The following is a 288,358-nucleotide window of genomic DNA, read 5'->3' on the forward strand; positions in this document are numbered from 1 at the left end:
AAAAGCTGAATCTACTATGTTCAGCTATAGTGACCATTACTAAGAAATTTAAGGTACTCCTATAGTGGCTGGGTTACAATAAAGAAGCCTTTTTCTGATGGTGAAAGTCAAGTGAGGTGACTTGAATCTGCCAAACTGTATCTAAATGGCAATTGGAACCATATTCTAAGGTCAAATGAAATGAATTGAGAGATTTTTGGACATGGTCATCAGAGGTGTGTTTAGTGTGAAGGTTGAAGTCTTAAATTAATGTTGAGAACTCATGCTCACTCACTGTAAAATGTGGCAGGTGGTCTGTTATGTTTTGTGATTGCTTTGCCGCTGCTGGAGTCGTTGTTAAGAAAAGGGGAAATCATGAATTCTCATATGTACTATACCAGAACAGTTTGACCACATACCTGGTTCACCGTGCCAAGAAGCTTAGGTTTAACTGAAAGTAGATATTCTAGTCTGACAAATCTTACATTCCAGCAGGACAATGATCCAAAGCATACATCTAAATCGACATTGACATGGAGAAATGGTTAACTGCACATAAAATGAATGTTCTTGACCTCAATCCAGTTGAACATTTGTGGTTAAGACTCAATAAGGCACTTCACTAAAGGAATCTTAAGGATCGGAAGGACATGGAGAAATTTCTCCTGGAGGAATGGTCGAAAATTCGCTATCGAAGTTCCAGAACCTCATAACACACTACAGGAGTTATCTAGCTCTGTAAACCATGCCAGAGTAGAAGTCCTAAAATTCTAACTATCATAGTGTGGATACATCTAACTCTGTTGTTTCCTGGACTTCAGTTAATTATCAAAAATGACATAACTTTGTCCGCGGTGTCATTAAGATTACAGTGTGACATTTTTTAAGTGTTTAAGCAGGACACATAAGGTAGTCCATAAATCTGTCTGTTATATACAGTAATGTTTTTTTTCCAATTTCCTTTGAGTTAAGAGTAAATTTGTAAGGTGATGTAAATAATATAGAAAGAGTCTAACAACACTGGTGTCCTTCAGATAGTTTCAGAGATTTTTACAGTTGTATGTATAATTGATTTCCAAGGCATTAGAAATGGCATAGAAAAGTGTAACACGGAGAGCATGTTATAGTGTACATAGACCAATAATTGTCTCATAAACCCATGTCACTGGAGCACCCATTTCACCAAATGTCTGCAATCAAAGCATTTCTTTCAGACCTTTTTGCAAAGTGTCTGACTTTGTACTGTTTTGTTTTCTCTTCAATTCAGTATTTTTTTTTCCAGTACAGAAGACTGATGAGGGCCATATGAGTCTCTTCCTGTTCAAGCCATTCTTCCCTTTTGCAGTGACTCCATATGGAATTCAATGAGAGTTTTGTCCACTGAGTGTGTGTATGTATACTTTCAACTATGTTTGTTTAGATTAAATTCAAACATTATTCGTTTTAAAATACATAATGTACTAAAGTACATAAAGAACAATGTTGACAATAAGACAAGGGGTGTATTCATTTAGCAACTGCCATGGTAGCTCCTAAAGAAGTGTGAAATTTAATTAAACTTAAGCCCTATAACCAAAAACATATTACTTAGCAGAGAAGTCCGAATTCATCAGATATGTTGATTTTGTAACAAATCATTTTTCTGGAGTGTAGGATGATGACAACACTCTTCCCTTCCAATAAAGATTGAACAGAACCAAACCTTTGGAAAGTCCTGTCCACTAAACCAAGAATTACACTTGCTCAAATGTACCACTGCGTCTGCAAATGTCAAGACACCATAATGCTGAGAAGAAAAAAAAAATCCTTCTTAACTGCCAACTAGTAAAAAGAAACTAGGAGCCAAAAAGGGTTCTATTAAACTTCTCCTGCCCAAAGAAAGGTCACTTCTGGGACAACTGCTGTACATGGTGTATTAAGATATTACTGCTCAGGGAAAGTTTCTCGCTCAAGAGTCCAGATCTGTCGCTCAATTCATCAAAGTGCATTCCTGTGGAAAACCCACAACAGCATGGACTGAATCATGCAGAAGCGGCTCGGAGCCAAACCATCAGAACTCAGCCCATGACAGCAGGCGGATGGGAGGTAATATGCTGGTGCAACAATGGGACTTTGTTTTATATGTCATAACATAATCCAAGTCCATTAATCTTTAATGCTGGGGGTTTTGTTACTCCTGTTCCATATAATAAAACTGCGACACAATCGGCGTAATGTTGATTAATCAAGCAAATCATTTCATTCCATTGCATAGTCTTTATTAAATTCTGTAACGCACCTAACAATAATTCATCTTAGAAACAATTAAATGCTAGAAATAGTATATACTGTAGCAGGCAGTCAAGCGTCAGAGTAATGTCATTAAGTATTAGCCAAATACTGCCTATAGTTACTGTACGTTACTGTGGAGAGTTTGAAATATGGCAGTGATGTGTAGGAAACAACAATGATGAGTACTTTATTAGACAACGCTTCAGTATTCTTCTCTATTACCAAATTCTAGAGTATAAATATTTTTATACATTCTATTTATAGATATACACTCTATTAAAATATTTGCCTTAAGTTATACCATCCATCCAATGAATTCTATATTTTTAAAATTCAATAGGAAATGGATTTGCTTGGTAATTGGAATTCCTCACTTTACAACATGAAGGATCCGCAGGGGGGCTTACTTTGCCAAAGTTTCAATGTTACTTACTGTACATGCCTTTGTTGTGTGTCCATTGTCTGCCTGTTTTAACCCTGACATTCTTGTACCTTGGCATCCACTTGGAGAAAGTTGGATCCTGTGATACAAGCTTCAAGATCTAAATTTTTATCACAGTACCTTTTAGAGATTCTAAACTGTGAAGTTGTTTTGACACCATACTTCTACAGTACAATTTCCTAAGCTTCAGCATTTAGGAGAAATCATAACAATGTGGCATACACATTCTTCTATTTATTTTTTTCATTTTTCAGATTTTTAGAGCCAAATACCCTTTCTCATATCCATTCCACATTACAGTGATAAAGGTAATTCACAGTGTCTAAAGGATATTTGTAATGTGGATAGCTGGCACTTATTCCAGGTTGAAATTGCAATTGAAATTGCAATACAGGCTTCCTATTTCTTGTTTCTGTGCTTTTGTCTCTGTTCTACAATGAATGCCAATGGCATTCCCTGACTTATGAGACTGTCTGTACTCTACACCCAATGTATAGTCTGTTTGGTTTCTTCTGTTTTATCTTTTACTGTACACTGGTCTACATAGTAGCAGTAACTATTTGGAATAAGGTCTTGAATGTTTCCAACAAGCCCATTTAAAGGCAAATTCAGCCTTCAAAAAGGTTATGGAAACTTTGGCAATTAATCTAAATAGGGATATTCCCTGTTCTCCCTTGATATGTTTGATGAAGGCTCTAATCTTTACCTCTCACATACTGTAGGTTGAAACAGATCTTTCTTTAGAGTAGAGTAGAGTTTATTGTCATATGCACAAGTGCAATTAAATGCTTATTTGCATGTATGCTCCTATACAAAGACATCAAGGAAACACCTAAAACAAAAACACAGAACAGCAGCAGCAACAACAACAAGTTAAATAACATATATCTTAGAGAAAAATAAACAAAAACAAAAAAAAACATCAGTGTGAGCCTGTGGTAGGGGTAGAGTTCAGTAATCTGTCAGCTTGAGGGAAGAAGCTGTCTCTGAGTCTAGACGTTCGTGCCTTTATGCTCCTATAATGCTTACCAGAGGGAAGGGGGGAGAAAAATGAGGAACCAGGATGACTGGTGTCCTTAACGATACTTCCAGCCTTCCTGAGGCAGCGAGTAGTAAAAATGTCTGAAGTAGAGGGGAGCTGTACTCTAGTGATGGACTGGGCTGACGTGACTTTTTGACTGGTACGACTGCAGTGAAAATGTTGCCAGCAGTTCATCGGGAGCTTCAGGTTTGCCTCTCCTCCCTGGATCACTGTATTACTGGATCCTGGTGTATTCTGATAATAGTTACATGTAACTTTTGACTGCTCGGATTCCTGATGCCAGTGGGAGGATAGTAGAAGCTTGGATTGCCAATTGTGTGCTGCTACATTGGTACTACTTTGCTACAAGTTGTTTTTGTGGTCCAACACAATATTTCTGTGTTCTAATCAGATCAGTCTGAAGGAGGAGTGAGTGTAAAGGCAACAGTTAATGCTCAATTCAGATCAGAATATGTTGTCGTACAGAATGTTATGAGAGGGAGAGATTGGACTCACTATCCAATACTATATGAAATGTATCTCACAACCAGACCTGTTTCCACTGTCGATGCAATCTTGCAGACACAGACCCTTCATTTTCCCACATGAAAATGTTCACCTCCACACATCCAGGGCTTCATTCCTTTGTGCACACATTCTTTCAAATGTTGATTTGACCTTCACAATCACCTGTCACAAACCCAATTAAACACTTCTGGGGCACATTGGATCTTAAATCAGTATTTAATAAATCAGGCAAGTTATTTTTTTTATTTTGTGTCATCAATTAATTCACTACAATTTCTAGGGAATTCCATGGTGATTTTGATAAGAAGTTTAGCATTTGTTAGCTCTTTTTGGCAGAAAGATGTGGCAGATTGCCCTGTTTTATATATATATATACTGTAGCCTCCAGGAACGTACAACACAAAAAGACTAATTTTTGTCTGTGATAAAATTTTGATTATTTTCTTAGAACTAAATAAAATATAACTTTAACTTGGGATAATCCACATGGGATAGACAATTTGTCTTTGGCATCACCATACAAAACTACAAAACTACAAAAACAAATAACACAACATACAATAAATACACATTAAAAAACAAATAACAGTCCCAGATATGCAACAATATACAGTACATACATCTCACTCTGACTAATACTACAATATACTACCATTACACATAATCCAATAGCTCCATACAAGAACCAGTCACTTAACTGTGTTTAATATACAAATTGCACAGGGAACAAAGGATTTCTTGTATACATTTTTTCTTGGCCACAGGCATTCTAAAATGCAACCCTGAAGGTACAGTAGCAGTTGAAAATCGGAATGAAAAGGGTCATCAATAAGCTGAGCTTTCCTTTGAACTGCAATATAATGCGACTCTTCAAGCTGTTTCTGTGGTTGAGCGATTATTTTACTAGCAATATTAACAATTATGGCCTTTTTCCCTTTACTCTTAGTACTCAGGCTGCCATAACACACCTTCACACCAAAAGTAAGGGTGTTTTCTACTTACATTCTATAACTCTCTCTAAAACATTTTGACTCAAGTTATAAATTAAAGTATACACAATACACAGGAACAAGCCATCACATTTCTGAATGATGCTTTACCAGTCTTTGTTATTTTGGTACACTCTCTTTATATGTACTGCACCTGGTTCACTGCTGAATAATTGAATATACTGTAGTAAAAATAGTCCAACAATCAGAAATCAACACATCACCAGTCATCATCACTTCTTTGTATATGAAGACTCATTAAGATTACACTTTGAAAGGTATGCAGGACTACTAGTAATGTCCAAATACTGAACTCCCTGTATTAAAAGGGCAGATGAAGTTTAATGTAGGTAAGTGTAGAATTTCGGATGCCAGTAGTAAAAACATACACTACAAATACAAAATAGGAAATGCTTTATTCAACAGAATATCGTCTACAGTTTGGCTGACATTTTTACAGAAATAATTTTGAAAGAGAAGTGCATCCAGACAAATTCTAGGGCGTAAATGGATGTCCTACATCACCAGGAGGACAGAAGACTGTGCCTAACTGATAGAACACAACTTTTTTAGTCTTGAACAGAGAAGATGATGGGAGCTCCAGGAAAAAGCCCCAAATTCCCTAAGTCAACCTGATTTTGGGAGAGAAGATTCTTCACACTGCCTGATCCTGTATATGGTACAGTAGCTTGTCTCTGTTCTGTGTTTGTTGTTCTGTGCCAGGACCATTTACTGGAAGTGTGCACGGGCATTATCATGAGAGCAAACATTTGGCCCTATGACCCATCCATAGAGAAAACATCATTTTTCCATAATTCATTATTTCATGGATTAAGGAGTCTTGCCCATTAAGGTCTAGTTGGCCAGTGATGGTGTGTGTGTGTTAGTATACAACAGGTTTGACTACAGCTTGGCCTGTGGTGAAGCTTCATTCTAGAGTGATGACAGAAATGTCAAAAAACACAGTGGCAGGTATTTGCTCACACAAAGTCTCCAAAAAGCGTTTGTCTTTTCTCTATGCATGTTTATATAGTAATATACTGGTGTTACAGTACAGTATACTGTATGTCAATTACTTTAAACAGCATTGCTCATAAGAACCTAAGACTCATGCTACCACTTCTTGATGGAAGCCAGTGTATCAGCTTCAACAACATAGCTGGATAGTTTACTCCATACTTCCAAAGCTCTTTGGATAAAGACATGCCTTGTGGTCTTAGTTTTAAGTGCATCCAAATACTGTAATTTCTACTCGTGTCCTCTGGCTCATGTTTCACTGTTTATTCTGAAAATGCCCACTTCTAACAGTTCAGCACTAACGGCTGCTTGTTTTCGCTTCTTAAAAAAAGCATGAAAAGAATCATAGGTATAGATATGAAATTATTGAGTTGGGATCTGCATGAAAACTTTAGGGTTGAGAATTAACCTTCAAGAATTTAGAAAGAGCAGATTACAGTTATAAATGTGCTGATGAATAAAAGCCCATTTATCCCTGTGTTATCTTCTCCCTCAAACTCAGGCACAAAATGACATGTTGCTTATGTGAAGTGGCAAGGCTTAGCATTTCCACCATATTTTAAACTCATAGCGTATTAATAAAACAAAGAACACCAAGTGCTGAAAGGATATTGTTGAAATTCCACAGTACATATGATGTTAATTTTTATGTCTTTCAAACGATAGCATTTCCTTCCCAGGACTGCCCTGTAACATAACAATAGCAGTTTGATTTGGATCATTGGCAGGGGTGTTGCATTCCAAATCTCCAACTCCACCACTCTCAGCTCTGCTTTATTCCCTTCTATGAAAGTACAAGCCAGACACATCTCAGCTTCAATGCAATTCTCTTTGATCTTACGAGTTCAAACCTCCATGACTATTTGGCTGCCAGAAGTCAAAGACAGACAGTAAAGTGCATGAGACCGATTGTTGTGTCTAATCTGATTCAATTGTATCTTTTCTATCACAGGACAGTTTTATGTTTGAAAAACAGGAACAGTATTAATTTGGAATCAACAGTGCCATTAAAGACTGACTGCACAGCACTGACCTTTGGTGAAAGAAAAAGTGCACTTTGTTTCGTGAAAAAAAGCTTGTACAGCTTGTTCATAGACAAAATATTTATTTAAGAATCTCAATGTTTGCTCTTACAAAGACTTGTCAAATATTTGTAATTCTTTTTTCTCATAAATGACCAGATTTTGTTAATATTATAGCCACTAAATTGATCACAATTGCACAAAAAGATAACTGTTAAGACTTTCTAGCATTATGTGTCTAATTGTATACAATAAGGCACACATTTTCTTTTCTTGAGCTTAAATATTGTTATTTAGCAAAGCATTCTTTCTTTTATAAGTCTGAATCACAAAATTACCTCCTTAGATTTAGTCTGATACTGGCAATGGGCAGTACCATATTTTTCTGTTTTAAATGTCTTCTTAAATATTCATGGTTTGCAACAGTTAAATGTTGTAATTCTAGAACCTTGTCTGTAGAGTAATTAAACTGCATTCCTCATGAGATTATCAAAGGCTCTGCATTCTCATTTTTAAAATTTTTGTAATTAACTCTGTTTATTGCTATTTCTGTTTTCAGCCAGCTACAGTCTTGGTCTTCCTTGTTCAACTTATAAACCAACAAAATAACTGTAAACTAAAACAAAGTAAAAAGTATTTCAGTTATTTTCTAATTCCTTGGTTACTATAAAAAGCTTTTTATAACTTTTGATACCAACTGTAAAAGGATTAAAGTTTTAAAATGTACAGTAGCTGCTGGCCATCAACAAAGTATTTAATTATATTGTATTCTATATAAGAAGCTTGAGCTTGGAATTATTCATGTAGGCCTATGGCATGTTGAGCTAATACAATTTAAATTGGGAATGGAAAACTAAAAAAAATCTTTACTCAGTTTGGTTTAATTGTGTGTGGTGTTTAAATAGTTTGCTGAGGTAACATTTTACAATATAGGGCATTATACATTTTTCCCATAATTATTTATTCCGTAGTATGATACATATATTCATGTGAGATGCTCTTAAGTCACAGTCTTTATGGTCTGTTCCCAATTTCTCCTATTTTCCATGAATTGCCCATGAATGCTTGCCATTTTCAGCTCAGTTCATTCATGGGGATTCAAGGAATCTAGTTGGATAAGTTGTGCACAAGAATCCTGATGCCCTTCAGTCTTACATTTTATGAATGTGTAGCAGATGAGAGTAAAAACAAATACACTGATATAAAAGTAAAATATTTATGAGCATTTATGTTACAAACTCATTTCCTGGAGGACATGGTTCCACCTGACATCCCCTTTATATAGTTGGTCTAAATTTTTAATTAAGTCCATAATTGCAATACTTCTAACCAGGTTTCCTGATGTTTTAGCATCTCAATAAACAATTAAAAGACCTTCTGAAATATCCTTTATACCATATAAATAGTACACAGTCTATCCTGTTTGAGGGATGGAAATTCAGGACTTTAGTTAGTGTCTGCATATGCAGATGGGAGCCCTGCTTATCAGCTAGATTCTTCATTACAGACATTATTTTTAACCCATACTTTCCATCCTTTCTGTCACCTACAGTAAAGAAAAATGACCATCACCTTGGATTTTAAAATATAAGATTTTTAAAAGTTTTTTTCAGAAAAATTGAATTAAGGGTACTCAATTACTTACTTGTTACTACTTATTTTTTTAATTGTAGATTTGGACCTAAGCACTTTGAGCACAGCAGTGTTTTTCAGCAGACAAGACTAGACTGAACTGTAAGAGATCTGTTTCCTTAAAGACTTATTTCCCTAACAAACTCAAATACCTTAGATAATCACCCAAGCTTGTAATTTTCACAGACGCCTAGACCCTTGATTTTGTGATGAGAATTTTGGGTTTGGAAGATGATTTTACATACAGTAAGTAAATAATATAAGGTGAGCTTACTTGGTATAAAGTAAAACAAAGTGTACTATTTTTTTTAAAGAATATGACATGCAATCTAAATTCTTAATCTTTTACCATTTCCTTAATGTTAAAATGGTGTTGAATAATAAATGATGGATTGTAAAACACACTATTAAGAAATGGTATGAGTAACTGTATCAGATTTTAATTCAAATGTTTATTATTTTTAAAGTAATTAATCCCAAGGAATATTTTTGCTCCTGGTATTATACAATTACTATTTGTTTTCTTTAAAAAAGAATCTTCAAACAATTAATCATCAGATAAATACATTTCTTCTTCATACCAAGAAAAAAGTCTAAACATAAACTAGTGGTTTTCAATTAAAAATGTTTATATCTTCTGTTATTGTACATACCTTTGGCTCCAATTATGTTAGATTAATGAAAGTGTTAATAGACTGCAAATATATTTTAAGAACACGGCAGGGATTTTCTGTCTATTTAAAAACATCTTATAACTCAGACCTTACTCCATTTTACAATGCCCTTGTGGTACAAATTGTAGTTTGTAATTTTGTAAGTTTCTGAACAAAAGAAAAAACAAGAAAAATAAATAGAAATCTCTATTTCTCTATTTATAGAAAACACTAATAAACTACAGCTTATTGTATTACAAAGATGAATGTAAATGACACAAATACACATCTGGAACATGCCTTTCAAATTCATAATTGAAGAAAAGTGAAATTCCTTTAATTCAAGTAAAGTAGAATAATTGCAGACAGATAAATGTTCGATTGGAAGGGTGTGGCATAGCCACCATGTGCCCAAAGTCTTTTCATCATAGTAACTTAAAAGCATACATACAAGGAAGATGAAGCACTAATATACTTCTAATAACTTTTTGTCTAATTCTTTTAAAAAAATGTTAAAATGGAGGCTTTCACTGTGTTCTCCAGTGCAGTCTTTCTAAATGATCCTTTTCTCTATTGTATTGTGAGGTACTGGTGTCCCATCAAAGGGGGGGTAGAAGTCCTATGTTCATACTCCCACCTTGCACCCAGTGCTTCTGGGATAGGCTTCATCTTCACCAGCATAAGATAATGGATGGTTGGAAATATGATGGTCAATCAAACTTGTGTCACATGCACCTTTGAAGTCATTAATGTTCCGCGTTGAAAAATCTGAGACTGCTTTCAGATTTTGCTGATTCTGTTACTGTTTTAAACCAAACGACAGCTTTATATTTCCTCTCTAATGACACAGGTATGGTTGTGCTTATGCTTAATTGACCATCATAGGGTAATCAGGTAGATAATTTCAGTATTTCTTGTTGACATCTCTATTAATTGGAGCTCCATTATTAATAATAGCTTATTGTTAATAATTCTGCATCAAAGAGCGGTGTATATATCCAGACAGCTTGAGGGTCCAAAGACATTTCAATAAATGAATCATACAAAGAGTCATTGTTAATGCTGTTTGTAAGTGTCAAGTTAGACAGAAATGTTGAATAACTCAGGGATTAGGAAAAGAGCAGAATACTTTTTTTTACTGATGATGGTATTAAGAATGCTTGTTCATTTTAATAACGTTTGATCACAGGATTTTCCAGCATAGGTTTTGTTGGCAAGTGTAGACGTTTTGGTGATTCATTTGCTGGCTTGTTCTCTTTGAGGTACAAGCTGAAGAGGTTACCGCTTATAAACTCTTATTATTTTAAGCTTCAGGCACGCATAAATTGTGTGTTTGTATAACAAATGAAAAAATAAGAATTTAATGCACTCCTTGAAACAGTGATGGTAGAGCAGGTTTAAAGTTCCTTTTAATCCTGTTTAAGTGTCTACAGCTGGGCCTTTCTTGGTATAATCTGATACACTTTAAAGTCATTACTGTATAAGAATCTATCAGCAGCAGTCCTGCCAGCTGTTATGTACTGACCTGGAAATGAACAAGTCACTGCTGCTCTGTATCATATTCAGTTATCAAAGTTTAATGTTTTGCGTGTATTCTGGCATACAGACAAGGTGTCCAAACATCAGACTGTAACTGCTTAGAAAAGCATGGCCTCAACTCCAGTCATCTGGCAGCAATTTAAAAGGGTAAAACTGACAATGAGAAAGGAAGTTCCCAACTGTTGCAGAGCAATTTAATAGAACTTGCAAGAAGGTGAATACCGAACCAAAATAGTGGTCTTCTCTGAGATTTTGCCTCTATGCCACAAAGGACCACATCTGCAGAATCTACACAATACATAAATTGGTACTAGCTTATACAGCTTGAATTGCTGGCTTGAAGCCAACAACAACAATAATCATCATCACCATCATATTTACACTTACTGTACCATATTTAGCATTTTCCTAGTCACTCCACTCAAAGCACTTTACAGGTAAAGTGGACTCCCCTTCACCACCAATGTGTAGCCCCACCTGGATGGTGCTACACACATCATCTATCATTGGGGAGGAGAACAAGATAATGAAGCCAGTCTATAAATAGGAATTATTAGGAAGCCATGATTGGTAAAGGCCAGGGGGAAATTTGACCAGGACACCTGGATAACACTTCTACTCTTTTTGAGAAATGCCCTGGGATTTTTGACGACCATAGAGAATCTCAGTTTTACATCTCATCTGAAAGATTTTTGCATTTTTACTGGGTAGTATCCCCATCACTATACTGGAGCATTAGGACCCCACATAGACTGCATAGCCTCCTACTGATCACACTTCCACCTCTTCCAGCAGCAACCTTAGCTTTCCCAGGAGGTCTTCCATCCAGGCACTGGCCAAGCCACACCTGTTTAGCCTCAATGCGTTGCCAGCTGTGTTGCATGGTGATATAGTTCCTAGTGAAGATGGACAATAAACCCAAAACTCTGAGCTGACTTGTTAGTTGCTAAGAGTATCGTGTTACCATCAATACAGTATTTGGTATTTGATCTAATGCAATATGTTTTATATAAATATCAAGGAAATATAAACCAATTCAATTCTATTTTTCAGTAATACAAAAATTCTAATATCACCTTAGCGTTCTGTGATAAATTATATGTTTAGAAAAACACGTTCCATATACATTTATTTATAACAAGGGCAAGGTCCAATCTTAACAGTTTTGCAGACCAAGTGTCCTCTTTTCAGTCAGTTTCTGTACTGTAAATAACAAGAAGCAAAAAGAAATATGCTGGAATACAAATGTTTGCACCTCTGGATAAAACAATCCATGTACTTACAGTAGAATAGCGAGGAATGTATGGAGGATAGTTGAAAACAGCTACAGTACATTGTTGCTCTAGACATGCGAACAGGATGCCTGAAGGAGAAACTAGTGGTGTGAGAGGGATAGAGGCCTATAAAAGTCAGTGCACGAAGCCGTGATGTTGAGTGCTAGGAACTACTGCCATATGTGTTGATGCAGGCAGCAATGTGGTGAAATAAATCCAGGGGCATGAGAAAACCGAGGAAGACATGCTGACACCAGGCCAAATGACAGAATTCCCAAAGCAAGATGTCAAGAATGACTGATAGCTCTCAGGAGCCCCTGCAGCCTTACAAGAGCTCCGGAGAGTTGGATGGAATGTTTTTGTGGAGACTCTTAAGTTTACTCTGGATGTATTGATGATGCACTGGAGATATGTTTGAAATGAAAATGAATTTAGGATAACATGATAGGGTTTTACAATCCCAATTGTTCAACTAAGACCCTGTTCTTACTGTTGGTTGTCAGAGATGTGGGAGAAGGTTACTGTTAATATTTTATTGGCTTCTTTTTTGTTCATAGAAGCGTATGAGTGAGAACATAACGTATTATATTATAATATTGTTTTTTTCACATATAAAATGGAATTTTTCAATTTTGCTTGAAGGTAAAAATGCCTTTGGGGGGTAGATAAATGAATATTGAAGCAGAAAATGTCCTATACCATGCAAAAAGAGCCACCACAGAAATCTTTAAAGAAATTGATGTGAACATTACAATTATCACATTGGGAATACATTTTTGATAATAACTTACGTATTTACAGTACTTTACATCTTGTGTACACATACATTATTTCGTGTTTTTTTTTATATTTCCAGTTTTACTCGGTTAACAGAAGTGCTTTTTTCCATAGCATTGACTGCACATTTCCTTTTCTTCTATTTTCACAAAACCTGAATTGCAGGATTATCACCAGTTTCTCACAGGATCAACCTGCCTCAGCAGTGCCATAAAATGCACAGAAGTGCTATATCGTATTACCTCCCTCAGCACTGCTGTCTGCCATTCATTCTACACATGTCTGTCTCTGCGTTGTCATTTTTTCCTCTGAGGAACTTCCTTGGGGATTTTATTGCAAAGTTTAAAATCTTAGATTTATATTTACACAGAAAAAGGACAGTCATATGGCCCTCAAAATAAAATGAAAAAAATGTTCTTTTATATAGAATATACAGTATAATAATACTGTGATTGTTATTACCATCCCTCCATTTTCTAACAGATTCTTGTAATTTAGGGTTACAGTGCAGCCAGAACCTATCCGCAAGGGAGGGTATATGTATTTAAATTGTTGCACTTTATTGTCTCAATACATTAATTTTTAATTTTATTCTGTCACATGAAAGCCTGATGAACACTACCTAGTTATACCATCCATCCATTTTCTCATTCCTTTTTTACAATACAGGGTTGCTAGAGAGCCAAAATCTATCCCAGCAAGCAACAGGCACAAGGCAGGATAGACCCTGGCCAAGATGTCAGTCCATCTCAGGACAGAGACACAAACACGTACACACTCATATCAGAGACACTTTTCCCAGAAGCCAATTAACATACCAGTATGTCTGTAGACTGTGGGAGGAAACCAGATCACCCTGAGGAAACCATTCTGATTTGATTAAGTTTATTCATGCTAGAATCCAGTTTATGATTTTAATGTTTTTTTTTAGATGCTACAGTGCTACATGGAAGTTATTAACTGAAGTTTGTGAGGGATAACAATGACAAAACAATCTCATTCAGCTGTTCCTAATCATAATTACTGTTGAAATTGGCTGTTTATGTCTCATACACTTCTTTTCATATTTATTTAATTTATCCCTTCTTCACCACATCTTTACCTTGCAGCTATCTCTTGGTTAACTCCTCTCTGAATGAGGTTCAAGCCTCCTTATACTATGGCCAGGGAACTGCCCTTTAAACAAGCAGGTTAAGCCAAAACTATCCTACCTAAAAGATCCAACCATTCATTATGCAGCTGATTCTTGGATGTAATAGCCCATTGTGATATATATTTTATAAGTACAGTAGGTCATAACTACAGCATCTAAGTCTCATTTTATTTGGAGATTATATATAGTGCTACTAAAATGGATGGCATAGTGGTGCAGTGGTTAGCATTGCTCATTTACAGCACTGAAGCCCTAGGTTCAATTCCAGACCAGGGGTGCTATCTGTGTGGAATTTGTATGTTCTCCCTGTGTACAAACACAGTACAAAGACATTAACATTATTAAGGGGGGTTTGTGTTTCTTCAATCACTAGCTGGGTCCATGCACTCTTCCCTCTAAATGTTTCCTCCAATTTCTTTGTGAGAAATTTAATCTCTCCTCTCTGCTGAGTGACAATTTTTATGTATTCTTATTCTTCAACAGCTCTTGTCTGATGATTTAATCCAAAGCTACGCCACATTTGTACCGGTTTATACAGCAAGGCATTTTACTTGTGCAATGTGAGAGGAAAGACCCACCATGAATCTGAGCCCACAGCCTTCCAGTTATGAGTCCAGAGCCTTAAGTATTACACCACACTGCTGCTCTATGTACAGTATGCAGTCTAGACTGGGTATCTAACACTTTTAATGAGATAGTAATGGTGTGCCCTATCCACTGACAACTAACCCACCAGGCTATACCTAGTATTAACTAGGTGTTTCCTTAAATATATTAAAAATACAGATTACTTTATACAGTACATTATGTGTTACATTATATTGCAATAAATAAAGGCAGGTATTTCAAAGTACAGTATTTGTCATGCATCATAATATGAGTACAGACTTAGATGTCAGTACTTCTGAGGGTTTTCATTATTTCCATCAGATCATCTCATAGTCTTCTCTGTTAAAAAGGATCAGGATCAGTTTTTCGTCTCTCAAAGTAGGACATTCTTTTAAGTCTAGGAATGAGCCTGGTCCCTCTTCTTTGGATTATTTCCAGACCAGCAATCTTATTTGTAACATGATCACCACATCTGTACACTGTGCTGTACACAGTCTTAATTTTTTGTGTGCTTTGCTTTCCCAAAGTGTGTAGGACATGAAGATTACATGCCAACATAAACACATATTTTTTTGTAGCATCTTCAAGCTCAGTGTTTCCCATCTTATATAGTATTTACATTGTTTTTACAATGTATTTTGCTACCTGAATACAATGATTGTTCTAATGCCGCAATTTGACATTGGTATATATCTAAAATGAGTACTTTCTTCATAAGGAAGTCTCCACATAAGTAATTTTAATGTCTTAGACTGATCTATCTCTATTGCTTAAACCTACAGTACCTTGCACAAACTGAGAATTTAAGATCTGAGAAGGTTTTTTAAAAAAATATGTCAGATGTTGCTGCCTAGACTCAAGTCAAGTACTCAGAGGTTTTGATAGTCTTGAGGACAGAGTAGACATCTGGTAAATGGAATTCATGTTACCAAATGCAAAGTAATAATTCCAGATGGGAGAAATGCACATTGTGTCAACTTTTTGTGGTACAAAGCTTGAATATGCAGCATATGAAACTTTGTCACCATCTATCAAACTTTGTCACTTTTGCACCATCTTCACCTTTTAAAATAACAAGCTGATTAAATACTTTGATATACTGTACAATATGTTAGCAAGTGTTAAAATTTTCAAATGCACCACTAAGATGTCACTTAAAATGCATTGTTCTGTTCTGGCCATCACATTACAAAAAGGATATTGCAGCCCCGGAAAGAGCTCAGAGAACAGTGGCTAAAATATTTCCTTGCCTCAATGGAATATGATACACAGCCTGGTTGCAGGAAATGTAGCTCCAAGCAGAATACTTTGGGAAAGGATTTTATTCAAGTATTTATAATCCGGAAAGTATTAACAAAGTCAAACAAAAATAAGAGGAAATTTAGAATCAGTGCATTTAGTACTGACAATGGGCGCCACTTCTGTTTTACAAATTAACATGGAATACTGGAATAAAATATCCAACCTCGTACTGGATGCTGACTCTCAGGTATGCTCCATTAAAATTTGGGTCATTAACTAATGAAAATGTACAACAGGTAAAACTTACAGCTCCCCTACCCCACCACAAAAAAATCATAAGTCACTTACTTCAGCTTGATTTCAGCCTAAATGATGAAAGTGTTTTTATAATATTTTTCACTTGAACCTAGCACAAATGTTTGTTAAATCAGTGCAAACACAGTGGCCTAATAAAATCGAGTGCACATTTTTTAATATTTCATGTCCTAAAGGTAATGAAAACTCTGACATGAGACAGACATCTTATATTTAATCTATTATTTAAACACCTATTTTAAAAGTCTAATTTTCACATTTCCTTATTTATGCTACAATATTCAAAACACATGCAAAATTTAACAACACACTGTTACCCTTTCTGCATGACTTGTTGTTGTATGATGTATTATCTCACTGATTAAACAACCAAGTAGTGTGTTGGAAATATCAATATTTGGTTTGATGTAGCATTTTAAAGGTTGTGGGATTAACCATATCTGTAAAAATACATCCTATGAATTGAAAGTATGAGATAAGATTAACTTTGTTTTAATCCAACTCAAACACTAAATGGACACCTTACAGATACAGTATATACAAGGAATGCACTGAAAATAGTTTTGGTATGTACGTTTTTGTCCATCCAATATGCTCAAATGTTTGAACAATGTGTTTTTTTTAGTTTGTGATTACATATAAAGGTTTTTGGTATGTAAATATTTTATACTGTGTGTAAATTGTGAGTGGTTTATAATTAAAGATAAGAAGAAGAGATACTGTGGATAAATGAATTAGAACGATTTTCCCTTATTTAAAAAAATAAATAAAGGAAAAGAAAAAGAGACGTGTATTATTTTAGATTCCCCTGTATACATAATACATAGACTATATACACCATAACGTATACACCAAAATGACACCGAAGAAGGCTCCACAGCCAAAACATTGTGTTTCTTTTCTTTTAAGCATGGAATAAACCTTTACTTGTTCACTATATACAGTACACCATAATACTGCATATTGACACCTATGCCTGCTGAGGTTGGTTTTTGTACCACCTTAATGCTCTGAAGATGCAGTGGTTCCTGAAAGTGGATGGGTATTTATACACAAAATTCGTTACAATATTTCTGCATTAGGCAAGTTGTTCCTTAGGGATGTCACTACTGCTTCTCCACTTTCCTACCTAAGTGACTGTATGGTCAATGAAAGCTCCCCTTACCGTAATTTAGATACTTATTGAATATTTTAACTTTATTTGCCATTTTAAATTTACTGAAAAAACGATAAAAATACAAGTAACTTTAATTAAAAACAATTTTAAATTATTCTACTGTTGTGTGGCTGAACTTCACTTTACAAAAGCAACACAAGTGGGTAAAAACTACAGTATGTATAGACAGACTACATTTTGAGTTTTTCACTTGGCATTTTTGAGCAACACAACTTGTGAGCGTTTTGATTGATGAACAAATAATCAAAAAAGGAAAGTTTATCATGTTTGTGTATGTGTTCTTTTTAGACAGACCATTATTTTAAACCTTCTGGTACTTGAAATCTCTATAGTGGATGGGCAAGTGGAATTAAATAACTCTACCTGAGGGCTCAGCTACTTATTGTGACTATTGTATTGTTGTGAAAAAGGGATTTCTGTTCAATGCTGAGGTTGTTGGGCTGGGTTTTGTAAGGTCTTTAAAAGAGATTAAATTCTGTAGTACTAACTACAGGATTTAGGGGATGGGCATTAATTTTAATTCATATGAATGTCAAGGAGGCACTCAATTTTCACAAAAGGGTTTTGTCTGAAAACCAAAGCAAACAAATCTCAGCAACCGCCCGACATTTCCCTTCAAGCTAAAATTTCTTCAAGAGTTTGAAAACTGCTTTCATTGTAATCATAATGAATCGAGTAAGGAAAGACACAAATGTGTTTTGGCACTTTAGGGAAAGGTGTTTAATTTGTTTGTAGCAAAAATAAGAGGGACATGTGTAGTGGAATGGTTTATCAACCATTTAACTTAAATATGTTCTTTCTCCAGTGTGTGTCAATCTTGTGTGCAGACATCCCTGGACTGGGTTGTTTTAGAAAAACTGTGATTGACTGAGCTGTGACATACATTTGGGTTCTTTAGGCACAAGTGACATATTTTACACTGAAAACTTTGACACTATGGTGTTAACTCATATTTTGTGTTGTATTTTTGCCAGTTGCCAGTTTACCTCATTGAGGAAAGTATTTCGTTGGAATTGTATCATTTCTTTGGAATTCTCCCTTGCACAGTCTCTTTGTAGAAGATGAGCCTTGATTAAATTCTCAAAGAAACTCTATAAGAAAAATGTCAGGATGGGCCCACCAATTAGGAGACACACATTTCTTAATAATGAGTTAAGGCATTACCTACAGTATAAATGCACAGCAGAGAATATCTGACACATCTGAGAATATTTTTGACAGCTTGGGATATTCAACAGGTTTTAGTCAGTGGACCTCTATATTCCGTTGTCCTCAGGCAGACTTTTCAGTTTCACAAAACAAAAACGTTTCCACAGCTTTTCTACAGCCTGTGCTCATGTTCCTGAAGTACTGTATATCAGCACCTGAAGAAATATGTGAAGTTCACAGCAAGATACATTTGCTGTCTACATGAGCTACGGGGTCTTTTGTAGGTTTCAACTTCATATGGATGCTGAGGTGTCTTCTAAAACTCCTCGACAAAGTGGGTAAAGCATGTGGCTTTTGTTTTGGGATTAAACTTAAGCTGTGTTAGCTCAACTACAAACTGAATTGAAGAGTACGTGATGTAAATCCTTTAAGGTTGTTAACCTTTAGCAGGCCAGTCAAGCAAGTCATTCAGCAACCTTTGAATTAGTTCATATATACATATACAGTAAATACGTGGCATATATGATGTACTGTATGCTATATCATAACACATCTGTACACTGTACTGTATATGACCTAGGTTGGAGCTGAGTTTATTTTAACCATCTTCCCATTATTGTGTTTTACTTTTTTGCGCTGGTTAGTTTAACTTTGTTCTTATTAAATCATATTTTTTGTTCCCATTACTTTCTTCACTGGGTTTGCTTGTCTAATTAACCCTAACCCTATGCTTGAACAGGGTGTTGTCATGCCATAATGTTTCTCCTTGAACTTTCTGTGGCTTTTTCACCCATTCATCTAGTCCGAGTTCAGATCTTTTGAAATCCCTGTAACTGTTTTAATGCATAACTCTATTGGTCATTAGAGTGATAGATTTACAGTTCATGTTGTGAAAAAATGTGGATGTCTGTTAGCCTACATTACCATAAGGCACAGTAAATGCATAGGAACAATGAAAGACAATCCGTTTCTGACACAATCTTTACTGTAGATCTGTCAGTAGTGTGTCAGGAATCTGAATATGGGACAGAACCTATTCTATTTTTGTTGACATTTATCTAACACTATTTTGGTTTAAACTATGTTAATTGTGTCTCAAGCCAGCTTTCAAAATATTCAGCCATTCATAAAACTTGTCTAAATAGCATAAAGCACATTATAATTTATTTTATAATTCATATACTGTTACTCAGTTGTAGATAAGTATTGTTACTCTGTATGAGCAACCATTAAGTGTAAAGAACATTGTTCAGCCATACTGTATGTGATCATCTTTTTCTAGGTTTAGCAGTCATTTAACATGTGGTACTTTAGATTTTTCTGTAACTGAAATTAAAACTAATTAAAAACACTAAATGTGATTGTTTTTTTCTGCCATTCTATGAAATTGTAGAGAGATGGGATATAAAAACATACTGTACGTACTATACATACTGTGCATTCAGACAGCGAGTTTCCCCATTTGGTAGGGCTTACAGATAAAGCCATTGAAAGCACATTTAATGTGTCATCTTTTTCATCAACATATATTCTAAATCTGAGGTAGTTCTAGTATGTAGCTGCATGCATATGCTGCAAAGGAACAGGTAACGGGTTTATTCCATGCTGAAAAGAAAAGAAAGGAAACACAACATTTTGGCCATGGAGCCTTCTTCAGGTGTGAGCGTGACCTACAGTATGTTCTAAATCTATCTTACCTAATATTTCCCTGCATGGCACTTCAATATGTAAAGTACTGTAGTTTTGATAAAACTACTAAAAAAATATACAAATGTCAGATGCATTGCTCATAGGGAAATAATATGACTCTGTTCACTTTCACACTCCATACTGTATATTTACTGTACAGTATTTCTACAGACCTGCAACAGATTTTGATTCTACAACATATAAAAATAATTGAATCTTCATAGAACCGAAATAAACAGATTGTTCTCGCTTCTGTAGCATTTTATTGCTATGCATTTCATTTCTTCTTTCACATTTCAATTCAATTTCATTTCGCCTTCTGTTAAAAATGGGTTTGTTTGCTTTATAAATTAGAAGGCTGATTTGTTGTTTTATGAAAGTTAAGCTTTGGCATTGTAAGCTCTCCCAGCTTCATACAGTACATACCATACACTGGTATTGAGATGGTAACTTTTATTTATCATGCCAAGTGTGTGACACAGCAAGACAAAATGGCATTTTTTCATGAAACTTTCAAAGTAATTTTAGTGGTAAAGATCGTCATTGCATTATAGAATCTGTTCACACTTTGATTTTTGTAATTTGCTAAAGTATGCATTCTTTGTATCATAAATTAAGTATTTGAATTGATGTATTAATTTTCCACGTCCCAATTAACTTCACCTCAAAAAAGTTGTTGGGTATCAGAACAGATTTATACCTCTAATCTCCATCTATCACACGTTTTGGATGAGACTCCTGTGAAAATAATAATAATTCAATGCATTATTCTTGCATTTTCATTCCAAAGTGTGACATATACAGTAGTAGGGTCCCACTTCACCAACGCCTGAAGTGCAGCACCCACAACAAACATAAATAATTTTGCAAAGTTCGAAATTCTAACATGACTCAATGTTACATTTACACACTACGACAAGAATAGATTTAATTTGAAAAATGACATGAAGAGACTGAAACCAGTTTAAAGAAGCCGAGAAATGTTGACAGCAACACCTTTTAAAATATTTTCAGAAAAGAAACTTTCAAGGTCAAAGAAACTACGTCGAATACTAATGTACACCATGGAAAATAGCCAATATTGAAACTGTAGCAATAACATTCAATAACGGGAAAACTGTCAGTATAATATTTTTTGTATTATGTGGTTTTATGAACATTTGGGTTGTAAGGATCATTCCACAATTTTACTGCGCTTACAACTCCTTTTATACCCCTAGGCTCCATAACTTTAACTCAATCGTTCTCTCTCTCCGTCTTTGGCTAATTTCACATTATTTAGTCAGGTCTAGCAAATTGATGAGGCCTTAATTTACTCCATTTTCAGTCTTCAAAAGGTAGAAAAATGTTCCTTCTGACATGATAAAAATAACACAGGGAGATGTTACGTGTGCAATCAACACAGAGCCTCACTATTTTCCATTAGCCACTATTTCATGCATATTGCAAAAAATGGGAAATGAAGAGAAATTGAGACTTTCAGTATGAAGCTGAAGTGCTGTGATTGCTCTAACATGAGAAATGACTAGAAGGTGTGAGGTTTTATAATATCCGGTACACCTATAATAAAACTATTTGTAATTATTAATTCTTTACGCTGGCAGATGTTTCATGCCAGAATAATTTAAGAAATAATAATTGAGCTGTTATGGTGAAGATATACTATGTGGAAAGAATAATGTTTTAATGACTGTGGTCCTTAAACGCAAAGGTACTGTATAGAAATATGTGCTGAAGTTATTTAATATTACATTTAATAACTTTTATTTCAGACCTTGCGACAATTCAAGTTCCTAAAGAATATATTAAATACATATTTAAAATCAAATTGGCATTGTAGGAAAAGATTTATTGTACAGGCATAATAAGGAGGTCTTGTGTTTTTGTGAGTCACTCCTATTTGATCTTCTCATCTTCCTTCCTTATAGTAAATCTGTTAATTTTTTTTTCTAAAAAACAATGACTTTTCAATTGACCATTTGTGTCCAACTATGGATTTCAATATTGGGTGCAGAGTCTAGAAGCTATCCACAATTTAAACCCATCTAGCCTTCAAGACACAAAACTGCACATACAGTACAATATCTCACATCTTTTTCAATCATGTACAGTACGTCTGTTTTTTATTATCTGGATACTGAGCAACCGATACAGTATATAGCATTTTCTTTTCTGTAATTGTAAAAGGTAAAATATGATAAGAACTTATATCAGATGGTATGACCTTTTGATGCAGGGTGATCTACAGTAGTTTTCATTTTCTTGAGTCATTGCTTATAATACATTTTGTTTTAAAGGTCAGATAAACAGATTTATCTGCAAATATGATGATGATATGAATTTATATGCAAATATATGAATTTTCCTACACAAAGAGCCATTATACACTTGGTGTGCTTCTGTAAATATATTCGGCAGTTGTTTTCATCATCAGTTTGGTGTTTGTTATTCAACACCCCAACTGTATGAAATATAAACAATAGCTAACATCATACACTGTATACTGTTATTGTTGCACAGTTAGTATAAAAAATATGGAAATTATTGCAGGACATTGTCATAGTGGTTAGTCCTGTTCTATCACAGCACCAGGGCCCTGGGTTCAATTCTGGGCCACTTTCTGTGTGGAGTTTGCATATTCTCTCTGATTTGCATGCATTTTTACTGGATGCTCTAGTTTCCTCTAACATTCCTGAGACTTTCTGGTCTCTTTAATGAATAATAGCAATAATACTGTATTTGTCTGCATACATTGATTGAGTCTCACGCCGGCTGTGACAGAAATATGCATCTTTCCTATAAATATCAATAGGAAATATAATCTGCAATGTGACTAAAAAATGGTATGAAATTTCTTGTCCTCAGGGAAAATTTGCCCCTCCACTTTCATACAATTCATTTTTGAAGTGTATAGCTTCAGAAATTCAAGGGACAACAAGATCATTAGGAAGAATAAAGTTAATATGCTTCTCTGGAAAAACAAAATGGTTAGATTTTTTTATTCATCCCACAGGATCACAAAACACTTCTCTCGCCAATGAAGTGTGGCACCCTGGCATTGTGTACCGGGAACCCCACTCCATAGAAAATGAGGTGGAGAAGTGAGAAAATACTTCACCGATTGAATAAAGAGGAATGTTTAAAGAGGCTGAGCTGTGTAAGCCCAGAGTGCAATTTATCCATGACTGCGGGATTAATAACCCCTCTCTTACAAGCAGTGCCATTTGTTCTTCAAAAGACCATGGTTTCAGGACCTTGGTTTCATGTCCTTTCTGATGGATGGCATACCAGACATTGTCCCCTGCCACCATACTGGGGCACTGGTTTGGAAATTCTGGGCTAGAGGGAAGAGTGGCACCTACTGATCTGCCAACACCTCTTAGAGCAGCAACACCGTTCTATTTAGTTCCTTACCTTTTGTTTCCTAAAGCTGGCAGCTTAATCATTGTCTTGGAAAATTAGATTTCACCTGAAGTAAGAAAGAGGAAATATTTCAATTGAGCAAGAAGCTTTAAAGGTCCTTAAAAGGTAACATTGTTCTATTCTCAGAACAATACAATATAAAGTAGTATTTCAGTTGTCTTTTTTAGCTCAGTTGCTTTCAGGACTATGAGTAATGTGAAATAATGTACTGTTTTCCAGCATGTGATATACAGATAAAAGGCAAATCAAATATCCTTCAAAACAGTGTTTCAGAAATAGAGTTTTGTTGCTCAAGCATTTAGAAAATGACAAGGAACTAGATTTCTAATTTAAACTTTTTTTGATCCAGAAACATCAGATTTGAAATTATACTGTATTTAGGCATAGAAATAGAAATTAAAATTAGATTAATAAAATCAATATTGTATGTTAAGTAATTAAAAAAGCACATAACTTGTCATAACTTTACCCGTAGTGCTTCTCAGTTTTTCTAAACAAATAATAAAATAACTAATAAATACAATTCAGCTAATATTTCTAAAGTGTACTTCACTTCATTAATCACTTTATTTCTCTTTTCCATATTGTACTATGACGTTTCCATCTGCAACTGTTTACAACATGTTACAGCAATTAGGGAGCAAGTAAGCATTTGAGAAAACAAAAAGGTTGATAACAACACCATTTGTCCAAGAACATTTTCTTTTTGCATTTTACATTTTCTAGGGACTTTTACTGTACAACAAAAGAAAGAGGGAGATATTTAGGTCATTTTCAGAAGAGAAAAACAAACACTTTCACTTCAGTGAGACTATTCTGACAATGACACTTGTAAATGTAGCGGCTTATTTGCTTATTTCTCCCACTTTGAGTGAGAAAACAGCTTTTTATACTAAACATTTGTTTCCAGCCATCCAGGAGTTGGAGAGCAAGACGAAAACAGAACAGACACCAAAAAAAATAAATTTTATCTGACCCATTAACTTTTAATTCCAACTTAGCTGAATGCCACAATGAATCTTAATGAAACGAAACTTCTCACAAGGCAGTAGAAGGTCAATAAACTCATTCATCAGCAAGAAGTCCCCTTGTTGTTCTATGCTTTGGTAAAGCATGACCTCTGGTGGAGAAATAAAAAAGCAATGCAGAACTTTGTCTTAATTTCCTTATACAATATTTAAAGACGGATACATACTTGGGTTTGAACTTTTAATATTGCTTTAATAAGTTTAATTCAGCTTTTTCCCATAAGTAATGATGTTGTAATTGGGTGTAAATCCCTAGTAGTTATATACTTATCTGCTTTACATGGAGTGATAGCAAATGTAATAGTATAATAATTTATAGGGTTAGTTGTATAGTCTTAAATTACAAATAAGACACAAAGATAGAATAACTATTTGCTACTGTTTTTAGACCAATTTACCTCAAAAGATAAGACCACAGAGAAGATATGTATTTTGCTGTATTTTACTGCAAATATGTCTCATGAAGATCTCTTAATTCTAATAATTCTGTAAATAGCACAGATGTGCTATACAATGCATGATGTTACATAAGATTGGGCATCTCCACCTACTACTGTCAATTCTTTGGTAATATATTTCCCAAAGTACATATATTTATATGTAAATGCTACATTTCTAAACTACTAAGTCTTGCGATTTAAACAGTTTTACTGTCAAAGGTTAGCAGTTTTAAAACATTTTACTTTCTGTTGAATTACAACATATTTGCCCACAAATCACCTCCCTTAGAGTACTGATTAATATCAGAGATTAGTACCCTAACATGCAGTAAGGATTATAAGTAACGGTTAGCCTAAGCTATTGTATTTTAATTAGAAAGTAGTCATAAAAAATGTGAATTCGCGAAGTGAATTTCTCTACCCGGCAAGATTTGTGCCAAGAGCAGCGCGGCAAAGCGGACGAACAGGGGGGGCTGTAGTTACGTGGTTGAGCCGCCAGAGGGCGACGTTGAGCCAGCCCCACATTCCTTGCATTCCCACGAGGGAATTAGGGCATTGGCTGCATCTGGGGAGGGGACGCCAGCTCCCTTTGAAAGCACTCAGGAAAGAGTCAGATGTGGTTTGAAAACGCATGCTGGGCATTGGGTGCTCAAAAAAAAAAACCTACTGGTGAAAACCGGGCAAAAGCATTTGTCTTAAACTTTATACACAGTCTTCAGGAGGAGTGAAGTCTGGTTAAGACTCGTTTGGGTCTAAGTAGTAGCCTCGGTCGATTCCGTGTCGGGTCACCTGTAAGAGTGAAACCGGCCAAACGGAATCGACCGGGTGAGGATTTTCCACTGCTACAAGGAAGAAAACGGGGAGTTAAACGAACAGTACAGATTAACGACTAGGGTGGTTAGGAATAACGGGGGTGGTTCCCTGGGTCGTCTCCTTGATCCTCGGGTGGATCTTTATGTGCAGATTCCCCGTGCTGCGCTAACTGAAAGAAGGGAATCTTTCACAGGCAGACGTGTATAGAGTATACAGTACATACTGTATACAGTGTCGCCTAAAAAGATTGGTATATTTGTTTCAATAACTAATACTTAACTTTTTAAAACTTGATTTTCCAAGCAGAATGCGTGCAAACTAATTCTCTTTCGTCTTTCATTTTATTGTTATGTGTATATAATTAACTTTTTACATTATGCCAGGATAGATGGGGAGGTTACTTATATAAAAAGGAAAAACACAACATACAATTAATAATCTGCACAAAAGAGTGCTTGGTCTTTCACAGAATGAAATCACGTCTCAGTAAAGTCATAAATAAAATCTGGGGTTTCCGGTATTTGCTTTACCTCTACTTGTAACTGTAGAGAAAATCTGATTTTTTTTTCTTTGTATACTGTAAATTCCCTCCACAAGATTGATCCATTGTTCAGATGTTGGGGTTTCTTTGGTAAACCGTTTTCATGTGCTTGATTTCTCACTGGCAGCTAAAAGAATTTACATAATATAATTCTGAAGTTTACTCAACATCGATTTCAATAAAGATGGGTTTCCTGAAAGAGTTACAGGAAGACAGAGTATTAGAATCTACCAAAAAAAAAATTAGGATTGCTGAGTGCTACAGAGTAAACTAGACTAAATATGCCTATACTGAGGCAGAAGACAAAGAATTATCGTATAAGCCACATGGAGTAGGTTACGAGTGCTCTGTATATTGTAGAAGAAAGTGTCAAGTGAAAGATTTGCAGTAAATCATCAGGAATTGAGAGGCGGAGAAGTGAGCAAGAAAGATCTGGAGAAGAATCGAATCTGCTCCATACTTTGGAACTACAAAAAGGGTCAACCTGTCAATACAAAGTAACAACAGGTCACTAAAAAAAAGTCAAAAAGATACTGAGACAATAGTGAATGTAGGTCATGTGTCATGGTACTATGGTATGCTGAGAGCTAGTGTTATCACATGAGCTAGAGGTGCAGTTTAACAAACACATCAGTTCTAGCAAAAGAGGAATAGTAATAGACTTGAATTAGAGGCAAAAAAACTCAAAGCAGTACAGTAAAAACTCTAAAACCAGAAGTGGTTTTGTAAGATAACAGGGGATTCATAATAGAAGAAAAAAATAGGATGCATGATAAATGAATGTTTCAAACAGGAGTTTCACCAACAGTGTGGAATTCTAGTATTATGGGCTCTGAGGTACCACAAGGGTTTGGGATTTTTAAAACCAAGAAATGCTGGATCTTCCCGGTATTTTTCCAGTTGTTTTTAAGTAAAATAGGGACATCATTCATAGATCCCTCAGTAGTATACTTTACTTCACTCACAGACTGGAGAATTGCAAATAGTGTATAATACTAGTTCAGAAAAGAGGGGAAATGCCAGAAGATGATACTATAGACTTTTCAGTCTTACCTCTTATTGAAATAGTTACGAAAATAATAGTGAATGCTAAACTTGCAGAATACTTTCAAAACAATGGAATTGTAAGACATGGCCAACATGAGTACAGAACGAAAAGGTTTTTTTTTTGCTCACTTACTTGAACTATTCGAGCAAGTAGACGTCTGTTGATAACATTTAATTTTACAACATGATTTCTTTACATTTTCAGAAAGCCTTCGATAAAGCTTGTCATGGAACATTAATTCTCAAATTAAAAGCTGGAGGAATTCAAGGTCATGTATGCACATAGATCAACAAGTGGTTCAGAGGATCATCTGAAATAAACCTAGAATTGCACTTACATACTATACATGACACAGTGAAAAATAATTGATGTGGGATGAAAGGTGTCCCGGGTTAATTAATCTTAAATCGTATTAAATGGCCAGTGTCGTCCAGTGTTTGTGACCTGTTCACTGAACCTCCTCCCTTGATCAAGGACCCCCTTAGCACAGACTCTGGGAAATGATGAGGCAAGTGGGTCTGTGTCTGTGACTGGGAAGGGGGGCTCTGGAATAGGGTGCAAAAACCCACAATGAACTGCAGCTCCTGGCCATCTGGCTACAACTAGCTGATCCATGAGCCCCAAGCTCTGCCCACCCCCACGATGTCATCAGGACACTTGGACATGAGTTATGAGCCCATAGAAGGAGGCTTTAAAGAGTTCCAGTCAGCAAACTCAAGAGTGTGGAGAAGGATTGGGACCTAGAAGAGGACTTGGACTCCAGGGAGCGAGAGCAGGAGAGAAAAGCCCCTACATCATCTTCCTCTCCCCTCTACCCAGAATTGGACTTAAAGACAGATGGGGGCATTACCAGGGACAAATTAGAATGCCCAGGACTGAAGAGGATGCCTGGAACATTTTCCTTTACTGTGGTGTAGGGAGGCACCGCAGGTTACTGACCGGAGCTGGTTCTGGAGAATAGCAATGCCAGATTGTTCATTTGGGACATTTGGTTCTAGTGACAATGACTAGTCACTACTATGATTATGTCATGCCATGTGTTACAGTATATGCATTAAGTGGGCTGTCATAGGAGGTGCTGTGTAATGGGATACCTTCATGCGAAAATAAATGAGATCTACAGTATATGATAACAGACTTGTATTGTCTGTGGATGCACTGGTAGTTTAATTGCTAGGTGGCATAGTCAATGACATAGAAAAGGCATTTCCTGCATTTAGGGGTCATCCCTATCTGTGACGTAAGCAGTGGAAACTAGTGATCCAGTAATGTTTTGGTCATTGATATAGCTCAAGAAGACTTAGTGTTAAAGGGGATCTACATCAACTTCATTTGTGGAATAGAAAAGTGAAAACTTTCATTGTCAGTTGGAATAGAAAATAACTGTGTATGGTCTGACCAGCATTTACAGTTCAGAAAATAAGGTAAAAAGGTTTGCTGACAATTTTCCTAATATCGGTTCACCGAATCAGACACCTTGACACCCAGCATTTTAAACACTTCCATCACTTCACTGTTTACAATACTTCTTAACCTTAGTGACCTGGGTGTGAAAGAAGTTAATGATAGTGCCTCAAAGCTTTTAGGTCCTGGTTTCTGTTTTGGAATTGGGTGCTTTCTGTGTGGAATTTGCATGTAGTGCCTTTTTTGGGGGCACATGATATCACTCAGGGCCCCCTATAACAGTGCAGGAGAACCAAACCATTCTCATCTATTTGTACTTTGTTTGTGCTGTTGAAGGTAGCATCTGAGCTGCTTTCATTCACAAAACATAGAGCCGCCTTCTTTCGGGGAGTCATGTGAGACGTTGCAGGGGTGCTGAGTCTCTGCCATCCATCAGCTTCATTTAACAAGGTCAGCACCAAGATTGAGAGGTGGCCAGTGTAGCTTTAAAGTAGACTCAATCATATTTATTTGGCTTACTCAATGGCTTTGAGCTGGTATTATATCCTTGCACAGTTAATAAACGTTTTCCTTACTAATTAATTGTTGTAACAAACATTGTACAATCTGCTAAAAAAATATAAAAATAAGCATAGTATTCTGAAAGAAAATTATGATGGGATGCATTTAAAATCCACTTCATGACATTCTTAATGAATAATTGGGTTTCCTATTGCTGATGGAGTGCACGGTGTAGAGAAACAAGTCAGAGTGCAGTTCAGGGAACAATTGGAAAAAAGTTTATTAATAACAAATAACGGCCTCCTGGAGATCAGTCTGACAGAGTGATCCTCTATCTATCTGATCTCCTTACCATTGTTCACAACCACCATTTTATTCTTTAGAACACCTCCTCGATGTACCCAGCATGGAACTGGAGAAGCACATATTTTAGGATCAATACATTTAGGGTTAACCTCGGATCCTTCCTGCAGACTTCCATACAGTATATGCAAGACAACAGTGTAGTTGTTCAGCCTATCTGTCAGATTCTTTTGTGGCAACAGGTGTCTGTACAGCATGTCCTTTACACAAGACATTCTTGCACACAGGGCAAATCCTATTAAGAAAATCCTACACTTAGAGAAAATACTACAACAGTGAAAGCAGTAGGGGGAGCTATTGCGACAGTGCTACTTAGCTGTGTTGGCTGGTATATTTTACCTTCACTGGAAGTCACATTCAGTGCTGTACTAGTGAAAGCAATGCAGCCTACATCCTACTGGAAAATATTACCATGTAATATTGGCAACAGCAAGATTATCCTGTGTTCAGGAATAACATTCTGCTTGGTTTCTGCCCAGTTAAAATATTTCACTAAAGACAAAAAATATTATGATTAAAATATATTGCATTTGGCAGAAACTCCATTTATACAGTACGCATATTAAAATTTTGATCAATGAGACACAGCTTTTCATTCATGGAAAGCTACTGATTTAAGTTTTAAATTTCACCATTGAGTGCTTGCTTTTATTGCAAGTTTATGGGCTTCACCAGCTTACAAAAATCTAGAGGGATGTCATAAAAAGAAAGGGATGAACGCTGCAGCAGCAAAAAAGCGCTGTTTTTCTTTATGAAGAAATTAAAATCTGATCAGCTGGTTTGGCACTAATCAATTGTGTCTGTTGTGAGACAAAATATCTCCCTGCTGTGTGTCTGACCAGAGAATGTGACCATAATGACACAGAACCAGCAGTCCTGTAGACAGAGAGCACGCCCAGTGTGCTCCTGATAATAGCAAAGCGATGACAAACAGAAAATAGGAACCACAGTCGACAATATGAGCCATGACCCTCATGACAGGATCACTTACCTTTGTAGCACCATCACAAATTCTTAACAGTATAGGTAGATGTGCAGATATAATATATGAAGACATATTACAAAAACTTGCCTTGGTCCACAATGGATTAATGGTATTAATGAATCCCAAAGCAGATATGGCAAAAAAGCAATAACTCATGGTTAATGTCATCAAAAGAAGGCAGATGATGGAAAGAAAAAATAAGATGCTTGGTGCAATTTACCACAGAAAAACAACCACCACTGAAAAGGATAGGAATTAAAGATAAATGTTTTCTAATTGAAAAGACTTATCACAGAGATTAGCAGAATACAGATGAATTGTAAGGCTTAAATTGCACTTCTGTAAGCTAGTGGTGCCCAATTAATTGATTTAAAATTAATTTATTTTAAATTAATGATTAAACCTTTGATTCACAGGATTTAGCAATTAACAATTGAATAAATTAATTAAGTGGAACTTACAGAACATTTGCAATTTGCAAAGTTCTATTTTCTCATTTTAGAAAAATTTACAGAACACAACTTACTGTATGTCCTTTTAAATTATGGATAATCAGCGACCAAAAACTGTTGATTGCCATGATTGACAGGTGTTGGCGGAGCAGAAGGTGCCCCTCATCCCTTCGGATCAGGAATTCCAAACCAGTGTTTCAATATTGCGATTGGGGATTGTGACGAGGGGCTGATACTGATATAGTATGCTCTCTTATGCAGCCTTTCATATTCACTTACCTGTGAATTGTCCACATTTAGCATCAGAACACATATAAACTAGTGGGAGGCTAGTTGACGGACTGCTGTCTTGCGGCACGAGAGCCCTGGGTTCGATTCCTTGAGTGCTATCTCCGTGGAGTTGGTATGTTCTCCCCATGTTCACACTGGTTTCCTCCTACCTAACAAAGACATACTGGTACATGTACATGTAAAATGGCTTCTGGAAAAGTTGTCCCTGGTGTGTCTGTGTGCCCTGTGATGGACTGGTGTCCAGTCGAGGGTGCTTATTGCTTGCCAAAACAGGCTCCAGTTTTGGCCAAAGTGGTTAATAAGTGGTTGGCTGGATATTATTGGATTTGTACATTACCCTGTGCACATCTACATTGTTTTTCTTGCTCTGTTTTGCCATTTTGTGTCAGGTTTCAGATCCATGCTCATCTCTGTTTTAAGTGGAGTCTTGTAGTCCAGCAAGAGGAACTGGAGTGTAGTTTAGGGTATTTAAACTGACACTCGTGTTGCAGTAGGCAGTCTCTGTCTTTGTCTAGAATGACGTTAGGGTGCTAGATCACCACTGTTCAGGCTTCTAGCTGCGTCCTTTAGTGTATGTCAGAAAACTAATAGTAACATGTTATTTCTTTACACCCCCCCAGAAATAATAAAATCTAACTTCATCATTGGGTCCCTACACATACAAGCTCTCAGATTAATTGTTTAATAAATAATCATTTAATATTATAATTTAATAATCATCTAATAAGTAGGCAGTGTAATCCTGTTCTCCAATTTGTCTTTTCAAAGGACAAAGTGCACCAGTTTTCCCAAGGAGATTTTCCTCTCAAACTTTTTTTTTTCTGATTTCTCTCATACAGCAAAACTTCAGTGTCTCCCAGGTCCTTCGAACAAAAGATCAAGTGCTCTGCCTGCCACACCCTTTTAAAGCTCGAGAGAGAATTTAATTACTAACATCTGTGCTTTATCATATAAACAAACAAACTAACTAACCTTTCCCTTCACCTACAGTACCTGAAAATTGAGTTTCCTTTTGGAAGCAGGGTAGAGGAAATTTGACATTAGCAGACAGAGCTTGACCAAAGAAATAACTCCTCCTATAATCCTGCTCTATACAGTATTTTGTTATATTGGTCAGTGTAACCTTGTACTGTATGTCTTCGGTATCAAAGGTGGGTTTGTTTGAGATCTAAGCCTTGTAGAATACCTCTGTTTGTTTGTTTTTTATCCTTCTTTTGTAAATATTTTCTTTGCAAAACTGAACTTGAATAAAAGGACAAGAATTGTACACTTTATTTTGGTTTCCTGCCTATTTGTATGACTTCCATCAGCATCTCTGGACTTGCTGCCAGGCAGTTTAGTCACAGAGGCACTGTGTGTTGGAGGTGCTGTCCTTGGAACCTTGGTTCACATCCATGGGTTAAAAATTAATAAAGATTCTGATCAAGTAAGTATGGAAATTTCAGTAATCCGACTCATAAAGAGCAGGCAGATAATTAAAATACTTAATTACACTATTTTATATGTGCAGATTATTTCTGATTTAATCTGGTCATTTCAAAGGAGAAATAAACCCTAATATATCCTAAATAACACAATTTCAAAGTCATTAAAATGTAAAGATGTCAGGGTATTAGCTCAGTATTGCATGCGCGTCCAAATGTTGACTCAGACATGGAAACATTTACATTCCCTCCTCTTTTTTGTTTCAAAGAGTGTCTTTGTGAAACACTTACTCTGATGACATTCTTTTGGTTGCTAGACTCTTTGTGCAAAGGTTAGGCATCTACTTTGTTCTGGTCCTCTTTGAGATTTGTGACTCAACTGCATGGTATTTTTCTTTTATTGGAGGATGTGGTGATGCCATTTCTCGAGTCCATTCCCTTTTCCACAATGTACTGTAAATATTCAGGCAACAGACACGGTTATCTGATGCTGTCTTTGCAGAATGCACATGGCAGAAATCATGTCTTCATTTAGAGTATCACTTCAGCTATACCTTATAAAGACAAGTGGTAAAGTCGGACGACTTTAGATTGCCTTAAGCACATTCTAGTAAATGGGCTAACCTCACTCACTGAGATTTTTAAAAAATTACCTTCAATGTCTTCACCATATCTATGATTCATCTAACAGCAACAAATTAAAACATGATGCTTTGAAAGCAGATTTTTATATTTTAGTTGCACCTATGATAACACTTGGAGAACTATACTGTATATTCTTTGTTAGTATTTTTTTATATTATGAGCAATTTAGGTAATGAGTTCAGATGCCTTCAGGGAACTTTTGGAAAACTGAGCACAATCATGAATTCATGGTATATTTTAAGTTGGCTTGGATAACATGAAAGTATTTATTTAGCTGTCCAACATAAAAAGTTTTTAAGTTTGTGAACTTTTATATATCTGAAGATTTAGTAGCCCATATACACAAATAGCCTTTAAATATAAATTAAGTGGATTATATTTTCTCACAGCTCCCTTGACTGCTTTTTCCAGCCATTGAAAGATGTTACTGTACATATTTCTCTTCAAAGATATTAAATTGTGCTATTTTAAGCCCCTTTTCTATCACTGAATTCAACTTTTCCTAGTTTTGTAAACTTTCATCACCTTTTTGATCACTTTTCTCACCTCAGTCTTTCATTCCTGTTTATATAGTGTTATGTTGCATTGTGCAGCCCACAACAGGGGCACAGGTTTCAGCCATGCCTGAACGCAGACACACCCTAGACATAAAGTTTAAAGGGAAAATATTTTTTTATGCAGGTCTTGCTCTGTGACTAAAATAAGCTTCATTTAACAGGACTTAATGGAAGAAAAAAATAGGACTTTTCCCAGAGGATGATGGGAAAAAAGCTATGAGGCCGACCCTCAGCCTTAGCTGGAAAGGAAAAATAATAGCAATAGTAGCAAAGCTTCAGCAAGAAACAGATTTGGTATGTTCATCCTTGGATTCGGGACTCCAAACTGACAATAATAATAATAATAATAATAATAATAATAATAATAATAATAATAATAATAATAATTGCTTACACTTATATAGCGCTTTTCTGGACACTCCACTCAAAGCGCTTTACAGGTACTGGGGACTCCCCCCAGTACCTGTAAAGCGCTTAATAATCTGTAAACCACCATCCTGGTCAGGGGTGGTGAGTAGAAATAGAGTAAAAACCACAGGAAAAGTCACACCTTGTGAAAAGTCACATCCCTGTGTGGCATCACAATTGTTTTTGTCATATTTTCTCACATTACTTTTCACACTCTAATGTATAATGTATCTGGGGTTATATATGTAATTTCACACCATACAAATACACAACATTGTCTGGGAGACACCAGAAACTGGCCACAGACCTCTTATGATCTTACAGGTGGTTGCATCATAAGTCCAATTTTAGTATTGAGTTAAAGATGGGAAATCTTAAATTTACTTAGGTGATAAATTAGCTGACTACTTCTCCCAAGGCTTGCCAAAATAAGTCCTTGCCTTAGACCTGGCAGATGAAGAAGGATTTGGTGATTTGGTGATACAGTTCCCTCTCAAATGTTGTGAATACTGTACGTTGAGATGGATCAAAGAAAGGCCTTGTCTTGACATTATCCTTTCTACTCCATAGAACTACCCCACGAAGATAAACAAGTTCTTTTGTTCCCCTTTTTATGTGAAAGTAAGTTGTTGTTTTTTTTTTGTCTTGCTGGGTCAAATTCTGCTTTGTTTGTAGTCATCACATTGTTATTCCAGGACCCCTGCAGTCACAAGTATTTAGCATGACAAATGAAGGACACTGGGGCACTGGTTGGATGAAGCACCACTGCAGAGATATTGTTTGGTGGTCTGGTGTTGACAGTCAGTTCCAGAGACTTGTTAACAACTGCCAATGTTAATACCAGGTAACGTCTATTCATCCCCTTGTATTGTACCTGAAATGCAGATCCAGGGAAAACAATTCAGATGCACATGGAAAAATACAAAAAGCTTTTTAGTTTTACTTATAGCAGATTACAGTATAATATGCATTCCAGGGGCTCTCAGGTATTTCCTTCATTACTGGTTATTCTGTTGGTCTTGCTTGACAAATTGGATGTTTTGCTGCTTAAATTATTTTCTTTGGATCACATGCTACTCAGTAATGTGGCAGCTTTACTGTATATCCTGGCTTCTTTCAAGAAATGGCTGGATACTACTACATGTAACTGCCAAACAGAAGGCTGCTAAACTAGAGGGATTGAATGGTGTCCTCTTGTTTGTAATGTTTTTTAAGTTTTAGTAATATTGTTATGATACAATCTGGAGTAATCAAGCTCAGTTGTAACAAATTGGGATGGTAAAGAAATAAGGAAAACATTTACTGTAAGTGATAGATCAGGTCTAAACATATGCAAGTTAAACATAACAATATGCTTCCAGACATGGTGTGTAGACTGTGGAAGAGCATTCGTATCTGTGGTTTAGAGTGGTGGGTTTATTCTCTATATAGAGAAGAACCAGTTCTGTTCTCAGCCAATGCACCATGAGGTAATTCATGGCTTGTTTCTGAAGGGAGTTGCATAGCTATGCTATGTGTAATACCAGTTTGGTTTCCCTAAAGATACTGTGGGTAGCTTCTATGCAGATGCATTACAGTCTCACACATGAGATGCACTGATGCCTGGATTATCTGTGGTATAGCATTTCATTTTCTCACTTTTCCTTCCACCAGTTACCTTCCAACTGCTTTCATATAAAACCCGATACAATTAATTCTGTGCGCCTGCTGTCCTTACATTCTCCACTAAAGCTGCATTAATGGTATCTATCACATATTGATATCTGCCAGTATACAGACTCTTAGCACACCTTTGTATTGTGTTCATGATTCCAAGCTTCAGAAAATTATACTACAATAGGTGTGTACAACTAAACCCATCACATAGAAAGTACTGTATGTTGCCACTGTTTTGTCAGCATTAGACAAACAAACAAACAAACAAACAAACAAACAAACAAACAAACAAACAAACAAACAAACAAACAAATTACAGACACCTGACTTCAAAGTGCCTTAGATTTCTAGCATTTACACAAAGCTTAATAATGTATTAAAGCTTACTAAGCATTTTTAAGCCAGGCCAAAATCTTTTAAACATGTAGAAAATAGTTCTGGTGAGAAAGACAGTTACAATAATGTCATATCTGTGAAACATAAGAGATACTAACTAGCAGAGGATCCCCAGCAGAGCCAAGAGAAGACCAGGAGCAGCGCTCCCAGTGTTCAAGCAGGAAGAGGGGTTAAGATATCTGAATGAGTATTATACAACGTTTTTTGGGGTGTGGACTTTTAAGTATTGGGTGTTGGATTTATTCTCTGAGCTACATTTTAACAACAGTGGTTGTGTATTGTGTTGATTTTATGAACCCTATGCCACATAACGTAACAGAAAATTGCAATTACATTACATATTTGAACACAGTCACTTAACTTGTTGTCTAACTGGTAGGAAGTGGCTTGATGCTGTGGGGTTTTCATGCAGTTTGGATCATGATTGTTTTTTAGTAAAGGACATAACAAGGGCTGATCAAAACCATAGGAAACAACAGCTAATGTAAGCTGAAACTACAGTAAAAGTGTGAAAATCACACAATAAATGCATCGGGAAATTGCAATAAATTAAAATGAGAAAAAGATTTCAATTAGCCTTTAAAATATGTTTCATAAGGCCTACCTGGTGACAAGAGCAAGAAGTGAGGGCCTGTGACCTGCAACAAGACTGCGAGTGCTCATTCTGAAGGCACCCTGCAGACTTGAGAATGAAGGTCCTGTATGAGCAGTGCAGGGCCGTGGCTGGAGCCAGGCACCAGAGCAATGTTGGAAGACTCAGGATATTGTTGGCTTTTTAACCAGTACAGTACAGCTTTTTTTCTCCCTTGTTGCGTTTCCTCTGCAACAGATCCCAGTTGATCCTGTGGGGATTCCCAAGCCTTCCCAGCCAACAAGACATATCGTCCCTCTCGCATTTGCAAACAGTTTTTTTTGTTTTGAAGACGTTTGAGTGCGTAGCTGCATGAGCATGCAAAGGAACAGGTAAAGGTTTATTCCATGCTGAAAGGAAAAGGGACACAATGAGTCTGCTTCAGGTGTTAGGGTTAGTTTTTATAGTTTTTTTGTTTTCCTATGCTGTCCCCTTCTGGATATATATGGTCATGACTATACTTGAAAATTTAAAAAGGTGTTTTTGGTACTTGTAGTGCTTTACAAGAAAGACTTTGGCAGTTATTTGTAAATTTCATTTTTTTTATATAGTTTTCACACTACCATGTTAGGGATTACATATAACCATCTGTGTCTTCAGCGCTTCCCAATGCCTTAAAGTTAAACACCTTTCAAATCTCTCTGCCAAACAATAACAGTAAGTCAAACAGAATTTCCAAAATTATATTTGAGTTAAAAAATAAATTAAATGACATTTTCCTTGTCCATTTCTGTGATGTTTCTCACTGGACATGGAACATTGAAATCCTGCATGTATTCTCAGAAAATTAAGAGATTGTATTTACATCCAGTGCACTGAAATAGTTTATTTTACTGATGTTTAATCAGCTCTGTATACTTGTTCCAGAACAATTAAGTAAAGGTATTACATAAGTATGAGTTACTCATGTGTACTGAGTACTTTTTTTAATCTGGTGTAAAAAAATCAACAGGAAGGGGGTATTTGAGCCATCCATTCGTAGCTCATTGATCAAAGAACTTCATTAAAGTCAGCTATATTTGAACACTCATTTTACTGTCCCATTAGATAAAATGTAACAAGCAAATCCTTTGAATTCTAGAGCCCTTAAGTCCTACTATAACATTACCTTTCACCCCAAGCCCTGTAAACTCTGGCCATGGCTGAGCTTACTACCAGAGAGGATTCCGAACACAGGCACTGTACTGATGTAAAATTCATGGGAGGCTTTTTCTCATACAACTTCCCAGTGATGAGAAGGCCTAAAAGACATTCATAGGGCTTTCTAAGGAGCCTGACAGGTGCCCTTGATGCTTTTGTCAGAATCATCATGATTGATTATGCCCAAGAAAAAGACTGGAAAGAGAGAGAAATCCTTTGAAGATAACAACATTCCTTTGCCCCGAAACCCTTGCTTCAAAAGCAAAAGGCCTACATCACCTGTCCAGCGGAGTGTAACAATTTACATGATTTGGATTTCAGAAGGTCCTTTTTATAAAAACCCTTTAAGGTCCTTAGATTATGTTCAGAACTGATTGTAAAGTCTTGCATTGTCGTGTGTCCTTTTGTTGCATTTAAGAGTGTACTTTACCCTGTATGAGTTCACCAGCACATCTCACAAAATGTGAGTCAGGGAAAAGGAGAACAAATTATAGTAATTTGTAATATGGCCCAAAAGATCAAGACAAAAAAATGAAATGACTACAGAATTTCTTTTCATACTAAGTCTATCACCATTCTCTCACTGTACATTCGTGTTAAATGACTTTCTGAATTTGTCTGAATTGTCTTAGCACCATTCAAGTCAAAACAAACATTTTCTTTCATTCCGAGTGAAAGTACTTAATGCCTAGGCCTTTCGAAAACATTTCCAACAGAATGTTTTGGAAGTCGTCTAGGCAGCAAGATACAGTAGCCTCATGGGGAAAGTTGGAGGCTGACCCAGAGGACCAGGGACTCTTCCTCTGGATGGGATGCATCAAAGGGCCACACTGCCAGGGGCTAACAGTCACACTGCCGTGCTGTCAGAACAGGACTTGAATCTGAAAGGATAACAGGATCACCTGTTAGGTCTAATCATAATCAAATCAGATTTGTCAGTGGACAGTGCTAAACAGTGGCATTTTAGCAGATATAGTGCTATTTTATTTAGAAAGATGGATTCCTGGATTTCTTCTACCTGCATTTATTCTACCTAATTTTTAAAAATCTTTGGGTGGTGTCAAGCATGAATATTATGATTATTACGATTCGCTGTAGTTTTTCGGAAAACTGAACGATGAGATATGCTTACTTGAATTAAAAAAGCCCATCCCCACACAGTTTTATTTTTTGCCCCAGATTAATCTAGGTTGTAGAGATCACTATTCCTGTTCTCACCACATCAAGTGCTGATAGTAATATTACTGACCACAATATTACTTAAATTCTTTATTTGTTTAGAGACCTGATCAAATAAACTGCTGCATTTGAATTTTACATACTGCAAAAAGGGTATGTAAAAATAGCTGTTCTTACAATGTTCTGCAGATTTGTATCTATGAAAGGGGATATTACATATAGAAAGGTAAGAAGGGTAAACACATTTTTGCATTGCACTGTTATTTTACAATGCAATTTGCTGCTTTGTTTAAAAACATCCATTTCATCTTCATTGAGGACTTTCCATTAAAATACATTATTTGGCTACAAAACTGCACCGAAATTTTAAGTCTTTGATGGCAGCCATATCTGACAACACGAACTCTTCGCATTACTGCATGCTAACGTCTTCAAGTTATTTATACTACACAGCATATTAGGTAGGATGCATTGTGTTTTGTGATATGTGGCTTTCTATTCCACATAATACATACTATATGTTTTAATATTAATAATGCTTAATTGCTTTATGTTCGTGTTGGAGTCTTGGTTCCCTCAAATGCCAGATGAATTTGACTGCTGCCACCTAGTGAGGTAGCTACTCTGGTACATGTACAGTAGTATTAAAAACAGGCTTTAATAGTTAAAGTAAAACTATTTTCTATTTAAATCTAGGCTACACACATGGAGATTTGGTTAAAATAATTGATATAAAGTAAGAATTTTAAAAGGGATTCGGGACAAAATATTTTGTCCACGTCCATGTCTTTTTTTGCCAACCAGAGTTCCAATTGCACAAAAAATAGAGTAGGTCTAATAACTTGTGATTATGGTTTTTAAAATTAGTGAATACAGTATATATATTTTTTAATGTGACATTGTCAGCATGTTACTGACAGTGGTGGTTTGAAAATGCCTTGAAAGTGTGTTACATTGATGCTAAGAGTTATGAGCGTCACAGTTAAGCACTCCTGACAGTGCCATTTTACAATGAATCGGTTGCTTTTATATTTCTGAGTCAAGCAGCACTAATTTAATGCAGAAATAATTTAATGACCCGAGGTCCACTGTGGTTCTAGAGCTGTCATGACATTACATTCATTTTTTGAAAGACCACAAGGCAAAGAGTCAAGAACCTCAATAATAAGACACCTCTAGGTTGAATTGAACCAATGGATCTCTGCAGCACTAAGAACAGTTTGGTGTGTTTGACTTACACTTATAGTGTCATCCCACCTGAGTCTGCACATCATTATTTGATCAATTGTGAGAGGTATTTAGAAAAGCTGTAGGATAACAACAATTTTAAACAAAGTTTTGTTAACTGCATTCTTTTGTTCACTGATCAAGCAATTATTCTAAGTTCTGATTGTAGAAAAAGCAATTAAGAGATTATTAAGCTTAATTAAGAGCTCAATTGGGATGAACACCAGAGCCACTACTCCAGTAGTGGAAACAGTTCTAAAATGTATGTATATAAAATATAAATTTACATATGTAAATGTCATACATTTCCATTGTTATGCATTCAGTAAAACAACTGCAGCTCATTGTGGCATCCATGGTGCAGATAATGTTTGGGCCCCTAACATTGAAACATACCTGGAAAAGATATGTACAGTATTATACAGTATATATGGGATTTCCCAGATGCACGAGTGCTGAAACTAATCGCACACACATTCTCTTAAAGAAACTGCACATTCGACATGACCTCACAAAGCATGTTTTCATCTTTGAAATCTCCTTTTTGATAATTGTCTGATATCCGGAGAGGGTGTTGTCCTATACTTTAAAACTTTTTAAGTTCTTTAAAAAAATAGTTTTCTTAAAAGGTTATTTCAATGTAAATACAAAAGCCCACGTTTTCAAAAGTGGAAAAATACCAATATAAAATTACATTTTTGAGTTACGTGTATGGTGGAAAAAACAATGCGCGTATGTGGACACTCTGTAACTGGCAGAGAAAAAAAGAACTTAAGAAACAAAACAGCAGTGTTGTAATGTTCACTGAATCTGCTGTCAAGAGAGTCATAAAGAAGGATGAAAAAACAGCTGCTGTGCACACATTTTTTCCATTGGTTTCCTTACCCTTTTGACCTCAGTTGTAGTTCACTGCAAAGTTCACTCCCGCTAAGGGGTCTGGGGCAGAAGAGAAGATGTGTATGAGCACATCAGTCATTCACCAAGTTTACTTGAGGTTACCTCTGCTGGCAGATGATGTAAAACTATTTTCACAGGTGCAGAAAGGTGGAATACCATGTTACAATACTTCTGGACATTTTGAAGATCAAATGCTTTGGATTACTGAGATTGTAGGACACTTTATGGAAGGGACTCCCTTCACCCCAACAACCCACGACCATCACGCCTAACCTTATTCCTGACCATCAACTGCAAAAACACAAAAAAGGCTTCAAATGTGAGTTTGTTTCTTTTTTATTAAAATCATACAAACATTTTCATCAGTTATATAAAAGAACTAAGTGGTTCTGTTAGCGAAATGCACGTTGCCTTATGCACTCATTGCCACAGAGCCTTTAGGTTTAACTAAGACTAGGGCCAAAGAATCCCTGCTATAAAAGTCATCAAATATTGGCCAGAGAAGCCTCTTCATACCAGAACTAAATCTAATAAAAGTATAATGTATTTACAAATATAGAATCATGGTTACTTGCAATTATGGTCTTATCAAAATAAAAGTAAAAAATAACCAAAATATGTATATTACAGGGATTGCTTGATGCAACTGACAGAAAATGCATCATTAATAATAACAAAAACAATAACGCATTGCTACAGGTGTTACAAGATATTTTCAAAAGATAATACTTAAGAACAGAGTTTTGGCAGTGTTCCTTTCTCAAGTTGCAACACAAAAATAAGGCACATACCTTATGAACACTTAAATGTTTCCATTTCTCTTTATATGGGGACAACACACACAACGTCATCAGAAAAGCACAAAGTTTTCCGAAATGTGCTTCTTTCGTTACAAAATAACATTAATGAATAAAAATAAGAAACAACAAAAAAGTACCTAATTTTTATACACATTCATACCAAAAAGTGTATCACAAAGTGATATAAAAGAGGTATGCTCTGGAACAAGAGAGACCAGATGGTATCTAGTCTAAAAAATAAAACAAAAAAGCGTGTTTTGTCAGCAAAAAATGTGAACGATTTACTTAGCTAGAGAATGACTTTTTAATATACAGTATGTCCCAAATCTAGGCAATGCAATTTCAATATAATAAAAGCAAGAGGAACCATCATCAGTAAAAATGCAGTTCATTGGAGCAATACAATCGCATTTTATTTTGTTTGAATGCATTTAAAACAAATTGAAAGACAACAATTATAAATTGAAATGATGCTTTCCTTGCGTTAAGGGTTGTCTCTGTACTTTTAAATTGCATTTTCACATGAAATGTATACTATTCAAGGTGCTCACAAAATATGCAGTTTACCCAGAAAGCACATCAACACTTCAGAGAGTTCCATGGAACAAAATATAAAAGAATAAAACCAAAAGGCCTAAATATGTAATTCACAGACGTAAAAAAATGTTATATACAAGTACGTACCTATAAAACAGTGTAAACACAAAACATTTCTTACATGCAACCCATGGGCTACTTTACACTTGCCCTCACAAGATTTAAGACTTTGAAATAGTCCATGACGAGGACAATAATACCTAATTTGTGTTTTTAGAAAACCACGTCACTTGGAAGACCTAAACCAATGAACACGGATGTACACATGTTGGCAAAAAACAAAAACAAAATACATAAAATTAAAACTTGGGTCCAGTTGAATGTAATTTATCAACCCGTTTTAGCCTGTCATACTGACAACTTAAGCAGGTGTCCAATGTAATTTTTCTATGTTAAGTCACTAGATGGACCAGTTAACATACTGTACCAACAAAGACAGTGTTTACATTTGACCTTGTTACAACATGCATTATATCAACATTTTACAGCAAAACAGTGACAATACAGAGAATACTGTTATAATGACATGAAGAGAAGACAATTTCTTCTCAATTTGTTATTATAAAAGAATATAAAAGAAGGCCTTAAAAATAGTCTTCATTCCAGAAAAGGAATATAAGTTAAAGGCATCCCTTTCCAGAGATAAGATGGCTACAAAAGTAATCTTTTACATTTCCTTTTTTTCTTCTTGATCATTTTATTAAGTCCCTTTTTCCTTATGTCCCACTTGCCTATTATGCACGTCTATTGCATGATGGCAAGAAACTTGCTTTCTTCTGCAAGGGAGGTCAGCAAAGAACTCATGTCCCCAACAGCCATGTTGGTGTGGCTGACCGGCATACTGTGGAATGTCATTGAAGCTCGAGGAGTTGTGAGACGGGAAGAGTTTCTGGAAAGGTTCTGAAAGATACTTGGACTCAAGACCCCAGAAATTAAGCTGGCGTGATCTCCATCATCCAGGATGGCATCAAAATCTATCTGTACGTTGTCTATGCTGTTGCTGTCCACTGTGCTGGTGACCTGGTTGGTCCCTGGAGACAAAAGCTCAGAGCTGTTGGCAACCACTGCTGAAGTACTCATCTGCTGCAGCATGCAGGTATTCTCCTGGCCAGAAAATGATGAAGGCTTCATATCATTTGGGTTGAAGCCCATGCTTTGGTCAAACCCCTGTCCAGGATAACTCTGAATTCTAGAGCAGCTGTTAGGTTGGAGGTGGTCAGGCATTTCTAGTTTGATGCCAGTGACCTGGAATGTTGTACTTCCATTTCTCATTGGACCCTGCTGTGCTGTTCTCATGCTCACATGTTGCCTGCTGCCATTGTAATTTACATTAACTTGTTGGTTGACCACAGGCATTTGAGAGTTGATATGCATCTCCCAATGTTGAGTGTGTTGGGAATGAGAACCGTAATGTCCCACAGCCTCGGTATTTTCTTGGAAGGCCAGACACTCATTTATCTGCCGGCCAACAGAATGGTTCTGCATGAAACTGGACTCATTAGGAGACCTTGTCTGCTGCTGCCCACGAGCTTCTTGGCGCGGCTCCATCACCGAAAGCTCTGAGAAGTCAGGCTGTTTATCTTCCATTGGTAGAATACCATTTCGTCTAATCTCTGGATCCAGTGAACCAATGCTGTAAGAAACATCCGCCCTCCCAAAGTTTGGTTTACACTGTCGTTGCCCTTTGTTTGTCTGTCCAATAAGAGTGATGCCAGTATTTTTGTCAGTGAGTACGTCAGTGCAAAGGCTTATCTCAGCATTTTCCTGGAAGCTATTTTGTTGAACGGGACATTTTTCCATGTGGTCTCTGGAGATGTTTGAGGACCGCTGCTGTACAACCATGTTGTTGAAGAGCCCAAAGGTCTGATTAGACTGGTCAGATGAATGCCACTTTCCATATCTCTGCTTCTGTGGCGACATTTCAGCGCTTCCTGAGCTTACCTCATTCCACTGGATAGGCAAGCCTTCTTTATCAGATCCATGGTCAGGGCTGTGGTATTGCTGGTTTACTGGTGGTCCATGCAAGAGGTCATACTCCTCAGAATTCCCTGTCTGAATATCTTGAGGTTTATCGATTTGTGAAGTGCCATTTAGATTGCTGAATAGACATTGGTTCTGGGAGTTGAGATACTGCACCACATCGTCGGGCAGAATGTCTTCATCATTAAGCAGACCCTCTTCCATCGCCATGGCCTCCATAGCAATATTCTCACTGATGCTCGGAGGACATGGAGAGTACATGGGGTGTCGCAGGTTTCCATCAGAGCGTGTATAGTTCTGGAGACTAAGGTTTCTCCTGTCAGTTATACGAGGCAGAGGGAGAGGGTTCACATTGTTGAGACTATTAAACCGCTGGACCTTGGGCAGGTTAAAGGGATCTGATACTGTTCTAATGGGGTCACTGGCTCTTCGCTCGGTGTTGCCTGGTGCTTCATGAGGGAATAAACCTCTCCGGCTGAAACCACTATTCCCTCCATCGCTGCATCTCCGGGGCACGGTCACTGGAGGAAATGGTGAGAGCCCAGCTTCCCTGCCGTCGCCCATCATTGCCATCCTGGTCTTCAGACTCATCCTCTCCATGTTGGGCAGGGGCGTGGGAGGTGGTCCACCGGTGGCCGCCGCGTATTTGGCCTTGAGCCGGTAATGTTGGGCAGGGGTGAGATTGAGCAAGCCCCCACCGTTGCCTCCACCACACTGGCTTGCTTCACTTGAGCGCCTGGAGGCATCAGTAGAGATAGGGTCATAGGAGTCGGTGACACTAAGGTTGTGGTGACGCCCCTCGGTCTGCGATGCCTGGCTGGACCTGCGGCTTGAGAAGCAGGGAGAGATTCCCGATGAGCGCCGGCTGCTCAGGTACGCTGAGCTGATGGTGCTGGTGGTGCTGTCTCGCCGGTCGTTCAGTAGGTTCAGCACTGTGATGTCTGTGCTAGACAGCTCATTCCTACGGGGCAGGATTGTCATGGGCCCACCTCCAGAGCTACTTTTGCCTTGCTGTGAGCCTGCAATCAAACACATTGAAAAAATGTACATATGAAATAATAGGGCGAAACAATTTTGTTATACGTTTTGCAGGGTTAAAGCGGAACTGCAGACCCAATTTCTCAGACCGGTTATTAGATATCGGTAACAAAATAAATTGACAGTGTCATAAATTTAACAAATTCCAAATTAAACACAAAATCGTGTTCTTTGCCATGTTGTTGAAAACCCCTGGTCTTGCCACGAGCGAGAGTGAAAGTTTGCAAGAATTGTGACCTAAACTGCTCACTAGTCACTGTAATGTCTAATGTAATGCGATGTTTGAGCGAATAAGTACAGGTTGTGCACCTGACATTTCACCCCAGAAATATTATAACATGATGTGCATGCCATGTTAACAAGTAGTATAAGTTGTATTTGCCGGCAAAACTGTATTGAAGGCGAGAGCGATATTTCTGTTGGATTAAAGGAGATGTAACAAGGCCACTTCACATCACCAGAACTTTTGGTGCCTCGTACTGAATCTGGCTCTGAACCTGGAGATTTGTTCTATTAACACATTACTGTGTACATTTTACTATCATTACAGTCTGAAATGCACACATTAATGCCAATTCTATCTAACCCCCAAATTTAAATATAGTGTTCGGGATCCCCTTTAAAGTAAGTATTTATCAGGCTCAACCAAACTGTGAGTTAGGTAAAATAAAATTAAATATTTGTTTGCTTCAGAACATCCAATCACATCCAGAAAATTTTAAAAGTGTTTAAAATCATTATTCAGCAACAGAAACCTACCATTTCCTATAATTGGAGGCAAAGTTGGCCCTTTTGGAGGTGGAGTGGGGTTTAGTCTTGGTAGGAATCCATTGACTTGTTTCAACCTTTCCATTTTCACATGCTCCATCCATCTCATCCCTGCCACATTCCTGCGAGCCTGCAGGCCGAGCGCGGTGGTTGCTGTGGACACGGTTGAGTCCATGATGGGGGCCTCCTCAATGGTGCTGAGGTCTCCCATGCTGCCTCCACTGTTCAGAGCAAGCTCGATTCCACTGCTGGAATTGGTGCTGAGGGGGGACTGTTCACTGCTGCATGAAGACTGACCGCCAGGGCTTGGCTGAGACGCCTGAAAATCAGAGGGTACATGTAAATCCACAGGGACATGGTAAAAGACACTAAACGGATTTTTAAAGCATTCTATTTCGCATTGCATTATGTTGCATAATGTTACTATGAAACGTACCACCATATTATTAAAATAAATCCTTGAAATGTTTTTTGAGTCTGGAATAAAATTTTAAACCACAGCTTTATATGATCCGTTTAAATCAGGGATGTCCCACCGGGGTCCTGGAGGACCAACTCTGGGTTGCTGGCTAAGCGGGACCACTTTCACATTTTCTCCCAGAATTTTAAATATTCTAGAAAAGCTGTAGACACACAAGCTCTCCTGGACCAAGACTGGACACTCCTGGTGTGAATTACTGAAAACTACATTTACCACAGAGCTAAAGAGACTTACACCTGTAAAAGACTCACAAAAATTACAAAACAGCTGGAAGACTACAGAATTGTCAAAGCCCCAAATTTGCTACCATTCAGACCATTTGCCATTTTTTTAAGTATGTTGAACATTACTGTATTCTCAATTTTAATGTTCTTCTCTATTCAAAATATGTTAAGAACATGCTATTAGTGCTACTGTAAGTAGAACATAAGCTGCTAAGAATTTGCTCCAGGAGAAAATGCTCTGATTTGGTGGTCTAATTCTAGGTGGAATATACAGATTCTTCACTCATTCAGCCTACTGTATATTGATTTAAATACTTTCGGGGAAACGGATCATTGAAAAGTGTTTAGAACATGTCATAGTACTTGGTTCTACCCATGTCATAATGGAAAACCATACAGATGCTACAAATCTCATGTATGAGTTTAAAGCTGAGATTCCAGCAATTAAAGCTCTTGCGCATGTCTATATATGGGAGTGGTGGTATAGTCAAAGGACAAGAACACCATGAGGAACAAATAAGACAGCTAAACATGTGGGCTGCCAGTATGTAAGAGTGGCAAAATATATTTCATAAAATGAAACTGGCCTTTGTGAGAAAGTGTCTATTTAGAATAAAAGATGAAATATAAGAAATCATCTAACTTTGATACATGAAATGATCAGGTCCAAACACATATCCCCCCCCCCCCCCCCAAATAAATGTGGTCTACGAAGTATATGTGAGTTAAAACAGTTTTTTTTGTACAAAAAACAAAATAAATTGGAGCAGAGCTGATGATTAAGGCAAGGTCTGACAAGGTCATCCTGGGTGGTGACAAACATTTCAATTATGTAGCAATGACCCAGCTATTGAGGAAAAACTCATGCGAGGCTGTTTATGCCCTTCCCAAACAAAGAAGAAAGAACAATGATTTCATTTTAGACCAACAATCACTTAATTAGCGTGTTAACTCTAGTGTAAAATTAAAATCAGCATCAAACAACAGATGGACTTGTCTTCTGCATGTGAGCAAGCCTTCTTTAACACTGCACAGAAAAAAAAAATTCTGATTCCATTTCCACGTAGTACAGTGTCTGTTTTGGAGAAATTTGGTTTTCAATTGTGACACAGGACACATTCCGTATAATTTTCATTTTTAGGCGGGACAAAAAATTGCATCCCAAGATGAAATACAACACTCCCACAGTTCAGTACTGTGAAAACCATGAATGATCAATGCAGCAATGGCATGGAGTTCAATTTGAACAAAAACGGGATAAATGATTGGAAACACGCATGGAATTAAACAAAAAACCTTCTCACCTTATTACCCACTGTCCTTAGGAAGTTAGAGCAAGATATGCAATAGCATTGGGCAGAAAAAACATTCAGTTATTACAGGGTGAAGTCATACAAAAAAAGAACCAGCACATTTAAGGCAGTTCATTATTATTGTGAACAGGATTTCTCAAACACACAATTACAAAGAAGATGAAAGACACAATAATGATCGGTTTTACCTACAGGTGTACCTACAGTACTTTAACCTCAAATGCCAAGGCCTGCTTAAATGTCATTGCTAATTCCTTTTTGAATATAAACTGATAATATTGTATGACTTATTCATTTAACCTTATGTGCTTTAAAAATACAATTTCAATATATCCATTAATCTACTGTAAGACATTCCAGGTACAGATCACAGCATCCCAGAGCCTATCCCAGAAATATAGGGTACAAGGTAGGCCACATTCTGGAAACCCAGCCAACATGTAAACCTACAGTATGTGAACAGAACACAGCTTGCAGACTCCTGGTGACCATGGATTTAGCATATTAATTCCTTTAAAAAATCATGTAAATAGCTACCGAATGCTTAAAATAAGAATACAATAGAAATAATAATTAACTTCTTATACTGTATGCTTACAGCAGATAACTGCTTTTTGGTATGAACCTTCTTAAGTAAAATAAAACAAGTTAACAACACACAATACTTGTACAGTAGGTACAAATGCAACACACCTTACCTGTCTGTGCCTTTTTTAAACAGTTTTAAACATTTTAATATGTGTCTTACTTAAGTGGTTTAAAGTAACATTATCTGCACTATGCTGAAAACCTGGTATCTGGTTGAGTTACTGTCAGCTATCGGCATCTCTCAAGAAAGTTTTTATCATAACATCTGAAACAGCAATGCATATATCAGCCTCAGAACAGGTGTCATAAGCTCACAAGCAATTGACTTCTGAAAGTTCAGGAAATTTCCCACTAGGAATAGTTTTCCCACTTTTACAGTCAGAGTCTGACACTTTTACAGAGTGGCCTTCTGGGATAAAGCTCAGCAACAGATCAGGATAAAAATTAGCCTCCAATATTAAAACACCTTTACTGAAAATATCTATTTCAGTAGTACGGTCAAAATCTAATAATAATTAAAAGAGCCAATGAGTATTAAGGTGTTGGAGTACATAACAGTTTGGCATTAAGTCGCCTGGCTGAGAAAATTACAGTGTTGGTCACAGATCCATTCCTCTCACTTACGAGGGATGAACCAGGGAGAAAATGCTGCATCAGTTAAGCTGTGGAGGAGGAAGGGACGGGAGCACACAGAGGGAAAGATGAACATAGAGCCGTATGCGGCTAGGCAGCATGTACAGTACGTAGGAGGGTGGAAGTGCAAGATTTAGAATTTGACCTCCTCTTGGATGTCTGTTTAAATAAACACCATTAGCATAGAGACTAAATACCTTTAAGTAATGGAGAACTGCTTTAAGGGTTAATAAAATTAAATAAGATTGTTCTCTGCATCAAATGAACTAATTAAAAGTACTTTCAAGACTATAAACCTGTAAATCAGTAATGATCTTACAAAATAGCATAATAATGCAAAACACTGGTCTATCACTTTAAAAATAAGGCAGAAATGAGTTTGGCAAAATGCAGCCTTCTCATGAGCTGAAAGGGGTTTACATACCATAGGTTTCTCTGTCTTGATAACTTTGACCTGCAGACATTCTTCCTGCTTTGAGGTAGTGTGGTTGTAGTCCCTTTGGTCAGTGAATCCCCCTGGAGGGTGCTGTCCAGGGGACCTAGACTGGGTGTTACTGCCGGGGTCTCTGGGAGGAGGGGGTCTGGGGTGGGTGTCACCCCGCTGCTTCTTGGTAACGTGGGCCTCAGGGCCGTGCACTGTCTTGACGTGCTTGCGCAAAGAGCTGGGGTCGGTGTAGCGTTTTGTGCAGCCAGGGATTTTACAGATGTAAGGTTTCTGTCAAGGTAAATCAGAGACAGATGATTAAAGGTGCCAAACACTGGCTCACCCTTCGGGCACGGCTGACACACAAAGAAAATGCTGGAAATCATTTACAGTCTGTAAGGAGGCAGTGAAACGAGAGAGAGAAAAAAAACAGAGCACTGAGACAGACTATATTTATGTTTATAGTTTATACGTTCTGATTTCTCCCTAGTTTGAAATGTCACAGTGAGATGCCCCTCAACGCCTGTGAATCACATGAGTAAATGAACGAATGACGATACAGCAGTGTCCTTCTGTCTGTACAAGAGCTGTCCTCTTCACTGTGTAACTGCTTTCAGACAAGAGAAACAGGCTCAGTTTGGGCTCCCCTGGGAAGTTACTATAGGAGCGCGTACCTCGTTGGAGTGCGTCCTGTTCTGGTGTTTGGCACGGTCTGAAGCATTGGAGAAGGCCTTGTTGCAACCCTCATGCTCACAGACGTATGGTTTCTCTCCCGTATGAGATCGCAGATGAGTCTTCAAGTTTTCCAGCCTGGAATAGGCCTTCGCACAGCCTTCGAACTTCAAAGAAAACATATACAGTACTTCTTTACTCTCAGGTGAGTAAATGAATCGTGTCTGCATGACTACAGAGCTAAGCTGTACAGTTTGAAACAAAATCTGTTGCATAAAGCAAATCAAATGGGAAAATAATATTTTGTAGACCCCTGTGAAAGAAAATGTCTATGATAAAATGGAGATTAGTAATTTTTTTAATGCTTTCTCAGGATTTAGGACACTCTCTAAACATTTAATGCACAGCTTCACTAAAAAATGCACACTAACACTTTCACAAGTCTTGAGGTTAGGAAAAAAGAACTAAATCAACTGATTAAATCTCCATGCGTCTCAAAAATAAATGAATACAATGTATTGTAATACAATACACTGAATGTAAAATGATGTAAATCTGCCTTATTCCCCTGGATTGTCTTTATATTGTTTTTGTAGTGTTACCAAAGTTCCAATAAAAATAAAAAAGGAAACAAGTAAAAAAATGAAAACGGCTATAAAAAATGTGGCTTTGTTGCAGGCAGCAGAAACAGAACAAAAGAAAACTTAAAATCAATATTTCAGATGATGGACTTTCATCAACAACGTCCTGTGAAGGTAGATTTTTTTTTGCTGTCTCCACAGGTATCTTTTGAAGACCTATCAGTTTTAAAAATTGATCCCCCTCCACCTTTGCTGCTGTGTTTTGTAATTTCTGTGCTCCCTTCAATCTCTGTGCAGCTATGGTTTTGTGGAATGATACATAGCCACTTCAGTGGATATTTCATGTAGCCGCCCTAAATGGAACCAAGCTGGTTTTATTTAATTCAACCAGAAAATCGTTCAATTTTATAGTCATCTTTACTTTTGTGTTATTGTTAACGAAAACAAAAGCCTGCAAAAACATCACTCTAGGAGTTTCACACAAGAAAAGCTTAGCAAAGGTAGTGTTTTAAACTTTGGTCGATTTTGTATTGTACAAAACTTAAGTTAGCACTTCAAACAGATATTTTCAATTTTTTAATAAAATAATATCTGAGATTTTACATAATGCAATTAAAGTTACAAATTTCTATATGCAGTAAATGAGAAATGTGTCCACCTAGTGTTCAGGCTGGTATATCGGTTCTGCATTTCTAATATATTTTTGTATTCAGGAAAAATATATTCATAGTTATTCCTTTATAATTTATACAATGCTACTGGTTAAACAATGTGCCACACTTGGTGAGCACCAGGTAATATACAGTACAGTCTGATGTACTGTATTAGAGTACTTCACCTCCCATATTCAGTACATGTTCAGTGAAACAGACTTATGCTTATGTCTGAATATGGAGGCAGGCTTTGTAATTGCCATTCAAATTTCTCCTGAAGGCTGGGGCTGCTCTCTCCCTCAGGTACTTCTGACCTTCACTAGGATTTAGAACTATCTTCCAGGGAATAACTTGGAAAAAGAGTTGACACTGAAGCAGCCATTTTTCTAAAGCCCTTGGAACTGCTAAATGAGAATTAGCCAGCAGCCATATCACCCAGCAACTCACAACTGGCAACCCACAAAACTAAGCAGGTGTGAGCCTGGTCAGTACCTGGATGGGAGACCTCCTGGGAAAAACTATGGTTGCTGGTGGAAGAGATGTGAGTGGGGCCAGCAGGGGGTGTTCAACTTGCAGTCTATGTGGGTCCTAATTCAGTATAGCGATGGGGACACTATACTGTAAAAAGGTGCCGTCCTTCAGATGAGATGTAAAACCAAGGTCCTGACTCTCTGTGGTCATTAAGAATCCCAGGGTGTTTCTCAAGTGTTGTGGCTAAATTTCCCCCTCACCTTTTACTAGTCATGGCAATGGGGACACTATACTGAAAAAAACACTTGTTCCTTCTTTGGTTACTGTCTGCCACAATTTTGTTTCTTGTTCTTTATTCCCACCCAGGAATAAAGAATGTTACTCTGCTCTCCTCCCCACTGATAGCTGGTGTGTGGTGAAAGTACTGGCGAACTATGGCTGCCGTCATATCATCCAGGTGGGGCGACACATAGGTGGTGGTGGAGGGGAGTCCCCATTACCTGTAAAGTGCTCTGAGTGGAGTTTCCAGAAAAGTGCTATATACAGTAAGCATTATTATTATTATTAATTGGATTTTGACATACTGTAAAAGTGAATATTCAATTCAAAGTTAAATATTTCAACACTTGCACTACATTGGGGCCACTTTTACTTCATTTTAAATCTTCACCTTTGCAAACTGATACCTACCGTGCATTTGTGTGGCTTTTCGCCTGTGTGTCTCCTCATATGAACCACCAGCATATACTGAGCTTTAAAGGGTTTCTGCTCCCGAGAGCAGTCCAGCCAACGGCACACAAACTCCTTCTTCTCCCCGTGGATGTGGTCGTTGTTAATATGCTGGAACGCACAAAGAAGCCTGTTAAAGCCACATCAACGTTTCTCTTAAAAGAAAAATGGTCTGATTTTCAAAATGAAATGACACTTTAAAGCATCTGCACTTGAACTCCACTCCACTACATCCTGAAAAAATCACTTGTTCCTTCTTTGGTTATTGTCTGCCACAATTTTGTTTCTTGTTCTTTATTCCCACCCAGGGTAAAATCATTCAATTTGATATCTAGGAAGTTCTCAAGATGAGGATGAACCAGATGGTTTTGTGAGGCTTTTTATTTCACACTTACAGTAAATGAATGGCTTTTAACTACTTGCAAAATATGAAAACAGTTTGCAAGTGCAGACAATGTAACAGTTTCATTACCTGCATCCACAAATGTTAGCATTTTATATGTACTGTAAGTTTATATCAAATTCTTACTTTGTAACAAAATATGATCTTTAGTTAACATTTGTGGCCTTGTCTGCGGTAAATAAGCCCTTTGTAGTCATATTTTTGTGGTCTTGTAGTCGTATGTTGCATTTGATCTAAATGGAGGTTATAGAGAACCACAGTGAGCATTTTTTCCGTTTTTAGGTTGTTTATAAGTATGCTCTTATGAAATGAGGGCACTTAAAATGGTGAAAATAAGCTAGAATTAAAAATGTACAACAGTCTAAAAGAGCTTAGTTTTGAGATGGCAAGACTCAAATATTCAAGGTAATGAAATACGGTGTCATTTTTTATTTATTGTAAGTTTCTTCTGCATGTAAATGTCTGCTTTTTATATGCAAATATTGTTTGTAATACAATAGTTTATCCTGTGCTATTTACACAAAACTTTCAACTATATTATTACAACTATATTCTCATGAGATGATCACAAACCCCTATGTCTTTGCTTGACGACTATTAATCAAATTTGTACATTTCCTTTAATGGTAAACTTTCTTTGCTGTATCCATGTTTAGAGATTATTTTTTTTTACCATTTTCCATTTTTTTCACCACTCACACCCAAATGCCTTCACCTCCTCTGCCCCTCTTACGCTGTCAGCTCACACCTATGCCTGCTTCACTTGGACAGACAACAAACATCTAATTCATTTTATATGTCCTGTTTACACTGGGCTAATAGCCAAGTCTGAGCAGTGCATGTTATCCACTTAGTGTGCAATGTATGATGTCATTCTCACTGCCCCCATAGAGAGAAATATTTTCCCTCCTCCAAGGACAGCCATTGAATATCATAACCAGGACATGTTCACAAATTCCTCATTTGCAACCAAAAGCCCATCAAATTAATCATAATAATTGAATTAGTTTTGCTTGAAACGGTGGCACACATGGTTCTGAATACATTAAAAAATCCACAATCATCAAACAAATATACCTGTGCATTTTATGATACTATTATAGTCCAACAACACACCTGAATCTCTTAGATAAATGCATTTTCATTTCATGTAGACTTCTCTTTGTTAGGAAACTTCTTCACATCTCAAGAAAAATGTATTCTTGGTATAAATTACTAAACAATTTTAAGACAACAGACACAGAATCCTCCAGGTTAAATTTCTTTAAAAAATATTGGAATAAACTTTACTCACTAAAAGTGATGTCTGTTCTAAATTTTGATCAGTTCAAATCAACAAGTGTACATTTGACCATTTTTATATTTTGGTTCCTTCAACTAAAACCCTTTCCATCCCCCACCAGAGGTACACCCCTCCAAGATGTATACCCTCTTTCTTATGACAGGATATTATAGACCAGCTCCGAATTGGCTTGCAGTGTCTAGACTACCCTAAGCCTGCAAGGAGACATTCTAAAAAGGAACAGCATAAACAGGCAATCTGAATCCCTGATCAGACAAGTTGTTGCTCATTTGCCCCTTCAGTATACTGTATAATGCAGCGTTTCCACACTTTTCTACAGTTCTAAAAAAGGGATTAGTGTAAATAAGATGCATATAATCTTGTAATCAGGCTGTAATTTTAAAATGTTGTTTTTGCCTTGCCTAATATTCTAACAGACAAAAATGCTCACTGTGGCTCCTTCTTACTTCCTTTTAGATAAAATGCAACATCATGATGTAACTACAATGGCATAACTGAGACCGGCATTTCAAAGTAGGAAAAAAAAATCTGTAGTAAATTACTTTTTTCATTTTAGGTGTTTCCTTTAATCTTTTTTTTCTCTTTTTTAGAAGCCAAACAATTTCAGCTAAACTCCTTCAACCCACATACAGTACCATAAACTTAATTACCTTTAATTACCTGTATTTTACAACAGGGAATACACAAGAATTTCACATATTGACAGTTGCTATGATTTGAAAAACAACCTTTCCTCCCAGAAATGTCAGTCATAATGCTAGGGATTGTGGTGTTAAATATTTTAAATTCTTATTTTTTCAGTTTTAAGAAACTTTAAAAAAATGGATCTAGTTTATTCATTAGTCTTCCACTAACCAAAGTATTATAACCTATTGTATTCAAATATTGATCGCTTTAAATGTTAAGAAGCAAAAGCCTGAGAATGCACACAATACTGAAGATTTTTTTTCACAGTAGACATGTGTCTCTGTCCCTTCTGAATAGATTTAAAAGTAGACTCTTGTGTTCTGTCTGATTTTCCCACAATTCAGTATGCCTCTATTCTCCATGGGTCCAATGGTTGTTTGTACACGGATATTTTCCCATGTTACAAAAGATAAACATCTGTATCAGTTTATTCTTGTCTTCTCGCTCTTCTTCTTAGATTAAATATTATTTATTCAGATGGAAAAGCAAATGCATTGAAATGAAACCTCATCTTTCTAGAACTGCAGACACTCTGTTTCACCATGTAATGCCAAAGATCTGCCACATGAGGGCCTGTGACCACAGATAACTGCTAGGAAAATAATCGGTAAATAATAGAGAATATTGTAAAACTGACATCACAGCATTTTTAGATTGTGAAAGAAAATCCTAAATGTATTTCTTTGATGCACTGAATGCTAGTGGATAACATTCTTAAAACCACAATGTGTTTATACTAAATAATGAAAATAATGAAATCGACATTTAACCAATTATAGGTTAAACAATTACACAGTATACTGTATAAACAATTTAATTATTTCACCAACTGCCAGGTGAATCATTCGTTCCCTTTATTTAAGCTTTATTTATTACAATTTTAATTAATGTTGTCCCTTGTTTCAGAAAACATAAAAAAGAAGAAATTTTGCTCATCGCAAAAGGCAAAATAGTACAAAACAAAAAAGATTCTACAGTATTAATAAAAGCTAAAGTGTATACCTGGAAGTAAAACCAAATGAAATGCCCAAACTAGTCTAAAAACTATGATTTCTGTTACTTTCTTTTTTTTTAAAGATTTCAACAACTCAACGTTTCTGGACCATGAAACAATACCAATATTAAATTCATTACACAAGGCGCAGCTCCATATTGAGGAACAGAACCGAGAGTTGTATGTTGCACCATGGTCTCAGTGTCCAAATGTAACGGGATTTCAAATAAAACCTTGTCACTTCCCATCATATTTTGCTTTTGCCCCTATGTGACGACTGGTGACAGATATGCAACTGCAGCAATTTCCCAACAGGAGATTTACGGAGAGAAAGGGAGAAAGAGGGGGGGGGGGGGGAGTTAAGTCAGAGCATTTCCAATGTCAGGGCTTTAAAGCTCTTCTAAAGCACTTTTGCTTGAGACTTTGTAAGGCTGTCTGGCCTCTATTTTGTTTTGCCTTACCAAGCTCAACTATTGACGGGCAACGGGTTAATGGCTTGCGCTGCTAAAAAAAAAAAAAAACAACCCCAAAAAAAACACAGACACAGAATCCTCTGGGGATAAGTCAACATCTGGCCCTTTTACAAAGAAAATACTGTACTTCTCTCAGAAGTGCTTTTCTGAGGCAATTTAAACACAGGGAGGCAGACATAATATCCTGAAGAAGGGGAACCTGCATTATTGCATTCCTGACCAGAGAGAGGGATCTGCCCCGAGGACACTGGGGAAAGAGTGAAAATCTCATCACGGATTCAACTTTATACCAAAGACTAACTCAGCCGGCATATCTGACGATTAGCATTCATATCACAGCACAGAAAGTTTTCATTCATAACTGAAGCAAAGCCGTCGCAAGCCCATGTATTGATTTGTATTTGAGGTGGTAACAGCAGACTTTTCAAGCCTCTCTGTACACACCACCAGCAATCGTGGGGCTGTTTTTGTCACCAGTTAGTTGATGTTAGCTGTCACCAGTGGGGCCAGCAGAGGGTCACTGTCATGTCCTGTATAGCTATTTGTAATACTAAAATTAATGTCTTACAACCTACCAATGATACACTGGTATGCGACTGGCTGTCTTTGCCACTGTTGTGCTATTGTTTTTAGGTCCTTTCTATGGTCTCATTGCAAAATGTTATATTAAGAGTAGCTTGGCATAACAGAACTTTTGTTCCATATAGACATTTTATTGTGCAAGTATCAATAAATTTTTTTATGTTTAAGCTACAAAAAAGCTTACAAAAAGGTATTACAATTTTTGTATATATCTGTGTATAACATATTGACTATATTGTGCATTTTTTATAAAACGTCAAGCTATTATTATTTAAAAGTGACACATACTAATCCTGTCATATCGGGTCAGGTCTGCAGCCTTTACTTAATGATCAAAGTGTATCTGCAACACAAGGTACAGTAGCAGTGATTTAGGACTGCAGTTTTGGTAAGAGATTTACACCTTTTCTTGATCAATGAAATGTTGCCATTTAAACTTGGCATAAAATGATGGTCAAATCAGACAGGTACTGTATATGTAATAAATAAAAAATGTCACAATTTAATTCACATCTCCAAAGAAAATACAATTGGACAAAAGTTACTCCCTACTCTAGTACAGTAGGTTTAGTATATTGAGCCTACTGTTTCAACCTAGTAATGCCTACTGTTTCAACCTAGTAATGCTTCCTTTTACTTCATAACATTTAAATATGACACATTTTGGACTACAAAATAAAGAAGCTCCCTAAAATTCTATAATTGAAACATTTTACGTTCACAAAAAGCAAAGTTAACAGTTTTAAGTAACAACAATGTCAGTAAGTATAGGTAAGATATAGTACAGTATGTATAATAAGAACTATATCACGAAACATCCATAAAATACAGTAGCTGTGCGAAGTCAGAAGTGCAAGGCTCTATATATCTTATAAGATGTCCAGATTCCAATCTGCTAGATGTTTTTTTTCTTGGAAGACTAAATCAGTTTAAGCCATATTTTATTTTACCAGAGATATATCTCCCTCAATGCCACAGCAGGGCTTTGTCTTTGTGGCAAAACTAAATACGTAAGAGCATTGTTGTCAATTGCTTATGCTGTGGGCACTCCTCAAGAAGAACTGAAAAATAAACATCTTGAAAATGCAAAAGAATCACTGAGAATAACTGAGGACCATCTCAATCGTTCTGCACCAAAGCCACTCACTGTACTTCCTATTTTCATTTTCTAAAACACAGGGAGTTCCTAATGTCTGCTCAGACATTGCTTTTAGACGGAAAAAAAAGTTCTTTTTTTTCTATTTTTTCGGGAATTCCTCAACATCCCATCAGTCTCTCGCAAGGAGTTCAATTTCCTTAGTGTGGATAGAAGGGATCTGCCTAATGTCAGCTAGTACAAATTACCGTGGAAGTGGGTGTGATACATGGCTCAGGACTCTGACGGGGAATGTCCACTATTGTTTGCCATTATGAATGGTGGTGTGATCTAATGGCAATTTTTATTTAATCAATAATTTCCATGCTGAGCAGACAGGCCCTTTCCCTAAGAATCGACAAACATGTACTGATAGCACTGGGCATGGTTATTAATCTTCACCTTGCCAGTTTATCTGCCAGCAACTGTACAAATGTCACCAAGATGGATTTAGCAGTTTCATTCTCACATTACATGATGGCTGAAGAAGCCTTATTTTCACATACTGTACAGTCCCAAACTCACACAAATATGCCCCCACAAACCTATTTGTGTATTCCACTATTATCTTACCTCACCCCAACCCCATTTAACTAAAGTTTACTTGAAAGCGTTCTGTATTTTAAATCCTCCTTAAAAAGGCACTTGTTACAAAGCCATTCTTCAAATGTGTGAGACCTGGACTACCATTTAGTTTTATCAATTACAGGCTAATAAATCATACGTTCTTTTGTGATGTCAATCGCTGCAATGCTTTGTACGGAAAAAAAGAGAAAAAAAGAAAGAGTAGAGGGGATGGAGAGGGGGGTGGTGAAATTGGCATGTGTAATTCAGCAAAGCCTTTTCATCTTGAAATAAGATACTCCAGACAGATAACAGGCATAATCCTTCTCCTGATCAAAAAAAATCTGCATTTTACCAATTAAAGCCCCCTGCCAGAAGCAAAAAATGGGGCAGCTCTCAGACTCCGCTGAAGTTTATCTCTACCAAACACAAGGGAGGAATACAGCAAGAGCTTTGTTTCATTTTCAGCTGACTACTTTATCTCCCTCCAAGAACTGGAGCATCACAGCAGCAGCAAGAGAAATGCACAGGAATGGCACAGAGACCTAATATACCTATGGCCACTGCAGTGCACTGCAGCCCCTGAATCAACGTAACCTCCTTTAGCTTTCTTTAAAAAAAACCCTCTTTAAGTGGTTTGCCATCTCCTTTAATGGGTAAATAAAAGGAAGAAAACAGATGAATTAAGCCAACACAGGAAAAAAAACACACCCGACTTGCTTTTCTTACTGGAGACGAAAGATAAGCAAGTTAAATCAGGTTGATATGATTTTTATCTTATCGCCTGAATGAAAACCACTTATGTGCATGCTGTAAAATTATATCACGGTGGGGGAAAAAAAGCTGCCTGTGTAACGAAAACATATAATAAGATTTGGATGAAGGGGTCAGTATTTTAAAATTAAGGTGCAATTAAACACTCCCTCCAAATATTATTTATAAAACATCTTTATTCCTATGGAAAGAAACAGAAAACAACAACAAAGCATCTCTTATAAAATTTCATAACTCGTGTTTTACGGTGCAGTTCTTGTGCGGAACCTTTATTTTTAATGCAGTTAAACATAAAAGTCCATTAATATAATTAATTGAGAGCTTAAAAATGATGACTTCATTTTAAAAAGTCACTGAAATTAAATGCCTCACTCTGAATCACATGAAATAAATAAAATGTACGTCATTTGTTTTTTGAAACTCAGGCTTTAATATAAGAGATGCTGTTGTTTAAACTTTTAATATATGGACATTTTCAACATCTCCTCTTTGTTCAGAACCTCCACAGTCCCAATATAGTATTTATGCCATTTCTGGGGACCATAAAGATAAGGATAGCTTCAAATCAGCTGTGTCAAATTAAAAGAAAAGGACTCTTGAGGCAAAAATTTTATTAGCATGAAAACGAAATCAGTGTAAGCATAAAAAAGAAGTTTGATATTTCAGAGCATAAATTGAGGAACTTTTGAATTTTATTTTTTAAATTCTTTATTTTTTCTGTTTAGAGGAAGAAATAAACCTGATTGTTACTACTATAATTTGTCTCTCAACGTTTAAGCCTTTGCTAACCTAAAACACATGCCGACTCTTTGCTCTGAAGTTCAAACTAACTACAATGAAAATTCCAACTGTGGTGAGGCTCACTGAGTGAACCAGAACAAGGGCAAAACTTGTCAAGATTTTAAACCTTTCAGCAAAACCCTTCAAATGCAGTCAGCAACCTATTCCATGGCATGGATATCAATTATAGATAGGGGTTACTTTAGCTAGCAGCTGGTACTGTCAGACACTAGATAGACAACCATGAAGAACAGTGAATCTTTCTATTAAATGTATGGGATTGAAGGGGGAGAAGATATGCAGCATTAAAAGTGTGGACTGGATGAAAGCATATATTACTACCTGATCTGGCTCTCACATTATCTGGGCCAAAAGAACTTAATATGTTGGTGTAAAAGAAAAAAATAGCACCAATTAAACTTTGTGTACCTATACAGTATATGATCTAAATTACATCAAATAAAGCAAATATCTTTTACTGCATCTGAAGATAGTATACAGAAAATATTTAAGGATTCATTAAAATATTTAAAATATTAATATGTATCCCTATATTACTTGTTGCCACATACATTTACATTTTTACATCAGCAAAATAACGAAATAACAATCACTTAAGTTGTTGCAGCAAAATATCTATACACCTTTATGTAGATCTATATGTGCTGTACATCGCCACACCACAAAAAATAATCTGCTGCTCTGGAATCAGTCCAGAGAGGAGCAATGAGATCCATTCCTGGATGTAAAGGAATGTCCTGCACTAACAGGCTAAAAGAAAACTCAACTTTTTAGTCTTGACCTGAAAAGGCAGAGGACCTGATTCAAAGTCATGAGGGCATTCACAAAATCAACACAGCGGACTTCTTCAGAATCAACAGTGAAACATGAAGCAGGGGACACAGTGGAAATTACATTTAAGTGCATTTAAAACCGAGAACAGACGGCCCTTATTTACACTAAGGGTTGCGGGAGTGTAGAACAAGGTATACCATGTTACTGAAGAAGATACTTCTTTCAAGAAATGTCTGGATGAGATCCTCAGATCAGTTAGCTAAGGGGCTAGATCAGTTAGCTAACTTTTCTTTAGTTTTTTTTCAAAATGCCAAATGTTGCATGTTGTAATAAGACATTTATTTAGGTGGAATAAAATGTTACAAATATAACCTATACACATTTTTTCCCATTTATTAGGCCTGCAAATAATTACCATCATGGATGGGTAACCAATGAGGCAAACCACTATTCAGTTAACTGCAACACGCATAATCTGAGGGATTGCTTCCTCACATCAGCAGCCGCAGCTGTTAATACATCTGGGAGCCAACAGAAGACCCACAAACCTCAAAAATCCACGTCAGTCTAAAATTATTTCTCCAGAAAGATAAGAAAAAAAAAAGCTCAAATAGCAATCACAAGAAGAATTTTAACACACTTTGTGCTAACAAAAAACACGCAGTAACTTGTTAACAGTACGGAACTGAAGTCCCCTAACCCCCTTGGCAGCTGTAGTAAGACTGGGATTTACCACTACAGGTCAAACAGTCCAAGTAAGGTACCCTTAGCTTTTGGTTTTAGCTTTTTTATTCCCATGAAACAATTAAGCTCTTCTAACACAGGGGAAGAAACTGAACTATCCAGGTGTCAGAGTGCAGGCCTCCTCATGAAAGAAGGGTCACATAGCTTTCTGAAAAGTCTCAATTACTCACGTGGACTAACTGCTCCTGTGTGTCAAACTCTCGTGAGCAACCTTCCCAGTGGCAGTTGGTCTCATACACAACCTCTGGCTCCTGCTTGCTTTCATCTTTGTCCCCTTCTTCCTTCACAAGGGTCATTCCTTCAGGCTGCTCCTACCACACCACATAAAGCAGAACCCAGAAAACGAAGAAAAAGAGTTATTCGAAAGCAGGAGCAGCATTAAAATAAAGGTTACAGAGATGGAGAAGAGAAGAGGTTAATGTCCTGTTTTCCTGTTGTGGTGGAAAACAGGAAATGTCAAGTCTTGTTTCCTTTTAGTCACACTACTAAATGCCAGCTATATTTTGTATAAAGTAAATTGCGTAACACACATTTTTTACATTTTACTTTCTCATATATGGAAGCACCCAATTAAGGATCCTTAACTTTTTAACATCTTGTCTTGCTTCTAACACTCTCATATTAGCAAAGCTAGGAAATAGGGATATGGAATACATGGAATAGGGATTATGCATACTTTACATTGGAATGTGCACTATGACAACCAAGACATTTTTTAATTCACTGAACAAGTCCTGCAGTGAGTCATCGTCAATTGGAAGAATGATGCAGTTCTCAGTGAAAACACTGCAGGTTGCAGGCACCCACTTAGTCATTGCACGCTTCCTCATTGTGGAATACCAATCACAAGTCACAAGCAACTGGGCTACAGGGCTCACCCGGGCCTCAGAAATGTTTGTTACTAGCTGAACCACTCAGGGGAACCCTGAAATATTTCACCTTCTATTTCTACTAGTTACTCATCATCAATTATGCCAGCAACCATATCACCCTGCAACTTACAATTGGCAACCCACTGAAGCTAAGCAGGTGTGAGCCTGGTCAGTACCTGGATGGGAGACCTCCTGGGAAAAACTAAGGTTGCTGCTGGAAGAGGTGTTAGTGAGGCCAGCTGGGGGCGCTCACCCTGCGGTCCATGTGGGTCCTAATGCCCCAGTATAGTGACGGGGACACTATACTGTAAAAACGAGCGCGGTTTTTCGGATGAGACGTAAAACCGAGTTCCTGACTCTCTGTGGTCATTAAAAATCCCAGGGTGTTTCTCGAAAAGAGTAGGGGTGTAACCCCAGCGTCCTGGCCAAACTTCCCATGCCTCCTAATAATCCCCCTCTTTGAATTGGCTACATTACTTTGTTCTCCTCCCCCCCCCCCCCCCCCCGAGGGCAGGCAGAGCGACGCGCTGGTTGGAGTATTTCTCAGTCGCATTTAATGGCAACATCAGCTCAAAGATTTGGTTCAAACCACCAAATGGAGACGGGCGTGCCGACAAGCTGACCCTGATGATGCGGGATTAACGCTAGGATGAGAGACTCATCATCAATTATAATACAAATTACAGCAAAAATAATATTATACTTTTGAGTAAAGTTAATACAGGTTACCAAATTACACAACTGCTAGATGAAAACAATTGTATAAATAATTGTATGGTCTTATTGGAAATCCCATCATAATATTTCCAATTTAATCCTTTCTTTTTTATATTATTAGCTATTTAATCATTTTTAAAACCTCCAGTATTTACTGAAATCAGGAGCACTGTATTGTTAAATCTAATAAGAAGTGCTTGTTCAATTTAACTTTAATTTCACAACACACTGTATGATGAAAGTTGATATAGTGTATTTATACAATAAACATAAGTTGAATACAGCAATAACAATAAAATAATGTAATTATGGGATATGATATTTAAGAACATTCTTCATAAATCTCTACATACATCAGTGTGGAAGAGGAAACGTACAGTACAGCACATTTTTATTAAATGTGATCTGTGATCTTTTGTGTCCTAAATATTAAGAATCCCCATCTGTACTTTGTTTCATTGCTGAAAGTGTATTTCACTGTCAACTTCAATGTTTAAGCAGCCAAAAAGGTCTGATATTTGTGGAGGAAATGTGAACTCTTCACAGCTGTACGCAATAACAAGTTTTCACATTTATGTAACACAGCGTGGCGATTGGTTTCTTAAGTATCCATTTCTCCCTTCCTCAATGAAATAAGAGCAAGTCTGGCACAAGGCAGACCTCCTATCATAAACATTTCCCCTGGTACCAAGGCACAGTGTGCGTGAGGACTAAGACTGCTAAATCAAATCCCTCTGGCCTGTCCTTCTGAAAGTAAGATGTTCACAGCCTGTCCAAAACATTTGTTTCACATTAGGCTTGCATGCTTCTCTGCTTTAAAGGTCATGAAGAGTAACTTGAAGGTATTTTCTGAGGGGAAAGATTCATTCACAAGATTGTTCCTGTATATTTCGTCAATAATCTCCTATTGTACAAATCTAACAAAGATTCACAGGCTCATAGACCCACTTATATAAGTTTTTTTGTAACATTTTCCTTACATTACTCCTAAAATCGATATGTTTATCTTTCTCACTGGAAGTGAAAGCAGAACACAATAGAGGGCAAAACGGTTTACATTACAACCTGTAATTGGTCCCCCAGCTCTGTGCTGGATGCTGAGTGTGTACTTCCAATTGCCATGAGTACACTACCGGTAACTGAACTGCACAATGGACAGTACTCAACCTTTGCTGAAAGGGGAAGAAAGGAGCTGAGTAAATGAGCTCTGGCCTCCATACCTGCACACTTCCTGCACCTGGACTGGGCAGATCTTCATCTGGTTTAATCTTAGAGCGTTTGTTCTGCATGGGGTCCCCTGTGCTGCTCACCGCAGATTCACTGGTGGGCTTGCTCTGCTGATAGACAGATTTGGTCAAGAGATTTTGCAGGGGATAACATTTTGCCTGCAGGATGAACAAGACCGCTTCATGTTTAACCAAGAAGGACACAGCAGTGAGGAAGCACAGCTCTGCCAATTGCAAAGGCAATGATAAAATAATCCTCCAGCTATAATTATTGAGGTCAACTATAAAGGGTGTAGAAACCTTTTTTTTTTAATCTAATCATTTTTAACCAATATGCCACGGCTTTTACAATATGAAAGTACATCTGCACACATACAAAAACTGGAAAAGAAAAGTTAAATGGTAAGGTGAACTTATTTTTATATTATCAGACAGACTAAATAAGAAAGAAAGCAGGGTTTCTCTGCTCACAGTGTACAATGAATGAATTGCCCTGGAGATGTCAATAATAACCCAGGTTATGGGTGTTTACTGCTACAGGCTTCAAGGGGTGTCCCTATTCACTGTGGTTATCCTGTAGCAGGTGGAGGTGAAATTGGCTGGGAGCTCGTCGGCTCGTCATGCTGGCCAGGCAACTCCACTGTCAGTAGAACCAATATTTGTGTACACAGCTTCTACAGGTAGTAGACAAAAACTGGAAACATTTCAAATGAGGGACACCCAGTACTGTATATTGAAAGCCAGGGCTTTCACACAGGTGATTATTGAGTGAATAACATCGCAGAATGCTTAGGGATGTGTATAAAATGCTGTACTGGCCTTAAGGACTATAATGCTTTGTTCCAACAGAAAAGAGACAGTGGTGTTCAATAATGTTGGTAGGGTGAATTTTCCTGCATGTCTTGGGAAGGCTCATTCCCTTAGAAGGCAAGGATGCCAATTGCTACTTAAGGGTAGTGATACTCTTCAACCCATGTTTCTTTTCTGCCAAGAGGGGTGTCTTCCAGGATGACAATGGCCCCATCCACAGAGCACATGTGGTCTGGTAGACGCTATGCCACATTGCATACAAGCTGTACTGGCAGCATATGCTGGCCCAGCACCCTAATTAAGTGACTTTACACTGGTGTTTCCATTTTTTCTCCACTCTGTTTCAGAGATTACTGTTCTCGTACGTGCATATTGTGCTCATTTTTCTCTTGTGATTAGTTAGACCGGTTGAACATTAACTGATTTTACTAAACTGGGGGGGACGAGTACAATCCTCTTATTTGTAACTGATCTTATTTTGTTAATTCAAATGTCATTAAATAATTAAATCAACTAGCACAAAAATCAGGACTCTACTAGCTGCTCCTAGGGAAAACTGGTCAATTTAATGCTTTCCAATTTTTATTGCAGACAGGCAAAGACCAATACTGTATACTTTATATGACTTGCTAACATGGTTCACATTTACAACTTATTCTGAATACATTTTTTTCCGATTGTTCACAACCTTACATTCTGGAATTTTGGAATGAGGAAGTGTTTCCAAGTTTAAAGAGACAAGTCTGTATTTTAATAAAACAAAATACAAGTACAGGGTCTATTTCTTATTATGAACTGGATGATTTTATCAGAACAAGGCACCAAATGTTTGCTAAATATTTGCAGATAAACCAATATACAACACCATGGCCAATATAGAATTCCCTGAATAGCCAAAAAATCTGTGAAATATGAAAAGAACACATTAAAATAAAACTGTAGGAGAACCTGCCAGAACGAAACTTGGCATTTTCTAAGATCATTCATTTTCGTTAAGCCACATCTGAAAGAAACTGCCAACCAAACTCATAGGCAAAGCACTGTAAGAAATAACTGCATCTAGGAAAACAAATCTGAAGTGTTATTCCTTGTCATTCAGAGATAAAGGGGTTACCAAAAGGCAGTCACAATAACTGGTGGTTAAGAGAAATTTGTACTTGATTTAGCTTGTTTTGAAATGCTAATAAAATAACATTTTCTACTGTAACCTAAAAATTATGTATAACTTGGTATGATTTTTTTTTTACTGTTGTTATAAAAGTGATTTCAGAATTAGATTCTTAGACAGGTGCTCAAGAGAAATTAGCTGTTTGTTCAATCCATTTTTGCCTTCCACTCAAAACAGCCACTAATTTTACTGAGTTAAAAATGGTCCTAACTTTGAGAGGTCTCAGAGAGAAGCCTAATGACCTAATAAGGAACGATTGACTTTGTACACCATGTTAAAGGCTGGCTTTTAAATCTGAAAGTATCCTGGCTATTATGGAAATGAATGGCTGCTACTGTTGAAGTGACAGATGCCAAACAGTCTCCAAGAAAAAAAAAACAACACAAAAAATGAACACTTTCCCAAATATGTAATCTAAAACATGTCATGAAAAATGGAGAACATACACTTAACTTCATATGCTGCGGACCAGATTAATACTTGTACTCTGCGCCTAACACCCGTTTTCCATTTGCTCCTATGATTAATGGCACAGCGTCACTCTGCTGTTCCTCACTAACAAGCTGCAAAGAGAACTCTGTTATTCCTCACCTGGGTGGAATCCATAGGCGCTGTGCTGATTTGTGTAGAGCTCAGGACATTGGAGATGCCAGGAATAGGTCTCTGGGTAGCAAAGGCAGGGGCAGGGTGGATGAGAGGGGGGCTGTGCCCGAAGGCAGAGCCAATGCTGGGCTGACGACTCATGAGCTGCTGGTGCATCTGCAGTGTCACCGGGGTGGGAGGGTAGGCGAAGCTCAGGGCAGGGCTGCAGCAGGAGAGAACACAGAAGGTATTCAGGTGCACAGAAGGTATTCAATCCTAAATTTTAGCTAGCCTAGTTAGCATCTATGTAAGCTGCCCATTCGATCACACCATGATACAATAACACCCTGTAAATCCCTCTCCGGAGCAGACTGAGATGGCTGTGGCAGTAAAGTCGTCTTGTAAAGACTGTTACACTCCAATACAATATTACTGTTTGCTGGCATGCTACGAATATAGGGATCTCTCTAGAAAATAAATCATACTTCATTAATGTATATATTGTGTGCAGAAACTACTAGAGGCAGGTTATTTGATTTATCAGTGGGTTTTTGAAAATAACAAGTTGCAGCTGCAAAGGATGTCCCTCACCGTGCAAGTCTGTGGTGTCTCTCATACTGAGGATGAGTACGTCACCGGTGCTTATAAGGAACTATGTTCTGATTCGCACATACTGTAAAGAGTGTCTTCCACTAGATCAATTTAAGAAGCGTTTCTCAGCTTTTTCAACAATCAACCAAAATTTTGCCGCACCCATACACACACATCACTGGCTCAAGCTCATAAGAGCGTAAGAAAGTTCTGCAAAAGAGAGGGGGCCATTCGGGTGACCCTGATCATAATAATAAGCAAAACCTATTTCAATGTTTGATCTGACCTTGCCTTTAATTAGCTAGTCCTTATGTACCATGGCAGGGAATTGATGGCAATGAAACACAGAGCTCTTTCTCAACCACTTTTTATGTCTTCAAACCCAAAAAACTTAACTCGTGCCACGTGCCGTTCCCACATGGAGAGCCTTCTGTCTCACGTGTATGCACAGAACTCAGCACTATGGCTATTCCACAAAATGAATATTTGTGAACCATAATTTACTGGGTTTTTTTATTTTATTTTCTGCTCTACGACTTTTGCAGGCTTCCATGGCAAACCTGTTAATGCATGAAGGTGCTGGGTCAAAGCACAACAAAGTTCAAACTGGAAGATGACTCCCCAGGGTTTATCTTGCAAAAGACTAGGATGTAACGGTCACGTATCATGCCTGCTGATCCGTATGGAGGAGGGTACGGATCTTGGTTTTCCAACTGGAGAGAAAATGAACTGATGGGCAACAACGTTTGAACCCTTCTGACTAGTCTAACCCTTTTTTTAACCCCTCAAACTAAGAAATAAGGCACATCTGTATTACAAAAAAAAGGATAAATTATTTTGGCAATAAAACTAAACTAAATACAGTATGTCCAATAGTGATTTTGCCTCCCTCATGTGTGTCTTGTAACAACGAGTGAACTAGTAATAAAAAGTCAGTTATGAAAAGCACTGTTCTCCCCATAGCTGTCAGACCTGTATTAATTTTCTCAGAAGCATTATCCTGAATCTACCTTGCAAAGAACAGGAACCTGCAACAATACGATGTTCAATCTTCTGAAAATAACTAGCCAGCACATCAGAGGTAAAGTATCATGCAGTGGTTAATTCAATGGAGAAATATAAAGAAGAAACTAGATTTTTTAGCTGTGAAGCCTTCTTTAGGGGTAATCTAAGGAAATTTCAGAATCTAATATGAAGCCTTTTTTGGAGAGAAAAGTAAAATTAAATGCATTACAGTAGGAAGGGTGATGGATCAAACTTATTTCAAGAAATAAAAGGCTTGAACACAATCATATCAGTAGGCCCTTCATCTCGTTCACTATATTTCTTTTTGGAGCAATTTATTTAAACTTGACGCCAGCTAAGTTGTACCATATGTCTACAGATCTTATTACCAGAGGACCAAAAATCAATTGCTTGGATGTGTTTGGATTTCTGTGCTTGTCATATCACTCATTTGTTTGTAGCAATGGGAAGCTAACCTCATCTAAGTTGTCACCTATAGAATTTCTTTCAGAGCTGTTTAGTTAAAGAAAATGATGGATCAACATTTTCCTCTATAAGTGTTTCGATCAGTGATCAATTTCAGTTCTAATAACTGACAGATACTGATAGGAAAGCAATTCTCTTGTGTACAAAAACCCTTGTGTACAAAAACCCTTGCATTGAATGTCTATTAATGAAGATTGTACATTTTAATGGCTACCATATATCTGTTGAATATACCCACACTACTGTGGGTGCAGAGAAAGCCATATACTGGTGTCAATTAAAACTGTATACTGTACCTGCAGAGATGGAGCCACATTTTTTACATTTAACTCAAGTGTAATCTCATTGTCATTAATTATTCTACTTAACATACATTAGAGCTCTAGATATTTTTCTCTTACCAAGCAGAATAAAGAGCATCCATCCATCCAACACAGGTATACAAAGCAATGCATTTATATTTGTATTAATACTTTTTATTAATGATTAATAAATGATTAATTATTAATTTTATTGTTTCTACTATGAATATTTATTTAAGAGCTGTTACAGTAAATATCCTTGCCACTTTAAGGCCTAACATTCAATATACTGTATTAAAACATGAAGTGATCTAAATTTAGCAGGTCCACCCTATTGATTTTAAAGAAATACTGGAAAACATTGGAAGTACAATTTTATTAACTTAAAAGGAGAAGTTCCATTTAGTGTTAAACCTGCTTTTTAAACTATTAATAATAAAGATGCTGCTTTACACAGAATACAACAGTTTTAATTTAACTACTAAAAAGTACAGTCCTTTGCATGCTATCCCAGGTTTCTCCTCTGAAACACAAGGACAAGTTGTTATAATATATGAGGATGAGAGGCAGTGGCTACTGACAGACAATGTTCAAGCAGACTCTTCTCTAATTCTGAGTAGTACCTTGTCTTGCAAGACTAATGAATTATCCCCTGTTGTGTTTGTGTGTGCAGCAGGATCATTCTTACTTAACATTTTAATAAGAGGAACAGGTAAATGTTTATTTCATGCTGAAAAGGAAAGAAAAGAGACACAACATTTCTGCTGCCCAACCAAAGCTGGGTCTCTTTTCTTTCCCTTTCAGCATGGAATAAACCTTTACCTGTTCCTTCGCAGCCTATGAGAGCCGGTTACCAATGTGCTACTGAAACCACAGTCACCTTCAGTCACAAATACTGTAGCAACTATGAACACAAGTATTATTTATCAAACTTGAAAAATACAAACCCATCTTTAAAAGGTATTTTTTTGGCAAAATAATTTCATGTACTTTAGTTTTTCTTTCAAATCAAAATGTTTACATGCACATTTGCCTGACCATTCTATATCTGTCTGACACATTCATAAAAAATATACAATGTTGACAAAAATTCGACTGCACGTAGAAAAAGTATTTACAAAATTTAGATTTTTCTCTGCATAATTGCACAGGTAAATTAAAATGTTAACAAACAAAACTATAGAATTGTGCATTTTTATTCCGAGCTAATCTCTATATTTCAGCTCTGGGTTGTTTAAGATACAAGTTTTACATATATTAATTAATGAAATATTGAACTATTTTAAAACAGTTAATGTAGAGAAAAAGAGTTGGATATTAAAATATAAGGACTTCTTACATGACCAGTTTCATTTAATTTAAAATATATATTAATGAGATGAGGAAAGATATACTGTAACTTATTGAAGAACAAAGGAACAAAATAAACACCAAGATAATGCTGAATTTCTTATACTAATTTCAAGACAAATTCATTTACTGAACAGTATTCTGATCTGCATATGCTCTTGAAATTCCTGTAAGGGTCTTTTACTGAGCTTTTATAAAAAAATAAGAAATAATTTTATTTTGTATAAATCATCTTTTAGAACTTGGAATCCCCCAAAAAATGATGCAGGTTTTTCCAACACAAAACTTTACACATGTTTAATTTAAGACTGTATGAACAATAACAATTGGTTCTTAGATATACGATTCCTGCTTAAATAAACTGTTCTTTATATTTAAATTTATATTTGCTTAGAGAACAAGCTGATGTTTAACAGAACAATGCCAACACAAATCTCTTCCCAACCCCAAAGGCTGAAAGAGACAGATTTCCTCTTTACATAGACAAACTACTAATGTCAGTGCACCAGTCCTCAGCTATAAGGTCAAAACAAAGCAGTCTGTTAATACAGCCTGTTAGTTATCATCTGTGCTGCTCACAGTAGCCATGAAATATTATGCAGTAGTCCAGTTAAGGTAGCTTCTGTGCTTGATTGAAAGGACATTAATCAGAAGATGCATATCAGACTGGAAAATTTGTTCACACGCTTTCTCCTAATAGCAGATTTCATGTTCACTGAGCGCCACGCCAGTTTCTTCAATTTATTTTCCAATGTGCTGGCTATTTATCACTGCACAATCAGCCGGTATGCGTCTCTCTCCTTCTTTCTTTCACACTTTTATTAAGTTCCATTCCAGACACACAGGCACTGCTATTTGCATGCTGCTATACCATGTGAGATTTATATATACATCCTTCCTGAGGTCCTGACACAAACACTTCATGAATTCAAATGGTCAGATCACAAGGCTAAACAAAAAACACCTAACGTGTGAAATGCTAGCAATTATGTTGATCTAAGAAAGGTATAATTTAGCCTCTGAAGTTTCCTAATGTCGGCTTAACAAAAATGAACTGTCCTGAAGTTTTCTTCCTCAGCTTTCATGAATAATAAAGGCTTGTATTGCAGAATGGTCACATAAACATGAAATAAACAGAATCGCCTTCCAGACAGATTTGCCTCCCTTCAGCAGTTTAAATGGAAACTTAATCGTTTTTTCTCTCCTTGTCATTTTATAACTTTCTCTTGTGTGACAACATTAGCAATTAAGCTGTATCTTGGTTTGCTCAAGGATCTTCAAGGGTGACATGCATATTAGTTTTAAATTTCATAAGTTTGAATATGTACATTAAAACTATACTTTGTAGGTAAGCGGGTTGACTATAACCTTTAATGAACCTCAACAAGAATTGTACAGAGGTTGACATCCAAAACCTTAACCCCTGACATGCCTGTAGACGTTCGCATATGGAACAAATCAAGAACAGACAACTTTTAAGATACAACTTTTCATTTTAGTAAATTATACCTTCATTATGTTTCTTGTTGTGTGTAATACAGAAAGGGAAAGTGAAGTCTTAATTTGGTTGCTTTTTACTTAAAGGTTACTATATCTTCTCATTTATTTTGAGATATAGTGAATGAAACAAAATGAAGAATATAAATGAAAGCTATGAATGTTCACGAGAGATGGTTTACCTCTTGTGAACCCTTTTGCAGAAAAACAAATTAAAATATTTTTAAAAAGTTTTTCTTATAAAATAGTAGGACTGGACATTTGAATTGTTGCTCTGTTGCAAAATTTCAGTATTAGATTTATACGTTGAATGTGAAAAACACAGCAGAAAGAAATAGGGGCAAATATCTTCAGCCATCTCCAGCAGCAATGACGGACCTAAATCCAAAAAGCTCTGGTGATATTACAGTAGGTGCTAATATTATAGATGTAAAAGGCTGGAAGAGCACCAGAGGTTCATACAGGAACTCAAAACAGACTGTCAACGGGTCAGAGATTTCAGGATGTGTGTAGTTCAGGATTATGCAAATTCTCAAATATGAAAAATTAAAAAAAAATCTAAACAGAGGTATTACAGTAGTGTATCGGTTCTGCATTCATTTGCATTAATCGGTTGTGCCCTGCACTTTCCAAAACGTTAAACGAATAAAAATAATTCCTAAATAAAGTAGGGTGGCAAGATGCCATGGTGGGTAGCATTGGTGTCTTGCAGTGCTAGAGCCCTGCGTTCAATTCTGGACCTGGGGTGCCATCTGTGTGGAGTCTGTAGGTTCTCCTTGTGCTTGTTTGGGTTTCCTCTGTGTGCTCTGGTTAAACCCAATTATAGCTAAATAACTATAATTGTTGCTATTATACGTATAATACTATAATACAACAGTACCACTATTGTGCGAATTAACTGCAAGAAAACCATGTAAAACCTTCATGTTATATATCTTTATATAATTTTTATCACCCGCTAGGTTAGATCAATTCATACCTGATGTGATTCCAAAACTGACAGATCAATGTTGTATGAAAACAGACTTGATGTGCAAGTCGAGGCAGGGACTTTTTTATTGCAAGGCAATTTACGTAAAATGGGATGACTGATCAGATGCAGTGTGCAAAGGCCTGAAGTCAGTTCTCATCATTAGTCTCTTACGGGCAGATCAATTACTCTGGGATTATTTTACAACATAAGTTAATGTTCATTGTAGGCTAGGCCGAGAGCGCCACACTCATGTCAGATGTGATGGGAGAAGGCTGCAAAAGAGAAAGACTCCGACTAGGTTTGTTTTATCCACGTCTGCATCTTATATTGATAAACCTTTGCTCTACAGACATGGAGAAAAAATACTGGCAGTTGCTGCATTCTGCTGCTCTTCAAAGAAGGCAATGTAAAAGGTACTGGCTGACAGGAACTGTTTAAGAGGTGCTGCATAGACAAAAAAATTACTCTTGTCTGGGTAAAACCTAGTTCTTACCTTATTGTCCCTGCAGATAAGTGCCCATATGAGCCGTTTGTGGAGGAGCTGCTTCTGGAGTTGTTCAGTATGGTTACCAGGGAATTGGGAGATGTCCTTATCATGGTCTGAAGATCAAAACTGTGGTCTGAGAGAGGAGAGATAGGCAGGGCTCTTTTGCGACTTGGTCTTGCTGTGAGTCTGGGGCTGGGAAATCTTGACCCTGTATAAAAAAACAATACTCAGTGCGAAAATTGTGTCCCGTCACAGCAACACCTGACACATTTTAAAAGATATCAGACAACAGTAAAGTAACTGTTGCACTACTCCAACCAATGAATTCATTGTACACATTTAATGATCACTTAATTTATTCGTATAAACGAGACTGGTGTGCTTATCACTCTACTTCAACCAAAACAGGAAAGCCCCTCCAAGAAGAAGATTGTTTTTTTAAAAAAGCTACGTAATTATATTTTCTGCTATTAGCATTAAATTCCTTCCAAACAGAGATAAGTTTTGTACAAAAGTCATGTTTTTTAAGCTTTAGAATTGCTAGAAGGAAATGTAGTTTGAAAAACAATTTAAAACTGAAATATTACATCCAGCAAAGAAATATTAGAATGAGATGTTTTAATATACAATGATAGACAATTTTAATTTCAACAGACAAGCTTCAAAATATAACTATAATGTCTTATAAATAAAAAAAACATACTGTACAATATGAAATGTGTTTACACAATAGCAAAAATGTCTGTAACAATATACTTCAACAGTTTTCAATGTAATCACATTTCTTTCAGCAAACTTTACTTTACTTCTTCAGACAGTTTGAGCAATTATCTTCACAAATGAATTTGTGTTTTTACCTGAACAAGTGATGCACACATTTATATCTGTGTAATCACAGAAAAAGTCACATTTTAATGTTAAAAACATGGATAGAGGATACGATATACAGCTTCAGAGCTACAGGCTACAATCCAAGTGGTCTTTCTATAAAAATGGTCCCTCTTGGAGTTCATACATATTATTTTCCCTTTTTGTTCAGCGCTCTCCGACCCATTCATTCATCACAGCAAGCAAAAGACTAGTTCGATCTTTAGACAATTTTACACGGCTTTCCAGTCGCCTAGCAGGGCTCTAAGGTGTGATTTTAGAGCATCTTCCATTGTTCTATAAGTACTGAGCAGCATGAGGAATGGCAGTGAATTTGACTGTGAAGACTGTAAGATACAGAAGAACCAAAAGCAACCAAACTGGTAAATGTACTTTATATGATGAACCTTTAAACATGCTTCATTTTGGGATGTGCTGCTGGACACAAAGGTTACAGAGTGTCCTTTCAATGTGACAGTTGGCTTTTTTAGTCAGAATTTCCATTTTTCATGTTTAAAATAAGCTTGCCAAAAAGTCACATAAAAGTACATTGTTTTTTCTTATTTTTAAAACTCATAACAAAAAAAAAAAGCAGATTCTAGTGAATGAAACAGTGGCCCTGTACTGGGTACTATGAGAAGTGAAAAAAAAAGGAACCTTTTGCAATGGTCACATGTCTACAGCTTTACTCTTCTATTACACATTAGTATGATGTTTGCGTGTGTTTGCTTTGTAGCTGTTATATAATCAAGAGAACATATTTCGTTTATTGATTGTAAATGTACGAATTTCAGAGATATTCAGGGTTAACTAACACAGCTTTGAGCTGTTTCCTGGTGATTAAAACGCTTCAGTAAAACAAAATAAGGTGCCAGAGAACTATACTTGCAAAGGCTATTATAATATTAGAAAAATGTTACCTATTCATTCATTCAATTACGATGGGCACATTTTGTATTGTATGTGAGCTGATGTTGAAGAAGGGTTTACGAAATGGAAGGACTCTCTGTATCTGTTAACTGTGACACCATTCTGAAGGCCACTCTTTAAATGCAGGTGTTGTGAGTTCACTAATGTACCTGTACAGGCTTGCTAGGTGCTACACAGCTGTAGCACAAAGAACTGTTCTGGCAGCTTCCTGCTCTTCCACACAGCAGGTGTAGGTCAGGTGTCATTCCGCAGAGCATCATGAAAATTCCTCATACAAGGAGAAGAGGCCATAAGAGTGACGATCTCTAACAAGTGCTGGAGTCTCCACCTGTGATCTACTAGCTGCAATTGTGGGAAATTAGGGAGAGGAATTTATCTTCCTATGGTTAACCTCAGGGGAGCTCTGTTTATTAATGTATGTGCAAAATGATAAATTGCTAAACAAAAAGAAAAGGCTTCTATGTATTATCCCTCTCATTTTCCTGTGATTTATGAATGTGATGGCTGCTTAGACACTCACATCATTAATTCACCGTGAGGAGGCAGACAGTGGTAGCACAGACCTACAATACCATTAAAGCCAGAACTTCAGTCAAATGCATGCAACAAAAATATAAAAGGCCACCTGATTGGTGAGCCCATCCTTAACATGGGCTGAACAGCTACTTAAATAAATTAATCTTAAGATTTCCTTAAATAACTTAACATGAAATCTTAATGTGGAGTTCCAAATTACAAAACTTATGGTTTACATGATTCAGTAATAGAATAGGTTGTCTTATGTAAGGAAAAATGGGGACACTTCATAATAAAAATAAAGAATAATGAATCAAACAAAATCAAGTTGTGATGCCATCTAAGCACAGTCCATTGTCATTGACTGCAACAATGTGTAAGTAACATTGTTGTGGAATAGATGTTAATTGCAATAAAATAATAAAAAAACACAATGGTGTGTAAACAGATGCCACATGTCATTAACAACATACAATATAAGACTTATTTATGTCTTTACTAGTCTTTGTACTTCTAAATGGCTTCCAGCTCAGGATTCCTTCAAGGCAAACATGCATCTGATTAAAGTTAAGGACACTGAGCCCTGAAAAATGTGATATTTTTTCATTCATATAATATGTATGATTACATACTACCAATAAATAAAGAATCCAAATCTTGCTGCAATTAAAAATATTTTTGCTGTTATGCTGTTTCGGAAATACTCACCAGGGGAAAAATGTGTTCTATTTTTGAAAGGTGGTTTGAAACATTTCAATTTAATTCATTAAACAAAATGCAGACAGAAACAAATGTTTCCAATGAACAGCACTGTCATCAGGTTTATACCTAACAAGGTTTAGTTAGTTGGAGTTAGTTGGCTAAAGCAGTAAAATTTCTAAGTTCTAAGTTTATGCCATGTTTTATAACTAACGTTTGAATAACATCTTTCTGATATTAAGATGGTACTCAAGTACTGTAAGTATCTTGAGTTTCTGGTGTGAAACCATTTTAGAATACTCCGACTGTATTTACCCCACTATGATAAATAGTTAGATCGGCTAAATTTATCTTTAGAACAGAAGATAATTAAACTTGTTAGTATGTCACAAATGGAATCAATAGAAATCTGTTGCATTTTAACACTTCTAGGTGTCTATCACTGGAACCTACACTGAAAAAAGTTGCCAAGATTTAAATTGACCCTTTTTTAGATATTGAATATGATTTTGAAAGGTTATTGAAAATGCATCTCAAACCACCATCTGTGGTTACTCAAAATACAACGCAGGCCACAGATATTATTGTCAAGTCAACTAGCAAACAGCCTCGGAGGACAACTGCTAATATTTTTTGGGACCACATATCTAATGTTCAGAATCACCACTGCATCATATTCTAATTGCATTTTCCATAGGTTTATATGTCTCAAGTTTGAACTTAACTGGTTAAACTGTTTTTGAACATCAGCAGTTGTGTGTTGCACTTTCATTTTCAATTCTGACATTTTGTTACACAGTATCCCATTGTTTTGAAAATTGTATCCTGTTGTACAAAAGATAATGCCTCCCACCTTTGGAGTTAAACACTTAAAATGTCTGAAATTTAGAAACAACATGTAGGTCAAGCCACCATTTTGGTTTATAGAGGACCTCATTTTGACATATTTAAATTGTTTTATCACTACAATTGTACCAACTTAAGAAACGTATCAATACAAATCAGATAAACCAAAAATAGAGAGAGAATTGTTCCGCAGCAATTTGTGAAGAGGGTATCTGAAGCAGTCTGAAGTGTGGATGAAATCTTCCAAGCTTGAATTCAATTAGTGCAGTGGTTACCAGTATGGGTCATGCCAACATCCTGAATTGATGTTGGGCCAGAGGTCTGGACATATATCAATTGTCATGTCTCCTACACTACACTTGCCAAGGCTGAAATTGATTGGCTACATAATGTTTTGACCAGGGATAATTTGAATTTTGGGAAGAAAAAAATTGAAATCTGCGAGCATGTTTAAAGGTTGAAAGTTCCACTGTTAAGCCACTACTATATCAGCAAGGCTGTTACAGAATACATTTTAAGACCAATCAAAATAATGAATTGAATATTTTTTGTGTGTCTTCACCCACATTAAAAACATGATACCCAGATAGAGGTCCCTGTTATAAAATTCTGTAGTAATATGTTTATATGACTGTCACATGCTAATGAGCAAGTACTAAGGATGATACCTGCTAATTTTGTAGTTGATCACCTTCATCATGTTCGACCTTTTATGTTCTGAATGCCGGAGTACAAACGACCAATGACCCATACTGGTTTACACTGGATTTTTGCCTGGAAGCCAATTAAGTTACAAAAATAAAAATTATGGGAAGCTTGCAGACATTTATGTAAAAGTACTGGAACTGATTCAGAATCATTGTTTAGAATTAAGGTTTGGTAAAAAGCCAGACCCATTCTTCCACCAATCATTAAGGCACAAATGAAGAGCTTTCTGAGCTCTTCAGAATAGTTTCCCATCACAGCCCAGTGCTACTACCAAAGAGGCAAAGCTTTGGCTCATCATACACTGGAAGTCTGGCTGCTTCATCCACAGACCTACTGTAGGCTGTTATCCCTCAAGCCATGATGGTTAAAGCAAAACATGTTTTAAAATGCTTACATTTTTATTTCTTTCATTTACCTCACTTGGGATTTTGTCTGTATCTCCTCCATCACGGTAAATGAAAGATATCTGTCTTAAGTTAAAGTGTATTTGGAGCTAAATATGACCCCACAAAACAAGGAAAACATTGTGAAATATTTGTTTAACATATAGGCAATAGGAAGGAGAATAAAGAGTTGACATTAAAAGTCAAATGAAACTACTGTTTTAAAACAATACTCCCTTTAACCTTGTCATACCCTTTTCCATTTTAATTATTTAGGTTATTAAACTGATTTTGGCCAGCAAAATTCTGGCTAACAACCCTAAATACACATTATATATCACCATTCATTCTTGCAGGGAACTTTAAAGTGTTAATTTTCTAACTCAGAACACACATTGTTAAAATATGCAATGAATTATTACCAGGGATGATCACAGACGATTTATTTGAAAAAAAAGCCAACATCTCTATTTAAATTTTCCCTAATTGTTTTGTTTCAGTCTATTAATCTAAAACACTGACACAGAAGAAAGGATTTCTACATTGATGAATGGTGGGACATTCCAATTCCCACTTAATAGCAATTAATTTTCTGATACCCATGCAACTTTAGATAGTTTTAATTAGTTTGTACAGAGTAAAAGGGTAACTTCGCCCCCTATTTATATAAAAGCTGCAACTGCCTGACTAAATACATTCTCATCAAATAGAGGGAGGTGAGACGGCTTGACCTTCCTAAGATTCACTGTGCGTTTAATTTCCTATTTACACTTTAAAATAACTCATTAGCATATTACTGCTATGCATTTTCCTACATAGCACATTAAGACAATACCTAATTTAAATGCTGTTAGTGCATTTTTTTTACTCCACTTAAATACTATTGTTAATTATGAAGCCTAATGCAGTTGAGGCATGGTTACAATTTGGCTACATTTTAATGTTTCAATTTTGAACTCCTCCCTAACTAAACACTAAATATTGTATGGTGCTAAAACACTCAAACTGTATTTTGAGGAGAGACAAACAACAACACAACTGTCTGATGAAAATTCCAGACAGCCAATTCAAAACATCAAACATTGCTCATTACTGTATGTGTGCAAATTGTTTAACCACTAATGGTCAAAATAAATAGCAATATAGTAATTCTAAATGATAAATAAATGACAGAATTAGTCTAACAAATTACCTACAATTGAACTTTCAATCACAGCATGTTTAACAATATAATATACAGTATATTAATATAAGCAGTGATTTTATAAAATTGAGCAGCACCTACTTTCCCTTGTGCTCTAGCAATCAGTTAAGTTTACTACAGTTATATTTAATTCAGAAGCAAAACTGTAATTTTTTATATTCTGCTTAAAAATCTTTAGACCATACAAGTCACAAATAAAGAGTTCTGTAACTTACAGAACACAAGTAAAAAGTTATACTGTACATTAGAAATATTATTTTAATAGAGCAAATGGTTAAAGCAGTGAGCTTGATACCAGAAGAGTTTGTAAGTACAAGTTTAATGAAAAAGAAGCAACTGTACCCCTTTTAGGTACATTCTTGCTTTGGTTTAGTTGTGACATTCATTGCTAAATAGTTTACCATGTTTATAAAATACTAAAAACTGTATTTTGGTTTGTAGCAAATTTCCTTCCAATCATCACAATATTGTGGTAGTACAATCTCAAAAGAAGATATTTAATATTTTTAATTAGATATTTGTGAAAAAGGGTTACAACAGGCGCATAATTTGTCAGTTTTATTTCCTCACTAATATCCGTTCAATTTATGTGCACAGATTTACCAAGAACTGTATTAAATCTTCAGTAAAAAAAAAGTTTACCGTTTAAAACATCAAACTCCTAAGAAAACTCAGTTACATCATTGAATAGCAGTATTGACCCTTAAGGTCAATATTACAATGTAGGAATCAATATTTAATTTTTTCTTTTATCTGATCAAATGTGTATTTCTTTAATAAATGCAAGGCTTTGGTATCTGCTTTAACTGACTGAAAGTTCCTTCTTTATTAAAGACTAAAAAGCTGTCTTGTTCCAAAGCAACTTCATTTGGTTACTTTAAGATGGGTGTAGCTTCCTAGTGATTTTTATTTTTCTGCACACTTGTGCAGTGAGCAATTGGAGAGGACAGCTGAACTCATTTCCCAGAGTAATATTTTGCCACTCTTTGCTTTTAAGGTTCACGTCCTCCATTTCTGGAGCACCACGGGAACTTAAGAACTGTTTTGTGAAGTGTGCAAGTTTATGTCTCTCACATAGGAGAGCACTGCTGGCTTGATTACTCACCCTCCATTGCCTGCAGGTATTCCATGTGAAGAGCACTGGTCCCAGCCCCAGCTGTTGATGCGACTGATGGGATTATATCAGCGTAGGGGCTTCTGTGACCAGCCAGGAGGGCCATCTGATGGTAATATTCTGCAGGGGTAACACCAGAATGGGGAGCTAAAACAAATAAAAAACAAAAAATAACTGATTAACTCATAAAAATAAAAGATTGTCCCAGGCTCCCTGCTTGATGATCACTTCTAAGCCAGAGCTTGACTTCAGGAGAAGTCAATGATATACTGTATGAGAGATACTACGTTTTGTCTGAATTCTGTGGGAGCTAATTTGTTACTTTTTTCGTTAAAATGACTCTGGATCAAGCTAGTGATGATCCCCACGGTGTTATCATTTTCAGCAGCGATGGTGTAGATATTCAACCTGCACTCCCTTCTGCTCACATTCTTTGAACGCTGCTTAAGACAAAGCCCTTCAGATCTGCATACATCAAGAAACAGCAACATCTTTTTTCCCCTTTTTTTTCTCCCTTAGTAATAGACCGCTAAGTCCTTGAAATGGTTCCTACAGTCTAAAAATAAAGAGTTGGCAGTGAGTCGTGGTTTGCACATATTGTCACCAGCAATGCAAAAAAATGCTCTATAGTTCTGGATGCAAATGGGAAATCAGTTTAGCTCATAAAGTGTTACGGCTAATTCCCGAGGAAAAAAAAAAGGATGAAAAGCAGTGTTCTAAAGACTGGTCTATATGTGTGCAATATGCATCCCTGATTGGTTCTACAAATATAAGAAAATTCTGAATTAATTTGATTTGGGTATTATATCTTTGGGGGGTGGAATTTTAATTGTCTTCATTTTTCCGCTTAAGTGTGCTTTGGATTGAACTGTTATGTGTCTCATTTTCATTTCAGAGGGAGAGGGCTTTGCTAAATCAAAATTTTGGCACCACGCAGGTTTGTGGTTTCACCAAACAACTTGACAGAAAGCAATAGAAATATGCATTTACATGACAACTTGGTAAGTCTATAGGCCTATAGGGTCTTATCTATAAAACATCACAATAAGTATTGTACTAAAGAATGCACAGAACTGCAAGGCAGACCTAACAGAAAAGATTGCTATGTAGTTTTCACCGTCTATGACAATATAAACTGGCTGGTTTTTCTTTGGATTAATGTCTGATGGATGTCTTCCTGTTGAATTAAATACGCTGGCCTAAAAACTCCAGCAGCAACTAAAAAAAATGTTAACACTGAATCGCTGCACTTTAATTAAACATGTACAATCAAAACATTTTCTGATCCTATGCAGCTGTTGTAGCTTCTAACGTTAACAATATGTTACTCCAGACATGTTGTTTGTACCGTTTTGGTCTTTATTTACACAAGGAGTCTGATTCAGGCCATCTTCAACACAGACACTGCTTTAAGTTAATCATCTGTGAAGTTCAAAGGCATCTTGGTGCTTTAAGTAATGGATCTAGTGAGTATGCTAGGTTTCAGAATGTCTGCTTGAATACATGAAGGAGTAAAATGACAGCATGCCGTAAAATCATATTTGTTAAATAAATTCACGTCAGTCATTTAGGCAGGCAAGCACCAAAAATGCTCCAAAAGATAAGACAAAGATTGTTTTTTTAGTGTTTACTAAACAGAAAAATAACGGGCTCACCAAGAACTTAATTTAGTTATGGAAAAACTATTAACCATCAACTGTTAAAAAAAAATTAGGCACTGATACAGTAAAACCTTCTCTGTGTTTCTACAGTGAAGAATTGAGGAGTCAGGTGCATTTCCAACAAAATTAGTCAGAAACAAATGTATACAGTACACCCAGGTTGCGCAGAAATTAAGATTTTAAGATGTTGTGCCTGTGTTTCTGCACATCTCATTAACTAGCAAAATTTGATAACTAAAAGTAACTAAAGTAACAATATGTGTTTTAAAAGCAAATTGTAAATTAAAATTATAAACTGAAACTTATCAATCCAAATATAGTTATTATGAAACTGAATTTATTGACCAAATCTCGAACTGCTATACTGTAGCTCCTTTCCACAACAAAGGAAATAAAAATAAGATTTTTTTTAATCCTTTTAAAAAAAATTATTCTAATAAAAACATGAAAAAAAAGACACTTAGAGTTAGCCATTAGGTTCATTTGTACCCATGTAAAAAATAATTTAAAGTACATACTGTATGTATATTTATTTAATATAGCAGAAGTGCTGGTTCTTGGTAGTTATGCAGTAGGGTTTTGAAGGTCTGTGGACATTACATACACAAAATGGTTTATACTGAAAAGCTGCCCTTGCTGACTGATGACTGAAACAAAGAATAACTTGTCTCAAACAGATGACACTACGCAGTTCATGGTAGCAGCTGCTCAGGGAAAAATATAAACATGGAAATGTTTTATCAAACAGAAGTGGTGTCCTGGCTGTAGGAAGACTGAATCATCTCCAAACATGAACTTCAATAGCAAACGTCAGTTCCATACAGTATTTAATGCTCTCTTGCTTTGCTGACTCATACCTGTTTAAATGTTTTTTTTTTCTTCCTCCACAAAAGCAAATGGTTCTTAGCAAATCAGACTATAGAGACAAATGCTAAAAAGGCAAACCTCTTCTAACACTGCTTCTTGTGCATATCTGTTGCTGAATCTTTTGAACAGCATTGATTGATTTAGACACATAATATTGAGTTTGTATGTCTCTGTGATTGTAATGGTAAGGGAAAAGAAGGTATGGTGGTTATGAATAGATGTTTTCTCCAGAAAAAGAAAGTCAGCACTCAGTTAATTAGCTTAGGTTCGCAGATGCAAGGTATGGTGAGAAGTGCCCACATTCATCCTCAGAAATCCACCCTCCTTCTCCCCCCAAAACCATACTTCAGAACAATTGTTTCAGCTCAGGAGAAGCCTGGACAAAAGGCAATGCAGCACACAGATGAAGTGCAGTGAAGTAGTGTGCATTAGGTCATTGCTTTTCCCTAGTAGTAGACAAATCTGGTATCTTTCCAGAAGCACTTAAAATACTTCCTGAGTGTTCTTACAGAAGTGTTTGGATTAACTAATAATAACGAATGCACTGTGCTATATAAGGAAAAATCACCAGCTTATTGAAATGACCTAATTGCTTTCATTTAGAATTTAAAAACAACATAAATTAGCATTTTATTAGAATGATTGTTTTGATTGTTTTTCCCTTATGCTCATTATTCAACAGCTTTAGCCGACAGTTGTTAAACATCCAGTGCTAGTCTCTGTGGATTCCTAAAAGTCGAAAAAAAAGTAACTTTAGTCATATAGAATTAAATAATAGGACCATTAGGAAGGGAACATTAATTTTGATATTTTCTGAATTCTGACTAAAAAGTCCTGTCTTAATAATTCTGAGAAATCATATAAATGTTATCTTATATAAAGTTTCATTATTGGTCACGTCTATGTCTGTAAATCATAGCCATTACTTGCACATCACAGATCAAATTATGAAAAAAAAACTGAATAAATGCAGGTTTGCTCTCTTAAAATATACAGAAATCATTCCTGAGAAATCCATGAATGTTACTGAAAAATTATACAAAACTGATCTCTTAAGGACTTTTTCTAGCGTAATTCATGACTTGGATAAGATTAGAAGTTCAAATAATTAACAGAAAGTTTTCAATATTTTGTATCTACAAAAACATAAATGAAATACATCTTCATGCGTCACCACTAAATCATCAGCTTCTGAACAACTGGAACATGTTTGACCACTTAAACAGGTGATTTGTTCAATTTAGAAAACAAATAGTTGGAAATGAAAAGACCAACACCCAATTGCTCTTAAGGAGCACACTTGGCCATTCCTGACTTGCAGTGACCAATAAGGCCTGCTGGACTGTGGCTCTCCAGGTGTCTGTCTTATGAAAGGAGTTTGCACCAGGGTCTGTTTATAAACAAATCTCCTCTGCAAGAATAAAACGCCGACCAAGCCAAGGAATGCGCGTACCTGGCGCTTTGTTTGTGGTCGGGGACTATCTCGGATGGCCTTCACCTTGTCTACTTGCGGTCGTATCTTTCCTTTGCCTATTTTATACCCCAGGTGATTGATTTAACTTTCTGCCCATTTTTGCCCATTCACTTTTTGCACATTTCTCCATATTAAGAGTAAGCCCTGCTGCCACAATATTGCTAAGCACTCTTTCTAGGTGTTCCAGGTGTTCCTCCCATGTGTTACTGAAGTTAACAAGGTTATCTAGATATGCTGCTATCTTCTCACATCCTTCCAAAAGCTTATCCATTAATCGTTGGAAAGAGGCTGGGGCTCCATGAAGACCAAATGTCATGACCATAAATTGTCTGGCTAATTTAGCCTCACTTAGTTCAGTTAATGTGCAGTCCACTGCACATGAGTGATGAAATCCCAGCATACTTGGGGTTAGACTCAAAAAGCACTGATCGTTTCTTATCAGATCCGATCACAGCACAGAACAAGCAGCTCTTAATGATGTTCAACTGGAGTGAGTGTGCTGGAAAGAGACTTCTGTGTTTATTCAAGACCTGTTCATTACAGATCTTGACTCAACACAAGCGGTCCGGAGTATGTACTTTGAGTGAAGAGAAGTGCGGCTAGCACAGCTGAAACTCACCGTCGGTGGGACTCAGTCCTCTGGCGGCAGAGATCATGGACAGGGAAGGGCTGCTGTGAAGGGACCTGATGTAATCCATGTAAGGGTTGATGTATGGGTGTGGGGGGTTGAAGGGAGACTCTGCACCCACTGAAGGATTCCTATGGGGTGAGATTCTGATAAGAGAGATATCAGAAAATGCCGGACTGCTGGGAAGACCAGGAGGCCTGCAACACAGGAAAAAAAAAACGCAAGTCAGCTATGTTTTGTACAGCCATGTTGTGCGTCGACACTATTTGAAACTTCAGTCTACGGAATACATATTACTGAATTGTTGAATGGAATACATGCATCGGAAGTATGCTAAAGTGTACAGCACAACCGTCATTCTGAAAAAGTAAGGAAAAACTATGTGACAAAGATGTTCAGGAAAGGCATATGGCTACTTCTACTATATTACAGTGGTCCAGTACAAAAAGTACTGGCACTCCTATTCACATCAGTCATTTTCAGGACAAAAAAGAGATAGAATGGGATCTAAATTGCTTAATGCTTTCTGGATGATAGCGTTTTTGAAATTTTCTCAAGATCAAAGCCAGCATCAACAGGTGAAACACTCCCATAAGATGCAAGAAGAAGTTCAACTCGATGGATGGGGCCATTTTGATTCGTATAATTCTTCTTTAATGACTGAGTAGAAATTTTACATGACTACACATGTGAGCAATCCCAGAGAGCAAATTTTTTATTAGAAACATCTGTGTTTGCGCTTGTAATTCTGTAAATTGTTTTGTAACATATTCACAAAATCACCTGTGTTTAAACTGAAAAAACAGTCCTTTATAGGACTGAAGATTACTACATAAAACTGACAACTGCTTCTGCAAAAGGTAAACAATTCTAAGTGGCTAGCATTTGTGTTCAACAAGATAGCAGCTCAACATGTATATAGCATCCTTCAAAGCTAATTCCCATCCAAAGGTGCTGTCTCTTTTGCCACTATGTTCAGGGTAATGCCTTACTAGAAGTTTTCAAAGTATTCAGTAATTCGACCGTAATTTCTCTATACAATATATTCAAAGGCAAGGGCTCAAGATTACATGAGAGCTTATCTGAAGAAATAGATTACTAGTATAGTCAAGAGTTTGGCATTAAGTGACCTTAGCAGATGCCATGGGACAGGGATAAGCAGATTATACACATGAACTTCACCCAAGTTCCAAATGACCCTAAACATGTGTATTAAAGCTTTACATCTGAAAGCACTTAGGTCTGGTCAAATACAGGAAGCCAACAGCCAAAAATGGGATGAAAGCTTCAGCACATTCTGTGATTTAGGACACACATACTGCTTTACTTTACTGGATCAACAATTGAGAAAAAGCAATCAACACTACAGAATTATAGTTGGCCAAGAAATAACAAAAGAAAACAGTCAACTGCATGCAATGGAAGAAAAACTTACATGTTGACCACAAAGGGAACCTTGTTAATAATGGCAGCTGAAAACAGCTGCATATTAAGAGATAAATAAATTGCAACAGTGAGTAGGACTTTAGAATGTCCCATAATTAGCATTCTACAAGTACATATTCAGCATGTATTTCTAGTCATGTAGCATTCCTTTACATTTAATTTTGGCCAGTTTGCTGTTTGTAAGTTATTAATTTGCATCAAGGCTTCTACGCGCTTTTTGTTCCAAATCATGGAAAACTTGACAAGTATTTTATTGTTATGAAGGTATAGTGAGCTGCTGTACTAATTAATTAGGCTACAGCTACAGTAGATTAAAAATACTACAGTCACCTTTGAAGATGAAAACCTTAATTTCCTCATTTGTTTTCTTGTCCAGTGTCACTACTCCGCAGTACATTTATATACATCTCCTCAAGCTCACATACGAATGAGCGTCTGTTGCAATACATTTGAAGTAACACACCAGAGAGATGTATAGGCTCATGGGATTGTCAGAGTCAAACTGATGCTGAAGAACCAAGTCTGTGACTCTTAGTAATGTGCTACTAGAAATGCTCCCTGTCAAAAAGATTCATTTGCATATTTATAAATATAACTATAGAAATGACACAGGATATTAAATAAACAAGGGAAATGAGATTAAGAAATGCATTTTGAATGTTCGTTAAACCTTCAAAGCTCCCAATGAAGATGCCAAAGTCTTCCTGGTTAGAAGAGGTCCAGAAATACTGCTATTATTAAATATTGGACTAGATGTGCCAAAATTCTGATTTGATAGGCGGAATAGGCTCCTCTAATTTGTAACCTTTTCTCATGCTTGTTAATAGCTTGATAAAACTCGAAAGGCCTTCTAACATCTGATAACTGAACTCACCAAAAAACATCACAGCTCATGATTTCTATTTCTTAACTGGATCAGGTTCAAAATAAACCACTATACTTTATATATTATGTCTCTGACAAGTATTAATGAAATTAAAACTGAAATATGTTTTAATATAATGGTAATATATATATATATTAACTACAACTGTAGGGGCCACAGTTAAAAAAGAATACAGATTCACTCTAAAGAAGAACACAAGTCTATTGTCTGACCCTCCAGGAACAAGTTACCATAGCTAAATCTCTTTGGTTTAGAACGAGACTGAATGGTGAATTGATGCAAGTACTCAAAATCCCTGGAGATCCAGAGTGAAACAGGACCAGAGTAGAAACTGATAAAGACTCAGAACAGGAGGCACTCGTCTGTGTGCAAAGGAACGTTTACAACAAGCTACAATCACTTCTTCCAAAGAGGCTGGAAAAGGACCTTAAATAAGTAATCTCCTTGCAAACAAAAAGCTTGATGGGCTATTTGTAACCTTCTTAAGAAATAATGTGAAAAATGCTTGTCAAATTCTCTTTGAAATCTGCATTGTTGTATTTTATACATTAATACTATTTTTAATGTGGGAACTACATTGAAAACCATAGCAAAACAATACAGATACATTCATTGCTACAAGGGATATAATCGTTTTTGCAGTAAAAATTGCTCTATTGCTAAACTGCAATCACCATAAGAGTTTCATGTGAAGCAATTCTTCATATTATAGAAAAACGTTATTTTTTAAAGTGTAATAATTGACTATTTTCATTGGATACATTAAAATCTTGTAGCTCTTAACACAGGATAAAGGACCATTCATGATAAAGGTCTAAAGGTCTTCTTTTCAAATAGAAAATGTATGGCTTTCAGGCCTTCAAAAGCTTAATGGCCATAAAACTTTAGAAGTCAGTCTGTGTAACATCAGTGCTATCATTACTACAATATTTCAATCAGGATCAAGGTGAATGTTAGATGATATGCTGGGATGGTAGCTTGCGATGTAGGCTTATTACTTGTTGGGGAATCCTACAATAATGCACCCTTTTTAATATACCAGTTTAAAATCTACTAAGCATGCAAATGTCTCCATAAAGGTAAAAATGTACTGGTAGTTGTTACTGAGGCAACAACAGCAGGCTGCAGTCTGAAGATAAGCCAAGACCATCTACACCTCTCCCATCAGCCCCTTATGATATGCAGTGTTTACACTGTGCATTGAATACCTGTGCTCAAAGCAAGCATGCCAGTGTGCACATACTGTATCTGCCTTTAAAGCGCTGCATACTGAGACAGAGAGTAGCTACACACTCTTCAAAATGAAAGACAGCAGAAAAGGCACAGAACTGAGATGTAAGAATATTTTAATTGTAGCTCATAAAGTCTATAAATTGCAATATGTGACTGCACATTAATTCAAATGATTAGGTAATTATAGTACAGAACAGGGCCCTTTGTGGATGTAATTGCAGATGTTTATTGAAACAACAATGTTTTTCTCAGTTCTGTCCCTGTTAACTACATACAGTATTTGTTTCTAAAGACACTTTACAGACATTTAGGTCATAAGATAAATACAGTAAGGCTTCAAAAATAGAAATAGCATTTAATTATCTGCTATAATCTTATTGTCAGTTGCAAGAATAACTTCTATTTGTTTTCTGAAGTATCATTCATTTTTTTGTGTCTATAACATACATATGTAGATTAATAAAAAGACTGAACAACATTGATGCGTTAACAGTGCTCCAGGGATCTATCCATATCAGTACAGACATACCACACTTCTGTGATAATGATTATATGTGTCATGTGTTAGTTATGACATAACAAGAAGACCACTGCTAAATGGCTTTTGTCTTCTGTTTTTCCAATTACTTTTGCATTTAACAAAAAGGCATGCTGTGAAAAAAGCAGGGAATGTGTTCCAGCAATTCTGGTAGGATAAAGGCTTCCTGACGTCTTGATCATCTGGCTTGCAGTTTAGCGTAAACCATGATGGACTAGCATCTGATAAAAGCAAAAGTTCTGCCTAGTTATCAGCTACAAGGATGTAATCACAGTTACACCAGATTTAAGATTTACATCAAAGTTCCACCCTCTGCTTCTGAGGGTCATGACACAGTGCAATACATTATTTTTCTGTTTTCTAATTCTTGTCTATAACTTTATCCTGCAATCTGGATTTTAAACCAGATCTATGTGTCTCCTCTCAGCATATGGAAACCATTTTCTGTTATAATATAAGGCTGTTCTGGTTTAGCACCAAAGCTATTTACAGATCCTTAAAGAAAATGCATGTTTATATGAAAGGTTTAGTGGGTTTGGGGTTTTCAAAAATACTTTTTTTCCCTGTGGATGTCTGGGAAAGTCTGTTTTAAAATTTTGAAAAGAGAGCATGTTCATGTTAACCATCTATGAGCAGGCATTAACCAATGTTCAGGAAAAATTAAAATCTAAAAAATAATTTAGAAAAACATTTATAATAGAAAATATGCACCTTTTCACTCTGCTAAGATAATTTGAAAAATGTCTGCAATAAAATATGCAACCAAACACCGATAAGATCAAAGTTTTCCTTATGAACTTATGTGTCAGCCTGTTGATTGTCCTGCACTAAGTCCAGCTCCTGTTGTAATTATTCATCAAAGACTTGCATTAAAAGCTCATATTCACACCATTGTGAAATTTTTAATCTCCATAATATTCACAGCACTGGTTAACATCTATTCCACCTAGATGCAGAAAAGCTAATGTACACTTTGGTCTTTTCCAGGAAATTGCAATTCAGTGCTTTATCTTTATCTAAGCATGTTCTTTATTGCAATTTAATTTTTATTTCCAAACAGAAATACAACAAAAATCATATTTTCCCTCCTCTACACAAAATGCCTCACTGATTCCCCTCAGTGGTACTCCATACCTCATTTCCAGCCAAGGAGCAAGAACCCCCTAAAACACAAACAATAGCATATTTCAATATTACTCCTTGGAAGCAAATTTTTAGAAAGCTAACACGATTGGAGGGAGAATTCAGCCCACATGCGTTCCAGGACAAAATAGAAAAATTAGTCACGAGTATCAGAAACCATAACCAATGTAGAGGAGGAATTCATGTTTTGAATAAAAAGATACACAGCAGCTGCCAAACGAAAGTGGAAATAAAATGACAAAGGTGAAGTCCTTAATCTTGCTTTTTAACAAAATGTCACCACCTCCCCTCCCCATCCCAAACAACAATAGTAGCAAAAACAAGAGTCCTCCTCATTCAAAGAAGGGGGGATTCAGGTCCTGACTGAGATGTAATGAGGGGTTTGCTCTCTTCCATTCCCTTACCTTATTGAATCTAAGACTCCAACACCATTGAGACCTGATTTCAAAACACAAGTACCTCTGGCCAACAATCCAGTCAACAAGTTACACTCATATGAAACAAATGCCTATGCGGTATGCAATAATAAATACCCATCAGAGAAAAAAAAATACTCCTTATTTTTCTAATTCCATCTGAAGTGATGTGATAAGAAATGACACAATGCAGTCCACTAGCACAGAGGACCTTTAGCACTGCTATCCACTGGGATAGAGCAGGAAAGACTGACCCTCCTCCCTCAATATTTTCCTCACTCCTGTAAAGGTGCATTTCTGCTGGGTTGTTGTGAGAATGTAATCTGGGTACAAGTGCAGCACGGATCCCACTGCCAAGTGTATAGGGCTATGTTGCCTGTTTTCTTTGAAAAGGAGCTGACTTTCTATGTACCAACATGGAAATAAATAGTCAGGATTTGTCACAACCTCCAGAAGAGCAGCCTCCATATATTATATGCACCCTCTTAATAAATAAGTCCCATTGTACCAGATTTGGAACTTGTACTTAGATTGTATGTTCCTCCAGTAACTCCCAAACTCAGATATTGTTTTGTCTGAATTAGACAGGATGGAGACAAAATTACATTCCAGATCACCACATATTAGGCCAAAATCCCTGGTGATGTGATTTGTACTGAGCTATCTAAGATAATAACCTTGTCCAGTTTCTAGTGACAATTGATGGATGTTATTTTCGTCAGGTGTAGGTGAGTATCTTGACGGTACTATACTGACAACATCCTTCATCCACTGATCATCAGAAAGTTAAGGGATGTGGCACCCGATAAAGTATCCTGGAAGCACGAAGTGTGAGGTGGAAAACACTAGATGAGATGCCACTCCACTATGTCATGAGGAACGGGAAACTCCACACAGAAAGCATCCAATTTCAGAATCGAACCCAGGGCCCAAGGTCTGTGAGGCAGCAGCACTAATCCTTTACGACCAATTGAGATTAAGGTGCTTTGACTACCTTGGCCCTAGTGAAAACCTTCTTTATCATGATAGATAAAACAATCCTTGCATTTCATACACTGCTATGAAGAAACATTTCTGTTACAGTGCTACGTTGGTAGACTGACATATTTGAAAGCGTAGTAAGCTTGTGCATAAAGGGAAAAAAATACAAGGTTCTTCCAAAGGCAAAGTCTCGAAACTCTGGAATGCAATCCCCATAATCCTCTATCCATGCAAACCTGATTCCATTTACTGTACATATGATTCACAGTTTGGAAATTACGTCTATACCAGATTCCTCTGGATCTCTTATAGTTTACAGAGTACAGAAGCATTCATGCATTTTTATTGTCAGACCGTTTTCTTTGTGCTGTGCTGCATGGATTTTTTCCATATAACAATAATGTATGCATGAAACAATAAATGTTACAGTGTGCTCAGCAATAGTTATTTTGTTAAAAAGTCCATATGAGAATAATTGCATGCCTACCAGGACAACACTTAAATTATCACCAACATCTTTTGTTTTTCTTGGTCAAGAAAATAAGGCAAAGTTCTATGATCAGTCTTGAAAATCATTTCCATTATGTCATTATGGGTAATTTAAGCAATCTAGATGTGAATAGCAAAGAAAACAGAAAAGCACAACATGAAACAAAATTGCAGAAAATGAGATGAGCATTTTCAATGTAATTTTAAATAACATAGAACTGGGAGAAATCAAGGTTACAAGTCTGTGCAGGAGATACATTTCTTCAGATTCACCATAAATGATGCTCTTGGGAATCTTGATCCATCTTTAAGAAGATACAATTAAAAATATTACTATTAAGTTGAACTGAAAACTCACATGGTTGTGTTAATGTATCTTCGTTATTTTCTCTACCAAATCCATCTACCAATAGTCAAGTAAATTAAGTGTTTGTATCAGATGCATTTGTATTTAAAATATGTACAACCAAATCCGGTTTTAGAAGTAAACTAATACATTCACATTTACAATGATAAATATTCTTATAAATTTGAATGTCAACCAATTTAAAACATAAAGGCAGCAAACTTGTATGTATTACCAGTATTGTGTATTTCTGCGCTGTTACAAGCTGTTTATTTCATGTCCCTATTGACTTTTGTGTTATAATGAAATGCAAGCTAAGATCTAGGAGCTGTTTTGTTGTTATGTTCGCAAGATAAGCAAACACTGTGTGAGTGACACTTGACATATGATTTGAACTGAAGGCTGGCTGCTTATACAGAGCTGCCATGATTGACTTTGTAATTGAGATATTTGAGAGGGTTTGGGGAGGAAATAATGATACTACAAGTTTATTAAGCAACCAATTTCCCAGCTAATCAAGCGATGAGACAAGTATGGTACTGTCAAGAGTAAGAATTGGCAGAAATTAATAATTACAGGTTATTGATCACAGATGCTCATAAATTAAAACGTGTTTATATTATAGGCTGCAACAGATTAATTATATTTGGGTCTTTATGAAAGATGTTGAAACATTTTTTAAGTAATTTTAAATGTTTGTACAATTTTCAAACAAACATTCAGAACTTTAATTGCAACTACAAAAATAACACACTGTAATTAGGCAAAACTAACCAATAACACCTTAACCTCTAGACATTCATTAGTTAATTTAATGTACAGTATATAATTCAGTGTACTTCCATTAACAGTGAAAAACATTATCAAAGGTAATGTTGACAAATCTCGTATTCACTACAGCATATTTTAACAGCATATTTTAACGTTTTCAGTGTCGCTAATTTCAGTGTCCACAGTTAACAAAATCCACTGTATTGTTAAATATAGGCAGGAGGAAAAAAGAAACATTCTTCACTGCAATCACTAGATAACTGACTCCTGTTGTGGAATGTTCTTTAAATCTGATGTCTAAGTGTGAATAGGAAAACTGAAAAAATGATCAGTGTGCGTTTGACTTGATAAATCAATTTGGTGTACTTATTTGTTTGAACACAGCTACATTTTTTCTAAATCTGTAAAGTGTTTTACAGAACTGAAGCAGCAGCTAAAATATGCACCCAAAATATATTTTATGTGATTTCATAAGGCCATAGACAACCTTTAAATACATGTTGCCACTTTGGGCCCCTGTTAAGAAATTGTTATAAATTGTTTACTGATCTGTCTTAATCATTCTGTTTCAAGCTTCTCATATCACAGACGTGTTGCTGGCCTTCACGTGAGTAGCCCCACAGACAGCAGCTTATCTAAGTGAGTGACAGGAACCCTAACCACACAAATCAATGATTTCCCTGACTTGAAACATCCTATGAGAAACTGTGTTGTCACAGGTCAACATGGGAAAAAAAACACTGACTCTTAATTTAGTGTGAAACATCTATTCCAGACAGAATCTGGCAGTATAAAACTAAAAATGAAATGTAATCTTCCATTCATCAGATATCTCTTCATTGACAAATACCGGACTACACAAAACACATTCTCCCACACTTAGTTTTTTGTTTTTCATTATTTATACGGACCAAGCAAACTTCTGTCCACTTTATCTCTCTCACACACGCCCGTTGCAAGCCTTTTCTTTAAACATTGAATAGTTAAGCCTGTTTGTTAAATTAGGAAATCCTTAAATACATCCATGTTCCTTGGGTATGTCACTAGGACGAAAGCCATTCTCTCGGCAAGTGTCAAGGGCTCTTATCGCAGTGACTAATGTGCTCTCTAGCCATTATGAAGTCCTGCTCAGAAATTACTCTAGAGATGAATGATCACGTCTGCATTTCCCACTGATTGGAATTAGATGATGACTGATTAGGACAGTCTTGAGTTTATGACCATGCATGCATACAAGTGTGATGCTGATGTCTGGGCAAATACCTGCACCGTCTTTGACTGCGTAAGTAGATTTCTACTAGATTTCTTTTGTGCTCATTGCTGTTTTCACAAAAAACATCTTGTGTTTTTAATTAGACTGTGCTTAGTCACGCATGAAAAACAGGAACTTGAAAAACTGTAACATGATAAAAATACTCAAAATCATATATCATCATAGTTACAGCGAAAAGTTATTATTTACATTACGCAATGCTGTTCTTTCATGTTTATTCACAGTTTGCCACACTAGTGTCAGACAAAAGATGGCACAGATAAAATATTAATAGAACAAATATATAGCAGTTATTTAATAGCTAATGATGAGTGAAATGGTTTAGAAGTGTAATTAAAAAATAGCTGTATGCTGCTAATTTGACAGTAGCTTTCAGGTAATAACACAGACATGTGCAGCCTCCTATCTGTGTTTAGCAGCAAGCTATAGGATTCAGTAGCTCAGTGAGCCAGAATCATTTTGTGTCTAGCTATTATACTTATCATGGGAAATGAACAGCGTCGGCAATGCAACTATAACATAAGAGTGGGATTTTTCTGAAAAGGATTCTTTTCACCAGAAACATTTAAAGTCACCACGTGTTCATTATAAACCACGAAAAATTATTCTTAATGTTGGGAATTAAGGAGAGCAAAATCTGGCACCATTGTGATCGCTCCTAATAGCAGCAAATAATTTTTAGTCATTATGTTTGTTTCGGACTGTTATAGAGATGTAAAAGGACTAAATAAAGCATGACAATCTTTGCGAGAAGTTTAAACCTATAGCAATGTATTAGACAGTTGGTACTGCCATATCTATGGGATGGGTTTGTAGTTCACATGAGTTATAAAAAATACATTAATTTGTAGTCTAAACTAAGTCTAATTGTGAATGAAGCCATAGCATAAAAGACGCACTCTACAGATAAAGATAATACATTTTTATGGATTAATCCATATTCTATTAGTCCCATTTCAAGAATGCCAGTTCACCAAAACAACCACTGAGAAGAAAACACCATAGTAGCTAATTTACAGTTTTCTGAAGTACACACTGTACTAGTTGCCATGTGTAACCAACAAACAAAAAAAGAAACAAAAGATAAAACACAGAGCAATGTTGCATTTTTGCCTTTAATTTGTACAACTTTAAATTAAGCCTACATTTGCTGAGAGTTTCAATTAAAAATTTTACATGAAAGCTTTTCTTTTCATTGAAAACATTTTTGCAAGAAATGTTCAGTTTTGTGTTCAATGGTAAGTATTAGCATTTTTTGTTTCATTTGTTAATGTTAATTCACAGTATTTAACTCATTCATATTATACATACATGTACAAGGTACTACAAGCTTCGCACATTTGCATTTTTATATAGCCATTTGAGATATACTTTATTGATGATCTTACATCACTCCCATTCTATGATACAGAGAACTGCTCACAGCACATCTATAAGCATGTTGGTACTGTAGTATAATAATGCATTAGGTAGCATATCTCCTAAGCGCCTTAAAGGGAAGTTGAGCTTCTTTGTGGGTTCTGTGAATACTACTGTATATTATATGTACAGTAATATGCAGAAAATTACCATGGTGAATGTAAGAAAATATACAGTATTTCAGTGATGAGATGTGTTTTTGTCCTTTAGTGAGAAAAAGTCTGACTGAGACAAAGAGCTTTCCTTTAGTTATTGACACAAATGTGTCCATTCATTATTGTCTAAGCAAGAGGTGTCAGTGATTACCTGGCTGATTGATTCATTCATTTATATATCAAAATGAAGCCATACCTCCTACAAATGCCTACAATGTAATGCAATTCTGAAAATATTCATTTTTCACAATACTATGTTACAAAAAAAGGCGTACTGCTAGGTGCTAGGTTACATAATTATGTAATGAAATTGGCAGTCCAGACAACTCAATTAACTCATTAACCTTTCTGAGATTTAGTACATATACCTTACTCATGAGACAGTTACTTGTGTTTTTTTATTTTTCTTGTTGTTTCTTTGTAATTGCAACAAAAAAAGATTAATTCCAGCAATAGCAGTCATGCCTACAGGCCCCTCTTAGGCTTAGTGTCCATTCATACAAATGTCAGGCTTCAAGGAGCAAATGAGCAATAGCTTTATTTTCCCACCATTAAAGCCAGAGTACTCTATTAGAAATAATTATGGAAACTAGGGAAGAAGTGAGTATATAACGCAAATTACATATTGCAAATTAACAGCTTTAGTGTACAAAAAGAAATGCTACCTTATACAGTATTTTACTGACATTCTACAATATAATTGGACAGGGAATTCACCCAGTAAATAATACACTGCCCCAAGAGCTACAGTACATAAGTTCAAGCTTTGCTACCATTGTAGAGTTTTATATATGTGGTCAACAATGTGGCTCTAGGGTAAGGTCTTACATGCAAAGACCATATAAATCACACTTTCAGCTAATGGAGGATACACCTGTTGACAGACTGTTGGCTGGTTTCACTTATCACCCTCTGTGCAAAACTTTGAGGGGATCTGTACAATTCATGTTGCTGACAAAAGAAATGTGCCAGATAGAAAATGTCAGTAGAAATATTGTGAACAACCTTGCTACAGTATGTGTTTTTGTCTCAATGGGCATGTGGCTACGTGGAAACCTTTTTTCTGAGGAGATGAAGCAACACCAAGAGGATTAAAGAAAGGCTTCCAAGCAGTTTCCCGGCCATTGGGAACATGCTCTGCTAAGTGTACATGTTTCTGTTCTTAAAGAAAAGACTTCCATGTTGTCCAGTGACTGTTTGCAGTGTCCAGCTTTCATGTATATACGTCGTAGCAAGAAAAATAGCTGGACACAACAAGCAGGCAATGAATAGAGATTAAGCAAACGAAAAATAACCCGCTGTTTGTCAATAATCCCTTAAAACATATTTTATTGCAGAGAAGCAGTCAACCAGCTGGTCCCTTTTGGATTTTCAGTCACATTTGGATGGGCTGGTTCATTTACAGGTGCTTCCTGTCAGTAACTTTAGTAAAGTTTACTGATGGTAGATGGATGGGCTCTGTATGTCCTAGAAATTTTTTGTTACACTGTTCCTTGCCTGCCACATGTCCCAGAAACTCTCTTTAATGGTAATTTTTCACTGCGATTAAAACTGGCCAAACTGTGCTTTTTATAAATGTGAATACATACAGTAGGCACATAATAATAGTTGTCAATGAGAGGTTATCTTTATCTTTGGTGATTAGTAGCTAATTGATCCAAGGGTTTCACACAGCTGTTGCCTGAAAGAACCCAGGGTATCAACTTCAATAACCACAACAATTTGCACAAAGCCCTGCCTCCTGTTCTCAGGTTCAAATGCACTTCCATATACTTTCCAGCTGTATCCTCTGGTTTGTGTTTCATTCTTTACTCTGAAGATGTCCACAGTGCTAACTATATCAGTGCCTCTGAGGCTTTTGAATACTTGGATCAGGTCCTCTCCCTTTGCTGTTCAAGACATAAAGGGTTAATTTCCTTCAGTCTGTCAATGCAGGACATTCCTTTAAGCCCCGGAATGCACCTGGTTGCTCATTTCTGGACTGAATCCAGAATTTCTCTGGAATATGACTTCTGCACACCTTTATAAACTTAAAATTTCTCATCACAAAAGGTGTCAAGCCTCTTGGAATTGCAACATATGATGAGATATGTGGTAACTGATAGAAGACATTGATCTTTAGTAATTAAGTACTGATTTCACTTTAAAGTTTTTAACAGCTTTCTTAGAGGCTTATTTCTGTTCACAGTAGTTAAACAGCAAGATGTGCCATGCAAGCTATTCTGCAGGCTTAATATCTGAAGCAAAATACAAACCATAAAGGGCTACAATACTTTACATCTTAATAAACATTTACATAAAAATTCAGAATTGTCAATTATTTTCTGTTATACTATAACCATCTGATTTGAAGTCGCCAATTGTATTTTTCATTTGACAGCTAACAGACACAAACTCCACAACCACACACAGGGGAGAAATAAGATGCAGAGGCAGATTCTTATGATCTGCCGACCTTGGGGTCAGTGATGTTGCCGCATGACACAGACAGCATTGTCCTGAACCAGAGGTCCAACACTTATTCCAGAAGATGTTCGTCCATCATCCAACAGTACTACATACCTACAAGCAACTGGCTGTAGGGGTCACAGGATTGCTGAGCGCGGGGAGAGCACTGGTTGACTATTCCCACCCTATCATCAGTAGCTCTTGACCAACGGCACGCTGATGCAGGGGGAATCCTAGTCATAGTGGGCTAGTAACAAGTACTTGGCTTGAACTGCACCCTGATAGGCACCTTTACTAGTTAAGCCACTCAGGAAGCCCATGCAGTACTAGACATTATAGAAAAATACAACTGAAGTCAGATTTGGATGAAAATGTGATTGGTTAAAAAAGGAATGAACTCGGCTTGCATTTTTACATTTAATCGGATCAAAGAAACTCTTATTTTGAAAATCTGACTTTACTCTACATGTAGCTTTTCTGTCAACAGTGTGGACAATTATCTAGCCATGCAGTTATGAATAAGACATTGTTTAAGACTTTGTTTTAAAGCTGGAGCAGTGTGAAAATCATCAGACATGCCCACCAGTTAAAGTCATGGTAGAAGTCCATGGTGTGGGACCATGGTGTAGAATTTTCCCAGACTGGAGGAGCAGAACATCTTTCATTGACATCATTCGCTAAAAGTCAAGATGACCCCCTGTGCTAACAAGGCTTTGCCAGCTGTGCTCCATTTCATGCAGAATCCCTGTTACATTTGACCAGTGACACAACCCAGACTTGAACCAGCAATATCTGGCAACAGGGATCAACTGTGCTCTAAGTGAGCATCTTAAGTGGTTGAGCTATTCAGGAAACCCCAAATGTATCAATCTAAAATGCCTCAGGAAAATTCTTATTTGTACTAGAAATGTAAGGAAAAAATATGATTATGTCCAGATTTAAGACTAAAAAATCCTGTTAGTTTTATATGTATACATTACATTATTAAATCTATCAGCACTTTTGTGGGTAGGGTTATTTACATATGTTACTATTTGGTCTATACATTGGTCATACACATGTGAAATCATTTTTAATGTCTGACGGGGCAGAAGGCAAAAAAGAAATATTCACAGCTTGCCAGCATTTGTTTTATATTAGGCCAAAATGTAATTTATTTTAGTCACATTAAAATAAAAATAACTAATATAGCAGATAAATTACATATTTAAGAAAAAAATACACATGAAAAAATGATATTCACAAAATGAACACTTGGAAAATGGTTTGCACACCACAGAAAAAGCAGGCTGCACGGAATACTGTTCTAAAAGAGGACACCTTTTGTCTCGAAGGACCTCCGTAATCATACAATTTGCCAAACAGTCTCAAGTCTCTTTTTCCAGGTCTGCTTCATTCATCACTTTCAATATTCACTGTTACTGTTAAAATATTATAGCTTGAGAAACCAGCTTAGCACTGTAAAAAGTATTAGACATGTAAAGATTTGGGAGTGTATTACAAATAGAGGTTTTTTTTCCATTTTGAGTTGTGCTAAAGTATTTATCTCTATTTTCTTTCCAAATCCTGAAATTGCTTGGAAAAAGATACTTTTCTTCACACATTTCTAAGAGCGGGCTTGAACTTTTTTTCCTCCTTTTTTCATGAAAATTGAAGAGGCTTTGTGTCAAATACAGCTAAAGCCAGCCTCTCCATATCAAAACCCTGCAAGAAAATTACTGTGCAGATGATAAGGCTCCAAGATAGAGTGGAGAAAAAAAAAGTGACTCTACTCAATTTATACTGCAAAATTGGTATGACTGAATATTTTTCATTCAGGTGACTGATAATATCAGTAAAACTGCAATGCAGATAAATAAAGGAGGCTTCTGTCAAGAATAAACACCATTAATCATGAAGTCTCGCTTTGTGAGTGGCTGTCCTCTGGATCCGCAAAACGAAAAAAAAAGGAAAAGCTCACGACTTTACAAGTGGCAGGTGACCCACGTTCGTACTTCTCCTGCATTTCTGGAGTTCTCAGAAAACAAAATTAATACAGCAGCCACCTTTTCGGTTCCCAAAAAAGCCTTTACATATTTAACAAGAGGAAACAGCTTTTTTTGCGTTAGGTGTGGAACTAATATAGCCCGGGAATATAGTGTTTACTCATTTCAGATAATTTTCTCATCTTTAAATTTACCAGTGTTTTCCTTTTCGTTACACACATCTTTCGTTCAGCTATCCTCCACCCTCACTCCTACCCCCAGGAAAACCAAAGAAAAAAGCAGTTTTGTTTTTGAAAAACAAGTCTTTAAAAGGGTTCGGCACATTTCATTGATCCAGAACAGTTTACTGCTGTCCATATTTATGCTTACAATTTCCGAAAATGCCTGAAGGCCAAAAAGAAATAAAATAGATATCTGAGACGAGAAAACGCTTTGAATTTGTGGTTGTTGTCTGTAGTAGTTAAAACTCAGTTATTTCTAATGTGCACACAGTCATTACTGTGCTCGTAAAATACATGTTGAGTTAATGAATGAAAGAATAAATTATTTGAAAAATGCAATATGCATTCCATTTGATTTTATACCACAGCAGTGAGTCTAACCCAATCAAGGGTTCCTTAAATAGCTTCAGCTGGCTTAGGCATATAATTGCTTCATCATTTCTTGTGTGGGTTTCCCTTTAATTGCACAGACATACAAGCGAGCCACTGCTTATCCTCAGTACATGTCATACATACCTAGACAGTGCACCTCGCTACACTTAATTATGCATAGGTAGTATGTCATGGATCTTGAACTGACAATTTTACAAACCCAATATATTTTATCAGGAGGCAATTGAATGTGGGGACACAGAACATCATTTAAACTCCCATATAAAGGAATTACAGTGCTACCCTACATGCCACTTACAAGATGAGAGCATTTTCTCTTTAATGCTTCTTCATTAAGCCGGAATTGGGCAATGCCCTATACGCTAATGGGGTTAACAATGTGGCTGGCTCCGTCACATTACAGGCAGTTAACGCACAGTCTGCCCCTGCCTGGAATACCTGTGACTGGGAGTTAAGGACTAATCATGCAGGAAGGAGCAAATCGGCTGGAAGAATTAGGCGGATTGTGGCCCTGAGGAATGGAATTCATGCAGAAAAGTCATTGTCAGAGCGAGGCCAGGGAACCGCGTGGGACGAAAGCAAAATACACAGCTTAACAAAGAAAACAAAAGCACTCAAACACTGGCACTTCTAATGCTTCAATACACGGGATGAATATAACCAAAAGAAAGGCTCATCAAAGGAGACCCTTAACAAGCATATATATCTGTGTTTCCCGCTTATAAGGGCTGATAAACTATGTGATTTTTTTTTTTGAGTCTGCCTAGTGCTCAGGCATCCAAAGCTTTCCATCTGGAAGGAGGTGTCAAGATTAGACTGCCTTTATGCTGAATGTGTGTTCAAATAAATGCACAGTTTAGGCTTTCTGACAACTATGTAAATAACATAGCATATACCTACGTAGTGTTTCTTGGCCAGTTAACTGGGAACGTCAGTAGGGGTTGGAAATGTTGGAATACACTTAAAAAATCAGATTTTATAGAAAATCCTAAAATGAATTTTAAAAAGGCATGCCCTGGAAGAGAAGAAAAAAATACATGTAGTCTATAAACATTTCTCTGTCTTGTTTAGACTACTTATAACCCTAATTTACAGCTAATAGCAAGTGACTGATCTGAACTAATGCTATTAAGACTGAAATCTGTGCATTATTCCAGTACCCTGAGTGCACCGGCAAGCTGTTACCAATAAATGATCATTAGCTGTTTAGTTGAACACAGTGTTACAAATACAGTTTAGTGTTTCAAATATAATATTATGAATAATATTATGACATTATGTATGAAGCTGTCAGTTCTCCTTCCATAAGTTACAAGTAAATTCTTTCTTCCTTAATATTATTCTGGACTAAAAAAAATTAACTCAGCAGTGATTTTAAAGCAATGATCTTTCTAGCACCACAGGAAGCTTCAACAAAATGTAGGAAATTGATCTTTTTATGTCAGATAATGTGCAACTTACAGTAAGTGAGGGAAGAGAAAGAAGAGCAGACTCAAATATGCCTAAGACGTACCACATAGCTTGGCTATATATACTGTACAAAGGATGGCGTGACTTAAACTAATTTAACAGCTTTAACATTTAAATAACTAAAACATCTAACCAGACAATAAGTACAGGATTTCTCAGGATTATGAGTTGTGTATCTTGCATTTGTGACCAAAACGTATGCAGGTAATTTTATGTAATTCCTTTAGGTATTGCCAGCTGCACTGCTAAAATGAACAAGATCACAGTAAAGACTGTCTTTGGAGGAATGCGGCACTCAATACCAATTAATACAATCTGTATGATTCATTAAATAAACTTAATGCAATACTCCAAGTCAGATCTGAGTTGCAGCTGTACAAACAGCTCTATAAATTTAATCAATGTATGAGTTTATAGACAGGATTTTTGCCCTGGAAGCCTTAGTTTTAGGAATTCCATTGATATTGTGTAGGATTAATTAATTTTACCACTTTAACACAAAGACAAAGCTTTACTAAATCAGAAAACGCTATACTTCAAGAGGTTTGACCCTTTCACCCTTCTCTGCTACCACTGAACCAGCAGAAAGTTTCTTTACTTTGACTGCCCTTACTATCATGTGCCTATTTAAACTCCAGTTCTATCACTGACACGAAACCCAACTCTAATCCTTATACTGGTACTAAACTCAAATGTACCAGGGTACAGAGGAGAGAGGACTGTTATGAAAGGAAGCCATTTAACCCATGTTGCTCAGTGATTCCTATGACAACAACAGCCCTATTATTTATACAAGTTACAAAATAATACCATAGCTGTGCCTCTTTTCCCTTTTCATAGGGTCACATTACTGTAATTTTCTTCAGATTAAACTGTTTCTTTCTATTTTTTTTTACAAAATAAAGGGGTTTCTTAAAATTCTGAACCTGAATGAATATACAGTAAGTAACACTAACAATAGGGTATGTACAGCTAAACATTTGTTCTGTTTGCAGCTTTGAATGCATAAAAGGTTTTTTTTGTTTGTGTTCTACACTTTATAGAAAGGCTAAGATTAAAAAAAGCTTTTCATCTCCAAGCCAGGGCACTGCAGCTGGCTAACAGAGTACTTGTTCTAAACCTAAGGCAAAAATATTTATGTTCACAGGGTTACCAAAAACAGATGAGTTTCAGAGACATGTCTAGCCAGGCTTTTATATTTAAATAAATAAGGGGAAAAATGTATGCTTGCAAACTTTTTCAGTCTAAGATTGAAGGCATTGTATTAGGAGGGCAGTGTTACACTTCGCTACCCCCACAAGACCACTGCAACAGGTTTGACAGCAGCTTCTATAGAGTCAGCTTGCTTCTGGTTCACTGAATATGAATACCTCCAGTCAATATCTGCTCACTCAACTAGTACTGCTGACTACAGCACAAAGAACAGTGGAATTTCAGCCAAGGAGCAACAACCCAGTCCTAGGAGCACAAAATAAATTTAATCTAATTTCTTAGCCACTGAAGAGATAGAGATAGATATTTCAACCAGCCCTAGCACAGTTTGCTTTGCATGCTCTCTCGAAGAGTTTTAATTATTATTTTTATTGCTGTTCAATAAATTGCTGGGATCTTTGAACATCCAGATCAGGATAGTGGGTGGTGTATCCGTACACACAGATACTGTAGCTTTATGCCACTAGATTCCAGAATGGAAAACAGCCAGGCACTCAACATGCTATTTCAAACAACTAGCCTAAAACCCCCAGGATTACAGCATTCTGCGAAATCAAGCTCTACCAAATACGCCCCGTTACACTATCACACACCTAATCTTCAGCAATTCCACATTTTCCTGAATTCATTTAACATTTCTCCCATGATGTTTTAGAGACGTAATTGCACAGGCTTGATGCAATCTGTTCATAATTTTTACATTTTGGCTGGTATGAAAGGAAGACTAAAGCACAGAGTCGGCACTTCCAGAAATCCAACAATTTGCTCCATTATCTCAAATACTACCTTTGGCATTATAGCTATTTAGGACAGAAATGGCATTCACTGTGTTTTTTTATTTTATTTTTGTGAATGTTTTTTTTTCTGTACTAAATTAAAATTTATTGGGCCTTTTCATCTTATTGAACACAGTAAAGTGTGTATATGAAGAGTATGCTACAGTATATATATATATTGCACTGTGCTGTGGTATGTTATCACAAAAACAATGCAATATTACAACTTGCAATAAGGTAATAGATGCAAAGGAGAAGAAATGTGAACACTACTGTTTGGAAAGGTGTGTCACCACAGCTCCTCTCTTAAGAAATACTGAAAAATGCACTTGAATAATATAATATTATGACTAAAAGAAAATTACTATGGATATAACACTATTATTATAAAAGTACTCATCATTAAGGCTCTGCAAAGTGCATTTCTAAATTCAAATCCAAGATATCCATGTAATTCCCAGAAAACATCAAGACATCAATCAAGCAACAACAATGAAATTGGCCAATTCAAAAATACAGCTTGCTATTCTAAGGAACAATTCGAAACAGCTTCAAACACAAGTTTCCATTTCACAGGTACAGTACCTGTACGTGTTCATCTCAGGGATGTAGAAATTACTCAGTGCAGTCTGTTTATTCTACTGTAACTTTTGGGTCACTGCTCAGCTGTATAGCTCTGGGTGATCTACAGTGACCTAAGCCTTTAAACAATAACATGCTTGAACAAAGTAAGGGCTCCCAAAAGTGAGGATATCATTTTGATGCATTTTTAAAATCCCTCATACATTTTACAGCAATCCACTTACATGATTTAGGGAAGGAATTCATCCTTTTTGCTGTGTTCTGAGGAATTCACATAGCCTTCAGTTCTGTACCTTTTCATTTCATCTTCACTTTAACACAATTATTTATCGGCTATATCTGCACCTCATAATGAGAGGCATTTTTAAATAATTACTTAGAAACTAATTTGTTAATTCCATTAATATTCTTTAGATCTGTTTTCTCATAGTGGATTCACTGATATACAGCGGATGAAATTCACATTATTTTGGTTGTTTAAATTCACCCTTGAATGAGACAAGAACTTAATGCCTATTAATAGCAATTTTACTATGTGTATAATTAGTAGCGCACACTGAATATGTATACAAATAAATGTTAATATCATAAAATACAAATAGTTCATAGCAATGCTCTTTTCCTGTTACTGGAGTAATGGCAGTAACAACTTTCTTTTCTTCTTTTCTTTGATCTGAAACTGGCCAAATCTTTTTAACCACCAAACTCAGAGATCGATATTGTAAGTACACGGTGAAATCGATTTAAATATATACTGAACAGCAGAAGATATATTACTGCTGACCATTTATCTGTACCTCAATGTAACTGAAGCATCTACTATACCAGCATCACTGCAAGGAGTATGTCTCCTGGCTTAAAACCCAACTACAATCCCTTGGTCACACTACACACACAAGAGATGCAGTACTTCCACATCAGATCTGTAAATTATTTAGTCAAAAGTTTTAAAACACCATTTTTACATTAAAGCACAACATGTCTTCCCCCCTAAACTATGTATGTATACAGTATCTCTCAAAAATGAATTCGTGACAGGGCTTTCCTTGAGTACCTACTGGTATCTCTGCTCACACTGACATTTTATGAAGGTGGGATGAAAGAAAACTGCTTATTTCAATCTTTTAAGAACCCTAGGCTTGTTTCCATTATGTTCTTACAAAAAGAAATATTCTACCAGTGGCATGAAATATATACCAATTACTAAAAGCAAGAAAAAGCTAATGTTCAGATTATAAAACAGAACAGTGCTCTTGTTATGAGCTGAAAAGTAGATCTATGTAGGAAAGTGAGTTTGGGTCATTTTTTACCATTGGCTTAGAAAGGCTTGGCTCCCTGCAGGGCTTGTGTATGGTTAATAGAAATGTCTGCTGTTCTCTCCAAGAGCCCAGGGAGATTTTCACTTCTTCAGTTGTTTATAAACCAAGGTTAAACCATTTATATTATTAAGAGGACACTTCAAAGCTTGTGAATGAATTATTCTTTAAAAAAAAAACATTAAATATAAATAAAACTACATACGCAGAATTCTATGTATATTTACATAAACAAATGTTGAAAGACAAACATTTAGCTTCATAAATAATTATGGATTCAAATCTTTTAATGTCATTTAACTTGGAATGACTGAAAACACCTCAATGAAATTTTATTTTTCAAATTTAAAAAAAGTGTACTCGTTATTTTTCTTTACACATACACACATTACGTTTGCAATATCATATAGTAATTGGAATTATGATTTCCCATTACCACTTACATTAATATACAGTACAATTGTACTCTAATGTTTTAAAACTCAGCCCTAGGAGTTACTGTTTCATTAAATTAGTTACCAATCTATTTCTTTCTTTATAGTTTCTAATCTGCAGTTACTTCTATAGCTCTACTTAACATTATTTTGAATGTAAAACAACCAAACTGAAATAATAATAATGATAATATATGTTATATTAAGCAGAAATAAACTAGTTTATTTTCCTGCATATTAGGGGAATAAGTTTTTTTCTGATAACTAATCCATTTAATCTGGGCCCACAAACTGAAACCCCGATACTATTTTTTAAATCTTAAATGCCAAACTGAGGTATATTCAGTATTTATATATATTCATAAGGTTGCAGATTATTATTGGGCGGTAATTGCACTTTCAAATGCCTAATAGGGCATGCTTGGAAAAACAAAGGACAGTTAATTTGTGATTTCCTTTGCTCATTCAGAAGCAAATTAAGTGTCAAACAGCTAATACAGAACATATTTCATTTTATGAGCTTTTAATTTAATTCTGCCTCTTACTGTTGATACCATAATGTATGGTGCTTTATCTAAAAAGGAGGATAATAAATAAGCATGTTTCAATTAGACTTTAAAATAATAGGATATGATTTCATGTTATGCTATATGGTACTCCTAAATGTATCAATATTACTTCAAAATGAGCACACAATCACTAGTTTCTCTGGACATAAATGCCCACTTCAGCTTTAACGAGTACAAGAGACTGCTGCACAGATTTATTGCATACCTCCAGGCAAAACTGCACTGTAATTACAACTCAGTAATGAGGGACTGCTCAGGAAAGTATTGCAATAATATTAGATGTGTATTTAGGCACATATTTAAGAGTGTTAATAACGATTAATTCTGTTCACTAAGGAGAACTTGTCTTAAAACAATTTCATTTTTCCCCCCCAGTACATATGTAATCATGCTGCCATTAACAAATTGTTGCACGTATGTGAACTGCCATTAAAAAGTTTTGGCCTCCAAAGAATTTGGTTTGCTTTTGTTCATTTTATTGTCTGCATCTGCCTGGTGATTTTAAGAAATTATTTGCCTCACCAGATAATGTTGGTGGGTTACATAAAAATATAATTTAAAACACGCACCTCCCTTCCAAATATTTACACAACTCTACCAACTTGCGTTATAAGTTATAGAATACAAGTGATACAATGCTGTTCCTCTGAAAAAGAACAAAACAATTAAAAATTGATCAAGTGAATATTTGATCAGAAAGGGTTTCCCTCTGCAGAGTTACCAAAACATTTCATTTTTAAACACATGAATTGTAAATTCAATACCAAAATGAATAAACAAAAAGCCAGCTTATTAAGATCTCCTTGCTCAAAACATGAAGAAATATTTTTAAAAGAGTAACTAAGTAAAAAATTCTACTTCCTGGCTAACTGAAAAAATAGTTGTACTGTATGTAAACTTTTGTACACCAGAACCACTATCTTTAACACTAACATTTGGTTTGTTGATCATGATATCCTAGGATCTATCTTTCAAGGAAAGCCTAGCTATAATCTTCAGATCATTTAGCTACTAGTACCCAGACCAGGCAAATGAATCAAATGGCCTCTTCTTGTTTATAACCAATACCCATATTTACAACTAACAAGATGGAAGAAACCTGACCTTGTCATAAAAAGAGGTGCCTTTTAACATCAAGATGAAGTTACTTAACCTGGCCTGCCTAAATACTGTACATGGCCTTAAATTACTATTTAGCCACAGGATACCATGGAGAATCCACAGAAAACAGAATGAGATTGACACATACAGTATGTTTAATTGTCCAAGGGTTTTTGACACCTTACTTAAAGAAAATGACCAGTTAAGTTTTTAGAGACTGATACAGATTAAGCTGTGAGCATGATGAGCACAGACTAAGCTCATCTAGGAACATGTGACTGGGAATAATACATGGCTAGTCACAAAGGAAAAATATTATCTTTCAAAGCACTGTACAGATTTTCTAACCTTTCAATTCTGTAAATGTATATATACAATACTGGGATAAGGCAGAGTTCAAGGTCATAAAGCTTGATGTCTCTGGTCACCCCTGTTGTCTATCATTCATTGGGTCAATGATTATCGGATTTCAAGATGCATGTGGCTACTTTAGAAAAGGGCCTAAAAAGGTGGTTTATTAAAATAAAGGCGGTCACTGATGACCCGCCCCCTCATTTCCATTTCAAAAAAGGGCATCAGAAATTCCAGTCATACAGAATGAAATTATGAACTCATCAATAATTTTGTAGCAAGAAGTACATGAGAGAATGTCTGAATATTAATCTGTATATAACTGGAAGACTTGGATGCTCCTGAAAGTCAATGTCACTGAGTCATGTCACCTGAGGATCATATTATTCTGTTTTTACACTTTACGGGAAATTCACAATGCCAGTAAATACAGTAAATTGTACCGGCATGTAGTATAATTTAATGGAAATCCTCTGAACAGTTTCTGACAATGTTTTTCATATGACCATAAAAGGACAGTCAATTTATTTTTAACCATCCTTGCCTGCATAATATAATTTATATAACCTCTTATATAATTATTATTCAGTTAACAAGAAATATTTCCAACACAATGCAGTAACTTAGGTAAGTGATTTCTTTTTAAACAGGACCCGATTAACTAAAGCTACTGGGCCCTACAGTACAGTATTTTCAAATAACGTAGTCATTTAAACCCCCAGCAATGGAAGGTGTAGGACTCACTGTGATCAGCTATTCCATGTAGCTGTAAATGTTAAAGGCATGGAAATGTTTCCTGCACGTGATCTGTAATTCCCAGCTTTCACTTGTTTGTTGCACAGGTCTTATGCTTCCAAGTTCTTTGTAAGAGACAGAGGGATGTGAGGTTTAGCTATTGGCAACTGAACCACATTATATTACACACTGGTATCTTTAGAGCAAATCAAGAAAAGTCTGTGCAACAGGAGGGTTTCAAAAAAAAGCTGAAATTACTTGACTTTTCTTCAAGTGCTGAAGGAAAATCACTTGCATGACCCTTTATCGGGGTGGAGCGGTGGCACTGTGGCTAAGGATCTGTGCCTGTGGCTGGAAGGTTGCTGGTACCAAATCTCGTGGCCAGCAGAGGAATCCTACTCTGTTGGGCCCCTGAGCAAGGCCCTTAACCCCAACTGCTCCAGGGGTGCCATATAAACGGCTGACCCTGCACTCTGACCCCAAGCTTCTCTCTGCCCAACTGTGTGTCTCATAGAAAGCAAGCTGGGGTATGTGAAAAGACAAATTCCTAATGTAGGAAATTGCATATGGGTAATAAAGTGATCTTCTTCTTTATTATACATCAGTGCCAAAGGTGCACCATATCCATTATGGGGTCAGATTTATTAAACAATTATGTCAGGAAAGAAGAGACAGCTTAGGGGAAAAAGGCACCTTAATGAACCTGCACAAACAATATCTAGTCATACTAAATGTGCAAACATAAAAAATACTGAAATATAATTTCTGAGTTCTTAAAGTACAGATAGAAGACTTCAAACATAACCATGGGTAGCAATCTGAAAACAATCAGTCCAAGTACTGGTATGCTCAAAAGCCTGACACAACAGTGGATGCTGTGTTAATACTGTAATATAATGATATCCGTTATACAACATATCAAGACATTTAAAAGAGTACCTTTAACAATAATAATATATAGGAAACACGCTGTTTTATTTTTTAAAAGAATCGTTCATTCAAAACAAAACTTTTTTTTTCTTACCCACACTCTAAATCTCTCTAAACCTCTTTGACTGGTAACACAGTGGATGTTTGTTTTATGCTTTAGAAGCCATGTTCCCCTCACATGTTCCACTATTATCTCTGTATAAGCTAAATGCTAAATTATATTTGCCATTTTGTTGCAGTGACATTGGCATCAATCATCGAAGGGTTCTAAATGCAAGAGATGGGGACTGTGAAAATGCAGCATAAAAAATTCATTACTGTTAGTAACAGTCCCTAAGAAAAGATATGACACTCTGCAAGGAAATATAATGATGAAGAATATCAAACATAATATGACCCAAGTAGCTGCTCGATTCAATTTTTTTCTCACACGCAGTGATTGCTTTCTTCCCTAAATTTCCTCTCCTCAGTTCAGCTGCTGAACAAGAGCTCACCCTCATTTCTCAAAACAGGTCCTAAAAGGATGTCTCCAGTTTCTTGTTTCCTTGTTCATTTGTAAGCATTATTTTCTCTGTTTTGTTGTGACATTGATTGAATTTTATGTATACATTAACCAATTTGATTTAAAGATAGATAGATAAAACTTAGAAGACCAATCAAATACTGTAATTGTACTATGCAGAATGTGATAATACAGCCTAAAATTGCCTTGGACATAATTTGTAGGTGAGGTAGGCCAGTTAAATCTGAAAAGAAATAAAAAATCTTAAGTTTGCAAAAGACTAATGGCTATAGCCCTGGAGTAAGTGTATGTGTTCCACTGGCTTGAATCGTCGGCATGGACAAAGCTTTTAGAAAATAGATGGATGGACAATAACTATTTTTTTCAGTGACACACACATTTACACAAATTAAAAAGTCTAAATAAGAAGTGCTGTCAAAATAATGTAATCTAATTTACACTATTGAACTTTAAACTCTTATATAAAGATGTTGCTTTCCACTTTGGCATAAATAAATTATCGTTCAATCACCACACGATTTTGGTTGAACCACAGAAAAAATCAGTGTAAAACACATGATATCATGTGATTGACCTAGATCACTACATCGCAAATGTTTTCAGCACTGATGAGACATGCTGTAGATGGAGAAAAGTACTAGCACATTGTAGATGAAAACCTGCTTCAGGCCAACACAGGGACAAAAATTCCTCTTTCAGCAGGACAATGATCCAAAGCTACAATGGAGTGGCTTAAGAATAAGAAAGTGAATGGAGCAGCTGACTTGAATCCCATTAAGAATATGTGGAAAGACTTGAAAATTGTCCGTAATTGCCCATAAGAAGGGTCTGAATGGTTTTGCAAGGCACGGTAACAGAGCTTATAACAGATGTATATTTATTTTGTAGTTCATAATATAGTATAGTGTCACCTGTTGTCTGTCACATTTAACAAACACATTAATGTCTCAGCCCGCTGCTAATCTTGGTGGTATAAAAGATTATTGTGACTTGGCCATAATTATAGACTTTCTTCATTTGCAGAGAGAGCAAAAAATGAGCCAAGGAATGTAACGACAAATGTGGCCAAATGGGTCAACACAAAAAGAGCAAAACACTGCATGACCAGCCATTTCAAAAGTAACACACTTAGCAGTTCAAGCCTCCCCGCAAACAGTACAGCTCGCCGAGTATGTTGTTCATCTTGCTCAGGATTTTGATAGACAGCTGTAAAAAGCTGAAAAAGTCAGTGCACAGTCTGCTGGGCTTAGATTAGAACACAGATTTGACTGATAGTGCAAAGCTTGGTGTATTTGTGAAAGGTCATGATTATAACTTTCACGTCATCAAAGAGTGGCAAGACTTGTCTGCATAGTGCATTTGATCTACTATAAAGGATGTTCTTTAAAACACCGAAGAAGCACTGGAATGCCCCTATATACAATTGTATTTTTTATCTCCTTAAACAACAAACACATTACCAGCAATGCTCTGCACAGAATGCTCTGGAAGTATGCAAGAAATGAAAGATTGAAGAAGTAAAGAACCAGTAACATTGCACAGTATCATTCACCAGCAGGCATTGAGCAGTAAGTCTCTGAAATGTTCCAAAGCTTTGGAAGTTGTTTTGAAATGTGCAAAATTCATTTGTTGTAGTGGTGTGAAGCATATGAAGAAGTATTCTACCCTTTCTTAGAAGCACCGCAGCACTATTATGTAAGAAGAGCTCTAGAAAACTATCACTCAATCTGATTTGAAGAAATCATCCAAACTGAAAGGGAATTTGAAACATTTATGTTCAATAAACATCCATTGGCACCAATTAGTTCAATAAACTCAATCTTTAAATGTCCAACGAGTTCATCCCTCGTAGGTGAGGGGGATGGATCTGCAACCAGCGCTGTCATTTCCTCAGCCAGGCAAGTTACCACCAAGCTGTTACTGTAAGTACTCTAACACCTTAACATCCACTGGCTCGTTTCATCATTATTAGAATTTGACCAAACTACTAAATGTGGGATTTTATGACATTTTGTTTCTTGTGAGAATTTGATATATTTTCAAGTGGAGGCTTTTGAATTTGACCATATTACATCTCTAAAACCTAACCTACTGGAAAAGAGAAGAAGAAATATTGAACTGCTTGAGCACTTAGATTAATTCTGCCCGGGATGCCTTCCGGCATGTAGGGGCAGCAACATCCTGTTACTGTTACCGTAATATTAGTTTTTTACGGGACAGGGTTGTTAGCCTTGAATTCTGCTAAGGAATATAAAAAATGCATGGAAAAACATCTCTATCCAACAGAACATACAGACCAAACAACTTTATTACTTGAGACAAATCATGTTGTAGCCCAGCATCTTTGCATGACTGCTTGCTAAAGCTAAACCAATAACAGCCTCATAAAACAGACCAACAGTAACATTCGTTACTTTAACATTCATGAATTTGCTTATACGCGATTCGGTCTGGCCGATGGGGTCTGGGAAAGAAGATGAGCAGAACGGAATAAAAACGTGATGAAGGTTGCTAACCGCAACTTTCAAATTAGCGGCACAACAGACTAGGACGGTGAGACGGATCTAGCTAGCGAATGGGCGTGTCTCTCACCCGTTTTGAGTCGGCAGCCTGGTTAATCACAGGCTGGCGACTTTACAGACTCTCTGACAGTTTTATTGCCCGTCTCATTACAGTGCAGCGTGATAATCATGGAGGCACAGAGAGACGGACACAGAGGAGGGATTCATGATGTTTATTTTAACGGATTACCATAAGTTTGTGATTACTGTTGTTTCTTTTAGTTAATTAATGCTATTTAACTTAAAGGCAATGGATTAGTACTTGAATTATCATATAAGGGAAGGTTACTAACGTCTTTTATCCATACTATATACACTATATACTATAGTACATTATGCAACAGTATAGAGGTGTATTTGGTTAGATGCAGATTTGGCTAATCGCAACAGTCCTCTCCACCAAACCTTAAAAGCCTACTGTATTGTGGGAAAGCTAAATTATTTTAAAAAGTTCTGGTCACATGTAAGATTTATTTTGCACAGCGGGATCAGTTTTGCCCTTCTATTCTTTTGTATTTTCTTTGTTAAACTGTACCAAAATCATCTTCACCTGATTCCCCATAGAATGATTCTGTGACTGCAGCCGATGGAAAATCTGACTTTCTTTAAAAGACTCAGAAATGTATTCTGTGTAGCTGTGTTTTCTTTAATTTAAAATTCAACTGCTGATCTGCAGATGCTTATAATGGCTCTGTCAATCATTACTTCCACTTTCAAAGACCGGGTTAATTTGATTAACAATTACAATTATAATATGAAGCACACAGAAATTTCAGGTTTGACCCACAGACTGCACAGGATGTAAAGTCATGTATTATTTGTGTGAAGATCTCTCACAAAACGAGCATGTAGAAATCAGGAGTGATGGACATCAGTGTGTGCTGCAATTTTCTGTTAAGTCTAATTCCTCATAAAATGCAAAACATCATAAATTGTATTAAATACTATTGTATTTGACTTGTATTCTTCAGTATGCTTTATTCTTAAAAGTTAACTTCTAGAAAATAAATAATGATTCAATAGATTAAGCATGAAAATAATGCTTACATGTACAATGTATAGGCTGTGCTCTTCAAACATACAAGATAAAGCTACTATTGTTGATTTTAAATAAAGGGTCTAATTTCCACAAATTGTATTCCAATAACTGCTGAAAATGCACAAAACATGTTTCTGTCAGAAGGTTATACTGCTAACAGAAGATGTTAAGCCAGGAATTTGTTTACAGGGTCTCACTACCATGCAGGCTGACGATATTCTTCCCTGTCTGTTTTAGTGTGAGAAAAGGTTGACGCAGCATTAGAAAACTTCTAAAAAGCTCTCATAAGGGTTTTGAGATGTACTGTTCAAACAAAATGTGACTTAATTTCAGTAACAAACTGGGTTTCCTACTTCCACCTTGCTCTAAATATATTTAATAACTGTCCCAAGAGCCTAGGAGCATCCTTGGTTTAGGTAGTTAGGTATTAACCTTCATCCTACTGGCATTGTGCATAAGAGCAGTTTCTGTAATTTACTCAGAATTAAAAATACAAAAATAAATTAGAATTGTGTTTTTGTCAAAAAAATTAAGTTAAAGTTAATTTGTGAAATTGTCCATTATGCTTATAGGTCTCTTGAATGTTACTTCCCACTGTGAAATAAATATTCCCTATGGTCACACACGCCCATGTGGGCATGTTAAGGACATGTAATATCTTACTTGCTTCTCTTTATAAGAAAAACAAAGTCCTGTGGTGTACTCACACATGCAGAGGAGGGACTGGAGAAGGGTCATATATGTAGCGTCCCTGAGCATGCCGGTCATCAATGGGAACAGGAGGGTGAAAAGCTGGAAAAAACTGAGGATGAGCTAAAAGAAAGAAAAGGAAAGTAGAATTTAGACAATTATCCTCCCATCTTCTAACTCCTTTATTCAATACATTGTCACAGAGCCTATCCCAGAAAGCAACGGCAACGGGTGGCTACACAAACACACACACACTCACCCCAGGGCCAGAAGCCAATTAACCTACCAGTATGTCTTTGGACTGTGGGAGGAAACCAGAGCACCCAGAGTAAACCCACAAGGACACAGAAAGAACATACAAACTCCACGCAGATAGAACTTCAGGTCTGAAATCAAACTCAGGGCCCCAGTGTTAGGAGGCAGCAATGTTAATCACTTTGCCACTGTGCGCCCCCCCTGTCCCATAGGAATTATTCACATCAAAAATACTCTTGCATATATAGAGCCCTGTCTCTATTTGTTTTCATGAAACACCAAAAAGATAAAAACATATTTTCAATATTTGTAAAATAGAATCAAACGGAATGAAAAAAGCAGTGGCCAACACCACAATGAAAAAAAAAAAACACAATGCTGCCGCTGAGGAGCTTCTTTGAGTACAGTATGTGAAGAATGATCACGACTAAAATAAAAATGTTCATCTTCTTCTTATTACTTTCCAGTTCCCACTCTCTACCTCTATCGATCAGAGAAAAAACAAATGGATTTGTTCAGTTTAAACACTGAAAACAATATTAATTAAAGGACATCCCGTGACAAACCAGTAACATATTTACCCTTTTGTATTCAAACATTGTATACAAACATGAACATGTTCTTATAAATATGTCTGAATACTACAGTACAGGGCCTTGCTGCAGAATGAGTATTTAGCATGCCTGTCAGCACTTGGTATTTCCTGGTGCCACTAACAGCATGGCCTGTTTTCAGCTTCTTTGTGCTTTTTTGGCGATTTGTTTTGTTTTTCAAGCCCTCTCTCTAGAAATGAGTCAATGCAGGACTGTTCATTCATGATGATTATTCCAAGCATTACAATAGAAAGCTATTACTCTAGACCTCATTCTGAGAATTACCATACACATGGACATTGATATTAGAAGATTCTACAATGTCTGAACTGGAATTTGTACACAGTATCAAAACTTAACTTGATCTGATTCAGATTCTCCACAGTATTCTCCACAGTATTTTGGCATCAGGCAATATCAACATGTTTTTACATGAGCAAAACTATTGCTCTTGCCATTATTTACTTTCTTGGCACAATGACTTCTTATTACAGTATGTATCCGAAGAAAGTTTGATAACTAAAAATATTTTGGAAATTACAAAGTGTTCGGGCAAGCCCATACTAGATAATGAACAGGGGAGATGCTGTGGGGAACACAAAACAGAACTGATATAGTGCTTTTCAGCCCTGATTTACATCCAGGGGATACTTTGGCAAAATTGTGAAAAGTTGTGAATGACATCATGGATCTAAAAACCAAAGGTTAATGTAATAATGTCCTTTAAGCAGATGCATCAGTCAAAGTCAAAGTCTACTGAATCTTTATATAATTTGTCATAATATGTTATCAATTTAGATCTTTTTGCAAGTAACATTTTTCGGTAGAAGATATGCAGATTGAGATGGCCAGCGAAAAACATTTATTTTGTATTCAGTTAACCATTTCTTTGTCTGTTTGGATTGTTTCTTTGCTTTGTTGTTTCTTGGTGCATGTCGGGAGTTTCTGAATCCCACTGTCATAATAAGGGTGCCATGACTCATAAATGCAAAACAATCCCAAAACATGACAGACCTCCCCCATATTTCACAGTAAGTACGACTGTTTTCGTAACATGAGCTTCACCTTTTTAACATCAAACATAATGCTAATGTGCACGTTCAGAAATTCGATTTTTCTTTCATCTAAACATAAGACGGTTATAATTTTCTATCAAGTGTATTTTGGCAAAGTAGAGACGTCTCTTTTTGGAGTTTGGACTCAGAAGAGGCTACTCAGTCATGAGAGCCACATTCATGATGACAAGAGGCATCTTCTAGCACTTTGTATCCTGAAGATGCCAGAGTGCATCGCAGATCTCCAACTGTTGCGTTTGGACTTATGGTAGATGCAGCTTTTTTGGGATTCTTTTATAGCCATCCCTCAAATCATGGAGGTCAATAAACATTGCTGCCACCTTTACCAGGATGATGCATGTTTCTTTGTGTCTTCTGTGTGTCACATCCTTCCGTACCCCAGGGAAACCTTTGGAGGCGGTGATATACAGTGTTTCTGGAGGCGTCTACTGCACTTCTAATATGCAGAATGTTGACTTGTTCTTGTTGAACTTTGTTGAGTGGTGTACTTAGAAGTGTGAATAAATGTGACCCTTGTTTTGTCTGGAATTTAATTTTGCTCCGAATCCAACTTTGCTCCATGCCACGCAGTAAAGATAACAGTTTAACATTCTTAGAACTGTTTTAATCAAGAGATATTTCCAATCCATAATTCATTTTGTTATATGATGATTAGTGTTTCTTTCTTATAGGTAATAATTTGTATGCAGCAAATAAAAGCTTTTGACTCAGCAATGGAACGAGAGAAAAAAACTACAAAAATAAATATTTTATAACTATAGTAATCAACCTGATTTGCAATGGGAACCCACACTCAACTCCTCTTTTAATGAATAAATTAGATTATCAGCTAGACCACACAGTACTAGTGTTTGAAATCATCATTTTAATCACCCTCCCCTTTCAAAAATGTTTTTCCAAAATAAATATGTGATCAATTTAAATGAGACAAAGGTATTTTGAAAATAAAGACTGTTAAAACTGAAATTAAATACAAAATTAGATTTGCATAGAACATTTATGTTTATTTTCTTACTTCAGCAGAAAATGTCAAAGAACACTCAGTATATGATTGATTGCCACTTTAAGTGTATGTTTACTCTTTTTGTAGTTAATACACATTGTTGCATTCTTTATTTGAAGGAAACATATTTAATAACTTCACAATGTTTCTACTCACTGTGCTCAGAGATAATTATTCAGCTGTGTGTAGTTCTTAAGATTGGTTTCTTTATCCTAATCTTTCAAAATCTTCCTCATTGTTTCTTTACCACAGAATGCACAACAAGCTCTGAATGCAACTGTGTCTTCTCTTCCAAAGATAGTACTCGAGTGGGTATAAGGAATAAGGAAATCCCTGGCATGACAATTTCCTTAGGTTGAGAAAAAAGCTATAGATTTCAAGATGTCGCATCTCAGTACAACAAATTCCTAGGGCTGATATATAAACCAGCCTGTAAGCTATGGTAGTCAACACGAAAATTAAAGAAAGGTGATTTAACTGACTTGTGGTGAGTGATACTGGGAACAGTACAGGTATAGCCATCCCTTGTTGTGTGATAGTTATAATACCTACATTTATACCTTTATTCTCAAGTTATTTCTTAAATCACTAAATGTTATTCAATGTTCAGCCAAGGTAATTATTAAACATTTGACAGGCAATTAAGTTGATATTAAATACTATGAAATAATCTCAGAGTCACATTTAGTCTTAAATATCAAGAGCTAATATTCATTGGCAAAAATGTGTCCAATTATATTTATGAATACTTACATCCAGGTTCTTATGCTCAACACAAATCTTAGTTAAACTTAAACGTTCATTTCATCTTCAACTCATGTTTATTTATGAAAACGTGCTTAATAAAAAAAGAGTATTAATTTTAAAAACAAATTATCATTCACCGTTTTGTGTTTGAAAATAATCCTAAACAAATGTGTTATGAAACTCCTCCATGGCAAGTGAATTTTAAATATTTCCAGGTTCAGTTCCTGCTCAGACTCAGCTGTGGTGTGAAAACAAGGCGGAGAAGAACAAGTCTTTCTTGAGTGTTGCAGACTGTAAGCCCACAGAAATGATGGCAGTTCATCACTAGAGAAACGACATGTTTTCAAAGCCTGCATATCTAGGTTCTCCTGTAATTACCCATCCTTCCAGTTTATTATTTACACGTGAACAATACATCTGCTGGACATCATAACTCAGGGATCAGTGTAATAAGTTACCAGTACAACGCCGTCTCCTGTTGTAACCTCTGACAAAATGCAGCATGATGACTTTTCCAAAGTCAGGCTAAATCTGCTGAAGCAGAACAAAGTGCCACTAAACCTGGGTACCTACTATTTATCATACAGTTTCCTGACTGATGGCTCCACAAACCAGCTGCTAAGTGCTGTGTACTCTACTGTCAGCAAACTAACATGCTAAATGGGAGACAGAGAGAGTAATGTGCACCAGTGGCAGAATGAATTGGACTGAAGGAATTAACATTAGTGCAAAAATGAACTGGATGGTTGCAGTAGCTTCTGTATTGTATATAAAACTCCACACAGGTTGTAATTTTTCCTTCCATTTTGCATTTTGGAAGAGATATGGTAAAAATGATCTCACACATCACAAGCTTCTCTCTCATCTATGTACTGTAACTCCTGAAAAAAGCACTCTAGCAAAGCAGAGTAGTGTATTGTGCAAATCCACCCTGTGAATTTCTGTTAAATTTTGATGAACGCAGACAGTTTATTTTTGTGCTCTGATATATCGACAAAAAAAACAAACATCCATTTGAATATCAAAACATTTTCAGCCAACAGCTATTTTGTGGTGGACAGCAGTATCGAAGTGTGTTGTGTGGAGGAGCATCATGAAGGAGAAGCACAGGAATAGCTTTTCATTCCTTTCTCATCATTTCAAGGAATTGAAGAAAATGTTGACCTTTCTGGCAGTTCACTTCAACCTATAAGCGATTCCCCCAAAATACATTACAATGGAGAATCCAGCTGCTTAAAATGCAAAATTAGTCATTGTACAGTGGAAATCAGAATGTTAAAATTTTTCTCTTCTGGCTTTGAACAACTCACTAGCTCACATGCAACGCTCATTGGAAAGGCCCAAGACAGACGTAATGCACTGATGTTTACTGTCAGCAAAGTTAAAAAAGAAATTACATAAAACCATATTGCATCTGTCAGTACTGAATCTACAGCAGACTGCCTTATAATTAAATGGTATTACGGTTTGTTTACAATCCTGATCACTTTGCGGGCAGACATGGTGAAATATTACGCAACGTCTGCCTTTTGGTGTATTATATTAACTCATCATACTTTAAGGGGGTAAAGGTAGTGATTCCCATTCATTCGGTCAGTTTTAGTTTAGTTTGAATGTCAAGGTTTCATTTGTTTCATTGTAACCCACCTTATAGCATACTGTATGTTTGGCTCTTTGAGCCTTCTGGAGAGTTGCAACTGGGAATGGAGACACATGACATGGGGGGCGGTTTAGTCTATTCTGCACCAGCTAACAGGGGGAACAAGAAGTTCGGCTGCATACCTACACTGCTACTCACCCTTTCCAAGAAGATGACCAATGGCAAGTGGTACAGAGGAAAAAATATAAGTTTTATCATATAACTAATATTAAGTATTTCTAGCGCCTAGAGTTCCTTGGTTTTCAAAATTTCCATTCAACAGGTAGTCTGGTCACCTTGTGCCCTGACAGCATCAGTAGCCTCCCTATGACTGTGCTATTGCCTCCAGCAAGTCTGAAGCAGAATCGACTATTGCCTTAAGAGATTCAGAAAGAGACGCAGCTATCGTCTTAAGCCAGCCATAAACAGACTGAGCAAATTACCTTCAGTGAGTATGAAAGTAAATCAGGTATTACTTTTAGTGATAACTCTGATTAGGCTGCCACTGAGGCATTTTAAACCATCTTCTGAAGGTCTCTAGTGCCACATCTCCCCAGAGCTATAGCCAAACTGCAACACTATATATTGACCATACAAAGTAAATAATTTTATGTCAACAGTTTTTGGATTTTGTTATTCTGATCCTCATACTGATACCAGCATACTACCAAATTAAGTATATTTTTATGTATACAGTATATAGTACAGTATATTTCTGGCATGTACAGCAACACCCTGAATTTAATTTATACTTTAAGGGCTCAAACATTTCATTATTGTTTTGCCTGCAAATAGTTTTATGTTTATAGCATTTGATAAGTCAAATAGTTTAAATTTTAAAAAGTTTTTTTAAAAGACACCCAAGCGTCAACTTTGATATTATAGTATTTTTAAAAAATGTTCTCCTCCTATGTCTTGCACTGGTGTCTAGTCCAGGCAGGGAGTCACATGGTCTTTTATCTGTTTAACAGCATAGAAACCAGGATAAGCTCTAACACGATGAGTCGATGTGGCCCAGATATGGAAATTACTTATAGCTTCTTTTGTGTATGATTGTCTACTGAATACCCAATTATATGACATTCCATCCCTAGATTATACTGCAGATCTAAGAGATCCTAAAGCTACAGAACAGTAAAATAAAGAAAAGGGATAACTAAATTAAACCATCGGTTGTTTATGCTATATTAAATACAAACACAAAGCTGATACATATTCAAACACTGAAATAAAAACAGGAGAAAATGAAAGGAAAGACATTAAAATTTCAAATACAATACTGGGCAAATCCAAACTCTTGGCCTGTGGCCAAAGGAAATGGTGTTAGTGGACATTTAACAGATCATGACTTCAGCTCACCACTTCTACAGAATTAACATAAGAATGCCCTCGCTACAGTTTAATCTTCCCTAAGATGTTTAACTAATTAATCTCAAACTATAAGTAACTTGGAACTCTGTTTCAAGTCTCTCCAGAAAAATACATACCCAATGAAGTACAAGAAAAAAAAATAAGCAGGGAGGAGAAAAGTAGAAGTGGAAATGTATTTAAGGTGAAGGAAGTATTCTAAAATCACCTGCAAATGAGATGAATGGCTTCTGTTCTTTCTTGCAGCCTTATTTACACAGCTTCTTAACTGTTTTTCCCAGTGGCACACAGCAGCCAGGCAGCTTTCGTTTGGTTTTCAGAAGAACCGATAAGAACAGCTTATTTGAACTACTCTGAAGTTTACTTTAGAATCTTGTCTAAATAGACTCTGCCACCTATTTCAAACAAACAGTTCACTTCATTAGAAAGGCAAACAGTTCTGCAGCAGAATACTACCACTTGAGGAGAATTAAACAAAGCTGAGGGAAAAGCACTACCCTGGGAAGACACATCCAGTTCTTGTGGCAAGGCATGCTAGTGATGTAGAACGGCACTTCAAAAGATTTTTTTTTCTTCCCTTTTATTCATCCTCTACTCTTAAAATGCTTCCGGAATGCAAAGACAGAACCATACAGAGCTGCCCCACTCGGAAATCTGCAAACGCAGACTCTAGGAGATGGTAATTGCCCCGAAAATACATACTGTATACACATGCTCACACAAACTTAAAGACATACAGACTAAACACATAAATGGAGCTCTTAACTGAAGTTCAGGAGGAATGATAATCAAGTCGCTTTCACCCCAGCTGTTTTGAATCATAAACATTGTATGTTTATGGAAATGTACTGCAAATTCCCGAAAGTTATATAAATGAAGAATTCCTTTATCTCGTATTCAATCAAATTAATCAATTAACAATATAGAAAATAAAGGAATAAATGTTTATGAGCAAGTGCATTCAGTGGATTATGTGAAAAACTGAAGGGGCAACATGCAGTTATACAGGCTTAGTGTAATGGTGAGGGGAGTAAATTTACAGGTTCTGGTGGAGCTGTGTGGAGTCCTGTAAGACTGGTGTGAAATAAATATGTATGGATTGATGTATGTCATGTTATATTATTTTTTAATGTAACTTTCACCTGTGCTGTTTGTATATTTTTGTAAGTTTCTGTGTGTGTAAAACATAGCTGCTTTGACGCAAGACAAAGTTCTGAGAAATCAGACGATGAAGTGGATTACAAGTAAACATATCTTTTATTTGAACCCTTCCTCCACTGCATTTTCACCTTTGCAGTTCCCCATAATTAACTCCTGTGTATGGGGATCCTAGGCTTCTCATCCTATGGCCATATGCACTCTGTAAACAAGCTCATATGCACCTAATTCTTGGGTGTCGTTTTTCCTCATGAACTACAGGTTATTGCATGTAAGACAAGAGACCCATTGTCTCCTACAGATCCCCTACATTACACTAGAGGATTACAATACAATGGCACTTGTTTTGTTTAGCGGGTCTGGATTTTCCTTCACTGTAAAACGCTGCATCATTAAGTTGACGTTTCTTTTGATAAATCTTGCATACGAGTCTGGCTGAAGCCTTAAGCCATAAGAGTATATTAATAACTATACTATATGAATATATAATACATTAATGATTAATTTGTGTTTGCGTTTCTAAAACCTGTGACAATAAGAAAAGGATGGTAATTTTTTCTCTATAAAATGCATTAGTTATATTTCTGGGTAAGTTTATTACAGAAGGTAAGGAGGCACCTAAGTTTCCCACATTGACATGGGTTTAAAATAAGTTACTTTGCTTGCTAAAGTTACGTAGATAACTCTCAGCATCTGGATTACAGTGATGTAAAATGGTGAATTTGAAACCCATCCATTCCTTTTGGCAAAGTGCTCATTTTAGCAACACAGGATATGATTTTCCAAGAGTGATATGTGGTTAAAAAACGTAAAACGCCTTACTTACAGTGTATAAAAGTTAGTTTAATTGAATAATGATATATTCACAAAATCCATACATTTTTTGGAGTCATACATAGTATTTCCATTGCACATTATATTATCTCTCTCAGTTTGGTGGAAATAAATGGGAGTGAAGGCAACAATTTCTAAAAAAACATAAAATGAATAAGTCTTTGGGGGGGAGATGACTTCTGAGAATTAGGGTGATAAAAAGGATTCCACTGCTTTGAGAAACATGAGCTCACAACAAAGGTAACGGATAACAGTAATGAGATATGCATCACATTTCATACGCTCTGCTGTGATTCCAATCGTAATGCAGTGAAATAACATTTTCCAAGTTTCCAAGTACTGTATGTATTGTAGCTCCACCCCGATGCAAAAGATAGTGCCTTTAAATGCAACAGGTTCTGAAAACTATTGTCTCATTCTGACACAAATTCTACAAACACATTTATTACATAGAAATCAAAGTCTGCAATATGAAGTGCAAAAACAAATGGTATTTTATGGCCAATAATAAGTTTTTAAGTTGAAAAATAATTAAAAGGCAATCAACCAGATCAATTAAAGTATTCATGGGAAATAGTTTGAATTCAAATTGATTTTTCTCACAGTGGAAAATAAAAAGCAACAAATATGATCCCAGGTTTTCTTTGTTAGTGTGTTATTTCCATTTCAACTTTTTTTCTGCAAAATGTCTTGGATTTGTTTTGCAATCATTACTGGTATACTACCACACTTCACAGATAAAGACAAGTAATCCTGTGCTGTTCTCATTTGCTAGTAAAAAAGAACAGTAAAACAACCATTTCTAGTCATGCAAGAGTGTTCAAGAATGTGAGTTTGTTTGTTTTTTAAATCCATTTTTAATGGGACTGAAATTTTCACAAACCCAGCATTAGCCCGCAGTATTCCCAATGTGGGTCTTCACAAATGGAAAATAAGGTTTGATTTTTTTAACTGTAAAAAATGAACATGATTTACAAAACAAAGAATTCACCCTAAGCTGGCTGTGCTGGTAACTATGTAATGGTTCAGCTGTAAGGTTTCTGTTTCTTGAACCCAAGTCAGCTTCAGATGTTGATTGAGAAAACTACAAAACGAAATGGAAATAACAGATTCCTCAGAAAACTCACAAATTGTGATTTACGGGTACTTTAGATTCCATAAAATCATTCACCCACTTTCTCATTTCTTTGATCTGACAAGCAGCTGTTTGTTTTCTACTTGTTTGCAAATCTCTTGTGTAACCTGCAATACACTCTGAACAAAACTTCTCTTTTCTTTCAGCAGTTTTAATTTGTTGTTACAATGGAAAGCAGAGAATCTTCATGTCCCATACTATACATCTGACAGAAAAGGGAATAGCATGGGAGTAAAACATTCAAAACCCAAAATATTAATTAGAAATCTAAAGATTTGCTTCTGGAAACTGGTGAGAGAAGGCCCATTTTCCATAACTGTACGAACAAAGCCGGAGAGTTTTCAGTTTACTTGAATAATGCTCTCTGTGTAATCTATCACATGTACTAATTTGCCGTCTAAAAATCAGTTTTGGCTGCAAAAGCTTATTTTGCAGGGAAACCTTAAGGAGACAAGTGGGAAAGAATTCTTTAAAAAAATCTTTGTTGACATAGAATCAAGACATTCCAGCTAAACACTAAGTATAGGGATTAAGATGAGCATGCAGGGCATAATGTTTTTTGTCAAAGATCTTAGGTATGTCCTCATACAAAAGTTCGAAAAGCTACATTATAGAAACTGCATTAAAAATAAAAAATATGTGGACTAATTACATAAGAACCATATTTTAAAAAAACTACAATCATGAATTGGTATGTGGCACTTCAATGTGCCAAGCACCATCATAGGTTCAGCATCAATTGTTTTAAACCTTCTGATTTTTTTAATGAACCTGCGGAGCTATGCTTAATCACTATATTCATCCTTCTTCTCCTTTTAATACATAGGTCATTAACACATGATTACAAACGATCTTAATGAAAGGGTAATTAAAGACAAACTTTGACCAGGCTCATTAATTTTAATTAAACAAATACAGAGTTTAAGAAAATGCAGCTAATGGTATCTTTACAAAGGAGTTATGCAGCAATGTTAATAAAAAAGAAGGATAATTGCATTGGTTTTTATTGCATGCTTTAATGATTTGAGGGAGGAAATTAAGCTTAAAGCAGGAAATTCCATTCTACTGTCAGACCGTTTAAAACAGAACACATCCTTTCACAAAAGAACGTAAGACTTTTCTATTGATTAGACAAGAACAAGTGTACTGTAAGTGAGCCCAAATACTAAAACTAGAAGGATGACATGTAACATGTGCCATTAGGTCAAGTACCAGAAACTTCCTAGGCTCTCAATAACCTAGATTTCATTTTCTAAATAAAAAATATTACTTTAATAAAATAATATTTGATGGCAATTATTAAAAAAAAACAATTAATTGTAATTGTTTTAACTTTTTATCCTATGTGTTTGATAGAATGCTTTGTGTTTGATAGAATGTTTAATAGAATGCATGTTAACCTGCACTCCAAGCACAAAAAACTCTTAAACTTTAAATGTTTATGAGCTTTGAATTCTGGTATCTAAAAGTGCATAACAGTGACGTCTGATTCCAAAGTTTCCAATTGTTGTGTTTAAAACAAATACTGTCATACTGCAATATGTTATATAAAAACATCTATTTCTTTTTATCTCAATTGGGCATTGTTCATTCACAAATAGGAAAATACCACTCAAACAGTGCAAGACTGGCATGTGAAAGTTATTCCTCGAATCATAATTCTAAAAGGTAATAAGAGCTGGAGCACTGAGAGTCACTTCTACATTATACTGTAAATCAAATTCAGCACCCAGTTCTGACGAATCCAAGCACACTATGAAGAATGTGTAATTGAACATTTGGTAAAAGGCAGCTTTTCATTTTCTAGTGTTAAACTGGTAAACCAAAATACAAGGCTACAGTTATTTCGAAAAGTGCAGTGCAATGAACAAAAAAAGATCAAGGTCTCTGTGCTTGCTGTTCATAACTTGGAACAAATGATGCTACCAGGCTAATACTGCCAAAATTTATTGCAACACTCTTTTAAACTGTATGATCTCATAGTTTAAAGATGTTAATTTACACTGCTGTTTTAGATGAATGTGATGAATGGGAATCTGGTGTTTATTTAAAGAACTTTCTAAAGAAATTGAAGTGATACCTTCCTGTGTGACTTGCCACTTCAGATTCTTTTCAGATTCAAGCTCTGCACTATACAAAAACATGTCATCTAGTGCATGAGAATATTAAATATAACAACGTCTTCAGTTTTTGCCCAACAACACACATTTAACTACTTAAAAATTCAAACCATCACAGGCAAAATGCAATCTGGAAGTGTGCTTCACAGTTCGGAAACAGTATTACTGAAAACAGAAAATAATGGCAAGATTACTCTTAACATATTTCTTGAAAATTGTAAGGAATTAATGCCCATATGCTGTGTGATGTATTCATTGGTCTGAGCATAGGCTTTTATGTAAATAACACAACAGCCTACTAAAATCAGTAGATATTTGGACTTTTAAACGCTTGCTTAATTAAATATTAGGATGCTCTACTATTAATGGAAAAATTATCCTTAGCAAAATTAGCATGAGGTATAAAACCCTGCAACAAATTGTTTTCTGTGGACAAATTGCAGATTAGGACTATTTTCCATTTGTTCAATAATTTTCCATCTCATACTAAATATTGTAAAAGAAAGTACACCCTCTGTAAAGGCCACAAGATATTTTGCCCTATGACTTAACCATATAACACAATCATTCATCACTGTACAACACGCTGGCTGAGCCTGAATTTCCCTTCCTTATAAATCAATACAATCCTCTTTCCTGTCCATTGTCTGAAATTTAAGTTTATGGTTTATGGCTCAAAGAAAAAGTAATGGCAGAGGAAATGCTTGCCAGTGTGCTGCCATACGACAAGGGGCAGGGAGATGAAAAGGACAGATTGTGCCTGCCACAGTGTCACCAGGCTCACCAGTTTGTCACGTAACCTGAAACAGGCAACCTGAGCCAAACATACAGTACATTGCAAAAACACAATGAATAGATAACTGTTCTCCTTAAATATGAAATATAGTTATATTTAAAGCTCTCTCTCAGTTTAAATAAAATCGTTCCCTCCTTGGTTTAGAAAAGGCTGTAAAAATGCAAATAATGCTATTGTTTTCATCTGCAAAGCATACTTGCTTTTGTTAATGCAGAAGAAACATCACAACTTTAAAAATTCATTTTCACAAAAATATTCCCAAAAGCGGTAACCAGACTTTCAATTTAGAAGTCTGAAGTACAGATGGAAGCTAGGCACACCAGGACAAGTTTTGACACAGTACACACAAGTGCATTGTTTTCCAATAAACATCGGAATGATGTTGAAAGGGGTGATGGGGGAGAGGTTGAAGCTATTTACACTGGCAGCTCAGTTGCCTGATTACAAATAGAAGCTCAGCATCTGTAAGAAATTTATAAAGTGGGCTCGCGTTTAACAAATTGTTACCCAAGCAAATTGCACACAGTTAGGTCTTTGTTTAATCGGGAAATATGCATGGTCTTTGATTGTATGTTCTTTTTTCACCCCTAATGGTTGTGAGTGAAGGTTATTTCTTTTGGTCTGTGGGGAAAAGCAATCTATCTAATACATTTTCTGAATTATTCCAGATTGAGCTAAGCTGAACATGAGAACAAAGCACTACTTCCAGAGCACAGAGGCTGTTGGAACTCCCAACTGGGAAGATTTACAGAGAGATTTAATATGAAAAAAACACTGCAGAAAATTGCACTGGTTCTTGCTCGAAAAAAAAATGAAATAAAACAAAAACCTTCAAACACAATAATTTACCTCTGGTGTTTTGTCCTTGTGTCTCCAAATCAATTTGAATGCAATTAGAAAATTGCTTACCCAGCCCAAATGTATGCAAAACATAACAAAGTATACATTTTCAGTTTGCTTTGTGCTATGTTTTATTTTAATCTCCTCTTCGGCCTTTTTCGTTTTTAATGGCAATAAAGAACAAGAGGGATTGTTCATCCAAACTTTTTGTGGAGATAGTGCTGTGTTGTTTATTTGATTGATCCCTATACTTTATTTTAAGTGCCTTGACCACAATGCATCCAAACTATTATTCTATGTCCAAGGATGCAAAATCAAAATTAAACGTCTTCAAAGAGGATTTTATCCTACAAGAAATACTGTTCGCCCTTTTCATGTAATCAGCCCAATACCATGTTCTTACTAATAACGTTTATACTGGTACTAAAGGTAAGACCTAAATATGCAATTGGTTTCTTACACATTTTTCTTCAAGGGTTTTCTTCAGCGTTGTTTTTGAGACCACTGTGTGAAAGTAACAGTATTTGACTTAATGACTCAATGGACATCAAACGATACACTGACTTCCTAAAAAGACATAGAGATATGTAATGTGTTGCAAGTTCCACTAGGTGCAAGGCTACAAGGAACAGTTTGCCTGCATAAAATAAATAGTAATATCAACTTCCAGTTATTAATTTGATCAACATAATTTTGAAGCAATACCTCTTACAGTATGTGACAACAACTTCAGGCACTTACGGCCAATGCATAAATTTAACCAATAACATTTAAACCATTTAAACAGTGTGACATACGTGCCCTGAAAATAAATTCCATTTTAAAATCAGTTAGTCTCCGAGAAAATGCTATTTAATTTATGCTATTCAACAGTTTCCAGGAAATAGCTATTGCACTTGCATTTCAGTTAAATTTACTCCAATAAGTGATTTGAACACTTGTACTGCCAGTTGCACTTTCAACACAAAAAACTATTGCCATACATAGAGCTAACTACTGTTAATATAAAAGACTTGTCATATTGAAGACACTGTGGAGCAGTGTGGTAAACACCTGTCATGAGTACCCGTACATTCTTGCCGTATGGATAAACAGCTGACATCATTTAACACATAGTATTATAACTTTCATTAATAAAAAATACCCCCAGTTCCTTCATTGTAATTACAATAGCTATGCCAAAAACTAAAAATAACATAGTGCTTGTATATGCAATCATTAATAATTAATAATTAAAGTTCACCCGTTGGAGGAAGAGTTCTAAATTCCTGTGTGAGACATGAATCAAACCACAGCAGTGGTTCACAACATTCCTGTCTGAAAGGTAGGCAGTGTTTCTTGGTATGTATGTGCGTGCAGCTGCTAATACTTTTCAGAAAGTAAATCTACCAGTTACGTGTCCACTGCTACTTTTCAATCAAAACTTCCAATATGCGTAGCTGTGAGCAGAACTCTATGTTCACAGCAAGACACCCAGGCTTTTCCACACAGCTAAGCCCGGTGTCAGTGAAATACAAGTGTGCATTAGCCGACGAAATACACCAGGTGTAGAGTGTGATCAGGGAGCCTTTCCAGTCCAGCGGCCTTTGTTGTTCAACAGTGCCTGACCGCAAATGGAGATATTGACTCTAACCTGCTGATACACTAAGAACAGCAGCCTCAGAACTGAACAGCAAAGCCTAATAGAGCTCTATAACATACTGAAAGCTCCCCAAAAAGTTGCATTTTTCAATACAACATTAGCAAAGCTAGGGAGGCAGGTGTGAAATGTACCGCATTTGTACTATATGCTGGCTAAACACATTTAGACAGTCAGATACAGTACATCCCCAAAATAATGGGTTAGCTTTCAAATTCTACACCTGTCATCAGTTTGAGTTCCAAGACATAACAAAATATATTTGCTAACTCATTAAGCACATTCACGTAAATAAATATTAATATTATTTCTGGTAGATGTTTATGATTTTAATCGTTTGTTTTTCCTGAAGCCTCTTTGCTTTTGTATTACAGTAAAAGAACTGCCGTGGCTCAGTGAAGAAAAGAAGCTTTTTTCTTTGCTTCGTAAATTCAAAATCAGCAGTTCGCAAAACGAAAAAAAAAATGACCACCCGTTTCAGTAAAATAAAAGTCAAAACTTTATTGCCCAGTTAAAATCCTGTTTTGTTTCTTGCATTTTCGTAAAAAAAACCTTGAATGTCAGGACAGCCATTGTCTACAAAATATTCTGTAAGCACAAACTGTAATCCTTTTTCACAGCTTACTGTCAAGTTCAGTTACAATTACATAGAACACGTTGGAGAAACTGTGGGCATGAAAAAAGTCACGGCAAAGAGAAATAAAGAGAAGAAAGAGAGAGAAGGAGAACCAGAAGTAGTGTCATATTATTTCACGCAGGTGGTACCAAGGTCCCTTGGCCAGACCAACAGACAAAACCATCCCATGTAAACCTTAAAGAGGATTAATCCTCGAGGACCACTGTAATGAGACCTTAAAAGGCTCAACAGTCGCAGCCAGTGATTGAGGAAACAGTAGTCTGCTCCCCAAAGTCTCCTCTAGCTGAGCTACATCAAAGCGAGCTGGGAGCAGATAGCAGGATTCTACAGGAATCCCTTATCTCAGCGCGAGCGGATGCTTCTCCTCTGATTGTCTTGAACTGCCACCTGTCCCAGGCATCTTTGAAGGCAACGCTAAGCCTGTGATGGATCTGACCTCCTTGAGCTCAGATTCTTTTATGTCTTTCTTCATTTTCTGGTCTGTTACATTCTGCCTCTCTGGTGCAGCCTGCTACAAGGCACACAGGGGATCTCTGATACATCAGGATGTTTTACACTCACAATAGAAGACAACCCAACTCCAAAGAACATTTAATTATGAACATTCTTCAGCCGCCTCTTGTAAACAATATGTACTAATAAATCCGGGAGTGGAAAGCAGAGGTGCTAATCCTTTGGTAATCCAAGGGAATTCAGATCACACTACAAGCAGCAAATAAAATTAAACAGACGCAGGCATGAAATAAGCAATCTGTTCATACGTGCTTATTAAAAAGAAAATGGCAAGAAAAAGCACAATAAGCCAAGCAGGGAAAACTGGCATTTTGTTTTTCCTCATACACAAACTTTTACAATTCTTTTGAAAGAAATATGCAAAGCTCTTCACTTCAAAGTGTTACTGGAGTAGCACATGTATTTAAAGGACTGAAAAAAAAGTAAACTATCATATTTAAAATGATTTGTCTGTTTTTGATTTCTTTAACGAGACAAAATGGTACAAATGCAACTGGACAAATATTACAGCATTTTATATTTCCATAAGCAAACTATTGCTAGAAAAAAAATCTAACCACCCTTTCAATAAATAGACACATATATACCTGATCTGATGTGTTCAAACTTTGTAAATTGCTGCTCACACCTATAGAAAAAGTGTTTTTATAAGTTAGCAGAAAGCCATTTTGCATTTTACAGGATCTTCTCTAATAGGCAGTTTAAAACAGGATGATCCGATTATACATGGTGCTAAAACAACAAAAAGACTAATTTTGCATACTAGACAATATTTTGTTTTTCATAAAAGGAAGTAGATGGAAGAAATTCGTTTTCATAGCCTGAAGCATGCCCCTGGCATTGCAGTGCCAGTCACGATTAATGCCGCTTTTCTGTTCATTCTTTAAAGCCAATATTTAGACAATCACATGTCATCCAAAGATATTTCATAAAGACAGCCTTTTTCTGGAAGATAATACTTCTTTTTTGTGATATTTTGTAAGAAAAGACATAGTGATTCATCTCTGTGCAGTAAAGAAACTTTGGCTAAATATAAACCTTTTTATAAATGTTTAAGTCCTTTATATGCCAGTTACATTTTGTTAGGAAAGGACAGCACAGTGCCTTGGCAACTAACACTGCCACCTTACATTTCTTGGGTCTTGGGTTTAATTCTTATTTCTGGACTGGAGTTTACACCTTCTTCCTGTGTTTCCATGGCTTCTGTTTTTGCTGGGTGTTCCAGTTTCCTCCACATTCTCAAAACACTGCCTAGGTTAATTTGTGTCTAAAAATTCCCTGTGTGTGTTTCCTGTGAAAGGTATCCCATCCACGGATATCTGGATATTGGGATATTGCCCCCTGTGATTCCAAGAAAGGATCATAGCTACCACATTCCTTGCCAGGAAAAAAACAGCTTTCTGGTAATGGATGTATTAATTAACTATTAAAGTGTTGGCAATTATGAATATTAACATATATTCAGAAATTAGCTGTGTAAAAATGTCATCCTTGAAAGCTAAAATGATCAGGCCTTAAGAAAACAAAAGCCATGTTGAAGAAACCTACAAAAATTGCTTTATGATATTAAAAAGGGTTAGTAGAATTTATCCCCAGACAAGACATAGATGGATGTTAGACCAGGCAACATGTAAGTATAATTAAGCATAAATAATGTAATAAAACGTAATAATGCAGGATCACTGTAGGACAGAACATGTGCAATTGGTGTTTTATAAATGATTCCATTGTTACTTATCTGACATTTAGTTTTACAAAAAATGTCAGGTTTAACTTATACACAAAATGTTTTTTATTTTACCATATGTCCTCCAAACAGCTGCTTTGTATCACTTGTGAATTATTACACATGGGGGACTCTTGATAGGTTTTGAAGACTCCACTCTGAAGAAAAGGTCTTAAAATTGATTTGCTTGTTTTTTTAAATTTTATTTTGGCATTCACCAAGGCTATTCCTGGCAAAGCTGTACCCTTAACTGATTTTTTGTAGTAAGCCTAATTAAATTCATTTTTCCTTCATTCCACCCGAGCACAGCAAGAGAGTACATCTTCCAAAGAAGTATTTATTTCCCCCAGATGTTAACATTGTTGAGAAAGCAAATTAGGAGAAAATTTTTGAGGCAAACTTTATTACACACTGCCTGAATATGACTTTATCCCTAAAATGTTTTTATTGTTCAGTTACGGTGTAGTTGTAATTCATTTTCAAAATTATTCTTTCAAGACTCGCTCTGCATTATTACCAATCATAATGGGTCTTTTTCTTACATTTACTTAAACTTCAACAACTGTATACACTGGTGCATAGTACCAGACACCCTCTTTAATACTGAATGTCCTCTTAATTTAGAAAACTAGATAAGTAAACCATTTCCCCTGTATCCGTACATTCAAGTTTATGACACAATTCATACTGTATTTTGTACAAGTCTTTTCACTTATAAAAGGAGTTTGAACCGTCTTGCATCTTCCTTTTGTCCTACCAGAGTGCCTTTCTCCCTCAAACACATAATGTCATCAGGCCCTGGCGTTCAGTTCCAGATCTGCTCTCTGCGTGGAGTTTGCATGTTCTCCCCGTGTTCATGTGAGTTTCCTCCCAAAGTCCAAAAGTTAATTGGCTTCTGGGAAAATTGGCCCAGGAGCGAGTGTGTGCGTGTCTGTGTTTGTGTCTGTATGTGCCCTGCAATCGGCTGGCATCCTGGCCAGGGTGTATCCTGCCTTGCACCCCTTGCTTACCGAAATAAGCTCTGACCCCTCTGTGACCCTTAACTGCATGAAGTGGTCAGAAAATGGATGTTCTATAAATTGTAAAAAATGCTTTGGGGAAAAAATAAGTAACTTTAAATAAGTAACCAGGTCACTTCCCATGTGCAGGCACTCGGTCTAAACTCAGGTTAAGGATTATAGTTTGCATATCACTGGCCTTAATCCGAGCTGATGTGTCCAGGAATCCCCAAGTGGCAGCCCTTTTACAGGCAGTTCGCCTGCACCGGGTGAACTCGACTCAGTCAGGGTTCTCTTCAGCTTACTGAGCAACATGGACCCCTGCTGCTTGTCTACTGCGGGTTGCAGTGTTTTCAGAGAGAGTCACTTATTTCTTCACTTGATACTAGCACTGCTATGGCTTCTAGCACAGTGGGACTCACAGTGTGAAAACGAGAGAACAGCTCTCTCAGGGGAAGTTTAGCGTAGCTGTCTCGCCTCTGGAGTTATTGGCAAAAAAAAACAATTCCATATCACTGTGAAAAAATGTAATTGCCAAGTCCAATTTTGAAGAAAAAAAACACTGAAGTGAAATATATACAGTATATAGAAGCTAACAATATAAAAAATATTGCTAAATGCTAAAAAAAAAACTATGAAGAAAATGCAGATATTTTTTCATATTCATATTCATGTCAGAGCTTCCAAATTTAAAGTTCATGGTGCAATTTTGGTCAGTAACTAAATTTCAGATTGTCTGCAAGAAGTTGACAAAAGTTGGTCAAATTGCATCAAACCATTCCTTTGCAATTATTTGCCATGCTATTGCATTATTATTCCTGGTTATATATGGCAGACAACTTTAACCACATATATACAGCTTGTATTATTTTTTATTTTATTTCCATGCTTTAGACTTATTTTATAATATTAGATATACAGTAATACAATGTAAAACATTAAAGACAGGCAGGCTACAGAGACAAAAGTCAAAATGACCTTCTTTAGCCACCATTATTAACAATTTATTGTTCGCATACTGTATTAGCAATTGTGGGACAGCATTTTTTTTAAAACACACTGCTTCACGGTAGGATACTGTATATCTTTAAGCCCAGAGATATATCTGGTTCTCCTTCAGAGTACTGATATATTCTTGTAACACTGTGTACAATACACACAATATTTTAAAGGAATACATGTATTTGAACACGTCTAAATTGATTTACTCGTACAATATGTGAATATTTTCCAGTAATAAACTCATAGTGAATCTATGTTAATATTTTCACTGTTTGAAATATTTGACAGTGCATTAGAAAAGAACTATAGTACCTGTGGAGAAAAGAACTGAATGGCAGAGCTGAATAGTTCCCTTTTGAGAACTGCACAGGTTAACGCAGACAGAAGTTATTTCTTTTTCAAACTCTTCAAAATTAAAACAGGTGTTCAGTACTATCTGTTACACTAATGTCTATCCGTCCTCACTTTATCACACAGCCACTAACTTTGGTGAGGGGCCGGCTCACCAGAGCCTGTTCTGGAAACATAGGGCACAATGCAGGAAACAGCACACAACTGCCTTCCCAACAGGATACCAGTCAATCACAGGGTCGTGGAGAAAGGGCCAATTCAGAATTGCCAATCAAACCTCTTCCTGGAGCACCACACAAAAACCCACACGAACACAGGGACAGCTCAGCAAGTCTGCACAGACAGAAGAGCCTATCTGAACTGAGCCCAGTGTGGTACGTTTAAATAGCTGAGAAAGTGGATATACAGTTCATTTCAAACTATTTTGCTCATATTTAAATAGTTTCAAATATTTATTTTATTTTCAAATAACATTTACTTTGTGATGGGAAATCTTGCAGTATTCAGACTGAGATAATTTGTCTGCTATTTTCCCGACCTCTGCCTGCTGTTTTGGCACTGTCAGATTAGAGGAAAGACAGCCACAGTGTCCTGCTGCCCAATGCTTACCACTGGTCAGACAAGCTACATATCAATGAGTTATTTTATAGGAAAGGGTACATGGAAGAGGCAGGCCAAACACCAGATGATTTAGAGTAATAATGATTCAGTACAGTATGGTAGCAGCAAACAATGATACGTTACTTTGTAATATGTTACGGCTACACTTAAAAACATAAATTGCTTTTTGTTTTCTGTGCTTACATTGAATTCTAGATTATATTAGATTATAATTTAACATTCAGATGCTCTGCAGGATTTAAAGGCATGATGGTAAACGTATTGAAGCCTGTAAAAGATAAATACTTATTTTTTTTGCTATTAATGGATTTTTTTATGGATGTATTCATTCCGGTCATTACATGACTAAGAATGAATATCTTCCTTGAAACTTTAGCATAATCTCCCGACAGAATTCTAAAACACTCTTGTAACATGATTAGAGAAAACCTGGTTAAAGAAAATGTGTAAAACAAAACAATTAGTGGTGTTAATGCAGATCCTCCAACCTATAGTACATGCCACCAGAGGTATTTGATAAACAATTTTAGAAGATGCCAAAAGCTTCATACACTCGCAGTTCTTAGTTGAAACTGGCCCCTTCAGTGCTTTCTCAAATCCTGCTTTCTTATCCCACAGATCTCCTGCATTAGTGTTGTGGTAAGCTGCATATTAACTTTATCCTCTGTTTGAAACTTTTAATCACAATGTTTTAACTAATTCTAAAACTGACTTGGCTTTTTTCCATGACACCTTTGGTGTAAAGTAAAATCATTACAGAAGCTTAGGCTGGGCTCCTGGCAAGACGCTGGAGAACACTAGAAGGAGTGCAGGACTATATTGCAAAGACCGGTGTGCCTGCTCCACTCAAGCACTACATCACAAACCTGACAGCCAGGTGCTAATGGCTCCAGGTGTTGGCATATTAGCTGCATTAAACACTGACAGGAGAAAAGTTAAGAATAATCTGGATTTCGCGGGGAGCTTTGCAGACGCAGCAGTATGCCAAATGGCAGAGCTCACTCACACCTGTGACAAATTTAGGAGCTGAAGCGGAAGGTCACCAAGGTCAAAGCAGCGCTTGAAGGAGCAAAGGTCACTTTATTCGCACCTCAGATTCTCTTTACCTGGCGCCACTGGCTCTTCAAAGGGCCGCAGGCTTTCAGAAACCCAGGCTTTCCAAGTTTTTCTTTTAAAGGGAAAGGAGATACGGTGTCCCTTCTCCCTACTGTACAGATACCAATAATCTAATGCAGCTGTACTCAAAAACAAATCTTAATTTAATAAAGACATTCATTACAATTGTGACCTGAAGCATTTCTCTTAGCACTTGCAGTCCCATTGTGGGCAACAAAGAGAGACCGTATGATAAAGTAATCAGCCTTGATCAGATAGAAAACGAACAAAACTCTGCTTTATTTTTTTCCTAACTGCAGTTTATATTCTACTAGGTGGTTCCAGCCCTGAACTACCTTCAGCATAACACTGTGTAGTGTTCCAAGCTGTTTATCTAATAAATTATTTGACCCAACCTACCGTGGAAAGGATCTTCAATTCTCATTTCAGTCTTCCATTAAAATTGAGATTTCAGAGTCTGGACGATCTCTTATACATTAAGGGTCACAGTATATATTGTTCTATTAAAGAATTCAGACTTTCATCTACAATATGTATAGCATACAAACACGAAGATTATCAATTGCAGCCTAGTACTGTCTTCAGTTTTGGCTCTTTAAATACTAAATTTAGATGAATGAATATTGCATGCTTCCATTCTCTTCAGATTGCCATGTTTTTGAGAACTGTGAAATTAGGATTTTTTTGGCCTTGAACTCCATTTCAAGCTGTGACTTTTTCAATGACCCTGGGCCGAAGTCACTTCACCTCCATTGCACTGGACTGTAAAACCAGAGACATTGGAAAGCAATGAAATGTGGCACCAAAGCTGAGCTGTGCTGGGTATATAATTGACAGTAATGTTTTGGTTGCAAGATTGCTTCTTAAGTCCTCGAGGCCCAATTTGATTTAGTAACTGCTTTATTAAGGATCTCAGACTCCAGACCAGTAGTGCAAAAAGAATACAAAGTAAATACGTGCTGAAATATGGCTAAGGACAGCAGGCCCTCATTATAACACAAGTTAAAAAAAATTCTGTCAGCAAAATTTGCAGCCAATTTAGCAACACTTAACATGCATTCCAGTGTATCCCATCTGCAAAACCTGATCAGAGTGAAACAACACAAAAAATAACCCCGTAACCTAGATGTGTGAACATTCCTGTTTACTGCCAGATGCTTAGTGAAGCAATTAAGAAAGCTTCATCCCGCATACAAAGTTTTCTAGAAATACAAAAAAAAAGAGGGCAAAGCCCAAACATGCTTTAACTAGAATACAGTTTATGGCCTTTAAACGTGCATATATTTTGACGTCTTTGCCTCATGTTGTAAATAAAAAATGAAAGAAAAGTCAGTTTGCAATTCCAGAATAAGACACAGAAGACTGGAAACAATGTGGGTACATGAGAGAAATTATAATATTACTGGCTTATTCTGTGGCTTAACCTGATCAAAGGAAGCAAAGGCCTTTACTCACAACTTCATTCTAATAAAATCCATTTGCTTTAAGCAAAACGTATCCTTTCAATCAGGAGTCAGACAACTAGAGTAAATTAAGTTGGCTAGTCTGAAACTGTACAGCATATCTTAAATTTTCAGTGGTTTAGAATATATACTGCAAGTCTCTTTTGCAGTGTCTTTAATTCTGTATTCTAAAACGTTTTTATTCAATTCTAAAATATATTATTTTATTAATTGTATTTTCCATTTTTGTGTCAATAGATAATATTAGAAAATTAATATAATATTGGTTTAATAATGACACAGTATTCATCTATGCGAAAGTATTAGGTATTGCTGCTTGCCTCGATATTAACTACACCACTAGGTAAACTTAAATCAGTTCTGCAATAATTGAATACTAGTTGTGTAGTCATAATTTCACAAAAAACAGGAACTATTGAACTGATTCTTTATATTCTTTAGTACCAATAAATTTGAATACAACATATGTTTTGAAAGCTTAAAACTGCAATAGAACGTAAAGATGCCAACCAGACCTCTATAATCTAGAAATGCGGAAGGACATGTCTTACCTTTTGTTTAATGAACTTTAAGCTAATCAGAACTGCCCAAAGGTATTTCCTTCTTAATAAACTAGATAGTTTTCTTAAAATTATCTCCAAATGATTCAACTGAAAAGTAAAGGATCGTGAATCAAGGAATCACAGATATTGTAGTTAATTAAATTAGACACCACTCGTTGGGTTTAAGTAGATAGCATGCGAATACTCACGGTAATGAGAGTCCATGTAGCCATTCCTGGGGTCCATAGCAAACAGAGTCCCGCGATAGGGCACAGAGTGATCAGTCAGGTGGGACAGAGAGCCATGCACCTCCTTTTTTACCATTGAGGGCCGCTCCTCTGTAGAAGTCGAGGGCTCCTCGCTGATCTTGCCCATACTCTGCCCTCCAGACGAGGGCTGTAGTGAGATTGCGTTCCTTCTCTCTCTGTGATAAGGCTGCCCTGGACTTTCATCCTCTGCGTGACATTTAAGAAAAAAAAGCAGTCTTAAACAGAGCAATAAAGAACAAAGGCTTAGTTTTCTATAGCTGAGAAGCACAAAATGTTGTTGTTTGAAAAAAAACTTGGCCTCATGATATTGTAGGTAGAGATATTTCTACATAGCAAATCTGATCAGATCAGTCTATATTTAGAGGAAGGAAAAGCAGCTGGATTTTATTAGAGTTCTCTACACTAACAAGGAGCCATCCTGGACTGTATTAACACCTCCTTTTCCACAATTCCCAGGACAATCACTATTAGGTGCTAGAAAAAAATCCAAGGAGGTTCCCCAGGGCTTTCAGATGTGCTAAGAAAACCCAGAAGACACTTATCCCTAGACGGTAAGCGGTGCTTAAATTAACCTTAAGTGGTATAAATAAGAACCTATAACAAAATTATACAAAAAAGTGCAGGTATCACTTTCAGCAGTTCCAGAATTCCAAACAAATGCAGGTAATACCTATTTTTAACAAACCATATTGAAAAGTTGAGAATGCTTTAACAACATCCTAAAACTTGGTATTTCTCAATTTGAGTTTATTTTAAGAACCATGCCTTTTTTCTTCTTACATTTCATCAAATTAAACAGATTATGAGAAGAAAAGAAATTAGAGGGTCCAAGTGGATATGTCATTAAAGTAAAAAAAAAACATTGCTACTTTAATATTATACACAGTTTTGAAGATTACAACTGATGATGCATTTGAATGTTTCCATCCCCATTGTTTGGTGTGGCACGTTGTGATGACACATCTCTCAGTCTGGATTTTTCTTTTTTAAAAAGAGGCCTTTTTTGGTGTTTCACTGTTCACAACAGTCCTAGATTTAATTTGTTCCAAACTGAAAATATTAGCAAGTATAAAGTAACACTGAATCACAGTGTACATTAAGTTGTCTTCAAGTACATTAGTGTCCAGTAAGTTGTCTTCAGGTCTCAAAAGTCTTTGTAATTATTGAAATTAAAGCAGGATTGAGAGGGCATATGGTAATCATTTTCAGTATTTGGTGAATTAAAAGTGAAATTTGGAATTGCAGGCACAGCTTGGGTGATATTTTTGTTACTTTAATTGCTGAATACAATGTATTCATTATATTACACAAAATGTGCTCATGTTAACTAGAAAGTGCACAGAATTGGATGAAACAGTTACCCAAAACAATCAAAGTATAAAATTAAAAAATGTGTATGGCTCAATACAAAAATCTGAATTATACAACTTTAATTAATTCAACTTACAGAACAGTTTCCAGAAATGTAACTCAACTTACATAAGTTGAAGAATGTATCAAATACTGTACCTTTCAATACTACCAATTCACTACTACCATCCCCAAGCAAGCCTAAGAATTATGTAGACAACATATGAACATCCTTGGAAAATGTGTATCATCAACCAATCCACTTCTTCCGGCAACACAAAACCACAGCACATACAGTGTAGCCATTCTTTCGTACAGACTGACCAAGCTTTTAGCAGCAAGACAACAAACCCCCAGATGTGTGATAAGTGAGAAAGACTACTGGTCCACAGAGAGTTGAGAAAACCCACCCTCCCCCTGAAGCAAAGAACCAATTGAGCATAGTTCCCTGGAAAACCATTGTCAAACCAAAGATTCAAAACAGTGATCTCCAGGCCGTATATTAATGTATCTCTTGAAATTTAAGGAGTTCAAATTCCTAAGCCATGTAGAAGCCAATTCAAACTCAATTTTTTGAAAGCTAGATAAAAATATCTGTGCACGTACAGTTAACAAAGTGGTTAAGCCTCATTTGAAAAATAAATAGGCATGCATAAGCTTATGTTCCACATGCATGAATTGCCCTTCCTCTACAGATGCAACTTGAACATTGCCAGAAATATTTCGTGAAGTCTCACGATTTTTACTTTCGCTATTCCAAACTCACAAAAAGTGCCGTTTTCTTCATTCCAGTTAAGATTACCGACCTACTGTAGGAACGATTGTCCTTACAGAAATATTTTTTTTCTTTTACAGTAACAGTAATTTTCATAAGGGAACAGTCTGCCCGGGATTTTACATAGAAGTAGCATAATCTGGTAAAAGTAGTTCAGGGGGGTAGCTGCGTCAGCATGTGTAGGCTGCAAAGGAACAAGTAATAGGTTTATTCCATGCTGAAAAGAGAAGAAAACACAAAGTTGTATTTTCTTTTTTCTCTTTTCAGCATGGAATTAACCTATTACTTGTTCCTTTGAAATCTAATAAAAGGTTGTATCGGTAAATACAAATTGAAACAGAAGTTAAAATTCTCACGATCCATGTTACATTCATCAATAGCTTATATAATTTGTAGATTTCTCCTTTAAAAATTTCATACTCATCCCATTTCTTGCCATTTTTGCACAACTTTATTTTTATCACTCATCTGAGGCTAAGAGGTCATGCTTGCAATTAAATCAGAGCGCAAATAATAAAAAAGCAGAAGTATTGAAAATAAAGTACTTAGGAGAGCACTGAAACCCCGCACACGCTAATGTGAAAAATCCAAAACCGAACGCCCAGCCAGAAGCAGAGATGCCCAGTACGCTAGGGAGCCTAGACGATAACAGAGTCATGAGATGGTGGAAAAGTCACGCGCTTTTCGAACGTTTACAGGGACAGAATACTGTATGAGCAAGGGTTTCCTGCAGTTGAGAAAACTTGGTATGCAATATGGAAACCGTGTACAGTATGTACATGTTCTGCAGTTGGTAAACTGGTAGGTGGCAAAGGAAGGACTGTTTTTGATAAATACACCTTCTTTAACTGCCATAGAAAGCAAGTTTTATTGTCACAATAGCTCTATTATACCTTAAAAGGTAGAAACCACAGCTAATGCATTTCAGATAAAATCCCTACAATGCACTGGCATCCCATCCAGGGAGGGGAATGATATTCTCTCTAGTCTGCTTAACACTACAGAAAACCACTGAAGTGAAGCCCCCACCTGGATAACACCCAACAGTCATTCTGTGCCATCAGATCTACTATGTAGAAGATCAGGTAGAGTAGTAGAGCTTGATTCTGTGGTTGAATCGTGAGGGGACTTTAGGGAAGCCCGACGGCACAAGCTCAAAGTGGAACACAGCCAGGACACTGAAATTAACAACTTTATTTCTTCAAAAATTGCCAAGGGATATTTAATGACTAAGTGTTCAGGGCGGCCTTGGCTGAATATGTATATGATTAGAATACATTATCATTCCTTCTTCTTATTATTCCAAGTGGGACAAAGTGGTCAGAAACCAGTTCAATGCAGGGCACAGAAACACAAACACACACTCACACAAGGGCCAACTTTCACAGAACCCAGTTAACTTACCAACAGGTCTGTGGACTGTAGGGGGGAAACTGAAGCACCTGGAAGATTACCCTGGTGAAGACAGGGAGAACGTACAAACTCCACACAGACAGCACCCCAGACCCGGAAAAGAATACAGAGTGCCAGCACTGCGAGGCAGCAATGCTATCCACTCTACCACCATGCCACCCTTTTATTAATCCACTGGCGATAAGGCGTGTGGAAACCTGGAAGAGCAACACTGCCCAAATTACGAAGCGGGAATGTAACCCTGAAGGATGTGGTGGAGAGCCAAGAAACAACAAGTGCTGTCAAAAAGTTTTCAAACCAAGAAAAAGCACATGCAGATATTGTACCACATACAAATATATTTTATTGTGCATATTTATTTGATCCTGCATTACCAGAGTAGGCCTAATTAACTTTTAGTATTCCCATCAAACACGTCAGCCCTTTTGGAATAAATGAATTTTTACTGAACGCATTCTTTTTCAGCAATTTACAAATGCTTAGTGCAACCACTGCTAAAAAGAACTTGAAGAAAAAGATGGGAAAGCATGCAACATCAGATAAGTGAAAGTGAAGGACAGTGAAGTAGAATTTTACTTCTTTATTGGATGACATCTAAATAGAGTGTGCACCGTACAGTACATGTGTAGAGTCTCAAGTACATATTACCTGTTCAAAGAATTGAAGAACCTACAAAGAAGAGCGCTTCCTGATCACACTGACTACTCCCTTTTAACACTGAAAAAAAATTATTTTGAAAGAAAATACTTCCTTGCATGCAATTTGTAATGATGGTGGTAGGGGAAAAAGTGGAACACCACATATTAGCTACTGCGCTACTGTATTCAGTGTTATATAAGGGTTAAATCACATACTGCACAGTGAATGATCGTATTAAGTGTATAATGGTATTAAACTGTAGATCTGGATTAATGCATAGACTCTCACAAAATGTGATATTAACATAAAGGGATTTTAAATAGCTTTTCTTTATTGCACAATATTAAAAGTCCACTTTACAATCTTCCTTTTAAATAAGACATAGCAGCTGCCCAGTCATTTACAGCAAGGAAAGATAGTGCAACTTCATATGTTGAATCCATTTGTCAACACTCTCAGAAACAGAAAAGCACATGATATACCTAACTGAATTTTATACATGAATTAAACTGTTTAGTTCTACTCTATGTAAAAGGACAAGAAAATATTGAATGGGGGTACAGTAGTGTCCATGCAAAAGAAATAGGCTCATTTTCATTAAAAAACTAAAAATCTAAAGCATTTACACATTTTGTTCCTGAAGTCCTTATTCCTGTTTATCCAATAAAAGGGAAATTGGTCATTCTTTGGGAACATTACTAAGTGTTTGTCAGCTTCAAAGCCTCTAGTTAAGGTACACTGAAAAACCTGATGGTCTGTGAACCTTTTCAGCTGCATAAAATCCTTTGAAGGGCTGTTCACATTGTAGAGGTTTTCACTATAATGCAATTATTCTGAATTCTCCTCCAGAGCATTAACCACTTCACAACGCCAAGGCAAGAAAGCTGTCCCATCTTGTTCGGCTCAATATGTTTTTAAGAGTAAATTCAGGCAAGACCGTGCCAAGGCCAAATTACTGACAGAAACACTCTGCCTTCCATGGCAACAAGGGTGACTCCATAGCAAAAATGTAAGCAAACAACTCACTTCTTCAACGGCATCTGCCAGTGAACTCAGACAGAAGACAACTGTTATTGCACTGGACTTGGGCAAAAGCCAACAGCAGGGTCAGGAAATATAGTTAATTCATAAAAAAGAAAGAAGAAAAAAGAGTGAACTCACTCCTTCCATGTTCTTCAGCACTTCAGCAAGAGGACTGGCAATCTGACTCATTCGAATGTATAACTCCAGTATCATTCAAGGCATGTCTTTGCTTGCATTTGCGAAAACATTTCTTTAAAAAACGCTAACCCTACTGCACAATGAAGTTCAGGACACATCCATTATTCATTTGCCTTCAGAACTTTGTTTCCCCAATCATATGGAATGTGATACAATCCCAAATCACAAACAAAAATCAAAACAATTAAAAAAGTCTGAAAAAATATTCAAAAAACCCATCTCATAACTGTAGAGCATCTTGTTATCTATATTCCTTTGAAATCCACTTTTCTTTAGAAGTCTATATTGTACAATGCAATTATGATCTCATTTTCTGTCCTGTCTGCTACAGATCTCCTTCTACAAAATTATATTTGCTGGTTAACCTCAAATGAATGTCTTCCACCTATTCCTGCAGAAGCTTTCCAGCTACAGTAGTTGATGAAAAGATACTCCAGATACTTTATTTGTACTTACAGCTCACTCCAAGGCATCCCAGCGTCAATCCCAGCTAGCTGTGTCTCACTATTTCTCATCCAAGTAAACTCACCAGACTGTATCTCCCTCCTAGGCCTCAATCATCCCCTCCTCTCCCTTTCTCTTTTTTCCCTATGCCCACCCCCCTTCACATTTTCACTCTCTCATCCATTGGAATATTCAAAAAGTGGCAGGAACCCCGCTAAGTTTTGTGAGCTCATTAGTATTCTCCCCCAACTTCTTTCAGTGAACTCGCGCTCTATTCAGGCAGCTCATTCTAGCTGAGGGGGTCAAGCGGCTAATCATTAAATCAAACTCATGTCACACCATCACAATCAGCCTTTACAGACAGGAGGGTTTATTATTTCAGTTTATGCTAAATAAATGGTTTTACAAATACTCCCCAAGCAGGGTCAACAGCGGCTTCAATTGCAAGGCAAACGGAGCTGGACTTCCAAGCAAACCAAGAGGGCTCTGTCTATTGACTTTAGCAAGTGCTTGTCTTGACACAGGTGAGGTTTCCAAAAGGCTAATCTTTTTCTCTTTCCAAATTAGTGTCTAGAGATGGAACACAAAGCTCTTTTCAGCACCATTTACTTTAGTTACTCAAATCAACTTGAGTCCAAATGCCCTGAAATTGCAACTTTTATTGCACATGTCTATTAGTTTAAGATGGGATATATTCATAAGCTCTGGATAAAAAAAATGACTTTTTTTCCTCAATTGTTAAACTTGCAAAAATATAAATGTTATTACTTTCAAAACCTATCCAAAAGTAACTATTTCATCTTGGCCATCACCTCCAAAATACCGTCTTTTTTTCATGGTTGCCCTAGTCAGGCCTAAAACAGTTCACAGGTCTATTCACCCCCACACAAAAGCTCCAGTTCAGACCTCTATGGACCAAGTGAAACATGCTCAAAAACTGGGCTCTATATAGTGATTGAATTTCTTAACATCTTTTCAAAAAGCAGTAAATGCCTTGAGGCTAAAGGAAGAAACAGGCTAATGGTGAATTGGGAGTACTGAACAAATTTCAGAGCCCTTTCCTACTCGCTTTTGAGGTTGAAAGCAAGCTCTTGCCTTTCAAGTTTCAAAGTCCTTTTTCCTCCTGCAGTGTCACAGAAGGATTTGAAAAGAAGGTAATTGTGCTCTCAGTCTCCCTGATCAGAGCTTACGTCCTAGTTCTAGTATTTCAGAATCTTTCTTGCAGTATAATAGTGCTCCGTGCTCTACACAGCCTGCACTCTAGAAATTGCTCATTAAATCGTAATGCCAAGATTTCTTTTATGTCCACGGCACCAATGTAAAACAGGGTTTGGATACTTTAAAAAAAGTTTACGAGGGAAAACTGTTTTTCACGGGGTAAAAATTAAAATTCACGGGAAAATTGCACTTTTTCAGAATTCAAATCAGTCAGGAATTCAATTTTTGATAGCAAAAGCTAATAAATCCCCTATTTTAAAAGCACATTGCTAAGGATGAATTGAGATTTAGCAACAAAAATACTAACTTTGCTTTCAGAAATGTTTAGATTAGTCTAAGAGGCTAATGTAAAGCACATTCACAGTTAGCTATGAAAAAGCAATATTTTTCAAAGTTATTTTACAGGCCAGATTCTCTCCTGAAAAAAAGAAAATTAATCATATGTACCTACAGTATTAGATACAAAAAAAAAGTTAAGCATTAAAAGTAATTTCAATGCTTAATCACATGCAATATTGTCAAAACCAGCTTATAATTAATTACCTTTTGAATCATGCTGATTTTAGAGGCTGAGTGCTGTGGTGGAGTTGGACGATCTCGGGCCCTGGTACAACTATTTTTATGGGTGTCCTCCTTCTTCACCCCTGACATCACACAGCCACAGTAAAATAAAATAGCTACTCTTGCAAGATTTACACTCCAAAAAGTCATCTACAATCCCTTTTTTAGAACCTTTGAAATGATATACCGCTTTACTTGAGCATCTATGATATTCTCAGTAAAATGTCCTCTGGTGGTCAGATAAACATCACCCAACTCCTGTGCATTGCCCATGGAGACACCGAGATCGCTGGTGTGGTGAATTCATCACCGTTCTGTCTGTGTTTGTCTTTTTTCTCCCCAGTCTCTACAGGAGCACTGCACGGTGTTTTGCTAGAAAGCGGTAAGTTAGAGTTAACACAAGCCTCATGCTCAACCTACTTGAGCCTACATAACCTACATATTTTAGTTAGTTTGGGTGCCACACCCAACTGTTCCCTTTCGGTTTTTCTTTTGAGAACACCACTTTAATGCCTTATAAAGCATATGTAAAGTCACACAAGTAAAGTAGAGACCTTTAGTTTTAATTCTTCCTATTTTTTTCACATAATACCTTATTTTGCAATTCTGATATTCAAGTGCCACACTCAAGATACCTCCAAAAGATCTTTGAGAGGCAGCTCATGTAAGACTCATCAATTAAAAAAGTTATCCATCCATCTTCTAGCCACTTTAGGGGTACAGGGGAGCCAGGGCTATCCCAGCATGCAGCAGGCACAAGGCTGAGTACACCCTGGATATGACACCAATCCATCACAGGGTAAACATGGCACATTGCAAGGCAACAACGCACACCACTGCACCACCATGACACACTTAAACAAGTAGTTTAGGTTAAGTTTAATTTGATATCCAAACACCCTAATTGAGTTCTAACCAGGGCCTCAGACAGAATCGAGAACAACTTTCAAGCAAATAAAAAACATTTTGGAAGCCGTAAGTGGGAGACATACAGAACATTCAATATTAATTGTATAAATAAAAGTGAATTGAGGGTGGTGAAATACAATATAATGATTTTTCCAAAACTTAACTCACTATTTTTCACACGGCAAGTAAAAAGCGGCACAATAATTAGACATCCTGTAGGCGAGCCCATTTGTGGGGATCCCTTTGTGGTGGGGCCCCAGTGCTGTTGTCCCAGCTGCACCTCCTTTAGCTCCAGGACTGGAAGAGTGCCTAAGGACGCTGGTCATGTTTCTGTTTTAAACCTCGCAAATCTCGTCAAAGTTTCATTTGGAGTTTGAGTCCCATGCTCATGTTTGGGTCCCACTTGCAGTCTTGGGTTAATGGAGTTCATAACAAAAGTTCGGGAGGAAGCTTAGATCTAATCTCAGACCTTTCTGCTCACTGATGTACTGTATACAAGTCTAAGCACCCCAGACCTCCCCTCACGTATCCCTCTTGCATACCTCTCACCTCCCCATTTACAGCCCTACAGTAACTCCTTGGCTCAATCCTCGTAATAGTGGGTTTGGGCTGCCTAATCCTCACAGCTGGGCTGCCATTCCCCTAGCTAGGCGAGTCACACCAAACCCTCTCTACACACTTTGTCCCTCGCATTCGCATTCATTAGGATCTGATCTAACTGAGCTACTGAATTATGATTATTGAAAATAATAGCATGCTATTTAGCATACAGTTTTATCCAGATTCACATACAGAGGTTAAACTATGCATCGGCAACTGTTACTACAGAGTGATTTACTTCTGCTACTACTGTTAATACTAATGCACGAACACACAAGATTTGAAGCCTCTAGCTTCTGTTTGACAACATAAATAATAAATTGAATGAACACATGTAAGGCCTAAATAAAAATGATGCAAAAGAGGTACAAAATCTTTAAAAAAACACGCATCCACACCACAGAGGCAAATGTTGATTCTCAAATGTAGTTTCAGTGCTTGTTGCATACAATATGTTTGTCTTAACATTTTAAATAGAAGAAATATGAAAGAGAACTGTGTAAATACAGGCTCTGCATCACATTTCACATTTCAGCCTCTGGATCACAATTACAAGCAGTGCAGCACGGTAACACTGCATGTGAAACAATATTTTTTCTTTCTCATAATCAGTTATATTATTTGCCATATAGACTTTCATAGTGAATACTTCCCAGGAAACCAAAATTCCATTGCGTGCCTGTTTTTTATAAGATCACAATACCAATCAGCTTAGGTACTTAGGCATTGGAGTGTGTACCTGATTTTCATTAACATTTCTGGCAGCTTTACTATAGACTAACAGAACTGCAAATGATTAACAGATTTGGTACAAGTGAGATGCACATAGCTTGAAAACCTAAGGGAAGAAGATCAGGAAAGAAGCAAAAGGATAATGTAATTTATATGGTTGAACATGTCCAATTTTGAACACCTTTTTGGCTTGAACACTTAAAAGTAAAATGTAACCATCCGGTGCCTTCGGAGTTCAAACACAAGCAACATTAGAATACCTACACATTGATTTTTAGAAACTGCAAATGGTGAAAAATTACTGTTGTAACCTTTTGAAAGTTATGTGCAGTCACACAAAATTCACTCATTTATAATATTTGTATACACTCTGCTGTATAAAATGCGTCTTGACATTAGTACTAAAGACATACTTTGAATTACTTGCTTCCAGTTCAGACTGGAATATTCTGACTCACCTTAAACATAAGTAAGATAATTAAAATGTCAACAATCTAGATCAGGAAACATATTTCATGTTTTCCTAATAATATGTGTGTATACTAAGGCATCTGAAAGCCATGTTTTATGGATGCACAATTAATTATATTGCATTATTTACAATAAACATCTACATCAAGCTGTCAAGCTAATCATGCAAATTAATTTTTCTCCACCGTAACGCTCTCCATGAGCTTGCAAAATAATATACATGGAGAAAGTCCAAGTAATTATTTTTCTTATAAGGCATGTTTCTTTCTTCAAAATTTCAAATCTGACCACACATGTAATTAACCAGAAGGGAGCATTTCCGTATTTGTCTTTATGCAAATAAAATTAGTCTGTTGAAGATCTTTACACGGAAATTTGCAAACCTTCTTAAACAGTATGCCTTGCATTTCAAACATCATTTACAGTACATCAAGAATATTATATTACAGTAAATACTGAACTACAACCTATAAATGACTTCAGCACTGGAATATGCATAAAAAATCTGGTATGTAACTCTATGTTCTGTATACGTGTATTTTCATATTCACTTTTCTCAATGTAATCTTTTTTTCCAATTACCATTTTAAGTAATTGCAGCAACATCACATAAGCAGTCACAAAACAGAACAAAAACTCAATGTCAAAAAATGTTGGTCTGAATCCTTTCAGCGGCTACCTTTTGCCTAATGTAAGACTGAAAGAAGTGTAAAATGTGTTTGTTAAGAGTTTGGCAATCCTAGTCTGTGGCACGACAGGGCATTCCTGGCTCAGAATCTGTCTTGGCAAATGGGTTTATTTGACACTTTCGCAGGGATCATTCAAGGGCACCCAACACATGCTCTTTGGTGTGAAGAGCCATGGCATGGACAGGCTGATATCCATCCAAGAGAAAAGGGGCCTACTGTACAAGAGCTGCACTCCATGACAATTCCTGCAAAACATGCAGTGGACAGAAACACCTCTCCTTCTTTGAGCCAAGATGTCAGCATTTTATCATGGCCCATGACTCACCTCTGGAGTCAGAAATGGAAACCAGAATGGGTTACCCTCTTGGCTTCTCCTGATTTGGACAAATGAGCTTGTAGGGATATTTCCACCTGGGTTCTACCATAATGTGGTTGGCCTACAATGCAATGCAATGCACAAAGTCGAAAAGAGAGGTCCAAGGGAGGAACATCCGGCCCATGGCACAGTTCTCTGCATGCTGTTGCTTCCTTGGGACTACACTTTTCTTTCACTCAATAACCATGTGCTTATCGGACGAACAGAACTGGCTATGTGAATCCGAGGAGGTGCCCACTACATTATGCCAAGCCTCAGCATCATCCTAAATAATCAGCATCTGCAATAGTAAGTGACAAAAGAACAAATACTTAAAAGTGAAGCTGGTTTACCCTTTACACATAACCCCTGCACCATACTGTACCTACAAAGTGTCAGCTGCAATGTCTAACCACCAATTTACAATGATTCACCACTAGGTAATCTGCTACAGGGCACATTTAGATTATGAAAAAATTCAGTACACTTCCTTGCATTAAAGAGGCTGTAAAATGTCGACCACAGTAATAAAAACACAATAGTATATGAGGACTTCAATTGCATGGGACACTATGTATTAATTATATGATGACTTGAATCCATGACCATTAATACATCCAAGTAGTTTTTCCTATCAGTCTCATTCTTTGCTTTGACAAACTCATCCCTACTTTAAATGAAAGACCTTAGGGTTACCTTTTCCGCAAAAGTGATTATTTTAAGCGCATTACATGAATTGTGCACCTTATTCACTTGAATAGTTTCTCAGAAGTTGGCATGTGAACTTTTACTTTTTCTTGAGATATCGGCTACGATTCAGTAAACCCCCCCTCCCTCCCCCCAACACACACGCACACAATCAGCAGAAAGGGAAGATACTACCAGGCTTACAAGCTGAAAGAGGATTCCATGGCTTATTTGCACTAGACCCAGCTGAAAAGCACCAGGGTCAACTTTCAATGCGGCACGTGAGCGGCCCTTCTCACCAAATAGTAAAGCATTTGTCTGCCCATGTAGTGAAAAGATTAAAACACACTTGTGAAAAATGGCCCAGAAAAGGCAGTACTGCTCATTCTTCAATTTTATTTTCTGAAGCAGATGACTAATTCTTACAGCCACCACCCCCCCAATATACACACAGTTTTGAATTTGCATTTTGAGCACTGGAGAATTTTAAGAAGCTTCTATTAGGCAGTTAGTCACCACTTACTTTGAGCAGGCTAATTAGACACATCAAAGGAACTACAATACACTCCCAGGAGGGTAAAAAAATTATTTTCAACCCATTTAATAGTACATTTACGCCTATCTGTGGGTAGCAGGCTAATTTAACTTTTGACATTTGATATCTGAAAATGAGAGGGATCAGCAATTTAACTGGAACAGGATTATGAACCTCCCCAAAAACAATGTTTTCAAGCTGGTGAAATTCATTAATTTGCCTCATGCTAAGCAGTTTATCAATGACTAAAAATGTTACAGCCTACAATGGGTAATATATTCTTGTTTTTTCAGTCATAAAACTGACTAATTATGAGCTTCCGATGTCAAACTGAATGTATCAATTTATAGTTTTTGGTTTTTTCACATGCTTTATAAATAAATTGCTTTAAAGCACCATCTTAACAGAAACACATGAACATGTTCATTGTCTTTATAACTAGCATTACTGTATATTAACTGTATATAAGAATAAACCTTGAAGCATTTCCCCTCAAATCTTTCCCTTTTTTAGAAATTCATGCAGCAGTAATAAAGTTACATCATTAGCCACCAGAGTAACAGTTTTGGCTCATAACACATACCAATATTCAAATTTCACTTCTCCTCAACTTTTTGCATCAATTGATACCTGATATTGTGATGCCACATTTCCTTAGAGTAGTATTACCATGCTGACTTGGTGAGTCCGACTGCACTGTCCATTAGAAAAATAACTACCAGCTTACCTTTGAATATGACTTAGACAATACCACCTGTTTTCCAGTCAAAAATGGTTTAATGTTTTTTTTCCACTGTTTCTACAAAATACTGATACTATACCGTCTGCTAACACCTGCTTACACTACATCACAGCTTTAGCATTTTAGTATTTACAGGTATATGCTGAAATATTAAGACTTATTTAAAAAAGAACATTTTGCAATTTAATAACACATTGCAGATCTGTTCAGAATTCAACCGTGCTCTATTGTTCTTCATGATTCTGAATGTGCATATCGCACCTTGTGATATTCTGTGCTGCCTTATTAACTGAAGCAAGCGCTAAAATGTTAGGGCTAGTAAAAAGGTAAAAGATAATATCACAGTAAACGTTGCTTCCTGACAGTAAATCCACTTAAATAATCATCCAATAAATGCTACAAAGCTAATGCTAATAAGCATGCATTGCGATAAAGATAGTAAACTAGCCATATGAGGCAGCAGATTCTATTATTTCAGTTATATAGAGTGTTATACTTTTCTGCTCATAAAGGCCACTCACACAAGATCACCTGGAGCACAGATTTGTGCATAGTGCAGAAGCTGCCAGCCACACAGCTACAACAGTGCACTCTATTGAAGAGATGTTGAAATTTGTTAATGAAGTGACTCCTAATACAATTGCTCAATCATGACCCCTGGAATCACAGCCAGTTCTGAAAAGTCCTGGAGAAAATAAAAACACCAGGAATCCCAATTAAAGTCACCAAATTGTTTCTAGGACAAACCTTAATTAATATATGGAAGCAGCACAGAAATGCCGTATCCATCTCAAATCTTATTTTCTGCTTTGTCATGTCACCTAGTCACCTGTGAGCTTAAATGGGCCATCTGAAATGGTGTTATCCAGCAACTGAAACATAATTCAGTATAAAAAGTAATTACTTTGTCAGTTCTGTATTTTAAAAAATAAATGCACGTAGTGGAGAAATTGCAAGATCTATCACGTTAGACATAGTAGGTATTATATTATTTTATTCGTATTATGCATCCTTCTTAAGAAAACCAGGTTCATATTAACCAAAGCAAAACACAGAAATTCAATACACTTCAGATTCTTAAATGATAAATTTCTTATGTATGAAAATGTTTCATTATGCAATAAGTTAACAAATGCTTCCTTTGGAAGGCATTCATTCTTTTATAGCGAATAAGAAAGCCCTGACAGATATCGCTTCATCACATTCTCTTTATTTTGTGTGTAACAGCTTTTGGAAACAATACAATTCAAGAACACAACAGTTGAAAACAATTCCATTTGCTCCCAAGCCCTGCTCCCCAAAACCTTTTCAAAGTTTCTCCAGCCTTTCCCTCCTTGGCCCCATGGAGCCATACAGTGGATAATTTCCTATGGGCCACATCAAGAAAATCAAGGGTGCTTCAATGCAAGGGAAAGGAATGTAGAAGATGCCAACAGAGATCAATCATTCCCTTGTCAGACATAATCCCAGCAGGCCACACTCGCCTCATTTGCAAACGGTCCAAAAGAAAATACAGTACTTAAAAACAAGGCCAACATTCAGCAAGGGATATTCCGAGCAAAAATATTCTCCAGTCAAGGATAAACTGACCTCCTCCCACACTTAAGTCGAATCTGGACACTAGAAATTTCCATTAGTGTTTGCTTCAGAAGTGTGAAATATATTCTTTGCATAAACAGAAAGGAATCACCAGGATATCTGGGATTTCTAAAGCACAACACAAATAGGGATAAAAAAAATGTATTCGGAAGAGAAATGTCCCAGTTCCAAACTGCACTAAGCATCAGTTTTTTATATAAATGCATTAATTTCTAGTGAAAGTAAGTACAGAGGGAAGTAAAAAGAGTAGACAGGAAAAGATCTACAAGGTAAATCACAAGTTGATTGGAGATCCTGGGGTGCTTGAAGGTAGCTGTCTTTCCTAGAATCGGATATGAATTCCCAGGTGAGACCACTGAGCAAAAGCAAAGGGTGTACAACAGATAAAGAGGAGCATTATGTAATGTGGACGAGTTTGGACACCACTTTGATGGAATGCAAAATTTATCACGCCTTTCCACTAGACATCATACTTTGATCAAATAAGAAACAACGAAGCCAAATTGTTTTAGAGAAAAAGCAGAGAGACCAGATCCTATAGTTTGCCAGATATATATTTTTTTCTGTTTAGAAGCAGCAGAAGCCTTAAACTGACCAATGCGTGATGAAAGGGGGGGAAAAAAAGAAAATTCAACAGATCAATAGATTTGATCTCAAGATAGTATTAAGACTGCTCCAATGTTTCACCTCCTGCTCTCAGTGTGTTTGGGAGCCAATACTGGAAAATACACTGTTGGATGGATGTCACAAAGGCTAATATTTTCCGGGATGAAGATGTCATATCCAGGCGTATTTTGTCCAAGTGAATTATGTAGCTGTATTAAGCAGATGAGTGCAGCCCAAAGAAGCCATGACATTAACGTACTGATACATTTCTTATGAAAACAGATTATCCCAATTAAACTTTCATAGTGACTGTATTATAGCTGGCTTTGTATTCTCTTAACAATCAGTTAGTTAATAATAAGTTAATAATCAAGAGCCCTACTCAACTGTACACAAAACTTTTTCCTTAAGCATTCATTTGTTGTTTGTTAAATGCACAGTCCTGAAAATTTCATTGATTTTGCAATCATCTGTGAATGTACCCAATGTGATGGCTCTGTGACTTATTTTGCACTGGTTTCAGTTCGGGAATGATACTTTCATTCATTTCTTCAGCATACTTCATCGTGTTTCAAGAACAGTAGTTGTAAGAAAATCAAAATGTCTTATGTCTTTAACATAACAAGAAAGTCTATAACAAGAAACATTTAAAATCCAGTTTTGCTACTTTGCTTTCATTCATGATAAATCCAATATTTCCATTTTCTGAAATATTGGATTAATTTGACAATCCTTCTGAACTGTTTGCCATACTTGCCTTGGTCTACGTTGAACTTGTTCATTTCCACTTAAGCAAAGAACAAAAAATTAACGAGAATACAGGTCAGCCCTTCCCTGTCATATGACAGAAGTTTGACGTTGTCTTGGATTTCGGAACACAAGCCTTAGAGACAATCAAAATTCCCATCCACACCTTAATCGAAAAGTTCATAAAACTGCAAGTTCATAAAATGTGGTCCCATTATTTCATAAATGGTATGGTGGTGACTTGGAAGAGCTGCTGCTAATTGTAGTGCTGATCCTTATTGCAGAGTAATGCATTCTATAACACCTATACAGCACCTGGCTTCTTGCCTGTTCTTTCCTGGGATACATAAACCATTGATGGTGTTTCTTTTTATTAGTGGAGAGAGGCCAGAATGTAATATTTTTAGGTTCTTATCTGTCACGGTTTTGAAAAATTAAAATGGATAAAAACAGGTTTTTACACAAAACACAGAAAGTGCTACCCGTGGGACTACAATCAGAAAGAAGATTCAGCTGACAGAGCAGAGGTTTGTGTTTCCAGTCTTGGTTATTGTTCAGCAACTGAACTAGTGGGCTCATGATTCTATAAGTATACGCTGGCCGGGATTTCCCAAGCATCAGCCAACAACTCATTCAGCACCACAATGGTCGGGTGGATTCTTATGTGAGCAGGCTGTCCTGAGCTTGACCTACAACATCAACCTCTATGAATCACCAAAGCCCTATGAGCCTGCAATATGAGCTCAAAAATGCAATTTGTCCTTCATCCTACTACATAATTTTCTTGCCATTTGACTTGGGAGTCCATTAGTTGTTGTTTGGCATATTGACAGTATATCTTTATTTTCTGCCCTTGGCAAAATTTATCATAAACCCATACTTGAGTATATGTTAGTCCTCCAAACCACAGTTCTGATTGCACATTTGGATAAAACGTTTTCATAGTCTCTTCCTGTTGGTGTAGCAAAAATCCTAAAACAGGCCTGAGGTGATGGGACTGAGGTCCTTGGAAAACTCTCTAACCTTTTCCATCATTATGTGATACCGAGTAATTTTTCTTCTGTTTTTACCTCCCTTAAATACTTACTGACAATCAAAGTGACATTGATGTGAAACATCCAGATGTCTAAAAGAGCTGTTTAAATGTATTTAACAAATTTAGAGGGTGCGAATAAATCTGAACTACACAAATGTGCAATTATTTCTGATATATGTTTTTGTGATATTCAATGCTGACTGTCTTACAGTTTTATGATTTTGTGTATTTAATAAAAAATGAAATGTCAGTTGTGTTTCCTTTTTGCTTAAATACATTTTCATTTACATTGCATAAAGGCATTAATAAATTTGAAGCCAACTATATGTAAACAGAGACAGTTAAACCAAAAAGAAGACTTGTTCTGTAAGACCTTCTTGTTGTTGGCAGTACAATGAACCATGCAGCTCCTAAGCAATTTAACCTACAATATTAACACTATGTAATACCTCAGACTGTGCCATTGGATCTGTGAATTAAATAAGAATCCACTTAGATTAAAATCACTTCAAGCCTAGGCTGATGTGCAACAATATTGTTCAGCTCTAGAAAATACTTGATTTGAAGTGTCCGTACTATTACATATTAGGTTATAATAATACAAAGGCTACACTACATTTACCTGTTGAATGTGTTGTAACTAATAGCTTATGTCTTCCTTTAAAACACATTTGAAATCCTCAAATAATTTAGCAAGCAAACAAGAAAGATAGGCCATATAGTCTCCCCTTGTTTGTAACTCATTCAATATGAAAAACGTATGTCTTTCATTAACTTAAATCCAAGAGTTAAGCATGTTTTTATTGATTCCACTGTTTGGAAGACAACTTAAAAGATTTAAACTCAAATATTCTAGGTGAAAAGAAATTCTCCTATCATTTACAAAATTCTGCCAATTGTAAAATAATTAATTACTTTTAAAATGCCAGAAGCACGCAATCGTTACTTTTAAGGAGCACATCAACTTTCCTTTGGCATTTAGAAGTTGTAGGCTATTGTTTACCTGATCTCTTTTTTATTTTAGTTTCAGCAGACAGTGGGTGTTAAAACAGGCCAATTTTTAATTTGTTGTGTTGTTTTCCTATCCCTATAATATTTAAATTCATTTAAGAAATAACTGAGAATGCAGTTAGATGTTTTGAAATGAATAGTAATAGAGAAATAAACAATGAAAGCAAGATAAAATCTCTTGCTTGTTCTAGCCTCTGTAGACCATACAAAATCGAAGTCTATATACTTGCATAAATTTCACTGACTCCAACCAGAAGAAACAACTTAACATTACTTCATAAGAACTAAGCAATGAATGGCACTTTCCATATTCATTGTTCATAACATATTTTGTGCTACTAAAGAAACTAAAGATTAAGCCATGGAATATAATACTGTTACTAATTTTAAATAGACATTTACTGACCAAAGGATATCCCAAGCATGGGTTTAGTATTCGGAATAATATTTATATAAAAAACAATCTCTCAGCCAAAAGAAATCTCAATAGGCACTTCTCCTTTTCTCAAAATTAATCAAATTACAAACACAGAAAACCAGCAGTGCAAACTGTGTTACAGAGTCTGTTATTGTAGGGCCAATTTAAGGAGAACCAGTCTAGAGTAATCTATTTCTAAAAAGGAAAAAATATTCAGGGTGCATCATTTGTACTACTATGTCTTTGATCAATTATTTTCTTTAATGACTTTTGTATGACTCTGCATCTACCAGCACACTCAAATAGGTGATGGCTATTTACTAACTTCTCCGTTTGAAAAAGTTCAAAGAGTGCTTTTAGCAATGACCATTTTATTGTTTCCGTCACCAAAAATCCTCTGCCTTACAATGAGCTTTTAACTACCAGCTTGGTCTCAACATGGAGAATCTTAAGAATTCCCTCCTGCCAGCCAACTCCTATCCTTTAATAAGATTTACTGCATCACAACCTCTAGTCTGCTAAGCCTTCGGAATCCACTACCCTGTGTGCATTAAAGGTGCTCCTACAAATTTCTGAATCGTAAGGCCTCCTCATTCTGTTATTGAAACACATGTTTTAATGTGCTGCTCGCTGCACTTTAAATGCGAAAACATTTCATTTTTTTAAGAAGGTCAGTAAATTCTTGCAAGCATTCGCTACATCTATGACTACTGCAATGCTTATATTTTCAATATCTGCTCAGATAGAAAGTGATACCCTGTGAACAGACACAAAAAAACAAATATTATATCGATTGTTTTAAATGGTTTAATGCAAGTGACATATAATAGCGGGTTGCTCTTGTAACAAATGGATCTGTGAGTAAGAAATTATACCACTGCCAAACCTTTTAGCCTTGAAGTGGGAAGACTCTTGCAAATTCTCCTATTCACATAAAGGCTGTGTTTCTGGCTTGGGTAATTTTTGGGTCCCAGTTTAAATGTGCTTTTTGCTCAGTACTTTCACCAAACTGTCAGCACACTTACTAATGATCTTCTGAACCTTGACAAATTAACTGACACCAATAGCGGCCCCACTCCTGATTCTGAACTGCACCCTGAGTAAGGCTGTAATGTGCTAGGGATCACCTAATGCTTTCCCAAATAAGGGAGGTAACAGAACATTTCCAGGATTATCACATCATACAGTACTTCTCTACAGGTAAACTACATAAGCTTCTTCCCATGTGACTTCCTTAAAGACCTAATACATGTGCTGCTATAAGCAGGATTAGCAAAGCTAAGATAAAATGTATCACATATATTTAATCTTCACTGAAATATGTTAAGTACCAAAATTCTTTCAATATTCTGCTTTCTGAGGTAATAGAGATCCTCTATTACCTCGATTACTCTCTGAAATACCAGCCACTAGAAGCAACTAACCAAGTAAAACTTGAAGGGGTTATAGTGAGACAAATATTAATTTATTGGCAGTTGGTACTGTATTTCCCTGATGCTAGCAACTGCTGTAATATGAATAGCAAGCTGAAGAGAAACCCAAACTGAAACTCTGTATATATTCAATAATTATGCCACAGATGCAAAAAATGACTTGAAAGAAGCCAGGGTAATCAACATGACAGAATAGCTTGTCCCAGACTCCCACAAGCCTTTGTGTAAAGAAATGCCTCCTTTTCAGAGTTTTTAATCCATCTCCCCATAATTTCCATTTTCATATCTTCTGGATTGTAAATAACTGTTGATTCCAAAGACGTCCACTTTGTCAATACCTCTGAGGACTTTTGAATACTTAGATCAGGTCAGCTCATAGTTGTCTCTGTGGAAGATGAGAAACTTTTAGTTCAGTCAGCTTGTAAGAGCGCAAGACTTTCCTTGAGCGAGAATGCGGCTTTTCTCTCAGATTCCAGAGCAGTAATATCTTATTTTGTTATTATGTTTACCAAAATTGTGCATAGTCTAAATAAGGTCTTACTGGTGAACTATTTGATTTTTAAATAACTTCCTCGTTATTTAAATGGATCTCGACTATACAGTACTGTATATCCTGATCTCAGTTTAAAAGTTCACTTTTCTGCTCTGCTTTTCCACAGCATCTGTCAGATATAAATGTTCTATCAATACAAACACCTAAGTGTCCTCATCGACACCAACCACATAAAATACTCAATTATATTAATTCACCCTTTCTGTTCTCACTAGTGGTCTCTTATCCCTGATACTGGCTTTCTCAGTGCCCCACCTGTGCACTTACTAACTTACTAATGTAACCCTGATCTTCTAAACTGACTGGACGATGAACCAGCAAACGTTACTCTTGCAGATTCCACAGTTTTCTCATCACTATTAAAGTGAACGTCCTGGTCACCCTGACTGCTGCTGACTGGCTATCTTTCACTGTCCTACAAGATGAGTCTTCTGCTCCAGTTCGACAAGTTTCCTTTTTCTATATCACCTGAGGCCCTCAGAGCCTCTTTATGCTACCTCATTACACATCAATGATATTGGTGCACTAAATGTTTAGGACTCAAATGGTGTCAACCAGCCTACAACTACAGCCTGCAACTATGGTACCTCAAGATTTGGGGCCACAGACGTTGACTTACATGTTAAAAAAGTTATGAATGCCGCAGATACATTGTTAAACAAATAATTTCAAAAACCAAATGTGTTCTTTTAAAACATAAAAAAAATAGTTTAAGATATCAATTCTTCCATTTTTTCCAATTTTTCAACAACTTTTTCCAATTCAGGATCGCAGGAGGGCTGGAGCATATCCCTCCCTACCATGGGTGGAAGGCTGGGTACACCCTGAACGGGGTGCCAGCCCATAGCAGGGCCGACACACAGACAAACACACCTACTGTACGGCCTATGTTTTGAGAAGTTAAATTAACCTACCAGTATCCGGTAATTAATCTACTGTGCCAGCTAAATTAACTTTACCAGTACTGGATTAGGGGAGAAAACCGGAGCACCCAGAGGAATCCCACACGAAGATGGAATAGAAATTCCACTCAGAAAGCACTCCCAGTCCATACTTCAACGCGGGCCGCAGTGACGTAAGGCCGCAATGCTTACCACTGTGCCATATACTGCATATAATATTATGTATTACATATTTCATATTATGTAAAAACATTAAAACCATCAGAATTTTAGGAAATATTTTGTTGTTATTATGAAATTTTAGATAGGATAGGAAATTTTGTTGTTATTAATCAAATTACACTGGAGCTCACAAAAAAAAGATACGCAAACTCCCGAATCAAAAACCTTGGATGAACACTGAGATCCGCTCCCTGCTCAAAGCCCGTGATGCAGCCTTCAAATCTGGTAATGAGGAAGAACTGAGAGGAGCTAGGAAAAAAATAAGAGCTGGCATAAAATCTGCCAAGAAACAGTACAAATCCCAGATAGAACACCACTACAACACCAACACTAACCCACGACGCATGTGGCAAGACATAAATACAATCACAAGCTACAAGAGCAAAACAAGCCCTGTAAGCACTACTGACCCCTCTCTGCCAAACAAGCTTAACACCTTCTACGCACGCTTCGAAGCTCAAAACCCTGAACCAACCACCTGGACCACTGACTCCCCTGCCACCCCACCCCCCACACTATCCAAGCTAGATGTGTGGAAATCACTAAGTAGAGTGAACACACATAAAGCTGCTGGACCTGATGCCTGGCCTCGTACTCAGAACATGTGCCTGGCAGATAGCTGATGTCTGTACCGACATCTTCAACATGTCCTTGGCCCAGGCCACTGTACCTAGCTGCTTCAAGACCACCACCATCGTGCCAGTACCGAAAAAATCAGCCCCCACATGCCTGAACGACTACCGCCCTATTGCACTCACCCCCATCATAATGAAGTGCTTTGAAAAACTACTTATTCCACACATTAAAGCCAGCATTCTAAAAACACTGGATCCTCTCCAGTTTGCCTATTGCACAAACCGCTCCACAGGGGATGCAATCTCTATAGCTTTACACGCCACACTAACCCACCTGGATAAAAGGAACACCTATACAAGAATGCTGTTCATTGACTTTAGCTCAGCATTTAACACCATCATACCCCTAAAACGTTCTACCAAACTCAGGGCTTTAGGTTTAGATACAACCCTCTGCAGCTGGATCCTAGACTTCCTCACCAGCAGACCCCAGACTGTCAGGATTGGCAACCTCACCTCCAACACACTCACCCTTAACACCAGTGCCCCTCAAGGCTGTGTGCTCAGCCCACTGCTTTACTCCCTGTTCACCCACGACTGTACTGCCACGTTCAGCACAAACACCATCATCAAGTATGCTGACGATACCACAGTCGTGGCCCTGATCACTGACAATGATGAGACTGCCTACAGGGAGGAGATAAAACAACTTGCAGACTGGTGCCGAACCAACAACCTATGTCTCAACATCAGCAAAACCAAAGAGCTGATTGTTGACTTCAGAAGACAAGGAAAAGTTCACTCCCCCATCTACATAGAAGGGTCTTCGGTGGAGATGGTGAATAACTTCAAATTCCTAGGTGTTCACATCTCTAAGGACCTTACATGGACACTGAACACCTCCAGTCTCATCAAGAAGGCACAACAGCGGCTGTACTTCCTGGGAAGGCTGAAGAAAATACACCTACATCCACAGATCCTCACCAACTTCTACAGATGTACGGTGGAGAGCATACTGACCAGCTGCATCACAGTCTGGTACGGCAACTGCACCACATCCGACCGTAAGCACTACAGCGGGCGGTCAAAACTGCCCAACACATCATCGGCAGTGCCTTACCATCCATCCAGGAAATATACAACACCAGGGGTCTGAAAAAAGCCACCAAAATGATGTCTGACCCCACTCACCCCAGTCATAACTTGTTTGTACCCCTACCATCTGGCAGAAGGTTCCGGTCACTCCAGTCGCACACACAACTAGACTCCAAAATAGCTTCTTCCCCAGAGCTGTCAAGTTGGTGACGCCCCTACTCCCTCCCACCATATTATGATCTCTCCTCACGTCTTTCTGTACCCACAATGACTGTACTCCTACACCATTACACACACATGTAAGCAGAAATTGTACTGTCCCCTCGATAGCCCAGTAAAACTGTACCGGTCGTAATAATATTTAAAATTAATTAACCATACTATTTTTAACCATACTATTTTTGCACTGTTCCAAGAATTACCTTGCACTGTTTTTGTCCTGTTATATTTTCTCTGTTAGCGGAATTTTGCAGTCTTGATTACTTGATTACATGTTATTTATGTTATGTTGATTACATGTTACTGTTATTGCTATTGTGTTACTGTCTATTGTCTTATCTTCTGTCCTATTTATATACTGTACCTGAGTGACTAATGAGAAACACTTTTCATTATGTTACGCACCTGTGTAAGTTTAATGACAATAAAGTTGAATTGAATTGAATTAACTGTACTAAAGTAGAAATGCACTTTTGGATTATCTCATTTAACAGAGGCAATGGTTTCAACAGAGGAAAGCTATCTACATCATATGAAAAGTGACAATAGTCACCTTCTCCAGTCTATAACTTTCGAGTCGTGAGTATTGTCCCTCTTTTAAGCCTCTGCACCTCTGGGCTGTTATTTTTAAGTCTGTCCATAGAATCTAAACCAAATCCAGAAACTGAGAAGGTCAGTCAAGTATTGGCATTTTGCAGTGGTTTAAAAACTCAGCTGTTGTTTCTGTCATGCATTTAGGGTTGTTTTCATGTGGGAATGTAAAATTGTGACTGATCTGCCAATGACCACAAGGAATCATTGTTTTTTATATCTGGCTGCATTTAAATGTCCTTCCATAAACCATGCATCGCCTAGATTTGCACTAGACACCAAAATGCTATGGATCCACCACATCTGAAAGGTTTACAGAGGCCATGCAAGCTCAGCCCCAAACATATTGTTGTTCTCTTCTGGAAAAAAGTTCTGTCCTGGAAACATCAGACTGAAAAACATTGTCAAAAAAGGCTATGGTTTAGAAAACCATTGTTTGGAAGCATTCAGAATTTGACAGGCTTTTTCCACAATAAAGGTACTGCATATTATATGTATAAAGTGAGGTTTGTATCCATTAAACTGTTCATTACTCAAACATCTTCTCATTGTCCCATGCACAAAAAATCCTAACATTAATTCTTCAGATAATTAAATATTGTTTTTGTTTCTTCTGCCTTTACCAGGAATTCAGTAAATTGCTATTCCAGACCTAAGGTTAATCTTTAAAGTTTTACTTAAAAAAAGCCACCTGATGCACAAAATGTTCTGACACTGTGAATTTCAAGTAATTCTGCAAAATCGCTTTTCTGCACCTACTGTAGGTTTCAATTCACTGTCAGCAGTTTTGGTCTGTGTTTTGGTTGGTTATATGTATTGTTTGCATTGTTTTTTTTTTTCAAACATAAAGATAAATGTAAATACCCGCATGTGTTTTATACTGTTAAAATATGTAGTTCACAATCCTTTAAAAATAAATCTTGAACTGAATGGAATTTAGGTCAAAACATTTTTATTAAGTAACCTGTGTTTAAACAAGCTCTGGAGGGTGTATGTGGTCATAACAGGTTCACAAATCACAACTCAATAAGGTGAGCTGACTAATTATGAATCCATAGAAGTGATTCTTCTATATAAAAATATATCAGGCATAGGGCCACATGTGTTAAATATTCACACTTGTTTGTTTTCGTCAGGGAACAAAACAAAAGGAAGCGTGAAAGTGTCTTTGAAATCTTTTTCACTTATGAAGTTATTTTTTACATCCTTTTGATTTTATCATCAGACATTTAGTTTGTTTTCATTTTACAAAAAAATCTTAAATTACTTAAAACTTCTAACGACTTTAAAATCGATATGACATAGCTTTAATAACACTTTTACCATTGAACAACACATATAACATTACTAAATAAAATGTATATGTGCTGTTTAATTAAAGAAATTGCAAAAGTAAAACACCATTTTCCAAGTGCTTTGTTCAATGCAACAGGGTTGCAGGGTTGTTGGAGCCTATCCCAGCAAGTAACAGGATCAAGGCGGGATACACTCTGGACAGGACACCAGTCCAACACAGGATACACACAGAAGAAAACTGGACACCCGGAGGAAACCCACGCAAACACAGGAAGAACATGTAAACTCCATGCAGATAGCACCCTGGGAATCAAAACCAGGGCCCCATGGTGCCACCCTCAATCTTACATGCACAAAGAAAATACAAAAAATGGAGGGTACATTGAAGAAATGTACTTATCTTCAATGTCTGAATGTTTATTTAGAACAATAATAAAAAATGTTTTTCATATCTTTACTGAAAAGAAAGCAGACAGACACTCTTTAACATGATTCTTTTGCAATGCCTCAGAATACGGCCAAAACTAATCATTATACTTCAAGCTGTGAGTTTTACCCAGAGAAATCTTCAGACAAGACTTCAAAAATGATGACGTCAGTGAAGGACACCCTCAAATTTATGTTTATGAAGAAGAGTAAATAAAGTACAATGCAAAAGTATTCAGACCCTTTCAAAGATCATTTTTTGTACATTTTCTCTTGAATACTGAAACAGAAGACTTCTTAGGGCAAAATAAGTTACAGTAAATGTCAGCAAAAACTTACAATTTTACCATTTTTGCCCATTGTTCTAAGCAGATTCCTACTCAGGCTCTCAGGTTCCCTGGGGATTGTCAGTGGTTGGATTCAGGATAAATCTACTGTAGTACGTTTAACACATAGCTGACTTAATATCATATGAAGACAGAGAAAAGCCAGGAGAAGCTACAAATATTATTATGTTTTGATGCCCATGTTAATACACACAGTCTTCGACACTCATTCCTTAAACACCTTAGTATTGACTTTTAGTAAGAACTTCTAAAAGGCTCCAAAAATGTATGTGTAAGAAATTATGCATAAGCATAAAACAACAAATTCCAATTAAAAAACGTGTTGCATAAAATAAACCAATGGCTCTGTGCTTCAGCAGAGTTCATACTTTTTGTGTAATAATTCCAAATTGGGAGGAAAAGGAAAGGTGTCAAGGAGTTTGTTTTTTTCACTAAAAAGTTATGAACAAAAGAAAAACAAAGCACTGTAACTGTGACTTGAAATAACTGGAATATTGGCTGAAAAATGTATTTCTCCTTGTTATATATTTATGATACTATTCACAGTATGTGCTATCTCTACCCACATTTACTTAATTACACGTTTTTGTATCTCTTTACAACATTCAACCTCTGCAGAAACAATCTGATCCAATTCCAATGTGTATAAAGCACATGCCCTGACATCCACATAAAAAGTTACTACTAACAGCTCACATTAGAATAAAAAGTATATCAATAAGTTTAACTTTGATTTAAAATACCTAATATAATTTTTCTAAGCTTCAAATACTGAAGATCTCTACAAGCATTTTTATGAGATATAATAAAACATGATTCATAAAAAGAGATGACACTTTCATATAAATATATTGAAACAGAAATAAACATTATCTTAAATTAAGCAGCTTTACAGGTACAGTATAAACTGTCATATATTTAAATTTCCAAATGTTTCTAATAATATCTATATATTAGTAGTTAACGTTCTTGTAACATAAAAGTCTGTTCTTAGTTTTACTGAATTCAAACAAATAATGAATTATATTATTTGAAACTATCCTATTTTTAGCTTTTTTAACAATAAAATATTATTAACTTGAAAAGAAAAAGTATCATAATTAAAATAAGTAAATCCTGTTAAAGGAATACTTATAAAAATAATTAAGTAGTTAAACAACTATTTTAGGTATTTATTTTATGCTGGCATGTTCTTGTTCTCTATGCATTTCCAAAACTCAATTACATTTTACAGCAACCAAAAAACAATTCATATAAAACAGTTAACAGAACTCATTAAACGTGTCACCAATCAGTGTGATATGTTTTTAAGAAGTTGCTACCAAGTTAGCAAAATTATACATAATGTTGATTTCTTACTTAGGAACAAAAATATTTCCAATTAGTGTTGTTCATTTTTTATTTGTGTTGAAATAGCACACCATAAAAAAACTGAAACATTTATTTTTACCTGACAACAAACCCAAATGTCTGAACAACAGTTAATAATTTGGATTTTTTTTAGTACTGCATAAGAAAATAAATTCAGGAAATTATCAGAGATTTTGCAATGCAGGTATGCCAATGTACCTATTACTATTATTATCACGTCCACTCTTCTATTTTCATTTTAAGAAGAATAATTTGCAAGATATATATTTTGGGAAATGTGGACACATTGCTGCTTCATGAGAACATTATGTAGAAAGTGACTTACAGTTTCTACAGTTGAGCGCCAACTTTAAAAAAAGGGTTTATTTTTTCTCTGATACTCCCAGTTGTTACTACAAAACTGAGCTGTGGGCGTGGCTAATGCAATTTTTATGGTTCGAGTATTGGGGCCCAGGCTAAATAAAAGAATCTCCCTCTTGTATTGTCTGTCTTCATCTTTTCTTAAGAAGTCTTAAGACTTGTAGCCTCCCGGTGTGACTGAATTAACACTGGAAGTGAGCTACCCAATTTCAGTGATGAAAGTTGAAGATGTACAGTTTGTGCAGATTCCACTGATTCTGAATGAAATTGAAACAAGCCTCCATTTATTTCTAGATTAGCTTCTACTGGGGCAAAAAGCTAAAAAAAAAGTATGATATTTTAACATTTACATAAACTTGTAGCAATGGAAAATGTTCTAAAAACAGCAAGTTCTGATGTCATCTTACTCCCTTGAAATACGATACCGAAAAGCTTTTATATTGTAGACTTAAACATACATCTACACGCTGCTAGGAATAAAGACAAGCTTTCTTTTAAAACGTGGACAGCCCTTCAGCCAAAAACACTTTGTATTAAGGAGCAATTCATTCGTTTTGATATATGAGATCATAAGTAAGAAAGTACTGACACTAATAAAACATTGTGGAAAAAAGGACTCCTGTAATACTTCCTTTATGCAAACAAATGACCTGTTCAAGATTTTTTTAAAGCTACCAGCTTACTTTGTTGCTCTTTGCAGATGTTTTCATCCAGAAATGTTCTGTTTTTATGACCCTACACCCTACTGTTATTGAAAAATGTTCTTTTTTTGAGAGCTATTGTTTGGTAGAACTTTAGATTTAAGCTATTTAAACAGCAGAGAGATTGCTAGAACCCCCCCAAAAAATGTAAAATGCCTAACAATTTCTGTTCCTAATCAATCACCAGAAATCAGGGGCATCATTAAGGCCTTTGATCACATATCTTCTTTCAAACACAGAGCAGGCACTGCTGGAGCAGTATGAGCAGGCAACCCTCAAGACAATTCAGAATGAAATATGAGCACGCCTCCAAATCCCACTCTGGAAAATCCATGGCATCCTAAAGGAAAAGGACCACATTCTTCTGCATCCAAACGCACACATTAAAAAAAAAAAGAAAAGATTTTACTAATCCTTTTAGAACTCTGCCTCTAGTGTGGAGCTTTATAAAGAAAATGAGTAAGCAAACATGCCAGCAGATGATGAAGGAAAGGACTTTAACAACATTTATTACACCAGAATCTGCGATAGTCTTTTCTGTACTCAATTAACTCTTTTTCCACTTCTGTTGGATCCCCTTTCATCACTACGATGGTGAGAGAAACACTTCCTAAATCACTTGCCATACACTATTCTGTAGCACAGTTAAGGCAGCAAAGTTAAAGAACCACAACTTTTAAATTAGCATTCCACTGTGTATGTTACTGTACATACCAAAGTCATTAAATCCATCCCGTTTCCTTATTTTAAGATTGAGAGAATTTCATTTTATGAAGGATTACAGTTTAGAAAAAGTTTTGCATCCAGAAGATCAACAAAACTGAAGGCAAAATTATCCTAGTTTTTTTATTCATTCATTATTACTCTGTGTGTGGAGTCTACAAACCAAGGATTAAATAAAAAATAACATCAGTTTGGGAAAAAAAAACATAATTCATAGATTTATATATTTTATGTGTAAATTTTGGGATATAGTGCTTTAATGTAAATGCATATTTGATTTTTCATGGTTCAGTACCATATATTGAAAGTAATGCATAAATACATAACATTTTCACTACTATCTAACGTATTTAAGTGCAATAAATGTTCAGAGGCCAATGTATTCAGGACGCTTAATCTGGAGAATGTGCACTAACTCCAGTAACAGCTGTATGTATTCTATATACTCTTTAAACTCCTAAAATAATAATTTCCATTTACCCCTGCTCTAATATTTCTAAGCAATTTAGAGATTGGATTTTTCAGACATTATTAAAGTCTTCTTTAGAGTGACTACAAAAGCATTCTATAGCTAACAAATGCCTAATTCTGAGAACATTACAGTGTGTGCACCAGACAGCTACAACACAGAATGTTCAGTGTCCTGAAAGCATACAGGAGTCCAAGTATACTGAGATACTGAGTTGCATTTTTATTACATTACTTTTTAATATGCTCATTAAAAGCTCAACTGCAATGGGCTTTTTCTCAATATGTTCAGTGAGGGTAAAACAACAGATCTAGTCTACTAGATGTAGCATCTAGTCTGGTTTAAGTGTGATACAGTAACTGAATTCTTATTAACTAAATGACAAATGTTCTTATACATAATAAATGCACTACAAGGCTGACTGCAATTTCTTTACATTAACGTGGTGATGACCTTTTGGAGCTAAATACACTTTGGACTAGATAAATGCTTAATGTTGTGTATAAAAGATGTAAAAATGTTGTCTTGTAAAAATGTTTCTTATTGGGAAAAAATCGTAAGCTCAGTGAGATTTTGTTGGATGACTGTATGATATACATTCAAATAATTCTTAAATACTAAGGTATTTATTCAATTTTTTTCTAAATACTAGTAGTCTAATTCTAGTTATGACTGGACATTTAAATTGACCACTGCATGACTGTCAGCGTGTTAATCTATTAACCACAAGAAAAGTAAAACAGCAAGATAGAGTATGTTACATTGCTAATATAATTGCCTTCAGCATGGAAATCTCTGATTCAGGCAGTGCAACAATTTCCAAACTGACATGATGCAGTCTGAAGTGTAAGCCAATGTTTAAAACCACTGCAACAACAAAATCTCTATGCAAGATTATTTTTACAGAAATGAAGAATTAAAGATCTATTCCTCTCAAACATGTAATACTGCATTAGTTGGCTGCTAAGCAGTATTACTCTTGAAAAAGCAGGAACAACTCAGTAGGCAGTAGTTTTCCTGCTGAGATAATAAAATACCAGTGCTTGGATGTATTGCTGTGTCGTGGCCTATAAAGTACCCTTTGCATTTTCATGTAATGACCTCCTGTGTTAACCTTAGTATCTACTGTTATGTTCTTTAATGTATAATGATAATAGTCCTCATTTGGGAATATAATACATCTAACACATTCCTACTAGATTTATGGTAAAATTGTGTCAACTGAAAAAAAAAAAACAATATCTTATATATAACAATATCAACTGAAAAAAATAATACGTAAGCCACCACAAGTTTGATCTCTGGTGTTTGCAGTATTAACAGGAAGAAAATGGTTACATCTTCAAGAAACACCTTCAAAAGAGTAGAGAGCAAATCCATTTCTGCACACAACGGTTACACAACGGCTTTAATTTGTCTGCATGGTAATGCGATGTATTCATGTTTTGATGTTATCTTTTATTTCTTGTACACTTGTCATGCCATCTTTAGTAATGACACAGTGTACTTAAGGATTTTGTGAGGACACGCTTGCGGTGGTATTTAAAAAAGAAAATGAAAATCTTTGCTGCCAAGGAGGCCTTAAACTTGTAAAATAATTTAAAGAACGCACAATATCTTCACAATGATTTCACAAATAAATACAATTTTTCTTATTGTTTTATTGTCCATTAAGTACAGTACTATAAGTGGCTCAGTATCTTGGATGTTATGGATCAGTTTTATTTTGTATTTATTAAAAGTACCTAAAGAAATCATGCTTTAGAAGTGGAATCCCGCAAAAAAAAAGATCATTACAACTCCCATCAAGTGATCAATGATTTCATTAATAAGACAGATCACAAAACTGTCATATCGGTGACAGAGCTGTGAAAGATGATCACAGTCTCCTGCTCCATTTTCACAATCTGGGATTCAATGTGGCAGCTCAAGCCCCATTCAATATTTACTGAGATGGGGGAAGAAAAGTGAAAATCCATTTTCAAACCAATTTTCAATTAGGATCCACAAGCTGTTATCACAGGTGTCGCAGAATAGGGTCCGTAAGTGGAAATGTCTTCTATCCGTTCTGAAATGAAACCTTATCTGTGAGGCACAAAGATGGCCAGGGACAGCCTATCTGTAAATTACTTTTCATCCTGTGTTAACGGAACTTTATTTCTGTCATATGACATTCTGCCTATTTGATGTTAATAATTTAAATGCCCACCTAAAACACCCTGCCTCCACCCCCTTTTTCTTTTCCCAAAGACTTTTCCATTTGAATGTGCTTTTGCTGTAAACAACTTTCATACACCTCTTTTCCTCACGAACGTCATTTTTCACCAGGCCTCTCCTGAAATCTCCGGGAAAAAAAAAAGGCTCCACTCATGCATTGTAAAGTTCATCTCCACCCTTTTTTGCATTCCCCCTGTGATTTCTCAATTGCAAACTCTCTAGGACCGTCGTTTCATTAATTCAGCACCCAACTAGTAGAAGCTTTTCTTTCACATCTATCAGGCTTTTTTTTTTAGCAAATTATCCCATGACGGCGGATTTATTCAGTCAAAGACCCCGGACTTTGAGAGGCAACAAAAGAATCAAGAGACTTTCTGGTCCACCTGCCTGGCGAATGATGAGGCAGGGTAAAGCCTCCCCCAGAGAAACCAATCAAACCATTGTGTGGCACAGTCAGACCTTTTCAACTGTCAAGCCAGGAGAGCAGGAAAAGAGATGAAAGAACTCAGGATGAAGCTACCATTTACTGAGCCATGTGGGAATGCTCTCCTAAGACTTAGTAATTGCGATGGAACTCAACTTTTTATAACTTACTGAGAGAAGGGAGGAAGAAAAAAAAAGACTCTAGACAGATACAGAAAGAACCTAACGTTAAAATCTGCTTTGGTAATTCTGGATACTTTAATCAGTGTTTTGCATTGCCGTGTAGCTTTTTTTTTTTTGCTATGTTAAAAAAATCATGTTACCACTGAAATGGGCTTCAGTATTCTACTATTAAATTATACAGGCCAAATCTTTAAAATGACTAGAAAAATAATGCTTTCTGTTACAGAAGCAATCAAACAAACCTGCAGAAATGCACACTCTGAAGGCTACCAGGGAAATATTTTTAATGATGGGATTTGTTCATTAAATTGAAAACTTGTTTAAGTTAAGTCTTTTCACATTAAAGGTCATAAGCAAAATAAAACATACTGTACACAGCTACTAAGAGAGATTCTAGGACAGTGTTTTCCAAAATGATATTTCAACATTTTAAGCTTAAAGATTTTAAGCTTAAAGATCTGAAAAATTATTCGTTCATGATTTTTTAAATGATGTAAAAATCTCTGAATTTACAAATCCAGCTATGCAAAGCATGTAAGGTATGGAAAACAGATGACATGAATGAATGAATTTGTCATCTGTAGTTTTTTAACAGTATTTTAGAATTTCTGTTGAAATTCCTCAGGAGAGAGAAAAGGTGTAGCAAGACGTTTTATAAACACAAAGTTTCTACCATTTAATGTGTACGGAGTGGCAAGAAAAACTGACCAAATTGAAATTGAAGTGAAATTAAATTTATACACATACAAATAAGGGAAAGCTAAATGGCATCTTTAAAAACTATTTGATTTTCACTAAATGTAAAATCATTTAATTACAGAAAAGATGTTATGTAGTCTAAAGCAAATGTTAAACTCATGCACTGAATAATCCGAAAAAACTGCAAACTATAAAAAGTTATAATATTTTGATAATGATAAAACCAATACAAAAATAAAGCAATAGATTAACAAAATAATAAAATTCCTATTATTTTTCTTCAATGGCACTAGGGGGATTCGGTCCGTATTAAAACATTTCTACTAAGAATCTTCAGACTGCTTCGTGGCTAAAGTTTCTCAAATTCCTGTCATTGTGACCTCCCTCCTCCAAAAAAAAGCAATCAAAGCTCGTATGTACTGCCCATTCTGTTCTAGAGCCAATGGTCTCCTCTCACCTCTGACCTAACCAACGAACTCCAACCATGCCTCTATGGCCATGAGGCCATTAAAGGGTATCACAGCTGCTCCAGAGCAAAGCTGTAGGCAATTAGGCTATGCAGAGAAAGCTGCCAGAGTCATCTCTCTAGGCTTCTCAGATTAAAGGATGTTTATATACCCCCCCACCTCCCCCAGGTAGTTTTTTTTTTCTTTAAAGACGACATGGCCATTTTGAAAAAAATAAATAAAGAGTTAACAAAGCCTAGAAGACAACCTCCCAGTTCCCGCCTCCAAACACCCAAGGGATCGTGTTTTTAGAAAAGCTGCCATTTTACATCAACGTGAAGATTTGTATATTATTCTTGGGGGTGGACTTTTTCCCCAAGGAACTTGAATTTAAGAGTCAGGCTCCATTTTATAACGCAAACCTTCATAAAAACATTTTAGCTCATGCTGTTCAAATTGCCAACATATGCTATTTGACACACCCAGATTATTAACATACACAATTCATACCATTAATGGGAAGTTATTATTTCCATGTTATGTCAGCTGATGGAAGTATCCAACTATCTCTTTTAAGGGGCATTTTTTTCACTTAAGAAATTTTAGGCACCTACTGTACAGAATCAAGAGAGTGAATTTCTAAACCATGCTACATTCAACAAAGAAGATGGGAAAGGGCACAACTTAAAACATCTAACACAAAAGGAAGTTGTGGAAAAGATTTCTAGGCACTAATTTTTGACTATTTTATGATATTCTTGAGAACAAGTCTGTTATCTTGGATAAATTATTTTGGAAATCGATTTTTCAACTTTTCATGACATCCCATCAGTCATCAGTTACACCAAGACAAGTTTAAAGTGACAAAACATACATCATTATCAAAGTCAGGATAAATATACTTTGTAGTCATTTGTCATGCAATTAGACAATAGAAATAATAGACTACTGTTTTAAGTGACATTAAACACATTAATTTTTCTAGTACTTCACCACCAAGGTGGGATAGAAATTTCAGATCACATCTGAGCAGTCCTTCAGCTCCTGCTTATAGATCCCTGCCATGCATAGTTTTTCTGCATTTTTTTTTACTTTACATTAAGGCAATTATTTCCACATGTCACCTTGATTACACATTGGCCTAAAAATGCATGTGTGTATGTATTCTAATCTATGTAATATTAAAGCTAATATTAACTGTATAAAGCCATTAAGACAGGTAGTCACACATACTAATTTCCATAAATTCTTACATATTTATTACTAATATCTCTCTTCTCTTATTGGTTAAAATGAATATTCTTGTCTGAACCAGCCATTACACTTTCAGACTTATATGACAGTCTGTCCTTTGTCTAAGCTTTAAATGGCAATGTACAGAACCAAAAACAGTATCAGTCATATTACCACATAATTGTATGTGTGTCCAGTTTACCTTCATTAATCACTCTGTTCTGTGTTATTTAATAATTAATTTAACAAATTAATAGTTTGTTCAAGTAATTTTGAAAAACTAAAGTATATGGAAAACTGGCTATTACTAGTCAACAGTTTTTACATTAGGAATTAATAAACATCAACGAATACTCTTAACTCCATGGAGAGATACAAATATTCTTAGATGTCTACTGGTCTTCACCGGGCACCCCTGTAGTACTGCATGTGCCACCAATTCATTTTTCACTTTTATATTTCAAATTAACCTTTACTACTTAAGGGTTTCAAATACACTATAAGACCGAAAACAATTAGGACAACAGATAAAATCAATCAAAGGGAGCTATTGACAAAGTTTTTAATAGGGTTCACACTTGCCCTTGGCTTTAATAGCTGCTGCAATCCTACAGGGGTCAGTTTCCACGTTTGATAGATGTCTACTGAACTACTTCGACATTCCTCTTGTAGCACAGTTTGAAGTGCAGCAGGCTGATTTCTGCAGTCTCTTGCCAATTTATCATTCCAGTTAATCTCAGAGGTGTTTGACGAGTCAGGACTCTTGAGTAGACCATGGACCTTTTTCAATACTGTGCTTTCTGAATCAATGTGTTAAAACACCTAGCTCTGTGATGTGGTGCTTCATAAAGCTGGTAGATAAAATGCTGCTTGCTCTGTGTGGTCTACTTCAATGTATCCCATTCTGCGGATTCACATTTTTGACAACGGCTTCTGAAATGGCTGCCCTGCCATTTTGTACCAGCTGACGTGCTGAATGTCCAATCAATGTGCCATACTGTGGGGACATGGCAAAAAGCTTTCAGATTGCCTTTATATGCATCAATCATGCAAAACTCTGCATAGCACGTACAACAACATGAAGACAGTGGAAAAGCTGTCCCAGTACTTTTGGAAATGCTATGAATGCTGAGAACATGCCAGGCGCACTGACAAAAAATGTATAGAAAACCCACGACACTGGGTATGTACACTGTCATACATAATGTGTCATATACTTTACATTGTCATAGGGTCTTAATAAACCACAGACATTAGAAGTATCTTAACAGTTAATGTGTAGTGAATGCAAGTATCTCTATAACTTAACATTCTCTGCATAATCTCCAAGTATAATTTGAAAGGGTGAAGTTACATGGTTTGAAAGTGGCTTCTTTTGCAAGAAGTCTACCAAGGCTAATCTAATTTCATTTTACAGAGAGGGGGGATGTAGTGCCTCAACCAGTGAAGCTATTCATTCAGGGCAACTTGAGCCCTGTGGTTCAGGCATCACCAGTGTGAGGCTGGGCTACAGTATGTCATTCATGTGCTGACAGTGACCGGGATTCCCACTGCAATGACACAAAACAGCCCGACTGCATGGGCAACAGTCAGCCAGAGTCCCCTTGGCTTTCAGTGGCTCCAGGGACATTTTGGATGCCTGCAAGCTTGGAGTAACATTAGTACCACAACACACCACTCCTCCAGTCAGCCCATGTTCTATTCTAAGGCACCAAGCGCAGCTTGGCAAAAGACAAATGACTCTGGCAAGTGGGTATAGGGAAGAAGCATAACCAGAAGACTTCATTCTCTAGGTGGTAGAGGAGTGGTAGCCATGAAGCTGGATCAGACTTATTGATTAAATTAAGTGGGTCAGTCAAAAGTAGGAAACATAAATGGGGTGATTCTGAAATTAAAGCTGGTACCTTTTTCATTTTCCTGCATATAATGATTCTGCACAAACACGGCCCTCGCTGTAAAATGGGGATTCAACCAGAATCCATTGATCCCATCATTTTTATCTTTAAAAGACTATCTAGAGTACATCATACATATATGAGATATAGTAACACATGTACTGTTGTTCACCTTTACAGCTGTTTGCAGCTGTGCCAAAAGGGTACAAAGTTGGAACTCCCTGTCTACAAAGTTTGGTATGGAAACAATGTTCCACAGTGCAAGTGCCAGTGTCTTTTCTTTACTTAAGAGAGCCATTTTATTTAAGAACCTCCCCATTTTCTCAAAAGCAATGCCATTGTTTCTTATTTACTTTCAGACAATGAACAGTCTGACTCAACCGACCTCTGTCTCCTCGTCTTTATGACATAGTAGACTTTGGCCTCACAACTTGCTTTCATGGTCTAAACAAAGAAAAAGAAATTTCACAGCAGTTAAAAGAGAATGGAATGCATGGCCTCCTGAGTGACTCTATCAGTAAAGGTGATTACCCCAGCACAGGTTGCACACTATGATCAAGGGTTCGAGCCTAGCTCTATGTGACTGGTCTTCCCTAGGAAGTGGAGCAAAACTAGCTAAGCATAGGGTGGGATTAGTTGCCCAGCTCCTAGGAGCTTATAAGCTTGAGGTGTCAGTGAGAGATGTGTTCCTCCTCCAATCAGCACTAAGCCTCTGGTACAGGGCTGTGCTGCCTATAATTATAATAATAATTGCTTACACTTATATAGCGCTTTTCTGGACACTCCACTCAAAGCGCTTTACAGGTAATGGGGACTCCTCTCCACCACCACCAATGTGCAGCATCCACCTGGATGATGCGACGGCAGCCATAGTGCGCCAGAACGCTCACCACACATCACCACCTATGCTGTGTTAAATGGCAGTTGGCTTGAAGGTGAGTGGGTCAGAGATGTCTGCCTCCACTTCCTCATTGTTCTCCAAGTGCAGTCTCGGAGCTTCACAGCCACAAGCTGAGAGGTAAAAACAATGTGGGATTCCAAATCGAGAAGCTGCAACAAAAATAACTGACAAAATATTTTTAAAAATGGAACTGAATCCATCAAATCCTGGAAAGACAATTCTGCACCACTTTCAATTTCATCCTGCATTATTTCTTCAGTGATGATACAATTAACTAGGTACAGTACCACGGAGATCTGTATTAGGACCACTGTTCTTCCTAATATACTGTATATCAATCATCTAGATTCTGGCACAGTTTGTCGACTAGTCACATTCACCAGTGATACCAACTTGGAGGATCAGCATACATTGTAAGGAGCCGCAAAGGAAATCTGACATGATTTAGACAGAATTCAAAACTCGCCAACAAATGGCAGATGACATGTAATACAGACGCATACAGAGTGTTAAATAAATACACTATAAATATGATTTACATTTACATCTTCTAGTTTGAGGCAATATGGAGAAACAATAAAGAAAGCATCATGTTAGGACAGTTAAATGCACAGCATTTAAATCCTGAGGTGCTATGGGAAAATTGTACACTGAACTCGTACTGCCTCCTTTGATGGTAGTATGGTGACCAATATTACACACAGAATACCGTGTATAATACTGGTCACCGTGATAAAAAAGTTACTGCTGTTCTGGAATCAGTCGAGCAAAGAACAACCAGGTATTAGCTTGAGTTCAATGGAATGTTCTACTCTGACAAGAGAAAAGTAGAGTATGTAGACTCAACTGACTTCAAAATAAACAGGACACAAATAGGACACAAAAGGAAATTAAAATGTGCATTTAAAACTGAGAATATGAAACACTTCTTTCTACAGAGAGTCTGGTAACAAGCTACCCAGTCAACCAGGTCAGATTTTGGATAATTTAGCTACTAAAGGCAAATAAGTCCAATAGGCTAAATGGCCTAATATATTAAACTACAGTACTGTATGTCTCAAAAAAGGGTTAAGAAAAAAATCAGTCATTAACAAAATTAATTAGAAAAGGGATAAAAGTCATTTCATGAACTTTTGAACTTTTAAGCAATATGCCAAAATAGAATAAGATGAGTTATTTTTTTATTGAGCAATTCAAATCTGAAAATATAAAAATATCTGAAAATATAATCTCAGTGTATATCTCCAGGATGCAAATTTGTGTCCTGAAGCACAGAAATACTGAGGAATTGTTTTATGCAAACCTGCTTTTCTACCCCAAAATGAACTGCTTCTATAAATGTTTCTGAACTTTCTGAACCTTAAAAGCCAGTACCCTTTCTGTAACATCTTATTTGAAAGAGAGACCAAGCAAAGTGAGGTAACTATTTTCACCTGATTTTCATCTTTTGTTTATTTCATAATATTTTGCCTTTTGGATTTGAAATGCAGTATTATTTTATTTTTTTATATTATACAGGAATTTCAATTGATCAAATGAATCACATTTTCCTGTAACCACAGGATGAACGCTAAATGCAAGTGTAAATGTCCTCTTTATTTGTTGATTTAATACAACGTAACTCGTGGCTATGTAATTAAACAGATGCATTCAAATTAAGACAGAAACGAGCATTTAAGACACAAGAGAGCACTTTTAAAATTCTAAAACATTAATTTTCCTGTTCTCTTTAAATCAGTGATTCAACAAGAACATTTTCAAAACTTCGACAACAGGAAATTCAGCTCCTCATTTCAGTGGAAAATGTTGACAGTTTATATCTAAAAGTACAATCATGGTGTTTACATGTACTAGAAAAGTGCATTTGGTCTTCACAGTAAGGACACTGCATATGCATATTATGCACATTCCTCTCAGCCTAAAGGAGAGGCACAATGTTTAGTCTGCACAATGTAAAAGGCAAACTTAATTGCTTTATCATGCCAAAATGTGCCTAAAATGCCACATAAATCAGAGACAGAAATGCGCTGGACGTCTCACAAGATTTCGGCACTCAAATCTGCCTGTTTGCCTCAGTGAACTTGCATTACTTCACCCAAAGACATATCGGAACCAAATAAAAAGCAAAAGGTGCAGCAAAATGTCTCATATTCTATTCTAAAGGTGAAGTTGTATTTACTTAAACCTAAATATTTGTGTGACTACACAATATTTGTGTATGCACAATTTTCAATATATATACAGACACAAGAATTTGTGTTAACTTTTAAAAATGTATACAGTCCAATCAGTAACAGGGGGTAGAAGGACACACCCATTTAATAAACCCAGATTTGACAAGTGTTGCATAATAAACTGTGTTAGGACAGTGATATTCCATCATAGAAATGTATAACATACTCCCCAGGATATAAAGTGTTTTTTCTTTACCGTAGACAAAGGCATCTGAGTAATTTACACGAGCTCATGCTCTTTCTTTTCCTAAAACAGAACTATGCATCAATAAATTTTTCTGTAACAGAAGTCAAATATCAAAAGAAATTATGCTGTGATTTGTCCACGTATACCCCGCACCTGTTGAAATGAAAAACAGATGTCATCTTAAAGTTCTAGAAAAAAACATGGAACAAATTTGTCAACTTTGCAAAGAAAGCTTTAGAAATAGTCAGGAAACTCATGTTTTCTCACATTTTTAACAATGTAAAATAACAAAAAAAGGGATATAAAATGGTACAAGGAGACAAAAAGATCCAAAGGCCACAGAATCGTTCGGGCTGGAATTGGTTTTACAATATTTTCAAAAAAGTACAGAAATCTGTTTTAACTGCTTCACCTCCATTCTCCCTTCACACAGAAATGACTTGAGTGAATGCCTATACATCTCTATTTAATTAGCTTTAATTGAGTTAGCGTTCTCGTTTGGGTTCAAGTTTCTCCAGACCAGGGCTGTAAGCTTGGTTTATATCATGGTAAAAATATTTTCTTAGGAACTTCCTGAGAAGTGGCATTCATGATTACTCTACATCTGGTAACAATTACGTTTTGTTCATCTGGGTGGGGGAAGGGTTAAAGAAGGAGTGTTGTGTTACACTTGATAAGGAATCAACATGGCAGAGCTGGGTTTAAAGGCACCTCTATGTACAACACACATGCTACAAGGCAACAAAGCACTGCACGATAACAGTGGATGTTGTAAAAATAAGTCAGTGAATTCAAGAGCATGACAAACTGTTTTCTTTGTGTTCTTTGTATTGGTTTTGAAAAAGGGAAAATAAAACACTTGAAAGCAACAGACACTAGGAACAATATGCAAGGAGCCCAGACATGAACACACATGAACATGGCAAACTAATAAAGTATAACTAAAATGACTGTTAAATTAATAACTCACTCCAATAAGAGCATAACTAGGAAAGCACAGATCCCATACCTTGGATCCACACATTTTAATCTGACTGCTTGAGATTAACTATAGTATGTCCTTAAACGCAATTAGCCTGCAATGTAATGTGACCATAACAGGTTCAACCCACAGTTTCTTTTTTCAATTCATAATATTTTTTTTCTGTGTTACCGTTAAGCCTGCCAGTATTAAAACTGCTAGGTGACTCATTATAAAGTACAAATAAAGAGACTTCAACACTATGATCTGTCTTTACGTTGTGCTTATTTTAATACTTGTTACCTTACTTTTCCATTAGATTTCACAGTACTATCTAACTCTTAAAATGTTCTTCTTGGAAGTATTTGCTCGTCTAGACTAGCTTCTTTGCTTTATGATTTGTTTTGGATTAGTTTGTTAGTTTTTCAGCCATGTGAAACTGTGTAGCTAATACTTGCTTTCCAGTAAACTAACTTTAAAATTATATATCACTCAAAGCGTGGTACCATAGGACTGGTCTGATAGACCAAGATCTGAAAATCAAGTGATTACATTTGTATTATTAAGCCTACAATGCCTGTAATGTCTCTAATCACATCCTTACCTTTAGTAAAAGTTAAATAAAGCGAAATGCCAAACAACATTACTATCTGGAATGGGAAACCGAGTGAAAGTGTTTCAAAGATGGTTCACATGCAAAGCCAAACCCCCTGCTTCCCCTAACTTCCTGAAAGAACATTAAAGACTTACATATGGAGAGAGAACGAACCCAAGAATTAATTAACCCCATCACTATAGCTGGTGGTGTTTGATGTCTCCAGCTAGGAACTTGTGACAATAACATTTGGCATCCTACAAATCACCCTGCAGTTACGATTGGTGACGGCCCCTCTGTGCTAGAGAGCAGCTTTTTTATGACTTTAGCAAATGTGCACAGCTGCAGTTTGAAACAAGGAATCATTTCAGATGGAATGTTATGGAGTTATTACAACTAAGGATTTGCCATCTCATTCAGAAAGCTGATTCTTTGCTTAAAAGCCATTAAAAAGAGGAACCATTTGAAGATGTCAGATTGGTGACAAGCAGTTTAATAGGTCCATATAACCTGAAATGAATAACTGACACCTCACAGTATCAAATTTTCTAAACTTTTTTAAAAAGCTACTTTATGTTTTCCATGTTGCTGTCATTAGAATGAAGTTAGGTTTGATCACTTCTATGTCATATCTGGAAAAAGCAAACTGGTACAATAAATCTAAGGTTTGGTTTCTCAACTGTCTCTAAGTTGTTACACCTCTGAGCTTTGAGATCAGAGTTTTTAATGAATATTTACAGGCATTTTTTCACCATCATTCCTAATGTATACTGTAGTAAACTGTAGTAAGTGGTTATTGTATTTCAACCCAACTGGTTTAAAAGTTCCAAGGATGGTCAAGGATGGAAACTTGGGATTTGAGTAATGTTGAAAAGATTTGAGTTGAAGTAATCAACAAATATTGAATTATTCAACAGACAGAAAAACAGAAGTATAAGCCATATGGTTTGTTAATTATTTAGATACAAAATAATTTTTTGTTCAATGATAAAGTGTAGAAAGCACAGCATTTTGTCATTCCAGTCCACATGAGCCATGCAGCCCAAGTGATTTTATCAAGAAACAAAAGAGCTTATATGATATGGAGAAAAGACAACTGTCAGTTGGAATAAGCAAAGCAATTGCTTGGTAAATCACAAAATCACACTAAAAGAAGTTTCTAAAATTCTAACAGTTTAAATAAAAAAGTACTGTATCAATGACACTAGTCACTCCACAGTTTAGTGCATACAATAAGGGTACAAAGAGAGGAAAATAGGCTAAATGTTCTTATTATTGTTGGTTGCTTTTTATGAGAACTTTGAACTGAAAGCTCAAATGAATTATGACACTGTGTAGATTATACGTAGAGCACTGATATGATATGAAATTGCACAAGTTAGGTGAATGAACAATATTAGCCTAATGTTTTCTGAAAATATCTAAAATCCCTTCCATCTTCATGGTAAAATAACTGTAAGAAAGCAAATGCTTGAGATAAACTGTCAATTAGTAAGAGAGGAAATAAACAAGACCATAAAGCTACAAAAAAGTGAGATAAAAAGTCTTGTGACACTAGAGAAAACATGATAAAAATCGAAACACAAATACGTGATTAACTGAGCCACGATGCACTGGTAACTGCATGTGGAGGATTAATTTACAGAATAACATTTCTTCACTTGAGCCAACCACAGTATTTCAGAATACAGAAAATAAAACAGCAATCCAGGTGCAGTTACTCTGTTCACACTTGAGAGAGCAACAACTGATACAGAGAGAGGGAGCCTGAGTGAGAGGGGGAGAGAGAGGGAGAAAGAAATAATGATGACTGGGTTTTTGGCGGGCTGTAAATCCCTTCAGTAACTCACCGTTGGATGTCGTGCTGGAGGCAACTGCTTTCTCACTGACATCTGTTCGAGTCGAGCCTTTCACAATGATGTGTTCAACTTTCTTTTTCTCAGCTGCGGAACTGGCTTGGGACTGGGCTTCCATGATGACTTCTCATTACTTAACCTCTCATTGAACGAACACCTAGGAGAACACACAGTGTCAGGATGGTGCAATCTTAAACCCAGCTGCTCCTTTGTACTGTCTTAATTTTACTGCTGGGAGACAGGAACGATTTTATCCATTTTTGTTTTTTAAGCAAGTGTTCAACTTTCTTTGTTAAAACTCCTCAGAGTACTGAGGAAATTTCTGATTACTTGCACTGATTGAAGACAACTTCTATAACAAAGATTCCACCACTTTACTAGAACCATTTTTGGGGTTTAATGGTGTATATGACACTATTTTACACAATTAGAATACATTATACAAAGCAGGATATTATCATTTGAAAAATTATAACGAGAACAAGATAATATCCATCCTGTCTTTAGTATATTACCAGTCAGCATAGGACATATCACTTTTAACGGACATAAAACCCATTATTGTGACCAACATTCAAATGTATCACTACTCTTTCAATGCACTGCCCAGTGGTTTAAGCAATAGCACTTTCTATAAGATCAGAAAGTTCTGTAAAATTGTTCCAACATTAATTTCACATTTTAACTCTTTCCAGTGATCCATGGACAATTTGGATTCAATGATCACAAACACATTTATATTTCATTGTTTAGCTCTCTACTTATCGAAAAAACTTAATTAAAGCATGATGCCAATTTCCTAAGCCCAAGAGGACTGACTAAGGCTACACTGTAGCCATTCTCACTGAGGGAGTTCTCAATGGGGGTCAACATGGTAAAGGCAAGCTAATCAAAACCAGTTGGTTCTTTAGGATTAGCCTAAATACTATGATAAGTGACACAAAAATGCTCTTGAGAATACTTGAATTTTCTGAAGGGCGTAATACAACATCACAGTAGAGGGGCTTCATTGTCAAACTTATGAATCCCCAATGAGAAGTTTGTCATGAAAAGATAATTAATCTCAGCATTTTCCCCCTATATGCCTTCACAGTTTAGACACATTAAACATTAAATCTTCTACTTGTCTAGAAGTATACCTGTTTTGGATTCAAGCAACTATCCACTATCACATGGCTTTCAAGGGGCAATATCTGAGAGGGAAAGAGCAACATATCATAACATCATGATCTTGAGGATAAGATGAAGAAAGAAATGTCTTTTGTAAAAGAAGTATGTCCTTAAAAACCCAAGTCAATGGTTCATGTCAATACTTACTATAGCATACTAAATATGTTTTCCAGTAAATATGTGTTCAATACATTTCAATTGCAAAATAATTAGATAGGAAAACTTAAATTTTGTCCTTTAAAACTGTAAGATTACAGGCACTGTTGATACATTTTAAGATTACCATCAAACAACTAAGCATAGCTACTGTAGGTATCACCCACTCTTAACCAGAATGGAAAAATCTACTTCAAATAACAGGCTTTTTGTCCTTACACCAGATTTTGGAAAGCTGTTTCAACCCAAAAACAACATCTGCAAGTAATGCTTGTAAAAAGAAAACAATATAATTGTGCTGCACCGTAAAAAAAAATAAGATAAACAAAAGCTGTCTTTACTCTAATCATTTTCATATGAATTTGTGTTTGTTATAATCAGACTCAACCCATTTTAAACTATGTCATCAGAAGAAATAAATTATTCTTATTTCACAGCATTGGTCAAATATAAAGACATTTCTCATCATCACTGGAATTAAAATACCATGGTACATAAGCATGTATAATTTATAGCAACCACTTATTACTTGCTTGCTTATGGAGCACGTACACTGTCCAGTCTCACAACACTAGGGTTATACAAAAAACAACTGCACTGACAAAACCACTCTTCCGAGAGCCAGATGGGATGGATTCCTCACTAAGCATTTTTAATCACATGATTTGCTCTTTGGCAACTGAACTTTCCAAAAGGCCAAGGCCTAAATGCCAAGTGCTTTCAACTTTCAACTACTTCAGTGAGTATACCAATTCCCACTTCTTTACGAAGTAAGAAACAGAGTATAAACAATCCTTTGGCAAAGCAAATATTCACAGCTCTGAGCCGCTCAAGCGTTACTGACCCTTTTGTGTGTTTTAAACAGGTCAGATACCCAATTAAATCCTAGGCATTTTCGACTTAATCCTCCTTACACCAGCTACCAGCCTGCAGGTGTGTCTTTTCTCCCCGACCTGGGAAGAGGACTTGGGCCAACCTCCTTCTATGGTCAGAAAAGCACTGGGGTGGTGCCGATAGCAAAGGAAACACATCTCACTGAAGTTCTGCAGCACTTCAAAAACAGGGATCTGGTTATCATGTGAAAGGAAACCGTTGAATAAAAAATCATTTTTAATTATTGCATTTATTCAGTATCACAGAATGCCTTAATTTAAAGGAATACAGGAAATGAAAGGTAATTTTTATATCATTCTGCACATCACCTGCTTCACATCTGCTGTATGAAGTGTAGGCATATACCACATAAGTTGGGTATACCGCTGAAGTTTTATCCTGCACCACCTCTATCCGTGCATAAACAGGAAGACCTTTTAACTATTTAAAACGGATTCTGTAAGGTTTGCATGTTTCAATGCATACTGATGTGATGTGAATCAGTTTACCATTATAAATGTGGGAAGAGCCTTTTACCCATCCAGTACACAGATGTCATAAAAAACAACAACTTCTGCCTTCCTCCTGTACTCTTTGTTCTTTCTTGTCATCCACTTCTCTTGCCTGATTTGTTTTTTCCAGTTGCATTCTTATGTTGTCTTTTTTATTTGTCACCACCCCCTTCCCTCAGTGGCACTGTAGTTGTATTCATTTCATTAGCCAATGCATCGCATCCTCTGGGAAGAGATGTCGGGAACAGCGGTGTCACAGCATTCATCATCATTACATCAGCGGCAGGGAAGTTCATACTGATGGTTATCAACATGGAGAGCGCTCTGATCACTGTGCAAGCAAACATAGCATGTTTAATTTTTAAGAAATGACTCTGGGTATTCGGGAGGTTCATCTGCGCCACTTTGATCCACACTTCTGGGAACGTTCTTCAGGGATCCAATAAAACCTCAAACAGCGAGAAGTGCGAGGAAGCAGCCGCGTGGAATGGGGGTTGGGAGGGGGCGCAGGGAATCACAAGCTTTTCTCAAGCAGAAAGGACTCTTTATCAATCTTATCAAAAGTGCTTAGACTCCCATCTTGGGAATATAGGAATAAAACAACAAATTCTGCCTTTCACAAACACATTTGCTTTAGAAAATCTGTGCAGTGGTGCTGTGGGGCGGGCGGGGGATATTTTGCAGGAGGGAGGGGAGCAAGGCAACAACAGAAGCCTCCTGCAGTCTTTTGATAGTGGGCATCTGCTCACCTGCGGGGTTGAAGGCTTTGTGTTTTATCTGTTTGTTTTTGTTTCTTTTTTTATTTTCAACCGGACTTCACTGGGTCTCCAACTGGGTTTGAGCACTATGGATAAAATGATCCGGAGCAAAGGCCTTTTCCTTTTCAAGGGAGAAAGCTGTATTAGTCCTGTTCATCCTCCAAAGCCCTTAAGGCCCAGTCATTTCCAAATCAAACTCCTCTATGAATTCCACTTAAGGGCTGCTCTCTTTTGAGGGCGTACAAGAGTAAATCTGCCATTTTAATTTTACTACTGTGCACAATTTACTTGGCTTCTACTGTAGTTCCCATGCATCTATTTGTTTTATCACATTTTTACCTCAAATTAATTGGGCTTTTCTGCATTTAACTCATTTTCAGTATGGTGCTTTATGTTCTTCATAAGGATAGGGCTTGTGCAGTGTACTAAAGTACTGTTAGACAAGGTTGTGTATATGTATACATTTAACAGGTTTTACAGCAGTTCACAGTATTTAATATTTTCCCAGCCCAAGGCAGGATTGCATAGCCAATTTTAACACTCCCTTAGCAAAAATAGTGCTTTACTCCAACTGTGTATGAAGAGAGACAGTAAAAATGATCTCTGTAATCTCTGCCTTCTAAAACTGTGTGTCGATACAATTCCAGTAAAAAAAAGAGTGATGGAAAATAAATAAGAATAAATGCAAACAAATTTGGAATTTTTAAGATCAACAGGGAAATCCTTCTATAGTCTTTTCAAGGGCAACTTTGCGATTGGCTTCTAGACCCAGTTAGCGGCTTCCAGTATTACTAATAAGATTATACTAGTGTGCTTCTTCATTTCCCAGACCATTCCACTTAAGATGCTTTGGAGAAGTGGTATGGGACCAAATGCATTTTATAGCAGAATGAGCTGAGAACATCTTACATTTGTGGGTAACAAACAGACATGATGTAATCTTAATGCTTACAAAATTCTTTGCCCTTGCTACCATGCAGATAAGCAAAGTTTAAAAAGCACATCAATAAACCTTTAATTTCGCTAAGTGTTCTGAAGTGAAAAAACACTTTTATGTGTTCTTTGTCAATTTACTGGTAGCAAAAATATAAAAAACTGAAGTCTTTTTTTCTAGCAAAAACAAATGTGATCATTTTCAAGACAATAACAAAAACATATTTAAGTTTTCTTCCAATGTCACAGTCTTTTTTGTGTTTGTCTTTTCTTAATTTAACCAAAGCCAAAACTGAACCACACAGTGTGGTGTTCTTATACACTTTAGTATATTTCATTAATGCAAAATAAAAAAGTACAGATGTGCCAATTTCTCAAGATTAAAATAACAGTGCAGTATGCTTTGATCAGATCAGAAAAATAAAAAAAACATCAAATAAAGCCCATGTGAAATGGTGGTGACAGGTAAAATGAGAGACAGCCTTTAATTAATAAGCATTTAAGCACGGAATCATAAATTTGCAAAACAGTATTGCAAAATGAGAGGAGACAGAGTGCCAAAAGGGAAAGTATTAGGTCAGGAATGGTACCCAAATTACAATTTCAGCAAATCAAACAAGCTTTTAGCAGGGAGTAGGATATTAGCCTGATGCACCCATTATAAATATAAGCAGGCAATTAGTCAACTGTTGTTAATAAAAATCATGTCGCTGTGATATCAGGAAACACATATGTACTGTATTGTATCTAAACTATCACTATTTTTCTATTTACGTTCATAGAAACTACTGTTCGATGGGGCACTAATAAACAGATAATGATCACTAAGGAATGTTAAAAAACAGTTACATTTCAAACTTGAGACAGCTGACAAGATTTTTTTTTTTAATTCTATAAGCCCAATGCTATCACTCTAATACATAATATAAGAACATAGCCTGCTCCACCTAATTGAATATGTTAAAAGATGCTCCTGTGGGCATGTTTGTTTCATTAAGCTTTAAATTGTAGCCAAATTGAGATCTGTTTAGCCCAGTTTAGAACTGTAATCAGCCTATGAACCCTCTATTGTGACACCATGGGTCATTTCTTATGAGGACAGCAAAGCACCAGCCTCTGTCTTTGGAAAGACATGAAATTCAAAGACTTTACTGCAAGTAAAACCTACTCTGCCCAACCCAAGTTGTGCTGAAGACAAGCGAGCAAATGGCACTCCAGTTCAACAAACTGGAGACAAATGACTAATTTCTTCAATTTTACGACAATATCCACAGGAAAGCTGTTGATTCCCTCTACAAAACTGCAAGTAATTATTAGTACATTTCTTTTTGAAGTAACAGTTAAAAGGTTTTTGGGTGTGGCTATATCCATACAAACTTTCATTCTTCCTACCATATGATGACTTTCTATTTCCTGAGATAAAGCACAGTGCTGAGCCACCTACAATTACCCTGACCTGTCAAAGTGCACAGAGTCCTAATTTCCGATTCCCTATATGACAGTCTTTTTTTCTTCATTCTCAAGGCTAGTAGCTTTCAGAGCTATGTGACATGAGCTTATTTGAAGTAAAGTAAGTCACTTGGAAAATATATACTGTAGGGTAAAGCAGTACACATGAAGAGAAGGGAGAAAAGCAGTGGCTTTGTAAGGAGCATAATGCATTTAATGCAGGTAAAAGACATCTCAGTGAAGTACACCAGTCAGCACTTTTAGATATGAAAACTTTCTAAAAGGCAACAAGCAAACTACAACGTGATCGTAAAAAAGCAAGGAAATTACAATGAGACGATAAATCTAGGAAGTCTATGTTTTTCTCCTTATTCTCAAAAACAACGAACCAAAAACCAAATATCACAAGCAATCACTATCCATTTTCTCTTACTTCCATTGCGATATTTTAAAACTCATGTTTCCTCAGTGTGCTGCCACGTCATGTTGAGAAAATAGGTGGGATTGAAATTTCAATTCAAACTTTGAAATAGGTGAATTTCTATAATTAAAACACCTACTCAATGAAAATAATGCAAAATACTGTCTCTGGTCTAGTACTTTCTTTCTTTTTCCAGATCAGGTGGATCATTTTCTTTAATTAACAAACATTATGCCTTTGAATCATGTGTGTTCAAAAGCCTTACTGGCAACTTGTGTTTAAAGCACAATAATAAGTTGTAATTACTGAAGTCTGAAGGACCACAACATATGTAATCAACACTTTTAAACTCAGGTACTCCCTATTAAGGTACTGTATGTTGAGAATAACTTTTTCCTTCTCTGTGAACAGTTTGCATTTTATGTCCTTCGAATTAACATGAACCATTTGAAACTAGCTCCAGAAGCTTGATTAATGATAGGCAAATGTGCCTATGATAAGTTAAATAGCTACAGGCAACAATAATGTGAAATAACAAACAAAATAGGCAATCAGCTAGGCAAAACAGCCCTATTATCAGCCCCATTAGAGCCCTAAGTGAGAAATTATTCTGCCTGAACACAGATCTATTTATCAAGTGTTAGCCATGTCTCCCTGAAGAAGAATAATGTTTACTTAAAGACTCTCCTGGAGATTTCTAAACTAAGTTATTACCCTCTTAGTAATTCCCATACCTGCACTCTATGCCTGGGTTAAACAAGATTATAGAAAACTTCTGCTGAGAAAAAAAATGTTCATACATGATTCTTCCAGTGGAATACAAGCAGCTTGTTATGATGTACTTACTATTTTTCTCACAAGGTGCTCTTTATTCATTAGTGATCTTGTAGTGCTCTCTCAACAATAGTGGAAAAAAAAACCTTTTTACATCAACACCTCATACCCCACAATACACCTTTTCATTCTAGAAACAGGATCTGATGTATGATTAGTGTTTGCAAAGGGCACTGCAAATACATTTAAATATGTTCACACTTACAAAATTATAAGATATACAGTAGACAAATCAATCATTTACTCAGCCTGAAAACATTTTTTCTAGCATATCAATCTGCTTAGAAGTTATTTTTTGTATAAGGTGTAGTGTTTGGTCATAGATTATTGCAAGTTAGTCTTTCATGATTATTTCGTTGATACTATTTTTACAGATTTATAAAACAATTATAACAAATATAACAATCTCCTTAATAATGTTGTGTATCCCTTATCACATACCTTCATTTCAAATAGCCTTTCTAAAGGTATTGTGGGTACTCATGTTAATATTAAATTGTTTCACTAAAGAGCAAGACAACTTCAAGCTTAAACTTTCAGTCCACATAGAAATAAAAGAAAAGAGAATGTCACACAAAGCCATAATTCATATCTCCCTTTAATACCTGCCCATATTGGACAGGAAGGAATCTATTTGTTCAGATTTCCAAACCTTAGAAGATCCCTTTAGAGCTGAAGGTGTAAAATAAAATCTTTTTTCATACACACAGTATGTATACAAAAACAAAAAAAAGTTTACATTTCTTACACTTTAAAAATGGAGTAAGGATATTTTTAAATCAATAATTTCAAAAACAAATGTGAGGACAATGCAGTAGGGCAGAACTCCTTTTTGTAAATAGATTTTATGAATCCCAAAACGTGACCTCAGTCATATCAAAAGGCCTGATAAACCTTACATATGCAACTCACGGAATATGCCAATTCCCATGTACCTTTACCAGCTAAAAAATCGTTGGATTAATCAGATGTGACGACTGCTTGTTAAATTGTTATATAATAGGTCTGTCACATGACACTTATTAAGAATCATATACAGTAGATGTGACCTCCTTGTTCACAGTAGGTTCAAAACATTTTTAGCTACATTTGTCTCTGCTCAATAATTTCTGAAACAGAAAACAAATTCCCAAACCTTCAACAAATAATAAGACTTATACTAATAATGGGATAATTATGAAATGAAAGTCTTTGTTTTGAAGAAAAACAGCTTGTTGTGCAAAAACTGTTGAATTCAGAAAACTGGAGGTTGTTTTATAACAATTTCAATTGTAATCATTTCAAGTCCAAATTATAATTATTTAAAAATTAGAAGTAAAATAAACCAGAAGAAACGATTATTGCTGTTTTGTTTACTTACCTTCACAAAATAAAGTGAAGTGAGAAGTGTCACTTAAAAAGAAATCACTCACAGGTCTTTCTGTATTTTACATATTATGCACAACTATTCCGCAATTCGATTGTACGTTCATTTAAAAATAAATAAAAAGTAACAAAAAAGTTAATTCAATTTTATTATCTGTGCCTCGGGTTAATTGACAAACAGAAGGAACATCTGCTGCCACTGTACTGTTGTAACAAGGATAATAAGTGCACCAATTCATAGAGACACAGTTAAAGATGAATCAAAGAAACAGCATGCTTAAAGCTTCATGCTAAATAATTTCCCCCTTTTTGTTCTGACAGTATGAAACAGACTGGCTTAGAGCATAGCAATCTGGCACCATTCAGCTCTCTCCACCAGAGGCCTCGCAGTCATGGAAACGCTGGGATCAGGCATCACACACAGGGCCTCACAACATGGCATTGCCCTTAACTCAAGGCATCCTGGTGCTGTGCTCGGCTTTGCCAGCCTGAGGCAGAGCATACCGAAACAGGAGCCCGGCAAAGCCCCGGAATTCACTGGGACCCAGGTGAGTGACAAAACTAAAACACATACACAGAGCTGCGCAGAACACATAACGACCTTTCATACGGTATACTGCATAATGCTCTAAAGGTGTGATGGGCTACTCCATAATTACTGTGAAAATGAATTAAGTCCGCTCGCTCTGCACCACAAAAGGAGTTTTCATTTAACTCCAATATCACTACATTTTTAGAGCGCATGCTTGTTCAGGTAAATATATGTGGTAAGTGGTGTCTGCCTTTGAAGATGACAAAATCTGATACTTATGAAAACAGTAATTTCAATTAACAAAACGTCTTATTGAACACATTGTTTCTATAAAGCAGCAAAAGAGCTTGTATGTGCAAGCTTCTCTAGAGTTCTTCATACATTTCAAGATGGATTAGACCGTAGGCACTGAAATGGGGAAAAGGGAACTACTGTTCATTACAGGATCAACTGAAATTACTGTTATTAATGGCATTAGTTAGTAATGACTGTGACAAATTTAATTTTCTGAACTTTTTGTGAATTCCAAATGTATTCCTAATTTGATACTATTTTTTACACAAGACAACTCTATGTTGAGTTAATATGTGATGGTTTTTTGCATTTTCAAGAATAGCATTCAATTAATTTAGTCAACATGGTTAGACAAAACATTTGTGTACATATTCATTCAAATTAAATTGTAAAAATAATCTAAATTGCCCTTTTCATAATGTATCACAGACTAGCACTTTCTTTTTAACAAATAAAAAATATTTTAAAAGGACAAACATACTGTATAATCATTACATCACTACAACATGTTTTTGTGTCTCCTTCTTAAGTTACAGTGTGGGTAACAACCATAAAAGACATACTTCACCTTAATCAGCCAAGTTTCTTATCTAAATCATTGCCACTTCAATGCATCAGGGGTTAAAAGAGGCCAAAGGCTTAAGCAGTGGGATAATAATAAAATGTGCTCCTTTGAATGGAAATGTTTCTTTTGAAAAATCCAGACTGCTGAAGACAATGAAACACTTCAGCATTGCAACTGCCAAATTTTTTGATATATCTACAGCTCAGAGCTTTTCCTAGGTCCTGCTGTCTTTGATAACAAACATTAACACATTTTTATTCTCAGTTATTTTCTCCACTGATGAAACGATTAATATCAACCCCTTTTATACAATTAAATAATGCAATATGCTTTGCCTCTGATTGTTCAATTAAAGTAAACCAGCGTAATAAATGTTTCAAATAACTAACATAAAGGCAAATAAATTGTGAAGTCCTTATTCATAAATGTGCTTCTATGTAGATAATACCATTACTTTAATTAGGACATTCATTAATCATAAGATTTTCAGCTTATATTATTCTGTTTTTAGACGCACATCTAAACATTTAAGTTCTACTTGTAATATAAGCACAATATTTCCATTTTTACAATATATCAATTTATAGGTCTATATAATAAACCTTTGATGTCAACCCTTCACCTGTATGTGTGGAGCTGACGGCAAGTCCAGCTGCTCATTTCTGCTGGGAGTATAGTTTCATCTGCAGATGGCAGGAATTGGGTTGACCTGTTGTAGCTGATAAGACTGCGTCCTTTGGTATGCCACTGGATGTGTTTCTACAGACTAATGCTACACAGCAGGGGTATATCAGGTCAGAAACAATTATGAGCTTTTGTGTTCGCTATTTAAAACTTTAAATTGTTTAAATAGCACCCATTACTTTTCTCAAGTCTAAAAAACAATCTTCATTCTTCATTCTTCATTCAGGCCACATGTTTACGTGACTTACAAAACTCTGATGCTCTGATGAACTGTTTTTAAAGATTTTTTTTAAAGTATCTTTGTTTTTAATCTCACTTTATGGACCCAAGACATTTTAAGCATCTACCTTTTCCCCTGTTTGGACCACCAAGAATAAGCTTTTTTACCTCGTTCTTTAGAATTCTTTGAATTACACGACACCCAGCTCTCAGCCTTTTTCCACATTACTCCTATGGGCAATAAGTTCCTACATTTTTCCTTGTGGAAAGCCCTGAATTGCTGAAAGTAACTTCCTATACAAATACTGTAGCTATGAAGATGTACTGTACTTGACTAGATGAAGTGTGGAAGCCACCACAGATCCTGAACTTTGACATAATCAAATCAAACACATGAAAAACCAACATGCAAAGAAACACTAAGCAGCTATCTAATAACAGCTGTTGAATCCACTAGTTAAATTTAATGTTTTCTTTTCTTGGAACTTAAAATTGCTCACTGTCAGGGTTGAACACATTTGTATTGACCTTTAATAAAGAAAGAAACATACTACAGAAACGTGCCTGTTTCATGGAGAATAGAGTGTTAAATCTGTTACAGCTTTTTTAATATAGCTGCTTTCCTTTTAAACTCCTTCATTCTTCTTTAAGGAACCTGATTTTAAATTGTTCTTTACTAAGGGAGGATAGGACAGGTCATGATATAGTATAATTTTTAAGCATATATACAGTATGTAGACTTGTGTACATCAGTTAAAAGGAAGGACAGGTCATAATACAGTTTCATTTTCTAACCATACTGTATATACTGTATGTAGACTTTTGTATGTCAGTTGAGTTGGAAATTAAATATAGAAGAAAATACTGCATATTTGAGAATCTGTAGATTATATCATGACATAATAACAAGTGTATCACAAAAAACACTTCTCATCACTGTGAAGTAAAACAGATTCAATGTGGTTTATTGTCATAAAACACTGTGAAAAAGTGATTAACTTTACAGTGGTATCTGTTTCACATTAATCAGTTCTATGCTAACTGTTGCAGCATATTTAACTTTTCTGTTCTCGAAATACACCTTCAGTTTCCTTCAGTTTTACTAGAGTGGGAAGAAATGCATTGAAAAGGAGCTTTGATTCGGAGAGTTAAAAACATAAGTAACCAGCAATTTTACATTTGAGATGTTTCAACAGTCCTTGACAAGACAAATCAAGTTCTTTGCACCTCAAACTGTTTTATTAATTACATTTTCAGACCCCTGTTTATTTTGTTCTGTCACAATGCAAACTGTGGTTAATGCTTTCACATAACCTGCTGGTCTGCACAAAAACACCTTCCCTTATCATATGGTACTTGTTGGATGAAGCGTTTAATAAAAAACATGTTTATAAATCAGATATTTTGCCTAAGACCCAAATGAACAAGGAAATACATTTCACATCATATCAACATAATTAGGAGGATCAATGAATCTGTGACACGAAGCGACATGTTTCTACTTAACATCCAAATTTTCCTCTGATTTACCTTTTCCTAGTTTGGTTAAAAGAAAACTATATTTTTGATTGACAAATGTGGGAACTTCACATTTCACATTCTTTTTTCGGCCAGATGTTCATCATCCACATTGCTTGGAACAGGGTTTTTAAAATTTTAACACATGCTGAATTTTGATGAGGCCCCTTATTAATAAATCCTTTACAATACATCATAAAAAGTAGAAACACGATTCATCAGTATGCATTTGGGGAAATTAACAAAAGCCCCTTTAGTTAATAACGAACCATTAACACATGTACAGTATCAGTACATGTACTGTAAGAAAAAAAAAAGAATTGACTTGGAACAAACAAATTAGGAATTCTGTTTTTGTGATGATCATTTCACCCTGTTAATAAATACAATTTTTTTTAAATCGATGCTCTATTTTAAAATTGAGTAAAAGTCTGTAACTTGGCACTAGGTTTTACTCTTATACCTTTCCTGCGTCCTTCTAAAACACAAATAAATCACATCCTACTGAGTAGCTCTTCACAGGCAGCAACACGGAATTCCTCTAGTTACCAGACTATTTGCTAGGCACATCACAGAGCTGTACAGGTGATGTACTATAATTGAAAGAGGCAGGGATTTAAAATACCCAAATCCACAGTTTATAAATAATTCCAAAAGTGAACACCATTCTGTAGCTGATTCACAACAATGTTTAACTGGGACTTTGGAATCAGCAGTGTCCCTGTGTGTTCAACTCAATTAAAATGTGGACTGCCGTGCTGTTTTTTCCTTAACTTGCTGTTCTCTGAGTTGGCATTTATTTGTATTGTATATAACAGACCAAAATCTCAGTTAACATACCAGTATACTGTACAGCACAATATAAAAAACCTTCCTCTAAATCCCAGCTGAAAAGGACTTTTCTAAAGGACACAGGGCTTACAATGAGCTAGAAAGTAGGGAGGAGGCTCACCTCTTAACCAGCCAAGCAGAAATAAAAGCAGTAATTCTACAAGTCGGCCAAGTACAAACACTTTCTGAGCAGTAATGGTGTGAAGAAGTGTTGGGCAGCATAGCCTGAAGGCAGCACTAATACACTGATGACTAATGGCCAGGCCGTGTAGACAATGAGTTTGGAGCTTGAAAACTAACAGAAACCATGCAGTACCTTGACAAATGGCCCTTCACAATTCCATTCATTGAGTAACCTTTAAGCACAAAATTTGCTCAAGTTCTCATAGGAATTGCATGACATATGCGTTTGGCCGGCAATTTTGCTTTTTTTGCCATGTCTAATTACAATTTCTTTATGAGGTTTGTATAGTCCCATCAAGCTGCTAGCATAAAGTGGCTTAAAATGCAACAAGGGGGATGTCCACCTTCTTTAACTGTCCGATTCCTCCAATGGGAGGCTTTGACTTAAAACACTTGATTACAATTACCACAACAAATTCCCTGCTGAGTATTGTTAAAACATACAGTCACACAAAAGCACCATATTTTACATGTGAAATACTGATTAGTCCTCAAATTGCAATGATGAAAAAGATCCATTCAGAGCCCTGCAGACAGTTCTCAAATAAAATAGGCCTTTTTAAAAAGATCAGGTATTATTTTCTAATATGGACTACCATTACTTTTTATATGCAAAAGAGCCTAGCCACTAAACACAAAAAGAAAGAATCTCTGTCTACCTTTCACCTCTGACAGGAGGCATAATAGCACACTACAGTAGATATAATGTGTTTGAGATCACAAATTTTCTTGGCAATGTGAAAAGTAGAAAATAAACTAAATGTATCCATAAGGTATCAACATTGGCATTTACACCTGATACATTTGAATCTAAACTGCAAAAAAATGTAGTACATTATTCAAAATGTATTATCAAAGTCTGCTTGCAATATATTAGGAAATTATTATTTATTTTCTCTAAGAACATTGTTTGTAGACAAGGCACCATAAGATCAAAGATTTTTCACTTAGGGTTCTTAAGAGTTTACACAAAGCATCTTAACACATTTAAGCAGACTAGTGAAAGAAAAATGCCTTTTACATGTAAAGCATTTAATATTTGGGATGTTTATGTCATTAGATCCAGTTTTACAAATACAGAATCCTTTCTCACCAAATTTCTATTTCAATTTCCACATCAAAAAACTTGAAATAGTCAAATAACTTAGAGGAATTAATTTCCTTGCCAGATTATATAACAAACATATTTATCTACAGTAAAATTTAAAATCTGGAAAATACATATTTTATTTTAATAAAAGTATATTTTTTACATTATGCCAGTTTACATGTTAGTATAAATATTATGATTGGTGATGCATGTTTAATTAAATAAGGAAGGCAAAATGATATGCAGCTTTTTGCACGCATTCACGCAAAACAAACTGACTAGAAATCTTGCAAAACTGATACTTTCATAATTTGCACTACAGGCTAACTAAATGTCAAGGCCATTCTTACATAGGGTGCGCACGTATGCAAAATCTGGAGACAGGAAAAATGTTAGAAATGACAACTTCTGATCAAAGCACATGCTTTTCATGACCAAATTACAGTTTTGCTCGGCTACAATAATAAACTAGCAGTGCTGCATGAATAACATTTGCTTTAACTCTATTACACTGAGTTACTAAATGGGCAGCCTCTTCAGTGTTACACGTCTCTCACTGCTGGTCTGCAACAACTTCAGGACTTTGCAGACAGTAAAGGGCAGTGTGTTATTCAATTGTGCTACATGCAGGCTTTCAAGATTTTTTAATCTAGTTACAAACGGTGCGTTGTGCATGCCCATTTCCAGCCCCTACTCCCCACCCACACACCCCTGAGCTACTAATATTATTTTTTCCTAAAAAAAGACTCAGATCGCACTGTTAATTGAATGGCCCAGTTCATTTTCAGTCGGTTCAGGTCAAGGTAATAAAACAATAATTCTGCTTTAGAAACTGGTAAAATGGTTGTTTTCCTGCACCAAACTGCATTTCGAAGCTGACCCCTGGAGTTTGCGGGGGCCAGTTATTCCAGACAACCATCTAAAAGTTGCCTTTAGCAGCTACTAAAATTGCAGAAGGGGGTCTTACAACAGGAAGCCCAGAGAGCTTGTAAAAATGCTGCTGGAGCCAGGAACACATAGCATATTTAATCTGCAAACGAAGAGAGTCTACAATGATTTCAGCAAGATCTGAGGCATGCCCTCAAGGTTTTGCTGGGATCTGGGATTAGGGGATTGATAAGAAACCATGGTGCCCATAGACATGTTTTTCTTCTGCGGTTAAACACAAATGTGTTGAGACACTTGACTGCTGCTTGGTGTTACTTCTGAACTTTTATGAAAGCTATGGAGCTCTTTTTTTCACTGTCAATATATCAAAGTTAAAAATCATCAAAGTGTAAAATTTCATTTTAAGTCCTGGCCTGACTACAGCTCTATTTCAGGAGACTATTAAAAACAAAAACCTATAATAATAATACATGTCTTTAAGAGCCGGGTTTCAGAATTTGTATAAGTCATCCAACATTTTTTTTTTTATCTAGCTAACAACTAATCCGTAACAAAATGTTAAAAAGCTACAATAAATTTTAAGCAATGTAAATATCACTGAAATAGCCTGCCTGCTGTTGGTACAGAGGTAGTACATTTTCTTTCTTTGTTGCAGACAGTTAGGAAAGGTGTATAACTGCCAGAAAGCACAACCAGAGATACTGTACCTAGGGAAACCATTCACTTTGTTTTTCTCACCTTAAACAAAAAGGTACTTCATTTAACAATGCATTTTTTTAATTTGAGTTCTCCATTTCAATTAAATCTTCTTAGAAAATAAATGAGTCCAGAATTCTTGAGCATCGGTTTTAAATAGTAAGCTTTCTTATACACAGAGCTGTTGGCTAAAAAGCGCAGTTAAATATTCCAAAAGTAGTGATTTATTTCAGCTCCCTAAAGAAAAAAATAATAATCCAAAAGCACTCCCAATCTCTCAAAAAGGTTTTCCAAAGGATGTGAAAACCTGTCAGTTCACCCTTGCATCATGGTACACAACAGCCCTGCATATCTAAATGCAAAAATAGATGGTTTTTAAGATAAAGTCCCAATTATTGTCACCTGATACTCAAAAATAAAAAATGCATCTTGTATGCCCTATAGATGAAATGAGTGTTTGTGTACTGGCCATTAACACCATATTTATAAAAATAAAAAAATCTTAGATTGTTAGTTCATAAACTTTTTTTGTGCCATATATATTTTTCCTTTGTGGTGGTTTTCTGGGGAGGAGGTAAAAAATGCTATTGTTCCTTCTAACATTTTCAGCAACTGTTCTAAAAACGAGAATGATACATTAAATTGTTTTATTCCAACAAGCTTCTATTGGTCAAAAAACGATTATTCTAATTTAATTCAAAAATCATTTTTTCCATACACTGGATAAGCAACATATAAATATCAGCCCTTTTCCTTATATTATTTAAATAAGTACATAATATTTAATAATCAGATCAAAATTCCAGTTCATGTGCTTCTTTTACACAATCATAATGTTGAAATCACCATTTTTATTAAATACTTGGTAAAAAATACATAATTAAATGTGGGAGCTTAACAGTCATTACCTACATTTTGATGGGTATTTAAATAATTTTACATGAATAAACTGGAGTGCTACTCACGGGACTTATATACACAGAAAACATTCTCGCACAATTAATATATTGCTCATGTCTTAAAAACAATATAACCTTAAATATTAATATATATTCAAGATTATTTTAATCGTTATATATAATCATGACAAATAAGTCATCTTCCGAAAAATATTTTAGACTATTTTTTTCTTTGAGCATATTCATAATACACATTTTTTGGGTTGTTCGGTTTTTAAACAACAGATCTGCAAGAGAACAGTTTTAACATGGCTGTTGCTTTTAAGAGTAATTGTCCTGTGCCGCCATATGTAATGGAACTTTTAAAATTAGTAAATTATTCATAAAGTGACAGTTAATACTAATATCTGAATATGCACCTTTTAACTCGTACGATTTCTGCCCTTGATATAGAGAAGAAAATATAACTGGGCTATTAATTCTCAAAAAAGTCATATATTTGAATTTTAATTAAATGCAACTTTTGGGGCATGTTTAAAACTAACAAAAATTAACAAAGTCTCATTAAGCACTTATTTTGTTCGGCTTTTTTTAGATTCAGAAGGTGGGGAACTTGCGTGAAATACTTGCACAACAAAACGCTACACGGCAGAATTTAGGCCCCTTTGGTTTGATGTGTGCTCTGAAACTTGTCACTTTGGATAGTCTGAAGGGAATCTGAATGAAAACCGAATGTGTATGATCTACCAATCCAATAGACTTAATCTCACAACCAGTGAAAACCTTGAAAGAGCTGGCAGAGAACTAAAAGGGAAAGTTTTAAACAAATTTCCACACATGTGATGGCAAGCTGCCATTTGAAAGCAAACTAGAAGGCGAAATGCACATTTTAAATGAAATCTGCTTAAACTAAATGCAAAGTTTGATGAACAAACAAATTCGACAGTGCATTGCTATAGCTCTTCATTGTTAATAGTCTGTAGGAAAATGTTTCGCAAAAGATACCACCAATTCTTGTGTAAGCAATTTATGTGTAGTTTTTGAGAGCTATTCCATAAAATCTCTATATATGACTCACTTAACTTCATTGGCTTTGCTGTTCAGTCGTATTTTTTACATCACTGCAAAAAGGAATTAATAAGTTATAAGCAGAGTATAGTCAATCGATAACGATCACTTCTTCGCGAATGGAAAAAAAAACTAAAAAGTTGAGAGGATGCAGCACTCTACAATACATTTCTAAATCACACGTTACATTCATTAAAGCAGAGTTTTGTGTTTTTTAAACCACACACGAATGTTGCATTAACAACGAATCGTAAGCTTTATACAGTATCTTTTTATAAAAAATAAACAGTAATGTTTCGTTTAATCGCCAGAAATAGTTCATAAATTACACTTGCCTCCGACGCGCTTCATAGACTTCTACCAGATTACAGTAACCAGCAAACAATAAAAGCAAAGAGATCGCCTATCCAACAAGTTTAGAAAATTTTCAAAAATGCCAGTATTGAAAATGGTAGAACAAGCGCTTTTCCATTGCTTAGACAACCCCCTTCAAAAAAGAGGAATCTCAGTAATAAGTTATTATTTAAATATGTTAAACTTTCATGCTTTAAATGCTAATCTTTTGTGTTGTTTTAAGAGGTGGCAGAACGAGAAGAATCTTTTTTTTTTTCACTTTTCTCAGTCTCGGATTTTTTCAGCAAATTTTGCAGACTTTTACTAAATTGTAATTTGATCCCTCTGACAGACTGCAACAGACATTCTTTTTTTCAAACTTTCATAAGCTGCCAGGGCTATGCAGTTCAAAAGAAGCTCAAAATTCATCACGCTTCTTTTAGTTTCTTGTACTTACGTGTCTGAGAGCTCCTTTTTCCAGGCTGCTTCTTGGATCTTTTTTTTCCCAATTGAATCTTTTTTTTTTGTCTGGTTGCAGATGTTTCTTCAGTTTTCGCTTAGCCAAGAATCATGCGCTCTTTTTCTCAAGCTTCACTTTCTGAAAAGCGCTCAACAAGAAAACTTTTTTCTCCTTTCTGCACTAAACTAAACAGTATGCACCTAACTAGTCTCTTAAAAAGTGCCTACATACCTGTAAAAACTACAGTCTGTCTGAGAGAAAGTATTAATCTCGTGGTTGAGTGTTACTGTATTCAGTGTAAATTTAGTTGAGAAGAGGCAACTCCAGCTGCTCTCCGCTCCACGACTCCTCCCTTCGGATCGCACTCTCTTTCTCTTCCCTCTCCCTCTCTCTCTCCCGATCCCGCCGCCTCTTAGCAATCACAGCACTGCCTCGGAGATGGTTTGATCACTCCGCACTGGGATTTCTTGTGCCACTCTTTTAGCGCTGACTTCAGAGCCACAGAGGTGGTGGAGTACGAATTGGAGGTCTCGCTGGGGGGAAAAAAAATAGCAGTACACTTTCTTAGTGTACTTAAAAAGTAACCTCATCGGTTGGTGATAACGCGGAGGGCTTGTGCTGCGTGTTATAATGTCTCTCCACGTTTTTGACAAGCTGGGAAATAAAATAACTGGAAGGGCGAAGATGCTAAAGGTGCAAAAAAAGAGAACGGTTTACAAAGAAGCACGGGGAATGTATGATGAAAATCCATAACACGGACAAATGAGCTTCCAAATCTTCACAGCATTTGTAAGCGACAGAAATTTCAGGATTAAGAAAGCCACTTAATGTAAAGCAAAAACCAAAAAAAAAATGTGTAGCTGAATGTTTGTATTTTGAAATCTATTCAAAAGCCACAATTCAAGCAAAATAGACGTGAGAATAATGTGACATTTAAGAAATACTTTTTTTCACATTTCAATCCTTTCTGAATCATGAAGTCCCTCCATTATTGGCAAACTTCTTATGTGGCAGGTAAGGGTCACAGCAACCCAGAGCCTATTCAGGGAGTATAGGGAGCAAGACAGGACTGGATAGGATCTCCCACATCACAGGACAAAGACACCGGACAGTTAAGACTCAGATTAAACTAGCCAACATGTCTATGGGAGGTGAAGGAAACCGGAGCACCAATGAGAAAACCAAAGGACCCCTTGAAGAGCATGCAAACTCCCCACATAAGGACCTAGGATCATGCTGCCCCACTCCCTCAATGCTCGTTTTTATCTGGATAGTTTCAGATTATTTTCATGTGACCCGTCCATTTCTAACATTCATCCATTCTCTAACCTTTTTATCCAATAGTGTTGTGTGGGAGCCAGGGTCTCTCCCAGCAAGCAATAAGCACAAGGATGGACACCATTCCATCACACGGCATGCACAAATATACACACACACACTCACACTGGGGTCAATTTCCTCTGAAGCCAATTAACCTCCCAGTATGTCTTTGGACTGTGGCAGGAAACTGGAACACCTGGAGGAAACCCACATGAACACAGGGCAAACATAAAAACTCCATGCAGACAGCACCCCAAGTTCAGAATTGAACTCAGGGCCCCAGCACTGCAAGGCAGCAACACTAACCTCTGCACATGTTGATGCCTTGTTCCAGTTCACATTTATGTATTAGATGAAGAACAGTATAATATAACTTCATATCCACTAGAAAATAAATGTTATATAGTACCTAGTCAGAATATGTTCATGAAGAATTTTACTTTTGTAACAGAGAAGCATACATGCTCTTCTGTCAATATATTACAGTACTCACTGTCATTGGACATTCCCCACCTATTTCAAGAATATCCTAGTCAAGCAAATATGTCAGTTTCAAGGCAGTAAACTCAGTCTTCTCCATCTTAAATATTATTCTGGTCATTAAAATCCTCTAATGGAGTTTATTAAACTAAAGTTCGGGAGGGATGACAACAACCACACTCAATCATCCCCAGCTGTCAGCGATTCGCAATCACTCCCTTCGTCCTTCCTCCACCGAACACTATTACTACTAAATGCGTTATCTCCCTCTCCCTCGCGTGCGACTTTTTCATCCCACCTCCACCCCAACTCCACCTCTGCAGCTGCCCCTTGGTCACCCTGCGTGGGGGTCCTGGCCTCCTCGTCCTATGGCCAGGAGGTTGGCCCTCAGCCAAGCGGGTTAAGCCAAATATTCACTCCACAATAGTTCACCACGCTTTGATTTTGGGGCGTTGTCATTCCTTGTGAAATGTGCTAGAAGACACATTAACAAAGTGAAATTAAATGTGTAACTGTCAAAATCTGAAATGTGAACAAATATGCCTTTGCATCACTCATTTCCTTTTAAATATTGCTTGGGTCTGTTAATACATTAGTCTTCTATTATTCACTATTTAGCCTGGTACGTTTCTCACAAACTGTGAATCTCAGGTCCTCTTTTTTTTTTCCTCCTTGCCTTTGTACCTATCTTATATTTTCTTAAATCTAAGTCCTCTTTTTTATTCATTTTGTTTAAGAGCAATTTTAAGGGTTATGTATTATTTTGGAATTTAAGAAAGTTCCCCAACTAATGAAATTAAAGGGAAAAAATAAGAACTCATATAGAGAATATGCAGTCTAGAAGGAAGTGTTAATAGCTTTATAGCTTTTGTCAGATAATCTTTGCCTGCATGCAGTATCTTCCCCCATCTAGAATGAAGGATTAATACTATTTACTGATGCTTCAGGACTTTCCTCTGCCACTCTCTCTTTTGTCATGTGTTTCAATGGGAACATACAGTCCACATACAGTATTTATCCCCCTTAACAAGCAGGCTTCCTCCACTGTCCAAGAAGATCAAAGCAGTAACAATGTGGGAAGTTGGGGTATTAGGAACTGACATGCAAGACATAAGAAGGGGCATACTGAAGGTGACATCATCCACCTCTACTTGAGTTCAGTCAAGTTCAGCTTGTCAATGGCTGTTACTACCTGGTATTTCCCAGAGATCAGTTTATCCCAATACGTACTCAGGCTAGCAAAGTCTCTCGACCCTCTGTTGCTGCAGTCTTGCTCAGAGAGTCCAAACTATTTCTCTGACAGGCTGTTGGGATAGATAGTGGGAATTTTTCATATTCATTCCACAGTCCTGTTTCACGCACACCGGCTTTAATGTTTCTGAAAAATGGGCCAGGGATTTCTCAATGTCCTGTCAAGAAGGAGCAAAAACATCTTGCATAGAATACAGTTCTAGTACTCTCCTGTGCATTTGTTTAAGAAGACCTCAAATTCTCTATCACACCTGACTGCCATTCCAAAATGAAGACTTTCATGAGAAATCAGTTGATAAAAAGTGTCTACTTATACAGAAAATTTGTGTTTTTATATAAATTAGGAATTCCTTTTAAATTTAATAACGTTATTTATATCTAATTATTAAATTATTTCAATTGAAATAATAAAGAATGTCACTAATGTGTGAGTTGTCCTTCCTCAACATCAAAATATTGGAATCAAGGGAGCAAATCCTATTTTTTAACACCAAAGCACTTTGAAAAGGGTTGCTGAACAGCAAATATGATTGGATTAAAAGAGAATTGAATCTGCAGTGAGATAATCTTCAAAATGTCATCTATTTCAAAGACTTATAACTGGTTCTTGTCACAGCTTAAAATGTAAAGGCGCAAAAAACATGTGGGAATATTATATATTATATGTTGATCCATCAGTAAATCAATCTTACAAACAGCATCAAGCGTTACATTTCAGAGAGGAGAAAATATTAGGGATTAGCTTGTTAGCTCACAGAGCTTGTGTTCAACTGCAGAGATGGCATGCAGAGTGATACACAAAAATAAAAAGTTTATTACTGCTCCTCAGAAAAAGGTGAAGGTTGAGGGTTTAAATCGCTTGGAATCCCAAATTTTCTTCTTTCTTTACTTACATTTTTATGCTGTAAAAAATAATCACTGAAAGATACTGTATAAGCAGCATAATAACAGTAGTACTGGACCCTCAGATATGGATGTTGACAGTTACTAAACACTTTGTAGGACATGATGTAACATCTTTAGTGCTTCAGGGGACTGAACATTTAAAAACTACAAGACAAGAGTGAGTACTATGCAGATACATTTAGACACATGAATTATACCAAAATCCCTACTGAATCTTTGTCTTTTCTTGTATATACTATATAATATCATTGAAAATTTATTAAAAACTAATGTAGTCTTAAGTATGATTTTGTGCTGTTCGTTGCTTCAGTCACTTGAATTGATTGGTCCACTTTTGGCAGTTATCATGTTCAAACAGAAAATGTTTTGCAGTCTGTCACATGGTTCAAACATCAGTTCAAACAACAGTTAAGGTCCTGATCACTTTTATAGATCGGACTTCATTATGGACCCAAATGTTTTGTCCTCAGGAAGAATAAGGACAGAGGGCAGAGAGAGTTCCCTCTAGGAAAGGAATAGCTAGCATTCTGTGGGAATGCTTTATTCAGTGAGGTGTCAGGTTTCAAAAACCAGATTTTCGAGAAATCAAAATAAAGTAAAGTGGTGAGGACCAGACTAAAGATTCAAGATAAATGTTCAGAATGAAACATGATACTCTATAAAAGTGCAAACATTAAAAAGTTAGTATCAGATTTGTCCTCCCTGAGCATGAACACAATCCTGGCTGTGTTGAAGCATAGACCTGACCAGACTCTGAATAGACTGCTCTATGATGTTCTGCCACTCTTCCTGTGCAGCTGCAGCCAAATGGCAAAGTCTAGCCAGTCATGATTGTTTCCTGCTGGTGGCATTAACGGCTTCATCTCACAGATGTTCTGTTGGACGCAGGTCACGAGAGAAAGCTGGCCAAGGCGTGACCTCAACTTTGTTTTCTTAAAGGTGTTCCGTTGTAATCCCAGCACTGCATGGTCACAGATTTCCTTATGGGAAAATGTACACCTAGAATGGGCCAGCGCAGTTTAAAACACTGCTGGCTCAAGAACTTTGTCAATGTATTGCTGAGCTCTCTGTTTGTCCTCAATTTGCACCAGAGATGTTTTAATGCTAAAGGAGTTTTACCAGCTTCCTTGTCATTGCACTTACACCAGTCTAGTTCTTGGTAATGGGCAACAAAAAGCTTACCATGACATTTACGCACAATTGTCATCATAAACGTTTACATATCAGTGTCACAATGACCAATAATACACTTCACTGTTGCCTCTACTGCCATCCAAGATGTTTTGTAGCCCACAGAGGACACAGAAGTTCTAATCAATTTTCGATAACAATTATGCAGATGGTTGTCAGATGTGATGGAGTGGTGACCCTGCAGCCTCACGCAAATGGCCAAAGCTCCACAGAGCCATTCCACTCCAGTCAGCCAATTTCTGAAGCAAAACATCTCACTTTCCTGGCTACCTCTCAAATCATTTTCAGAACAATCAAGCAATCCTCATGATTCATGTGGTTGTGTTTTTCTTGCATTAGTTAACTTGATAAAAAAACATGCATCAGCAGTATAAATTCTAATATTTAATGGAGTAGTAGTTCTACCTTTAGTAGTTCAATTGTAAATCAGAACAGCTTCAGAGACAGAATCCATCTGATTGTAGGATTGTAGGTTTCTATAGAATCACCTATGGCTCAAATACAGTAGAGGTGTTCTTACTCTTTCTAAACCTGTCTCAGATGCATCAGTGTTTAAGGAGAGGCACATATAAAATTCTATACTGGGTTTTATACAGTACTCTTTGCAGACTTTCTGAATCAATGACCCAGTAGGATGACCAAGGAAACACAATGTCCTTATACCATGTCTTCATACATGATGATGTCCTGTATGAGTCCTCGTCCTTTGCATGGTATTTTTAAAAGTCCTGACCACTTTGACATCAAATATCCTAATTTACTGGTTCAGCAGGGTACTGAAAAACGTAGAGGTAGAGTAGAAGAGTAGGGTGTTAACCCCAATTTCCTGGCTAAATTTAACTCTATACATGCACAGTTATGCCTAACTAAAGCCCCCCCTGATTCAAATGATGAATCACCTTTTACAACTCCACTTGAATGCTGCATAGTGAGGCTGCTGATAATGGCTACCACACTTCAAACAGGTGCCTGATGCACTTCTGGAAGGAATTTTAAGATTGTACGACTTAAGAACATCCCTTGTTCTAAATTTCATACTTTCTTAAACTATATATCCTAATATTGTACACCTTTTCCTTGCTTTCCTAGTATCTAGAAGATGAAAATGATATGTCAACATATGCACCTAAGCTTTTTTCATAATTATTGTTCTTCAAGCTCAGTTTCCCATTTTACATTGTGTTTTTAAGGCCTGCACTCATTACTGTGCCCTCTAGTAATGGAGTGGTGGCTCTGTGGCTGAGGATCTGTGCCTGTGGCTGGAAGGTTGCTGGTTCAAATCCTGCAGCTGGTAGAGGAATCCTACTCTGTTGGGCTCCTGAGCAAGGCCCTTAACCCCAACTACTCCAGGGGTGCTGTACAATGGCTGACCCTGTGCTCTGACCCCAAGCTTCTCTCCCTGGCTGTGTCTCATGGAGAGCAAGCTGGGGTATGTGAAAAGATAATTCAAGAAATTTTAAAGGGTTAATAATGTGATGTTATTATTATTATGAGTTTTGTCATAAGTTTTTTTGAATGTGCTTTGCAGCTTTTACGATATATGCAAATCCTTCAATTTTTTTCCAATAAATATTTCACCTGCCAAAAAGTGACACTGGTCTCTCTCACTGCCTCTCAGCTTATCCTTTTAGTATCAGAAAGCCACTGACTCCTGTGAAAGGTTTTAGCCACCTTGAGACAGTCACAGAACCACAAGCATTAATGAGGTTCTGCACCTTAGATGGGACCAGTTAAATTAGCATACATATCTTTGGGAGGGAACTGCATTACCCATGGAAAATCCATAAAGCTACCGGAAGAATATGCAAACTGCTATGCCCACAATGCTTCCCACATGAGCCAGCAGTGTTTTCACCCTGCAACTCACAGCTGGCTACTCACTGAAGCTAAGCAGGTGTGAGCCTGGTCAGTACCTGGATGGGAGACCTCCTGGGAAAAAACTAAGGTTGCTGCTGGAAGAGGTGTTAGTGGAAGTCAGTAGAGGCCACTCACCCAGAGGTCTGTGTGGGTCCTAATGCCCCAGTATTGGGAACAGTAACACTCTACTGTGAAAAGGCACCATCTTTTGGATGAGACGTAAAACCAAGGTCCTGACTCTCTGTGGTCATCAAAAATCCCAGGATGTTTCTGAAAAAGGGTAGGGGTGTTACCTTAGTGTTGTGGCCAAATTTCCCCTAGCCTTTACCAATCATGGCCTCCTAATAATCCCCATCTATGAATTGGCTTCATCACTCTTTTCTCCTCCTCACTGATAGCTGGTGTGTGGTGAGCATACTGGTGCACTATGGTTGCCATCCAGGTGGGGCTACACATTGGGGGTGGTAGAGGGGAGTCTCCATTACCTGTAAAGCACTTTGAATAGAGTGTCCAGAAAAGCACTATATAAGTGTTATTAGTATTAATAATAGCATATAGTAGTAGCAGTAGTTCTACAGACCCAGGGGTTCTATCACAAGGGGGTCATTGCACTGGAGCAGGAATATCCAGTCTTAGTCAGGAGGGTTGCTGTGTCTGTCAGTTAAGCTCTTGGTTTACTTGGACTAACTTAATAACTGGACCATGATTGATGACCCCAGTACTGGATAAGAACATTCCACCCATGTGAGAATTACTCTCTCAGTGGAACACATAATTACCGCTAACATGTGAAATCAGGAGACATTTCCTGACATGCTGTCTACAAGGTCCAAACTTGAATAATGGACATGAAATGTTTGCGTTTCCAAAAATAGCATGTCTGGTGTATTTTCTTGGGCATGTGTCGCAGTGTGGCAATGTTTTCATTTGTAAATCCTCGTTTCCTAAACAGACAATAACAATGAGTGTGACAAAGGAGACGAAGCAAGAATTTTCATTTCTGAAAGACGTCTCAGCGGGAGAAACTGTAGATGACATCTGATGATATAGATATACAATATTCCCCTGGGTAACTTTTGACTCAACATGCGCAGTTTCGATTTTTTGTAAAAATCGCAGAAAATACAATTTTAGAGCTATGGAAGGTTTATGTTATATACTGTACATAAAGAGCAAGTTGTGCTTCTTCATTCACATTCCTTCTGTAAATGAAATGCGCAGAATCAACATTAATCTGTGCCCTCAAACATACAGTACACCATTGCTGAATTTAACACTTAGTCTCTCTTGGTTTTCTCTGTGTGCCTTCTTGCACTTTTCCACTGAAATTTGTGAATAACGTGTATTGCAGAAATGACAGGGAAGCACCCTAATGATTCTAAGAATGCTACAGTAGCTGTGCTAAGAAGTGGCATGTGATTGAATTGGAGATTAAAGCGAACAAGATTAAGTTTTGTGAAGGAGGGCAATCTCTTAATATTTATTTTATTATGTGTGGCGCATTTCATTTTAGGTTTAGTTACTTAACAGTATAGTATGGGATAATGAAATGTACTGTATGGTATTTATAAATTTGTTAAATGTTAATTGTCTCCCTTCAATGATTCATGTATTATTTATTGTATATCATTTAGTGTACGATATACAGTATGTGGTGTTTAATTATTCTCATTATACAGTGTTGATGTGGATATCATGAATAATAATTCTCTATATTTGTTCATGCAACATAAAACAAATGGTAACTTCTGACTTCCGAAAATATGGGATTTCATAAAGACTCACAGCTTGGCTTTCTGTAGGTCAGGCAATGGATGTATGAAAAAAAGTTTATTAGTTTTCTTTCTTTGTTATGCTGGTTAGTCTCCGTACATCTTCCTGAAATTTATGATACAGAAACTGTTAGCCAATTCTGAAGGAACACCATCCATGACAGTGAGTCTTTGATGGGTGGGAAGAAACCATAGTTCCCAGAAAAGGTCTTGCGAATGTGCGCAGAACTTGCAAATCCATCTCAAATCGTCCCAAAGAACCCAAGACCTGTGAGGTACAGTAGCAACATTAACCACCACACAACTATGCCTTTATGCATAAAATTTCAGAATAATAACAGGGACCAGTGCTGTGCTGACCACTCGTGACCAACAGTGATAACATAGATACTTACGGTATCATTTATCTTTCCATACATAGAGCCCCCAAGGCCAACTGCAGAAATAGGGAAACAAATAGAGGACTAAAGCAACTCAGGCTGAGAAGATTATGAGGTCACAAGCACCTGGCATGCCACAGAAATTAATGTTACATGGTAAGCCAAGAAAAACAGCTGAACTCCAGAGGTGATAGGCCAATACTGTGCTGAGAATCTCAGGTGGCTTATGACAAAGCTTGTATTTGAGCTACCCAAACTTCAGTGCCTAGTGTGCTTTTCCAGGGCATGCTGAGATCATTATAAACTGTTTGAGAAGCAGTCCTAGTACTATCACCGGGGCCAAAAAGTCCTATATTTCCATTCATTATCAGAAACCCGCTATTTTACTGAGGGTCACAACAGCCTATCCTGAAGCTAGTGTACAAATGAAAACTGAGGGCAAATGAATTATACGTACATACTGCCTTGCAATTTCACCCTCCTCCAATGAAGTTCCATTCTGTTTAATTACAAATGATATACAGTATATACAGTACCTTTTTAAATTGAATCAAACTGTTCAGACTGAAAACACTTAAATATGTTGACTGCATAAGCATTCACCTCCTTTACTATAGCAAACCCAAATTAGTTCAGATTTACAATATTATTTTGACAAGTCACACAGTTATTTGAATGACCTCTGCTTGTGTGCAATAATGATGGTTCACTTCATGTCAGAACAAATAAACCTAAGGTCTAAGTCTAAGGTGCCTCATTCCAATTATATGTTTCAATCAAAAATTCATGATTGAATTCGTGCTTCTTTTTAGCATGAAGACAACTCAGGGATAGAGTTGTAGAAAAGATCATAGATCAGGAGGAGACTGGTGTAAAAGTATATAGTATATGGGTATAAAAGCATATACTGTATGGGTATAAAGAAGTTAAAAAACTCTGAATATCTCTTTGAGCACAGTGATGTTGATCTTAAAGAACTGGAAGGTATGTTTTATGAGATATTGTTTAGATCAGATTTAGATCCCATCAAACCAAGCAGCAAGAGAAAACTGGATAGAAATGTAACCAGTGAGGTCAGCAGCAATTTGGAAAGAACCACAGAGTTCAGTGACAGAAATGGGAGAAACTGTCCTTGATTCAACAGTATCCCAATCACTACACAAAGCTGTGGGACTGAAATAAAACCAAAATCTCAAATCCCATATGGAGTTTGCTTCAGTTTGCTGAAAACCTTTTACCTTTCAGCTGGACAATAACTCAAACCCCAATAATTCAAAGGACAAGGCCAAAGCTACACTGCAGTGACTCAACAGAAAAAAGTGAAAGTCTTTGAGTCGCCCATTGAAAGTTCTGACTTCAAAGTTGCTGTCCACCAATAATTGCCAAACCAAACTGACAAGGAATGAGCAAAGAAAAAGGAACAGGACTGGTACCATTCCAGTTGATAAAATTGGTAGACTTTAATAAAGACTCATGTCTGTAATTGCTTTCAAAGAAACGTCTTAAAAAAGAACAATTCACGGGAAGGTCTCTGCTTTTTTCAATATTGTTATATTCCACAATATATTATTAATTGTTTGATGCATTTTAGGAATCATAGGAGCAGAAAATATTTATTTGAAGAACTTCAATTTTTAATTTGCAAAGTTTTGCAAGATATTTTTTATCTGACCAAACTTCCAAAGCTTTGTTCTGTCTGCAGTTTTTTTTAGCACATCTGTTCTATCCCACATTGCCACAGAGAGCATGGATTTTTTTTTCTGTTGCTCCTGGTAAAGAAAAAAAAATATCCTGCACGTGAAATTGCATTTTCTGAACTTAAAGGTGCTCCAAGGCACATATAAATTAACAAAAAACAGAACCAGAGAAACAACAGTCTTGAACTAAACTAAGAAACTACCAAAAGCTGCACAAATCTTAAAAAAATGGATCATGGAAATGAGGTTCCCTTGCGTTCTCAGGTACTCTTAATCCAGTATACTGTATATCAGATGCAAGAATCCCTTTTTCTTTCTAGCTCGATACTAACTATTCCATTGTTCCCAATCCCTTGTCACTCAACACAGATAATCTCTGCTGGCTTTAAAGGATAATGTGCAATTAAGTGGGAAGGACCTGTCCACAGAGCTCAGATAGCAAAGGTGACATGTTCCGTATTTTTAACCCCAGGAAACATGCACAATAGTTTCAAACTCTGCAGCAGAAAGTTAGAAATGTAAAATTAAAGCTATTTTTTTATTCTTGCTCAGTTCTTTACTAGAAAAATAGCTGCTGGAAATGAAGTCAAAAGTATCAGGGACTGGAAAGGGAAATTTGGTATGTAGTGGTAAGGAAATAGAGATAGAGTATTAAACACATACAGTACTTATTGTACATAGCTCTTCCTTGGTGCTATGTCAGACATATTCTTCTTATTCCAGACAATGTTTCTATAGAACAGGATATAATCAACAAGCAGGGAAAGCAAATCTTTAGTCTTTTTAAATCATAATGCTTCACAGCCTGATGATGCTCTGCATAAAAATTGCTAAATTCTGTTCAAAGCTTTTGATGATCTTCCAGGTAATCAAGGAGTATCACTGAATCTATTTATCACTTACTCAACTATGCTTCCAGGTCATTTCTTAGTTATTTAGAAATATGCTATTCAAATCATTTGCAGTGATATCCAAACCAGAGGAAATAGGTTACACCACTGATGCTATCATTTCAATTTCAGCTATATCATGGCTAATATGTAGGCCCGCTTTAATGGAAAGGATAATAATATTTCTGCAAAAGCAAAGGGAGCTGCAGTTCCAAATATATTAGCCTTTCTATCCATTAAAACTAAGGGACACAACAGTTAAAGATGTGCTGACAGCTTCTATTGTTTTAGCTCTTAAAAGTAATGTAATAACATGCTAAAGCCACCATTATAAGACCTCCTTTTAGTGTTATTGTCTGCTTCTGCAGTACTGTATGTATTTTCTTAATGTGCTCACTTGAAGTTGCCAGCTATTGGTTGGGGTTTCTTTCTTTTCCTTGTTGAGTTCTCACTTGGGTGATTGCTTAGTTTAGACAGACCAAGGTGTGTTCTTTTTCTTTGTAGGAACTGGCTATGGGAAAGTTATAGCAAATTGGGTTTGTGTACTGTATGATTTATTATTAGCAAAATCTAATAATTTTGGACATTCAAGTTGTCCCATCCACTAAAATGGAGAACCATATGTGTAATAAAAACCAGTACCATGCCCTCCTCGTTAAATACATATGTGGAGATGCAGTGCTCAAGTTAATGCACAGAAAAAAAATAATAGACATAAGAAGAAAAGATGAAAAAAGTGATGCAATAGTTTAATGCACTGTTAAACAGTGAGTGAAAGTAACTTAAACTCACTCGAGTATGCAAATTTGACCTAAAGCCCATTGATTACTAGCTTTAATATGGATTCTAATGCTTAGGTCCCTGGTTTTGGTACACACACTGAGTCTTGCCAAGGCTGGGTGTGTTCAAAGTCAGCCAGCGCCTCATCTTGGTGTGCTGAGAGCAAGTTCTCCACTCAGCTGTTTGCACTGTGGGCGTTAGCTTGCAATGAAGTGGGTGATGGAAGGATGCATTTTTAAAAGCAGGCACACGTAGTCCACACTTTGCGCTGGCTGAACAAAGCCAGAGAGTCACTGAAGAGCTCCTGATGTACAGGATCCAAGCATGCTGCTTTTCAGCTGCCTTTCTCACAGTCTGTCACTGTGCTTGTGCTCGTACTCAACCTGAAATACCACCAATTCCCTGCGCAAAGTGAACATTCAAGATACATTCAGGTGGGGCTGCACATTGGTGGTGGTGGAGGGGAGTCCCCATTACCTGTAAAGCGCTTTGAGTGGAGTCTCCAGAAAAGCACTATAAGAGTAAGCAATTATTATTATTATTATTATTATTATTATTATTATTATTATTATTATTATTATTATTATTATTATTATTATTATTATTATTACATCACTGCATTTTGGACATGAGGGCTCTGCTCGGGAACAGCAAAATGCAAGTCTGCCTCTCAACAGGAACTGTGAGAAATGGCACGCATGCAGCGGCAAACCTGAAAGCATTGTGGTTGTGCACCGTGCTACTCCTCAGTGCCAGACAATGACAAGCACTATTAGACACATCAGTGAATGATCACTGTCTAGCAGTGGAGTGCACTTTTCTCAGATAAGCCAAGGCTCACCCCAGAGACTTCAGAGATGGCCATGGTGGAGTTCAGCATCATGTGGGAATACAGTATATTCTTCCAACAGATAGTGGGCGTAATCATTGTGAATAATAATAATTTCTTACACTTATATAGCACTTTCTGGAAACTCTGCTCAAAGCTTTTTACAGGTAACGGGGACCACCAATGTGCAGGATCCACCTGGGTGAGGTGACGGCAGCCATAGGGCCCCAGAATGCTCATCTCACATCAGCTATCAGTGGGGAGGAGAGCAAAGTAGTAGGAATTAAGTAATGAAGCCAATTCATAAATGGGGATTATTAGGAGACCATGAATGATAAAGGCCAATGGGAAATTTGGCTAGGACACCACGGTTACAACCCTACTATTTTTGTGAAACACCCTGGGATTTTTAATGACCATAGAGAGTCAGGACCTCTGTTTTACATCTCATCTGAAGGACCCACATAGACTGCTGGGTGAGCACCCCCTACTGGCCCCACTTACGTCTCTTCCAGCAGCAACCTTAGTTTTTGAAAGAGGTCACCTATCCAGGTACTAACCAGGCTCACACCTGCTTAGCTTCAGTGGGTTGGCGGTTGTGAGTTGCAGGGTGATATAACTGCTAGCTAAATTATTACCCAACATAAACATATTAAACACATGAAAGCACCACTGATATTTTCATGTTTCAAGCATGAGACCAACAGTATAATCAGTAGTGAGACCAGAAATTTATTAAGAGGTGACTTGAGTTACATGAAAAGTAACAGACTTTAAAATCAAAGTATCTGACCGATAACTAGTAAACTAGTTACAGTACATGTTATAATTTACATTCTTTAAAGGAAAGGTAGTGTTTCACAAGTTGTCACAGTGATCTAAATTTAGTTATTTAAGATAATACCATTGATCCCAAACCAGGCATCTACACACTATCGGGAGGCATTCAATTTGAGGTGTTTTGTGTTGAATCTTTACAATAAGAAGTGAATTAAGTTCTGGCGTAAGTATCAGCTCCTTAAGCGTTTTAATCCATTGAGTTAAATGTGTTAAGATCCAAATATTTTGCCATATGTAATTTCTACTATATGTGTAATGAATGATTATAGGAAGGTGATAATGTTTATTTCCAAGTTTCATTTAGTGTATTCTGCCGTGTTTATAGTGATTAGATAATTACTTCTAAATAGAGATACTACCAGTTCTTAAGAGTTATTTTTGTCTTTTACATTTTGTAAAGAGACATTCACACTTATTTTCTCAGATAGATCCATAACACAGAATAACCCTCTTAAATGTATTACCAATTGCTTGCAAATATATGCACAGATGAAGTATGCATGTACAGTATGTGGGTCTGTGATTTGTGTAGTCTTAAGAGCAGTGATGCATAAAAGCAATAATGCATAATTAGCCATAACAAACTGCCTTAGTTATGTGTATTTAGGGCAGCAATTAATGAGTTCATATAAAGAAAGCAGAAATTCATTTGATAATAAATAATACACTTTATTTGTAATAAGCTAATTTTAATGCATTTTATTTAAATGCAGACAATATTGTTAAAATTGTTAGCAAAGACTGTATATTGTACTTAATGCTTTGTGCAGAAAATGACAATATGGGAGCCATTTATCTAGCTACTGTATGTCATATGCTATTTAAGCACATTAAAAATTGACCAGAAGCAAAATTATTGCTGTGTCTTCAACAAACTTTGGGCTCATTTTAACATTTTATAGTTAATTAATGCAACCTCTTAACGAAATAATATTCACTTTTCTTTATTAACTATTTTATTTATTAACATAATTATTTTACTACCTTGTACAGGACTATCTTTTTTGGACAATTTTAGCTACATTTAATGTATGAATGCTTTGCAAGCTTTCACTTGGTCAGGTGAAGGTACACAGTGCCTTACAAATGTATTCCACACCCTTCAGCACGTTGTTTTTAGCAGACATTTAAGTTCTTGCACCCATAAAAGTGTTCATTTTGAGCATTAAGAGATTCACGTTAAAAATTTTATATGCAGAATTTGTAATGAAATTAAATGAAAATGAAACATCAGTTTCTATTATTATTTCATGTCAGTACAATATAATCAAAATTAGACAACTGTAACATGGTATTTAAGTGTTGTATACAGTATCCTAAGGAATTAAAAAAGCTTCCATAGATCTATAATAAAATAGAAATGATATTGACCTATAGAATATGGACATTTGCATGTATCTAAGATTTTGTAACAATATACAACAGTACTAGTAGATAAAGCTCATATCATTGCCACTGATACAGACTACAGAAATATTTGAAAGGTTGTTATAAAAGTATGGAAGATATTAGAAGAGCTGACCTCCATTTGGCAACGTTTATTGACTCTCATCAAAATGTGTGATTGTGTGTTGGCAGGCTCAAAGGCAATGTTCCCATGCAGAAGCACACAGGTCCTTAGGATTTAACTGCACTGCAGCAAAGTTGCAGCTTTGTGAGAGAAAAGTTTCTGATAAAAATGCTGCTACATGATGGGGCTACATTTCAGGGTCCATCTGTTTACCATCAGTGGACCTCAACAGCACTACCAACCGACAGGAAGCCCAGACCCTGTCAAAGATGTGTAACAATCCAATAAAAGAGCATCCTGAAGGATCACTTTCACACTGCTAGAACTACAGGTTCTACCACAAATTGGCATCATGGAAAACCTGTAAACCTGATTATAGTCATGAGGCCTATGTGGCTGTGGCCGATAGTACCTGATAAAGTAAGCCCTGCAATGCTAAGGTTCTGACTTACCATCAAGCAAAGGAACAGGTAAATGTTTATTCCATGCTGAAAAGAAAAGGAAAGAGACACACCGTTTCGGCTGTGGAGCCTTCCTCAGGTGTAAAGTCTTTTCTTCTCAGCATGGAATAAATCTTTACCTGTTCCTTCGCAGCCTATGCCTGCTGACGCAGCTACTGTACATACTTTAACATCAAGCATTCTGCTGTAACCTAGGATCAGTACAATGACAAGGCCAAATATACCACCATATCTAAACCCAGTTAAGCTTCTGCAGCATGTGTAGTGTAAACACAAACATACATCAGCATTAACTACACCAAATAACAGTGCTGAACTGATATTTGACAGTGGACAAACCAGTGTCCTGTAGTCCTTGTGCAATATCTCTGCCATTCTACTGTATGTCCATTTTCATGCTTGAAAATGCTATATGTGGACATACCAGGTACTTATCAACTGGGATCTGGGTTGAATGCCCCATGTGACCCATACCACAAGGGGCTTCAGAACTTTCCTGTCAGGGACTTATAAGAGATAAAATGATAATAATCTGATTTCATCAAAGTGTAAAGAGTCATTATCGTTTGTATTTTTATCAGCAACCTCTCATATTTTGGAAACTAAAGGGCCTACAAAGAAATTATTGTAGCAAGATCACGTCTCAAATACTGTATATGTACAGTATATAACAAAGACAGGCTATCAAAGAAAAATCATATTTTGATCCTTAATCCACCCATAGAAAATGCTAACACACATAAAAATACATCAATACCTATAAATACTAAAGTGCCCAGGGCCAACGAGGACCATAGTCCAGCACTGCAGTTTAGTTGAGTAAGTTTTCTTGGCTTCCGGCAAAACAGCAACCCATGTATATTTCTTGTGCTGAGGTCAGTAAATATAATTAAAATATGAAAATGGTCTTTCCCTACCTGGGTGCTGAATCTCCTATTAGCTGTTATTGTGTCTTGAAACTTGTTAAAAGATAAATGGCTTGAAGTGGGATGAAGTGGGCCTGCTTCATCTTCGACAACCCTTGACAGGGGTACATGTGCGATCACTGTAAACCAAGACAGAAGGTTATGACAGGCAGACAGGCAGGTATATACTGTAATAAAACATGTTTGCTATTCTGAGTTTATGAAGACAAAGTATGGCACTTAAGCAGTGTAGCAGTTAAATAATAATGGTCAAGGATAAGCTAGGATGATCCAATGTAGCAAAAAATACCCCTGAAAACAGCTGACAAATACAATTTTGGTGAGACCAAGATAATTAAAGTAATTAAATATAATGAAGTTGTTGTGTTTCTCTCTTGTCTTAGCAAGCTCTTCTAAATAACTCTATTGAGACTCTCACACTACATTGCAGGCTTTTGATTTGAACTTTTTAGTCTTTATTTGTGGATGAAAACAACAATGACATTGATATTTTTGGGAAAACCTATACCTCCATCAATTTTTCAGTTTAGGGTCTCAGGTGAGCAGTTGCAACAGGCACAAAGCAGAGTACAACATGGTGGGACACCAGTACATCATAGGACATACATGTTTGCAGTGTGGGAGAAAACCCCCCAAACACAGGGAGAACATACAAGCTCCACACACATAGCACCTCAGGTCTAGAATTGAATCCAGGGCTCCAGTGTTGCTAGACAGCATTGCTAACCACTACACCGCACGTCATCCTTTGTTGGAAAATTTCCTATTCAATTATTACGTGATTGCATACTTCAAAAACATTGATATACTATGATTTTCTGGTGTGCCAAGAGGGACGGCACTTGAACTGTTGTTTTACGAGGCCTGTAGCTGTGTGTAGTGTTTTTCTTGGACATTTATTCATTTATTTTCCCTGATTGTGCCTAATAAAGAATGAGGTGTGCTTTTGTTTGCTGATTCACTTTGGGCTGAGCTTCTGCACATGTCAATTGGAGATGCCGTGCTGTTAGCTGTTGGGGTGATGTAATAAAGATAAATGTAACCTTTGATCATGATAACTCCTGCCCTCACAGTATATGATTATATTCTTATACTGTATGTTCTGGAAAATGGTTAAATAAACCTCAAATTCCATGGACAATACAATTTACAGTACATGACCTTATAGGTATACTGAATGTACAAAAGGAGATGTGTGAAAGTTTAAAATTTTAAGAACGTGGGCTAGCTTTATTTTCAATTAATTTTTTTTAGAATTTGACATGAAAACTGCAAAAACCTTTTAATGTAATTTAGCACTCCCCTCAAAAAATGGTCAAAAATATTTAAAGCATTTTTATGATGCTTGTTAGCTTACTTTTTAGCTTACTTGATCGATGTTGAAAAATAAACTGCAAATACACATTCATGGTAGAAGCTCACAAGCCCAAATTTTTTAAAGGATGCCGTGTGGTGAAAGGCAGGTGAGGGAAAGCGTCCTGACAGTTTAAAGACTACTCTGAGATAGAGTCCTTGTTATGGAACTGTCTTAGAAAACAGGGACTCCCGAAAGTATATCATCAAAGGAAATATGGATTCAAGGATTGAAATTTTGCCTGCAGGCACGTAACCAATGGGTTCCCAGAATGTCTTCAAGTACAATTGAGTTCCAAAGCACATATCAAAGTGAATGCAGGCGTTCCTTGAAAAGAAACGGGTAACAGTCTCTGCATGGCCCCTTCAAGGCCCTAATTTGAACCCAATTAGGGAGAAAATACAGTTCTTTCAATCAGGCCAGCACTATAGGGGAAGGAGAGTGGACATTACCTTCCCCTAATGAGTTTCAAGAGCTCCCCAAATCACTAACAGAACATAATGTTAACCATGATTAAGAAATGAAGAAATGTTTGGATAAGATTAAATTAATGGCCAAGAGAGACTAACTTCTAATTGCTTTTCCTGCAATGTTATAAAATGTCAAAAAAATATCATCACCGCCTGAGATTCATATTCCATGTTACTTTTGCCAATGTCTGAAAAAAAGCCAAGTTAAGGAATATTGGAATGTGCATAAAAGATAAAAAAATACAGTAATTCAAAGTTGTCTTCTACAGCACTGCACGTCTGCAAAACGTGTAAAAGGAAATACTTCAAAATCAAATAAAAATCTAAAAACCTTTGAGGCTTGCAAGGAAAAGTGAATCATTTTGCATGATGTACTTATCACATTTCACTACCAGACTATTTTGCATTATTTGCAGGTTTTTGATGCTGGAGTCAATATTTTTGTTGATATTAAATGTTTTGCACTTTAGCATAGCCATCTATGAAATGCAGTAAGTAAAAGCAATCGTGAAAAGAAACTGTCAATCCAGGGCAACAGTTTACTTTTTATTTAATTTTCAGAAGGGCATATGTTGCATGGTGGTGTGGCTGTAAGCACTCTTGGGTTCAGGTTCACTTCTTCACCGGGGATCCTTCTGTGTGGAGTTTGCACGTTTTCCATATGTTCCAGTGGGTTTCTCCTAGTGCCCTGGTTTCCTCCAACTTCTCAATGTTATGCTGACTAGCTTAATTGGTGCCTCTGACTCACCCTTGTGTGCCTGGTTGTTGCTCTGCAATGAACTGGGGTCCTCTTCAGGGTATAGTCCTGCCTTGTACCAAGTACTTCCGGCTTTCAGATTATGGATACATGCAGACAAAAGTAAACAAAATTATAAACAATGGTACTGCACCTTCACATGCATCTACATTGCATATAGGTAATGGAAGTTTAATGGAAGAGATTTCGCCCCATGGTATTTAATTTAATTAAACAGGATACACACTTAGGTTTCCAGGATAGGCTCTGACTCCCCGTGGATAAGTGGAATAGAATAGAAAGTGGATAGATATTTATACACTTACAATACAGATACTAGTGCGGTGTAAACTGCATATACTAGTAGACTCAAAAAAAATTTACAATGTTTTGGCACAGCTATATGGAACTGCAAAAACATACACACTAAATATGAAATAATACTTTTCTGTATCACTGAGCCTTTCATTTCAGCAACATATTTTATCAGCAGCACTGGTATGATTGTGGCCTTGCTTTACTTACATCATAACAAGCCTCATCTAAAGGCCTGGAGAAGTGTGACCTGTTTGTAGGGATTCAAATTCCAACCTTTCGTGTCTAAGCAGAGAAAAAAATACCTCAATCAAGGAAAGGGGAGCCAATCGGAAGTATTATATACTGTAGGAGCAATAGTGTGGATCATATCACTATTTCCCTAACAACTTCCTTCACAAATCCATGCAAAATCAAATCTTTTTCAGAGCTGAGTAGCTGTTACTAACTTGGCCATTTTACTTTGTCACATGGTGGAAGAAGGTTGAATAAGCTGGATTTGGTTCAGGAATTATTTTTTTTGGAAGGTGGAATATTTTCATGTGAACAAACATTTTTTTAAAGAAATTATGTAAGTGTGAGAAATGTTATAAATCCAAAAGTGAAACTGGTTGAGTAGATGTGACATTAAAAACTAAATGTTGGTCTCCTAGGCTATTGAACTTCTAGCAAAATACCATTGTATTGTTTGCAGTGATCTGTCTTTCTGTGAGACTTTTCCTTTGTCAACAACAGAGCATTCACTTTACAGTTAGTGAGCAAGTGCCATACTGAGAATGCACAACAGATGGCACACTTCTGCTTAAAGTACTTCTCATATTTTAGCTCAGTTGAACAATTGTTGAGATTGCATTTTGCATTTACAAACTATTACATATCCCTGGCATAAAAAAATCATATACTACTAGTTGCAAATTCTAATAAGTGTACCAAAATAGATTCATGTGTAATCTAATGATAAGTCCTCTTTATAAGTGAGAATACAGCAGTTCCCTAAATGCTAACTACTATACAGCCAGCAGTTTAACATACAGTAGTAACATACTCCTTGCTCTCCTTTCTGTTATCCACTTGATACTGTAATCATTACAACTGCTGCACAGTCATAATTATTTAATTCCATCCAGACCTACTGCACTTTATATAATTTTGCTTAGTTTACTTTTCCTATACAGTACAGTTGGAAATGCTTTACTGAAACAAAATAATCTTCATTTTGATGTTTACGTATAAAATGTTTCAGCTGCAAAATAACATGGCCATACTGCAAATCGGATCAACTAAAGTGGAAAACAGAAGATACAGAACAGCCAAACTGTAAAGAGTGCAAAGAAACCCAATTGCAAAGAAGTCAAAATATAACTTTCTTTACTGAATTTCCATTAATTCCTGCAGGTTAGGCCTTACGTCTGCCTCTTCTTGGAACACAAGTCTGCTATACTTCCTCATGTGGTCCAATCAGAGGGACATGGGTGATGCCATCACACATCACAAATTCTAATGTTTCCTTCTGGTTGAAAGTTCCTTTTTTGTCTTCTCATTACCTCCGAATCAATTTGTCACCATTACCAAGTTACTGTTTACCTTCTTTAGTTATGAACTTGGAAAGATTGTTGCTTGAAAATTACACCATACTGGTGTTTAGCTTCAGAAGCCTTGCATAGCTGATTTTTGATTCGAATGAAAGATTTCGATTCATTGTCGTGCAGATGTGTGTTTGAGATTGTGTTACAGTAATAATCAATGATTAACTGTTGAGAAAAACAGGACAGAAATTGGAGAATTGTGTTAACTGTTTTGAAAATATGACCAATGTTTCAAAGAATTATGTTGAACCAGTTGAGGAAAATTCTAAAGCTGTTTTGCGTTTTTTGAAACTTACTTTTTCCCGGTGTGACTTCAAAATATTGCATTTTGATTAATAGCTAAAATGACCATTACCATGGACCAGACTGGAGGGAGTCTGACTGCAGATAATCTGATTTGTAACCTGCTTTTTAAAGAGGTACAATATTACCGAAGTTACAGTTCTTCTGGTTACTTATAATTTTCTTGGCCTACTTTATCCACAGTGTTTAGAGGCATTGCTACTGCAGACCATTTTGAAACAACAAAAACATTCACCTAAATGACTGATTATACATTGCTAGTCTGATTCACTTCTATGTAAAATATCAATAATACTTGTTATGTTTGTAAAAAGAATAAAAGGTTAAAAGGCCTCACTTTTGCTCCTCATTACCTCCAATCTATTTTTCCTTAAGTTTCAATTACAGCTTTTCTATTTAACTAATAGGACTTTTCTCTACATATAATCTCAAAAACCATTAAGATACCTAAAAGTTATTTGGATATCAATTGTTGAAGCTTTTTTTTCTTCCTTTCATTACTTAATTAAATTGTGCTTTTCACATTCGACTTGTATTGCCCTTTGGAAAATATCTGTAATTACACGTATTTTAAGTTGAATGACCTTACACACTGTATTTAAAAAATGCTAGGCTTATAAGTACTCTGCCCATAATTTCAAGCATACTAGAAAATATCCTTGCTCATCAACTAAATGAAACATCCTTACTAATCAACTCAATGAATATCTGGTAGCCCATAACTTCCTGAATAAAAACCAATTTGACTTGTGCTTAAATAGTTCTACCGCCTTCGCCAAGTTTATCTGATCCCTTCACTGAGGATCTAAGACACAAATCAGGCACAAGGTCTTACATATTATTTTTCCTAATTTTACTTCCCTGGATTCAAATATTGAATATATTTTATTTTAGCAAACAGATCACAGTCTATTAAAATGAACGCTCTTTCTGTTTTTATCATTATATATTGACCCTAGTTTCCCTACTGATCCTTCTCTACATCAATGAATTCCCAGTTGTCCCTAAAAACTCACTGGCTGAAATATGCCGATGATACAGAAACGTTTTCTTTTGTCTACCTACAGTATGTTATGTACAAACTATGCAAGAACCCGTTGTATTCTGCCAGCCATTGAAGCAGCCACAGATGAGGTCTGTACCTGTATGTTCATGCCATTGTCAGCAAATGCCAGAGGCACACAGCTATCGACAGCCTGCACAGGATCGCCTGGCTTCACTCACATTAACGTGTGATTTCCAAACATTTATGAAACTCGTTAAAAATTATGAAACGATATTAGAGTCACAAATTTATATAATTACCTAATCCTTTCTCTTGAATAATGGTTCCATTTCTAAAGTGTGTCAGCATATTTTCTCTTATCCTCATGTATAGTGTATGATACTACATGTAGTAAGTCATCTAGTGTGGAAAGTTTGGCAATGGAGGTGTCTTTGAGTGAAAAGTGCATTTCAAATGTGGTAGGATACTGCTCTGCTACCATGCTAATTCTTGGTTTAGATATTTTATATTGATCACAATTTCCTTATGTGATGGAACTATATTCAAACCATATTTTGTAAATACTGTCCATCCAGCCATCTATCCATCTCCGAGCCACGTTATCTCTACAAGATCAAGAGGTCAGAGCTTACTTAACATTGTGATAATCGTGTTTTGGTATTTTACAGCTTTGGTATACAAATAGTACATTCCTTAGATAATGTAATTTAGAAGTAATTCTATAATTCCAAAGCCTATTGACAATAATACGTTTCTGTTTGTCAATATTTTAAAGTTTTAAAGAGGGACAACTGGGGTGGATATTCAATCATATTCTGGATTGCACTCTCTTGGAGATTCTGAATAAACTATAGGAGTGTGCCCTCTCAAGCATTTCTGTTGTTGTAGGTGTTGATGGTTAGTGATGCACGTCTCCTTCAAACAGCAATAAACCTCCAGTACAGAAATCACATTACATGCAGTGCATGTACTTCTAATGTGTTAAAAGACAAATGGCCTGAAGGTGGATGGGCCAAAAGAGTGTTACGCCAAGAGTAGCTGACATTAAGGGATGAACCCTATGCAGATACAGGGAACTCGTAGAGCTGAGAGCAAAATAAACAGGGAGTCCCAAGGTCGAAGTCCAAACAAACAGTATGTCAAAAAGCCAGAAGGTCTTGATGCAAAAGTATCTAAGGGAGAATCCAGGAATCATGGTCAAAAGACGAGGCAAAAGTCCATGGGCCAAAAAGAAAAAACAGAGATATCTCATGGGAAAACAAGATGTATGTCTCTCAAGGTGAAAACTGAGCAAGCTTGAAACAGGGAGCAGGGTTTAAGTAGGCTGGAGGGAAGGCGTGGTGAGGGGTTAACGAGGTCTGATTAACCTGCACCTCCCCAGAGTGGATGAGGTACGTGCTATCGGTTTGGTGGCGGGATGCTGATACTGTAACAAAGAGTCTGCCTACACCTCCCCACTCTCCTCTATGTGAATATGTGTGGTTCATATCGGCAATCTGAGATGTGAAAAACAGAAACAACTGGCAATTCAAAGTTTATTGAGCCTCCTCTAGAGGCAGTATTATCCCAACAATAGCTAACTGCAAATGAGTCACCTATTTGTTTTTGCAAGGATCAGGGTAAGATACAGTATGTCTTAGACAGTGGGGTGAATGGTTATTGAATGGAGGGAAGACAATTAACCATAGGCTGTAGACACTGCTGTAAGCCTGTTAAAGGTTTGTAAAACCTGTAAGAATTTATTTTTAAACATGCTTCTGTCCTGGTAAATAAACAGGATAGTGACTCCAGTGTATCTATAGTCTCCTGTGGAGTTACTGTAGGTGTTTCTTTAGGTTTTTCAGATTTTTCTCCTTAATAAAATCAGGTAACTGGTAGAAGAAAGTTTCCTGAGATTTGGGATCGTCCACAGGTAGCAGTGAAATACTATTGGTAATTTGACCAAACATGCTAAAGGGGTGAAGAATTCTTGGGAAGGAAAGAAGATTCTTGAGTCATTTGTGGAAAGCTGTCAAAATTCAACATTGCAACATCATCAAAATGTGAAAAGTGAGACTGTTTGCCTCTGTTACAGATTGGGCCAAGGTTTGTCCAGAATATTAGCTAGAATGATAACATTTTAGGCTGTCCTTTGATCTTCATCTTTAAGATTCAGATTTTTCATGTATTCATATACATTTTCTTCCAAACAATTTGGAATTGGCTTGGAGATTTCACAGTACTTATCTCCACGTAATACCCATTTCAATTAATTAATAATTTTGTATTTTATTAGCATAAAAAAATGTTGAAAATAACAATGTAAAGATTAATTATTGAACTTTGATTTCTAACTGATTATACAGAACAACTTTATATTAACGTGTTTAAGAATATCTCTCTTTAGAACACTATAAATCCAGTGTAACAGAAATCTATGTCAAAATACCTGGAGCCAAGATCCAGTTGTTTTTTTCAAATCAGTTGGATGGGTGATTCTTTACAGGACTGAAGAGACTGTGTGCCCCTGGGCTCTGAGGTGGGTTGCTGTAGTGATTCATGGCTATGATTGACAGTGCAGATGGAGACTGGTGTTATCATGATTTGCATCACTTACCATCCACTTTTCAGTGAATGTTCTTCTGTAACAGGTCCAGTATGACAATAATGGCAAAAAATTCAGCCATCTTTAAACTCACACTTAGCACTATTGTGAACAGAAGACAGTTTACTGTAGATTTGTGAAGAAGCAGACAGTGGTACTACTTCTTCAAACCTGCCAGAGTAACTTGTTGGCAACCATTAGAGGACATGTTACCTTATTTTTTAAAATACCCTCATAGTTCAATCAAACATTACATCATGACTTTTGATAGAGTGATCCCCTGATAGATCCTTCTTGGAAATCACAAAGCACCTTTGGGAGGTTTGGATGCTTTCTCTGTTTAGGGATGTTTTGCAGACCAATCCATCAGTGAAGAGAAAGACACTTTGCTTCACCCTGCAGCTTCCAATGGGATTTTTATCTTTCAAAGGAAAAATAAATAAATGAAGGCACATCCTCACTTGTAATTAATTTATGGTATGTTGCGAGAAGCAGATCCCAGAACTGCTCTACTTGGAATACAACAAAGATGGAGCCCATTACCAACCCTGGGACAGAAATGTGGAAGAACATTGATGTGGACTGATAGAGAAAAAAGGTACTATTTGATCAAATATTAATAGTTATTCTTTATTGTAATCCTGCCGGGAGTCTTCCAGCATATTGAATTTTATAATTTGAAACTTCACTATGGCAGTATTTCTCTAGAAAAATATGATCAAATGAAGGATTTTTAACTGGTGGTAACAGAACACTAATAATAATTCATGTGATTTATCTTACTTTAGAAAGATTAAAGATCTGCTTGTCAATTCTTAGTCTGCCATTAACATAAGTCTAGAAGTAGGCTACATTTGCAAAAATGAACTGAAGATTTTGACTTCAAGCTTTATAGATAAGTACATTTCATTAGTCCTCTCAATGTATAGTTGTGGTGACATTGGTGGCGTTTCAACAATTACAGTATTTAAACTGAACTTCCCATTTACAACTACAGCATAGTAACTTGTTGTCAATAACAATGTTGTCAGAGTATTGGCTCATAATGTTTTACATATATTTAAAGATGACAAGAGTTCAGTGAACTACACTGGAAGAGAAGTTAAATTATATTCTGTGGTAGCAAAGAAAAGGGATTGAGAGTTTCTGAGCAGAAATATGTCGGTATCTTTATTTGCCATAAAAAGTGCCACAGTGGATTAGGAGTATTATCAGCATTTTGATAGGAACATGACAAAAGCTTCTTACCTGGTTATTAGTAGTTTACTGAACCAAGAATCTTATCATACTGTTTCTTAAAAGGCTCCAGCAGCTGAGAACACTCTTCTTTGTTGACTAATGTGTTTGACAAATCCAAACTTCAGAGCACCTTTCAATTATGCAGTGAAAGAAATGGTGCATATAAAAACAGTTTCAGCAACAATTACCAGTTTGAAATTGAACCCTATATCTGGATTCATTCGATCTGAGAGTAATATACGTATAATATATAAGTGTTAGTGAAGTCAGTATAATAGTGATTTTAGCGGCATTAAAATTGCTTCCTGCATATAAAAAGAATAGCTTCTGAGATGTTGTCATAATAATAATTTGTTACAATCTGATCTTGTGATAACATGATATCAACGTTGGTGTATAGTATGATTTGTGGTGCTGACATTTTGGGAGAAATATTTAATTTGATCAAAAGTGACCAACATGCACACATAAAATAATCTGTCTGCTCTTTAAATATGAGTATTGGTGGATGTCAGTAGTTTCGTCCAGCAGATTTTCACATCCCAGTTGTAAAAAACTTTAATCACAATCTCGTGCTCATGTATATAGGCAGGAAGAAAGAGATAGACATACACATAATGACTTCTGTGGAGTGCAGTGATTATTTCAAGTAAAAAAGACTTCATAAATGCCGGGGGCACAAGATAGGCTGTGAAAGGTCTTGCGTTTAAGTGGAATTAACATGGTTTCCCTTTGGAAGCCATTAAATAATATATTCATGCCACACAAGGCTAAGAAACCTTCCATTTCATTATTTTTTAATCCTTCCCGATAAGGCACACTAGCAGTTAGGCCCCATTATGATGTCATCTGGAAGCTGCATGAAATCCCTTGGGACATTATCAAAGAAATTGCTTAAATAGCCAAAGTGAATATAGTTTGCATTATTTCTGGTGGATTCAAAATAATTCAAAATATCCCACTGATTATGAGTATAAATCTACTGTTATCTATAATAAACACTAATGGCTCATTCTGGAATGCCAGATATACCTCTTACATAAAAGAAAGGCATAATCTCCCAGGACTATTTTTTATTTATTTAAATAAATTCAAATTACTGTGTGTTTTTCCAAGTTTCTCCGGAGTTTATTCAAGATTTCAGTGCCGATCTTACATGACCATGATTGAAATGGACTTAATGATCTCAAATATTTAGTTTCACAAACAATAAAATCACCTGTTCCCCATGTACACTGTGCCCCAAAACAGGCAAACACATCTCCAACTGCCAACAAAACAGGGGAGCCCAATGAGATAGACAAACACTCAGCACAAAGTATTATTAAGCTCTTGCAGATTTATCCTCTGTGTTTTCATCAGCTGGGACTTCCCTTATTAACCCTAACACTGTTCTACAAGTAATTTAAGCCTCACTCTCAGAGTTAAGAAGAAAGCAACGGTGACTAGGTACCCTCCATATAAATGTGTCACAAATTGCTTTGTGAATTACCATGACTCAGCAGGGATGAGGAAAAAAGTCTTCTGTGTTCCAGAATCCAAACTCCTTAGCAGCCTGCCACAATCAACCCCTTTCTGTGGTGCTCTGATCTTAAAAGGACATAAACAGCTGGCTTTCTGATACAAAGTGTGCAATCCTGAAGCTATCACACTGTTGTTTGCATTGAAATAGAATTCAGTGAGCTGCTATGGGATCTGTGAGAAAATCCTGGTTCCTTCATGTCAACTGCTATTAACATAAAAGATATGGAAAACCTTCTTTCTGTCATATAACATTTCATCGATAAATTAAACTGTATTGTTTTAAAGGTTAAGGTTCTGCTGATGGTCCTCTTGATTGAAAAGAGAATTTAGGGATAATTCCACGCAATTTTTCTTTTTCCTACCCAGTACGTTAATTGATACCTCCAGAGCTAAATTAAAACTGAAGAATACCCTTTTCTCCAAATCAAAACAATTTGAGTAGCACCCTGCAAATGGATTAAAACCAGAAGTGTTTGAATTTGGAGAGAGTTTTCTGTCAGATGGCATGATGGTATATACTGCCTTATAGCACTGGGGCCCAGGGTTCAACTCCAGGTGTGGGGGTACTATCTGTTTGGAGGGTAGGTTGATTGGCTTCTGGGAAATTGGCCCTAGTGTGAGTCTGTGTTTGTGTCTGCTTGCTCTCCAATGAGCTGGCATACTATAAAAGGGGTATCATACTTATTGCCTGCTGTTTGATAGGCTCCCCCTCCCCTCTGACCCACAATTGGAAGAAGTGGTTAGAAAATGGATGAATGTCTCATATTTACACAGAGTAAATATCACTGCATTCTGTATGTAGTGTAATTTCCACACAATCAAGTGATAGAAAAGTCATCACGAAGCACAGATTGTCAAAGACATTTTTGAACATCCAAAATTCTTAACGTCGATTACCCACAAAGTTGATGTTTTATGTACAGTACAGTATATGCCCAAGTGCCAAAACAGTGATGGAATCACATTAAGCAGTAAAATAATGAATCAACAAAAAATCTTCCCTGTAATATCCAGGTGTCCTATAGTGTCTTCGGTCACTTTGGTGACTTCACATAACCATCCATGGATTATGTAATGACCAATATTGCTTCTGTATCAAGTCATAACTAGTCTTTCATGAATCACTCTTGGCAACACAGACTTGTTTGGCAGTAAGAAGCCAAAAAAGAAAGGATGTATTTTTTTCCACCTGTTTTTGGCAATCTTGGTTGGGAAGGCTGCAAATTAAATGTTTCTATGCTTTATGACAGTGAATTACCTATTACCCTGTTCATTGAACAAACATTTAAGTTAAAAACATAAAAAACATTAGTTAAATTCTACACATAAATAGAAGGCTATAACCTTTACTGGTGGGAAATTCATAGGTCAAACCACCTCTGTCCAGTTGATAGCTTGAAATTGAAGTCCAGCATACAGAAAACAGGATAGCCTTCTGAGCAGAAAAGTTATCATCAATGATATACTGACAAGGAAATAACAGTGCAACCCACAAGAAAAAGAATATTTCAAGACCCTTGAGGGCAACACTTGTTATTTCAGAGAAGACAAGAAAATGTTCAGAACTCTTTATCATTAAACTGTTTTAAAATTTGACTGGGTTTGTAAGGTACAAAGCAACACAACATCTTACTTATTTAAAAACTATTCTTCCATGTCAGGAAGTAAGAACCAAAAAGCTAAAAACAATTTGGCTCTAATAAGAAAAACAACATCTTGACCATAAGTTTTATGTTAAACTTGGAAAACATTTTAGGATATACAGCAGGATATACATAATATTGCTACTAGTGTAGAATTTAAAAGTCCATTGTACCTTTGGCCTTGTGTTTTAGGCCCTTGTCATGCTGAAAGGTAAATTTATGTGCTCGTTTTAGGGCTTTGGTTGACTGAAGCAGATTTTACTCTAAGATTTGCCTGTACTTTTCTCCATCCAATTTCCTCTCACTTTTCTGAAGTTTTCCTGTCCCTGCTGATGAGAAGCAGCCTCATAACATGATGCTGCATAATACTGTAAGGTACAATATACCTTCCAGTTCTTAATGATAGATTTGACTGTGCTCAAAGAGACATTCGGTGTCTGAAATGTATATGTCCCTTTTCTGATCTGAGCCTTTATACAACTTTATCCCTCAGCTGTTTTGAAAGCTCCCTGATTCCTGATCACTTGAATTCCACTACTTGTGTGAAAGACCTTACAGAGACAGTATGTTTATTCAGAAATCATGTGAACAACTAATATTGCTCGCAGAGATCATTCTGTTATTTTTTTATGACTTGTGTAGAAATGTACATGACTTCATGTCACATCACTACATAAATGGGGAAACATATTTGTAAGGTATGGAGATAAGCATTTATTTGACCTCACCTATTGAAAAATGATGTGAAAACTGGGATTTTAAAAGTATAGTTTAATATTTTAATTATCTGCAATATATCAAAGTACAAAGATGTTTTTATTGCCTTTTCTCTAAAACTCATACAGTGTTTGAAAAGTTTTCAAAAGCAGGTACAGTACAGTATAATGAAACAACATTTCGACATTCTAAATATAATGAATTTCGAGCTCAACACACTCAATCAATTTTTCTTAGCTATGCCCTAATAATAGAATTGTTTTGACTGCTGTTTTAACCAATCACTGATGACAGACTTCAAGGAATCATTGTTTTTATACCATGTACCACTCAGCACAGACATCAGATGTCAGAACACATAATAGTCACTCAGATCAGAGTTGACAATAATGTGAAGGATTCAGTTGCTAAATAGCAGCCTGGGCATCTCTGGCCTTATGAACCAATGCAAAGTTGGCAAAGTTGTGTAATGGGCAACAGAGTTCCGTATGTAAAAATTATAATATACTAGTATAACTATGAAAAAGATCAAATACAAATAGAGATAAAATAACTCATATAATATTAGTGTCAGAAACATCTCAAAGGCTAAGATGGTCATGCATAATAGTTTTGATTCTACCAACAGAAATGCTAAACTCTTTTGTAAATTCTGCACTGTCGATGAGGCAATTGCAATTCATAGTATTCTCCAAAGCAGACAGATGGTTATTTTTGTGGGTCATCAATACTCTGGGTCATTTCTGGTTGATTCTCTGCCAATGCTTAAAAAAGTGTCAGCTTCGACATCATGTGGATGGTAAACGATGACGGGCAATTTCCTCTAACATAGCAGCCATGCGTTCATGCAAAAAAAGTGACGAGTGCTTTGTTCAGTCTGTCCCTCATCCACTGACCTTGAAAGAAAATGGAACAGCCCTGCAGTCACCTATAAGAATATGTTACAAACATTAAATTAGGCATGTACTGTAAGTATATTCACATCTGTCAATAATGAACATGAACAGTGCAAAAGGCATGTTTTTTTAAAAAAATCACTTTTGAAGGTTGGAAATTTCGTGTACATTTTACTTTCATTGCGGTTTGAAATGCACTCATCAATTCTTTCTAACCTAAAAAAAAGTGTTGCAGTTCCTCTTTCAGTAAAATTTAGCTTCCCCTTATTTCAGGACATCCTATTTTATCCTCCAGGTGGCAGTAACGGTTAGACCTCTGGACTTTTAACTAAAAAGGTTGTGAGTTTGAGTCTCGGGTGGAGCTTGAACTAGAGCGGGTATTTCAGGGATTCAGTTTTTTTTTTTATTGTCATGTCAACAGAGGTGATTGGAATTTGCCCCACTGCAGTCCAAATAAAAAACAACAGAAACGACAATCACATGCTTACACATACACAGCACATATTATTCAATCTTTGAAACATAAAAAGCTGAAAATAAAAAAATATATATTTCGCCCTCATAGGATGCTTGCATCAGCCAAGATTGACACGATGAGGTGCTTAACAGACTCCAGCTAGGAGCTATTTTGAAATCAATTAGGACTGCACTTAATACTTTAAAAACTACTCCCTGAAGAGAGAAGTTTAAAAAAGAGCTGGTGGGGTGGAAGGGGACACTCATTTCACTCATTATTACCTCAGGTAAAACCCAGCTGGATAAATGGGTACTATTCTAAGTCACATTGGATAAAAGCAAGCCAAATAAAATAAAAGGAATAATAATTTGCAAAAATCATTGTGAACGTAAGACCCCTTGTGGTTGTTAGGAGCACTGCAAGGACAACGTAGAATTTACTGTGGTCTGGAATTGGGTTATTAACTCAACTGCAGTAGGTTTGTTAAACATATATTACAACTGAACACACAAACCTTGGTAGCCGCTTGGTGTCTGTAAAAGCTATTATGAGCATTAAGCATTTTGCTGGAGTAAAGTGGAATTTCAATGATACTTAAAGTATGTTTTCAGAATTAGAAGAATTAAAGAGATCAATGCTTACAAAATATACTTAAAGACTTCAGTTACGTAAGATAAGTGTGTTTAATACATCTTTAATCCATTAACTTGTTTCTGTATGATATCGTGAAAGGCTGTTGCTATGAGCGCTGTTGGTAATGGTGATCGGGGACACTCTTCTGTAGGTGCTGCTTTCCTTCGGATGAGATGTTAAACCAAAGACTTGATGAATTCATAGTTACATAAATATAATAACATTAACAAATAAATGTAATTATAACTTGAAATAGTAAATATCTTTTGGTCTAGTTGATTTTTAAAATTGGACATCTGGACAATGACAATCTTTTATTGTAGTTGTCTTCTTAATTGGGAGTACTTGGATGAACAAATTTCCACATTCACTTTACTATGCTTGAACTTGAAAAATATACCCTGCTGCCTCGGGTCTTCAGTACAAATTACAGAAACAAACTGCAACAATTTAATACGGGTCAATTGAGACCAATTGAGATTTTCAATTGGTTTACAAATATTCCAGAAGCAGGGAGGACTAAATTTTAGGGCCCTCATTAACACAACAGCTGCCCTAGGTCTTGTATTTTTTGCATTTATCAATTTATATCGACAAATTGAACAGAAACCTGTAACAGCTGTTTCATGACCTTACACCATGAAACAACCTCCCTTTGCAGAAGGACCAGATGTTCAGCTATTTGTGTCTTGATTCTAGTCCTCCCTTGAGCACTGTCTGACTTTTATTTGTCCACAGTTCAAAGCTGTCACTGCTAACAGACAGTCAGATAACCACCAAACTATTCTCTTCAGACACAAGTGGAATGGGTGCACTCACTCTGACTGTAATGAAAACCAAAAGACTAAATATGCACAGTACACAAGGAGGTAATAAACAAGGAAAATGAAAACCCAAATACTAAATATGCACAGTACATAAGGAGGTAAGAAACAATGAGCACATTGCAAAAAATAGTAATTGCTTGCACTTGTATAACACTTTTTACCCCAAGAACTTTGCACATTGGAGTCATTTCAACCACTATGCCAAGGAGCCCAGAACCCCAGTGTTACACTAAGTCTCATTTGAAAAACAACACCTCCTATAGTGTAGTATGCCACAATGTCCTTAATTACCATACATGTAAGTTGTGGTCAAGGAAGAGTGCCTCTTGCTGGTCATCTATCGCCACCTACAACATCCACCTGGCTTTTCTTTGAAGTCTTCTATCCCAGTATTGACCAGGGCCAGCCTTAATTAACATCAGAAATCTGATGGGATTTGTGTACAAGGTGGTATTGTTTCACCAAATTAATAAATACCTTTTCTGAAACCAGTTTCAAAAAACAGAAGAATTTGTATGGGTTTTTTTTTCAGCCATGTTTGGCCCCTATTAATTGCCGCAAGCTATCTCAATTGGACATGTTTTAGTAGTCAAATCACTTTCCATGAAAGTACAACTGATGCATTAAGAAGCTGATCTCAAGCACGTTTTACAGTAAAAGCATTTCACCCCCTGCCAGAAGAAAATCGTAATTAACAGTTTTGTTTGCATTAAGGTGTTGCTGAAACGCAACCAGAAATAAATACACAATTTTCTTTCTTATTAGAAATATGAGACACATTTCATTTTCCACTGTAACACAGAAAAAGAAGATTTATTGAATGAGAGTCTCATTGAATCGAAGAGTTGATGTGTTTCATGAGAATGCTTGTCTGTTTATAATGTTAAAGAAAATTAATAGGATAGGGCCAGAGGGATAATGAGCGCTAGTCCATTGTTACTGTATTTGACATTGGAAGACTGCACCCAAATTTCATAAGATCGTCCAGGCACACTACAGACATTGCTTGGCCCAGTCAGCTATTCTGTGAGCGACCCTAGAAATAGCACTTGTGTGATGCTGAAGAACAGTATATCTTCCCTCCACTTCTCATCTATCGCAACATACTTTTGAAAAAGAAACTACTTTTTGAAATTGTTAGTCCGTTTTCCAACATCAAGATCCACTCATCTTCCACAGTGACAATGCATACAGAATGTAAATATACTGTACGCATTTAAGGACCATGATATTCACTGTTCATGGATCTTTTTTTTTGGATTAGTTACATCACCCATGGCACCAGTCGATTGATATCAGGACAAACTTCAACACCTGGTGCATTACGCAAGCAGGTTGGTATATACAGTATATATATGCTCCACATGCTGGATTTTATTTTTAAATCACAATACATAGGTAAAAAAGTTTAAGAGTGATTTTTTTATACAGTAGTTCCAAAAACATGGATTTCATTGTATGCCAGTTGCCGGCTAAGGAAGAATAATTTTAAATGCTTTCAAATAAAGGACAATAGAAATGCTCTTAATTGAGAATTACTGTACATCTGCACCCTTTGTTTCAGTTTGTGTATTCTACAGTATTACATAATCCTAATAGAACTAGTATTTACCATTGGAAACTATTTGAAATTTGTAATAGACTGAACTGAGAAGTATCATACTGTTTTTTTTTTTTCATTTTTAATAATTACATTTCAACAGCAAAAGATCAATTACTAGATTATAGGAAGATTACTGTTTGGGTTTGGACAGCAGAGGCTGGGAGTGGAGGGTTAATTGCGACAGGAGTCTCTCTCAAAACCTTCCTATAGCACAAGAATATGATGATGTAGATCCTTTGCTACTGCGACACCAGCTTATTACATCCATACGTGTTCTGTTTTATCTAATATAGGGATGCAGGGGAGTCAGAGCCTATTCCATTAAGCAACAGGCACAAGGCAGAATACACCCTGGATGGCATGCCAGTCTACCCCAGGGAAGGCAGACAGAAACACACTCACACAAGGGCCAGGTAACCAGTATGTCTTTGGACAGTAAGAGGAAACCAGAGCACCAGAAGGGAACCCACATGAACAAAGAGAAAGAATACAATCTCCACACAGACAGCAGCCCAGGAATTGAACCCAAGGCTCTAGCACCATGAGGCAGCAAAGCTACCCACTGCAGCATCATGACCTGCTAGGCTGATCCTCTAACATAATTATGTCTACTGTACTTTGAAGCTTGGGCATAGATTTGTTTTGCTTACTCTATTTAATCTACAAAACCATTTTAAATTATATAAGGGGATACTTGTTTATATTAATCTATTGGTCCATAAAGAAAACAAATCTACCATTCCATTTCATTCAATTCATAGCCTGTTAAAATCTCACGAGCCCTCCCTGTACAACTCGCCAATTTACAACAACCATAACCATAAAAGCCTTCATTAAGTGTATGAAGTGTGCAAATGAACAGGAAATTAAAATGTGTAAATTGTGCAATAAATAATTCACTTTTAAAATGTTGAAGTGCTGTTTGTGAATTCCAAATACTGTATTTAATTTACTTTAAATAATTAAGAACATCCACTGAAGTTTACCCCGAAGAAGATTTACTATCAAATACCTATAAACCTTTCAGTAATGTGTAATTAAACAGGTTCTATTATGTGCTGAATTTTAAATATTTATTACATTTTTAGAGACCTGTTAGACACAGTGCTCTTCCAAAGAAAAATTTACTAAAACTCAATAAAGAAGCATGGAACTGCACACTCACACTCAAGGCAATCGCAATGAAACAGACTTCTATACTACTTAAACATCCATGTCAAATTAAGCTGTTTTTAGACTGTACAATGACGTCATACAGCAGTTTTTTTTCTTACTCAGAAGCACAGTTCCAGGTCCATACTCCTCCACATTTTGATGATGCACTCTGCATACACACGTGCATGAAACTTTTAGCCCCAAAGTTGACATATGTGATCCTGTAGATATCAAATATATTTAATGTCAGGTTTGTTGTAACTATTTTAATTTAGTTTATCACATGTTGAAAATATTTTGTTTGCATTGTTGGGGTTTGTGCTAGCATATGAGGAGAATTTAAAATCTTGGTGATGCTGGTAGACCAGTGAAATCTCTTGATTATGGTATGCACTGTTATACTAGTTTGTCAGTAAGTTTCTGCATACGATGACGACATGAGACCACATTGAGTTAATATCACATTAAATTTGGCTGTGGGCTGTCAGATTGTTTACATTTACTGACCAGCACGTTACTCATATCTGACAAAAATACTAACAGGGAAGGGAAATGTGAAAGAGATTCAATTCAGCCTCATGAAGCAATTTATATTGTTCACTTCTCAGACATGACCTCCATAGGAGGATTTCTTTTAGAAAGGTGCTGCTGTTATAGGCAGTGCTGTGAGACCCTTAGGTGGCACTTGGATACGGACGAGAACTTTCAGTATTTGTGACCAAGGATAGCTAGAAGAAATTAATTTAGTTTATGCACACATGCCTCCCTAGACAAGCTGAATGTGGAGCAAGAGAAAACATTACTACTATTCATCACAGCAGATATTGTGTAAACCCAAAAATATAAACAAAGGAAAAAAATGAGAAGCTGAGATTAAATCCATATTTAGCCTTACTGTCTGTATTTATACTTATAACTAGATGTTATAAGTATTTATATTTATAACTAAATTAGTTCATCTAGTGTATAGAATGGAAGAAGCCAACCTTGTTCCTTACCACTTGTTTCCTGTCCAGGATCTTTGATGCCCCTTAGTACAGTACACTTGCAGGAGTCTCAGAAACTACATTTTAGCTGTTTCCTGTTTTAGAGCATAGTTTTTGTTATTAGCTCTAGATATGTTCAATTTGCTGTGAAAAGACCCCACTGCCACTACCAAGGTCCACAGTGAATGGTTTGTATATTGAAACATTAAAATCAGTTTGCATAAGCTGTAAAACACCAAGACACCCCACTATTCTTACTATCAAGTTTGAATATCAAGTTTATTGTCATTATAATAATAATAATTGCTTACACTTATATAGCGCTTTTCTGGACATTCCACTCAAAGCGCTTTACAGGTAATGGGGACTCCCCTCCACCACCACCAATGTGCAGCATCCACCTGGATGATGCGACGGCAGCCATAGTGCGCCAGAACGCATTATACTCATATACAGGTATACGGTATGACAAAATGCTATTTAGCTACCATCTCTCTCAGACGGTAAACAGTACAAAAAAAACACAATACAATTGTATAAGAAAAGAAAGACAGAGACAACAGGCAATGTGCAAAACAACATCAGTGTCACGGACGTCCAAAGGGACTAACCGTGGGGAGTAGGAGAGCAGAAAAAGACCCATATGCGTAGCGGCGAGACGGGAAAAAGGCCCGGGCTCATTAGTGCAAAGAGTTCAGGAATGCCGTATAGAAACCTATGCCCTCAGGGAGCGGACGTGGGGCGCCCTGGTGCTAGGCGGGTCTCAGGACATCCGAACGTCAATGCTGAGCGAGGACAGAGTGCAAGACCCGGAAATATATAGCCCAAGGGAAAGAGAGGGACAGGAAGGACAGCAGACCGGAAACTAGAGACAGGACAGAGAAGGAGCGCCCTCTGGCTACAGAGGGCGTGACAATCAGATGTGCAAAATCATACTGTACATCAACAGAATGAAATAAAAGATAGAAAATTATAGGGAGTGGGCCTCTTGGCATGTGAGGTAGAGGTAGTTTTCAATGTGTGTTTGAGTTTTGATAAAGAGAGAAGGCACTGTGAGGGTTCAGATTGTAGGTGAGAGAGGCTGTGTCGGAGTCTGTTGGTCCGGGCCCGAATGCTTTGATGATGCTTAGAGCTTTCCTCAAGCACCGTCTGTCATAAATTATGTCTTGATTTGTACCATCAAAACCAACTGAAAAACATTTAATTTGGAATTGAACTAAGTCGTTGATTTATTGAGTGCTGTATGTTGAAAGAAGTAAAAAAGTTTTTGTAACATATAATGTTATCAATTTAATAGCAGGCTAATTCCAATTGGACATAACACTAGTTTTTCTCACAATAACCTGAACAAAGTACAGAGAAGACTGATAATGTGGCAACACAACAATAATAACTGATATTATAAGAAAATAATTGATTATTGCATAAAACACACTTTACTAAACCTTTAGAGAAAACAGATTTTCCTTCAATGTTACAAATTTTAACTGAAATGTTAGGTTGTAAATAGCAATGCTTAAAGGGATGAATGACTGTCATTTATACAATTGAAATAAAAAGATGACATACTTAATACATCATTTCTAAAATGCTTTTATGAATAAATTTTACCACTAGAGGTCAGTAGAATCAAAAGTAATAACTACTTATCAAACGGTGTTGAACTTTGTATTAACAAAAATAGGAAGCACACGTTTTATACAGTATGTGCCCACGATAACAAAAGGTTTTAATTAAGCTAATACATATTTCCTAGGATCTAGATCATCGACATTTAAAAAGTATTAGTCCTTCTTGAGGGAACTGTTATCTGTATTAATTCTCTGCCATCCCTACTTGTATTGAAGCATGTTCACAAAGATTAACACAAAATGTCCTATGTGACCATTAATAATAATAATAATAATTGCTTACACTTATATAGCGCTTTTCTGGATACTCCACTCAAAGCGCTTTACAGGTAATGGGGACTCCCCTCCATTGACCCTGTAAACTGTATAATGCACATCCTTTTCTGTGCACAAAATATTTATACATATTGATATTAATGTTAACACATTAAGAGTAATATTGTTAAAAATGGGGGGGTTACGAAACTGGTGAAAATCAGGAATTGACAGAGCGGTTTGGTCAATCAGTGAAATAATTATTCATAACCCCCGACTTGTAAGTGATTTTTATACCCGAGTGGCTGGTACAATTAGAGGTACGTGAATTCTTTATTCTGTGGCACACTTTTGTTGAGAGGAGTAATAATCCAGGTACACTTGGTTTAAACAAATATTTCTTACAATAAACTACATAAGACACAAAACATATAACACACCAAGTTACATTAAATTGTTACAAGTGGGACTGGACAGATATTTAAAAAAAATGACACAACACACAACAAAACATGTACCTTACCTACAGTATTTACAGACAAGGTGTTTCAGAGGCCTAACATTCCGGTCACCCAGAAATCCCCAGACTGCTACTAAGCACTAAACTCTTAATTTGCCTACAGAGGCCACACAAGAGATGAGCTGCCTTCTAACTAAATAAAAAGTAACCTGCAGTTAAATCTCTCTCTCTGCGCCCTGGATGCCACAAAATAAATGGGAGCCTATATCCCTATCCATAAAATGCACTAATCAGGAAAGACATTTCTAACTGAGGTACCAGGAAACCCAAGTTCCCTAAAAACACAGAATAGCATGCTCTCTCTAACAAGGTTCAAATACTTAGCTCCAGTCAGGTTTTGTTTGGATGATCATGAAGTAGGAGCTCTCCCCAGGTGCAAGTCCCAACTCCTCCGGACTCCTCTCTCTTCTCCCTGCTCTCCTTGCTCCTTCTGTGCTCTTAAGGTGAACTTATACTGTGTCTTTCTGCCCTGCTCTTTGCAATCATTAATCCACAACTTGCCTAGGGATACCAGGATAAACTTTACTATTGTTTCTGCTCAAGGGACCCCCCCTCCAGACTTCAGAAAACATCCTCTCTGCTTTGAAGTTAGACGTGTTTACTCTTCCCAGTGTCACAGAGACACTTCTCAGTCACCCAAAGCTGTAACAATATATTTTAATATTTTGGACAAATATATCGTAATTTATCACTCGAGACATTCCTGAATTATATTGTTGGACAATGACAAGGCTATTTAAGGAAAACAAACCCTAAAACAACTCTTTTATTCCCATAGAACACCTTTGTTTAAATTATTTTTTCACCATTTTGGGCAGATGGTGGTATGAATTTTTAATTCTTGCTGTGACATTGCTAGCCGTAACTCACCTACAAACCTGATATTCCCATGTCACCTCTTATGTGTCACATGACGATTCAGTGTATTAATTGGCCTGTATCTGCTCCACTATGCTACTTTATCCCATCTGTGATCCTAGATCTCATACAGTATGTACTGTAGCTCCCTTTCTAGAGAAGACTGATGAGATTCCTTCTACTTTCAGGTCTTCTCTGGAGTCTGGTCTGAAACTGTACTCTTGCTATGAAATCACTATTCAAGGGTCATACTCATCAAGTGATTTTCAATTAGAAAGAGTAAGCAATTATTTCAGTGCAAAAGAAGCATTATTGGTGTTAACGTATGCTGAGACCAGTGCAGTCTGACATACAGAAAAATAAAAATTGTAGTAAGCAGTGGAGGTTTATTAAGCGAATTGAAGGACTGGGATATATACTAAGTGATTTGCATATGAATGTAACATTAAAACCATTAATTAGAAAAGCTTAGACTTACAAAGTTGTTTGCCCATTCAGATAAAAGAAAATAAAAGCCCAGCACAACTTGTGTTGTGAAAAAAAGTTAGAAAAAATTTGCTTTTGCCTGATGTTACTATTCTTGCCTTTCACTTCCTGGAACATCGAAGTATTTGAACAAAAATAAGTATACATTAAACATTAAAGACATCATGAGTAATACAGGGGAAAATACACTTGACTGACCTACAGTAGTTCATAAGAGCAAACTTCAACTATTCCTCTTGTGGCCACCACAGGTGGAGACGGTTAGTTTCTGTGGCGAGGTGAGAAGCAGAGGTCGAGGACCTGCTGGTTTGAGGAGGAGCGAAAAAACTGACTCCTAGCTCTGGTTAGAGGAGGCGGACAGTGGTTGGACCTTGGTGTCCTGTCATGCTTGGAGCCAGCGAGCGAGAGAAGAAAATGGGGTGGAGTCAAGCAACGGGCCTAGTGGATGCACAGGAACCAGGAACAATGACAGGCGAAGATGTTTCTGGCAAAAACAACAATGCTAAGGATGAAAAGTGCCATAACCAGGCAAGAACAAGAGCCAGATGTGAGCAAGAAACAGAATTGCTTCAGCAGGAGAGATCTTTATGCATACTGTAGGAGACCCAAAGGGGCAATATTAGGAATTTAAACTCCTCCCAAATGTCTGTTTTATGAACCATTTGTTCAGCCTTTTGTCCACAGTGACTTACTTTTGCACCCATGTAAACAGCTGGTTATTTTATTGGAACAATTCAGACCAAGCATCTTGCTCAAGAGTATACCTGCAGTGTGCCTGAGATTTGAACACACAACCATTGTGTTACACATTCAGCAACCTAATTACTGCTCCACACTGCTGGCCAGTGGAGGTGAGCTTATGAATACAATTTATTAACTTCATTGTCTGTCCAGCAATAACTTTCTTGCTGCCTCCGAGCTTCTTTGCTGCCCTCTTTTCTCTCAAACCCAAAGATTTCTATAATTACAGTATATACAGTAAAATGATCATACTGAGAAAAAGCATTTGGTCCTGCTATATAATCATATAATCTTTTATCTCTTCCTACTTATGGTGTGCTGTGTTGTTTTTCTTCCAGAGTGGGGGTGGTTAATTAACTCCTCCCACCAGCTGGCCAAATTGTGAAGAAATGTGAGGCTATCGTTTCACACCATGGTTCAGCATTCTTTGTACATCCACTGGTTCACAAGGGCCTTAGCCTCTCGTGAGTAGTGTGAGCTGGTGGAAGAGGGGAAGATTTACTCTACAGCCCGCTACAGTTCTGCTCTTTGAGGTTGTGCACTCTTTCATGTTACTTGTGGGAGACATTAGTCGTGCATGTTTTAAATACAGTTTTAATTAGGTTAATGGAATTATTTCAACTATTGTCTGCTTTAATTTACAAAAGTGATTCTTAAGCAATATTTCACTAAGAGTTATTTTTGGGAGAAATACAATACTAGGAACAATGTGTGTAATATAAAACCACAAAATATTACACAAAATTACTTTACTACAGGTGTACTTTGTTACTGAACTCAATCACATCCTTACAACTATTAGAACTATTTAATTCAGTGACAAAAACAACATTTTAGTGGCACATTTTAAGAGCTTTAGATTCAAAGTACTGACACAGTTGGAACCACAACCACATAAAAGTGTTCTTTAGCTTAAACCATGTTGTTCTTTTTGCACAACACAATGCGTCATTCTGGTTTGAAGCCTAGCAAACGTCAAGTTCCTAACCTTCAAAAGACAACTTTACAGAATATGTTCATCACGTATATATCTTCAGCTAATTAGACATTGCACATTTCTCTGATGCTTTTTATACAAATCATTGGTAATTTGAACATTCACAGTCAAAAACATGATTAATGTGGAAAAATAAGTTGAATTTTATACATGCATCAAATTTGCCATTTATTCCTTTAAGTGAGATCATACTCATAGACATAAAAATCATACAGATGAGTATTAAAGCATACAGCACTGGTTGCATTTTAATGCCTCACAGTATACAGTATATATATATAACATTTACTGTGAAAGATTAAAGAAAATATATTTTGGAATAGTTCTGTACTTTCTATAAAGATTTTGTTTTAAGAAAACTAGGTTATGATTCTTATCTTCTCTCAATGCTCTTATCTTTAGATCTTCCTGAGGCCCCCTGACTGCCTCTTTCTTGAAAGATAGAGTACCTACACTTGCCTTTTAGCGCCTAACCTCAGAACTTGAGTGTAAGCTCAAGTAACTGCAGTCAAAAGTGACCTTGTTGTCACTTGTGCATTATTCTGAGCAGCTACTGCTTTTTATTTCAAAAGTTTCGATCCATGAAATAGATAGTGAAACTTGATCATTTCTGTGTCCCAAAAAAAAGAAATCTCAGACACCTTCTGGAGTCAAACAACAGGTGTGAACATGGACAACCGGTACCATCTGTCGAACGGTCCCATTGAACGTTCTTGCTAAGTACTCTATACAACATACTTAAACAATCAGGAAAAACAGCACATAATTATCAATTTTGAAATGTTAACCAATAAACGTAGTTGATTATGACACTATGGGAGATTGCAACATGCTTATCTTTTTGGTTGCCTGTTGAGCATGGAATATCCGAAAGCATTTTAAGACATGCACGACAGAAATGTGTAAATGTGTAAAAAAAGGCTTTCCACACAGCTAAATTCAAAACACCTTTTTTCTGATGAACTGTTATTTATTTCCAGTATCTAACTAATTCTCCCACATGGACAATTATTGGTGTTTGGTTCATGGCCTTTTGCTCCTAAAGTTCATTATATTACCTGCAAATTACCATTACCTTTACTGCCAAGGGCTTTCATCATGAACCTTCCATTGATTTTCTAGTTGCTTTATCCAATACAAAGTCGTGGGGCATCCGAAGCCTATTGGACGCCAGTCCATCACAGGGTACACATTGACACAGAGACACACACACTTACACCTAGGGCTAATTTTCCCAGAAGGCACTTAAATAACCAGCATGTCTTTGGACGGTGGGGGGAAACTGAAGCACCTGGAGCACAGGGGACAAACACAGGGGAAACATACAGTACAAACTCCACGCAGATAGCAATCCAGGTCTAGAATTGAACCCTGGACCCAGCAATGCTAAGCATTGCACCACCATGCTGCCTTATCACTTTCCAGGCAACTGCTAATCCAATTAGCAAAAGTGCCACACTGTCACTTGCTGTCAGGTGCCAGACATAAGCCTAGGTGACAGAGGTAAAGGAGGAAGAATTATATTTTGTTACCAACACCCCTAAAAATCAATCAAATGATGGAATCATATCATTCTTTAGGAGGCTCAGGTCCTTCAATGTGTGCAGTAAGATTGCCTTATACTGTATGTTCTATCAGTCGGTTGTGGCGAGCGCCATTTTCTAACGGGTGGTGTGCTGGGGCTCTCGGATTAGAGCAGGGGATGCTTACCGGCTGAACAAGCTCATCAAAAGAGCAAGTTCTGTCATTGGGTTTGATCTGCAATGTGCAATATATGCTGGGGATCTGTGCAAGATATTTATCATGTGCAATACATCTTCTTGTGTACTGTACATTGTGGTTTGTTTTGTATATTCTGTACTGTGAGCAATTCCGTATACTCCATTTTTATTTATTTTTTCTGCACTGCTCACTGACTGTACTTACTGTATTGTATTGTTGTATTATTGAATCATTTCGTTACACTGTGCTGTGTTGACTGTGCCAGGCTGCTGTTGCACTGCAATTTATAAAGTATCTATCTCTCGTTAGAATCCATCATTATTAGATCACTTAATACCACCTAGGGTTTGGTGTGCTGTCCCAGTGAAAAGGAAATATAATGGTTATATGGTAACTATATTGGAAAATGTGTGAAATACGGTAGGAAGGTTAAAATTCCTCACCTATTATTTTTGTATCCCAAGTCCCCCTCATCCTTAAATGCTTACTACATTTTTATAGCACCACATCTGTCACGGACGTCCAAGGGGACTAACCGTGGGGAGCAGGAGAGCGGAAAAAGACCCATATGCGTAGCGGCAAGAAGGGAAAAAGGCCCGGGCTCATTAGTGCAAAGAGTTCAGGAATGCCGTATAGAAACCTATGCCCTCAGGGAGCGGACGTGGGGCGCCCTGGTGCTAGGCGGGTCTCAGGACATCCGAACGTCAATGCTGAGCAAGGACAGAGTGCACGACCCAGAAATATATAGCCCAAGGGAAAGAGAGGAACCAGAAGGACAGCAGACCGGAAACCAGGGACAGGACAGAGAAGGAGCGCCCTCTGGCTGCAGAGGGCGTGACAACATCCCACCTGTCTGTCTACCTGACCTGCTTAGCTTTTCCAGTGTATGTTTAGACCAGCTATCTGGGCTTTACAGTATGTGTAAAATTGGTTGTGTGAAATGAAAAGACCAGTTGTTATTATGGTTATGAAACCCAGAAAACTAATCAAGAAATCATTTGAAAATGAATGAAAGATCTAGAAAGATCTATTTTGACATTTTAGCATGAAATAAACTTCAGAATGGCAACATATACTGTACAGTAAATTAGTTTTGAAGTCCCTTCAAAGGAGTAAGTGTGCAAAGGGCATCTGTAGTGTATGTCTTGTGTTCCATTTGCTTTGATCTGGAAGAGAGTCAAGATTAAGAAAATAAACTCTGGATCCTCAAAAATATTCCTAAAAATGTTTTGACAATTCTTCAATTCTTTCAATGTAATCTAATATGTATTTAGAGTATACCCATTTATAGAGGTATTTTACTGAAGACAGAAAAGTGCAGCAACACTTTCAAGGATATTGCAACAGTGTCCCCATCTGCATCTATTTAGGTTGTGTGTTTTTCTACCTTTGTTAGCATTCTGTACTAATAGTAATCTTGTTCAAGACAATAGTGAGGATATGCACTGTGTTGTAGTTGAATCTAATCAATAGGAGTCTGAATATCATAATTCTTGGAAATCAGTCATCTACTGGTCTTGAACTCAACAAGGTGATCAAAGGCTATGATCAAGGTCTATCTTGATGAGGAAATCATCCATTTTAAAATGCATTAAACTTTTTCTATGTCCAGGAAATTCCAAGATTGTCAAGCTATTTCAAACAAAAACAAAAGTATTGTCTGGCATCAGTGCAGTATTGTGCAAGATCTGCAGGTCTTAAAAACTTCTTGTTTAGAAGTTGTAAATCTTAAATTTTCTTTTGAGCATCCCAATTCCAACTACATTAATTTCTTAAGAGGTCCCAGAGAGGGTTAGCCATATTTGGCAGGCATGGAGAAAACTGACCACCAAAATTAATCATGGCCATTAAATGTCAAATGCTAGCAACATTTTGTTGTTTAGGCCTATCCTTTATACTTTAATCTTTTTTGGATTAACTTCAATACTATGAGCTTTTACACAGTGTCCTGGGAACTTGTTTCACTGCAAACTGACATTTGTCATTTGCTATTACAGTACATCAGTCATTTAGAACTTTTTTCAGTGTCATGTAGCCTTTTATCAGTTTTTCTCTGTCCTTACCATACACTAAGATGGCATCTGATAATCCTTCCACTTGAGTCTTATTTACAGCTGAGTAAATGCATCTTTTTTTTGCAGACATTTTTATTCATATTGGTGAGTTCTACTAATATATTTATGGTTCTACAAACACTATCCCATATGGTATCCCATTGAGTCGGCTCTTCCACTCTCTGATGACCGCATTTGTTCCAATCTCTTTAACTCTTCCTTCACTTCTGTGAGAAAGGGTAGGGGTACACATTGAGCTGCAGAAAGGGCATATTAGGAAGCAAATTCCATTTTGTATCACCCTCTAGCATGTCAGGATCTTTGAAGACTTTGGGGGTGGCATACCTTAAATTGGTTTACTGTGTATGATTCAAGGTGAATAGGCATCAGTTGCTACAAACATTGTATGATCAGGATACTAGTAGAAGATGTACAAGCTTTCAAATATTATCCATTATGATTTTCCTTTTGCCTGTTTGTACACTGACCTGAAATTATCCTTATACTTGCATGAGTGTATTGTTTGGATGCTAAGTGTTGGTTTTTTTTGTCACTAAATATTGCATTTATACTGTACACAGTTAGGTACTTATTTTCCATAGTTTTAATGTCTATTATTATTTGTTTTCAGGCTCTGTTTATTCAGAAATTATTTACTGATTTTTTCACTTCTGACACCAGGTTGTGTTATTATGACAGGAATTGCACTTTTTTACACTTCTTCCCAGAGAACCTCTCACATCTACATCTTCTTAGATCAGGACAGTATGTTTAAAAAAATATACATCACAAGTTCTTTGTAAAGTCATTGTTAATATCTGGAGAACTAACACTTGTAATGAAAAAGCAGCTCATTTGTTATTTGACAAGCCTGGCCCTTTAAAGATGTTTTGTGCTAATTATTTGTATATAAACAAACATTATACTTACTCTTGCTTGTTAGTTATGGATGCAGAAAAGGTTGAAAATTGACTATATCCTGGAGTCAAATAATATATTCTTATATTTGTTTTATCCAAGCCTGCCTCAAGGCTGCACTTTCATATGCAATACCTTTACCTGAAAGAACCGACAAAGGAAGCTGTTTTGGTCCAGGCAACAAAAGAGAATCACTAAAATTGTCCTGAAAACATCTGCAGAGGGAGGAAATCAAGCTGGCTAAACAAAAGATGACTATTATATTGTATGCAATCGTGTGGGTTAGATTTTATACCAGAAATAAAGCAGCTTACAAGAACTGACAGCTGAGAGAAAACTGAAAATAATGTTGTGAGAAAACCAAGAAGTGTAATCAGTAAGTGTAAAAACAAGTGTTAAATCGAGAAAGCAGATAGACTAAGTATGAGATGTGAGAATTTCTTACAGAATGTACAGTATGCAAGGCAAACATTTTCTTCACTTTCAATTTGGACTTCGTGGCTGGTACAGTATGTCAGATCTGTAGTGTTTTTTTAGGAGCACATTTTTTCAAACTGGAGTGGCAGCACAGCCTCCATTCGTTATTAAGAGTCGGGTTTCAGGTACCTTGCTATTTTTGTACCTTTTATTTTACGCTTTTAGGATTTATTTTGTTGTCTTTAGCTCTTTGTTAGGAGCATACAGGGGAATGGTTGCTGCTTAAGTAGTTTATACTGTAAATATGTCTGTTGCAGTATGGAACATATTGGAAAAGCTGGAAGTCAAGTGCTAGTTTAGGAGAATCATAGCCTGGAATCTGCCCTAAGTCAAGCTGATATTGTTTGCTGTAATACTTTTTATTTTCTTTGATCCTGGGCCTTTCTATCATCTGTGGTTTTTGTATTTTCTAGTAGCTATTTCATAGTTTTAGATTTGTTTTAAAAGACACGATTTTTGGTAATGATGCCTTTTCTGTGCTACTTTGTGTGTTCTTAACATTGCCCTTTTACTTCTGAGACACAGTGGATATTGAGATTACTGACAAGTTGGATGCCTTACTTAACAAGAAATACATTTTCTGGTGTTTCTGAACAGCAGAAGTCATTTAACACAATAGACTTAGGCATGCTAAATAAAGGGCTTTCGGCACTAACAGCTTAACAGCAAGTGTAGAATAAAGGAAAAATGAAGGATAAATTAGAGCAAAACTAAAAAGAATCAAATAGAAGAACAAGAAAACAAGAGACTATAAGGGTAACAAATCTATTGGGTTCTTTGAATTTTGGATAGCAGAGTTATTGCAAATAGAGGTTTAACATGGGAGACTGAAACTGGACAGGGTCAATCACTAACTTGTGCACCAACCCCATGATGAAAAAAAGGCTTAAAGCTGTGGTTCTGGAGATAAACAGACTGTTCTTCAAAGTCTGCGACACAACAGGAGAGCTACAGTTCAGAGACAAGAGCATTTTTGGTTCTGAATATTTCATGTAGAGATGCAGAAAAATAAATTACATGACTTTGGTAAAGTGAAGAATCCAGCTGTTCTGAAAATCCACTACAAATGCCAGGCTAGGTTTTTCAACTATCCTGCTGCTGAACTGCACAAGCCTTCACTGAAGATAAAAAAGCACCAGAAAAACACTGATTAATTCCCACCAGATGATTGCAGAGGTATTGTATAGCACCACTTGTTCTGAGGCCAGAAAAGCGACTGCTGACTGTTACCACAGAGATAGTCTACAGAAGCAAAGATTTCAGCGATAACACAAAAGCACTTTAAGCCTATTTTTAATGCAAGGTTTAGTTTTAGTCTACTCACTATATGTAGATTATCATAAAGAATTCCGTGAGTTTTTGAAACCTATATGGACATTATAATAAACCAATCCGTGGTACAGTAGCTCCAGGCTGCATCACTAAAGTTAAAAAAAAATTACCAATAAGGTCGGAAGCTTTCAAAGTGATCTGTGTTAAATGAGCAAACACTTCACTCTGCAGGGAAAAAAGCTAAAATAAAGTCTGAACATTGTTTCAGCGTATAAGTCAGAATATAAACCTTAAACTCTGCGTCTGACTTACCCTGATGGGCTGGGCAAGACTCAATTTTAGCCCAGGCAGATACAGTAGGTAACATACCTGAATGCTGTTTCTTCTTTCTATTTTACATAGTGGAATTAACCTTTAGTAACCCTTGTTCTGTTGCAGAGAACACATGCTGATGCAGCTCCCCACACAAATACAGTATATGTCAATCTTCAACTGAGTATGTATTTTACATGCTGAAGAAAAAAAGTCTGAACATTCCTTGGTTTGACTACAAGTGATCAATGGCAAATGCCTTTACTGATATACTCTTATCTGTAGTCTAGCTAGGGATATGAAGCCGCAGCCCATCTGTACAGAATCTTTGGCACGTCATAGTTCAGTATCCCTCACTTTATTTTGTCAAACTACCACAAAAACCCATAGGCCCAGGCACCACCAGATCCTTTAGGGATCCCAATGCCTTAATTTCTCTTACTCCTTTTTTATGACTGGACTGGCAAAATCAGCCACCACCCAATTTATCTATCCTGCTCCCCTGTGGTGTCCCTCAGAACAGCGTCTCTTGCTGCATTTCCCTCAAGATACCACAGTCTGTTAACCAGTTGAATCACCACAATATGGGGAAATTCTTCTCACTCCCTCTCGTAATCTTGAATGATCCCTGATAGTCAAGGACAGTCCTCCTTAACAAACACTGGCACTCCTGGAACAGCAGCAACTGGCTTAATAGTTTCAAACAACTCATCTCATGTTTAGGCCCAGACCGGTGCTCTAGGATACTCCTTCATAACCCTTTCAAATTTACCAAGGGCTTGGAACATTCCTCAAGAGCCTTTCGTAGCAACACCTTTCCCTCACATGGGATTCTGCTTGGGATTGCTTGCCCTGCACTCAAAACCCACGCGTGTCTAACTCAACACCTACTTCAAGTTACTCTCTCAATAGCCATTTTGGCTGACGACCACACCATGGTCAGGTTTGAGCCAAGAGGGCGGCTTCAAGTGGAATCCTCTTCTCTATCACACACACTGCCTTACTGAGTGCACAACGTTCAATGACAGGGGTAATTGAGCTCCTTCCCTCGAATGCAGTAAACTAGCATCCTTAAGCCAGTTGAGCCCTTTACCTCCACCTGTTCTGGGTGGGCAATGTGCAGCACTGACCCTGTAAGACCACTTCAACAGACAGTAAAAATAATAACAACCAAAATACTGTAGTGAGAGGAAATCTATTTCTAATGTCTGATGAAAAAGATAGTGTTGATTACGCACGCTTTGTATTTTAACGCACGCTTGTCACATATGATAGTAACACAAGTCGCCGTCCTTGAAACATTACCGCATTTACATTCTGCCACCCCTGATAAATAATAAAATTAAAAACAATGCTAAAAATAGGTCAAGCAGAGATAAAATATTTTCAAAGACTACAGAAGGCATTACAAAGTTTTTCATCCAGTAAAGGATGCACAACATGGGAGAAAGTAATAAATGCCTTTGATAGTACATTACAGTAATGTAAGATGCCTCAAAGCTGAAAAACATTTTACAAGTGCTTCACATATGTGACTATTTTATTGCCAAATTTACAAAACTGCCATGGGACAAAAAAAAAAAACATTCTCACTTTTGTGACAATAAATATGGAGAGAATGTAAAATGAAAACAAATGCTATTGATTCCAAAACTCATTCATTATGTTTTTCATGGTTATCGGTATACAGTATACTCTCATAGTTCATATCATAACAGAAGAGTATATCCAGCTTGGTGGTAAAAATGCTCAAGAGTTTAAGTGGCTAGATGTTTCATAAAAACTCTGAGGACAACTGTTTTCTAGCACGTTTGAAGACCTAGTCTGGTAAACAGGAAGAATCATTTGCATTCCAGTTTCAGGAGGCTGGCTATTGTGCCAGACATGAGAAAGTAACTGAACTTCTGTGAGTGTGAGTGATGTCATCACTATGATTTAGAGCTCAAATACTGGGGTATGTTGCCATGCTACAGGGGACCCACTTCCGTTCGTGACAGACAGAGTCTGTGGTGCTAGTAATCTCGGCAGGTAAAGCAGTAACCTCGTTAACCTCAAAAACAAAACACCTCAAAAAGCACATCTGTTTTCACTGGAGTTTATCTCCGGTATGCTTTTTGGCGATAAATCTCAAGATTATGAAGGCTATCATGTTGGGATCCATCTAAAATTATTTTTTTTTGCCAAGCAAAGCTGAGCTAAAGATACCAGCTAAAGAACTAAAGATACAGTACATGTACATTACATTAGTAATTAGTAGTAATGTAGTACAGCTACATTAGTAAAATATCACACATAACACTGATGAAAGACTTTATTTGTTCTGGGATACTTTTGTTCTCCAATGCTAATAATAATCCACTTTATTTATACAGTAGATTACTGTTTAAAATACTAATTAGTTGATGTTGAGATGGACCAAACTTAAGGGGCACATTGCTTTATACTTTATACTATATTTTCAGGTAAGCCAAAACAATCAAAGCAAAAAGCATAAAAGCAAAAATGAGTTAAGTGGTTGATCTTCTCATTACTGAGCTACAACTGAAGTCCCAGCCCACTTATCAGAGAATTAAAATCAGTGTGAACATCATTACAGATTAAAACCATTTACACATCAATGTGCTAATATGTAAATATGTAAAAAATATGGGGGGAAACCCGAGCTCACAGAAGAAAGTGATGTGAACATATAATCTCCATGCACATAGAACCCCAGGAACTGAGCCCAGGAAGCCGTCACAGTGATTACAATAAACGTCATCTGCTAATGCCAATGTTAATCCCTATATTTTATGCTAAAATCTAGACTGGTGCTGACTGGAGGACCAGTTACCACCTGAAAATCTGCAGGCACATTGTCTTGCCAGGCCCAGAATTAGTCAAGTGTGGTGGAGATCATCGATGTACATTAAGAAGAGCAGTGGCCCTACCATATGCTGTACCTACTATAGATCCCTGTGATACTCCATTAATTACAATGTGACCCCAGTTCAGCATTCATCCTATATTCTGTAAGGACAAAGGCTGATAGTGAAATTTTACCCCAATCATTTGTTGTGATTACTGTTCACCCCCTTTGTTTTAGAACTTGTGGGAGAATAGGCAAAGTTTGGAACTCAGAATCAGAAACAAATCTCAGTGTTTTGTGACTCACAACTTTGGCCTGATGACAGTGATTCAGCTTTCTCAGGGGGTGATCTGAAACAGAGAGTAGGCTGGAGAAAAGCAGACTGCAACAGTTACAATTGTTTCCTACGGAGGCGTTAAAAAGAAGCATCACTTTCTTAGGAGGCCTGCTTAAGCAAAACTGTTCTCAGCTGTGCCATAAGACTTTGATGTGCCCATAATGTCAAGAGCAAGACTTGAAACGCATATTTCAACTGAAATGGGATTATCTTTTATTTCCAGGATTGTTGTTTGACTGTTATAGGCAGTACTGTACTCTTCCAAAAATATGTACTATTGCCATTTCAGCATTGTAATATTTTAAACAATGCAGTGACTTCAGCATAATACGATACAGATAAATGTTTGTTTCGGACATATGCAAAACAATAGACTGCAATGATACAGATACACATGCTCAGTATCATTAATGTTTTATCATTTGATATGATACTGAACTTTTATGTTGTTCTCTTGGCTTCAAGTCTTGGGTATTTGTTAATTACAGCAATCTTCTAGATTTCATATGAGTGGAGAAGTAGCGTTCTTGTCTCTTTTCAGATAAAATAATTTCTGACAAGCTATATATATACGGATGAAAAAAACCCTCCTCCTTCACACTCTGGCCCTCCTGTCTGCTTGGAACAGGCTGAAGAGAGACTCAATCGTGAAGAGGTCCTGATGCCACTGCTGTCGAGTCCATCGCAGCCTCTGTCTGGCCCAAGCCTATCGGGTGTGACGTCTAGGAGGTGTGAGCAGAGGGCCTCTGACAGGTCGCCTTGCTCTCAGGCCAGCAGCATGGAGCCTCACTGTCCTGTCACTGATGCGGGCATTGTGTCTGCCGGCAGTTTCAGCAGCAGTACGGGTGGCAGATCTGAAACAATCTCTCAGATGGACCAGTTGGTCCTGCTCTGGTGTGGTCACTTGAGGGCGACAGGATCTTGGATGGTCATCTGTCCTGCCAGTCAGCTGAAACCTTCCCTGCAGTCGGGACACAGTGGAGTGGCTTACTTCATAGTGTCTGGCAACGCTGGCACAAGACATGCCTGCCTGCAACTTGCTACGTAATGGCCCTTGCTTGCTTTCCCCTGCTCTCCCTTGCTTCTGGTGACATTCGAAGCATTATGGAATGCAAAGAATACTGACTAAGCATTTAAAGCCTTGAATTAAAGCTTTTTTTAAAGGTGACCTGATCAGGCATTGTTCTACCTTGACCTCGTTGGGTAAAAGTGCACCTAACGAGGTTTCATGTGATTGACAAGTTGCAATGGTTCACTACACAAGCTGTTTTGCTGGTCAGAGGGCTTAAAACAAATTGACAACTTTTTGTGAAAGTACATAAGCTACAACTATAGTATTCTCATTCCAGAAAATGTAGCGTTCCTTTTTTCCATCTGCATATATCAATGTCAAGCACGGCCAAACAATGACTCTGAGCCACTAGCTGTTTTACAAATTGAATACAATAATATCCCTGTGGGTCTATGCCACACGATGTGTTTACTGGTTGGATACACAAATTATTGATTTCAGTATAATCTAAAGGTACATGAGTACCACGTGACTAATGCCACACACAGCACTCTTTAAAAGTTTCTTTGTCATAAAACTATTTAATAGATTATGGATTTTGCAACAAAAAAAAATAGAATACACCCAACATCATTGTATTTAAGTAATTTGTATCTGGGTTAATACTTCAAAGTATTTCAGCATATGTAAACAGTATGTTGTGCACAGTATGTGCAATTACAGAGAAATATTGGCACCATTCTTTAGAAAAAATGTTATTTTCCAATGTATTTTTTTTACCCAATATTGTTGATTGAAGTGTACGTATTCATTAATTATATCTAAGATTACAGTTCTAATCTTCGCTAAGATTATTGTACCTGCAAGTAGCACTATAAATTCCAGGTTCCAATACTATTAACAATAATTCTGACAGCAAGTACTTGGAACTTTGAGATCTAATATATGCAGATTACAAATAACGTTAAGCAAAACAAACAGTTCATTCTTTCAATTGGACAAACACTCAAGTATGTGTTATGAAAATATACTGTTACAAATGGGGGTTATGAAAATGGTGGATAACAGGCACTGACCGAGTGGCTTGGTCAGTAAATTAAATAAATGATCATAACTCCCAACTTGTAAGGATTTCTCCAAGAATATACCTGAGCAGTTGGTATAATTAGGGGCACATTAATTCTTTGCTCTCTGGAACCAATTCGGTGAAAAGAGTAAGAATTCAGGCACATTTGATTAAACAAATATTTATTAACAGTGACAATATAAACACTACACTACATACAACATGAACACACAAGTTGCCCTACAGTATGTACATTATAAATTGACAGACAAGGCATTTCAGACCACCAGGGAAATCCCAGGACTGCTATCAGACTGGTAGTATTCAACTCTTAAATAATGCCAAAAGAGACCAAAAGAAGAGAGGAACGACCTATTCTAAAATTTGCAGGAAAGGCAGTTTTAAACTGAGGAATACTTTACACAGGAACTCTTAAATTCCCTATTAGCTACAGAATAGCAGGCTCTCTTAGAAAGGTTCAAAGGCTTAGCTATAATCTGGTATTTTCAGATGATCTTGAACACGGAACTCTCTCCTGGCACAAATTTCAAGTTCCATCTCCTCCTGTCTCCCTCTCTCTCTTGTGGTTGGTTTTCCCCTCTTTTCTCCTTTTTCTCTGGCTTGATCTGATCTTATAATGGTATCTTTCCATACTGTTGATTGACACTCAATTATTTACGCAGAACTTAATTAAATAAGATTAAGGTCAACTTTAGGATTGCTTGGATCACATATTCTCAACTCCCTACAGCTCAGAAAACATACCTCTGCTTTGAAGTTGGAAAATGTTTACACTGCCAGGTGTTACACACCTATAGCTGTAACAATTCCTTTTAGTTTTCTCCACATATTGTACAGTATAGTATTTGAGTGCCAAAGTAAGGTAAGTGCACTCACCTAAAGGAATAAATATATCATACAGAGGATAGTAGAAAATGATACAATTGCACATGAATATTACACAAATGTATTGCACAACTGAGGGAATTGTGAAATTGTGAATAAGGATTCATGCTGTGGATCAAAAAAACACTTCAGAACTGGCTACACATCAACACACTGTACCAAGATCACTGTCCCAAGATCCTTGAAGAGATGTACAGTACAGTATATCTCACGTGCTATAGCTATGGGGGGGGGGGGCGGGGTCTCGTGTCGCGAGAAGCGAGTTTAGATGATTTAAATAGCGCTGAGTGTTATTATTAACTCGCTGCTGGCACTGGTTAGCTCTCTTGTGGGTTGATCTCCACTGGCTGGTGGTCGTGACATTATGTCCTGTAAAGACGTGTGCACTCAGATTTTTATTAATTTGAAAAGGATGGTGCTTGTAGAAAAAGTAATTTGTTCCTTTGAAGCAAGACAAATACTGTATGTGTTTTTTTCAGGATAATAAATTTGTAACCATGCTGTGCATTTATAATGGGATTAATATATAATGAAGCTGCTTTTTTTAAATTTCAGAACTTGTGTTGTTTTACCTTAATTCATAATAACCAAGCTTTCGGCTTTGTCTATTTGGCCTTTTTTGTGGGCATGTACAGTATTTGAGAAGATGTCTATACACTGTCATATTTAATAAAAACGGCTAGATCTTTAATGTAATAATCCGGTGAATATTGCTTTACTGTTTCAGATTTTCTTAATACTTTAATTTCTCAATTTTTACACTAAAGGTTCGGAGTTACATTTCACACAGTACATGTAAAGTGTTAATTATGGCTCGATAGTGTTTTACAAAAGCTTGTGTTTGTTAATGTAACTGAAATATTGCATTTCTGTGCCTTACTTTATGACACTGCAGACAAACCACTTCGATTCCCATGCAGTGGGAACAGGAAACAGGATATATTATTCTTCAAACTAACCTCGTTTGTGGTGGCAGAGTACTGAGGTGTCATGAAGACTAGATGTAACAGATTTGCAAATGAGAGCAAGTACTGTTTTTTTCGCATTCTTGTGATCATTGTTTTGCACATTTGTTTTTGTTCATTAGATATTCTCACTGGCTGCCCTCAACCTGATTTATCTACTGTATGTAGTCCAAGCTAAACTGTGCCAAGAGGCTTACTATAATACGTTTGGTATTGACAGTATTCACTGTCTCATTATTGCTGGATATGCCTGAGAACATCAGAAGTTTCAGAATGAGGACAACTCATTTTGGCCATCTGGGCTCATTTACAGTACTTTGGTGGCAATCTGGTCTTTTAGCACACATGGAAAATACTGTACTGTATACACAGTACATTATATTTACATTGTAAACCCATGGTTAGATAGATAGTTCTTCTTCTAGGACTAGACAGATTAATCTTGTTAAAAAGTCAGTCTTTTGCAAATATTTAACATACTTTAATAGTTTCTGAAATTACTCCCAACAGATTAGTTTTGATAGGCACCTCAAAGAATGATAATTGAAGCTGCCTGAATTGCAGATGAAACCGTGGTTCATACTGTTGTTTTGGAGCAACAGAAACATCTGTTTTTATTGACAAGAGCGCCAACCAGCAGCGCACACCTGTTAAATTGTGTAAAAGGGAAGGATGTTGTACACATCTCCTTTGTGTCTCCTGCTTGCAGTGCATCTTTGCACTTTCATATACAGTACAGTACATGTACTACCCACAGATTTATACTGTGAAGCTAAAATCAACATGCAGCATTTTGCAGTTAAGGAAATCTAATCACACCGTGTAAGAAACAAGCAACATTTCAAGCAACACCTGTTATCTACTGTAAATCATGTTAAGAAGTGTTCTGGAAATTCTATATTTTTCATTAATTCTATATTAATTCTATAATTCTATATTTTAATACAATGATCACCGACAACATTCAATGAAAAGCAATAGAATTTAAAAAAAAATGCAGAATGCTTTTGTGGTTATCATCCTGTGCTCTTTGTAGGCGAGGAACTCAACCAGGTCTCAAAGTTCAGATTTAAGCTTTTGAAACAGAATAAACATGAGAAATGTGAATAAAATGTCCCTGAGATTATGTTAATGTTGAGTGCAGACATCTGAGATATAAAACTTTATACTGAACTCTACAGAGTACAAAGAATGTTTTGTTGGAAAGAGCTCTGTGCATTATTTAGCAATTATTCAAATGATTTTAAGTACTGTACTGTTAGTTATCTTCAGTTCTTTCAAATATGTCTTTGTCTGAACAGGCTTATTAATTAGCAGACCCACAAATATGTGTTCTTCAGTTCTAATGTCATGAGAGGTCTCCAAACTCTTCCCCATGTGAATACTTCCCAGTATTATTGCTTGAGTGCAGGACTGTATAATGAAATCAAAATCATCTTCAAGTAAATATCTTGCATCTGTTTTATCATCTTTAAAATAACTGATCTGAAGCAATCACTTTCATGTCAACACTGAAATCAGGAAATCTGAAAGATACAGTAGATAATGGTACCAAATAGGCATTTTCATAAGCTACTGGATAGGTACAGGTGATGGGTAACTTATATTGTACTGCTAAGCAAGACATCTGTGGCGACCAGTTTTTTATCATTTGTAAATTTGTTTTACTTCCATGGCTAAAAAACAAATAGCCAATTTTCTAACACAAGCCAGACATTCAAAGTAGTTAATTGATCTCATAGAGCCTCAAAGTATCTCAGGTCGAGTTGCTGAGGATAAAATAATGATGGCAGGAATTTTGGTAAAACAATTGTACTGTTTTTACCTCTAAAAAGTAAAAAAGGATTCCTTTTTTTCCAATGTTTTTTGATACCTTGAGATTAGAATTTACAATCTGAAGACAAAAATCTCTGATGTCCACTGCATAAGTAATCTGAAGGAAACAGTTTGCCAACTAGAAAAAAAGGTGTGCATGCTAAACTTGATTCTGTGGGAACCTAGACCAGTACTCTGCACTCTCTTAGTAATTGTTACCAAGGGTTATGCACACTCCAGTATACTGGAAGCGACTGATGAGATTGACGTGCCAAGTGGGTTTCAGTACTGGTTGCCAGTCACCCAGAAGTTCTGTGCATGGCAGTCAAGAGGAGCACCAGAGCCCTGCAGTGCACAGTCTACCCCCAGAAAATGGAGACAGTTGTAGTGGAGATTCAGTTATTAAAGGTTTGAACAGGTTTATATTCATGACATGGTTGTGGATCTCCTTTCTTAATAATGTTCTGAGACTTACTGTATAGTGTACTGTACATACAGTATTATGCTGTATACATTGGGCCCTCATTGAAGGGTTCTATATTGAAACAGATTGAAAGGGAACAGATACTGTATATTATGCAGCCACATATGCTTGGTAATTGAGATGTATTTATAACTAGGGACTTTATTTGTAACTAGGGAGAACTGAGGGACTCAGTTTAGGTGAAAACAGCTGTATAATATACACCTGTATATTAGTGAAGGTATTTCATTTCATTCTCACAAATTAGCATTTATCAGTATCTTAGTATATGAAAATACTTTAATCCAATTGTGATAATTTCATCATCACATTTTTTGATAATAGATAATTGCCTTATACAAAATATATTGACAAAAATTGTATGTACTTCAGTATTTTACAATTTTAAATACAGATTTAACCATCTGAGCTTTTAATGCAAATCCTTCTTAGATGGTTTGTAGGATAAACTACAGTACATTGAAAAGGTTCCTATAAAACACAGGATTTCTCTGCTGTCGTGGGACAGCAATGAGGAGTCAGGACCAGAAGAATCCAGCACAAGGTGCGACTGAAAGCATTTTTCATTTTCTGCCTCTTCAGTTTCAGCTACTGACCACCCTAATTCTCAGTTTTAACTACCACTGATGGCATGCATATTCGTAATTGCCATATAGCTGGCATTGAACACTAAAATGTTACAGACAGCCCTTAAAAGGAGCTAAGACACATCAAAAACAGGTTTGTTGCAGAACACAAATCACCTCATTTCTTTTAATTAGTGTTGTCACCCATTTTTAGCCACCCATGTTAACCTACACAATTTGTAATTACACTCATCTGTTGACTTCGCATCACACCTACTTCTTCCTGATTTCATTACATAAGACTGTATTACAACTGAATTCTGAGCAGAGTATCTTCAGGTACACCTTCACCTCTTCCATCTCTCCCGCCTCTTCAGAATACTGTGTACCTGCTAATGCTGCATTCTTCAACGTGACTGGTAGCTGGGAGCTACAGTATGTTTTAAAGCCATGGGAATCCAGAGTAGTGTATGCACCTTGATCAAGAACAGGAAGCAACATGTCATCTGAAGGGACACAACCTTTAATTGGGCAGACATAAGTAGTGGTATGCAAACAAAATGCTTGTGTATATATGATTTACAAAGCTCTGCTAAGGTTACACTTAGAATAGTCTTTGGTTTTGGTCACTGTACCACAAAATGAATATCATACAATAGTTGTATTGTAGAAAGAGCTCAAAGAACACCAACCATATTGTCACAAACTGTGCAGATAGGTTAAGGGTACTGCACATCTTCATTCTAGAACAAAGGAGAAAGAGAAGAGATTTCACAAGAAACAAGAAAAACAAGATCCTAGGATATATTGATAGAGTTATTCTAAAGGATTATTTTAATTGGAAACTAAAAATTCTTAAAAACAAGTGTGATGGAGCAAGCTGAGGCTTAGTTAAGACCTGTTCCTGTGGAATGGAATGGAATTCCACAGGCAGAAAAGGGTTCAGCTGATTGGCCCTGTGCTTAACTAGAGTAGCAGCAGTCAGTATAAGAGCAGTCAGGTGGAGCAGGTATTGGGGTTGTGTTTAAACTTCTAGGGGTCAGGGAGGGAGAGTGTTAGTGGATTCCTGAATTGTAGTGAGTTTACAGTAGATAGTACAAGAGTGTTTTAATGTCAATAGCCAGTTGGCACTCCTAAGTCCAGTAGAGGTGTGAAGCTTGAATGAGATAATAAAGACTTGCAGGGATTTTTGTTAGGGACAGATAGCTCCAGAGAGAATTTGTTAGAGATGGAGTTACAACAAGAACAAAATAGTTGTTGGCAGTGAGCAAGCTGTGCTAAATCAGTGGTTTAGCAGCTGTTAACTTAAGAATATAAGAAAAGTTACAAATCAGAAGATGCTAGTTTGTCCATCTAGCCTGTAGTAGGTAATTGATCCAAGGGACTCATCCAGCTACTTCTTGAAAGGGTATTGGCTTCAACAAGTCAGGATATATTGTTCAATATTCTCACAACCCTTGGGGGTAATGAAGTGCCAGCAACCCTGTATTGGACAAAGCTGGTAGAAAATGGATGAATTTATTATAGGTTGTTAGTGCAACTTGCCTGTCTGAGTAAACAGCAGCCTGTCTTTTATGAGGAATGAATTGGGGAGCTGCTGCAAGGGTCTAGATGAGGTGGCTGGAAAGGTGCAAAACAACTGTTACATATACAGTACATAGGATAATTGAAGTAGGGAAGATAAGAGAACTTTCCTCATTTTATTTTTTTTTACTGTTTATTTAAAATCCTTTGAAATATTGTAAAGCAATTAATATTTCAATATTGGTGTTAGTATCCTAAAATTACTTTTTCTTTAAAAAAGCTTGTTTTCAGTGATTAATTGCAAGAAATTCAACTGCAGATGATGTATAATTTACTTCCATGGGAATGCCTGGACATTTCTTTTAAATCAGTTTTCTGCAGTCTGCTTTCCTGTTGAACTTTCATTGACTTGAGTGGTTTACATATAATCATTATTTTAAACTGTCTTTTACAAAACTGTTACAGGAAGCCAAACACAGATTCGGAGACTTTTCAGACATCCACGGATGTAGACTAATTGTGAAAGTGCAGTTTTTAGTTAAAATAATCTCTCATTATTCAGCCAGATAGTAAACCACAGTCTATATGTTATACGGAGCCAGGCCACCTTTTGTCTTTCCCACAATCAACAGCAATAAACAAGTGGTTCTGTGTTTTAAATTCACAGCAAAAAAAAAAACAAAAACAGTATTTCACTCCAGATATTTAGTTATTAAATTGGAATTGGTAGTTAAACCTTTTATATACCATATTTGGAATACTCAGTTGGTAATCAGTCCAACTAGATTTTGTCTAGGCAGGTTTTAAGTGCACTATGAAGAAATCCCTCACTGGCAGAATACACTCTGCCAATGTTAACCTAAGGACTATTTTTTTTTTTGCCATAACTTTACGCCACATATCTATTTTAGCATGTTAGAAGTACTACTAGTAATCCCATATCTTTTCAAGATTTGTTAGGCAGGGAAAATAAATTTTGTAGTTTTTTCCCTCGGTTTGTAGTGAACTAATATTAAAATACAAATGAGATTTTAAATAAAGGTTTCAGCAAAAACATAAATAATGACAAGCTCTCAGATCTGGGAAAACAAAATATAAAGAAATCTGTTTAGCACTGGAACTAGGGAAAGTCTTCTCAAGGTTAAATTCTTTCAGCACAGAACATTCCTTTAAGCCCAGGAATGTGCTGCATCTGGTCTTATTCCAGAGCATTCATCACATTTTTTTGTAAATTCCATTTGTTGTTTCAACAGTGTTTGCCAACTAATCGTTCTATTTTGGTATAATCTGCAAACCAATCTAAAGAAATACCGATAATACACGTCTTTGATGTCAGCAATACAATCCACTGTGATATTTTAATACAGACAAGCTCCATTGATCACATTAAGCCATTTTAAACACTTACCCCATACACAGTACTTGTTTTCTGTTTTTTGTCCATTAACCAATCCATGATCCACACACAAGCATTTTCTCAAATGTTTAGCACCAAAATTAGGAAAAATATTTAAGTGCTTTATTCTTGTTTGCTGCATTTTTATGTTATTAAGAAAGCAACTTGAAGGGGAAATGTATCTGTAAATTCACTGTTCATTCACAAAAGGGTCCCCTTATCAAAAGGGTCCCCTTATCTGCAAAAGTTACATTTTGGCATGTCAGTGATGTGAGTAAAAGATGTGAGAGAAAAAACATGACAGAAACATACACTCCAGACACTGAAAACCCAGAAAACATAATTTAAAAGAAAATGGCCATAATGTATAGCCTTCTATTAAAACTTCACTTTATATACTGTATACTGAGAGGCATTAAAAACAAACAAAATACTATTGGTGCCAATATCCATTTTTTGTATTTTAATGTCTTTCAAAATACAGTGCCTTGCAAGCACTTACTGTATACTACTCCTATACTGTCCTATTTTGTGAAATTACAAAATGATGTTTTATCTTTTAAAACTTAATACTTTATTCAACACCTGAATGCTCAATCTGAAGACTCCTTAGAGTAAGATAAATTATAGCAAATGCAAACAAAAACTAAACAGAAGAAACTGAAATAGAGTAAGTTCATTGCATACTGTAAGTATTGAGCCCCATGAATTTAATAACTACTGTACTGTAGTGGTAGCACCTTTGATAGCAATGAAAATTGCAAATCTTTTTAGGTAAGTCTCTGCATACCAGCTTGGTGCAATGCTTGCCCAATCGTCTGAGAAGAGTTGCTACAGTAGATGATCGCTTATGGACCTCACACATACTGTATATCTTGACTGACTGGGCTGCTTAAGGACAGTTACTTTTGTCTTCTTAGGCCAGCCCAGTGTAGGTTTTCTATTGTGGTCTGGGTCATCATCCTGCTGAAAGTAGAATTTTTTCACAGTTTTAGGTCTTTAGCAGATTGAAATAGGTTTTCTTCTAAGGTTTGTCTTTGACATTTTGCTCCATCTACAGTATGTTCCCAACAGTCTTGACAAGCTTCGTGGTCCCTGCTAATAAGAAACAGAACTATAACATAATGCTGCTAACTCCACCCTTGACTGTAGTGTTGGTGGTGGCTGAGTGATGCATTATGTTGGGATTGCATTAGATGCTTTGCATATAGACCAAAAGGTTCCAATTTCATATTCATCATCTATTTCTGCTTGTTGGCAGCATCAGTTAGATGCTTTATCCCAAACTCCATGCAGGATTTGAGATTTTTTTCCCGGTTACCCTTCTCTTGGCCTGTGTCTTTCTAATGAAATATACAGTACCTGAATTGGTAAGAAAGGTTCTTGGACTTCATGGTTGAATGTTTGTTTATAATTCACTACCAGGTTTTTGTTCTGAAACTGTTAGAACCACTGTTCTTGTACACAGACAGAGGATGCTCAACTAATTGCGTGGCTCATTAAGGTAATTCTGTGCACCTAAATTATTTAATTTGGTATCCTACACCAAAGGGTTTGAAAATGTTTCATTTTTGCTTTCAAATCTATTATCTATTTACGTCTTTCTTTTTGTTTTCTGCTTTGATTGTGTGCTCAAGATTGTGCACAACACAGATATAATTTGTCTACCATTAAAAACTGTATACTGTATATGTCTAAAACACTCATTGATATCATTGAATGCAGAACAAGGGCATTTTTACTAGTATTATTACTAGTAATATTAATATTTGTAATAAAAATATTCCTATTTTTTGTTTTATTCCACTGAATGTGGAATAGTTCTTTACAAGTTGATTCAAAGCAAAAACTCCAGCATTGTGCAGGAACAATAAGGATGGGTGGACAAGATGCTGCAATTTGCAAACCTATTGAGACATTCAACACCAGCTCAACAGTGACTGGCACTAACTGGAGGTCCCTCCCTAGTGCTGGGAAGTGACTGCTTGCTAACAGCTGAGGGAGCTCTTGCCAGCCAATTCTGACTCTACTACTGTACCACCAATGCTGCGAATTGTGTGCAACCACTTGGGGAATCCCAAGAAGAGTAAACTAATGACAATGCTTGTCTAGACAAACACATAATGTTTAGGCCACAGAGCTCAACCTGAACTCCTATTGGTCAAAATGCTTTGGGAAGCCCTATGTCCATTTTTAGGAACAAGCCTCATTCAAACCAATTATATTCATCCATCTATTTTCTAATCGCTTCATCCAATTTGAGGTTGCAGGGGAGCTTTTTTGGGTAGCAATGGGCACAGTGCAGAAAAAATTAAGTGAAACAGATATCAAAGAAACTTGGATCTCTGATAATTAGTCTCTCCCTAGCTCTAATGCTACACTAAGTTGTTTCATAAAATGTTGTATATTTCAAGGGTGAAGTAGCTCAAGTAGGTAGTTGTGTCTGCATGCGTAGGCTTCAAAGGAACAAGTAAAGGTTTATTCCATGCTGAAAAGTGAAAAAAAGAAACACAGCATTTGAGCTGTGGAGCCTATTTAAAAAATGGACAATTCTGATCTTTCAGGACAGTGCCCGAATTTAGATTTTATTTTTGGAGACTAGATATTCTTTTTTTCTCTGTATGGAATGTACAATTCTCATATATCAGCCTACTGAATTAACATTCATCCACCCCTTTTCCATCCGCTTTATCCAATATAGGGTCATGTAAGAGTCAGAGTGTATCCCAAGAAGTAATGGGTGCAAAGCTGGATACACACTGGATGGAGTGCCAGTCCATCATAGGGCACACAGTTACACTCACACCAGGGCCAGTTTTCCCAGAAGCCAATAAACCGGCCACCATGTCTTTGAACTGTGGGAAGAAACTGGAGCACCCAGAGGAAACACATACAAACACAATGAGACTCTATGCAGATAGCACCCTAGGAATTGAACCCTGGGCCCCTGCACTGCGACACTATTACCCCTATTATATTCATCTCATATTTTAATTGTAACTTTTCCTATGGATGAGTAAAGTTTCAGTTATTTATAAATACCATAGGAAGCGAATGTTGAGTGCAAAATCATTTGTGAAATTTGGAGAAAATTGCTGGTGGTCATAATGCTTGTGTCAATGTCAGAAATAAGGGAGCAAACTTCACTTGCTCTTTTTGGCACCTTTAGGTCTGAACAACACATACATATCGTAGAATACAAAAAGTATCATTTAAATAAATTCAATGAAGCTGAACTAGAAGTTAAACAGATGTAATCCAAATGTCTGACTATCTGGGCATATCAGCTTCTATGTGTGTTGTCTGACGCTAAAAGAGAACTTCAACTGATCATGAATTTTCAAAACAATAGATTTTCAGATTTTTTTGGTACACTGAAATGGAATTAAAGAAAACCGTGTTAGAAAGTATGTACAACTTTTTATGTTTTTAATTATGAAGAAGCAGTCTTTTAAGTGGTGTTATCTACAAATTTCAGACTAATGAAGAGAAATACTATTCACATCATTCAAAGTCCTGGGTACCCATACTGTACAGTACATACTGTAGAAGGAAATCATACATTGAATAATTGTTAGATCAAGGCAATGGAAAGACCAGACAGAGCAGTTACAAAGTCATAATAATACAAAAAAAAAGAAAATAATTCATCCTTTAACATCAGTAGGTTCATGCTTATAAAATTGAATTAATGCTGTTCTTTTTTAACTGTTCTGTTTAAACACCTGTTCAATACCTCTAGAAATATTGTTACCCACTCCTAAAAAGTATGATCTTTTAAACTTGTATATCTTTCAATAGCCTATACATGACATAATAATTACATGTGAGCATTCACACCCACTTTTGATTCATTGTATTCACTTGTATTTGATTCAAGTAAAGTATTGAACAGGCTATAAAGAGCTTCTGCAGTGACTTCTTAATTCTTATAAGCAGCCATCTAAACAGCAATAGTTGATAGTAGTTAGATTAGTTGATTTCATACTGAATTAACCCTTACAGGACTGCCTTTGACACCTGTTTTATGCTTTCTGACAAGTTATTCCAGACACCTAAAATTCAGGAAAGTTCACCCAGAAGCAATGCACAAAAGTCTCATATACAAATGACCTCATCTTTTTTTGTATCTCAGCCTGGACGTGCTTGACTCAGACCAGTGAAACATTGCAGGACCTGGTGAGAGCTTTACATTTCTAGCTCTTTCAGGACAACAGCATGTGTCAGGACAGACACAATAATATTCCAGATAAACTTTGAGTGGGGAAACTATAATGATAATGGACCTGAAAGCTCAGTCTCTGACACTGTACGTTTGGAACTGGAGGACCATTTGTACATTGTGTTCTGACTTACGCAGCCCATTAACCTAAAGATTCTTACCAGATCATGTCTGAATCGCACACCAATGAAGGCATACAAGATTGGATTCAAACAGCTGTGCATGTATGCCAAGCTCTGCATTATTTGATGTGCAATGTCAAACTTCATGGAGAGGTCACAGTCAGTGATGGTGACATTGGTAGCGTCTATGGCCTTAACTACCAAAGCACCATTGTAGGGAAGCTGGGAAAGAATAAAGACAGCTACAATTGCCAATATGACTCTCAGCGCTTTGTGTTTTTCAAAATTTTTAGCTTGCAGAAGGGTCTGCACAATCACAGAGTAGCAGAACAGCATGACAGCAACAGGAATACAAAAGCCTACACTGATTTGGATGGCAAGGACAAGTATTTTGGTGGAATTGTTATCAACGCTTGGATAGACCATTTTACAGAAAGATTCTTTGCCATCGTAGTCTTTTTTGTCTTGGGCAAAAATCAACTCTGGCAATGAAAGGGCTATAGCGCACAGCCAAACACCAACACACACCAACTTGCTGTAACAGAATTGCTTGAATTTGAAGTTCTGTGACTTTGCAGCTCGGACAATAGCAATGTACCTGTCAACACTGATACAAGTCAGCAAGAGCATGCTGCTGAAGAAGTTAATTTTGTACATGCCGGACACAAGTTTACATATCACAGTCCCAAAGCTCCAACCGCTGGTGGCTTCTGATGCCCAAAAGGGCAGGGTGAACAGGAAAAACAGATCAGCAATGGCCAGGTTCAACAAATACATGTCTGTCATTGTCCTCAGTCTGTGCTTTATGTGGACATATATAGCAACAACCAGCAGGTTGCCCACGGCTCCAAGCAGACAAATTATCCAGTACAGTGGGGGTTCGTAGTATCCACGGAATGCCCTGACGCGACTCTTGTCACACATGCCACTTGGGATGTCCTCAGGCGTGGTTCCATCGTCATAATACTCATCGGTTGAAAAAAACTGAAATACAAAAGTACAAGATATGAATGTCTGTGTGGGTGGAAACAACCATCGCCTGCCTTTTCTCAGAAAAGTTTAGCTATAAAAATAGCTATGATTACCAACTCTTTTGTTTAAGAAGTTTCTCTTCCTTTCATTTTAATTACAGTACATACAGTGCACGGTAGCCTCCATAACTCTGCACTCAATGTACTCAGTGTGTGTAAGACATCTACCCTGTATGCCTCTTAGACACTTTGAATGGAGTTCAGGATTCAAGCATGAAAGAGAAGACAACTTTCAGCTTCTCTTTATAAATATGTGTCATTAAATCTTCCTTGCCTGCATTACTACTATATTTCCAGCATCGCCAACAGTGTCTTTAGACGTCCTCCTTCATTTTATTCTATATGGGAGGTTCTGACTTCATCCTTCTCATGGTCGGTTCTTCATCCCTTAGCCAAAAAACATTATATGCCCTTCTCAATCATAGGACTGTTACCAGTTTCTCCTTAGCGTGATTCTCATCGCTCTGTATCCCAACATCTGATTAAGTATGTGTGAACAGCAGGGTATTTCCTGCACATTTTTCAACTGTCTAGTCATTCTAACAGTGTTAAAGATTTGTGGTCAACTACCGTTACTCACACTAGAAAGAAACTAGAATGACTCAAATCAGAATGATTGACTGATAGCTATGACTGAAATCACTAACATTTTGTCTACGTTAACAGTCGTTACTAACCAAAACCTCAGCTTGGCATTTAGTTTTGATCATGCGCACAACTACTCATCATGAGAGGGTGTGTATAAATATGTAAGAGGATATTTATTCATAATTAAGTGATTAAAATACATGCACAAAAATAGAAATGTTGATTTGTCACATTGATGTTTAATGTTAGTAAGTATTTTTGTTATTTTCATTACTGAGTGTAACTCCTCATGCTGTTAGAAAAACGTTTGGTATATCTAACTCCTCCTGATTATCAACAGAAGTGCAGTGCAAATTGTTTTTGCAAATGTTACCAAGAGAGTCTACTGAGGTACAAGACTGCAAACAAAGGAAACTACTGCAGCAATGAATTTCACTATTACAGTTAGAAATGGAAAAACAAATGTTTATCTCGTGTTCAGATTAGATGTGGCCCACCCACGTGCAAGTGGTTACTTTTACGAAGCTAACTGTATGTAAATGTTTGGATAGGTCACCACAGCTTCTTTCATCGCATAATTGTGATATCAGGCACTGGGTACATTCTTCAGTACCCTCTGACAAACTCATCTCCCCCCTCCACTCTTCCCCCTTCACTTAGGTGCACTGCTTGAAAAAAACCCACGGTCTTTACCACATCCCTCTTTTCTACGTTAGGCATGTCTGATTGCTTAGCAACGGTTCCAGCACAAAGGAAGACACATAACCTAAATTATTAATTTAGTGAGTGCTTGACTGTTAAAATGGGGAATTTTTGTACCCAAGCAACACAATAACAAGACATTGACATAAAAATAAGCGGCTGCCAATTCATATAATTGATGTTTATATCTATAAACCTTCTGATTCAATTTTAAAATGCCTGAAAATCACTTAAAAAGTGCAGCCACAATCCATTCTTTATGCATTATGGAGTTTATCATTTATTTGCTCTTGCTGAAGGAGTGAGGAGTAGAACTGCTTGAAGAGACTTTAAATTTGTCTCCATAATTCCTATAGGTATTCTTTGCAATTTCAATTCAATTTCCATTTCACTAGTCTCCTTGATGAGCACTAATTGTAAAGATGAAACACCTGCCAATGACTACTAATTTTGATTTAGACCATGCAAAAGTCTCTTTAGATGGTTGCACTGTCTTAAGTGTAATGAAACAGTAAGGGTTAATTGACATTTATTCCTATTATATGTTGTATCTACAGTATACTGTCCATGGTTGTTAACTTTGACATTATATTTGATGTCTATTTAGATCTGCATTGCAATGTTGTGAAATGACAGAATAAAGATATATTCCTTACAAGACAGATACAGTAATTACGTACAGGGGCATACAGTACAGAGGTTAATTTCACCATGAAAAGTAAAAAGACAATAATGGTTTGCCTGTGGAGCCTTCTAGAGGTGATCTACACACACTTCAAGAAAGCTCCTAGGAAAATGTTTTGTTCATTTTTCTTTTCACTTCTGTGTGTGCAATTCACTTCTACTTGTTCTGTGCAGATCACATGTACACTCTATCTGCACAAAGATATATATTGTAACACATGCGGCCGCCATTGCAGGTTGTGCGAGCCGGCTTGCCAGCGCAGTGACGTCACCACCCTTCCCTGTGAATAGCAGCGGCCTCAGCCGCCAGGCTGACGGGAGATCTCACTTTAGCTCAGCTGGCTGGTTCTCTGTTGACTGATGCCGGAGGACTGGGTTCGAGTCCCTAGCGGTGGGGGGCTGACCTGGGGCGGCAGTGGCGAGGGTCCATACCCACGTAAACCAGAGAGTGCTACACTATATATATTCCACCACCATTGACTGTCATATATTCTGAAATGCAACAGTGGTTAATACTCAGCTTCTTAACTGCTTTTCTGATCTTGATGTGTTTCACAAGAATAGAACGCTAATTATAAAAATAACTCCGACACAGGAGCTACTGTACCACAAACAGACCTGAAGGAAGTCAACAGAAAAAAACTAAGAACACTACTGGAAATTAAGTGCATGTGCGGCCACTATTTACTATAACATTAAAACATTAATGGGCATTTATTATATGTGTTTGTTATTGTTTTATCTTGAATTATGTGTAACTCTAAACATAGCTTCCTATTTAAAACTATAATCCCCAAAACAGTCCCAAAATTGATACAGTACCTGCATACTCATTAGTCTTAAACCCATCAAGAAAGCAAAAAACATTAAATCTTTCTTTCACTTGCATTGCTTTGGTCTTGACTCCTTTATACTTACATCTTTGGGCAGTCCCAAGGTGAATCAAAGGATGTAAGTATAAAGGAGATATAATTATTTTGCCAAATACATAAATGCATATACAAACAAAGAAGAGTTGCATTGGCTGCAATAAATACTTGCATTATACTTTTTTTGAAATTCTACACTATTGACCTTTCCATTTTGCTATACCCTTGCAAGGAAAAGGCAGAGACATTTTCTGCCACTGCAGAAAAAATACAGTAGGTACTATACTACTCCAGCTTTGTCTTAAAGGAATACAATTCACTTATTTTGTGACTAAAACTTTAGCATTATTTTCTTTACTTCTGCTGAGATACCTGGCCGTATTTTCAGGAAGGACTGAGTTAGGCTTACAGGAGCCAGAGCTACTGTGGGGAAAAAAAGTGACTGCCTCTGAACTTCTCAACACATATACTGTACAGTAGTATGCACACTGCCATGCTAGATTACTGTCAAAACAGTATAGAGTACTAATAGATTAGTACGAAAATAAAAAGGTAGGCTCATGTCACCCTTAAAAATTGTACTTACATCAATAATTCTGTACTTCAAATAGCTTTTTGGTATCCTTAAGAAGTATTTTCTTCTACACATTACTTCTGCGTTGTAACAAATGATCAGCCACCAAATCAATAGCACACATAGTAGAAGCTACCTTTTCACCTTCAGGCTAATTGAGTGATTAGGGTTTCAGATTTATAGAATAAGGACTACTTGCTGTCTGTTACAAATTCCATAACAGGAAATATATTCGTGTTAAACAATGCTGGCTTCGACACCATACTTACATCAGTTGTCGTAGTAGTCATCATTTCTTCCCCCAAAACAAGGTACTGGCAGTCGGGTATTGGTAGTCAGAAAAATGCTAGAACACAAGGAAAAGAAAAATATTGCTTTTCCACTATAGAGTGGAAGAGGACGACAAAACACGCCATCAGTATTTTGAGGACGACTCTTAATTATATCAGAGTAATTTTATTTTATCCAAATTACTGTTTTTTTTAAGTTAATCGAGCCATAATTGTTACGTTAGCTGGAAACAAATGACTGAAAAAAACACATCGCGCCCCACTTCCTGTAGTTTTACCAATTCTATACTGTATACTGTTTATTCTATACTGAACAGGCATCAACCTCAATAGAAATCAGACAAACTAAGACATGATTTGATCACTGAGTAGGTGCTGCCACGCAAAACACAAAAGCCCTTCCATTAAAACTAAAATTCGACCATTGTCTATATTATATCATATGAGAATACAATTATTTTAAAATCGGATACGAAATAATCCTAATTTAGTATCTATTTTCTTTAACTGGGTAATTCAACGGACAAAAAAATCTTCTCTGTTCTATAAAACATTTTTTCTGGCGCAGTACTCCGCATATTATGACTGAGTGAAAACCCGTTCTCTTCAGCATCTTTATTAAGCTCCCGGACTCTCAGATTTGTGCCTGCTGTAGAGTACAGTATGTCCCATAGTGTTAGGAGCCGCACAGCACAGCGCACATTGAACAAAGCCCACGTTTTTCATCCTCCTGGGCGGTCCACGCCTTGTATTACGAATGATTTAAGCTCCTCATTATGAAATACTATAGACATACACGCAATTAGCACCCTTCTTCAGTACAATCGGATGGACAAAGAATTGCTTTGATAAAAACATTTTGTTAAATAAAAAGTAGAGATAAAAAATAATAATTTCCTCGAAAAATTCTACACCTTTCACCCCAAACCCTCTAAAATTCTAAAATAACTTTTTTTTTACGTGTCTACTCATTCTATCGGTAACGCCGCAAAAATGGTTTTAGATTTCCTAGCATGCAACTTGCAAAACGTATTCACAGGAGCAACAGTACTTACAACAGTTGTACTATATATATCGATGTACGTGCAGAACCCGGACGCTGGAGAAGTGTACCTTCTCTGCTTTCTGTTTTTTTTTTGTCTTATGAATATGTCCTTCGTATTGTGCGCTTTATATTGCTTTGTCAATCACATGACGCACGCGATGCCCCATTGTTGTTTATAGCTGCTGATGAAACACCATGGGTATTTTTTGTCTTTACCATTCATACCACAGGAGTTCTCGTCATGAAAGTGAAACCGAGATAAATTTGTCACGAAACATGCGTTTTTTCTATATTGTACCTTTTTATTCATTTTACCGCCTTTACGTTTCAGCTTCTGGCGCACTACTTATGCAATCTGTACTAGCGTTTGCAAACCACTTGACATTTTTATACGTATTTTTTGTTACATCTTTATGTTATAAATTGTGGAGTAAACCGCACAATACCACGACATCAAGCATGTACTGTATGTAACTTAATTTTCCTGCAGGACAATTTTCCAGAATTTGTTATATGCAACAATATAGTTATTGCAATAAGTGTAATTGAGTCATTGAAATTAATGACTCCAGAAATACTTCGTCCACAACAGGACAATATGTCTGTTTTACAAAATCTGGAGCTAGATTGGACGTTATTTAATCTTATAAAAGCTACCATGGTTTGATACACGTGTTTTTAGATTGATTTCAATTGGGCACGTTATTTTAATTAACTGAACAACGTTATAAGGTCCTTCTCTTTGCCCCTACACGTGCGTTAAAATACCAGATTTTTACTTCCATAAAAAAGTCCCTGTTCAACCAAGTGCGCCTGTGATTTTGCTTATGGTAAAGGAGGAGCGCTACAGCTTAACATACGATGTCCGAAATCCTCTAGTTTATCTCAGTTATGCTACGCCTGAAGTAACATACGATAAAACGAACGACAACACGGTAGAGATTTGCTTCTGGAGTATGCAGAGTGCAGTTTATGAAGCTCACGTGAAAAACACGAATCACTGTAGTATTTGTGCGCCTCCCCTGTTCCATCGTATTTTTCGCTCTCAACCACTCTTACATCATTATACGTACGTTGTAAAAGAAAACCTGAATTAGACCTTTTTTTTTCCTGTGCCTTTGATCTTATGGAAAGAGTCTTTGTTAAGTCCTAAATGTTGAGAATGCTGTTTAAAGGATTGTCAGCCTTTTACCTGTAATATAAACACCGGCACTATTCATGGTAATATCGAAGTTTTACGGACTCCAAACCCATTATATAAATGGTGGGTTTGTGCAAAACGTAAAGGTGCACTCGAAAATGAAATAAAATAGGTTAATCTTGGCAGTATATGTGTCGCGTGACACACCACAGCAACTTAAACTAAAAGAACAGAGTAACACAAAGTAAAAAAAAAATCAAGAACCTGTTGCTCAGACACTAACATTCTTAAATGAAGTATTACTGTCGTTTCTCTACTTTAAGAGAACTCAACGTACAATTCTTAAAAGGTTTGTTGAGAAATTACCTAAAAATATGATTGTAATTGAAACAAATCTCTGGTAATCTATCAAGCAATGTACAACATCAGCACTTAGTCATCACATGAATGTTTAGAATATTAGAAATTGCTGTGCTTCTCAGTACTTACATTCATTTTCATCTTTTCTATCTCTGTTTAGGACTTGTAATTTTAGGGGTTAAAAACATTTTAGTGCCCAAAGACTGTGACCATACTTTGATTAAATTTGAGGCTGATGTGGAAAACCCAGCTCCCTTTGCAGTACCTCAAGCAATTAGTAATGCAGGACTCCCTTGCTAAACCTCAATTAACCAACAGAGGGACTCAGATAGTCCACAGGAAGTACATTTTATCCTCGCTACTTTTGCTCAGTATTTCTTACAGTAAAAATGCATTAATTGATCAATCAGATCTCAACAGAATTGGAATAGTTCTCAAATTTCAATCCTGGGAAAAGATAACAGTGCACCAGTTAAGGAATGTTGCCAATTCCTATTCCAATATCACTGGGGATAAAAATGTTGTTGTTTTTTTTAAATACAGCAACTATTATACGAATGTTATATATTTCCAGTTAACCATTTTGGAAAACAATAGCATCCATCCATTCCCTAACCACTTTATCTAATACAGTGTCAGAGGGGAGCTTGAGCCTGTCCTGGCAAGCAACTGGAGCAAAGCAGGATACAAAGTAGACGGGACACCAGTCTATTACAAAGCAGGCACACACATACACCAGAGCCAGTTTTCCCAGAAGCCAACAACCCACCAGTATATCTTTGGACTGTGGCAAGGAACCAGAGCACTTAAAGTAAGTGCAAACACTGGGATGTTATTTTACTTTTCAGTTATATTAAGAGCTAAAGTAGTGCCATCAAGTGCAGCCTTTAACAGCTGATGCCCAAGATGTGTTTGAACCTTTTTTAATTACTAAAAGGTTCATGTCATTAGGCAACATCAAGGGTTTGCCTTTTTTAATTTGAAAAGATGCATTATTTCACAATTGTGGAATTCACACTCAACAGATCACGTGTATTGGTATTTGAGTACAGTATAGTTACAGTATCTCAAATAGCTTTTTCATAAGGAAAACAGCAGGACGTTTACTTAAGGAACACATCCAGGCAGTGATTTCTTTCTTTCATTGCTGCCAGACAATGTCCATGGGCTGTAGCTAACACACACTATGCTCCTTGAAATGAAAATGTGGCCTCAACTGCAGAGTCATCCTTGGTCAGAGTATTATGCTAATAATAGTCTGCAAAGTCAAATGACAACAGTAGGTTCCTACTGACCATGCCACCACTAGTGAAAGAGTTTCCGCTGAGGCAAACTTTCACCAGGTTCGTCATTTTTTACAGCTAACACAGGGGAAATGATCAATTCCTTATTTTTATTTTATTTTTATTTCCTGCTTATATTTTTTGTCCTTCTATATATTCATTAATAACACAATGGGCACTGCTCTATTATATTTGAAATACAGTGTACTGTACCACAATGTGTATCATTCACACTTGTTTTACTGGCTCTTGCAGCCATTATTTAACCACTTTCTTGGCATTTTCACCTAACCTTAGGGATTTGTATCATAAATCAGGATGAGGACTGCTGCTCTTCCTAAAATACAGGGATTGTGGTAGAGTAATTAAAATTAAAATCATGCAGATGATACAAAAGTAATTTAAGCTGCAAATGCTGTTGTAATATTGAGAGAACTACATTTAGAATTGGGTAAATACTTGGCAAATGAAATTTAACACAGACAGGTACAAGATATTACATGCATTTGGAAAAATGTACAGTACATCTTGAAAATCAGATTGGCAATAATGGACTGAAAGAAGTTGTCTATGAGACGCTTATAGTACATACTGTAGGTCGATCTTTCAGCTTGACATTTTCCTTTTCTACACATTTTGGTAGAAACCATAAAAAGATGACAAAATGATTAGATATGTGGTTAAATGTATCATTCAAACTGATTTCAATAGCTCTTGACAGAAAATAGACAAGGCGGTTCACCATTCAGCCTGTTGGAATGATATAGACTGAGGCAGAATAGTTTCTATCTGCAGCTGGGTTTTTCCTCAGAGGGAAGGAGTTGCCACACAATGGATATATATAACACAGGATGGGGGGGTGGGGTGGTGGTAGAACTAAATGGTCAGTCCTTGTGGACTGTCTGGTAGATGCAGTTGGTCACGACAAAGAAGATAGGACCCTACGCGGTGCTTAGCCAAAGACTGAAGAGAGAGAATTAAAGTTGAGTGGAAGCCGGGTTTACTTAGCTAAGTTGCGTAGCCAATAATCGTGGTCGAGAGAAAGCGTGGGTCAAGTAGTCAGGGTTTCACAAGACGATGGGTTTCTAGGCGTAGTAGTTTTGAGAAGGTAGCTCAGTGAGGTTTAACTCAGGTGGAGGTGAAGGCGATGAGCCCTTAAGTAGTGAGTTTCCTGGAGGAGTGGTGCAGGACGAGGGGCATGGTTTGGTAATTAGGTTGTGTGTCGGCGTTTGTGGGAAGTAGCAGGGGCCTGTGTCTGATTAGTGAGATCCGTAAAACTGTCCACATGAACTGATTGGACTTCAAGCAATTCTGCTGGCCCTTTTGCATTTTCTCATTACTAAACAAAGGGAGTCATATAATGCACCATGCAGTTTCTTCCTCTTAAAGTTAAATGGGCAAGGACATAACATTGTCTTTTCTCCTGCCATGCACTTCACATATGCTGAGCCAGAAATTTTGCAGTGGAATACATCTGGCATACTCCAGATGACTGTACTTTTAATAATAATAATAATAATAATAATAATAATAATAATAATAATAATAATAATAATTGCTTGCACTTATATAGCGCTTTTCTGGACACTCCACTCAAAGCACTTTACAGATAATGGGAACTCCCCTCTACCACCACCACCAATGTGTAGCATTCAACTGGATGAACGCTCACCACACATCAGCTACTTAGTGGGGAGGAGAATAGAGCAATGAAGCCAATTCACAGTTGGGGAGTATTAGGAGGCCATGTTTGGTAACGGCCAATGGGAAATTTGGCCAGGATGCCAGGGTAACACCCCTACTCTTTTCAAGAAACAACCTGGGATTTTTAATAACCACAGAGTCAGGACCTCAGTTTTACGTCTTATCAGAAGGATGGCAACTTTTACGACATAGTGTCCCCGTCACTATACTGGGGGATTAGGACCCACACAGACTCCCTTCTGGCCCCACTAACACCTCTTCCAGCAGCAACCTTAGTTTGTCCAAGGAGGTCTCTCATCCTGGTACTGACCAGGCTCACACCTGCTGAGGTTCAGTGGATTGCCATCTGTGAGTTGCAGGTGAAATGGCTGCTAGCTTGTAGATCTAGCCCCTGCCTACTCTAGGCAGGAACAGATACCCTGTTAGTTACAGGTAGTGTATTCCATTAATTTGTGGTGCTTTTCATTGCTCCATTTGAAATAGCTGTTTCCACCTCTGTTTGATCTGTTCAGTCTGACTATATGTCTGTAATAACCTATGTCTGACTGCATTATGAGTTCTAAATTATATCTGATGATTTTAGTGTTTACATAAAGTATTTGTCAGAAACCTTATTAGTTGTTGTTTTTTTTTTGCTTTAGCAGAAAAAGTGTCAGATGACTTAAATGAAACCAGAACAGGGCATGTTCAGTAAATATTCCTGATGAATCTGCAGATAGATAAAGTGAACTAAAATTTCAAAATGAGCCTCAAACAGACAAAAATGAAATCAAAATCCTGAAAAATGGTGAGTAATTTAATCTGTCTTTCAGCATTGACAATAATTCAAGAACAAAGGAAATGAAAATAGCATTCATGGGAACATCTACACAGAGGGAATATGGGTAAAAGAATAAGACTCTTAACCATGTTGTTAAAGCAGTCTCAAACGATCATATCTGAGCATTCAAATTAGAGTCAAATGTCTTTTGTTTTACTTGTGTTCATAATTAAGTTTTTTCTTCAAAATCTTACTTTTCATTTGCGTGTGATCAAAACAAAACATTATGCCCTTAAATTTCTGAAAATGATCATCAGGGCAGGTTTTTTTGTTATTGTGGACAAAGCAGAAATGCTTTATTGAATGACAATACTGATACTGTACGTATAGAATTTGGGAACTGAAAGTTATGTTGGAAGAAGCACATGTTCTGTTGATTGTGACACCCTCTAATTGTTGTTGTAGACTGTCTTACCACACTCTCTCACAGTAAACAGGAAGATGGTTCGATGTATGTTAACCTCAACTGGTCACTGGCCACCACACATATAATGCTTTCGCATTTAGAAATTTTGAGGCAGTAGAAATAAAAAAAAATGATCCTCTATTTTAATTGTAACACTTTTACACTATGTGATTTCACTGGACATTCTGTTTTTGATCATTACCTACATTTATAATGTCATCTGTACAGACATTTACATTATTGTGTTGCCTTCTGTGGGCACTCTCTTCATTCCAGCTAGGGGTAGACTCAACCAATGTCATTTCACTCCCACTGAAAAGGAGAAGTAATAATAACAAAAGTTTTTTTTTCTCTGTTTAATACTTTCCGTTTAGACAGCGCCAAAATGAAAGTATTTCTCCTAATGAGGTCAAGATGTGTATTGCGGGGATAAGGAGTAGAAGGGGAAGACCCTAGACCAGTCACACAAGGGGATGAAGAATGAACAGAAACTCACTGAAGCATAAGAAAGTCAACAGTAAACCTTTTTTTCTCAACCAATTTGCCTGGTTGTCAGGGGATTTTGAACTTCCCTTGATATTAACTTGGAAAGATGTTATGCCTCTATTCCCTATTCTTTCTAAAAGGATTGAGTGATGATAATATTAGCAACGCCCTGTGTTGAAGGGTATTGGCTGATGTGTGTTTTTACTTACTTCTTATGTTATGCAAACCTACTAAACACCCAGCTTGTGTTCAATTAACGATCCTCACTAGAATGGTTGTTATAATGAAATACATAGTTATGCAAAGGTATTGGTTTATTAAGGATGAATTATTTATTCATACTCTACATGCAGGTGAGTACTGGAATTTACATTGTGTGCTGATTAGACTGCTGTGTCAGGGCTTGCAGACTGGCAGCACTGTAAGAGGAAGTAAATCAGCCACACTGATGTAAGCAACACATGGAGCCTACAATGGTATTAGGCAAATACCACTTACTGTACAGTACATCACTTCTTGTGGCCATTGTTTTATGTTTTGCAAAAAAAAAAAGGTAAAATCCAGGCCTGGGATTCTGGGGTAAACCTCTACACTGCCCCATTGTTCTGTGTCTGCACTGCTCATTATCATTACCCTACTTGTAAAACTTGTAAAACCCATAATCCAACTAAGTGCATGTTCACAGGTACAGCATGTTCCTAAAAACAACTTATAATAACATTATCCTACCCCGATGCTCACAAGTCAATCTGTGCCAAAAATGATTCTGCAGATATTGCTTACTGTATATTTGACAATACTACATGTATGCTTATGCAAGCACTAGTGTTTTCAAGGACTATTATTGTATATAGAAAATGAAGAAATATAACACATTGGCTTCCATATTTAAAGTAAACACTAATACAGAAAACCTTTGAACCTTTTAATTGTAGTGGTTGTGATGCTTGTATGGCTTAGTGGTAGCAGTACCTTCAGTAGATAATGTAACTAAATAATGAGGAATTTACTGAGACTTCTGTCATCAACATGTACTGTAGCACATTCTTTTAAGGTAGGACTGGCCAGTCCTGGTCGTGGAGGACCAAATCTGCAGATTTTATTCCTATTTTAATTCTTATTTCCCATTATAGGACTTTCTCCTCAGGGCAGGCCTTTCTATAGGTGCACGCCATACACTTATGCATTCAGGTCTGTCAGCTCCTCTCCCTTCTGAGACCACCAACAGGACCTTTTTTACATCCCAGGTGGTCCATTTCATCATGGTTCTTTGCAATGTCTTGGAGGCACCACCACATTCCAGGTTGCCCCCATCCCCAATTTCACATCAGCACTCCTCTTTGGCTCTTCAACTGACCGCAGATGGGGGAGGTGCTTCCAGACCCTAGCTTGACTGCAAATCCCCCTTCTGAGTGGGCAGTCCCTGCTCAAACCCTTCCCATACCTCCTGCAGGGTAGGAGCATCTTGGTGCAGATGCCTCCAGATGTAGAACTTCAACCGCATTCTCCAGTCATACCTCTCCCTGACTCAGCTAGGGTCATCACTATCACAGTCACTGTGGGTCTTCTGCACTGGTGATACATTACGACTAAGCACTGCAGGTCTATACCTGTTGTCAAAACAAATGTTTGCCTACTAGACTGCCCCTCTCTGTTTCATTGCACCCAGGTGGGCTTTAACCAAATGGACTGCAGGAGGTTTATTGGTAAACTGTGTCTGCCAAAGTTAATCCTTAAACTTCTCTGTGATGGCCAGCTTTAAAGCCAAGAGCTAAAAACCCGAACAAACTATAGTATTGATCCTTTCATACAGCTGGATGCAGGCTACACCTCAAGTGGCCTAAGATCAAGTGGAATGTAGGCCAGTTCCACTTGATCTTAGGCCATCACTGCTACCAGTCTCTCTAAGCTGGAATCCATGTATCAGTGCAAAGCTTGAATAGACAGCTGAAATCTGCATAGGGCATGACAGGGCCACTAGGCAGTCTCTCTTTTATCATTTAATTTCACTTCACCCCCTTTCCACCTGTGGTTATCCATCCTACACTGCAAGGCACATACAGTAACAGAGCTGCAGTCTTTGAGTTTACTGTACCTGGTGCTCTCTCACAACAGATAACCTTTCAGTGTTGGACTCAGCCACAGCTGTACTGCCTGTCATTCCTTCTGCCAAGTGGGTTAAACCAAAAACCAAATCCAGTCGTTTCCACTGTTTCAGCTTAACTGGGGCTGTCAAACCTCCTGAAACTAACACAAAAAAACTGACATTTCATGTAGGGCAGACCTCAGAATAGGAAGTAGGACATTAGCTCTTTAAAACAACAAAGATCAAAAAGGACAAAAGTCACTGCACAATGCCATATGAATCAAAATTTTAGGCCACAACACCGAAGGAACTCGTTGTGTGCTGAAGGTCACAGCAAGAGTCAAGATCCTGTGGCATGCAAGTCATAAGTAAGCCTCCTTCACCACAGTGGAGGAATTGAGCATGCACGTACACTGTACATCACTGAGTGCTGACACAATGTTTTATCTATCTTTCTGACCTCTGTACAGCACTCAACACAAAGATGACAGAAGCAACAAAATCCTGTAATCCATTATCAGCAGCTAATTTAGCAGCGAATGTAATCTCCTCTCCTGGATAAAAAAATAAAATAAAATTAAATTCCACCTTTTTGCACTGTATTTCAATATTCAATATGTTTATTCACTTAAAGTAAATGTGTCTCAGCTTATTGGATAAAATGATAGTTTAGCATTTATTACAAAGTTACGTTACTGACAGTCTGTTCAATGTTGGTTCACATCCAGTGGTTGACTGGAAGATACATGAATTATAATTGACATTGACAAAGGTATTATATTTTACACTTTACAAGATTAGAGTTATGGTCTTAAGAATATTTCTACATTATAAATTAACTGAGGAGTGTGTTGCTTTTTATGCTGTAGTCTTAATATACCTTATTTCATCAAAGTTCATCTCAGAGAGGTAATATCAGACAAGTGCACTTTAAACTTGATCTCTTCAGACATTGGAAGAGAATCCAGGCCACGCTGTTTGGTTCTTTCATGAAATTCCACTTTATGTGGGAGTTTAGGGAAGAAGAAAACGAGTCTGCCTCACTCTGTTACTGCAGACATCATTGTCCTGCCAGCCCTGGTCTTCTGCACTGGTCTTCTTTGGGTGACCACTATTTTCTACTTCTTCTACTTAATCTTCACGCTCCCAATACAGGTCTCCTTTCTTTTTGCTTCTTCTTTGCCCTCAGTTATTCAGCAATAAGGAAGGAAGCACTCCTTCACTGATAGACAAGTCTTCCCTGATATCAAAGGCAGGCCAGACAAAAACATTTTAGGAAGCAGATTACATCTTGTTGAAGCTGTCAGAGTTGCACATAGTTGTTATTTTAATGCTAGAAATGCAGCCTGTAAAGCCCTGTTCCTGCAAATTCTCTATATGAAAGGTGAGGATTCAGCTGACATCTTGACAATAACTAAGCTGCAAGTACTGTACAGAAGTCTGTGTTTCTTGAAGACCAGATAGATACGTATAAGTACACAACAATGGATTTAAATCTTCTCAGAAACCTTTGCTTCATCCTTTTTGCTTCCCTTACTCAGCAAAGGGTGCTTCTTATTTCAGTTGACAGGTGCTTCAATTTGTCTGTCCTATTAATATGTTTTGTATGTGTGCATGGTCTCCATTATCTTTTTCAACGTAAACACTGCGTTATGAATTCCTATTTCTATCGCCGCACTTATCTAAATACTTAAATTTTTTCATGTCATTTATCATCTTCATTACCATTTTGAAGCCTATTATTCAACACGTCATTTTGAAGTGCCATGGAGTTAACCATGGAGTTACAGCTCAAAGGGTTTTTAATGTCTGGATAATGTGTTTAAAATTCTAGTGAAGGTAAGCTGTAATTGCCCCATAGCTATCCTATTCCACTTACCAACCACATATTTATGCATATACGTATACACTTAGCTACACACATTATAATACAATGATGAAAATAGACCACAAACACACAGCTTGTGGTTAAAACTAGCAGAGCATGAGAAAAATAGTCCACAAACTAAAGCAGGTGTCAGTCCAACAGACAAAAGTAACAAGTATCTACGTCTTCCTTACAAGATTAATTCTGTTTTTGCATTTTATTTTGTTTTTCTATATTATGCTTAGCTAGACACTTGCAGTAAGTGAGGGAAGCACAGTTAAAAATGATAAGAGTGGAAGGAAAGATACAGTAACAAAGTTAGCTCATACTTTTCACCCTGTATGTGTGATTTGCAGAACATAGTCTAGACACAATTTAAGGTCAGTAAAGAGAGAAGAAAACAGTGCATGCTTAACGTAATCAAAACACATTACCCAATTTCCTTCAAACAGCTGTTTCTTCTTTTTATCACACTAAAGTCGTGCTAAGAGTGCACCATCAGAAGTAAAACTACCTTGAACTCTATGACTTCAGATGGTGGCTTAATGGCACAAAACATACTGTAGTGTTACAAACAAGATTACCTTTACCAAACTAAAACTGAACTGTTTCACCTTTCAAAATGAATCTTAAGCAACAACAGACTTTCACATAAAAGCCTGAAAAGACATTTACTTTTTTACCTGGTAGTAGTTAGGGGACAAGGCTTGAAAATATACAGTATAAGAGAAATAGGTGTTTTTTTCATTTTAACACATTGTTCACGAATGCAGCCTGCCTAGGTGTGACTCTTCAGATAAGGTATATGAAGCAAAACATCCTTGCGTTCGATAAAGACCTCTCCCACAGAAGAGATACTCCTAGGCAGAAGGTGTAGAAAATATTTTGGGTTATTTTGTATTATTTATTTTACTCCACAGCTAATTCAGACATACTGCATGAACTTTCCATCAGGCTTTTGATGTAACTTGATGGAGAGACTTGGGAAAACATTTAAGCAAATGATAGGGTATGAAGATGATGAACTGTTGGCTATAATAAAGAAAATAAAAAATATATATATTTTTGTTTTTATTATATATTAGGAAAGCAATTACTTAGGAAAGCAATATACAGTACTGTATATCATCATATGGGTTATTATGATTGGAATTATTATTCAGTTCTCAGGCAATTATGCAATCAACAAACAAGCAATAAGAATGACTTGTCAATCATTCAGTGAAATGACAAGAACTTTA

At 36.6% G+C, this 288,358-nt stretch overlaps 2 protein-coding genes across 5 annotated transcripts; both read right to left on the reverse strand.

Annotated features, from left to right (window-relative positions):
* Positions 1-42,247: 42,247 nt before the first annotated feature.
* On the reverse strand, positions 42,248-204,976 carry gli3 (GLI family zinc finger 3). 4 transcript variants are annotated; one of them, XM_088643716.1, is made up of 15 exons: positions 204,783-204,976; positions 185,815-185,977; positions 141,890-142,135; positions 117,526-117,631; positions 87,068-87,273; positions 82,438-82,593; positions 75,186-75,387; positions 68,498-68,711; positions 65,923-66,039; positions 63,284-63,424; positions 53,841-53,990; positions 51,448-51,612; positions 50,774-51,064; positions 47,102-47,429; positions 42,248-46,323 (listed from the first exon to the last, which is right to left on the reverse strand). In XM_088643716.1, the coding sequence occupies exons 2-15, from the start codon at positions 185,936-185,938 to the stop codon at positions 44,069-44,071; spliced, it is 4,701 nt and encodes a 1,566-aa protein (XP_088499842.1). In that variant the 5' UTR covers positions 185,939-185,977; positions 204,783-204,976; the 3' UTR covers positions 42,248-44,068. The 4 variants fall into 4 exon arrangements, with proteins under 4 accessions (XP_088499842.1, XP_088499840.1, XP_088499843.1 ...); XM_088643714.1 differs by having other exon boundaries at positions 204,549-204,976; XM_088643717.1 differs by having other exon boundaries at positions 65,923-66,036; positions 204,549-204,975.
* Positions 204,977-270,245: 65,269 nt separating this feature from the next.
* On the reverse strand, positions 270,246-277,129 carry ccr9a (chemokine (C-C motif) receptor 9a). The gene is made up of 3 exons (XM_088643719.1): positions 276,975-277,129; positions 275,899-275,975; positions 270,246-272,165 (listed from the first exon to the last, which is right to left on the reverse strand). The coding sequence occupies exons 2-3, from the start codon at positions 275,920-275,922 to the stop codon at positions 271,107-271,109; spliced, it is 1,083 nt and encodes a 360-aa protein (XP_088499845.1). The 5' UTR covers positions 275,923-275,975; positions 276,975-277,129; the 3' UTR covers positions 270,246-271,106.
* Between the last annotated feature and the right edge of the window lie 11,229 nt (positions 277,130-288,358).

The sequence above is a fragment of the Lepisosteus platostomus genome, chromosome 8 (genome assembly GCF_059453375.1).
Source record: "Lepisosteus platostomus isolate fLepPlt1 chromosome 8, fLepPlt1.hap1, whole genome shotgun sequence".
In the NCBI taxonomy this organism is placed as follows: domain Eukaryota; kingdom Metazoa; phylum Chordata; class Actinopteri; order Semionotiformes; family Lepisosteidae; genus Lepisosteus; species Lepisosteus platostomus.

What these genes read in the sequence shown, in the direction of transcription:
- gli3 (XM_088643716.1), bottom strand. Translation starts at nt 185,938, where the DNA reads ATGGAAGCCCAGTCCCAAGCCAGTTCCGCAGCTGAGAAAAAGAAAGTT. An exon ending in CTCCAGCACGACATCCAACG is followed by an intron (nt 142,136 to 185,814) that starts GTGAGTTACTGA and finishes AATGTCACGCAG; the next exon opens with AGGATGAAAGTCCAGGGCAG. An exon ending in TTATCTGCAGGGACAATAAG is followed by an intron (nt 68,712 to 75,185) that starts GTAAGAACTAGG and finishes CTCCTGCTGCAG; the next exon opens with CCCTGCCCTGAGCTTCGCCT.
- ccr9a (XM_088643719.1), bottom strand. Translation starts at nt 275,922, where the DNA reads ATGATGACTACTACGACAACTGAT. An exon ending in TGACTACTACGACAACTGAT is followed by an intron (nt 272,166 to 275,898) that starts GTAAGTATGGTG and finishes TTTGTATTTCAG; the next exon opens with TTTTTTTCAACCGATGAGTA.